The sequence below is a fragment of the Choloepus didactylus genome, chromosome 21, assembly GCF_015220235.1.
Source record: "Choloepus didactylus isolate mChoDid1 chromosome 21, mChoDid1.pri, whole genome shotgun sequence".
NCBI lineage: Eukaryota > Metazoa > Chordata > Mammalia > Pilosa > Megalonychidae > Choloepus > Choloepus didactylus.
Genome location: NC_051327.1, coordinates 2,092,510 through 2,380,867, shown reverse-complemented (window position 1 = coordinate 2,380,867; position 288,358 = coordinate 2,092,510). Strand labels below are relative to the sequence as shown.

Here is a 288,358-nt window from a genome sequence, read left to right as displayed (position 1 = left end):
GTAAGAGGCTTCTTCCTCCAAGCCTGCTCAGGGCCAGGGCTTGTTGGTGGCTTCCTTGGGAATAGGGGTCCCTGCATGAGGCTGACTGGGGTGGGGAGGTACTTGATATTTGTGGCTTGGTCTCTCTTGCAGATTGAGACCCTTCTGTCCAACTTTGGTGGCCAGCTAGGCCTGTGGATGAGCTGCTCTGTCGTCTGCGTCATTGAGATCATCGAGGTCTTCTTCATCGACTCCCTTTCGATCATTGCCCGCCGCCAGTGGCAGAAAGCCAAGGAGTGGTGGGCCCGGAGGCAGGCACACCGCTGCCCTGAGGCTCCCCCCGTTCCCCAGGGCCAGGACAATCCAGCCCTTGATATAGATGATGACTTGCCCACTTTTACCTCTGCTTTGCGCCTGCCTTCGGCCCCAGGGGCCCAGGTACCCGGCACCCCGCCCCCCAGATACAACACCCTGCGCCTGGAGAGGGCCTTCTCTGACCAGCTCACAGACACTCAGACACTGGACGAGTCCTGAGTCAGAGATGGAAAAAATCCAGTTGGGACTACCAGCCATGGTCTGAGGACTTAGACCTCATCCCCTGGACTTAGAGGGGATCCTCTGCCTCCACTCCAGGCTGTTCAGAGACACTGGCCAAAAGCCTCCTTTGAAAACAAGATGGGGCCTGGGCATGTGCAGGTGCATCCGTTGGACGCTGCCCAGGGACACTCACCGCACCCTGGATGAGTTCTCTCCTGAGACCCAAACTCTCAGCGCATGTGGAGAGAGATTGCAGGCTGAGAAAACAATGCCGGCCTGGGGCAAAGGCCAGAAGTGAGGCCCAGTGGAGCTCTTCCCCGGGTCTTGAGAGAAAAGGACTCCAGCAGCACCCTAAGCCAAGGTTTCACCCATTCTTAGCCTTGGCTGGGGCCCAAGTCTGTGACCTTGGGTATCCAGGCTGGACAGCCCATGCCTGGTGCCAGACGGGAGGAAGAACCAGCCCTAGAACTGGGGCTGTTTGTGAATAAACTGCTCTTAGTCATAGACACTGGAATGAGGTCTTCTGTGTGCCCTGTCCCTCCTCTGGGCAGGGAGCTGACCCAAGGCCTTGGATTATGTTGTGTGGATGGGGTGGAGCGGGGGAGATCTGGTGGTGTGACTGGATAGCCTCACTCTGGGGATGGGGTGGGGCCATGCGCTCGGCAGCTAACACTGTGCCCTGGGCCCCTTACCCGAGCAGGGAAGGCCAGAGACCAGTTAAAGGGCAGAGCTGGACACTCCTGTCCCACGGTGGTCCCTTCACCCCACCCTCAGCTGCTCTTTCTAGTAACCAGCCTCAGCACCAGTTGTCCCATTGCTCCAAGGCAGACCACCCCTGACACCACTGGCCTACCCCTTGCCAACAAGCCAGCCATTGCAAACAGCCCCTTTCATTCCATATCCTTATCTTCTGGTGCAACAATAGTTGACATGTATTAGCTTGATGTCAGCACAAGAACAGTAGCTGAGCACTGTTCTCGGCACTTCCATGGATTAAATAGCACAGGGGGTGGCATAAAGCAGGGTCAGGGAACTGAGGGGAGGGGTGGGCAGAGGGTGCTGGCAGCAGTGTTATTTGGTCAGTGGAGAGCTCTCTCTTAGTTTGCCAAGGCTGCTATGACAAACCACACAATGGATTGGCTTAGACAATAAGAATTTATTGTCTCGCAGTTTTGGAGGCTACAAGTCCAAACTCACGGTCTCAACAGGCCAGACTTTCTCCCAGAGTCTGGCATTCTGGTGCTGGCTTGCCACAATTCTTGGGGTTCCTTGGCTTCCATCACATGGCAATCTGTCTCCTGGGTCTCCTGTGACTTTCTCTGATTGACTGCATCCGAATTTCCTCTGCTCTATAAGGATTCCAGCCATATGGATTAAGGCCCACCATGATTCAGTTTGGCCTCATGTGTTAGGATCTTCGGACATCCTATTCACAAATGAATCCACACCTTAACTAACAATAGCATTTTCAAAAGTCCTATTTACAAATGGGTTCATACCTACAGGAACGCAGATAAGACTTGAGCATGTCTTTTACGGGATGCATGAGTCACCCCCAATAGCCTTCTTGAGAGGGTGATATGAGCATATACGAGCAACTTAAGGGAGTTATTCATGCAGCTATAACTGGGGAAAGAATTTTCCTGGCAGTGGGAAAAGCCAGCAGTGATGAGGGAGTTTCTTTCTAAAATAAATATACTTACAGTAGAATATTATACAGCCGTAAAAAGGAATGGAGTTCTGATTCATGCTACAATGTGGGTGAACCTTGAAAACATCATGCTAGGTGGAAGCAGCCAAACATGAAAGGTCACATATTGTATGGTTCCATTTGCAGGGAATAACCAAAACAGGTAAATTCAGAGAGACAGAAGGCAGGTTAGTGATTGCCAGGGGCTAGAGGAAGGAGGGAATGGGAGTGACTGCTTGATAGGTATGGGCTTCACCTTTGGGGTGATGCAAATATTTTGGAATAAATACTGGTGATATAGACCACATGGTGCGTGGGCTTGGTGCGTGGAACCATACACTTTAAAGTGGTTAATTTTATGTTGTGTGAATTTCACCTCAAAAAAGTTCATAAAAAGTTAATTTATTTAAATAAAAAGAGTGAGTTGATGTAAAGAAAAATAATCATAACTGTAAAGAAAAGCAAGATGCTCAGAGAAGTTAGGATCTTGCTAATTTCTGGGTAGGGAGAAGGAAGGTGAATGGAGCATAAGGGGAACTTTGAAAGAACTGCCTGGCAATGATCTCTTTCTTATCTTAAGTGAGGGTGCAAAATGGGTGTCTGCTCTGTGTTTTAAAACTAAACATTATGTGTTTTGTGCACTCCCCTGGAGTGAATGATTTTGCACAATTTTTGAAAACTCAGGGAAGACAATAAAGGAGGATGGATGAAAACATAGACATTGCCTCAATGCTAACAACATCCTGAAAGTTCAAGATAATGTCCCCGATGTGCAGACACCTCCCTGGCTCTGTCTCCTTCCTCCTCCACTGAGGAGCCTCAAGAACTGGCCAGAGGGACAGACCGCAGTGTAGGTGTCCTGGGCGCGTTCCTAGCCGAGCCCAGCTCTGGCCCACGCAGCCTGCCTGCAAGCTGAGGAACCATTTCGGCTCCTTCTCTCCCGAGGCAGGCCCAGCCCAGGGTGGAGAAGAAGCCTAGATTGGCAGGATTCCTGAGACGCAGGCTCTAATTGCAGGCTGCAGACTGAAGGAGGCTCATTGTGCCCAGCTGGAAGCTGCAGGAGCAGGAGGAGGAGGTGAAACCAAAGCAATTGTTAAAATGCTCCTTCACTCTCCTTTCAGGCTCACTCCTGGAGGAATCTTCCCAGCAGCGTGTGGTCATGTCTCTTGCCAGGCCTGCGAGTGCACAGCTCTGTTTGTTGACTGACCATCTCCTTTTGTTCTTTTTTAATAACATTGCTCTCAAATGCAACAAGAATAAATATTGTATTAGGATTCTTGTCTTCGAGTGACAGAAACCTAACTCGAACTGGATTAAGAAATTTAAAAAGAAATGTATTGGCTCACAGAACTGAAAAGTCCATGGGTAGCTTCAGGTATGGCTGGATCCTGGGACTCAGAAGATGCGATCACAACTCCCATTTCCCATCTCTTATCTGGGTTGGCTCCATTCTCAGGTACACTCCCCTACACTGTGTCAAGATGGGTGCTAGAAACCTCAGGCATGTGTCCTATGTCTCAGCACCTCCAAAAGAAAGAGAGGTCTTTCTTGCAACTATCCGGAAAAACAACAGAATTATCTAAGGGACTGGCTGTGGATAAATTGGGTCATAGGCCTTTTCACAAACAAATTACTGTGGCTAAAGGGGATGAAATACGTGGTTGGTCAGGCCTGGGTCAAGTGCTCATTTGTGAACTGGGAGGAGAAGCTCTCATTGAAAGAGAGTAGGGGAAGGAGTGGCCCCCCAGGACCACACGGCTGCTGCTGTCCCAAGAAGGAAGAATATATGCTGATTCAGCAAAAGCAGTAGATAACTTGCTACACATTGTAGAAAACTTGAAAATTCAAGAAAAGCACGAAGATGAAAATAAAAGCCAGCCACCATTCCAGACATCCTTGATATGTCATCTGGGTTTTTGTTTCGTACATCGGGGATCTCAAGCAAGCTCAGAGAATTCCCCAACCCAGCAACATGAAAGCCATTCTAGTAAGAACATGAGAAAGAACAGCAAAGCAAAGGAAGCTCGGGTTAGTTATGAGGCTGGGTATCCAGGGTTCCCCACCAACCTGAGAACAAATTTCTGCCTCCACCAGTGATCCATCCATCCATCATCCCTTTGTTCGTCCATCCATCAATCCGTTCACGTTTCCATGAATTCATCTATCCTCCCACTCACTCATCCAATAAATATCCGCTAAGCTCTGAAGTCAGACAACCTGGTTCAAATTCAAGTCTCAACACTTATTAGCTGTGTGTCCTTTGGCAAGTTACTTAACTAATCTCTGCCTCAGTTTCCTCATCTGTAAAGAGGAGCTAAGAGCCAAATCTACTGCATGAGATTATTTTGAGGATAAAATGAGGTAAGGTAGATCAAGTGCTTCCCTGAAAGCCAGGCTCACAGAAGATAATACTGTTCTGTAGGATTGGAATTTTGTTGTTGTTTTTATAACATACAGTATTTAGGATGCATCAGACATTAACCAGTCTGCCTTCAGGTGGCTGAATGGGCTAGTGTTCTCAGCAAGCACTGCTGACAAATACAGTTGGCTGCCCTACAGGCAGATTCTGGCTAAAAAGGACTTTTGGGACCACAGGGAAATGCCCTCTGGAATTTCCTGTTTAAAAAGCTGCTGCATCTGTAATTAAAGTTGGGGGGGTGGGTGCAGGGAGCTCAGACCTAGCATCTCCTGAGGGTTCTCAAGGCAGTTCTTGCTTGCCACTGGATCTGCTGCCACTGACCTCAACTTTCTGGCTTCAGGCTGGGGTACTTGGGGTATTGCCAAACTAGACCACTGGGAAGCCCCCCCCACCCCGTTTTCTTTGAAAGCCCCCATTTTAACACAGATCTGGGGAGTGGGCCAGGCAAATGCCAGCCCACCCTTCATATCCTTGATGAACAGTTTATGGAAACTGACGGCTTACAGAATACTTTGGGAGTCAAGTATTCTCACTGAGGAAGAGATGTTGCTGGTTCTCCAGGTGGAAAATTGGATTTGAATTTTGGGACCATTGCTTGAGATCTTGGAATAATGTTCTAGACCCTGGCTAGTAATGGATGCAGCTCATGAAATAAGGGAGGACTATGGCAGTTCTGAGTTCAGGCAGATTGCTCCAGAGATTTTACACTGAGTCTAAAAGGAGGGAGAAAGAGCGAGCAGGATCAGGACTTGGCACAGAGCCTGAGACAAAGGCCAACTATGGCCAGAGAAGGGCCCAGCTCATGGTCAGGGTCAGGGATCAATCTGTGGTCAGGATCAAGATAAGGGCAAGGCCCAGCCACTGGCCAGGTCTCTGGTCCCACTGACCCTGCTTGGCTGTCAGCCTTTGTGTGGAGGCTGCTTCCTTGCCCATAGACCTTTCCTGAGGTGAGCTTGTTATTCTCCTGGATCCCCTCTGCCACTTCCACTTCATTGTTTTATAGCCCTCCTCGTTTCCAGCTCCTGGCTTCTGACATACCAGCTTCTTTAATCCTCACTCACATTGCCCACCATCACCCAGGTCCCTTCTTCACTTCAATGAAGAGTTTACCCCCTGCTGCCCTGTTTTCTTCTTGTATTAGGACTTTTTAACTTGGACAGATACCTATGTCTTATAATGCTATCACTTAAAAAGTGATAATTTTATGTCAGTAAACTTATTTCTTAAATTTTTTAATGCCTTTTTAATTTGAAATACTTTTCAGTTTAGATCAAAGTTGCAAAAATAGTCCAGAGAGTTCCCGTATATCCAGCTTCTCCTAATGGTCACAATTTACAGAACCATGGTACATATGTCAAAACTAAGAAATTAACACTGGTACAATGTAATTAACTAAACTACAGGCTTTATTCAGTGTCACCAGTTTGTCCACTAATGTCCAAAAGGTGATATATTTAATTATATAATACCTACATAATCATTTTTTTAAAACATACAAAGTACAAATGCAAAAAGAGAAAAAAAAATCATGGTCACCAAACACCATTATCAGGCCCACAGCTAACATTTTGTTGTTTCTCCTGCAATACTTTTCCCCGCTAAAGATATATATATGTTTTATAAAAATATGCTCACACTACTCTGTAATCTGCTTTTCCCACTAAATACTACATTTTAAATGACCTTCCCTTTCAGCAATTACAGCTCCAGATCATAATTTTTGTTTTATTAAAATTTTTATTTTAAGTTTTTGTTAGGTAATAGATTCCTATGGTTCAAAACTCATAAGATAGAAAAGGATATTCAATAAAAATCTCCCTTCCATCCCTATTTTCCACTCACCCAATCCTTTCACCTCCCAAATTATTGTGTAAATCAAAAAATGTCAATGGCGGAAAGCATATTACTGGGTGAATAAACCACTATTTTACACAATTCAATCTCCTATTACTGGGTACCTACGTTGTTTCCATTTGTTTACATTATAAATGACACTTTGATTTAGCAACCTTGTGATTCTCCCTTTTCCCACTTGTGCAGTTGTTTCCTTAGGCTAGATCCCTAGTGGACTGTCTAGGTCAAAGAGTTTAAACTTCAGCGGCATCTTTTTATTTTGAAATTGCTTCCTACAAAGATTATACACTACTTCTCCACACTGGAACTCACCCAGGCTCTCAAATTGCACCAATTGCATCAGCCACAACTGCTATTGCATTTCTTTTGTTACCGGGGAACCCGGGTTGTGTTTATTTGTTATCTACATATAGGCAAATTTCTTGGAAGATGACCTCAGATTGCTGCTTCCGCCTCTTCATTCTTACTGATGCTTCAGCTCTTTACAGTCTGGGCTTCAACTGCCCCTCACCCCCCAAAACAGCAGCAACAGTTGTCTCAAAATCATCTGATTACGTAGACCCTTCCCATCCTCATCCCGTTTAATTTCCCTCCGCCACTGAACATTATAGACCAGGCACTCCATTCCAAATATTTTTTGGTTGTTAGACTGAGGCAGTTTTTTGTTTTTTTGCTTTTTGTTTTAATCTAACTTTGTTTATAGAATTCACAATTTTAAGTATCCAATTTGAGTTTTGACAAATATGTACAGTTATGTAACCACCATCGCCATTGTAATATGGAATTTTTCCATCATTCCAAACAATTTCCTTGTCCTTTGCAATCAGTTCGTCTCTGCCCCTAGTCCCTGGCAACCACTAACCTGCTTTCTATCACTACGACTGTAGTTTTGGCTTTTCCAGAATTTTATGTAAATGGAATCATGCAGTATTTGGTCTTTCCTTTCTGGATTCTTTCATTTAGCATAAATGCTTTTAAGATTCATCCATGTTGCGCATATCACTGGCTCATTCCTTTTTATTCTGTTGTATGGATAATGCCACAGTTTGTTTATCCATTCCCTGCTTGATTTTGGGGTTGTTCCCAGTTTGAGGCTATTTTGAATAAAGCCATTGAGAACATCTAAGTACAAGTTTTTCCGTGAACTTATGTTTTCATTTCTCTTGTGTAGATTCCTAGGAGTGGAATCGCTGGATCATTCTGTAGGTGGATGTTTATAGGAAACTGCCAACCTGTTTTCCAAGGTGGCTGGTTCCATTTTACATTTCCACCAGCAGTGTATGAGCATTCCAGTTTTTCCACATCTCCATGAGCCCTTGATCTTGTTAGTTGTTATAATTTTAGTCTAGCATTACTAGGTACAAGGCAGGATCTAACTGAGGTTTTAATGTGCATTTCTCTACTGATAGCAAACATCTTTTCCAGGTGTTTATTTGCTATTGATATATCTTCTTTGGTTAAAATTTTTAACTGAAAAATTAGGATAATATATGCCTGTGGTTTTTTAAAAAAATTGAAAAGTACAAAAGGGAAAAGCAAATCTCCTTCATCTCTTTGATAACCCTATGAGGCTGACAGCTGAGAAAACTGAAGTACAGGTAGCTTTATCCAGGTTACGTGACTAGAAAATGGTAGAGCTGGGATTTAAACCCAGGCAGCCAGGCACCACAGCCACACCCTTGTCCATTTTCATAAATGATGATACCCCCTGTTCTGTTCTGCTTTTTACTTTTTTCACTTCAAATTTCTTGGATATTGTTCCACATCAGTACTTATTGCTCTCCCTTCTTTGTTTTAACAACCCCATATATTCCACTGCAAGGTTGTCTATAATTTACTTGGCAAACCCCCTACTAATGGACTGATTGTTTCCAGTCCTGTGCAACAAAGAATAGTGCTGCAGTGAACATCTTTGCACAGACCTCTTTGTACACATGTATATTCGTTCAGTAGCTTCCTGGAAGGGGAACTGTAGAGCCAAAGCGTGTGTCTTTACTATTTTAGGGAATGCCTGTTTCCCCACATCCTCTCCAAAGCAGTGTTAAGCTTCTCCATCTGTGCTAATCTGGTAGGTTTAAAAAAATGATACCTCTTCATTGTTTTATTGTGCATTTCTTATAACATGAGTAAAGCTAATCATGTTTTTGTGTGTTTAAAATTTAATTGCATTTCTTTTCCAGTAAATTAAAATCTTTCTCCTTAAAATGCCTAGTGTTTTCATCTAACCCTTGGTTTTGTTCTTACTTGTCTCATTTTTTTCCCTCCTCCATCTTCTTTGCTGGCTCCCCTTCTTCTATATCCTGCTCCATAGCAATTCTCTGTGGTTTTCTCCTCTATTCTCTTCTCACACTACTTTTCACTTTGGGGCCTTGTCCTCACCCACATTTGCCATTATCCCCACTTCATTACAATTCATAAGTCTGCGTCTTTATAGAACTCTTTGGGAGAGTGCTGAATCCATATTTTCAATTGTCTTCTAGACATTTCTACCTCAACACGCTTCAGGGTCCTCAAAAATCTCTGTGTTCAAAGTTGGATTTGGCCTCTTCTCCCTCCCAAATCTGTTCATCCTCCCAAAATGTCAGCTAGTGTCACGTCCATCTACCCAGTTGGTCAAGCAAAAAACATGGAAGTTATTCTGCTCCAACCACCTTCCAATTGGACAGGCTTAAATGTTGGACAGGCTTAAAAAGAGCTGCTCAAATGGATTTAACAAGAACCATAAAGGGTTCCTAATTTAAAAGACAGAGGTCTCTGTCAGTGGCTCTTTCAAACCTCCTTTGGCCTACATTCTTCTCTATTTGGTCCCTAGGTTACCTCTTTTGCACTAGATCAAGCGTTTTCAATCACATCCAGGTGACCCCTTTTACCCTTAGGTTGTTTTACTACAATTAGGTCTGTGATCAGTTACAGCTGAGATTCTTTACTTTCCCACGTGGATGTCTCATCTACAAATGCAGCACCTTGGGAAGGTCCCAGCTGTTCCGAGCTTCAACCCAGCCACAGAGAACTCTAGAAATGTGCTGGCCTGGGAAGGGACCGTCCATGTGCTGTAGGCTGGTGCATGTCAGGGGTTCCAAGAGCTCTCTGAAAATGAACGTCCTACCTGGGACAAAGGGTTTGCTCCTCCCATCTCTCCCAGATGCACTGCAGATAATACCAGCAAGACTAGATAATAATAACTGTGAATATTTATTAAACTTTTACTATGTGCTACAAATGGCCCCAGGAGGTAGGAACTAGTCTTAGTCGTATTTTACAGAAAAGGAAACTGACGCCAAGAGTACTTAAGCAACTTTCTTGAGTCTCCCAGGCGATTGCAAATTCCACAGGCTTAAGCACTTCACTACATCAGGGCAAAATTCTAGCTGGAGAAACCAACTACGGGTACCCTGCTTTTCTTTGGTCATCTGAGATTTCTTAGCACAGTGTCAGAGAGTCTGCCCCATTCCTAGCTTCCTCCTTACCTGAGCAATGCAGAATAAATTCCTCAAGACCTCTATCAGACGGCTCCCACTGTAGCCTCACCTCAGGTATGCCTCATACATACTTGGCTCTCACGCATACTTGGTTCTCCCTAAACACTTTTCAAATGAATGGATGAATGGTCCTTGCTTCTGCTCTATAGATTACAGTCTACAAGGGAAGACAGATCAGTAGAGAAAGAATTCCAGGAGGTAATTTCTGTGATGGGCAGAACACCAGAGTTTCTAAGAGCACAGCACAGGGTACCTACCTTGGATGGGGGTGGGAGGACTTCCTGGAACATTTCCTGGAGGAAATGGGTTTGAGCTGAGGCCTGGGGCATGGCTTAGTTAGCCAACTGAAGGAGGATGAGGCAAAGGGTTATCACAGAGGAAAAACTCCTCTCCACAGATGGAAATAGGGAAGGGTGTCTCTCACAGGCCAGAAACATTAAGGAATTTTTGTAAGATATCCTGAGTTCAAAATGGATTGAGGGTAGGGACTGCCAAGCCATGGTTTATTCCAAGCAAGAGAAAAGCTGATTCAAAGAGGAGGTGGAAGGGACCAGAAAGGGATCATTGCGAGTGGGCCCTGGGTGCAGCCTAGTGGAGCAGGGGGCAAATCTCGATCCTGCTAATATGTCCACCAGTGTCTCTTCAAACTAGACAGTGTGCTAAGTTAAAAAGGTTGCTCCAAGCATGGCCCCCAGAAAGGCCAGCTGAGCTAGTTAAAGAAGGAGTCACTGTTCCAGTTAAATCCAACTGCTACCACAAATGTAAATAAAAAACAGAGCCATTTGGCACAAAAGTGAAACACTCTATAGCATCCGCCCTGTGCTGAAGCTACTTTCCTACCTGTACAGGTTTCTGACTCTTTAATAGGGCAAAGTAAATGTATCATAAATATATACTTTTCCTTCCTCTCTTGGGCAGGGCTAAAAATGTTTAAAATGACATTTAAGCCATCTTAACACTCAGTAATGAACAAACATAGGCTTCTCTGAAAGCATGAATTCATAGAGAATAATGACAAGATATATAAAAAAATTGGGCAGGCCAAAAGGATACTGATATGATGAATTAGAGCAAATGTCTTCAGACAAATCACCCATACTGTCTGGAGGAAAAATTTAAGGGTGAAAAAAATTGCTTCTCTGTAATCTTAACATGAGAGGCTGTTGAATCTCTAAAACAATTCTTAAAAAGAAAATAGTCCTAGAACATAAAAATGTTCTAGAAATGAGAAAACTATTGAGTTTCAAAAGGCTATAGAGGCAGTGAAGATCGGATGTTGCATAAAATCAAGTCAGTGCTTCCAGGGGTGTAAATCCCCTGGCAAATTCTGGGGATAAGCCTGGCCCTGGCATCATGTGATTGAGAATGACTTCTTGACCGAAAGGGGGAAGGGAAATGAAACAAAATAAAGTTTCAGTGGCTGAGAGATTTCAAATGGAATCAAGAGGTAATTCTGGAGGGTATTCTTATGCATTATATAGATATCCCTTTTTAGTTTTTACTGTATTGCAATCTCTAGAAGGAAATACCTGAAACTGTTGAACTTCAACCCAGTAGCCTTGATTCTTGAACATGATCGTATAACTATGTAGCTTACATAGTGTGACTGTGTGATTATAAAACATTGTGACTCACACTCCCTTTATCCAGTGTATGGACAGATGAGTAGAAAAATGGGGACAAAAATTAATTGAAAAATAGGGTGGGATGGGGGGGATGGGATGTTTCAGGTGTTCTTTTTTACTCTTATTTTATTTTTGTTCTTATTTTTGTTTTTTTTTTTTGGAGTAATGAAAATGTTCAAAAATTGCGGTGATGAAGCACAACTATACAATGGCACTGTCAACAATTAATTGACTGTATACTGTGGATGATTGTATGATATGTGAATGTATCTCAGTAAAAATGAAGTTAAAAAATTTAAAAAAATATCAAGTCAGTGAACCTGAAGATAAGAGTAAAGAGTTCTAAAACTCCTTGAGAAAGAATGATGAGGGAGGGGAAATAAGAAAGAGAAGCAGATTGGAGAAGAGATTCAAGGGATAAAATGTGCATGTAATTGGATCCCCAGAAGAACAGATCAGAAAAGAGATGATTCAAAGAAATAAAAGAAGAAATTATCTCTAAGAAGATAGAAATATATGAATCCAAGGAATAAAGTGATTCCTTGATTATCTGGCAAAAATTAATGAAAAATCTCCAACATCTACCTAGAGCCTGGTAAATTTTTTGAATTTCAAAAATACAGAAAAAATCCTACAAGAACCCAGGCAGAAAAGAACAGATTATACGCAAAACAAAAAAAAATCAGGTTGTCAGCAGACTTCTAAGATTTAAGCATCATGGTAATGCTAGAGAAACATCTGCAAGTCTTTAAGTGAGAAAACCTGTGATCCATTTACATGCATGTGAAACAAAAAAATATCCTCTGGCATGCAAGAGTTCAGAAAAATTGCCACCCATGTACCTTCCCAAAACAAATTTAATAAATAATTACTCTAGCCCAAGAAACCTTTCCAAATAAAGATGCCAGGGACAGGAACAGCAAAGAACAAAACACTAGGAAAAGAATGAAAAGCATAATTGTTGAAACATAATATAACTGTTAAAAATAATCATTTTTAAATTTTTTATTTTTAGAGCTGTTGTAAGTTCACAGAAAAATCATGCAGGAAGTACAGATACTCCCCTCTCACACACACTGTTTTCTCATGAGTAACATTACCCATCAATGTGGTACATTTATTGCAACCAATGAACCAAAATTATTTTATTTATAAAAAATAATTCTTGATAGCTAGAAGTGAATACCTGAAACTACCAAACTCCAACCCAGCAGTCTGGACTCCTGAAGACAATTATATAATAATGTAGATTACAAGGGGTGACAGTGTGATTGTGAAGACCTTGTGGATCACACCCCTTTTATCTAGTGTATGGATGAGTAGAAAAATGGGCATAAAAACTAAAAGACAAATGGGGTGGGATGGGGGGATGATTTGGGTGTTCTTTTTTCACTTTTATTTTTTATTCTTGTTCTGGTTCTTTCCGATGTAAGGAAAATGTTCAGAGATAGATTGTGGTGATGAACGCATAACTATGTTATCATACTGTGGACAGTGGATTGTATACCATGGATGATTGTATGGTGTGTGAATGTATTTCAATAAAACTGAATTTAATTAAAAAATAATAATAATAATAATTCTTGAAAGAAATTACTTTCAAGGAATTACTACTGCTTATAATGATCTGGATTTAAAATCTCAGATTATTTTAGCAATGTCAATCATACCTTGAACTTTTATTAATCATCTATTGCCATTTAACAAACTACCCCAAAACCTAGTGACTTAAAAAAACAAACGTATTATCTCACTCAGTTTTTGCAGGTCAAGTATCCAAGAGCAGCTTAGCTGGGTGGTTGTTTTTTGTTTGTTGGTTTGTTTGGTTTTTAAGTGACTAGTTCTTAAATTTTGAAGATACTTTTGAAGACCATAACACCAAAATCATCAAAGGCAGAAAGCATTAAGGAAAACATAAATTTGAGAACATAAGCACCTGTCATATAACAATGAACATATGACTGAAAAAGGTAAATGATAAACTCATAAATAGTTGATTTTTTTTTTACTATATTAGGAGTTCTTATATAGTAAGGAGTTTGTGAAGCACAAAGACACCAATAGAAAAATGTACAGAAACACAATTCAAAAATGAATGGAGGGGAGGAACTAAGATGGCGGCTAGCTGAGACAGGGTGAAAAAAATGCCTCCATGAAAAACACTAGCTAAAAACCAGAAAGTGACCTAGAATACTGGTTACAGTGAGGTACCAACTGGATGAGGGCTCCTAGCTCCAGAGGGGCCGTATACTTGGTGAAACCAGGAGTTGGCATTCCGAAATGAGTGAGTAAGCCGGCTGGAAGACCCGCAGCCACACGGCGGGCTGGGGAAGCCAGGGTTCAGCGTATGGAGACCAGCTGGCTGTTTTTGTTTTTTTTTTTTTTAAAAAGGAGCGGCTCCAGCAGCAATAGTGGGAACCACACAGTAAAACACAGCAAGAGGGGGCTGGGCCAGCCTCTTGCTGTCCCGCGGGGAAGATAGCCTGCAGCAGATACCATTGGGTTTGGGGGAACGGAGGGGAGAGCCGGAAGCAGAAAGAAGCCCCACAGCTAGCAGCTAGCCCCCGGAGGGCTGGATAAACTCCTGCCTGGGGCTGTGCCCACAGCCCAAAGCCCTGCCAGTTGTCCCAGAGTGGGAAGGAGGAACAGTGCGAGGAGAGGGGGGCTGAGACGCCCCGCTCGGCCATTTTTGCTTCAGGCTGGGAGTGTGCCGCAGCAAGGCCCAGCGGCCAGGGGCTTCCCTTGTGGGACAGCACGCACTGATGACGTAGCACAGCCTTCCCTTGGCTGAGCTACTGGAGGAGCGTGGCTGGGAGGGGGGATCTGCTCGGAGAACCCAAGGATGCTACACCAAGTCCGGTGGTTTATGGATCAGTGAGAGAGAGGTTCTGGGGCTGAACTGAGATGAAGGCTTAGACTTTTGTGGCGGCCTTGAATCTCCGGGATCCTGGGGGATTTGAACATTAGAACTGCCCTTCCTCCCTGGCTACCCGTACACACGCCCCACATTCAGGGCGGACAGCTCCAGCAACACACCCAAACTGAGTTCTCCAACTGAACCCACAAGAATCATTTCCCCACACAAAGCAGAAAAAAGGTTGAGAACTGACTCGAGGTATATAGGTGACTCACAGACGCCATCTGCTGGTTAATTAGAGAACGTGTACATCACCAAACAGTGTTCCTGAAAAATTAGATCGTTATCCCTTTTTCTTTACAACTTGAAAGAGCCCTATCAAGCAAAACAAATGCCAAGAGGCCAAAAACAACAGAAAATCTTAATGCATATGATAAAACCAGAAGATATGGAGAATCCAACTCCAAACACACAAACCAAAATACTGGAAGATACAGTATACCTTGCAAAATTAATCAAAGATCTACAATCGAGGAACGAAAACATGCCAAAGGATTTAAAAGACATCAAGAAGACCATGGCCCAGGATATAAGCTACATAAAGAAGACCCTAGAAGAGCATAAAGAAGACATAGCAAGAGCAAATAAAAAAATAGAAGATCTTATGGAAATAAAAGAAACTGTTGGCCAAATTAAAAAGACACTGGATATTCACCATACAAGACTAGAGGAAGCTGAACAACATCTCAGTGTCTTAGAAGCCCACAGAACAGAAAATGAAAGAACAAAAGAAAGAATGGAGAAAAAAATCAAAAAAATCGAAATGGATCTCAGGGATATGATAGATAAAATAAAACATCCAAACTTAAGACTCATTGGTGTCCCACAAGGGGAAGAGAAGGGTAAAGGTCTAGAAAGAGTATTCAAATAAATTGTTGGGGAAAACTTCCCCAACCTTCTACACAATATAAATACACAAAGCATAAATGCCCAGCGAACTCCAAATAGAATAAATCCAAATAAACCCACTCCGAGACATACTCTGATCAGACTGTCAAATACTGAAGAGAAGGAGCAAGTTCTGAAAGCAGCAAGAGAAAAGCAATTCACCGCATACAAAGGAAACAACATAAGATTAAGTAGTGACTACTCAGCAGCAACCATGGAGGTGAGAAGGCAGTAGCATGACATATTTAAAACTCTGAGAGAGAAAAATTTCCAACCAAGAATACTTTATCCAGCAAAACTCTTCTTCAAATTTGAGGGAGAGCTTAAATTTTTCACAGACAAACAAATGCTGAGAGACTTTGCCAATGAAAGACCTGCCCTACTTCAGATTCTGAGGGGAGCCCTGCTGGAGGAGAGACAGGGAAAGGAGAAAGAGATATAGAGAATTTTAACAGACATATATAGTACCTTACATCCCAAATCACCAGGACACTTACTTCTCTCTAGTGATCACAGATCTTTCTCGAGAAGGGACCATAAGCTGGGACATAAAACAAGCCTCAAGAAATTTAAAAAAAAAAAACACTGAATATACTCAAAGCACATTCTCCAACCACAATGGAATACAAATAAAAGTCAATAATTTTTGAACTGTAATTCCACTAGTCACTTCCTACATGATATAAAATATACAAACTCTAAGGACAAATCAGTGGTTTTGAACTCAATGTAAAATATGTAATTTTAGACAACTATATAAAGGTGGGAGAATGAAGGAGTACAGGAACATAGTTTATGTGTCCTATTGAAGTGAAGGTGGTATGAAAGAAAAACAAGATTGATAGGGATTTAAGAGGTTAATTTTAAGCCCCACAGTAAACACAAATAAATTATCGGAGAATATAACCATAGAGATGAAAAGTAGAGTTTGGGTTAAGCGAAATGGGGGAAGGGGCAATGGGGAGTTAAGAAATGAGTGTAGGGTTGCTGTTTGAGGTGAAGGGAAATTTCTAGTAATAGATGGTGGGAAAGAGCATTACAACATTCTAAACGCGATTAATCCCACTAATGAAAGGCTAGGGGCAGAGTGGAATGGGAAGATTTAGGCTGTATATATGTTTCCACAACTGGAAAAAAAAAAGTCAGTCTAACTAGATGACAATTGAATACTAAGGATGAACTTGGATGGGACAGGAGGATAGAGGACAGGTGGCTCAAAGGGACACAGTTGAGACATAAGGAAAAGGAAATATAGAATGTAAGCTTTTTATCATTGTTGAACCTATTGTACTTCTTAGCTGCACTTAATGGGATTGCATGAAAGAATGTTCTTGTTCATGGTAAGTGTATACATGAATTATAGTGAATGCTTAAGGATGTGTGCAGCTAACTCTCATATGTTCAGACGACAGAGCAATAGATGATGGATGATAGGGAGGGAGGAAAAGAAATAGCAATGTGACAGCAAGTTAAAGTTGGTGGATTGAGCTACCAGGGGAGGGGGGTCAGGGTATGATGGAATTCTGTTTATGGGGCTAGTATTGTTTTTGCAACTGTTCATATAACTTTGAATTTATTTCAAAATAAAAAACAAACAAACAAACAAAAATGAATGGAGGACAGATCTAAGATGGTATCATAGAGAGGAGTGGAAGCTAGTTAGTCTCCCTGAAACAACTAACAAACCACCAGGAACAACTAGTAAATAATCTGGAATAACTGTGGGGGGACAAATGTGAACATCCACTTATCATACACCAACCTGAATTGGAAGGAATGCCCAAAACTGCAGCATAAAATCTGTAACTAAAAACTGCAGATCCAAGCTGGGAGACCCCTCCTCTCACAGCCCGAGCTGCAAAGCCTCACAGTGCTAGAAAGCAGCTCTCTCTGGGCAAGCAAATTTAGCTCAGCTGAGCTCCAACTGGGGTTTTAGTTAACAAGCATGGACTGCTCAATAGGAATCCCCAACAAGCAGACAAAGGCTTTGGGTGAAGACTGACCTTGGAGTGCTGGAGGGTGGCCACAGACTGGCCCTGAAGGGGGCATTCTGTCCCTGTTTTGCCTCAGCCATTTTCAGTTCCCAGTGCTCTGACCCAGACAAGGGTGGGATAGCACAGGCAGAGAGAGACCACTGAAATGCTAATGACCTCTCCCTAGGGAGTCTATCTTCCCTAAGAGGAAAGGGTGGGGCCCAACTCTACTACCCACTTTACATTCAGAACCAGACCCCAGAGCCAGGCTCTGAGGAAAACAGCCATGATCCACACCTCCTTACACCAGTCTGGAGTTACAGGCTGATAGGTGCCACCTGCTGGGCAGAAAAGCACAGCCGGTGTACCAATTTTTTAAGATACACCCTCAGGGAAACCATATACTGAATAGTTCTTCCTTCTGGGACCGGAGCCCATCTTGGTCTGGGAAAACCTGATTGGGGTAACCAAGGAAACCATGCCTAGACAACAGAGACTACAACCTACACTAAGAAAAATGAAGTTATGGCCCAACCAAAGGAACAAACTTACACTTCAACTGAAGTACAGGAATTTAAACAACTAATGCTAGATCAATTCAAAAAGTTTAGGGAAGATATGGCAAAAGAGATGAAGTGTATAATGAAAACACTGGGCTTACATAAGGTAGAAATTGAAAGTTCGAAAAACCAACTGGCAGAATGTATGGAAATGAAAGGCACAGCACAAGAGATGAAAGACACAATGGAAACACACAACAGCAGATCTCAAGAGGCAGAAGAAAACACTCAGGAACTGGAGAACAAGGCACCTGAAAGCCTACACAAAAGAACAGACAGAGAAAAGAATGGAAAAATATGAGCAACATCTACAGGAATTTAAGGACAAAATGAAAATCAGGAATGTACGTGTCATTGGTGTCCCAGAAGGAGAAGAGAAGGGAAAAGGGGCAGAAGCAGTAATAGAGGAAATAATCAATGAAAATTTCCCATCTCTTACGAAATACGTAAAATTACGGATCCAAGAAACGCAGCATACCCCAAACAGAATAGATCTGAAAAGACCTACGCCAAGACACTTAATAATCAGACTATCAAACATCAAAGATAAAGAGAGACTCTTGAAAGCAGCAAGAGAAAAGTGATCCACCACATACAAAGGAAGCTTGATAAGATTAAAAACCATGGAGGCAAGAAGGAAGTGGGGTGATATATTTAAGATACTGAAAGAGAAAAACCACCAACTAAGAATCCTACATCCAGCAAAACTGTCCTTCAAATATGAGGGAGAGCTTAAGATATTCTCTGACAAACAGACAATGACAGAGTTTGTGAACAAGATACCTGCTCTACAGGAAACACTAAAGGAAGCACTGCAGACAGAAAGGAAAAGACAGGAGTGAGGGGTTTGGAAAACCATTTTGGGAGATAGTAGCACAACAATTTAAGTACATTGAACAAAGATGACTGTGAGTATGGTTGAAACAGGAAGGTTGGGATCATGTGGGACACCAGAACAAAAGATGAAGGATAAACACTGGGACTGTGTAACTCAGGAAAACCTAGGGTGCTCAATGATTGTAATAAAAGGTACAAATATGTTTTTACATGAGGGAGAACAAATGAATGTCAAACATTGCAAGGTGTTAAAAATAGGGTGGGATTGAGGGGAGAATACAATCAATGCAAACTAGAGACTATAATTAACAGGAACACCATATTATGCGTCCTTTAATATAATAAAAGCAATATACCAAAGCTAAATGCACATGGCAGTGGTGGGGAGAATGGGGGAAGGATATGGGAGTCCTGGTATTGGTGATGTTGTCTGACTTTAGGTTAGTGCTATCTTTCCTTTTGTTGCTTTCTAGCAGTCATGTTTTTGTTATTGTTGTTGTTTTCTCTCTCTCTCTTTCTCTTTTCTTTTTCTTTTGTCTTTTTGCCTTCTTTGACTCTTCCTCCTTCTTTTCGGAAGAAATGGAGATGTCCTTATATAGATAATGGCAGTGGTACTGAATACATAAATATGTGACTATACAGGGAACCAATGATTGTTTACTTAGGATGGAATGTGTGGTGTGTGAACAAAACTATCTTAAAAGAAAGGGGTTGATGAAGAAATCTTGAGGACACTACATTGAGTGACATACGACAGACATATAAAAGTAAATATTGCATGGTCTCACTGATATGAACTAATTAAGATAGGTAAACTCATAGACATCAAATATAAGTTACTAGGATATAGAATGAAGCTAAAGAATGGGGAGCGGTTGCTTATTATAAGCAGAATGTTCAACTAGGGTGAACTTAAACATTTCAAAATGGACAGGGGTGATGGTAGCATATTGTAAGAATAACCAACAGTGCTGAAAGGAGTGTGAAGGTGGTGGAAAAGGTAAGCTCAGAGTCACGTATGTCACCAGAAGGACAGTTGGAGGTTAAAAGATGGGAATGTATAAAACAGTGAATCTTGTGGTGGACAATGTCTGTGATTAACTATACAAATATTAGAAATCTCTCTCACAAACTAGAACAAATGTATGACACTATAACTAGAAGTTAATAATAGAAAGGCATATAGGAAAAAATATATATAACTATTGCAAACTATATACTACATTTAGTAGTATTTTAGCATTCTTTCATCAACAGTAACAAATGTACTATACCAAAACTATGAATCAGTAATGGAGGGGGGGGGGGTGGTTAGGGGTATGGGAGGATTTGAGTTTCCTTTTTCTGTCTTTATTTCTTTTCTGGAGTAATGAAAATGTTCTAAAAATTGAAAAAAAAAATTGTGTTGATGGATGCACAGCTGTAACATGGTATTATGGGTCATTGATTGTACACTTTAGATCTTTGGATAGTTGTATGGTATGTGAACAATCTCAATAAAAAATAGAAATATTTAAAAAAAGACATCCCTAATGCCACCTCTTTCATAAAAACTTTTCTGATTGCTTGCCATCTCCATTGAACTTCTTTAGCATCTCTCTTAATGGTCATATTCTGCCTTTTATTGCAATTTTAATATGTTTGTTTATCTCTTTACCTCTTTAGAGCAGAATGTGAATTTGATTATGATATGTATTTGATGAATATTTTATGAATTGAAATGAGCACTATTTTTAAAAGATAAAATAAAAAAATGGAGTCTTAATTAAAATAAATACACGTAGACTTCAGTTGTCAAGTATGAACTATGGAGGCACACAGAGCAAAGGGTAAACAGAGGCTATCTTTGGTGGGGGAGGAAGTTGTGGCTAATTTTCATTTTCTTTGTGTATATGTGGATTCTAATATTTTTCAACAATGAATATGTACAATTTTGGTAATAAGGAAAAACTCAATCAACTATAAAGAAAAAACTAAGTTTTGAACTCTGGGAAATAAGGTTGCAGTGAGGATGTCAGCAGGGGATGAGGCCATCTGAAAGCCTGGCTGTGACAGGAAGATCTGCCCCAGAATGGTTCACTCATATGTGTGCTAAGAGAAAACCTCAGTTCCCCACCGCATGGAACTGCTGCTTGAATGTCCTCATGACATGGTGGCTGGCTTTCCCCAGAATGAGTGATCCAAAAGAGAGCCAGGTGGTTCTGTGTGACCCAACCTTGGAAGACACACTCCGTTTCCACAACATCCTATTGGCTACACAGATCAGCTCTGCATTGAGGACTCTTTCTGTGTGGGACAAGACTATACAAGGGCATGAACACCAGGAGGCAAGAATCACTGGGAACCATCTTGGAGTGGAATGTGTGTGTGTATATGTAGTAAAGTAAGGTGAGGGCATGGCACTGGAAAACAAAGTTGAGGCAAATAATGAACAACTTGGAATGTCAGATGAGGCATTTGGACTTGATTCTCCAAACAGTTGGGGTCACTGAAGATTTTTGAGTATGCACACAATATGATCGTATCTGTTTCAAATCCAGAATCTAGGGGAAGTGTGGGAAATTAGCTGATGAAGGAAAGAGTGGCAGCAGAGGATCAGCTGAGAATCTGCTGCAATGATCCAATCAAAAGTTGAGCACCTGAACTAGATTGTTGGCAGTAGGAGTGTTCTAAAGATATTTCCAAGTGAGAGTTAAAGAGAAGCCAATGCTAAGCTAGTGTTAATTCTCATCTCAAACCTCTCCCATACCTCAGACCTAAACTCAACCTTAACCCTGCCCAAACTCCAAAAATATCAACATACCTGTTGTATTCATTGACAGTGTTGGGTGGCAAGGGAAAGATAAACAATTCAAATCAGAATAAGTTTAAAAAGGGAATTTATTGTTTAACGTAACTGAAAAGTCCAAAAACAGTTCATGCAGGCTTCAGGCATCTCTTGATCCAGGGGGTCAAATGATTGCCTTAGGGCTGTATCTTCCTCTCAGATCTTCAGAAAGGCTTTCTCAATTCTGGTAGAGATGATTGCTTCAAGCAGCCCAAGAGTTGTATCCTAAAAACTCAAACCCCCAAGAACAAAGGGAGAAAGAATCTCTTGCCCCTAAGTGCTGGGGAGATGTCTGAATGGCCTAAGTCACATCAACGTGCATCCTTGAAGCAATCACCATAGCCAGGGAGGTAGGAAGCTCTAATTGGCTAGGCTGGTGAGTGTACTGTATTATTTTTAACTACATAAATGGTATCAAACTACATGTATGGTGGTTTAAAAATACATCCACAAATTCTTTGAAAGGTGGAAACTAATTCTTCTTCCCTTAAATGTGGACCAAACTTAGTGACAGACTCCCAATAAATAGAAGTGGGAGAAGTGATGGTGGGTGAGTTCCAAGACTAGGACATCAAAGACATTGGTTCTTCTGCCTTGCTCTCTTGGTTGCTCATTCTGCGGGAAGCAAGCTGTCATGTGAGGAAACTCAAGCAGCCCCACAGAGAGGCCACATGGGGAGGAACTCAGGCCTTCCACAAATAATCAAAGCCAACAGGCAAGTAGAAAGCCAGGAACTATGTGGATCAGACACTGCAGAGCAATTTGACTTTGGACATAATTCATACAACCCTCACGAACACATGGAACAGCTGAGATCAGTGAAATCTGTAAGTTCCTGTGGCCAGGAGGCCTGTGCCCCTCCCTGACAGGCACAGCCCCATGGGAGGAGGGTCCATTGGTGCTGAGAACCAGGAGGGAGAACTGCAGATGTGGGTCTGATTGAAAACTCAGACTGCTGATCAAAGACTCCAACCATAGATAGACTGAGACCAAACACTGGAGAATCCTGGAGCAGTCAGCCTGGCAGAGAGGAGATAGGGCTAGCAAAAACAGTAAAAATAAATAAATGAATGAATAAATAAATAAATAAATAAATAAATACAAACAGAGACTTTTTGGAGTTCGAGTGAACATAATATGGAGAAGGGCAGGGCTCAAACAGAATCAGGCACACATGCAAATCCAGGGGGCAAGGACCCCTGTCTGAAAAGGTAGTTTCTCTGCTTTGATTGTTCCTTAATCACCCTCAATGCCTTGTCTTTTAACATTTAAATAGTCCATTAGATCTGCAAGGACCCTAAATTGTCCATACCGGGCTCTTTTTCTTCTTCTTTTTCTTTTGTTTTGTTTCTTTTTTTTTTTTTTATCTTATTCTCTTTTTCTAAAACAATTGTTCTAAGAAGCCCATTACAGAAAGCCTCAAAGACTTGCAATTTGGGCCCAGGCAAGAGCAGAGCTAATATAGCTCTGAGAGACAAAGCAATAAGTCTAGTGGTGGAGAAAATTCATTAAGCACCATAACTTCCCAAGAAAAAGGGGAGCCTGGCCCAGCTCCAGTAGCAGCCCTCCTTTTGGGAACTCAGACCCCAGAGGCTAGAATTCAGAAACCAGCTTCAGTCAGCCACATCCCTGACAGGGTCAGGGTCATCTAAAGAACTAAAGGCTCCATGCATCCTTACACTGGTGGTGTAACTGCAGGCTGGCAAGCACCATCTGCAGGACAGCATAGATTCTAAAGGCCTCACAGGAGGGTCTCATTCTCAAGGAAACTCCATACCATCCTCCTGAGACCTGGGCCTCTCTGGACTGGGAAAACCTGACTGGGGTTGGTCATATCTGAGGAGACAATCATACAATAAGGCTACATAGAGGCAGGGCAAGAAACTGAAAAACAAGAGGTGAAAAATTCTGATCAAGTAAACAGAATCTAAGTTAAAGGTCTAGAATAAGCTGAACTGAGCACCAAAAGTTAGAGATCAAAGGCAACCAACAAGAAAGCCCTAGGTAAAAGAGTGAAAACAACACCAGAACAAACTAATCAAGAAAGTCTGATGTCTAGACAGCTTAAGATAATGAGCCATACTAGGAAACATGAAAATATGGACCAGCCAAAGGAACAAACTAATAGTTCAACCGAGACACAGGAGTTGAAGTAATTATTGCTAAATCAGTTCAGTGAACTGAAGGAAGAACTAATTGGAGATGTTCAAGCAAAGCTAAATCAATTCAAAAATCAAGTCAATGAACTGAGGGAAGACATAGCAAAAGACATGAAGGATGTAAGGAGGACACTGGATGATCATAAGGAAGAATTAATAAACTTGAAAAAGCAAATGGCAGAACTTATGGGACTGCAGGGCATAATGGAGGAGATGAAAAAGACAATGGAGGGACCCAACAGTAGATTTGAACAGGCAGAAGAAAGGATCAGTGAATTGGAAGACCAGACATCTGAATTCACACACATGGAAGAACAGATGATAAAAGAATGGGAAAATATGAGCAGGGTCTTAGGGAGCTGAGTGACAACATGAAATTCACAAATATATGTGTTATGGGTGTCCCAGAGAGAGAAGAGAGGGGAAAGGGGGCAGAAAGAATAATAGAAGAAATAATCACAGAAAATTTCCCAACTCTTATGAAAAACAAGAAATTAGAGATTCAAGAAGTACAGTGCACCCCAAACAGAACAGACCCCAATAGACCTACTCCAAGACACTTACTGATCAGATTGTCCAATGTCAAAGCAAAGAGAAAATTCTGAAAGCAGCAAGAGAAAAGCAATCAATCACATACAACAGAAGCTCGATAAGACTATGTACAGATTTCTCTGCAGAAACCATGGAGGCAAGAAGACAGTGGTATGATATATTTAACATACTGAAATAGAAGAGCTGCCAACCAAGAATTCTATATCCAGCAAAACTGTCCTTCAAAAATGAGGGAGAGATTAAAATATTTCCAGACAAACTGAGAGAGTTCGTGAATAAGAGATCAGCACTACAAGAAATATGAAAGGGAGTGCTACAGGCTGATAGGAGAAGACAGGATAAATAGGTTTGGAGAATTGTGTGGAAATGAAGATTATCCAGAAGGGTAAAAATAGAGAGAGGAAAAAATAAGACATGACATATAAAATCCAAAAGACAAAATGATAGAAGAAAGTACTCCCCTTATAGTACTAACATTAAATGTTAACAGATTAAATTCCCCAATAAAAAGACACAGACTGGCAGAATGGATTAAAAAACAGGACCCATCTATATGCTGTCTACAAGAAACTCACCTTAGACACAAGGACAAAAATAGGCTGAAAGTGAAAGGTTGGAAAAAGATAGTTCATGCAAACAGCAACCAGAAAAAAGCAGGAGTAGCTATATTAATATCAAAGTAGACTTCAAAAGTAAAACAATTAAAAGAGACAAAGATGGACACTATATAGTAATAAAAGTGTCAATTCATCAAGAAAACATAACAATCATAAACATTTATGCACCAAGCCAGAGTGCCCCAAAATGAGGCAAACACTGAGAACCCTAAAAGGAGAAGTAGATAACTCCACAATAATAGTTGGAGACTTCAATACACTGCTCTCATCAATGGATAGATCACCTAGACAGGGATCACCAAGGAAATGGAGTTGTTGAATTGTATGATAAATGAATTAGATTTGACAGACATTTATAGAACACTACATCCCACAACAGCAGGATATACATTTTTCTTAAGTGCTCATGGAACATTCTCCAGGATAGACCACATGCTGGGTCACAAAGCAAGTCTCAACAAATTTAAAAATATTGATATTATGAAAAACACTATCTCCAATCATAATGGAATGAAGTTGGAAATAAATAACAGGGAGAGGATTATAAAATTCACAAATATATGGACACTAAACAACACACTCTTAGAAAACCAGTGGGTAAAGGAAGAAATTACAAGAGAAATTAGTAAATACCTCAAGGCAAATGACAATGAAAACACAACATATCAAAACATATGGGATGTAGCAAAGGTGGTGCAGAGAGGGAAATTTATTGCCATAAATGCCTATATTAAAAGAGAAGACGGCAGAAAATCAACAAAATTGATGTACCCCTAGCTAGGCTAACAGAGAGAGAGAGAGAGAGAGAGAGAGAGAGAGAGAGAGAGAGCAGATGCAAATAAATGCAATCAGAAATGGGAAAGGAAACAACTACTGACCCTGCAGAAATAAAGGAGATAATGAGAAGATACTGTGAGCAACTATATGCTAATAAACTGGAAAACTTACACAAAATGGGCAACTTCCTAGAAAAGCATAAACAACCAATATTGACCTGAGAAGAAATAGACAACCTCAACAAACCAATCACAAGCAAAGAGATTGAGTCAGTAATCAAAACGTTTCCAAAAAAGAAAAGCCCAGGACCAGATGGCTTCACATGTGAATTCTAACAAGCATTCAAGAAAGAATTAATACCAATCCTGCTCAAACTCTTCAAAAAAATTGAAGAGGATGGAAAGCTACCCAATTCATTCTATGAAGCCAACAGCACCCTAATACCAAAATCAGACAAGGACACTACAAAAGAAAGAAAATTATAGACCAATTTCTTTAATGAATATAGATTCAAAAATCTTCAACAAAATACTCACAAATAGAATCCAGCAGCATATTAAAAGAATTATACACCACGACCAAGTGAAGTTTATTCCAGATATACAAGCCTGGTTCAACACAAGAAAATCAATTAATGTAATACGCCATGTCAATCAATCAAAGCAAAAAAACCACATTATCATCTCCATCAAAGCAGAAAAGGCATTTGACAAAATTCAACATCCTTTCTTGATGAAAACATTTCAAAGGATAGGAATAGAAGGGAATTTTCTCAATATGATAAAAGCAATATATGAAAAACCCACAGCTAACATCATACTCAATGAGGAGAGATTGAAAGCTTTCCCTCTAAGATAAGGAACAAGACAGGGATGCCCACTGTCACCATTGTTATTCAACATTGTGCTGGAAGTTCTAGCTAGAGCAATTAGGCAAGAAAAAGAAATCAAAGGCATCCAAATTGGAGAGGAAGAAGTAAAACTTTCACTGTTTTCAGATGACATGATTCTATATGTAGAAAATCCAGAAAAATCTACAGCAAAGTGGCAGGCTATAAGATCAACATGCAGAAACTATAGTGTTCTTATACACAAATGTGCAACAAGAGGAAGAATTTTTAAAATTCCATTTACAATAGCAACCAAAAGAATCAAGTATTTAGGAATAAACTTAACGAATGCCACAAAAGACCTATACAAAGGAAACTACAAGAAACTGCTAAAAGAAATCTAATGGGACCTTAAAAAATGGAAGAACATAGCATGTTCATGGACTGGAAGACTAAACATAATTAGGATGTCAACTCTACCTAAACTGATTTATATATTTAATGCAATACCAATTAAAATCCCAACAACTTACTTTGCAGAAATAGAAAAAATCAAAAACCAAACTTATTTGGAATGGCAAGGTGCCCCCAATAGCCAAAAATATCTTGAAAAAGAGGAACAAAGTGGGAGGTCTCAAACTACCTGACTTTGAAGCATATTACAAAGCTACAGTGCTCAAAACAGCATGATACTGGCATAAGGACAGAGATACCGACCAATGGAATTGAATTGAGTGTTCAGAAATAGACCCTTGCATCTATGGACAATTGATCTTTGAGAAGGCAGTCAAGCCAAAGCAACTGGGACAGAGCAGCCTCTTCAATAAATGGTGTTTGGAGAACTGGATATCCATTTCCAAAAGAGTGAAAGAGGACTCCTACCTCACACCTTATACAAAGATTAACTCCAAGTGGATCAAAGACCTAAACATAAGTGTTAACACCATAAGACTCTTAGAAGAAAATGTAGGGCAATATCTTAAAGATCTTGTGATAGGAGGTGGTTTCCTAGACCTTATACCCAAAGCGCTACCAACCAAAGAACAAATAGACAAATGGGATCTTCTCAAAATCAAACACTTTTGTACATCAAAAGACTTTGTTAAAAAAGTAAAAAGGCAGCCTACACAATGGGAGACTATATTAGAAACCACATATCAGAAAGGGGTTTAATATCCCGAATATGTAAAGCCATCCTACAACTCAACAACAGAAAGACAACAACCCAATTTAAAAATGGGTAAAAGATATGGACAGACACTTTTCCAAAGAGGAAATACAAATGGTTCAAAAACATATGAAAAAATCTTCAACTTCACTGGCTATTAGGGAAATGAAAATCCAAACGACAATAAGATATCATCTCACACCTACCAGAATAGCCATTATCCAAAAAAACAGAAAATTACAAGCACTGGAGAGGATGTGGAGAAAGAGGCACATTTATTCATTGCTGGTGGGAATGCAGAATGGTGCCACCACTCTGGAAGACAGTGTGGAGGTTCCCCAGGAAGCTAAGTATAGATTTGCCTCATGACCCAGCTATTCCATTGCTAGGTATATACTCAAGGGAACTGAAAGTTAAGACACAAACAGACATTTGTAAACTGATGTTTATTGTGGCATTATTCACAATTGCCAAGAGAAGGAAGTAGCCCAAATGTCCATCACCGGAAGAGTGGATAAACAAACTGTGGTATATACACATGATGGAATATTATGCAGCTGTAAGATAGAACAAAGACATGGAACATATAAGAACATGGATGAATGCTGAGGACATTATGTTAAGTGAAGTTAGCCAGAAACAAAAGGGCAAATACTGTATGGTCTCACTAATATAAACTAACATTAGTGAGCAAAATTTGGGAGTTAAAAGCTGATAACACAGGCTACCAGGAGATAGAAAGAGGGTAGAGATCAGGCATTTGATACTAAAGGACTACAGAATGTTCAGCAGGATTGATTGTATAGATCCAGAAATAGATTGCATAATACTGTGTGATGGTTGCAAAATATTGTAAGTACACTGAACAAAAATGTCCGTGAGTAAGGCTGAAAGAGGTGGGATAGGAGGAGGACACCAGAGGTAAAGATAGATAAAGAAGACTGGGACTGTATAACTTGGCAAAAACTGGAATGGCCAATGACTGTTACTAAATGTATAAATAAAAAAAAAAAATGACTGTCAACCATGCAAAGTGTTGAAAAAGGGATGGTATTTGGGAAAAAACATAACCAAAGCAAACTGGAGTCTATGGTCAACAGTAACATTGTAATATGCTTCCATTAAATGTAACAAAAGCAATGTACCCAAGTTAAATGTGTATGAGAAGGGGATATAAGGGAGAGATATGGGATTCTTGGTAGTGGTGTTGTTTTCTGTCCTTACTAATACATTGTATTGTATGACAAAAAAAAAAAAACAGGCAGCCATGTAAGTGAGCCACCTTAAAAGTGGATGCTCCAGCCCCAGTCAAGTCTTCAGATGACTGCAGCCCCAGCTGACTCCTTGACTGTAACTTCATGAAAGACCCTGAGCCAGCATGCCCAGCTAAGCTTCCTCCTAATTCATGACTCACAGGACCTATGAAAATAATAAGTTTTTATTGGTATTTAAAGCCACTAAGTTTGGGGGTGTTTTGTTATATAGTGATAGATAACTAATGCGTATATTCTGCATCATGCTTTTAGTCTCAACATTGTGTTTTATAGCTCTCACTATGTTGGTAAGTGTAAAGTTGTTTTAACTACTACACACCACATTTTATTTACCCACTCCTTATTACTAAATTTCTAGTAATTCCAATTTTGTTTTGTTTTTTGTCATTACAACCATGTTGCGATGAACAAACTTATGCATGCTTCCTTGTGCACAGGTGCGAGAGCCCCTAGAATTCAAGTTGCTATATCTAGGCTACACAAATTTGAATTTTACTGCATAGTGCTAACTTGTCCTCCAAGATGGGTATCATAATATAGTTTCCCACTAGCAGTACTTATTTGAGGATACCGTGTCCCCCCACATCCCTGACAACATAGATATTGTCAGACTTTCAAAGTTTTTGCCACTCTGAAGGTGAAAAGAATCTCATTGCTTTAATTTGCATCTCACTGACAACCAGTGACCTTCACCACTTGGATCCTCAAGCCACCTGGACGTCCTCTCCAGGGATCTGGAAGAATCCTTGGGGCCAGAGCCCTCAGCAACACTGGACGTAAAGCTCAGCAGGTGATTCCCAGTACCCTGGTCTTCCAAGAGATTCCCATGTGCCTCCATGGAGGCGGCTCCTTAGTCAAATTCTGTTCTTTCAAAACAATTATTATTATTTTATTTTTTAGAGCAGCTGTAGGTGATAAATAAAATCTAGTAGGTCCAACATGGAGGCACCCACGCTAAGCCCCACTTTAGCAAAACCAAAAACCTAAGCTAGTTTCTATTTCTCGCACATGCCTGGCTAACCCAGAAAACGAAACTTAAATACAGTCAATCAGTTATCTCCAGCTAACTTCCTCATTCTTATGCCAATTAACTTCCTCATTCCTAAGCAATCACCTGCCCCATTTTGTAAGACCCCCCTAAGTAAAATGGAGACTTAACGTCAGCCAACAAGGACATGTCCTCACTTGCTTCCACATTCACCCTATATAAGCTTCCCCTTTCTACCCCCTCAGTGGAGCTCCCTTCTACTTTCTGAATGAATGGGATACTGTCCAATTCATGAATCGGCTGTGAGATCCTAAACTGCTTGAACAGTTTTTCTTTTAACAAAGTTTTACAAAAATATCATGCAGAAACTACAGAGTTCCCATATAAACCCCAAATACACATGCACACACAGTTTTCCCTATTATTAACATTTTGCCTTACTGTGGATACCTTTGTTACAATTGATGAACCAATATTACTGTAATTATACTATTAACTAAAATCCATAGTTTACATTAGGGTTCATTCTTTGTGTTACACAATTCTATGCTTCTTTAAAACTTTTTTATTGTGGTAGCATATATACAACATAAAATTTCCCATTTTGTTCACTTTCACATATATAATTCAGTGGTGCTAACTGCCTTCACAATGTTGTGGTACCGTCAATATCTCGATTTCTGTTCTTTATCATCTGCCGATAGAATCCCTAGGAACTCCTCAATCAGCCAGTCTTTTCCAAGAAGGATGCAGGCTCCAGACTGTGGTCTGGACTCACAAAATTCCAGGACTGGGGGTTGGTTCCTTACCCTCCCCTCCTCTCAGGAAACCTGGCAGCCCAAGGCAAAGGTGAGGAGCCAGCGAGGCACTGAGCTGGAGTCCAGAGTCTTCCTTAAAACACATGTGAATTCCACATTCTGGGGGATGGCCCAATGGGGCAAAGGGGAAAAGGGAGGCAGGAGACCTCAGCAGGCTTCCCAGCCCAAGCTTCAGAACACCTACCAATGACTATTCCAAGAGGCATAAATAAATTATCTCATTTGTGCCTTCACATTGTCTGGGTCTATTTGTTACGGCAGCATGATCTACCCAACTACTCACCAAAACCTACATCCTTTGCTCTCAATGTTATTTATTCCACATTTTAGGAAACACTGAATTACAGTGATTAGAAGCATGGGCTTGGGTATGGGTCAGATCTGGGTCTAAACCCTGGCCCTGACATTCACTTGAGGTGAAAGCTTGGGACAGTTACTTAACTTCAATGAAGCTCACATTGTAAAACAGACCTACAACCATACCAATCTCATAAAGTTTTTGTAAGAATGAAATGAGAAAATAACTCCTCTTTACTTCATTTCTAAGGCACACTTTTTTTTTAAGCATTTTAACATTTCTAAAAACCTATGCATGTCTTCATAGATGAATACATTTACTATGGCAGGTTTTTTTTTCCTTTTTTTCCCTCTTTTCCTGAATTGCTGTTACTATATAAGTGGTATGGTTAGTGTCTTAGAACTGAAGAAATATGGTAGGTAAATGTCCCAATAAGTGCCCAATAAGGAGTAGCTCTTTTCTTTATTGTTACAGCTCCATAGTCTGAGCTTCCACTACAGTCTGGGAGTCATTAATTCCATCATTAAACGAGAAATTGCATACAGGAGCCTATTGGCTAAATCTAGTCAAAGGGCATGTTTTGATTGATCCATTTTATTTGAGTGAGTTGCCAAAATTTGAAAACTTGAAGGCTTCATAGAGCAATCTGTATTTCTGGCTCTTCTTCTTCTTCTTTTTTTTTTAATTGGAAAATCCGACTTCACTGGACCTGCATTCTAATGTGGCATTAATCAGCTAGAGATACATATCACTGCCTCCTTTAGAAGCCAGTTTACCGCAATCTCTACCACTCCTCACTGCCATAACTGGCCGTCTCTTTCACATATGTTACCTCCCAGCCCCTGTAGGCTAGTTATTGAATAACTTCCATGTATTTCTGCTCTTTCTACTAAAGTGAGAGCCAATTTGGCAAGTTGGAGGAGGGGCACAGTGATACTCTGTGTATCTACATCAGAACAATAATATTCAGAGTCCAGGTGCTGTGGGCAGAGTCTTTCACAGTTTAGGAAGGAGAAGATGAAGAGGACCTATTTTTTTAATCTCACACCTAGTGTGGCAGTCACTTTTCTAAATTTTATGTTTCTTTATTGAAGAGCAACATAGGAACAAGCAAAAAAATGTAAAACTTTCCCTATTTGCAGATGATATGATCCTACATACAAAAAAATCCTGAAAAACCCACAACAAAGCTCCTTTTCAGCAAAGCACCTGGGCATAATATCGAAACCACAAAATCAGTAATATTTCCATACACAAGCAATGACAAATGGAAGGAGAAATCAAGAAAAAAATTCCATTTTCAATAGAAATTGAAATAATCAAATATCTAGGAATAAATATAATCAAGGATGTAAAGGACTTATACACAAAAAGCTACAAACCATTGCTAAAAGAAATCAAAGGAGGCCTAAATAAATGGAAGGACATCCTGTGTTCATGGATTGGAAGACTAAAACTTGTTAAGACATCAATCCTTCACAAAGCAATTTATAGATTCAATGCAATTCTGGTCAAAATTCCAATGACCTTCTTTACAGAAATGGAAAAACCAATCATCAAATTTATATGGAAGGGTAAGGAGTCCAAATAGCCAAAGGTATCTTGAAAAAGAAGAATAAAGTTGGAGGACTCACCCTTCCCAATTTCAATCTTATTACAAAACCATGGTAATCAAAACAGTGTGGTACTGGCACAAGGACAGACATATAGACCAATGAAATCAAATTGAGAACGTAGAAATCAGACCTCACATTTATGGCCAAAGATTTTTGACAAAGAGGCAAAGACCACACTTGGAAAATAACAGTGCTGGAAAAACTGGATCTCCATTTGCAAAAACCACACATGTTGCAATGGCTTTTTAAATGGATAAGAGGAAGATTTTGGAAGAACTGTGAGGAGCTTGATAGAAAAGGCCTAGATTGCTTTGAAGAGACTGTTGGTTAGAAATATGGACTCTAAAGATAGCTGTGATGAGAACTTGAACAGAAACATGAATGTGTTGTTGCAAACTGGAAAAAAGGTTATCCTTGTTTTAAAGTGGCAGAGAATTTGGCAAAACTGAGTCCTGTTGTTGGATGGAAGGCAGAATTTGAAAGTGATGAGCTGGGATACTTAGCTGAAGAGATCTCTAAGCTAAAAGTTGAAAATACAGCCTGGCTTCTCCTTGCAGCTTATAGTAAAATGCAAGAGGAAAGAGATAAGCTAAGAACTGAACTCTTGGATACAAAGAAACCAGAAATTGATGGTTTGGAAAACTTGGGGCTTCCAGGAAGTAAGACCCCAGAGGATAGTGCCCCATGTGAGGATTTAACCAAACATGGAACCCAACTGCCATTTCGGTTGCAAGCCAGGATTGGAGATAGAGTTTTCCAGAAAGGATTTGTGGAAAATCCTATTGTCTGATGGTTTTGACCCCTGTGTGCCTCATGCCAAGCCAACAAATATTTTTATGAGATCTGTATAAATGGAACCACTGCCAGTCTGGACTGGAGGGGATGGAGAGGGAACAAATTGAAGGAAATATTTCTTCAAAGACAGAGCCATGGAAATTGAGGTCTGGGGTCAAGAAATCTTGAGCAAGGAGAGCACAGCAACCCATGCACATGGAAAGGGTGAGTTTGCCCCGGAGGCAGATGGCAGGCCTTCACCTCGCTGCTCAGGAAGAGTGCTGCCACCCCAGGCCTCAGAGAGGGTGGAGAACATTCCTGGGGGATTGGGGAGATCCAGGCCAACACCCCACTGTTCGGAGAGGGTAGAGTCTTTGCCCCATAAAGGCAGAGTATGGGTGGTGCCCCAATGTTTGAGAAGGGTGGGGCTGATAAGAAGGTGGTCTCTCCAATGCGTAGATATGTTGGAGCACTCACCTCAACATTTGGAGAGAAAAGGGTTGCCACAAAAGCCCTTGGAAAGGGTTGAACTCCTGTTCTCTCAAGCTCCAAAGATAAGTCATTCCATAAATGACTCTCAGACTTCGAAATCTAGGAACTGTTTTGGTCCTGTGAACCCTGTTTTCTTTTCAGTTCCTCCCTATGGCAATTGGAATGTTTATCCTATGACTGTCCTTCCTTTGTATATTGGCAGCAGATAACTTGTCCTTAGTTTCATAGGTCCACAGCTAGACAGGAATTTTGCCTTAGGACAGACCATGCCTGTAACTGATTTTGATAAGATCTTGTACTTAGCTATTGTAACTGAAATGCTTTAAGCTTTTGTGATATTGTGATGGAATGAATGTATTTTGTACATGGAAAGAACATGTCTTTTTGAGGTCCAGGGGGTGGAATGTGCCATTTTGGGTATATTATGTCCCCTAAAAAGCCACATTCTTTAATGCAATCTTGTAGGGCAAAGTTATTAACATTTTTGATTAGGGTGTGACCTCTTGATTGAATATTTCCATGGAGATTTGACCCTGCCCATTCAGGGTAGGTCTTGATTAGTTTACTGGAGTCTTTTAAAGGGAGCTCACACAGAGAGCAGAGAGATGCAAAAAAATGCCCTGGGATATGCTAAGCCAAGCAGATGCTGCTGACATTTTGAGATGCTAGCCCAGAGTTTGCTCTGCAGAAGCTATGAGACAACAAAATGCCCAAGAGCAGCTGAGAAAGACTTTTGGAGAGATGCTTGCTGATGCTTTGAGATGCTTGCAGACGTCGGAGATGCTAGCCCAGAGTTTGCTCCGGAGAAGCTAAGAAAGTACCCCAATGCTTAGATCACAGGAGCTGAAGAAACTAAGAGAGACAGACCCAGAGGCATTTTGGAGAAAGACATTTTGAAATTCAACCTGGCAGCAAAGGAACAGCAGACAACAGCCTCATGCCTTCCCAGGAGACAGAGGTGTTCTGGACGCATTGGCCATTCTTCAGTGAAGTTATCTTCTTGTTGATGCTTTTGTTTGGACACATTTAGGACCTTAGAACTGTAAGTGTGTAATTGTAAGTTTATAACCAAATAATCCCCCTTTATAAAAGCTAATCCATTTCTGGTACTTTGCACAATGGCAGCTCTAGCAAACCAGAACAGGTGGTATACGGGAATCCTTGATTTTGTGCATGATTATTTGGTAAACCCACAACTTCTCTAATAAAAAAAAAAGAGTTTTTAAGAGTAACAAACATACAGAAAAGTGCACCTATCATAAATGTACAGTGTAATGAGCAAAATGAACACAACTCTTTGATCAAGAAGGAGGACACCACCAGCAACCCCAGGAGTCCCCTCATTCCCTCTGTCCCCCCGCTGATAAGATAGCTTCACTCTACCCTATGCTTGTCTTTGGGGCCTCCAAAAGCAGACAATAGCCTCTCTCCCCAACTCTGTCTTCTGTTCATTTCTGATTCACACATTCACTCCTTCTTGTTCCCCACTATCTTACTTAGTCCCACTTCTTGCCTCCTGGAAGGCCAAGAGCAATGGCAATAGGATGTTGAATCTGATATCCAGTTGGAATACTGTTTATGTAGAAAGAAATCCAAGAGGCATTCTCAAATATGGAAGAGCTCAGATATCAGAGCACTACAGCTCATTCTAGAAAAACCTATGAGGACATAATGCAGCCAACTGGAAGATGAACCAAAATGAAGAATGAACACATGGGGAATGTCTGGTGTGAAAGAACTGGTGGCAAGTAACATATCCCAATAAACATAAAACTAAGTCTAAATAGAATCAGAGTAAGGATGTAATAACTATTTCTACAAAAATAATGTGCAATAATTTTTATAAATATTAAAAGAAAAGCCACCATTATAATTATTTATTAATTATTCAACTGGGCATACCACTTGAAGGGCATGTCAAACACAATAGACAATCTTGTTTATATACAAAGAGCTCCTACAAATCAGTGAGAAAAATATAAACAAATGAGAACAAAAACTGTCAAAGACATGACCATTCAATTCCAAAAGAAGAAATAAAAATGTTGAAAAAATATAACAAAGATGGTCAGCCTTACCAATGATATATGTAAATTAAAATAAAAAAATAATTTTTTAAAATGTCATCTATCGGATTGGAAAAGAATAAAGATTAATACCCAGTATTTGAGAGGATATATAAGAGCATGTACTCTATAAATAGGTACAAACTCCCTAAATGGAGGGATCTTCACATTCTCTTTCAGAAATGAAAATATATGCAACAAATTTCTCTTCAGACATCACCAGCATATGCCAACTAAATATAGTTGCATTTTTTTAATGTTCAGAATATGATGACCACAGTCTTCAAATTGCCCAGACAGCAGAAAGTGCAATCATGCCCTTCTCGGCTTTCCAAAGAATTCTTGGATGTTCCATTCCCACATCAACTTGTTACTTCCATCAGCATGGCTTGCTCTGAGCTACTTCTCTCAGGACTTTGCAATTCATTTTGAGCCATCTGTTCTGTAGTCCCTGCACCACTCTGATCATGGACACAGATTTCTCTTAAACCCCTTTCAAAGCAAATTAAGGTGTTGAACCTAACTTCACTGAATGTTTGGGGACAAGCAGTGATGCAGCACAAAGGTTGACTGAACCTACTCCTCCAGGTAATTATTCCTGTCTGCCACAAGCCCAAACCCAACCCCAGGAACTTTCTACTTGCCAACAGGTCTCCATGGATGAGGGCCAGCTCAACACCCATTCAAGAGGATTTCCAGTCCTTTCAAACAGAAGACAATATTTTTCCTATGGTGCACAGTTCTCCAAATGCTAGAATTTTTATAATGAGGTTGTGACTCATAATCAGAAAAACATGCACAATATAAACTAGGTAAGAAAAAATCTTTCCTTAGATTTATAGGTAAATCTAACTAACAAATATAATCAAGATTCCAGAACAGGCAGTTCAGTTAAGGAACACCCCCTTCTAGAGTACAACTTGTTCCTTTCTGGGTGTGTCACATGTTCCACACGCTCAATAAATGTTTGTTGAATGAACAAATTAACGTTGACCACCCTCCATCACCTTACGAGATAAAGTCCAAACTCATTTGAATGGATTCCAAGTCTTCATGTCCTGGCCTTCAACTTTCATTATTTCACTATAGTTACACCTGTCTGTTCGCCAGACTATTACCTGAACCATCCTAGCCCCAGATCAACTCTCACCTACTTCAGCCTCTGTCATCCATCATGTTCATACTGGCCTGTCCTTTCTCAAACCTACCAGTTTACTCTTCATCCCATTTCATTTGGTCTATTAGTTCTTTTACTGTGCATGTAAAGCTTGTCTCCTTAAAAAGATAAATCCAAGAAGGAAGGAAGTCCTCTCCTTTCCTGGTTCTTCCATGCAGTTGGTGATCAATAAATATTTATCAATTGCTGAATTCTTTATTCACTTCCTCAGTTTATTTAATCATCAACTCTGTCATAGGCTGGGTTCAGGATCTTTGTCTCTGAAGTGAGGATTTGTGTGAAAGTGATTTATTAGGAAATGTTCCCAGGGAAAACCTGTAGGAGAGTAGGGAAGTGGGGTGGAGAATGGAAGGAGGTCAGGCAAAGTAACTGTAATACAAGCCCCCAGAAAAGCTTTGGGTGCTGTGTGGGCTGTATCCCAGGGTTATCCCATTAGGGCAAAGGAGCTGTCACCCCCTCTACCTGTCATGCCACCCTCCAACCTGTCATGCCCCACCCACCCCTCCTGTCTGCCACTGATTAAAGGCTGTCCCCAGGGCATGAAAACTTTTAGGCATTTCTGTCCCTCTTGGACTTGCAGGAAAAGCAGATTCGGGCAGCCTGAGGGCAAAATTGAAGGTGCTGGCTGGTGGAACTGAAAACACATGGGAGCTTGCGTGCACAAAAATAGTAAATCAATCAAAGGGGTGTAGGAGAGCTGATGGCATCCACATGTTCTCTCAGCAGACATTTATGGGATACCCATTCCATCACAGATGCCTCACAGAAATTGTTAAGGCACAGCCTTTGCCTTCGAGGGTGCAGTTCTGATGTCTCGGAGGGCAGATAATCAGGTATGATGAAGTCCTATGCGGGATGAGAAGCGCAACAACAGAGGCAGGCGGGAGCCTGCAAGGGAAGTAGGCAAACTCTCCCCAAGTGATTCTGGGGCATGGCTTAGGCTCCTAAAGAATGATGAGTACAGCAGAAAAGGAACAGCATGTACAAAGGCAGAGACAAAAAAGTACATGTTTGTTTGGAAATGGGGAGTAGTTTGCTGTGGCTGGAACACAGGGTGTGGGGGAAAGGAAGCAAGCTGGGAGTTGAGGATATAGAGAGCCTGGGGTGTGGTGAGGAAAAGCCTTTCATGTGCTGCTAAGGAGACAGTAAAGTTAGAGGCTGAGACAGGCCATGATCAGAGAGGTGTTTCAGGAAGAGGATGACCGTGCAGGCCACGTCCAGGACACCTGGAGTTCTGTCGGCATCTGGTACCCCGGCCACAGCATTCTGTTCCTCTAGCCATGACGGCTGGTTCAGGAACAGGAACATGGCCAAGACAGACAATGAGAGTCGGGTCTGGGTTTTCCTAGGAGCTGCTGGAAAGAGGTTGGCTTGGGCCGCACACTGGCTGGAATGGAGGCATAGAGAAGGGTTTCAGAGGGTGCCACCTCAGCACCTGAGGCCAGCCAGATGTGTGGGTTATGAATATCAGTAATTCTCTTTTGCTGGTTTAAGCCTGTTTGAGTTGAGCTTTTGTCCCCTTACACGAAAGAGTCCCCACTAACATAGAGCATAGTCATCAAAATGAAAATACAAACAAAAAGATCCTTCCAGATGCACGACATAAGGAACTTCATAATGCAGAAGAAAACCACGTCTATGCCGAACTTGGAAAAAGGCCTCAGCATCAAACCCAAAACTCTGAAAAATACTGAACAACTTGGCCAAGCTGAAGGAGAATGTCTGGAGCAACACACACAACCAACTCCTGAGCTCCATATAAAGTGAAATACTGATGATAGGGCCTGATAATTTCCCAGCACTTACTGGGGAAGGGGCTGGAAGCTCAGACTGGCTTTGGGAAGGTCAGGAAAGATTCCGTTTGACATCTTTTCCTGCTCAAGTCCACCAGTGCTGTTTGGATTGGAAGAGAAAGCTCCAGCAAAGCAGTACGGTGTCCTCCTCCACCCTACGTCACTGAGCAGGGGGACTCCAGCCCAGTGGGGACTTCAGGGGTATGATCAGCCTGCAGGGCCGTGGTGGCCAGAATTCTGTGGAGCAGATGGTTTTTCCAGGTAAAGGCACTTTGCCTGGCAAGTGCCCTTGACACCCCCAACTGCTTTGGAAAATGCTGCCAAGGAAAATGCCTAGCCCTAAATGCTTTTATTAACAGACAAGAAATACTGAAATACAGGAACTTTGTATTAAACTCAAGAAACTAGAAAAGTAAACCAAAATAATTTTTAAAGAGCTAAAGGACAAAATATATAAAATTATAAACTGAAGTTGATAGATAAGAAGGGGGAAATGGCAGAATTGATAAATAAAACCAAGAGATGTTTATTTGAAAAGACTAAATAAAATTATATACATATATGCATACACACACACACACACACACACACATATAGTTGTGTTGACAGACTTTCCCTTTCTTTCCAACCCCCTTAAGAAATTCCTGTATTCATGTTTTTGACACCAAATTTTTCCCTCTTCTCCCCCCGCCCCATTATAAATAAAGGACTCTTCTTGCCTAAGGATAAATTTTGCTAATATTGTCATCTTATAGTAATATCATAGTTAATGTAATTATTATATTTGATATAATAATAAAATGCTGGAAGGAAAGAAGATGGAGAAACCAGCTAGGTTTGGATTAGGAGCAAAGTTTGAGCTCGGACAGGCTGTTGAGGGGAGAGGCATAGGAGCAGCTTCAGCTAGTGGTGGATCCAAATAAATAGGACTTAGCAGCTTGATTGCTTGATTAAAATCACTTCCTGCCTCTTCAGGGTATTTTACAAGATGGAGGAACGGGTGGCATGGTGTTTCTAAATCACTTTTGACTGCCACAATGTACTACTGGAATATGAAGCTGTTTCTGAACAAGGCATAGGAACCTGCAAGCAAATTTAGTTTAGAGTTAAGGCATGGTAAAAAAGAAGAAAAGAGATAGAGCTTTAAAAATGGAGAAAGGGACATGAGCAGTGATATGGAGGAGGTTAATATAATTCTTAAAAATTTTTATTATAAGTTTTATTATGAAACTTATAATTTTATCCCATTAATTTGAAAACATAGCTGAAAAAGATTAGCATAAATTACATCTTCAAAATGTCTCAATTAATTTGGAAAGAACAGTCATCTTTTCAATATCAAATCTTCCCCTCCAGGAACAGGTTTTAACATGCATTAGAGTCTTTCTTTGGGTCCTTCTGGGGAGTTTTAAGGTTTCCTACCCTTGCGTATTTCAAAAAACTCATGAGATTAAAACTTTTACATGAAGAAATTAAAAACATGAAAGAATCAGAGAAAAATGACAGAAGATATTCTTATGACCTGGGAGACAGGAAGATGACTTGCAAATCCTGGCAGAAAACCCAGAAATCATAAAGGAAAAAGCCACAGCTTTGATGACATAAAAATGAAAGCTTAAGATAGTATAAACAAAGTTATTGAAAGATAAGTTGTAACCTGGGAAAAATATTTGTCAGAGGCAAATATTTAAATATCCTTTTGTGTAAACATTCCTTTCAAGTCCTTATCTTTGTTCTTTAACTTTCTAATTTGAGAGTTAGATGGGTTCATGACAATTAAGGATGAAAAAATCCAGACATAGCAATAGGTAACCAACAAAAAGACACCTGCTGACTGTTAATGATAGCAGATTTTGGATCCAGAAGAACTAAAGTGCATGATCTGGGGCTGGTCCACTTTACCAGCCCCAGATTATACACTCCAACGGAAAGAGGCAAATGATGGAAACTTCAAGAAACTGCTTTGTCCGGTACCTGGCACATGGTAAGAGCTAAAGAAATGTTGGCTTTTAATGTTGATGGGTGATAGGTTTATGGATGGTGGTAGTGGTCTCGGTGAGGGTTTTTTTCTTCTGAATAGATTTTCTGTGTTTTCCAAATATTATACAATGATTAAGTATTACTGATATAATAAAGAAAATCTTATTTAAATTTTGTCTCTTTTTTTTTTTCAAAGAGGTGGCTCAGAGTTTCAAATAAATCTCTGGAGGAGAAATCAAGGAAGGATAAAACTGGGATATTTGAGCTAGTCCTTAATCTTTGGGAGCGATATTCCCTCCTCCCCACATTCCTTACTTTGAGTGCATGAAAGAATGAAGAAGGCACTGCACTAACCTCCAGGCAATATTGGGGGTAGATGTGCAAGAGGCTAAATATAGTACACAATGATCAATTTGAGAATGCAGGTACATGCAGAAGGTCTTCCAGAGGTGACATTTGAGTTGATTCTTCAAGGGTAAGAAGGTATTCACTAGGTGTGGGGTCTAAGAGTTCAGGAAATGGAAACAGCATATGAAAATGCACACTGGCATAGAAGGGCATGGGCAAGTTGGGGTGAAGCAAGACATCCAAGTGGACTTGTCCACTAGTGGGGGCAGAGACTGGCTGGAATGGTGGGCTGAAGGGGCCAAAGACACATGGGCCAGGGGACAATGACAGAGGATCTTCATTTTAGCAAGATATCACTGAAACAAAACAGGGGATTGACTGGACCAGGTAGATTGGGGACTGATTGGACCAGGTGGAACCATCTGATCCCACAAATATTAAGGGATTGTCCCCGCTGAATTAGCTTCCTATTGCTGCTATAACAAATTATCACTAACTTGGTAGCTTAAAACAAAATTGTATTATCTTATTGTTTTGGAGGTCAGAAGAACATTGGGTTCAAATCAAGGTGTCACCAGGGCTTGTTCCCTCTGGATGCTCTAGAAGAGGATCCATTTCCTTGCCTTTTCCAGCTTCTAGAGGCTTCCCACATTCTTTGACTTGTGGCCCCTTCTTCCAGCTTCAAAGTCAGTAACGTTCAGGCAGAGTTCTTCTCATGCTGCCATCTCTGAATCTCTTCTGTCCTCCTCTTCCACTTATAAGGACACTTATGATTGCAATGAGCTCACCTGGATAATCCAGGATCATCTCCCCATCTGAAGGTCAGCTGATTAGCCACAGTAATACCATCTGTAACCTTAACTCACCCCTTCCATGTAATACAATATATTCACAGGTTCCAGGGATTAGGGCATGGACATCTTTGGGAAGCCATTATTTTGCCTGCCACAGAGACCAATCCTGTTACAGTGTGTGAATGCCAAGTAGGGATCATTAGGGGACCACCCACAAACTTGCTTAGATGTCCAGTTTGAACACTTTGGTTGGTAGGAGGTTGCATTATTGTACATGAGAAGTACTACAGCCTGGGCTCAGACACCAATAGGAATTAGGGTCCAATTTGGGTTTCTAGTCATTTGCATGGTCTGGTCACAATTCTCTGTCCCCATCTTCTTGTTTATCGCCTGGGCTAAGGTTACCTCCAGAGGAAAATTCTCATGGTGCTGGGGGAGGGAATGGGGAAGTTCTGATTTCATGAAACTACACCACCACTATCTGGTGCTTTCTCATTACACCTGGGTTCTTAAAAACAAGGACAACTGGAGATGTCCTACTGGGATATTGGTCTTCCCATCCCCCCCCCATCCCTTCCCCTAATAGAGTAAGTAAATCTATCCTTTGTTCAGCAAGGTCAAAAAACAAAACATGACAGAAAGCAGGTGAAACGTAAGGAACATCTGATGTTTAGGACAACTGACTGGCGAGGGTTAAGGGTGTATATTTCAATGTGACAGACTCTGAGTGTCTGATTTCCTAACCTCATGCTACCTCTGGTCTTGTTATGAGATGTGCGTTCAAGCTGAGAAGCAAAAGCAATGCTTTCCACAGTTCCCCTCCGTTTACACTATCCCTTCCAGCTGTATTTTCAACAGGAGGTTTCTGGTTATGCAATAAGCATCTTGGGATATGGAAACAGGTCAGGTAGAAGGCAAGGTCAGCTTAAGGTCACTTTCATGGTCAAGCTGGTTGCAGGCAAATTTCTGGGCTGTTGGCCCATGCCAGGGGCATGAACTATGCAAACAAGATATTTTTTAAAATACATCCAAGGATACCTGGAATGGGGCTGGCTTTGACACATCTAATATCCTTTACTCCACCTCTAATATCCCAGATCAATAACCAAGACCTGTTGCTATAGTCCCCTGAATGTCCTCAATGGCTACCACCCTCGTTCTAGCTATCACCACCTGCCACCTGGACTCCTGCAGTATCCTCCCAACCAGCTGTCCCACATCCTATCCCCTGTCCTCCTTTCAATACGTTTTTCTCATTGCAAACCTTTAAAAATTCAAAAATGATCACAATACTTCCCCTTACCTCAAAAATAATGCCTTTCCATTGTTCTTAATGTAAAGACCTAAATCCTTACATGGCCTACAAGGTCTTTTTGGCCTAGTATCTTGCTGCTTTGCTCTCTCTACTTGATTCACAGGGGACTTCTGTAGCAGATGCTCCACCCTCTCCCCTCCTCCTCACCACATAAGTGCCAGCCTGTTGACTTCCGGCTGCCAGTGTTTGCTTTATTTTGCCTGAGGGTTTCCTGTGGTCTCTGAAATTGCTTTGCCTACCTGCCCCTGACTCCTAAGGAGACCTAAAACCATGACAGATGAGAGTTAGGATGTAAATACCAAGCTCCCTTGCCTGGGTGAGCAATTCTGATGCATGTTCCACACTGTTCCCCAGAGTTCCCCAGCAGGACAAAGCCTCAGGTGCTCACAGTCGTCACTGGCTTGAAAGTGTAACATTATCAACTGCTTGCCCTTTCCTGTCTCACTTCCTTACTCCCCTATTCCTTCACATTCCAAAATAACCTACTTGCACTTGAATCTTCTTTTCAGGGTCTGCTTTTGAGGGAACCAAACCCAAGAACCTTTTCCAGAACCTTTTCCAGTTTCCTGAAGATGCCATACATGGTGGCCAATTCATCCCCATTTCCTGGGACATTCCCAGTATTAGTACAGAAAGTCCTCCATGGTGGGAACGCCCTCGTTTGCCTGGTACTGTCCAAGTTTTAAAACTGAAAATACAGTGTCCCAGAACCCACCCCACCCACTCAGTCTCGGGCACACTGGGATGGCTGATCACTCTGCCTGCTTCCTCAGGCTCGGGAGCCTCTGCACATGCTGCTCCTTCTGCTTGGAAAAGCTCCCTCCACTTCTCTGCCTGGTCAATTTCTGGTACTCATCTTTTCAGATCTCACCCACATGTCATTTCCTCAAGAAAGCCTTCCCTGACCTCCCATGGCAAGGTCAAATCTCCCTGTTAAAACCCTCTGAGCATACACCAGCAATGAGCAATACAAAAAGGAAATCAAGAAAACAATTCCATTTACAATAGCATTTAAAAGAACAAAATATCAAGGAATAAATTTAACCAAGGATGTAAAAGACTTGTACTCCGAAAACTATAAAACATTGCTGAAAGTAATCAAAGATGACCTAAATAAATGGAATGACACCCTGTGTTCATGGACAGGAAGATTTAATATTATTAAAATGTCAATACTACCCAAAGTGATTTACAGATTCATTGCAATCCCTATGAAAATTCCAGCAGTCTTTTTTTTAATGTAATTTTATTGAAATATATTCACATATCATACAATCATCCAAAGTGTACAATAATTGTTCACAGTTTCATCATACAGTTGTGCATTCAACCCACAATTTTTGAACACTTCATCACTCCAAAAAATAAAAAATAAAAATGAAAATAAGAATAAAAATAAAAGTAAAAGAGAACACTCAAAGCATCCCATACCCCTCCTTCCCCCTCATTTACTTTTTTTTTAATTGAAATACATTCACATACCATACAATCATCCAGAGTGTAAAACAATTGTCCACAGTATCATCATATAGTTGTGGACTCTTCACCACAATCAATTTTTGAACATTTTCATTACTCAAAAAAAAAATAAAAATAAGAATAAAATAGAAGTTGAAAGAACACTCAAAATGTCCCACAACCCCCTCCTCCATATTATTCATTTACTTTTTGTCCCCATTTCTTCTACCCATTTGTCTATACACTAGGTAAAGTGAGCGTGAGCCATAAGGTTTTCACAATCACACGGTGACAACATATAAGCTATATAGTTATACTATCACCTCCAAGAATCAAGGATACTGGATTGCAATTTAACAATTTCAGATATTTCCTTTGAATTATTCTAATAAACTAAAAAGGGATATCTATATAATGCATAAGAGTCACCTCCAGAATGACCTCTTAACTCCATTTGAAATCTCTCAGCCATTGAAACTTTATTTTGTTTAAATTATCTCCCACTTTTGATCCAAAAGTCTTTCTCAATCACATGATACAGGGTCCAGGCTCATTCCTGGGAGTCACGTTCCATGTTGCCACGGAGATTTTTCACCCCTGGGAGTCACGTCCCATGTAGGGGGGAGGGTGATGAGTTTACCTGCCAAGTTGGCCTAGAGAAAGAGGCCATATCTGAGCAACAAAAGAGGCCCTTTGGGGGTGACTCCCAGGCACATCCATGAGTAAGATCAGCTTCTCCTTTATAGTATCAAGCCCTGTAAGGGCAAGCCCCAAGATTGAGGGTCTGGCCCACCAAGCTGGCAGTCCCCAATGCTTGTGAGAATACCAGCGGTCTTTTTTGAAGGAAAAAAAAAGCCAATCATCAAATTCATATGGAAGGATAAGGGGCCTCAAATAGCCAAAAACATCTTGAATAATAAAAACAAAGTTAGAGGACTCACACTTACCAATTTCAAAGCTATGTAAAAGTAATCAAAACAATGTGGTACTGGCACAAGTATAGAAATGCAGACCAACAGAATGAACTGAGAGATCAGAAATAAACCTATACATCTATGGCCAATTGATTTTCAGCAAGGGTGCTGTGATGGTTAAGTTCATGTGTCAACTTGGCCAGGTGATAGTACCCAGCTGTCTGGTCAGGCAAACACTGGCCTAACAATTGCTATGAGGATGTTTGAGGCTGGTTAATAAACCAACAGGCTGGTTTACTAAATCATCAGTCAATTGACTGCAGCTGTGACTGATGACTCACCAAAGGGCGTGCCTTCCACAATGAGAGAATGCAATTGGCTGCATTTAATCCAATTAATCAGTCAAAGACTTATAAGCAAAACAGATAGAGGACCTTCACTTCTTGTTCAGTTGCCCAGTGAAGCATTTCCTGAGGAGTTTGTCGAAGTTGCCGGTTTGTTTCCTGAGGAGTTCATCAGACATCTTCCTTGGAGTTGACAGTTTGCTGGCTGCTCTACAGAATTTGGACTTGTGCATACCCACAGTTGCGTGAGTCACTTTCACAATTTGATAGTCAGAGACACCTCTCATTGATTCTGTTTCCCTAGAGAACCCTAACTAATACAACTTGGTATCAGGAGTGGTTCTTAAGAAACAGAATCTTAAAATGGGCTTTTACAATTTGTTTTCTACTCTGATTAGATTCAGAGGCACTAATGACTCTATTTCCAATAATCAAGAGGGCACTGACAGTCCATGGCATGAGTTGGCAAAGGAAATATGCAAAATAGCACCATTTGATTCTCCTAATCATACTCTAGGATGAAGCAAGGCTCTGGGTGACAGTGTTTTTGACACCTTCGCAGAGTTTTGCAGTATCGAGAGGTATGATGATGTTGGCTGGCTGCTCTTAGATACTTTGGATAAAGTTGTAAGAAAAAGGGATGAGCTAAAGGCTTCAAATTCAAAACCTAAATACCCTATGACATATGTAAAGGTTTCTATGTGTGCCCTGAAAGAAAATCGTATTTCCTGTGCCCGCAGATTGGAAGTTTCTGAAAACCAGAGGCAGACTCTCATTGTGCAAGTAGCAGATTTACAACGTAAATTAAAATCTCAACCTCTCAGGGTGCCTGCTGTTAAAGTAAAGGCATTGATTGGAAAAGAATGGGATCTGGAAACTTGGGATGGGGACATATGGATTGATAATAATGGCAGTGAGGACATTGGAACCCTGGATTCTGCTGAGTCATTGTTAGATTTACCTGTAGAGGGCTGTCCTGAGGAAACGGCTTCCCCACCTCCAGTCTGGCCTAAGGAGCCTGCCATCCAACCCCCACCTAAGGAGATTAACCCTTCAGTGCCTGCTAATCCTGTAATCACCTCCCCTGAGGAAGCAGCCCTCACTCCTCTGTCTGGAGAGATTAATCCTGTTTTAAGAGATGAAAATGCAACAGAATGTCCTGAGGTAAATGGCTTGAGGGATAATTCTAACTATTTTCATGACCCACCCCCACCATCAGTTTTTGCTTCAAGACCTATAACTAGGCTAAAGCCCCAACAGGCCCCAAAGAGTGAGATACAAAGTGTGACCCATGAAGACGTATGCTATACTCCAAAGGAACTGCATGAGTTTTCCAACTTATACAGACAGAAACCAGAGGAATATGTGTGGGAATGGATATTAAGGGTGTGGGATAATGGTGGAAGGAATATAAAGTTGGATCAGGCTGAATTTACTGATATGGGTCCACTAAGCAGAGATTCTGCATTCAATGTTGTAGCTCGAGGGGTTAGAAAGGGTGTTAACAGTTTGTTTGGGTGGTTGGCTGAAACATGGGTCAAAAGGTGGCCAGCATTACCAGAGGTTGAAATGCCAGAACTGCCCTGGTACAATGTGTAGGAGGGGATTCAAAGGCTTAGAGAGATTGGAATGTTAGAGTGGATTTATCATGGAAGACCTGCTCACACACCCCTGGAATGTCCAGAGGACACACCTTTTACCAGGACTGTAAGGAATAAATTTGTGAGACTGGCTCCATCATCCCTGAAGAGCTCTGTAGTCACCCTTCTCTGTAGGTCAGATATTACTGTAGGAACTGCTGTCACTGAGCTGGAATTCTTAAACACAATGGGGATAATTGGGTCCCGAGTCGGTAGAAGCCAAGTGGCTGCAGTTAATCACAACAGACAAGGTGGGCGTGGCTACCATAATGGAAAACAGGCTCAAAGCAGCAATCAAAATAATATGACTCACAGAGACTTATGGCATTGGCTAGTGGATCATGGAGTACCAAGTAGTAAAATAGGTGGGCAATTGACTAAATTCTTGTTTGAACTATACAGGCAGAAGAATTCTAGGTCATGTGAACAAAAGTCTATCTTGAATTACAAAAACAGAGAGTCACAGCCCCTTAATCAATTCCCAGACTTGAGACAGTTTATAGATCCAGAGCCCCTTGAATGAAGGGAAGGCCAGGTATCCTTGGAGAAGGACCCTGTTACACTGCCAAAAATTTATGCTGTTACTCTTCCTCCCAGCCTTCTCCAGGGGGACCTACGGACTTTTACCAGGGTAACTGTGCATTGGGAAAAAGGAAATGATCAGATATTTCATGGATTATTAGACACTGGTTCAGAAGTGACATTAATTCCCGGAGACCCAAAACGTCACTCTGGTTCATCAGTCAGAGTTGGGGCTTATGGAGGTCAGGTGATTGATGGCGTTTTAGCTCAGGTCCATCTCACAGTGGGTCCAGTGGGCCCCCGGACCCATTCTGTGGTTACTTCCCCAGTGCCAGAATGCATAATTGAAATAGACATACTCAGCAACTGGCAGAATCCTCACATTGGTTCCCTGACTCCTGGAGTGAGGGCTATTATGGTGGGAAAAGCCAAGTGGAAGCCACTAGAACTGCCCCTGCCTAGCAAAATAGTGAACCAGAAGCAATACCAGATTCCTGGAGGGATTGCAGAGATTAATGCCACTCTTAAGGATTTGAAGCATGCAGGGGTGGTGATTCCCACCACACCCCCATTCAACTCTCCTATTTGGCCTGTGCAGAAAACAGATGGGTCTTGGAGGATGACAGTGGATTATTGTAAGCTTAACCAGGTGGTGACTCCAATTGCAGCTGCTGTTCCAGATGTGGTATCATTGCTTGAGCAAATCAACACATCCCCTGGTACTTGGTATGCAGCTATTGAGCTGGCAAATGCTTTTTTCTCAATTGCTGTCAGTAAGGACCACCAGAAACAGTTTGCATTCAGCTGGCAAGGCCAGCAGTTTAATTCACTGTGCTACCTCAGGATTATATCAATTTTCCAGCCCTATGTCATAATATTGTCCGCAGGGATCTTGATCATTTCTCCCTCCCACAAGACATCACACTGGTCCATTATATTGATGATATCATGTTGATTGGACCTAGTGAGCAAGAAGTAGCAACTACTCTAGATTTGCTGGTAAGGCATTTGCATGGCAGAGGACGGGAGATAAATCCAACAAAAACACTGTCACTTCAGTAAAATTTCTAGTTGTCCAGTGGTGTGGGGCATGTCGAGAAATTCCTTCTAAGGTGAAGGGTAAGCTGTTGCATCTGGCCCCTCCTACAACCTAAAAAGAGGCACAATGCTTAGTTGGCCTCTTTGGGTTTTGGAGAGAACATATTCCTCATTTAGGTTTGCTACTCTGGCCCATTTACCAAGTAACCAGAAAAGCTTCTAGTTTTGAGTGGGGACCAGAACAAGATGAGGCTCTGTGACAGGTCCAGGCTGCTGTGCAAGCTGCTCTGCCACTTGGACCATATGATCCAGCTGACCCAATGGTGCTGGATGTGTCAGTGGCAAATAGAGATGCTGTTTGGAGACTTTGGCAGGCTCCTATAGGAGAATCACAACGCAGGCCCTTAGGATTTTGGAGTAAAGCTTTACCATCCTCTGCAGATAACTACTCTCCATTTGAGAAACAGCTGTTGGCCTGCTACTGGGCCATAGTAGAGACAGAACACTTAACCATGGGCCACCAAGTTACCATGAGACCTGAGTTACCTATCATGAGCTGGGTATTGTCTGACCCACCAAGCCATAAAGTTGGGCATGCACAGCAGCACTCCATCATAAAATGGAAATAGTATATATGAGATAGAGCTCGAGCAGGTCCTGAAGGTACAAGTAAGTTACATGAGGAAGTGGCCCAAATGCCCATTGCCCCCACTCCTTCCACCTTACCTTCTCTTTCCCAGCCCATAGCTATGGCGTCTTGGGGAGTTCGTTACAGTCAGTTAACTGAGGAAGAGAAAACTCGGGCCTGGTTTACAGATGGTTCTGCACTATATGCAAGCATCACCTGAAAGTGGACAGCTGCAGCACTGCAGCCCCTTTCTGGGATGTCCCTGAAGGACAGTGGTGAGGGGAAATCCTCCCAGTGGGCAGAACTTCGAGCAGTGCACCTGGTTGTTCACTTTGCTTGGAAGGAGAACTGGTCAGAGGTGCATTTGTATACTGATTCCTAGGCTGTTGCTAATGGTTTGGCTGGATGGTCAGGGACTTGGAAGGAGCATGATTAGAAGATTGGTGACAAAGAAATCTGGGGAGGGGGTATGTGGATAGACATTTTTGAGTGGGCAAACAACATGAAGATATTTGTGTCACATGTGAATGCTCACAAGAGGGTAACTTCAGCAGAAGAAGATTTTAATAACCAAGTGGATAAAATGACCCATTTGGTGGATACCAGTCAGCCTCTTTCCCCAGCAACTCCTGTCATTGCCCAATGGGCTCGTGAACATAGTGGTCATGGTGGTAGGGATGGAGGTTATGCATGGGCTCAGCAACACGGACTTCCACTCACCAAGGCTGACCTGGCCACAACCACTGCTGAGTGTCCAATCTGCCAGCAGCAGAGACCCACACTCAGTCCCCGATATGGCACCATTCCCCGAGGTGATCAGCCTGCTACCTGGTGGCAGGTTGATTACACTGGACCACTTCCATTATGGAAGGGGCAGTGATTTGTTCTTACTGGAATAGACACATACTCCAAATATGGGTTTGCCTTCCCTGCACGACATGCTTCTGCCAAAACTACCATCCATGGACTTACAGAATGCCTTTTCCACCATCATGGTATTCCACAAAGCATTGCTTCAGACCAAAGAACCCACTTCACAGCAAATGAAGTGAGGGAATGGGCACATGCTCATGGAATTTTGTGGTCTTACCATGTTCCCCATCATCCAGAGGCAGCTGTGTTGACAGAACAGTGGAATGGCCTGTTGAAGACTCAATTACAGTGCCAACTAGGTGGCAATACCTTGCAGGATTGGGGCAGTGTTCTCCAGGAGGCTGTGTATGCTCTGAATCAGCGTCCACTCTATGGAGCTGTTTTTCCCATATCCAGGATTCATGGGTCCAGGAATCAAGGGGTGGAAACAGGAGTGGCACCACTCACTATCACTCCTAGTGATCAACTAGGAAAATTTTTGCTTCTTGTCCCTGCAAGCTTAAGCTCTGCTGGTCTGCAGGTCTTGGTTCCAAAAGGAGGAGTGCTTCCACCAGGAAACACAACAATAATCCCATTGAACTGGAAGTTAAGACTGCCACCTGGCCACTTTGGGCTTCTTATGCCTCTGAATCAACAGGCAAGGAAGTGGATTACTGTAATCACTGGGGTGATTGATTCTGACTATCAAGGGGAAATAGTACTGCAACTACACAATGGAAGTAAAGAAGAGTTTTCCTGGAATACAGGAGATCCCCTAGGGCATCTCTTAGTACTACCATGCCCTGTGATCAAAGTCAATGGAAAACTGCAACAACCCAATCCAGGCAGGACTACCAATGGCTAAGAAACTTCAGGAATGAATGTTTGGGTCACCCCACCAGGCAAAGAGCCATGGCCAGCTGAAGTGCTTGCTGAGGGTAAAGGGAACACGGAATGGATAGTGGAAGAAGGTAGTGATAAATATGAACTATGGCCACATGACCAGTTGCAGAAATGAGGACTATGATGACACGAATATTTCCTCCTCATTTGCTTTCTTCTCCATCTTATCCCCTTATCGTATGGCATAACCTGTACTGTTCATTCTGCTGTATTTAAGCTAAAGGAAATCAATTTTAAGAGCTAATGCCACCCAAGGACTTGCACCCCATTCTGGAGAGATTTAGTGCATTTCCAGATGTATGCTGCACAGTAGAGTATTGTTAGGCAAAATATATGTCTGTTATTGTTATCTACTTAGAGATAAAGTATGATTTTAGGTGATGTGTTGTCCCGGCCGGCGGGACGTTCAACGAAGCTCCAAATCCTGTGAGGGAGGAATGGTATGGGACAAGAGACGCGAGGAACGACAGCAAGACAGGTTTCTGATCAAGCTGCAAAACTTTATTGAAGAGGCAGGGTATATATACTCTAAGGTAGAGGGAGTGGCTAGTACGAACGGGTGGCGGCCTAGGATTGGTGGCCGCAAAGGCGGGTGGCGGTCTAGGATTGGCTGCTGCTGTTGCTAGGGCGGATGGCAGATGTAAGGCTAGCACAGGATTGGTGGCTACTGTTGCCGGGGTAGAAGGCAGGTAGTAAAGCTAGCACTCTAGGCGCGAATCTTAGGCGCGAACGGCTATCACTTCCATAGAAGGCTGAGGGCAACTTAAGCCGCTATTGCATCAGCCCTAGCGGTCATATTGCATCAGCCCTAGCGGTCATGTTGCATATCTCAAGCATCGCTGAGGGTGGATTTTATACATGCTACCTTAATCGTCCCCAACATCTCCTCCCTTTGTTTTTCAAAAGGATGGAGGAAGAATGCTGATCGAGCACTCTTTTGGCATTAACCTGCTGGGGGAAATAGAGGCTTCATTCCTCAAGTTGTCTGTGGCTCTGTTTTTCTGGGGAGGGGAGTTTTTGGCAGAGCAAAACCCCTATGCAAATGAGGCATATTTCTCAAGGAGCTCGAAAATGGCCTTTAGTTGCTTTGGCCCTCCTTTGCAGTGCTTTGCCTCGCACCCAGCGGTACCAATCATAGCATACGCTAGAAGCATATTTTCGAGTTATATGCTGCTCCCGTAGGAGGGGGTTTCTTACCCGTAAGGGTGGGTAGCAGTCAGATGATCTGGATCCAAACCCTGGTCAGCGAGGTGAAGCCGGTGATAATGCACTTGAATAGGCTTGCTTAGGGCAGAGTCAAGTTGATCCTTAATTAGCTGTATTATTCTTTTTTGGCCCAAGGAGCAAAAGATATTATAAGGATTATGGTTATTAAGGGGCCTAATATAGGAAGGAGGTAAGGGAGGATTCCATTAAGTCCCCAGGAGATACCCCCTTGGGTTTCTCGCTCACGTTTGCGATTTTCAATTCCTTCCCTAAGTTTGGTCATAGAATCCTTAACTATGCCAGAATGGTCAGCGTAAAAGCAACATTCCTCGCCCAGCGCAGCACAAAGCCCTCCTTGCTTAAGGAAAAGCAGATCTAAGCCTCTCCTGTTTTGGAGAACAACCTCCGATAGGGACGTAAGGGATTTTTCAAGATGGGTAATGGAGGTTTCAATGCGGGCTAAATCTTCGTCTATAGCAGCTCTTAGGTGGGAGAAACCTTGGTGTTGGAGAACGATAGAGGCGATTCCGGTGCCCAGGCCAGTAATACCTAAAAGAGAAGCAATAGTAACAACCGTAACAAGTTCTCTTTTCTTTCTCAGCGTGGCTGGAGATTGCGCGACCAAGTGGTGATAAAGGTCTTCCTCTGTATGAAAGAGGACATGGGGTAACACAGCCACTAAGAGGCACATTTCCCCTGTTTCAGTTAGGGCTTTTGCTGATACGCAAGGAGTAAGCCCCGTAGAAGAGCACAGCCATTTTGCCCCTGTTAGGGGGATATAGAATTTACCAGGCGATGGAGAGGACGACTGTGCACAGACTGTTTTTAAGGAGGCAGAAACATTACCAATACAATGCCCAGAGTGAAGAATGGATTGCATAGTGAGACCGATTTTTCTTGCATTCCAAGGGCATTGGGAAGGATTGTCTTCATTAGAAGTATTAAATGTAACATTAAGAGCTATAGCATCATAATAAGGAGGCTTGGCAGAGAAACACAGCCAACAACTATGAGTAAAATTAGGCTGGGAGGAGTTTAGACAGAGAAAGGTGGCTTGGAGTAGTGGCCAAAGCGGGCTATCAAACGATATGAACAGGCTTGAGGACGACAATATTGGAATGTTAGTAAAAGGGGGGGTAGTGGGGTGAATTTTGGAAAGATTTGTACTGGGCGTGCTCGGAACAGGAGGAGTAGCTGGAGGCGCGAGCACTATATTTGGTCCAATGGCAGAAGGTTTTTGCTGTACTGCTTCCTTTTTTATTACGATAAGAGTTCCTGGGTCGGTTGATGAAAATAAGTAGATTCTAAAGCCCCATGTCCGACCGTTTAACCAAGAGTTATCAGTGGGGAGTTGTATGCTGAGATTTAGTTTTTCACAGTTTGAGTCACCAAATGTAGATAAGGTGGTGCGTTTACCGAGTGTGCAGCCAAGGGGGGACCATTTTAAAGTTAGGTAGTGATCAGGGGCGGAAGGTTTCCAATTGGTAGCTAATGTTTCACACCCCCAGTATGCACAATAGTACTGGTTGGGAGTATTGCAATATTGTTTTCTGGGGTTGGAAGCCGGGCACATGTAATATTGGGCTTTGTTAAGGCATGGTGTGCCGTCTGAACATTTAATTAGATCACTGGCATAAACAAGGAAGGAGGGGCATCCTGCTGTAATTTGGGTTTGCACAATTTTGGAATCTTCCCATCGTGCTAAGGTCCATTTCCAAGGCTGGTGGGGATTGGGATCAAAGATAGCGATACTTGGCTCACTAAGCATACTTTGCAAGAGAAAATGTAAGGTGGCAACTTTAAATAGCAGTAGGCTTAACAAAGCCATACTAATAAAGGCTATTGGCTCTTCTTGTTAAGGGAGACAAGCTAGCAAAGTAATACACCCTACGACGCACAAATATGCTATAGCAAGCAGGAATCTTTCTAACGGATTCCAATCTTTTGGGGCAACGGTTGCTAATCCGGCTGCAAACAGCAAAGCCAGAAAACCAATTAATAAAAGCCAATAGTAATTCAAGTGGTAATTCATGTGATTAGTGATGGAATAAACCTGTAAGCAGGACTTCTTTCCACTTCCAGTTGTGTGCGGGCTGGTCGTCTCCGGATGGGTTATAGCAGGAGTTATTGATGCCCTGGAAGAGAGAAGAAAGATATTTTTCTCAGGGAGAGGCTTCTACCCTGGAAAGGTTATGATTAAGAGGAGGGGAGGGAAGTGTCTCAGGGGTTTGTTTCGGCAATGAGGAATTAATATGTTTTATCAGCCATTCTGGAAGCCAGCAAGGGCCTTCCCTCTTTTGATCGTATATGCAAGCAGAGCCTCGTCCCCAAATAATCACGGGGTCAGGCCCATTCCATTCTGACGTTAAGGGGTCACGCCACATAACAGTGGCTTGTTGCGTTTGTGTTCTGGGATGCCAATGTCTGTCAGCTGCAGATTGTCCTTCATCATCCAGAGTTAGGAAGTTAAGAACAAAAAGAGCGTGATGTAAAAGGTCTCGAGGTCGTTGTTTGGTGAGATTGAGAGTGCTTTCGGCCAGGCGGCACAGGGCATTTTTTAAGGTGCGATGTGCTCGTTCTACTATTCCTTGACCCTGGGGGTTATACGGTATTCCCGTGATATGCTTAATTTGTAATTGTTGACAGAAGGTTTGAAAATTTTTTCCAGTATATCCAGGCCCATTGTCTGTTTTAATGATTTTAGGTTGGCCTAAAATAGCGAAGCAATGTAGTAAATGAGAAATAACATGCTTCGAAGCTTCTCCTGTTTGCAAGCTAGCTTGAGAAATGGCCAGGTTGCTTACAATTATAGCATGTTGGAGGCTTTGCTTGTGCCGAAAATTTTTGTGCTGCGCTGCAAAATTTTGAAGAGCGGCGCCAATAGCTATTCCAAGGGTTTGAGTGGGCCCAATGCCAGAACAGAGCTTTATGTAATTATTAAGATTAGTATTACAAAAGGGACGGATTGCTGCTTGGCAGGCAGCGTTAGCATTCTCATAGGCCAGGTGTTTAATAAAATCACTTTCGTTTTCGCTAGCCCCAAATAAGCGCTCAGCCATGTTTTGCAGGCGGCTAAGGAAATCGGTATATGGCTCATCAGGCCCCTGTCTTAATTTAGCAAGAGAGGCAGTGGCGGCGCCCTTTTGCGGAAGTTTTTTCCATGCTCTAAGCGCGGCCATTTGTATTTGCACTAAGAGACCTGGGGGGAATTGAGCCTGCTTATCACTCTGATGGTAGGGACTTTGACCTAAAAATTGATTTAAGGTCCAAGTTTTAGAAGTGGTCTTACGGGCATTACAGGCAGCATATTTTTTACAATGCTCCTCATAATCGGATTTCCATAACAGGAAATCACCGCCAGACAAGGCAGCTCTGGCTAGCTGGAACCAATCGTTAGGAATAAGTTCCTTTTCACTAAGGCTTTCCAGCAGGGCGAGCGTGAAGGGAGCGGTAGCGCCATAATCACTCACTGCCTTTTTTAATTTCTCTAGATATGTTAGACTAAGTTTTTTATATTTAGCTGTTGAGGTGGAACTAGCTTCCTCCTGCTCTCCTTCGCTAGAGTCGGGGGAATCTGATTTATTACTCTCCTCGCTATCGCTACTAGAATCGCCATTTTTGGAGCCGGTGACACCATTTTGAGAATCTTGAGTCTGACTATGAGTAACCGGAAAAGCATAGGCGCGGCGAGTACAATGGAGGCGCGATGAGCGGGCATTTTCTGGAAGCGAAAGGACTGCGATGCTTTGAGTTGCCGACCGGAGGTCAGCGAGCAAATCGGCGGTATGCTGCTGCTCCTGTTTAAAAGTTTCTCTAAAATTATCGGCGTGTAGCCGGAGATTTTCTGTGGCTTCTTCTAAAGCGCGAAACTGAGATAAGGGAGTGACTGGATAAGAATGAGAATATGGTTTGAGAAAATCGGGTGCGTAAGGGGGTGGCCGAAATGGAGGAAGGGAGTTATTTTCTAAAGAGGGAGAAATTTTAACCTCCGGTTCCTCCAAAGAGGGAGAAATTTTAGCCTTTGGTTCGATTTCGTGCTGATCGGGCGACAAACTGACTTGACTGGTTGGGGTATTTGGCCTATCCCTGTTAGAATTTTCGTTTAAGGGATATTCAGGCATGTTAATAATTACTGAGCCACATGCTGAAGCAGGGCGAGAGTGCTCTCTCAAAGCTTCCTCTCCTAATTTACAGAGGTTTGGAACGTCTGGAGCTGAAGAGTGGACTTTTAGAATTTCATTAATTAGGTTCCAATAAGAAAAGGCAGTAACCGGGACCTTTTCAGGACCAAAGGTTCGAAAATAATCTTTTAAACAGTCTCCGACTCTTAGCCAGCACTGGTGGTCTATAGTACCTTCTCGAGGGAACCAAGGGCAGGTTTTTAACAGGAAATTAAAAAAGCGCGTGAGATCTTTTTTCTTTACTCGTGTTCCTCGTGCCTTGAGTGATTGCTTAACTTGACTAACATATAATTCGTGTTGGGAAATTCCTTGTCCCATGATGAGGGTGGGGGCTTACCTTTCGTTGCTTTCTTTCCTTCTTCTTCTTTCCTTTCGCCGGCACTGATCGACTGCTGAACGGATCTGTCTCGCGAGCGTGCTTCCCCGCAGCGATCCCGGGTGCGGTGAGTGTGAGAGGCCTCTCTCTCCTTGAGTGCGGCATTCCGTCTCTCACAGAACTTCAAGCCCCACGTTGGGCGCCAGTTTGTCCCGGCCGGCGGGACGTTCAACGGAAGCTCCAAATCCTGTGAGGGAGGAATGGTATGGGACAAGAGACGCGAGGAACGACAGCAAGACAGGTTTCTGATCAAGCTGCAAAACTTTATTGAAGAGGCAGGGTATATATACTCTAAGGTAGAGGGAGTGGCTAGTACGAACGGGTGGCAGCCTAGGATTGGTGGCTGCAAAGGCGGGTGGCGGTCTAGGATTGGCTGCTGCTGTTGCTAGGGCGGATGGCAGATGTAAGGCTAGCACAGGATTGGTGGCTACTGTTGCCGGGGTAGAAGGCAGGTAGTAAAGCTAGCACTCTAGGCACGAATCTTAGGCGCGAACAGCTATCACTTCCGTAGAAGGCTGAGGGCAACTTAAGCCGCTATTGCATCAGCCCTAGCGGTCATGTTGCATATCTCTGGCATCGCTGAGGGTGGATTTTATACATGCTACCTTAATCGTCCCCAACAATGTGTATAACTGCCAAGTTGACAAGGGGTGGACTGTGATGGTTAGGTTCATGTGTCAACTTGGCCAGGTGATAGTACCCAGCTGTTTGGTCAAGCAAACACTGGCCTAACAATTGCTGTGAGAATGTTTGAGGCTGGTTAATAAACCAACAGGCTGGTTTATTAAATCATCAGTCAATTGACTGCAGCTATGACTGATGACTCACCAAAGGGCGTGCCTTCCACAATGAGAGAATGCAATTGGCTGCATTTAATCCAATTAATCAAAGACTTATAAGCAAGACAGATAGAGGACCTTCACTTCTTCTTCGGTTGTCCAGTGAAGCATTTCCTGAGGAGTTCATCGAACACGTTTGTCGAAGATCCCAGTTCAGTTTCTGAGGAGTTCGTCGAAATTGCCAGTTCGTTTCTTGAGAAGTTCATCAGACATCTTCCTTGGAGTTGACAGTTTGCTGGCTGCTCTACAGAATTTGGACTAGTGCATACCCACAGCTGCATGAGTCACTTTTACAGAGACACCTCTCATTGATTCTGTTTCCGTAGAGAACCCTAACTAACACAGGTGCCAAGTCATTTTAGTGGGGAAAGAAGAGTCTTTTTAACAAAAGGTACTGGGAAAACTGGATATCACCATGCAAAAGAATAAAATTGGACCCCTACCTCACACCATATACAAAAATTAACTCAAAATAGATCAATGACCCAAATATAAGAGCTAAAGCCATAAAACTCTTATGAATAAAGCATAGGAGGAAATCTTCAGAATTTTGTGTTAGCCAGTGGATTCTTAGACTGTTTACTGAAAGCACAAGCAGCAAAAGAAAAAAATTGATAACTTTTGGGCATCAAGAAAGTAAAAAGACAACCTACGAAACAAAAAAAAAAAGTTGCAAATCATTTATCTGATAAGGGTTTACTATCCAGAATATATCCACAACTCAATAACAAAAAAACAAATAGCTCAATTTTTAAAATGGGCAAAGGGAGTGAGTAAACGTTTCTCCAAATAAGACATACAAATGGCCAATAAACACATGAAAAGATTCTCAACATCATTAGGCATTAGAGAACTTCAAATCAAAACCACAATGAGATACCACTTCACACCTACCAGGATGGCTATTATTGTTTTAAAATCTAGAAAATAACAAATATTGGTGAGGATGTGAAGAAATAGGAACCCTCATTCACCATTGGTGGGAATGTAAAATGGTGTAGCCACTGTGGAAAACATTTTGGCAATTCCTCAGAGAATTAAACATAGAATTATCACATGAACCAGCAATTCAATATCTAGGTGTATACCCAAAAAATTGAAAACAGGTACTTGGACAAATATTTGAACACCAGTAGTAGCATTATTCACAATAGTCAAAAGGTGGAAGCAACCCAAGTATCCACCAATGAATGAATGGATAATCAAAATGTGACTATACATACAAAGAAATATTATTCAGTCATAAAAAGGAATGATATTCTGATACATGCTACAACATGAATGAACCTTGAGGACATCATGTTGAGTGAAATAAGCCAGACACAAAAGAGCAAATTTTGCATGATTTATCTTCTATGAAATACCTAAGATAAACAAATACATAAAGACAGAAAGTAGATTGCAGGTTACTGGGACTAGGGTGGGGGGAAGGATGGGATGTTACTTTTTAATGGGTGTAGAGTATTGGTAATGATGACAAAGTTTTCATAATGGATGATGGTGATGGTAGCAGAACACTGTGATTATATTAAAATCACTGAATTGAATATGTAAGAATGGTTAAAATGGGAAATTGTGTTTCCACAATACATATTTTTTAAGTATAGAAACTGTAAATAAGGGGGAAATTTGTCTTTTATTGTGGGGTAAGGCCTGAAATTAATAGTCAATAGTAAATGCCACCTTGACATCTGGTGAAGTCAGGAAAGGCATAAAATTACCTGTAACATAAAATTACCTGTAACATAAAAGGCTCTGTGGTGGTTTGAAGCTGTACGTGCCCTAGAAAAACATGTTCTTAGATCTAATCCATTCCTGCGGGTGTGAACCCATTGTAAGTAAGACCTTTGGATGCGGTTATGTCAGTTAAGGTGTGGTCCACCCCAATGAGGATGGGTCTTAATCCTATTACCCGAGTCCTTTACAAGTGGAGTGAAATTCAGACAGAGAGCAAAAGACATGGAAGCAAAAAGCTGAAATTCAACAGAACCCAGAAGAGAATGGAGAGGCTAGGAGAGGCCACCATGTACCTTATAATATGGCAGAGAAGCCAAGGACCAAGGATCACCAGTAGCCAGTCCCAGAACACCAGTCTTTGGGAAGAAAGCATCATCTTGATGACGCCTTGATTTGGAGTTTCTTTTAGCCTCAAAACCATGAGTGAATACAACCCAATGTTTAAGAAACTAATATAGTAGTAGTTTCTTGAGCAGCCCAGGAAACTAGAACAGCCTTAAATGACTTAACCAAAAATTCCTCTCCCTGCCTTTGTTTCCATGGATGTGGTCGCCTAGGCATATGACTGTCCTTATCACAGGGTCACGGCACAATGCCTGCTCATCTCTGAGTAATGGGCTTCAGTTTCCTGCCAGCCTGCAAAATTATTCAAACAAGCCAATCACATCCTCCTGTGGGAAGCAGGAGTCACTCTACCCTCTTGTTACTGCAAAACCTGCTTCTCACAGCCCTTCCTCATTCACTCTGTACCCGAGTGCATCCCCCATTTGACCCTGTGTGGTGTTTCTCCTCCCCTGGGTATGAGTATAAGTGACTAATAAACTGCTGTCAATCTCAAAGCAAAACAAACCAACAAAACAAAACATTCTAAGTACCATGACCCACACCCTCATAGAATTTCCACATGATTATAATTTTGCATTTTTGCATTAATATTTTATCAATATTTGCCTCAAGCACTAGAGTATGCATTCCCATGCAGGAAGCCATGCTGTAGTTTACCCTCACTGAGTACTGGCACATGATAGGAATGTAATAAATATTTGTTGAATGAATGAATGAATGAATGAATGAATGAATTACCAGGACAGCAAAGACCTGATCCATGTACCTTTCTTCCAATGGCTGTCCTTGCAGTCCTTGCAGGGGTGTTTAAAATCCAGGTGGAGAAAAGGAGACAGAAGTATAAATATAGGAAAGACCTCAGAAGACAGAAGGGAGAGTGTACAGACACCACCAAAGGAGGAATCAACTTCAAAAAAATTTTTTTTGCTGTTAAACATGTGGTTTATTTAGATAGTCAAAAGGGAGTAAACAAAAATTACTTGTAACATAAAAACCAGTGAATCAGAATAACTTCTATACCTGAGTGTCATAACAGTATCATTTGTGGAAACTGGGTGAAGGGTACATGAGATCTCTCTGCACTGTTTTGCAACTTCCTGTGAGTCAAACTATTTCAAGATAAAAATTTATAATTAAAAAATGTTTGTCACCCTCTACCCACAGATAACCATTGTTAACATTTTCTCATTTTTTTCTTTATATATTTGTGTTTAATAATCAAATAGTACATGCTGTGTTGAAATAAGGTATCTCTTTTTCAATTACACAGTGTGTCTTAGCCCTTAACTCCACATCAGTACCACCTGATGAGACTTAAAAAATTGCTGGTGGCATTCACTTTTGGAAAGGTGGAGTAGTAATACTTTTCCTGATTCCTCCCCCTAATCACAACTAAGAACTCTGGACATTACATTTAAAATGAACATCAGAGGACTCTGAAAGGTGAAAAGAAGAAGAAAGACAAGCTAAAGACTCCAGGACCCAAGGAATGACACCATGGTGAATTCCCTGGGTCCGCTTTTTGCCTCCTGCATCCAAGACTTGGAGTTGAAGAGGCTGGCAACCTGGAAATGTGAACAGGCACAGGCAAAAAAGCCCCCAACAAAAGCCTGCCTCTCTCAAGCTTTAAGACCAGAAAATGGGAAGCTTAGAAAAACAGAAAATTTTAGACAATACACTAGAGAAAAAAAAAAAAATTTCCTCACCCAACCCCATGCCAGCAAAGACCAAGTAGAGTCTAGACATCCACTCTTGCAAGGCTGCAGTGAGGTGTCCCAACTATCCAGCTGGTGATGTCAGAGAAAACAAGTAAGGAGCCAGGAATTCCACCCTTGGCAATAATTACTTGCCCCTCTCCCTCCTGCTGGAGTGGTGTCAGAGGAGCCTTAGTAGAGAGTCAGTACCTTCACCATTGCTCAGCAGTAATGAGGCCATCCCCACCATGGTGTCAGTGGAGACCATGTGGACAGCCAGGACTCCCACCTCTGCCCGGCAATAACAAGGAGCCCCCCTCCCTTGGGTGTCAATGGAGGCCAATGAGGACTTCTACCTGGATTTATCCACCCATTAGAAATTACCCAGTCTGAAATAGATTAGAAAAAAATGCACACAGCCTCAGAGACCTGTGGAACTATAACCAGAGGTGTAACATTCATGTCATTGAAGTCTGAAAGCTAGGAGAAAGAGGGCAGGGCTGAAAAAGTACTCAAAGAAATAATGGCTGAAAGCTTCCCAAATTTGGTGAGCAACATAACCTTATAGATTCAAGAAACACAGAAAACCTCAAACAGGACAAACCCAAAGAAATTCACCATAATTAAACTTCCAAAAACTAGACAAAAAATAATCTTGAAAGCAGTCAGAGAAAAATGATGCCTTATCTATAGGGAGGAAACAATACAAATAACAGCGAATTTCTCATCAAAACCCATGCAGGCAAGAAAGAAGTGTCATGATGTTTTTCAAGTTCTGAAAGAAAAGATCTACCCAGAATCCTATACCCAAGAAAGGTATCCTTAAGGAATGTTGTATAGATAAAAACATTCTCAGGCAACAGAAACTAAGAAAATTTATCACCAGAAGACCAACCCTAAAAGAATGGTTAAAGGAAGGAAGTTCTCTAAACAGAAATGAAATGATAAAATTAGGAAACTTGGAACATCAGGAAGGAAGAAAGAACTCAGTAAACAAAAACATGGGTAAATACAATAAGATTTCCTTCTGAGATTTCTAAATTACATTTGACAATTGAAGCCAAAATTATAACACTGTCTTATGTGGTTTGTATTAGTCAGGCTCTCTAGGGAAACAGAACCAACAGGAGATATGTGTAAATATGAGTTTTATAAAAGTGTCTCATGCTATTGTGGAGATGCATTAGTCCAAATTCCATAGGGCAGGCTGTGAGCTATCAACCCCAATGACGGTCTTCAATGAACTCCCCAGGAGAGGCTGGCTGGCTGAATGAAGAAATGAAAGTTCTCTCTTCTCCTTTAAGTCATTGACTGATTTGATTAAATCCAGCCAATTGTATTCGCTCATTGTGGAAGACACTCCCTTAGTTGATCATAGATGTAATCAGCCACAGATGCAATCAATTGACTGATGACTTTAAAAAACAGCCTTCTGGTTTATTAACCAGCCATGAAATGTCCTTGCAGTAACAGTTAGGCCAGTGTTTGCTTGACCAGACAACTGGGCACCATCACCTGGCCAAGTTGACACATGAACCTAACCATCAAAGTCCACCCCTTGTCAACCTGGCAGCTGTACACATCACCTTAAAGCATACTTAATCTCTAAACAGAACACAATAACAGACATACATTTCAGCTAACAATACTCTGCTGTCCTGCCTACAACTAGAAATGCACTAAATCTCTCCAGAATAAGGTGCAAGTCCTTGGGTAGCATTCACTCTTAAACTTGATATCTTATGAGTTAAATACTATGAAATGAACAATACAACTTATGTCATATGATAAGGGGATAAGATACAGAAGAAAACAAAGATATTTGCTTTATGTAAAAATACAAATGTACTCATAACAAAACAAGGAGGAAATATTCATACTATCACAGTCCTCTTTTCTATAACTGGTCATGTGGTTGTAGTTCATATTTATCACTACCTTCTTCCACTACCATTCCACATTCCCTTTACCTTCAGCAAGCACTTCAGCTGGCTGTTTTTCTTCATATGATAGGGTGTCCCAAACCTTCATTCCTGAAGTTTCTAGGCCATTGGTAGTCCTGCCTGGATTGGGTTGTTTTCCCCTGATTTTAATCACAGGGCCTGGTAGTACTAAGAGATGCCCTGGGGGATCTCCTGTATTCTAGGAAAATTCTTGTCTCCATTGTGTAGTTGCATTCCTATTTCCCCTTGATGGTCAGGATCAATTATCCCAGCCAGTACAGTAATCCACTTCCTTGCCTGTTGATTCAGAGGCATGAGAAGTCCAAAGTGGCCAAGTGGCAGTCTTAACTTCCAGTTCAGTGGAATCATTGTTGTGTCTCCTGGTGGGAACCCTCCTCCTTTTGGAACTAAGACTTGTAGACCAGCAGAGCTTAAGGTTGCGGGGACAAGAAGCAAAAATTTTCCTAGTGGATCACTAGGGTAGATAGTGAGTGATGCCACTCCCATTTCCACCCCTTGATTCCTGGAGCCATGAATCCTGGCTATCAGTGAAACAGCACCATAGTGTAGATGATGATTCAGAGCATACACAGCCTCCTGGAGAACACTGTCCTTGCCCTGCAAGGTATTGCCACCTAGCTGGCACTGTAATTGAGTCTTCAAAAGGTCATTCCACTGTTCTATCAACCTAGCTACCTCTGGTTGATGGGGAACATGGTAAGACCAGCAAATTCTATGAGCATGTGTCCATTTCCACACTTCATTTGCTATGAAGTGGGTTCCTTGATCAGAATCAATTCTGTGTGGAATACCGTGATGGTGGATAAGGCATTCTGTAAGTTCATGGATGGTAGTTTTGCCAGAAGCACTGTGTGCAGGGAAGGCAAACCCATATTTGGAGTATGTGTCTATTCCAGTTAGAACAAATCACTGCCCCTTCCATGATGGAAGTGGTCCAATGTAATCAACCTGCCATCAGATAGCAGGCTGATCACAAGTCATGGAATGGTGCCATATTGGGGACTACTGGCAGACTGGGTACTCAGGGCTGTAGCCAAGTCAACCCTGGTGAGCGGAAGTCCAGGTTGCTGACCCCATGCATAACCTCCATGAGCCCATTGGGCAGTGACAGGAGTGGCTGAGAAAAGAGGCTACTGGTATCCACAGAACAGGTCATCTAATCCACTTGGTTATTAAAACCTTCCTCTGCTGAAGTCTCCCTCTGGTGAGCATTCACATGGGACACAAATATATTCATGTTTTTTTGCCCATTCAGAAAGGTCTATCCACATACCTCTTCCCCAATTTTCCAGTCATGCTCTTCCAAGACCCTGAGCATCCATCCAAACCATTAGCAACAGTCCATGAATCAGTATACAAACACACCTCTGCCAAGTTCTCTCTACAAGCAAAATGAACAACTAGGTGCACTGCTTGACATTCTGCCCACTGGGAGGATTTCCCCTCACCACTGTCCTTCAGGGACATCCCATGAAGGGGCTGCAGTGCTGCAGCTGTCCACTTTCGGGTGGTGCCTGCATATCATGCAGAACCATCTGTAAAACAGGCCTGAGTTTTCTCTTCTCAGTCAGCTGATTGTAATGAACTCCCCAGGAGTCCATACCTCTGGGCTGGGAAAGAGAAAGTAACATGGCAGGAGAGGGAGCTATGGGCATTTCCTCATGTAATTTACTTGTGCCTTCAGGACCTGCTTGAGCTCTATCTCATATATACCATTTCCTTTTTATGATGGAGTGCTGCTGTGCACACTCAACTTTATGGCTTGGTGGGTCAGACAACACTCAGCTCGTGATAGGCAACTCAGGTCTCATGGTAACTTGGTGGCCCACAGTTAAGTGTTCTGTCTCTACTAAGGCCCAGTAGCAGGCCAAAAGCTGTTTCTCAAAAGGATAGTAGTTATCTGCAGAAGATAGTAAAGCTTTACTCCAAAATCCTAGGGCCTGCGTTGTGATTCTCCTACAGGAACCTACCAAAGGCTCCAAACAGCATCTCTATTTACCACTGATACTTCCAGCACCATTGGATCAGCTGGATCATGTGGCCCAAGTGGCAGAGCAGCTTGCACAGCAGTCTGGTACTGTTGCAGAGCATCCTCTTGTTCTGGTCCCCACTCAAAAGTAGAGGCTTTTCTGGTTACTTGGTAAATGGGCCAGAATAGCATATCCAAATGCGGAATATGTTGTCTCCAAAATCCAAAGAGGCCAACTAGGCATTGTACCTCTCTTTTGGTCATAGGAGGGGCCAGATGCAACAGCTTACCCTTCACCTTAGAAGGGATATCTTGACATGCCCCACACCACTGGACACCTAGAAATTTTACTGAAGTGGCAGTCCCCTGTGTTTTTGTTTTATTTTTCTCCCACCCTCTGACACACAGATGCCTTACCAAAAAGTCTACATTAATTACAACTTCTTTCTCAGCAGGTCCAATCAACATGATATCATAATTATGTGGACCAGTGTGATGTCTTGTGAAGGGAGAAGTGTTCAAGGTCCCTGAGGACAAGATTATGACATAAGGTTGGAGAGTTGATATACCCCTGAGGTAGCACAGTGAAGCACTGCTGGCCTTGCCAGCTGAAAGCAAACTGTTTTTGGTGGTTCACACTAACAGATATTGAGGGAAAAAAAAAGCATTTTCCAGATCAGCAGTTGCATACCAGGTACCAGGGGACATGTCAATTTGCTCAGGCAATGATATCACATCTGAAACAGCAACTGCAATTGGAGTCACCACCTGGTTAAGTTTATGAAAATCCACTGTCATTCTCCAAGACCCATCTGTTTTCTGCACAGGCCAAATAGGAGAGTTGAATGGGTTGTGGTGGGAATCACCACCCCTGCATCCTTTAAGTCCTTAAGAGTGGCATTAATCTCTGAAATTCCTCCAGGAATCTGGTATTGCTTCTGATTTACTATTTTGCTAGGCAGGGGCAGTTCTAGTGGCTTCCACTTGGCCTTTCCCACCATAATGGCCCTCACTCCATGAGTCAAAGAACCAATGTGGGGATTCTGCCAGTTGCTGAATATGTCTATTCCAGTTATGCCTTCTGGAACTGAGGAAACAACCACAGAGTGGGTCCAGGGACCCACTGAACCCACTGTGAGATGGATCTGAGCTAAAACTCCATCGATCATCTGACTTCCATAAGACCCTACTCTGGTGGACCAGAGTGATGTTTTGTGTCTCCTGGAATTAATGTCACTTCTGAGCCAGTGTCTAATAATCCCAAAAATATCTGATCATTTCCTTTTCCCCAATGCACAGTTACCCTGGAAAAAGGCTGTAGGTCCCCTTGGGGAAGGCTGAGAGGAAGATTAACAGTATAAATTTCTTTCACTGTAACAGAGTCCTTCCCCAAGTGTACCCAGCCTTCCCTTCATTCAAGGGACTCTGAATCTGCAAACTGTCTCATGTTTGGGAATTGATTAAGGGGCTGTGACTCTGTTTTTGCAATTCAAGTTAGACTTTTATTCATTTGACCTAGAGTTCTTCTGCTAATGCAGATCAAACATGAATTTAGTGGACTGCCCATCTATTTTACCTTGAGGTACTCCATGATCTATTAGCCAACACCATAAGTCTCTGCAAGTCAGATTATTTTGACTGCTGCTTTGAGTCTGCTGTCCATTATGGTAGCCATGCCCACCTTTGTCTTGGCAATTAACTGCTGCCATGGGGCTTCTGCCAAATTGGGATCCAATTATCTCCATTGTGTTTAAGGATTCCAGCTCAGCAAATGCAGTTTCCACAGTAATATCTGGCTTACAGAGAAGGGTGACTACAGAGCTCTTCAGGGATGATGGAGCTAGTCTCACAAATTTATTCCTCACAGTCCTGGTAAAAGGTGTGTCCTCTGGACATTCCTGGGGTGTGTGAGCAGGTCTTCCATAATAAATCCACTCTAACATTTCAATCTATCTAAGCCTTTGAATCCCCTCCTACACATTTTACCAGAGCGGTTCTGGCATTTCGACCTCTGGTAATGTCGGCCACATTTTGATCCATGTTTCAGCCAGCCACCCAAACTGTTAATGCCCTCTCTAACCCCTCAAGCTACAACACTGAATGCAGAATCTCTGCTTATTGGGTCCATAACAATAAACTCAGCCTGATCCAACTTTATATTCCTTCCACCATTATCCCACACCGTTAATGTCCATTCCCACACATATTCCCCTGATTTCTGTCTGTATAAATTGGAAAACTCATGAATTTCATTTGGAGTATTGCATACTTCCTCATGGGTCATACCTTGTACCTCACCTTTTGGGTCCTGTTGGTACTTTAGTGTAGTTATAGATCTTGAAGAAAAGAGCTGTGGTGCAGGTGGATCATGAAAAGAATTAGAAGTATCCTTCAAGCCAATTACCTCAGGGCATTCCACTGCAGTTTCATCTGGTAAAACAGGATTAATCTCTCCAAATAGAGTAGTGAGGGCTGTTTCCCCAGGGGAGGTGATTACAGGTTTAGCAGGTGCTGAAGGGATAATCTCTTTGGGTGGAGTTTGGATAGCAGTCTCTTCAAAGCAGGCTGGAAGTTGGGTAGCTGTTTCCACAGTGCGGGTTGGATATTGGTGTCTCTTACACTCAGGGCAGGCTGGAGGTGGGGGAGGGCATTTCCTCAGGGCAGACCATTACAGTATATCTAGCAAACACTCAGCAGAATCCAGAATTCCAATGTCCCCACTATCATCATTATCAAACCATATGTCCCCATCCCAATTTTCAGGATCCCATTCTTTCCCAATCAATGCCTTTACTTTAACAGCAGACACCATGTGAGGTTGAGATTGTATTTTATGTTGTATATCTGCTACTCACACAATGAGACTCTGGGTCTGGTTTTCAGAGATTTCAAGTCTGCAGCCACAGGAAATACAATTTTCTTTCAGGGCACACAAAGAAACCTTTACATCTTTCATACGGCATCTAAGTTGCAAATTTGAAGCCTTCACCTCATTCTTTTCTATTATAACTGTATCCAGCATATCAAAGAACAACCGTTATACCTTTTAACTCCACACAAAACTCTGTAAAGATGTGAAAAGCATTGTCACTCAGAGCCTTGCCTCATACAAGAATATGATTAGTAGAATCAAATGGTGATATGTTGCATATCTCTATTGCCAACTCACGCCATGGACTGTCGGTGCCATCTTGATTATTGAAAATAAGTCATTAATGCCTTTGAATCTAATCAGAGTAGAAAATCAATTGAAAAAGCCCATTTTAACATTTTGTTTCTCAAGAACCACTCCTGGTACCAATTTATGTTAGTCAGGATTCTCTAGGGAAACAGAACCAACAGGAAATATCTGCAAATATGAGATTTATAAAAGTGTCTCACGCAGCTGTGGAGATACAAGAGTCTAAATTCTGTAGGGCAGGCTTCATGAGTTCAAATTCTGTAGGGGAGGCCATAAGTTGTCAATTCTGATGAGGGTCTTTGATGAACTCCCCAGGAGAGGCTGGCTGCTTGAATAAAGAAATGAAAATTCTCTCTTCTCCCTTACAAGTCTTCAACTGATTAGATTAAATCCAACTAATTGTATTCTCTCATTGCAGAAGACACTCCCTTAGTTGATCATAGATGTAATCAGCCACAGATGCAGTCAATTGACTGATGGTTTAATAAACCAGGCTTCTGGTTTATTAACCAGTCACAGAATTTCCTTGCATTAATGGTTAGGCCAGTGCTTGCTTGACCAGAGAACTGGGCACCATCACCTGACCAAGTTCACACATGGTTGTAAATATTTAAGATAAGCATATTGCAAACAAAGGAAGGTAAATTTTCTCCAACTTTTAAAATGTCAGCACCAGTAGACTATGATATTATGCATATATACAATAATACCTACAGCAATTACTAAAAATGGTATACAAAAAGATACATTCAAAAACACTGTAGATAAATCAAAATTGAATTCTAAAATATATTCAAGCAACCCTCAGAAAAACAGGAAAAAGAAAACAGAGAAATGAAAACCAGCAAGAGAACAAAGAGAAAGCAAAAAATAAAATGGCAGACTTAAGCCCTAATATATCAATAATTATATTAAATAGCCATAGTCTGAATACACCAATTAAAAGCACAGATTGGTTGAGTGGAAATATAAGCCAAATATATGTTGTCTACAAGAATTCAGTTAAAATATAATAATATATTTAGGTTGAAAGTAAAAGGATGGAAAAATATTATGAAAATATTAATTGAAAGAAAGCAGGAATGATTATATTACTATCAGATAAAGTAGACCTCATCACATAGAGAATGACCTGAGACAGAGAGAGACATGACTTAATGATGATAGGATCCTGTCACATTTCATTTATTTACACCTCAAACCTATGATCTCAGTTAGAAAAGGCCTGAGCCTTATCATGTTGTGATTCAATGGGTTTCAGCTTTGTCAAGTAACCTCCCACTCAATTAAGAGTATAGGGACAGACAATAGTTTAAAAGTAAAGAGCACTCAAGATAAGAATTCAGCTTTAACACATTTTTACTAAAGGAGCACTCAAGGTAAAAGGAACAAGTTTACAATGTAAACATTAATTGATACATTCCCAAGCCTGGAAGCCCCTGTTCCTCCAGACATAGCTGGACATGAGATCAGAGAGCTCCCCTTTGTCTCAGTTACAGAGAATTTATAGCAGTTTTGATTTATATTCAATCAAATCATATTCTATTTTTAGATTAAATGATGCTTCATGAACACGAATGTTTTACAAAGCGAAGCATCTCAATCCATGAGTGGTTCAAGAGCAAAGGAAGGTATCTACTTTATCAGAGATTTAACCTTGAATGCCGGTAAAACTCCACTGATAATATTTTTATTAGTTAAGCTATGAGTTCCGTAAGAGCAATATAACATGCTTTTACTTGTAGAAAGTCTTAAAGTTAGAAAAGAGATTACTATTACTTGTCTCTAACTTGTTAATACAGTTTTTTTATCTTATTCTATTGATTAGTTTAGCTATTACATCATATTAATAAACATACATTTGATTAGGACTGTATTCAACCATGCTACATTATTTACGACTTCTCTATGATTAAAGTAGCAGCTGCAGCCCATCCTGTTTTCGTAGAGGACTAGGTGGTTACATGTTATCTATATCTAAAAAGGTTGAGAGGGCCTTTCTGCTTTCTTGAATATATTCACAGTTCTTTTAACTGTTTAGCTTCTCCTTCAGTATAATTTTCTAATATGGGACTTGAAGGATACGAATCACCTGTCCCAGTTATTATAGTAAGGCCTTTCCACTTTTTATCATTTGGAAATTGTACTTGAGTGTTTTTAGGTAAAAGTTCTGTTAAATATGCTTCTATATCAGAAGGAAAAACTGGTTCTTTACTGTTAGAACAGAAAATGTGAGAGCAACATAGAGAGAATTCCTCAGCAGAGATATTATCCTGTGACAATCCATCCACCAAAAAGACATAGCAATCCAAAATGTACATATGCCAAACAACAGAGCTGCAAAATATGTGAAACAAAAACTGATAGAACTGAGAGGATATACAAGTCCATAATTTCAGTTGGAAACTTCAATACAGCACTCCCAACAATTGATAGAACCACTAGATAGAAATTCAGTGCATATATAGAAGAGCTCAGCAACACCATCAACCAATAGTATCTAATTGATATTTATAGAACACTCGCTTCATAACAGCAGTATACACATTCTTTTCAAATGTCCACAGAACATATACGAGTATAGACCATATTCTGGACCACAAAAAAACCTCAACAGATTTAAAGAAGTTGAAATTATGCAGAGAGTGTTCTATTGGAAATCAATAACAGAAAGATAACAGGAAAACATCCAAATACTTGAAACTAAACCATACACTTCTAGATAATCTATGGATAAAAAAAGTACTCTCAAAGAAAAATGTTAAAATACATAAAAATGAATGAAAATGAAATACAACGTGTCAAAAATTCTGAGACACAGCTAAAACAGTGCTGGTGAGGAATTCAATAGTACTAGATTCTTTTTTTAATTCAGTTTTATTGAGATATAGTAATATAACATACAATCATCCATAGTGTACAATCAATTGTTCACAGTACCATCATTTAGTTGTGCAGTCATCACTACAATCAATTTCTAAACATTTTCATTGTTCCAAAAAAAGATAAAAATAAGAATGAGAATAAAAGAAAAACCCAAAACATTCCATCTCTCCACCCCACCCTAATTTTCATTTTATTTTTGTCCCCATTTTCCTACCCATCTGTCCATACATGGGATAAAGGGAGTGTGAGCCACAAGGTTTTCATAATCACAAAGTCACACCATGTAAGTTACATAGTTATAAAATCATCTTCAAGAATCAATGTGACTGGGTTGCAGTTTGACAGTTTCAAGCATTTCCTTCCAGCTATTCCGATACACTAAAACCTAAAGAGGGGTATCTATATAGTGCATAAGAATGCCCTCCAGAGTGACCTCTCAATTCCATTTCAAATCTCTCAGCCACTGAAACTTTATTTTGTTTCATTATGCTTCTCCCTTTGGTCTAGAAGATGTTCTCAATTCCACGATGCTGGGTCCAGGCTCATCCCTGGGAGCCATGTCCCACATTGCCAAGGAATAGTACTAGATTTTAACAGTAGAAAGGGAAAAAGTCTCAAATCAGTACTCTAATCTCCCATCTCAAAAATGAAAAATAAGCAAAATAAACTGACGCAGGAAGAGGGAAGGCAATAATAAAGATAAAAGCAGAAATCAATAAAATCATAAAAGAAAAATAGATAAAATCAATTAAACGAAAAGCTGGGTCTTTGAAAAGATCAATAAAATTGACAAAATTCTTTTTTCTGGAAAACACTGATGAAAGAAATCAAAGCTACTGACTGGAGAAAATATTTGTAATCCACGTATCTGACAAAGAACTACTATCTAGACTATATAAAGAACTCTCAAAACTCAACAGTAAAAATAGCGAACAATCTAATTAGAAAGTAGGAAAAGACATGAAGAGATATTTTACTGAAGAGGATATACAGATAGCAAATAAGTATATGAAAAGATATTCAATATCATTAATCATAAGGGAAATGCAAATTAAAACCACAAGGAGATATCATTACAAATTTTCAGAATGGCTAAAGTAAAAATAATGACATCAAATGGCAGCATATGGAGTTTCTGGATCACTCATATTGTTGACGAAAATATAAAATGGTACAACTACTCTGGGAAACAGTTTAGGAATTTCTTATAAAGCTAAGCATGCTGCACCATACAACCCAGCAATTGCACCTGAGCATTTATCTGAGAGAAACGTAAACTTATGTTTACATTTACACATAAAAACCTATACATGACAACCAGGGTAGTGAATCTCCCTGGCAACGTGGAATGTGACTCCTGGGGAGGAATGTAGACCCGGCATCGTGGAATGGAGAACATCTTCTTCACCAAAAGTGGGATGTGAAAGGAAATGAAATAAGCTTCAGTGGCAGAGAGATTCCAAAAGGAGCTGAGAGGTCACTCTGGTGGGCACTCTTACACACACTGTAGGCAACCCTTTGTAGGTTCTAATGAATTGGGGTAGCTGTTGGTGGATACCTGAAACTATCAAACTACAACCCGGAACCCATGAATCTTGAAGACAATTGTATAAAAATGTGGCTTATGAGGGGGGACAGTGGGATTGGGGGGGCCATGGGGATCACACTCCCCTTTGTCTAGTTTGTGGATGGATGAGTGGAAAGGTGGGGGAAGGAAACAAACAAACAAACAGACAAGGGCACCCAGTGTTCTTTTTTACTTTAGTTGCTCTTTTTCACTTTAATTATTATTCTGGTTATTTGTGTGTGTGTGGTAATGAGGGTGTTGGGGATTGATTTTGGTGATGAATGTACAACTATGTAATGGTACTGTGAACAATCGAATGTACGATTTGTTTTGTATGACTGTGTGGTATGTGAATATATCTCAATAAAATGAATATTTAAAAAAAACCTATACATGAATGATCATAGTACCTTTATTAATAATAGCACCAAAGTGGAAATAATGCAAATATCCTTCAGTGGGTTAAGGGTTAAACAAACTGTGATATACCCATACCATGGAATACTACTCAGCAATAAAAAGGAATGAGCTATAGATATGTGCAACAACCTGGATGAATCCACAAAGAATTATGCTGAGTGAAATAACCAATCCCCAAAGTTGCTTACTGTATAATCCCACTTATGTAATGTTCTTGAAATGACAAAATTACATAGAAATAGAGAACGAAATTATAGAAATGGCTACCAAGGGTACAGGATAGAAGTAGATGACTGGGGACAGAAGGGAAATGGATGTGGCTATAAAAGGGCAACACAAGAGATCCTAGTACTGATGAAAATATTCTGTATCTCAACCTTATCAATGTCCATAGCTGGTTGTGATATTGTATTATACTTTTTCAAGATGTCACCATTGAGGAACCCTGGCTAAAGGGATCTTTCAGAATTGTTTCTTATAGCTGCACGTGAGTTGACAGTTATCACAAAATAAAAATTTTAATTTAATTAATTAAAAATATGGATGCTATGGACACCTGGGCCACAGCTCAGACCAATGAAATTAGAACCTCTGGCAGTTTTTCCTAGGCATATGTATTTTCTTAAATTTCCCTAGGTGTTTCTAATGTACAGCAAGGTTTGAGAGCCATTGGTTTAATGACATGTAATGAATATTTCCCAGGTCAAATACTTTTAAACTGTAACTTGCATTTATGGCATTGTATTCCAGCATATGAATCTAATAAAGTTCATTAAAAGAATGCCCTACTATTTGCCTTGTAAATTGTTTCCAATGTATTGCTATTAACATTTGAACACATCTATCATTGTTTTCTTTACTAGAATAGGAATAGGTTTCAGGCTTTCAATCTGTTTTGCCAAATTGCCATCCAGAAAGTTTGAGCAATCCCTTGGTTTATGGATATAGAAGGTAGTATCATTCTTTAAAATCTATGATAATTTGGTAGATGAAAAATGATGTCTCCTTAATGCTTTAATTTACATTTTAAGGTGTATTTTATGTGTTTATTGGTTATTTGTATTTACTCTTTTGTGAATTACCTATTTATATATTTTGCACATTTTTCTATCAGAGAGTCCCTCTTTTTCCTATTTACAAGAGCTCTGATAAAGAATAATAATTAAAGGATATATTAAGCCTTTTCTGCCACATATGCTGTATGTACTCCGGTTTTTGACAGGCTTTTAATTTTGATAACGATGCTTTTAACCATAAGGAAGTTTATAATTTTTATGTAAGCAAATATATCAGTGCTTCCACAAAATTCGAACTCAACTTGTTTATGACTTACTAGAAAAAAATGCACAGGAGTTATCTTTTAAAAAATTTATTGAGAGGGATTAAATAATGCTTGATGGAGAAATAATAAATTCATGTCTTCGTGAATCAGAATGCAAGAGATTATTAAAATGTCAACACTGCCCAAACTCAATGATATTCCAAACAAAACTCCAAAGAGATTCTTATTTGAAAAGCAGTATGGATGGAGATTTGATGAAAGATTTGAAGTTCATCTGGAAGAATAAAAAGACAAGCATAAACAAGAAATCTTTGAGAAAGAAAAGTTGTGAAAGAGGCTTTTCTCTGACAGATATAGAGACCCAATGTTAACTACAATAATTAAATAGTGTGACATTAGTACAAACATAAAAATCAATGGAACAGAGCAGAAAGCACAGAAACAAACTCAAATAGATTTAAGAATTTAGTATAGGATTATACTAGGAATCAGAGTCATTAGGAATCAGAGGAAAGAAAGAATTATTTAATAAATGGTGTTGGGGTTATCCATTTAAAAGAAAACAAGTTAGAGTCTTACCTTGTACTTTCTTCTAAAATAAATTCCAAATAGATTAAATGTAACAAATGAAATCAGAAAATGATAAAAGTATAGGAAAACATACATCTGATCACAAGCTGTGGCAGGTCTTTTGAAGTATTTTAGCAAAGAAAAGATTGATAGATTTGGCTGTACAAAAATGTAAACATTCTGAAGTACAAAGAAAGAAGCATTGTAAACAAATGACATATATTTGCTATATATGTAAAACAAAGACTATATTTTTAGTCTATAAAAATTTAACAAAGTAATAAGAGAATGATTGACATTCTATTAGAAAAATAAAAGGAAGAAAAAAGCAAGCAACGTAAGAAGAAATAGTAATTGTCAATAAACCTATGAGAAAGTGCCCAGTTCAAAGTAAAGCATTAACAAAATACAGTATTTCACATTGGATTTTCTGTTTTAATACCAATTTTTGGCAATATTGCATGGAAGCAAGTTAATTAATGTAGCTAATATTTATTGAGCACTAACCATGGCCAGAAAATTTCATATATTTCTGGTAGGATTGTACATTTTTTCCATCTTTCTAAAGAGCATTTGGAAAAATATATCAGAGTTTTGCATTTTTCACACTTCTTTATCCAGCAATTACATTATAGGGATTTGTTCTTAGAGAAATGAATAAAACTTATGTTCACATATATTTGTTACAGTGTTTCTTATAAAAATGAATAATTGAAAACAATCTAAATAAAAGTGACTTGTTTCAATACTTTACCCTATATACTTTAGGTGGAATAATTTGAAACCATTAAAATTGTGTTTTTAGAATATTTAATGACATGGCAAATGCTATTAAATGTTATTAAAATTTTGCATTATGAAAAATCAATACACATTTTGCTAGAGAAAGTATATATATAGAAAAAAGTTGAAGTTGTAATATGCACCAAAATGTCCATTTTCTCCAGAAGTTGAGATGATATGTAGTTTTCATTTCCTTCTTTGCAATTGTCTGCATTTGCAATTTTCTACAATATACATTATAATTATAAAATAAATATTATTTTTAAAGCTGAACATGCATAGCAATAATGACTGGCAATATACTTGTCAATGGGTATTATGATTTTTTATGAAAATTATCTTCTTTATGTTCCTATGTTTCCAAATACTATAATTTTGCAACAAGCGTATTACTGTTAAAATCTGAACATAGGGATGTTATTTAAAAGTAAAAGGATCCCCCAAATACAGATGCATTTCTGGGCTGGTTTCAGTTTCACCCTGACTTGGGTGCATGTTCAGCAGATCAGGTTCCTTGCAGTTAGGGAACTCTGAGGGGCCATGGGGAAGCTTGTGTGATAGTTGAAGTCTAAGCCTGAGACATGATGTGCAGTACCTTGGAACCACTCAATCCCAGGACCACAGCTAGGGGTTTATTCAGCTACAGAGAAGGAATGCAGAGAAGAAAGGGAGGGGCAGACAGACCAAGGCATAACCAGTGTGTCCATGATGAGTCAGAAGACAACTGGCATCTGAAGACCCTCGAGTTGGCAGGTCAAGGTGGTCAGAACCCAAGAGACTTATGGCTTTCTGGATCTCTGGATCCAGGAGGTACTTTTCATGATAAAATGTAGCAGTAATTAATATGTATCAAGCAAATACTACCACACGCCAGGCACAGAGCTAAGCACTTCATATGGATTTGACACTAGCAGCAACCCTATGAGGTAGTGGCTCCAATAATCCCTTTTTACAGGTGAAGAAACTGAGACTCAAAGAGGTCAGGTATCATGTTCAAGTTCCCACAGCTAGTAATTGGTGGAGCAATCTTATCCCAGAACCCACACTGCATACCCCAGGAGATCTTGTTGAGGTTGGGGCAATCTTCACTGGGGGCAAGTCTAACCGCTGATCCAGTGCTGACAAGAAAGCCTAAAGAAACTAAGGGACCAACAGAGATTAAAACAGAAGTTTATATTCATGGACTAAACCAACCCAGGACGATGGTGAGAGAACTCTGACAGGAGGTGAAGAATGAGGTGGCCTTGTGCCTAGAAGCCCTGAGTATCCCATATATATGGTTGTTACAGGGTCATGACCAGACCTGTCAAGTCTTGGTAGTAATGAAGAAATGCAGGGAACATAGCTTAATGCCTATACCTGTGGGCCATAGAGCCAGACTGCTTAGATTAAAGTCTGACTCCACACTTACCCTGTGAATTTTCTTCCATGCCATTAAGCCCTCTGTGCCTTAGGTTCTCATCTATAAAATGGGGATAATGATAGTGCTTACCTCATTCAGTCATTGTAGAAAGTAAATGCAAAGAATTGTGAAAAGTAAAAGTAAATGTACAGTGTCTGGTAAATAATAAGCTCTCAGTAAATCTTAGCTCAAAAATTTGTTAAAAATGGAAAGTTAATCACTTACAGAATAAAAATTAGATGTAGAGCTTCCAAGTCACAAGAAAAGAAGAACTCAGAAAAGGAAAAAAATAAAACATGCAAAATAAATAGAAAACATAAAATAGGATGAAATGAAGGCTACAAAACTTACCAAATGTTACAATATATGTAAATGCATTAAATTTCCTCATGAAAAGTCAAAGATGCACAGGTCTTTGACTTTTGCTTTCTAAAAGCAAAATTAGCTACATGTGATTTTCAACAGTTATTCTTTATAAAATGAAAGAAGTTTTGAAAATAAAAGGATGGGAAAAGTTCAGGTAAATGCTAACAAAATGAAAGCAGATGAGGTTGAGATCAGGACTGGAACATGATTTGGCAGGTTATCAGTGAATCTGCTGTGAGAAGCCAGGAAAGGAGTCCAAAGTGGATGCTGATAGCTTGATAGAGATAATATTCTCTTAAGCAAACAGAAGCCCCACACATTCTGTCCATGTAGATATCCCCAAATATTGCCCCAGGGTGTTATTTGCTGTGCAATCACCAGCCATGTCCAGACTTGCTTGATTACTCCTCAATATGTGGAGCTGCCCCAGCACAGGTTTCATGACTGTGATTACAGGCTCCATCATCTGGAACAGTCAGGCCCACATGACCTCCCAGCCAGAGATGCCAGCTTTAGAGAATGACTGGGACAGGACATGGTGCCTCATTTAAGGTCAGGTATCACCTCCCAACAACTCTGCCTCACATCTGCCCTGCCCAAACGTTAAGCTCAATCAGTAGTTGGTGGAGACATTGTACTTTTCCTCTGTAATCCATCACTGACTACATGTTGGATCATAACATGGATTGGGCAAGCTGGTGCATGATTCCACATCTCTGTCCACTGATCAAATCACCATATTGGTACATTAGTACCAGGCGGTCTTTGGAATGTTTATAATCCCCATTTATTGAGCACTTACAGTGTATCTGGCACAGAGCTAAGTGCCTTACGTGCATGACATCATTTCATGTACACTGCTTACAGCAACTCCATGGACAAAATACTGTTACTATCCCCATGTTACAGAAGAGGAAATTGAGCTGAGGGATTAAAGAACTTGCCCAGAGTCTTGTGGCAGGAAAAGGGTAGAACCAGGATAATAATCCAACTCAGTCTCCTTCAGAAGGCTCTGGAGTTTAAGTTGTTGTGGTCTTTTGTGGCTTTCTTTCTCCACTACCCAAGGTAAAATACTTTATGATTGTTGTGGTCTTATTTTGTTTCATAGGTTTTTCTTACAGGTGAATTTTCCCCTTTTTGTATACCTGCTGTGCTGGTTTGACGCTGTTAAAGGCCATGTTCTATTAATCCATTCCTGTGGGTGCAGACTTACTGTGGGTAGGAGGACCTTTAGGTTAGGCTATTTCAATTGAGATGTGACCCACCCATTCAAGGAGGTCTTAATTCTTTTACTGGGGTACTTTGAGAGGTTAACACACATACAGAAGCAGAGAGACAAATTTAAGAGAAGCTCTTAGAAAAAAGCCCTGGAGATGCTAAGATAGAACCCACGGAAGCTTGGAGAGGAAACCACTGGAACCAGAAGCTGAAAGCAAAGAAACCCAGGAGAGAAGGACTAGCAGACGCTGGCCATGGGCCTTCCCATTTGAAAGAAGTGTCTCATATGCCCGCAGCCTTACTTCAGAGAAGGTTTTGTCCTGTTGATGCCTTAATTTGGACATTTTCATGGCCTTAGAACTGTAAATGCGTAAGCTAATGAATCCCCATTGTAGGAGTCAACCCATTTCTGGTATGTGGCATTCCGGAAGCTTTAGCAAACCGAAACACCCACATTCATGCATAATTGTACATAGATTCATAAATGTTATTATATGTGTGCTTTCTTGGTACATCCTTTCCTTTTATTTTCTTATTTTCTTGACCCCCTTTTCCTCTCTCTCATCCCCCTCTTCTCATAGGCCCCTCCCACAGAACTTATAAAAATCAAGTGTGTGATCTCTGTAATTTTTCTTCATTCTTACATAATCTTATATTCTCTTATCTCCCACTTCTCACTCTCTCCCCCGCCATATACAAACATACTGCATATACATAGACAAGGTTGTTTTTTTTTGTCACTTTCTTTTTTATAACAAAACAAAGATAATCTTATATACATTTTTCCCATTCTTGCTTTTCTCATTCAATGATACTTCGTGGAAATTATTCAGGTTATCTGATATGACTCTAGTGCATTATAGCAGTGTCAGCATACTATTCCAGGATGTTCATACACCATAATTTATTCTGCCTTCCCCAGACCAATTGAAAATCACTGTTTCCAGCATTTTGCCACAACCAATGCTTCAGTAACTTCCTTGAACATATGTCTTTAGGTCCTGCTGCTTTTGTTTTCATGGAATGGAGTCTGAGGTGTGGAATTGCTGGATAGAAGGGTAAAAGTATTCTAATTAAAAATTTTGAAAACAGCACATGGGAAAAAAGTTCCAAGCAATGTGTATTAATTTCCTATTGTTGCTGCAGCAAGTTACCACAAACTTGGTGATTTAAAACAACACAAATTTATTGTCTTACAGTTCTCGAGGTCAGAATCCTAAAATAAAGGTGCAGGCAAGGCCACAGTCTGTTCCCTTGTCCTTTTCAGCTTCTAGAGACCAACTTCCCTCCTTGGCTTGTAGCCCCTTTTGTGATCTTCAAATCCATTGGAGTAGCATCTTCAAATTTCTCTCTTTCTCTCTCTCTCTATCTCCCTCTGTCTCTCCCTATCTCTATCTCTTTCTCCCCCTCTGTTTCCACCATCACTCCCCCTTCTCTCACTCTACCCTGCTGCCTCTCCCTCTTCCAGGAACCCTCATGAGTACGTTGACCCCACCCAGATAATCTGGGATAATCTCCCCATCTAAAAGTCCTTAATCTAACCACACCTGCAAAGTCCCTTTTGCCATGTAAGGTAACATAGTCACAAATTCCAGGGAGCAGTATACAGACATCTTGGGCAGGGCATCATTTAGCCGACCACAGAGTACAAAAGTACAAAGGTAAATCCCCCTTTCTCTGACAACTTCTAGAACTCTACTTCTCCCTGTTGTTTCCATTTTCTGATGTGTTCTTTTAAGGGTGATTCATGCCAACTCAAACGTATATTTAACTTTTTAATTTTTTTCATATGCAATACGATTGCATATTTTGTATCCTGTTTCCTGTCGCTGACTTCTTCTCACTTAATAGCATATCTTGGTGATTGCACCATTGCCAGAGCTTAGTCTCTTAACAAGTAAAAGTGCAGGTCTTGAGAGGAAATCCAGGGCAGCAGATAAAATGTGACATCCTGAGGGCAGGCAGCAGGCATCAGAAAAGCAGTCAGAATCCTGACAAGTGGGTGGAGGCCTGGGAAATCTGACAATATTTGGAATTCCAGGAGGTGAATCACCTTCAGGGATGTGTCAGCAGGGAGTTCTAGGTATTGGACAGGTTCAAAGGCTCAAAGGCAGGACCCAGGTACAGGAGAGGATTGGCAGGATGCAGGAACACCAGCCCTGGGCAGGTTACCAAAGTAGGTGCCCAGGAACAGAGAATTCCACAGCTACCAGAGCAATTCCACAAATATTTATTTAGTGGCTCCTAAAGGCCAGGTGATGAGCGAAGTGCCAGCTTACACATTGGATGAGACAAGCTTGATCCCTGACCTTCCACAGCCTCGTGGTCAAGTAAAGAGACAGACAGGTAGAGAGGCTGCTGCTATTCAGTGTAGTGACTGCCTGGTCTGTGGGGGAGTGTGAAAAGTCATTTGGGAAAATGGGAGGCAGGAGAAAGGAACAATGAATTCAGACATATGAATCAGGGTAGGCTAACTGCTGTAACACATGACACCAAATTTCAGCAATTTAATACAATAAAGATTGTTGTCTCACTCACGTTACAGTCCAGTGCTGGTGGGTGGCAGTGTAGGTAGGACTCTGCTCCACACAGTCATTCAAGGATCCAGGCTCCTTCTACCTAGTGGCTCCACTGCCCTACCCCTATGGTGTCATAGTTCTCCATGGAATACTCTCCATCAATCTGGCAGTTCATCCCTCTGCCCAGTTTTCATCGGTCAGAACTCAGTCACATGGCACCATCTATCTGCATCGAAGCCTGGGAAATACAGCACATCTGCCAGCCCAGGGGTGGAAAAAACAGTGTTTGGGGAACACATAACAGTCTGTGCCACATCCACTTTGGGAAGATGGGGAAAACTTCCCGATGGGGTGATTTCAAAGCTGACAACTGAAGGATACGTAAGAGTTACCCAGTTGAGGAGGGGAAATGAGAAAGTGGGAACAGCATTGTTACAAACTGAATGATGTAAGCAGAAACACAAAGCATTGAAATCATGGGATGTTGAGAAGGAGAAAGAAGTTCTGCTTGGGTAGGGGGAAGAAGGCAAGTCATGGTGGTGGAGCAGTCACAGAAGCTGGATCAGGCAGGAAGTATAAGCTGGATTAAGGAGTTCATCCCAAGAGCAATCAAAGTCACAGAAGGTTTTTAAATTCAGGATCAAATTTGTATTCTAGAAAAATTTCTCTAGCTTCTGTGTGGAGAATCAATTGGAGGGAGGTAGAGAAGATGTCAAAAGACCAGCTATAACTGTTTTTAAAAAAAAGCTGAAATAAAGCCCAGATACGAATAAAGCAGATTTGGTTAAGACTAGGGCAAATCGGGCCAAAAGGTAAAGCTTGAAACTGACTGTGTGTTAAAACTTCAACTTTCACATGAAACAAAGGGAAGAGTTGTTTATTTGGTGTAGGATCTATATTTTCTAAACAATTTAACTTCTACGGTCAGTTTATTCAAGCATTACAATTACATGGAACTTTGAATAGGAAGTGAGCTATGGTAGGTCTGTATAGATTAGAATCAAATAGCAACACATCCTAAAGTAAATTGGGTGGAGAATAAAAATATATATGCAGGGTCCCTCTGAAGAGCTGGGGAGGATGCAGAGGTGTTGGACTTCCTCACCTGGATTGTTGCTGCTCTCACAAACATTGGGGACTGACAGCTTGATGTGCTGAGCCCTCTGTCTTGGGGCTTGCCCCTGTGAAGCCTGTTGCTGCAAAGAGAGGCTAAACCTCCTTAAAATTGTGCCTAAGAGTCTCCCCCTGAATGCCTATTTGTTGCTCAGATGTGGCCTTCTCTCTCTAACTAAGTCACCTTGGTGGGTGATCTCACTGCCCTGCCCCCTACATGGGACCTGACTCCCAGGGGTGTAAATCTCCCTGGCAACTCAGAATATGACTCCCGGGGATGAATCTGGACCTGGCGTCAGGGGAGTGAGAATATCTTCTTGACCAAAAGGGGGATGTGAAATGAAACAAAATAAAGCTTCAGTGGCTGAGAGATTTCAAGTCAAGTCAAGAGGTCACTCTGGTGGGCATTCTTACACACTATATAGATAATACTTTTTAGGTTTTAATATATTGGAATAGCTAGAAGTAAATACCTGAAACTACCAAACTCCAATCTCCAATCCAGCCTTGACTCTTGAAGATGACTGTATAACAATGTAGCTTACAAGGGGTGACAGTGTGATTGTGAAAACCTTGTGGATCACACTCCCTTTATCCAGTGTGTGAATGGATGAGTAGAAAAAAGGGACAAAACCTAAATGAAAAATAGGGTGGGATGGGGGGGGGGGATGATTTAGGTGTTCTTTTTCTATTTTTTTTTTTTTATTCTTATTCTGATTCTTTCTGGTGTAAGAAAAATGTTCAAAAATAGATTGGAGTGATGAATGCACAACTGTAAGAAGGCACTGTGAACAGTTGATTGTACACCATGGATGATTGTATGGTATATGAATATAACTCAGTAAAACTGAATTAAAAAAAGAAAAAGACCAGCTTGTTAAGGTGAGAAAAGATGACAATATGAACTACATAGCAGTTGTAAAGAGAAGTAGATGTTTCTGAGTATCAGGAAGTGGAGTTTATAGAATTTTTTATAGATTAGATGTGCAACTAAGCTGCTTCCATCTTGGACAACTGAATGGTTGGTGATTCCTTTTGCCAAGAAGGGCAACTCTGGCCATTTAGAGGTGAAGTAGATGGTGATTTTCACTTTGGACTTGTTGAGTTTGTGGTGCCTGTGCAACATCTAGAGAGATCTGCCCTGTAATCAGTTATATATGGGTCTGGAGATCAGGAAAAAGATTTAGGCTGAGGCTATAATAATGAGAGTCAATGAGCTCACTCCAGGGAAGGTTAAGAAGAGAAGAGGGTTTGAGATGAAACCCTGTGGAATGCTAACATTTAAGGGGTTGGGCAGAGGACATGGAGCTTGCCAAAGCCTTTAATACAAAACTATGCCCCAGGCACACAGGGACAAAAGAAAATGAGAGCATGACATCATGAAAATCAAGAAAAGAGACAATTTCAAGAAGCCACATGTGGACGATAGGGTAAATCTTGCAGCAAGGTAATTTAAGAACTGAAAACTACCCATTGATGTTGGCATCGAAGGAGTCAGTGACTTTGGTGAGAGCCAGCCTGCAGATGACCAAAGAGAAGGTGAGGTGGCAGCTCAATCAGAAACAGAAAGAATTCAGGACTCTATTGGAGGGGGATGTGGTGTGTCACTGGAAGGTATTCTGCATTTTCAGACAGAGGATACCCTTCCCTGATTCCCTGATATCATGGCATTTTGTAACCTCCTTGGAACTTAGGCACCAACCTGGGGAAAAGGATAGAGAACTCCATTTTATTAACTTAACAAACACTTGTTAAGCACTTGCTATGTGACAGGCATGCACCTGCTGAGATTTAGGCAAATGGGACTATTACACTTCCCAAAGCATCTCCAAGTCCCTGCTGAGGTTGCATTCTAATGGGGGAGACAGTAAGTAAAGGCATAATGAGCATGTTAGATGGTGGGAACTCTCATAGAGAAAAATAAATTAGGGAAGGGGGATGGAAAGGGGCAGGAGAAGGTCTCAATGAGATAACATTTGAACAAAGACCTGAAGGAAATGAGGAAGCAAGCTGTTGAGCTCCAACTGGGGGAGGAGTGTTCAAAAAAGGGAGCAAGTACTAAAGGCCTGACGTAGGAGTAGGACAAGATGTGTGTTGAGATCAAGGATGCCAGTCTGCCTGGCTGGAGAACCCAGAGCTAGGGGATAATGGCAGAGATGAAGTCAGAGAAGTTCAGAGGACCAGGAGATACAGGGCTTGTAAGCCACTGTCAAGACTTCTTCATCTTTGACTCCCAAGGACATGGCAGGGGTGGGGGGAGCACTAGAGAGTTTTGAGCAGAGAATGAGCATGATGTGACTAGGTTTTAAAAGAATCACTTTGTATTCTGGGCAGAGAAAAGATTGGGGCTGGAGGGGAGGGGTTGGGTGTATGAAAAGACAGAAGTACAAAAATGCAGGTGAGAGGTGTGGTGGCTTGGACCAGTGGTAGCAGTGGATGTGGCAAGAAGTACATCCATCCTAGAAATATTTTGAAGGTAGAGATTGCCAGAATAGCTGACTGATTGGTTGTGGGGTGTGAGACAGGCATCAAGAATGACTCCAATAGGTTTGGTCTGAAAACTTGGGAAATTACTCAAATTGAGGAGAAAATCCCAATGTTCAGCTTGGGATGTGTTAATTTAGAGATATCTGTTGAGCATCCAAGTGAGGTTATCCAGTAGACAGGTATGTTCCAGTCTGAATGTATTATGTCTCCCCAAATGCCATTATCTTTGATGTAATCTTGTGTGGGCAGACTATCAGTGTTAATTAGATTGTAATACTTTGAGTGTTTCCATGGAGATGTGCCCCACCCAACTATGGGTGATGACTCTGATTGGATAATTTCCATGGAGGTGTTGGCCTGCCCATTGGGTGGGTCTGAATTAAATTACTGGTGCACTATATAAGATCAGACAGAAGGAACTCAGTGCAGCTGTGAGTGATGTTTGGAAGAAGAGCTACAGCCAAGAGGGAGACTTTAAAGAAAGCACAGGAGCTGCAGATGAGAGACGTTTTGAAGATGGCCTTTGAAAGCAGATTCTTGCTCCAGAGAAGCTAAGAGAGGACAAATACCCCAAGTGCAACTAAGAGTGACATTTTTGAGGAACAGCAGCCTAGTGAGGAATGTCCTGGGAGAAAGCCATTTTGAAACCAGAACTTTGGAGCAGATGCCAGCCACATGCCTTCCCAGCTAACAGAGGTTTTCTGGACACCATTGGCCATCCTCCAGTGAAGGTACCCGATTGCTGATGTGTTACTTTGGACACTTTATGACCTTAAGACTGTAACTGTGTAACCAAATAAACCCCCTTTTATAAAAGCCAGTCCATCTCTGGTGTTCTGCATTCCGGCAGCATTAGCAAACTAGAACAAGGTAGATGTGTGTTTGGATTTAAGAGAAGATGCTGGAGATAATTGGGACTCTTCGGCAAACAGCTCATCTTTAGACTTGGGATTGGCTTATATTAAGTATCTGCTCCCTGAGGAAGAGGCCAAAAATAGAAATTACATCATTATAGAAAACTAAACAACTTGATATTTCGCACATCCAAGTTTGTGTACTGAAATTTATACCTTCAAATAGAATGAGTGTGTGGCTTTTTAAACCCATCTAGGTATGACTGATCTGGAGCCGGGCAGGGCTGGGCTTGCTGGGAAGGCTACAAAGGTCCATGTTCTCTCCACTGTTTCTAGCTGGATCTGGGGCAATGTTGGCAATAATAATGTCTGTCATGCCCAGTTTCATTGTTTTTGACCTGCTGCGACTTGTCAGTTGAAAAGCCAGAAGTAGAGCATCTGGTTTGTTAGCACCAGCAAAACACTGCTAAACTAAGGAATGCAGGATTTAGAGCAACAAACTTCCATTGATGGCGGTCACAAACAGTTAACAATCATCAACAAATGATAATAACAACTGTTTATTAGGTCCTTACTGTGTACCCATCATTAGGCTAAGAATTTTTCATTCTTCATCTTATTCCACCTTCACATCAATCTGTGATGTTGGTATTAGGATGATCAGCCCCAGTTTTACATGTAAAACCAAGAACAGAGAGTGTAGGTGGTTTGCCCAAGGCCACACAACAAGTAAATGAAGAAGCAGGAGATAAGCCCAAATGTGAGTGATTCTAAAGCCCTGTGCTTTGGAGGAATTAAAAACAGAAAATGTCAAAGGCCTCCCCTTCTACCACTATGTACTCAAATGGCCAGAGAAGATAGGCAGGTATGGGACCCCCAGGTGACCATGAGCTTCCTCACCAGCATTTAGCACAGGGATCGGCATGTAACTGATCCAGAGTTTGCTGAATGAATGAACGATTGAATGAATAGGCACATTAAAAGGGCAATGAGCACAAATCACATTGCATTGTGCTTAGTAATTCATGAGCCTGTCTATCCAGCTAGGCTGTGAACTACTTGAGGTAAGAGACCCTTTCTTACGTATTATCATAATGGAGTCCAGCATGTTTAGAAGTTTAGCATACGAGTTAAGGTTCACGGACTCTGGATCCAGGCAGTTCAGGTTCAAATCCTGCCTCCCCTTCTGTACTACCTGTGAGACTTTGTGCAAGTTACTCAACCTCTCTGTGCTTTAATTTTCTCACCTGGAAAATGAGAAGGTATTTATCAAGATTAAATAAGTTAAGACCTTGGAACATAGTATATGCTCAATAAACATCAGCTGTGTCTATGGAGCCACAGAGAATGAAGTTCCTGGCTGTCCCCTGGTAGGATCAGGTATGGTTTGCATCCTTGTAGCTTAGAATAAGAATAGCTGGCATTTCTGAACATTTATTGGGTGCCAGGGACTGAGCTAAGAACCTTATATGTATCATTGCTTATAATCCTCTCAACAATAAAATGAGATAGATACTATTAATATCCCATTTTTCTGATAACAAGACTGAGGCAAAGAGAGATTAAGTCATTTACCAAGACTCAAGAAAACAAGTAAATGCAGATAAAGTAAAGGAACCATATTAGGTCAGGGGTCATGTGTGCTGTATCAATAAGGGTCATCAGGAAAACAGAAATCATTCTAGTTACTTCAAACAGTGGGAATTTAATACAAGGAAATGATTATACAAATGATCTAACTTCTGAGAAGCCAACACCCAGAAGTTGGGGCCAATTCAGGCGGAGCTAGAGCCATGGCAAAGACCGCCCAGTAAGCAGGTGAACCACCCAGGGAGAAGATGCAGCCACTGCTGGAAAACACTCAGGGAAGAGGAGAACACCACATCTCTTCCCTTCATCCCCCCATCCAGTCTTCTGCCAGTGCCTCTTTCTGGCTCAACTTAGCTGGAAGCCAGCTGGCCAGTTGGCAGTGGAGCCTGGGAAATGGAGTTTGCAGAAAAAGAGGGGAGGAGTGGATGTAAGATTAAACAGGCCAATGAGTCACACGATTGTCTTCCTTGACTTTACAACCCTTGTGCCTCACATAGCAAGGTAACTGGCACCTAGAAGGTACTTTATAAATAGGAAAGAAGGACAGGAGGGAGGGGCAAAGGCAGACAGACCCCAAAGATGATGTCTTAACCCAGAGGGAGCAACTGCAAATGCCTACAGAAGCCAAGCAGACTACATAAAAGAATGGAACAAATCAAACTGGTGATTGTGTTGAAGACTGTAGAAAACTGGAGTGTGCACGCCCTGTATGGGGAAGCCCCCACTAAGCTGTAGCCAACTTCTGCTGAGCAGGAATGAGGGTTCAGTTACCAGATTTGCCGATTTTTCGGGAGAAACTGAAAAACCTTGATTTTCAAGTTAATCTACCATGTTTTAAGTACTGACAAAGAAATCAAATCCAGATGGGCCAAAAGCAAAGGAGCTGTCAAAGACCATTTGGGGCCATAACCATGTGTCAAAAGGACATGGGAGCCAGACTGACAGAGCTCCCACTTGCTCAGGCTGGGTCATTTCTGAGCATCAAAAAGAATGAATGGTGATCCTGTGTATGGATCCTGGAACAAAAAAAAAAAAGGACATTAGTGGAAAAACTAGTAAAATCTGAATAAAGTCTGGAGTATAGTTAATTGTGATATATCAATATTGGTTTCTCAGTCTGTCAAACATAGCACGGAAATATAAGATGTTAATATCAGGGGAAACTGGGTGAAGGGGATATGAGAACTCTCTTTGGCAACATTTCTGTAAATCTAAAATGATACCAAAAATAAAAGTTTATTTTAAAATAGGAATGCATTTGAATGAAACACCTTAAATCTATTTAAAAAAAAAATCACTGGGTTCATGATGATACATAAAAGAAGAGAAACAAAAAAGAAAAAACTAGTTTGTCATCACTAGAGGCAGCTATTGCACTAAATCCTTACTCTAGAAGGTAGTAATGGGAAAGAATTTATTCTGCCCTGGTCAATGAGGGGAAGCTCTTCCTTTCAAAAGCATTGCCAGCTCATAAACATTGAAGACAGGATATAGCATTTTGCAATCCCAAGTGAAATAATTGACTCAGACAAGGATCAGCAATGGTTGCTGAAACCATGAGGTAAAATGTTCAAGGGAGACTGGATATTCACAAGGTGCCAAATAATCACCTTGTAGAAAACTTACTGGTTATACAAGAAGAAGCAACTTCACAATGGAAGGATCAGGTTATCATCACCTGAACTCACTGATCAATCTCAACTTCATTAAAGAGACAACTAGTCATTATGTGCCTTCTGGTGTGATGCAATAGGATGCTTCCAGCACCAGCCATGAAGAATTCTTGCCAAAAACTTTTAGCCAAAATATGATCAAACCTTTAGATCTATCAGATCTAGCTTCTAGCTTACAGGAAATACAGGAGATAGAGGAACAAGATAAATATACCACAAGGGAACAATCAGACAAAGCCAGAAGGTAGATCATTCTACAAGACAATTGACCTAGTTTCTTCAACAAGCCAATGACTTGGAAAAACTGGAAGAGGGGACTAAGAGTGTGTGCTTGTGGCGGGGGGGAGGTATTTACCTGGGCTGCTCAAGCAAATATCATGAAATGGGTTGACTTGAACAATGGGAATTTATTAGCTTACAGTTTTGAGGCTAAAAGAAATTGAAATCAAGGCATCATCAAGGCTATGCTTTCTCCCCGAAGACTGGGCTGGCTGCTGGCAAACCTTGGCTCCTCTGTCATATGGCAAGCAAATGTCATTGTCTCCTGCTCTCTCCCATCTCTTCTGGGTTCCATCGATGTCCAGCCTCTTGCTTCCTGTGACTCTTTCTCTCCTCTGTCTGAATTTTACTCTGCTTATAAAGGACTCCAGTAAAGGGATTAAGACCCATCATGATTGGCCACAGCTTCACTTGAAGTAACCTCATCAAAAGGTCCTACTTACAAAGGGTTCACACCCACAGGAACATGTTTTTTTTGTTTTTTTGTTTTTTTTTTCTGGGGTACCTACAGCTTCAAACCACCACAGGAGGTTATTCTAGACTTAAAAAGACTTAGGAAATATGATCAAACACAATTTGTGGACTTTGATTGGATCCTGGTTTGAGCCAATTACAAAAGACATTTTGGAGATGATTGGGGAAATGTGGATATGGGCTCGAAATTAGATGATAAAAATGATCTGGGGTTCATTTTGTAAGGTGTGATAATGGGATTGTAGCTAAGAACTGTCTTCACTTTTTAAGGATGCATACTGAAGTATTTAGGGATGACATGTCATGTTGACTATAAATACTTTAAAACACTTCAGGAAGAATAAAAGTAGATGAAGTAAATACGTCAAAATGTTCATAATTGTATCTAAGTGATATGTATATGTGTGTTGATTACATGATTTTCTCTACTTCTCCATATGTTTGAAATTATTCATAATAAAGAATAAAAATACAAGTGCAGGTAAAATAAGCACTCATTTATTCCACAAATATTTATTGAGCACCTTTTCTGTGCCAGGCACCAATTGAGACATTGGGGCTATACCAATTAAATGAAAAAGACAAAAGTCCTTGCCCTCCTGGAATTACATCCAGCTGAAGGAAGACAATCACCACACTAAGCAGGCAAAGTATAATGAATGTCAAGTGGTGACAAGTGCTACTGGAGAAAAATAAGGGTATGAAAAATAAGAGAGTGCTGAGGAAGATACTGCTATTTTACGTGGGACGATCAAAGAAGATCTTGCTGAGAAGGTGACATTTGAGCAGTGACCTAAAAGAAGTGAGAAAAGCAGTCATTGGATACCTGGTAAAGAAACATTCAAGGGTTCATGGCAAAGGAAATAGTGCAAAGGCCCTGAAATAGGAGCATGCTTGGCATGTTCAAGAAGCAGCAAGGAGGACAGTGAGGGTTGCATGGAATAATCAAGGGCAGAATGGTGGGAGATGAGCTCAGAGAGGTGGTGGAGAGATGGGGGGATTGCAGATGATGGGGAAACTTGTAGGCCATTTCAGCTCTTCTTCTGAGTGAGATGGAAAACATTAGAGGAGGGACATGATCTTACTTTATTGCTTTCTTTTTAAGTTATTATTATGGAAAACTTTAAACATACAGAAGTAGAGAGAACAGCATAATGAACACCAAGTACCCATCATGCAGCTTCAACATTATCAATTCATGGCTAATCTTGTTTCATCTATGTCTTCCACTCCACCCTAATGGATGATTTTGAAGCAAATCCCAGACTTGTTATCATTTCATCTCTAGATATTACTATACATATGTTTAAAATATAAGGTCTCTTTTTAAGACTCACAACAAAACCATTGTCACATCTAAAAATATTAACAACTTCCTAATATTGTAAAATACCAATATAGTGTCCAAATGTCTCAATGGTCTTATCAGTAGTTTTCATAAAGTTTGCATAAAGCAACATCCAAGTAAGATTCATGAATTGCAATTGGTTGAAATAGCTCTTATGTCTCATCTACTCTCTAGATTTCCATCTATATCTATGTTTCTCTCCATTCTTCTGTTGAACAAACTGGGTCATTTGTCCTGGAAAGTTTCCCACTATGTGGATTTTGCTGGTCACATCCTCATGGTGTCATTTAACATGTTCCTCTGTCTGCTGAATTTTGCAAATTGGTAGTTAAATCTAGAGACCTAATTGGATTCAGGTTCACTTTTTTTTTTTTTTTTTTTTTTTGGCAAGAATACTTCAGAGTTGACAATGTGTACTTTCATGAGGAGGTGCATAATATCCACTATGCCTGATCATTGCCTAGATCCATTAATTCATCAGAAGTTGCAAAGTGTTGGTATTTTATTTTTTCCTTCTTTTATTAGCTGGAATATATCTATAAAGGAAAGCATCTCCACAGCAACTACTTGGTTACCCTGGGGTTCCATTTGTATGAGGTAGGCAGAATACACACTTGATTCTTCGCCTTTTTAAAAAATTAGTTTTGAAAATAACACATTGTTTCCTTAATGTATTTGTTATCTATTGCCATGTAACAAGTTACCCCACTTCGTGTCTTAAAACAATATACATTTGCTATATCACACCTTCTTTAGGTCAGGAATCCGGGCACAGTTTAGCTGGGTCCTCAGCTTCATGAGGCTGCAATCAAGGTGCAGCCAGGGCTTGGGGACCATCTAAAGGTTCAACAGGGAAAGGTTTGCTTCTACTCTCACTTCTCACTTACATGGTTGTTGGCAGGATTCAGTTCCTTGAGAGTTGTTGGACTGAAAACCTCAGTTCCTTGCTGGTTGTTGACTGGAGGCAATCCTCAGTTCCTTGCCATGTGAGACTCCCCAGTACGGCAACTTGCTTCCATCCAAAGTCATCAAAGGAGAAAGTGCTCACAATACAGTGGTCTCAACCTTAGAGAGCCTAATCACAGAAATGACATCCCATCACCTTTGCAACATTCTACTGGTTAGAGGCAAGTCAGTAGGGCAGCCTAACTGAAAGGGAAGGGGATTACACAAGGGTGAGAATAAGAGGAGGTGGGTGTTCTAGTTTACTAATGCTGCCTTTTTGCAAAATACCAGAAATGGATTGGCTTTTATAAAGGCGGTTTATTTGGTTACAAAGTTACAGTCTTAAGACCATAAAGTGCCCAAAGTAAGTCATCAACAATCAGGTACTTCACTGGAGGATGGCCAATGGCATCTGGAAAACCTCTGTTAGCTAGGAAGGCACGTGACTGGCATCTGCTCCAGAGTTCTGGTTTCAAAATGCCTTTCTCCCAGGACGTTCCTCTCTAGGCTGTAGTTCCTCAAAAATGTCACTCTTAGTTGCTCTTGGGGTGTTTTTCCTCTCTTAGCTTCTCCAGAGCAAGAGTCTGCTTTCAACGGCCGCCTTCAAACTGTCTCTCATCTACAGCTTCTCTCTCTGCTCCTGTGCATTCTTTGAAGTGTCCCTCTTGGCTTCAGCAAGCTCCCTCCTTCTGTCTGAGCTTATATAGTGCCCTAGTAAACTAATCAAGGCCCATGCCAAATGGGCGGGGCCACACCTCCATGGAAACCATCCAATCAGAGTCATCACCCACAGTTGGGTGGGTCTCATCTCCATGGAAACACTCAACTACAATCTAATCAACACTAATACATCTGCCCACACAAGATTACATCAAAGATAATGTCATTTTGGGGGACATAATACATTCAAACTGGCACAGTGGGAATCACTGAGGGCCACTGTAGATCTAGTCTGCTTACCACACCTAGTGTTTTGGTTTGCAAAGCTGCCAGAATGCAATATACCAGAAATGGGTTGGCTTTTACAGTGAGAATTTATTGACTTACAATTTACAGTTCTTAGGCTGTGAAAATGTCCAACTCAAGGCATCAACAGGATGATACCTGGACTCTGAAGACAGGCTGCTGGCATCTGGGACACCTCTGTCACATGGGAAGGTACATGGCCGGCATCTGCTGGTCCTGCTCTCCTGGGTTTCACTGCTTTCAGCTTCTGGTTCCAATGGTTCCCTCTCTGAGCTTCTGTGGGTCCTCCCTTAGCTTGTCTGGGGCTTTTCTCTATGAGCTTCTCTTAATTTCGTCTCTCTTATAAAGGACTCCATTAAGCAGATTAAGACCTACCTTGAATGAGGTAGGTCACATCTCAATTGAAATAACCTGATCAAAAGGTCCCATCTACAATAGGCCTTCACCCACAGGATTGGATTAAAAGAACATGATCTTTTCTGGGGTAACAACAACTTTAAACTACCACACCTAGCATCCTCCCAAGGTGATTGAGTCTTCTAATTGATCTTCTGCCCTTGCCATGCTCTGGTTCATTCTCAACAATTCTTGTACAGTGAGTCTTAAATTCTCAGTCAGATTACATCACCCCAAACCCCCTAAAGGGCCCCCATCTCACTCAGACTCAAAGCCAAAGGCCGGACACTGGCCTACAATATCCTCCCCCCAGGCTTCATCACCACCCACCCACCCAACCACTACCTCCCAGAAGGTAATGGGGAGTAGGTCCTCCTATTGTCTTCTCCTTGTTCACTTCTACTCCAGCCACACCAGCACCCTTACAGCTCTCAAACACGCCAGGCACACTCCCCACCTCAGGGCCTTTGCACTTGCTGTTCCCTCTGTCTGGCTTGCTTTTCCCTCAGATATCTGCAGGACCATTTTGCTCACCTCCTTTAGGTCCTTACTCAGGAGTTCCCTTCTCAGACTACCCTACTTAAAATCACATCTCTACCCCATCTCTCTTGCCTTGCATTCTTTTTCCTCTGTAGCAGTTATTCCCATCAGGCAGATCTTTTTCCTTACTGTTTTTAAATTGTCTGTCTTCCCTCACTAGAATGGCAGCTCCACAAGAGCAGGAAATTTTGTCTTGCTTAGCAGTATATCACCAATGCATAGAACATAGAGTCTGCCAAATAATATCTGTTGACTGAATGAATGAAATGTGTCTTGTGGATCTTTCCACATTAGTCCACTTGGCTCTATGTCTTTCTTTTTAACTGTCTCATAGTATTCCACAGTTCAAAAACTACAGAATGTAAGTTATGATCCTCCTCCGTCACCACATGCTTCTGAAGCTCTCAGCGTTTTACAGCATTTTAAAGTCTCCAACCCTCGGCCTGACCTTTCTCAAGATTCCCGGATGCAACCGGAACCCTCAATAGCAAAGTTGCAAAATTTGTTCGTCTTCCCAGGTCAAGACCCTGGGAGCTGATTAAATTTTTCAGCTGGGCCTTTGGGGAGAGAGGAATGGAGAGGTATGTGCTCAGAGCGGTGAGCCTGCGCGCCAGCCTGGCTGCGCCCCATGTGATCTGAAACTCTGTGGTTTGATTTCTGGGAACAAAGTGAAAACTATCAGGTTTGGCAGTGGCTGGAGGCTTTTGTGCGGATTGGCCCGGCTGCAGGCAACCGCCGAGTGAAAGGGGCCCCGCCCTCAAACCGGGCGGAAACAGGAGGCGCCGACTGGTTGTGAGGACTCTGCACACACTGGGGGACTGGAGAGCTCCAGGTGACAGGGGCCACTCTGGAATGGAAGCCCAGGGTCCCAGGTCCCTTGATTATTTATTTTCCAATGGATCAAGAAATTGATTTTTACATATTTTCAGATTTTTAAACATTGTTTAAAAATACCATGTGATCTAGCAAAACATGTTTGGAAAGTGGATCTCCCTCTTCCCTTCCGACCACCTGCCTCCAGGCTGCCAATTTACTGCCTATGCCATTTCGCAAAAACATTTAAGGGCCTGGGCTTTGGTTCCAGAAAGGCCTGGCTTTGCTGTTAACTAGCTGTTTGACCTTGGGGAACTTGAAATCTCCAAGTCTTATTTTTTATCTGTAAAATGGGAAAAAAAAAAAAAAAAAAAAAAAAAAAGAATCTACCCCCCAAAAATTGTTTGGGAGGATTAAGGAGAATTGGCATGCGCCTGGCAAATAATGAAGCTTAGTAGATGGCAGTTCAATAGCAGGAGGAATGGGGTGGGAGTAGGGGGTGGTAAGGCAAAGGGCTGGGGTATATTGGGAAGAAAAAGAGGGATAGAAAAAGGGACATGCCTTGGATCAATGGAGCGAGGCCAGGATTCCGGCAACCAAGCCCAAGACTCAATGCCACAGGCCTCCACATCTGCAGGTGGCGCTGCACCTCTCAGAGACTCATTGACTTTCTACCTCAAAGATTGACAAGCTTCTTCTATACCGGGATAGATAGTAAATATTTTAGTTTTGTAGGGCCCTACGGACACTGTTGCAACTAATCTGCTGTGGTGGTGAGAAAGCCATAGTAGACAATAGTAAATGAAAGGGTGTGGCCACAGTCCAATAAAGCTCTACTCATGAACACTGAAATTTAAATTTCACATATCAATATGATTGGTGCCAGCCCCCAAATAAAGTAAGAAATATTCACCCTATCTTTTAAGCAAATTATTGAAGTGGTGGTTATAAAGAGCAATATGGCATCAACATCCAACATCCCATCATTCACCAAGGTTGGCTTGGCTGATGTTGAAACCCCTTCCTCATCTCATCATCTCCTGGAATTGCGCTAATCTGATTAAAGGAAGCAGAATGACTGTTCTTCTACAATAATAAAAAACTATTCAATAAAACATTTTTCTGTCACTTACAGACCTCCCAAACCAGTCATGAATCCATCCAGACATAAATTTTTTCTGACTGTGCCATAATACAGCCCACACAACTTCATCTAGGAAAAGTTGTTTATTTGTTTAATTTGGCCAAATGATACATAGTTCTAAACACCTGGCTAAAATCCATATGGAGTCTCTCTGACTCCTTCAGGCCACAGTTCCTATCCAAAAAGGCAAAGAGGCTAGCTCTTCAAGAAGCCAAGCCAATTCTGAAGAACACAACTCCCTTTGTTAAGAGTTCACAATTGCTTAATAAATACTTTAAAATCTGTTAACCTAATATCGACTAGTCTGTAGTTCCTAGATGCTACAGCCCCACTCCTAAAGGCCCTACAGCCCCTTGTTGGAAAGGTGTATCATTTGTACAAAGCTACTCACAACAGTGCAGTTCCATAGGGGAAACAACCACAGGGTCTGACCAAGAAAACACAATAAATGAATCAAAAGGAACTCTCTCAAAAATAACATGTACTGAGTTAAACCATATGAAATTGCCATTTTTGTGGGTCAAAAATAGTCATATAGCAACAATTTCATATGGTCACAACTGAATATATTAGGGTAGTGGTTTTCAAAGACTATTGGGGTCCCCAAGACCCTTTCAAGAGGAATCCAAGGTCAAAATTATTTTCATAATAATGCTAAGATGTTATTTGCCTTTTTTCACTGTCTTGACCTTTGCATTGACAGTACAAAGGCAATGGTGGGTAAAACTATGAGGCTGAATTTCCTTCATTTACTTCAACCCAAACAACATATTGCAACAGACTGAAGCAAATAACATGAATCCAGCTGTCTTTTATTAAGCTGAACATTAAAGAGATTTGCAAACATGTTAAACAAAGCCATTCTTCCCACTATTTTCTTTTTGTTTTGGAAAATACAGTTACTTTTCATAAAAACATGTTATTCATGCCAACATGTAATAGGTTTGTTATTGTTATACTTTTAATGAATTAATAAATAAATGTTTTTAAAGTATCAGTTTTAATTTCTAATATGGTATCAACAGATATAACTCACATAAACAAAACTGTCTGTGGTCTTTGATGATTTATAAACGTGCAAAGGAGTCCTGAGACCAAAAACTTTGAGAATGAAGTGAAAACAACCAAAACATTAAGAAAACAAAAGAATGTGGATTCAGCACTGAGGTTGGAGACCACAATATTTTCTAGAGAGAGAAAATCTTTAAGTACAGAAAAGTACAAACAGTCATCCAAGGCACCCACAATTAAAAGCGGTTAACATTTTGTAATATTTGCTTTCATTCTCTTTTAAAAACTTACTGATTAATTAGTTAGGAACATTCCATTACAAAGATGGAATATGTTCTTGTTAAGTGCTGTGTAGTACATTCTACACTTTATTTTACTATTTGTCTTTACACATGATGACAGTGATAAACTTCCTTCTACTTGTAGTGGTTTATACATTTATAGTGTCAAATATCTTCTTGGTTGACTAATTTTCTCCAGCAGGGCTCAGCCTCCCAGAGGCAGATTTTGGCTCTTTGGTAGGCAGAATAATGGCTTCCTAAAGATGTCTATATATCCTAGTCCCCAGAACCTGTGAATATATTAAATTATATGGCAAGGGGGAATTAAGATTGCAGATGGAATTAAGATCGCTTATCCGTTGACCTTGATATAAGGAGATTATCCTGGATTATCCAGTCAAATGTAACCACCAGAATCTTTACAAGTGGAAGAGGGAGGCAGAAGAGAGAAACACCAGAGAAAGATTTGGCCTTATCTTGCAGGAACATGAGTGGCATCTAGAAGTTGGAAAAAAGCAAAGAAATGGATTCTCCCTTAGAACCTCCAGAAAGGAATGCAGCCCTGCCCACACCTTGATTTTACTGCCAGGCTGCCAATTTACAGAACAGTAAGGTAATAAATTTGTATTGTCTTACACCAACCACCAAGCGTGGGGTAATTTGTTACAGCAGTCAGAGGAAATTAATACAGCTTCCCAGCAGTGGGCTCAGAGAAGTCTGGCATTTGGGGTTTGCCATGCACGCATGAGATAAAGATCCATGTGTTAAGGATATTGGCAGAAAGTGGCTGAAATGCTAGACTTGGGAAGAGTGGCTGGATGGGATGGAAGGTGGAAGGGAGGGAAGGGAGTGAAGCTTAGAAGAAACACGGGGTGGCCTTCCAGGCTGGAGAACTGGTGCAACCAGTGAGGTAGCCCAGTCCAAATCACCAGGTAGTCTGTTTTAATTTCCAGGTCAGAGGTGGTGCCCTTCAGGGGATGACAGCGACCTGGGAGTGGCCTTGGAATGGGTGGCTAAAGCTGAAGGAAGGAGAAGTTCCCTGGAAAAGCCAAGGAGAGAGAATTCAGAAGTTCTGGTTGGGTGAAGGAATGTTCCTGGGAAATCAGCCGTCCAGGTTTCTGGTCTGCGCCAACTCCCTAAAAATCTCCAACTTGCCCAGAGGGCAATCTGTGCCTGCAGGGGTGTGGATGTGATGGGGGTGCGGTCGGACAGGGGAGTGTGGTGGGTTTTACGGACACGCAAATAGGTATAGGTCAGGGGGGCATGGACACGTACACGCGTGGAGGTGTGTGTGGAGTGTTTATACATGAGGCGTGTGCTGTGTAGCCGGCGAAGATGTGGGGGCGAGTGTGTGTCTGAGCGGCACACGTGGGGGCGTCTGTGTGAACATCTTCGGGTCTTGTATGGGTATGTGGGTGCCCTGGTGTACGGAGGGAGAACGGGGCTTACGTGTCTGGGTACTGGGTACTGGGTGTGCGTGGATGTAGCATGTGTGTAAGAGAATGTGCCCGACTGGAGCTTGTTGCGGGGTGGGGGCGGGAGGTTGACCGTGAAAAAGAGGGTCCCATGGGAGCTGTGCGCGGCTCAGCGGTGGTCCTAGAGCCTAGTCACCCCGGCGGAGAGACCCGGCACTGCGCACCGCCATGGGGGCGGGCGCACCCAGCAAGCTCCGCCCCTGGGCGCTCCCGGAGTGGCCCTGCCCCCGGCCCGCCTCCTCTGCCCGCTCCCTCGCTCCCTCCCTCCCTCACCTCCGAGGCCACATCCACTCAGCCTCTGCCGCCGGCCCAGCCCCAGATGCAGCCGCCGCCGCCGGGGCGCATCCTCACCGACGCCGGGACGCCTTCCGAAGCAGGTATGACAGCGACCCCGGGACGCACGGCAGGGGCGGGGGTCTGGCAGCTGTAGCACCTGTCCTAAGTGTCGCGTCCCTGGGTCCGGCGCCTTCCCCCTGCTCAATCCCAGCTCGGAACTCCCTCAGGCGTCCCTGCCTCAGTTTCCCACGGGGGGGCGCTTGGATGCTTGTCTCCGGCGCCGCGCTCCTGGAACTGCCCGGACCCAACCTTGGGGCTGGACTGGCTCCGGGTAGAGGTGAGAGGACAGTGAAGGGGGAGAAGAGCCTCCTCGGTGAGTGTGGGGAGGGACGGGGCGAGGACCCTGTGAATGTCGGGAGGGCAGAGAGGGCTGTCAAGTCTTCAGCACTGAAAAGGCGGGGTGAGATGTAGTTCAAGGTAATGCCAGTGGCGAAACTTGAGAGCGCAAGCTACGTGCTAGGCGTCGTGAGGCATGACGCTTTACTGGTACTCTCTGACTTCACCCACACAACATCCCTGTGAGGTGGGGTCTCTTGGTGTGCCTACGTTCCAGAGGAGAAAACAGCTTCAGACGGCTGCAGAAGCTGTCCTGGATCTTGGAGACAAGTTGCTGACCCACATTTGAACCCAGGCAGTCTGACCCCAGAGTTTCCTTTTAGCCTCCTGTGTCAGCCTCCCTCTGGGGAATTTGGGTCTATTCTCTAAGAGCCCCATCCTCCTTGGGGCAGAGCTGTGGAGGTCGCCAGATCCAAACCCCCTTCAGTCTGTCCACCTAAGGATTCTGCCCAGCTAAGTTTACTCCCGGAGTGTCACAGCCTTAGGTGTGCCAGAGGATGGAGAAAGTTGGAAACAGAGGATGTGAGGCCTAGAGTGAGGACCTTCCCCCTCAATAGAGGGAGAAACTGAGGCACTAAGGAGATTAGGAGGACGCAGCAGAGCTTCCCATAAGAGGCACAACACCTCCCCACCACCACCACCTCCACCAGCACCAGGCAGTGGGGGCAGACAGCCAAGGCTGGTTTTGTCCACTGGGCCCTGGCTTCCGAGAGGTCATGGAGGGCCACTCTGAACGCTCTCCATACCCCACCACCTGTGAGTGACCCAACCTACCCACCCGATCCACTGAAATGGGTCATTACCCGAGGAATGCATGGACCCATTCTCCTTGAAAATGAGAATGTTACAGAGGACACTCAGCTCCCCTGTGTATCCTTCCAATCCCCTGCAATCTACGCTCCCCAGAGGTAACCACCTTCATAATCCGGGGTGTTCTTCTAGACCCTTCCCTACACTTATACAGTCCCCCCATAGAAAATATGTAAAATACATAGTATTATTGTGAGTGGATGTTTGATAGAAATGGTATCATCCATCCACATCATTCTGCAACTTGCACCATCCCCCTTACCATTTCCTTAACAATTGTCTCTATTATTACCTATACCTCCAGCTTATTTGTTTTAACTGCTGCGTAGTTTTCCACCTCGGACACATCTATTGATGAGCATTTAGGTTGTTAAACTTTTTTGAACTGGTTTCTATTTCAGCCTCTTCTGTAAGTTGACATCTCTGGCTTAAGTGAGACTTCCTATTCTTAGTACTAAACTTACTTCATAGGGTATGGATTTGGGGACAAGGTCTCCTCTTTCCCATTGCATGCACCCATGCCCATGTATGCACACTTGTGCACATATGTGCACAGGAACACATGCACAGTTATGCACATACACATTGGCATGCACGTGGGCGCACATGCATGTACACAGGCATACACAGTACACGTATGTCACACATTCAGGTGCACATATTCAAATGTGTGCACCCCCATGGACATATGTGCATGTGCTCACACATACACAGAGACATAACCATTGGCATGCAATTGTAGACATGGATGTGTGCACACAGGCATGCACACACAGGCACACATGCATGCACACCGCAAGTGCGTGTGCATACATACATGTGCACACATACACACATACACTTAGACTTATAATGCATGTGTGCATGTACAGATATATACTCCTATGCAGATATACATGTGCACACAACATTCATATGTGTATATATACTCCTGTGCACACTTGTGTACATATCCACATGTACATACACATATGCACATGTGCAATATATTTATACACCGGCATACACATGTATGCATGCACAGATATATACACACATGTGCACACAGACCCATACACATGCACCCACACATACCTCTATCCTGTCTGTGGTCACAGAACAAGCACCACACCCTCTCTCACTCCAGTATCTTCTGAGCTCAAAGGCCTAAAACTGAGCCAGGTCCCAAATTCTGCCTGTGCAGGCCCTATTAGACAGAGTTCTCATCAAAGGCCACATCCAAGGGTTCTCTCTAGATGTCCCCAACCGCACCCCCACTCTCCAAAAGAAGACAGAAGGAGTCGTGATCCAAGGGCTGACAGACTGCAGACAGGGTGTCCAGAATCCTAGTTGTGACCATACACTTTCTAGGTCGGGCTGTGGCTTAAAGAGAACATGTTTGTCCCAGAATATGCGACAAGGCCATCAAGAGTTTGGAATGCTTAGTAACAGCAGGTTGGTAAAAAGGGGTGTTGGCATCAGAGATCCCACCTCGACACTTTCTAGCATAGGCAAATTGCCTCACTCTCTGAGCCACAGTTTTCACATTTGTAAAACAGGGATGATGACTCTTGAGTGGATTCAGTGGGAATCCGCTTCTGTAAACAGAAGCCCTGGGGCTTCGTCAGCACTCAGTAAGCAGGAAGATTTGTCACTACTAGACAAGGGAGACCCAGAGATGACCCTGAGGAAGGGATGATACTTGGAGCCACCATTTAGGATACTGTCCATACCACACGAGCAGGCCAGAGAGTCCTGAGTGCTGGATGGGAGCAGAGGAGGAGATTTCTACTTATTGAGAACCATCCTCATCTCTCAGTAGAGTCTAGAAGTGCCACCACGTTTACAAAGGGCCTACTGTGTGCTTGCCCTGAGCTAAGACCTGCAGTTGCAAAGGCGAAGTGAGCCAAGGACCCATCCTTGAGCTCTGGGAGACAGCAGGGCTCATAACAGATACCTGTGGGCAGCCTTGTAAAATTTAGATTATTCCCAAGATTTTTTAAAAGTAGGAGACATCACATAAAATTCCATGTTTCTGGATCCTCTTGAAAAAAAGTCAGAAAAGCTGGCAACTCTGGGCCCAGCAATTGGCCAGGCAGGGCTGTGGCTGCCCCTTAGATGGGGAAGGACCCCCTCCCCCAACCCCCCAGAGCACCGCAGGTCACACCCGGGGCACACCCCTCATTCGTAAAGAGCTGCGAAATATAAAAGTTAACAACATAGGCCCAGGGCAGAGTGGGGTGGGGGAAACAGGGAGTTATTATTTAATGAGTACAGAGTTTCTGTTTGGGGTGATGAGAAAAGTTTCTGGAATGGATGGTGGTGATGGTAGCACAACATCACAAATGTCATTAATACCACTGAGTTGTACACTTGAAAGTGGTTTCAAGGGGAATTTTTGTGTTGTATATACTTCACCACAATAAAATTAAAAAAAAAAAAAAAAAACAGTGCAGATTTCACAGCCAGATTCTACCTCCAACTTTTCTTTGTATTTTCTATATGGTCTTAGACAAGTTTTTTAGCCTTTTTGTGACTCCCTTTTCCTGTGTATAAAGTGGGGAGAAAACATAACACCTGCCCCAAATGACCATTTCATGCATTAGATGAGCCAGCACATAAACCTCAGAAAAGTGCCTGGTGTGTGGTAAACACTATCTAAGTGTTGGTGATGCTTCTTCTGTTGACGATGATGATGGTAGCTACCTGTCCCAGTTACAGTGTAACTTGTATTCCAGTTACAGTCATATATAATATGCTGTGCAAATGCAGGTGAGGCAGGCAGGAAGGAAAGTAGCTCTTTGAGCCCCTCTGACAAATAAGATGTCGCAATCCTAGGTACTTTTTTGCCAAAGGACAGAAAGGGAACATTTCAAGGAAAGAAACAAAGAGGAAAGAGCTTCTGAAGTGGGTTTTGAAGGATGAATAGGAGTTCTTTGGGGGCCAGTGTGGTAAGAAAGGTGTTCCACGTAGAAGGAACAACCTTTAAAAGACCTGGAGGCATGACTAAGTGGAGTCTGTTTAAAAAATGACAGGAAGCCCAATATGGCTTTGCGATAAGGTGATTAGTGAGAGAGAAGGAAAATGAGTCCAGGGTGATAAAAAAAAGGACTTTGAGGCTATGATAGGCCTTAAAGCAGAAAGGAAAGGGAATGAGCATTTCTTCATCACCTACTGTGTGCTGGTGCTTTTATAATCACCACCCCTGTAGTCCTCATGATGCCTGCAGGAATCGGGTTTTGTGGTTCCCAGTTTACAAATAAGTTAGGTGGAAGCCCAAGATCATGCAGTGGGTCAGTGACAGAGCTGGGGTCAGAAGACACCTGTGTGTCTTCTCTGAGCCTCAGTTTTCTCATGTGTAAAATGGGGATACTGCAAATAGTACTTACTGCCTAGGTTTGTTGTGAGGATTACATGAGAGAATGAATACACAGCCCTTAGTGTAGTACCTGGTACTGGTCAGACACTCCATAAATCCTAGCAGTTATCGTTGTGATTTTGAATAGAATGAGGCCTAATTTCTTGGGGCCTCTCAGCCTGACTCACCCCATGGCCCAGCCTCAAATGGGGTTGTCCAAGGAGTGACTGACCTAGGGTAGTGGGTCTCAAAGTGTGGTCCCCAGCCCAGCAGCAGCAGCTGGGAGCTTGCTAGAAAGGCAAATTTTCAGACCCACCCAGCCCTGCTGAAGCAGAGACCTGGGGGGTGGGGCCCAGGAATCTGTATTTTTATAAGCCTTCCAGGTGATTCTAATGCATGGGAATCAGTTTGAAATCCACTGGCCTAGAGAAAACTTCAAAGGGAGTTTCTCTCCAGCCACCTGCACCCACCTCACACTAGAAGAGAAGGTGGATGGTGAGAATTCTGTCCTCAGAAAATACCAAAACCAGAGAGTATTTCTTAAGCATGTCCCCCTCAGCCTTGGAGGCTGGAAGGAATCATTTCTTTACAGATAAGAAAGTTGCTGAGGGATACAGTGGCATTCCCAGGGGTTATTATTCTTTAGAACTTGCTCTCCTTCCTTGTCTTGCAACTTCCAGTCTGCCCACATTGAGGATGTAGAGCAAGATTTGACTTGCTGGAGGAGTTGTCCTAGTGAGGGATGCCCCAGGCAACTGGGGACCTAAAAAGCCTGTTCTTAGAAGCTCCTTTATGTCAGGCAGTCTTTGAAGGCAGTCTCTTCTCCTTTGGCCCCTGTGAAATTTTGTGTCCAGGCACAAGTCCTGAGAAGTAGGGAATGATCCCGAGACTTTGCAGGAAGGAGCATTAAGGAGGCCCCAGGTAGGTCCAGGTTGGGGATGGTCACATCCTGGGGACCTCCAATCAAGAAGCAGACTCTCCACAGTCTCTTCAAAGCACTGAACGAGAGAAGGAGGTAATAGAGCCTAATGGGTTAGAAGCAAGGGTGTGCCTTAAAGATAAAGATTGCTAAGTCTTCCTACATAAAAACATTTTCTGCATGACCAAGAGAAAAAAAAAAAACATAAATCAAGTTGCAAAACATGTCAAACTAGTAAAAATATTTGCAACTGTTAATGACAAAGCATGGATAAAGAGCTTTTGTGAATTAAAAGCCAACCACTCCCCCCCCCCCGCCCCCCAAAAAAAGCACCAAAGATATGATTCAGTTCTTAAGACGGCTGCTAGGCAGAGTGTTCCTAACTGGCTAGAGATGCTACATTGGAATCTGCAGTGCTTAATCCTGTGCCCTGGAGGGGATGCTTCCCATTTGGGATTGGAGTGTGGCACTGCTGCCAGAGAGCGTGCAGAGGTCCAGGCTGTGCAGCCAAGCAGGAAAAGGTGTACTTTTCTAGATCCATCTTCTTGTAAGAGTCTTGAACCATATGAAGAAAGTGAGAGTCAGACATGCTAAATTATTTCTTCCTATCACTGGCGGGTGGTGGAGTCAAGTTCCAACTGGAGCCATTAGAAGCCAGAGCCCTTCCTCTTAATAAACTAAGAATATTTTGGTGAGGACTTTTCATAGACTCAACAGTCGATGGGACTGAACCAAAACCACAAAAAAAGTAAAGATGTGGAGTGGGCTGCTACCTCCTGGCCTAAATGAAAGTGATATTGAGTCAAATTCTGAAGATGAAGCCACGGTAGAGAACTCTGGACTTAACTTTACAGGAAGATAAAGATCAGGCCACTGGAAAATCAGAAATCTCAGATTCCCTGACAGATGGACCAAAAACTGAAATAAAAGCAAATGTAAATGCATATGAAGAGTGTCCTCCTGGAATTTCATTAACTATATGGAATGGATTTCAAGAATTGCCTAAAAAACATTCTGAACAGAAAAACTCAGCCTCAAGATTTAGGAGGATAAAAAGAAAATGCTCCAGGAAAGATAAATTGACCAATGGAGAGGCATCCCATAGTGAACACTCACCAAATGAAACCCAGTGGAAGGAGCTCACTCAGTATTTTGTAGTCAATGGTAAGTTGACCCTTCTGTAATAAAGAAAAAAACTGAGAAGTCATGTCTTAAAGAGAGCACAGACCAGGCTATAGAAGAGTGGAATACTGAGAAAGCCGAGGAACTCAGCAACAAGCTAACTACTTGAGAACTTGGTATAAAAATTTCCAAAGCTGTCACTTACCACAACTTTGAAAAAGCCAGAAAGTTGTGGAAAATTCACAGGTAGTTTGGAAAAAGAAGAAACTTGCATGGGGAGTTGAAGCCAAGAAGAGATGGGAAACCAAAAGCAATGTGGAATATATGTGAGTTGCCAGAGCTCTTCAAGACATTTTTAGACCTTAAGTGCTCGATTTACTGAAAAGACTTTCCTGCTTATGTTAAATGTCAGGAAATTGATAAAAGAAAACTTAAGCATAGAATTTGGGAGTTGATTATCAAATCTTCACAGTCTTTTTCTAAGGAGTTGATCCTATTGAAGTGCATGAAATGGAGCATTCTGTTATTTATAGAAGAAATCTAAGCATAGATGCAAGAAAAAGTGACAGGAGCTTTAGTATGTATGTATATAACTTACAGTATAAAATCAATTTTACTTTTTGCCCATGTGGTATAACGTTACCAATGAACTCCTTGTACTTTCTTGTCTGTATTCAGTTAACTGCACTTATTCTGGAATTTTGTTTTTAAGATTGCTATTTGTTTATAATGGATTAGTTGTAAGTGCAAGAAAGTCTCAATTGATACTGTTTGTAAAAATGACTTTAATCACCTTAATTTATAAAATTACTGACTCTTTATTGGAGGCAGTAGAGTTGGTATTTCACTGTCATATGGTAAAAGTAATTGATTAATCATCAGGAACATCCAGGTAAAATATTTTGGTAAAGGAAAGGACAGAATGTAAAAAACAAAAGAAGAGAAAAGAAAAAAATACATGAGTCATCTGTTCACAGGAAAAAGGAGTCAAATTTAATTCAAACAGATGAAATGATGCTCAACCTCACTTCAAATAAAAGAAATGCAAATTGAAATGGCAATAATTCCATCTTTCATCTGAGACACTGTTGGGTGATACTTAGTGATGGTGAAAATGTGGGGAACCAGCATTATCAGATACTGCTGGTGAAAGCACAAATTGGTGCAACCTCTGCAGACAATTAGGCAAAAACTGTCAATATTCAAAATTCATGCACCCTATGACTCTGCCATTTCACCTCCAGGAATTTACCCAATGGATATCCTTGCACATGGGCACACCATGTTAGACCAAAGATACTTAGCACTGAAATAGCAAATGATTGGAAACTAATACTAAAACTAGCTGATTCAGGTGGGGAGGATACCTAGGGAGTTTGCAAACGTATCTGGTCAATATTTTATAACACTTTTTATTGGAAAAATAAACAAAAAAAACCTAAATATCCAAAATGCAAATCACAAAATGTAGAGCCAGATAACATCTTCTTGGCTGGTAGGAATACACAAAACATGCAGAGTCCTCAACCTGACACCTGCTCACCTACAGAGATTCGAATCCTGGCTCTGCCACTTATTAGCTATGTGACCTCAGGCAAGTCACTTAACCTTCAGTTTTCTCATCAGTAAAGTGGAGATGAGAACAAGTCTCACCTCATGAGGGATGACAGGAGGATTAAATGTGTCAAGTGCTTTGAACCGAGCCTGGCACACAGTAAGTCCTAAATGTTTGTTAAATAAATAAACCTGAAACAAGCCTGAAAGCCTTGGCATTTTGTTTTTTAAAAGGGCAAGTTCGGTTTTGGTTTGTTTGTTTTACACTAAAGAAATGGTGTCCTGGCTCAGATGCAACCATGGGGCTGAGCTTGAACCTGGAGGAGACCCCTGGGGTGGGTTTGTTGGGAGATGGTTTGGGAGGGCAGAAGGAAGAGAAGGGAGTGCCCAGCTGATGGGGGATGGGGAGATGAGGCTCTGGGTAGTCCAGGGAATTGCTCAAGGGGCCACACATCAGTAACAACAGAATTCAAACTCAACCCCAACTTTCTCCTCTCCTCTGGTGTCTTCCAGCCTGGGAGAGTTGGGGATAAAGGTGGGGAATTGGGGGCCGTGGCTCTCTTCTTGCAGACCTCTGGGATTAACCCAAACAGGCTTGCTTCTTCTTGCTGAGCTGGGAGTTCATTCCCCAGCCCAGGTCCGAAAGCAGAACTAGGAGCTGGGAAGTCTGGTGCACCCTCCCTCAGGAGCTCCACCTGAGCTCCTGGAGGCCTGGGTGCAACCACCCAAAACCAGCTTCCCCCCCTCACCTGCTGGCTGGTTCCTGAAATATCTGTATGGGGGTCTCCCCTCTTTCTGTGCGTGGAGTTTATTCATTCTCTAATTTACCTAAGACTTTGACTCATTGAAAGCACCCTCTCGCTCCAGAATGGATTGCCTCAGTCCTTTCTCAGTGGTTTGCACCACCATGAAAAGGAGTTAGCTAGAGGCTTTAGCAGGTTCTGTTGTGAGAAAGACCACAAAGAATCCTCGGAGATGAGGCTGTGGACACACAGGCAGTCTTTAAAAGGATGTTTTTTTAAAGATTAAGAGGAAAAAAATGTTAAATGTTTAGAAGAGTGCCTGGAATGCAGTGGGTGCCCATTGATGGAGAGAGAGACAGGGAGAGACAGAGAGAGACACAATCAGAAAAAGAGACAGAGAGAAAGAAAGAAACAGGGAGAAAATGACAGAACCAACCAGTCAGAGAGGAAGACAGAAAGGAGAGAAAGAGAGAGGCCCAGAGAGAGACAGGGTAGAAAGAAAGACACAAGAACAGACAAAGAGATGGAGAGAAAGAGATGGAAAGATAGAGAGGGAGAAAGAGACGGGGAGAAAATGACAGGGAGCCACATGGAGATGAGAGGGAGGGAAAGAAAAGAAGCAAAGGAGAGACAGAGAGCAACAGAAGGTAGGAGAGACTAAGAGAGACTGCAGCCTGGGAGAGACAGCTGTGGGCTCTGTCCAGGGCAGAGGCCTCTGCCCACCCTCCTGTGCACCTGTGCACACCCCCCACCCCGCCCCCTTGTCCGAAGCCTGGGGAGCAGAGGCTGGCCTAACAGCAGTCTGTTCCTCAAGGCTGACCCTAGGGACAAGCAGGACTCCACTGCCCTGGAGGCATGGCCTTTGCCCACCCTAGCAAGGGGAGAACAGGTGTAACCACAGGCTGTTAGGGGAGAGATTCCAGTCTCCAAAGCCAGAAGCTCAAGGGTTAGGGGCTAAAAATCCCCCAGACTCCTTAATTCTCCTCTTCAGACAGACAGTCCGTGTAACCTTTAAGAGTTTGGGAGTTTAGAAAGGCTGGAGCTGGAATTCAGTTGGATGTGACCTTGGGCAAGCACTTACCTTCTCTGAGCCCCCAACCCTCTTCTGTCAACTGGGAATAATAATATTTCCCTCATAGAGGTGTCATGAGGGATTCTGGGCAGGTGGTCAACCCGCAGCCACTGGGGCCATGCTTCTTACTGCTCTGATGAACTGCCTGGCTTCAAAAAGGGATGAGAGCCAGGCAGTGGCAACAGAGGGCTGGCCTGAAAAGCCAGAACACCTTTACCTGTAGCACTGAGGGGAAGTTGAAAGGTCAGTGCCAGGACTTGAGCATGTGGGAGGGCAGGTGTTTAAGTGGAGAACAAACTGGCTGGTTGCAACTTGCTGTTGGTGAGAGCAGGAGCTAGGCTGGGCCCTTTCCCCTCTCCAACCCCTCTGGCACTCTCTGGCAGGTAGCCATCCAGACCAAGAGACGATGGGCCCATTGGGCAGATTCCCGTCCCCCTCTTCTACCCCTCACAGAAAGTGGAACCTAGAGAAGGCGTGGGGACAAAGGGGGTGAGGGCAGACACATTTCCCAGTGTTCGGGTGGGAAGAGAAAGGCTGCCTCCTTTTCCAATGCAAAGCTTTTTTCTCTTTGCACTTCATTCAACAAATATTTAGGGAGTGCCTCCTGAGTTCTCCAACCCTAGTTCACAAGAATGTAAATTTCAAGTTTTTGTCTGTTTTGTTCTCTGCTGTAATTCCAGTTCCTAGTAAGTGTTAAATGGTTATTTGTTGAATGAATGAATGAGTGAATGAATGAGGACAGTTGAGTGCCAGGCATTGGGCTAGGTGCTGGAAATGCAATGGTGAGCAAGCAACATCTCTCAACACCCAGGAAACTCCTCAGCCCCACCACCCTCACCTCCTTCCATCCTTCCCTCCTTGAGCTCCCACTGGGAGTTCAGCGGCAGCTGGGCCCGAGATGGGTGGGGCCATGTTCTTGTTGGATCTTATGATCAAGTTGACTAAAAGCCTTTCCCTGGGGACCTCCCCCTGCCCCCACCCCCCTCCAGAAGAATATGAGCAGGCCAGGAATTTCCCGGGGTTTGGGGATGGACCAGGTTTACTTCTACACTGGGTCAGACTGCTCCAAAAAAACATCTCATTCACTCGGGAGGTGTGGCCACTCCATCGGGGAGCCATGTTGTTTTGTTTGCCTTACACCACGAGGTTAACTGGCTTTCATTTCTCTTTTAACACAAAACATGGTTCATCAAATAAATGCTAATGGCATCCATGTGGCTTTCTCCACTATAGTAATAATAACAATAGCAGGCAGCATTTTTGCAGTGTACACTACACGTCAGGCACATGCAATATTTTGTCAAATTCTTCCAGCAGTCATAAGCAGTAGATACAATTATTAGCCCCATTTTCCACAGAGCGAAACCGCACATTCTTGTTGCATGATTTCATGGTATCCTTCCAACAGTCAGTGAAACAGTTGGTGTAATTGTCTGCATTTTGCAGGTGGGAAAACAGGCTCAGAGAGATTAAGTAACTCACCCAAGGTCACACAGATTCAGACCCAAGAGGTGTCCGGAGCCCACTTTGTTCTTCCCACTCTGCCTCGCCTTGACTTCCTGGTGCCATCTGAGAGGTGAGTGTGGAGGCGGAGTGGAAATTTTTGCTCCGTGACGTGGCTCTCGGAGCCCATGGATCACCTGCTGCCAAGTGTAAGGTGTCGGTTTTTCACTCTGACGGGAATCACCCGGTGAAGATCCTAATCTCCCCCAACAAAGAGCCAGCAGGCCAGAGCCCAGCTTGCAGACACCAGGAAGCATGTGGCTAGGATTCTTGGGGAATCAGCCCCTCACCTTCGTGGGCACCTGGCTTCCTCCCATCAGATGGTCATCTGAGGGACACTGAACTTGCCTCTCAAGGACTCGGTTCCAAAGCCAGTTGCCATGCCAGCACGGCCTTCCACAAGGCAGAGAATGCATGGCGTGGGCCCAGGGCCCTGAAAAGCAAAGCTGGATTCCAGAGGTTGGCAGGAAGTGGAGACTGCAGGAATCAGGAGGGACCAAGGAAAAAAAAAAATCACATTCTTTCCCTTTCTTGTCTCTGACTCCTGCCTAATGTTTGAGTGTTTATATAATAAACTCCAGAGGAGTGGTGCCCACTCTGGAGTAAGTCTACTGCTCAGGGACTAACATCTATAGAATGTTTTCTGCTGAACAGGCACTGTGAGCAAGTTTTGCCTGAGTTACCTCATTTATCTGCACAAAAACTCTTTCCAGGAGGTACAACATCACTATCAGCATCATCCCAGTCCCTATCATCATTGTTACCATCATCACCATCGTCACCATCATCATCATCACCATCATCGTTGTGCTGTAAGGAGTAAGGCTCTTTCTATCTATAGTCAGGTGTGGCTGTGTCTGATTGACACCAGAGATGTGCAGAAGAAAGTTTATTATACTCACAGGTCCTAGAACAGAAAGGAGCAGCAAGCCTCGCAGGGTCCCACAGGGAAACATGTCAGGGGCATAGACTCCACCAGGCAGGTGGGGAGCAAATGGTTATAGTGGACCTGGGGACTGTGCCTTTATAATGTTACATGGGTGGAGCTGTAGCGGTTGGTGAAGCAAAAGTGGGGATTGGGGAGTTTGTATTTGACTTTCATGTGGGCGTGAACCCAGGTAGGACGTGGGGAGGAGAGGGAAGAGCTGTTTATCTTGTATAAGCAAGTGTCAGGGGTGGTCACTGAGGGACCAGATGACAGGGTTGAAGATGCTGAGGCATTGTGACATGTAAAGGCCCTTTATGTTACAAAGACAGGGTCGGATATGTTCAGGTAGCATGCCAATGTGAAAAGCTCCAATTTTATTTTAATTCACTAAGTCATCATCACCATCCCCATCATCATCATCATCATCATCATCACCATCATCATCACCTTCATCCACATCCCATCATCACCACCCCCAACACCATCATCACCATCACAATCATTACCTTCATCATCATCATCATCATCATCTTTATCTACATCCCATCATCACTACCCCCAATGCCATCATCACCAACACAATCATCACCTTCATCGTCATCGCCATCATCATCATCCTCCTCCTCCCCATCTCCATCATCACCACCCCCGACCCCATCATCACCATCACCATCATCACTTTCATCACCATCATCATCATCATCACCCCCCTCCCCATCTCCACCATCACCACATCACCACCCCAGACTCCATCATCACCATTACCATCACCATCACCATCATCGCCATCACAATAATCACCACCGTCACCAGAAGCAGCATTGCGATCACCCACGTGACTACCCAGACCCATAGCCCACTCTGCAGGTGGGGAAACAAACCCAGAAGACATGGTACAGTCCCCTAAAAAGATAATTAAGAGTTTGGACTCTAAAGTCTAAAGACCCAAATCATCTTCCCAGCTCTGCCAAATTTTGGCTGTGTGACTTTGGGCAAGTAACGTAACCTCTCTGAACCTCAGAGTCCTTCCCAATGAAATGAGGATCACAGTTCTTGCTTCTTAGGGTTGTGGTGAAGGAAAAATGAGCTAATGCATATAAAGGGTGGCACAGGGCCTGGCTCAAATCATAAAAGCAAAACAAACACAGGAAAACATCCTGGCAATGGAACAGCGGTCAGGGGAATAGCTTGGGGCATTTGTTTGGGAGCTTCCAGCATCCCTGGATGGTGACAGGCAGGTGTTGCCTAGCATAAGAATGGGCACCAAAGGCCCAGCATGGGGCCACTTGGGAACAGGACTGAAATGCCACTCTCAAGGGCCCTTCAGGTGGGGATGGGGCAGAAGTGAACTTTTCACCCAGAGCTGAGCTGAGAGGTCAGGGCAGGAGGTGCCCTCAGTCCAGTCAGGGAAATCCTTTTCAAAGCCAGCTGGAGGAGCCCCAGGAAGCACTAGCCACTCCCTGCTCCTGACCCAAAGGGGCTCCAAAGCTGTCAGAAGGCCCCTGCTATCCATTTTGGCATTTCTTTCTGGGCCCTTTGCTCCTTTTGATGGTATATTCATTTCAGAACAACATTGGGGGCCACCAGTCTTGTGGGGGGCCCCCAATGTTGATCCTATGCCCAGGCAACCCAGAGCCTGTCTCCAGGCCTTCTGCAAACAGCTGTGTGGGTTGTATAATGCACAACTCCAGGGGTGTTGTCCACACAGTCTACATTGTGAATGATGCCCCTTGGAGTTGTTTAGTACACAGCCTGCACAGCCACACAGGGCAGCTCCGCCAGCCTCCTCCTACCTGGCAAGGGTGCAGAATCTGTCTTCGGGGCCCCAGCTGTGGTTGCGGCTCAAGGTAGAGAAGGGTTGAGCACTGTCCAGATGCTAATCAAGATGCAGGGGGCCCACATGTGTTGCCCAAGGCTTGTCCTTGAGAAGGTGGCATCTGGAATTTGGGGTGACTGTGAAGACAGCAATGAAAGGTGAGGGATTATAGGTTGTCCTTAGCGTGGGTTAACAGGAGGCAAGATAAGCAAACTGGTCAGGAGAGCAGGCTCTGGAGTCAGACGGACATGGGTTCCAATTCTCTCTGCTACTTTCACTGTGTGATGTTGGGCAAATTACCTGACATCTCTGAGCCTCATTTCTAAAGATGGTTGTATAATACTACACGTGGGTATATACTTATTCTCCCTCTCTTGTAGAGTTGTTCTGAAAAGGCAATGAGATGTGTTCTATGTGTATTAAACACCCACTATATGTTAAGGGTCAAAGCAATTGTCAGCCAGGGAGGTAGGGCTCAGAGGCGCCCGCTGTTGGGCAGCTCTCTGAAACCCTGCAGGGTGATGGGGGATTTGGGGCCCAACTTGAAGTCTTTGGCCCAGATCCAGATCAAACTAATACTTGATTGGGCTGGACCTTGTCAACATACCCTTTTCGTAATCGAGTACTACTAAGGTTTCTGAGATTGTGCAGGGAAGATTGTGTAGGCAAATACTGGGAGGAAAAGAAGGCTTCCATGCTCTCAATTCATTCCTCCAGCCCAGGAGTTGGCAAACTGGCTGCAGGCCAATTCTGCGCCCCACCTGTTTTTGTACAAAGAATGTTTTTTACATGATTGGAAAAAAATCAAGAGAAAAATAATTTTTCGTGACACTTGAAACTTATGACATTCAGATTTCAGTTCACATAAAGTATAATTGAAACACAGCAGAGCTCATTCATTTATGTATCATCTAGAGCCACTTTTGCTGTGGCAGAGACCATATAGCTGGTGAAATCTCAAGTATTTACCATCTGGTCCTTTACTGAAAAAAATTGCTGACCTCTGCTCTAGCTCAGTGGTTCCTAAACGCTGCTGTACATTGGAATTCACTGGGGAACTTTGAAAAAGCATGGCACTTCTGTCACGCCCCAGACCCTGTGTGTGTGGAGGGGGGGTGGGCCTAGAATCAGTATTTTTAAAAAGATCCATAGGTGAGTCTCATGTGCACCTGAGTTTGCCAACCTTTGACCTAGTCCTTCTTGAGTCCCATGCTTTGGAGAGCTCTCCCCACAGCTCAGAAACCTTGCCCAGAGTTTAAGGCATAGCTGTCGTGTTCCTATGGCCCCAACGTCAGTGTTGCAGGCTGACAGCACACAGGCCTTATTTTGTTTGACCCACACAGTAATTTTTAAATCTGTAAACTTCACTTTGAAATATGGGTTTCCAGGTTCTCTTGAAAAACTACAAGATCTGGTCATCCTGAGCCCACATTTCCAAACGGCAATAATCAACTTGATCTGACTTGGCTTCAATTTTTTTAAATATCATCTGCTTGGCCCGTGAAGACATTTGAATTGGACACCCCTGCCTTAATGTCAAGGAACTCTAGGCGCCTGCTTCTCAAGTTTTTACGGGCACACAAATCACCTGGAGATCTTGTTAAAACGCAGATTCCGGTTCGGGAGGTCTGGGGCGAGGTCTGAGTATTTGCCTTTTTAACAAGTTCCCAGGCTGTGCTGCTGCAGCTGGGCCAGGGACCAGACTTTGAGAACCTCTGCAATAGGTTAAGGCGCCATATACTGGCCCAATGGCAGTCACTGGATGGGGGTGCTCAGAGGTTCCCCCCACCCCGCCCCCCGCCAATACCCAGCACGCACCAAGGGAATTGGGTCTTGGTTGGCTTCTTCAATCAACTCTCTCTTTGCCTAGACCTGAGCAGTGTCCATAAGTCCAAACTCACAAGTTAAAGACATAATTAGAGCCCAAAGACAGAAGAACTTTACATCCTTTAGTGCAAACCTCTTCCCCATTCCAAGGCATTCTGATCCATGCAGTGTACATAAAGGGCCCCCTCCAATGAGGTCTCATATTCAGCGCCAATGGACTTGAGCCCAGCTGCGGGGCCTTGGGTAGACTCAGGCCTTCAACTCGAGACCCAAAGCCACAGGGGAGGGAAGGATGTGGTCACACCCTACAGAGAGCCATGGCGGCCTCAGTCCTCTGGACTCAGGCAGGGCCTCCTTGTAGGGCAGGCTGGGCCCGGTGCCATCTGCCACACTGCCTGGAGCGAGAATGACCTTGAATTTGAGAGGCGGACAGCGGGATCTGCAGGGGCGAGTTTAAGGAGATCAGAGATTGTGAATTATTTAATTCTCTTCCTTAGACTCAAGAGCAGGAACCTTCTGCCTCCCTGGGGTTCCTTGTTGGCTCAGGAAACTAGAAGCCCCAGTCTGTGGAATGGGGGTGTGTGGGCAGGGCTGGGGCCCATTGTCCATCCCAGGCTGGACCTTCAAGCCCCACTCAGTGTAAGGGCCTGGGCCCTGGGCTAGGGCAGGCGTCTCGGGGATGCTTGAGCAGCCTCTGCCCAAACTCTGGCTCTCTACTCACAGCTGTGTGACCTTGGGCAAATCATGTGTCCATTTCCTCCTCGTCCATGCTATGGAGGCAGTGATTCCTTGAGGATGAAATGAGATGATGTGCCTAAAGGGCTGTGACTGTTCCTGGCACATGGAAGATGCTGCATCAACAGCAGCAGCTATTATCAGTATAATAATAGATATTAAGGTTATTCATTATAGAATCTACCCCCACCACAGCCTCGCTCCAGTTACCTCACAGCCTGGCTGGCAGAACAGTTTCTTCTGCAGGTCAATTCTGCGCCCCACCTGTTTTTGTACAAAGAATGGTATCTACTGGACAGCTACCATATTCATTCCAATTATCAAGTGCCTACTGTGTGCTGGGCATTGTTTATGCAAGCACTATCCAGTATAAATATAATGCCAGCCACAAGTCCAAACCACGTATGCAATTTTAAATTTTCTAGTAGCCACATTTTAGAAAAGGAAAAAAATAGGTGTAATTAATTTCAATAATATGGTTTAAGTGTATAACTCCAGGTAGCCAGAATACTGTCACTCCAACATGAAATTAATATTGAAAACTTACTAATGAGATATTTTACATGCTCTTTTTTTGACTTACTCTTTGAAACCCAGAGTGTGTGTTCACTCACAGCACATCTCAATTCAACTAGCAGATTTCAAGGGCTCAATAGTCACTACCTGCAAATAGCTGCTCCTGCCTTGCACACAAATTTCTAGGCACTGTGGTAAAAACTGGGAACAAGATCAGCCCTGTCTGCAGGGAGTTTTAAAAATCTATTGAAGGGGAAAAGAAATTAAAACCAAAAACTCCAGCAGAGGGAGACAGGCAGGAAACAAATAAGTAGAGTCTATCATCTTAGACAGTCTCATGTTCAGCGACTAAATAAAATCAGGCCACAGTTTGGAGAGCAGCTGTTCTTGGTGATGGAGCCCAGGGACAGCCTCTTGGAGAGGTGGCATCTGAGCTGAGGCTCCATAAGAAGAAGCCAGCCCCCCAAGGGTCCGGGGTGATGATCCTCTGCCCTAACTGTGCATCAGACTCTCTGGGGAAGTTTAAAACACTACAGATGCCAGCCCCCACCCCGGCCTGCTGGTGCAAGGCCCTGGTGTGTGTATGTTTTAAGAACCTCCGAGGGACCCTGCGGCGCAGCCTGGAGAGCTGGGTACCAGCATCTATGGGAACAGGGTCCCAGTTAGCTCACAGAAACAGCAAGTGCAAAGGGCCTGAGGTGGTGTGACCTTGGCGTATTGGAGGGATATCAGCAAGGAAGGAAGCGGGGAGGGGGTGATGGGCTGGGGCCAAATCGTATGGACCCTTAAGACCACTTTAAGGATTTGAGTTTTTTCCTAATATGAGGGGAAGCCGTTACTAGCCTTGTTGCAGGGAAAACTGTAAGGTCTTTCTGCCAAATGCTCTTGGACATCCACTCTTCATCTCTGCCTGAGTGAAAAGATCAAACAGGTTTAAGGTGCCATGTATTGCCCTTAGCTTGGCAATGAGGAAGGGCTTCCAGGGCAGGTGGTTAAATATGGGAATGTGTTTCCATGGATGATTATGGAACCCATTATGGAATCCTTTGGTTGGGGGAAAAAAAAATAGGTTCACCCTTGAGTTGAAATCACTTCCACTTGGAGGCAGGGGTTGGGCTTCCTGACCTAGACAGCCTGTCCCAGAGCCGGGAAGGGGCCCTCCGCTCCCTCCTCTCTCCCCAGTCTCCTCACCTCCCACTCACGCTCGTGCCTGCTGGTTCCTTTTTTCTTCACAGCTCAAAATGCCGGTGGGCGAGGGGACGCCAGGTGCTTTTCTCTTTCCCTGTCCTCACCTCACCCCTACACACATAAGCAGTGGTGATAGTCAACATATTTAAATCATATTTGAAAGCCAACTTGCAACTGGAAAGGTTCCCAGCCAGAAACAATTCTTACAACTGTACCAGGCATGCCAGCCGAATGCTACCCCACTAGCTCTGCAGTCCAAACATGTTTATTGAGCCCCTACTGTATGCACAGCTGCAGGGAATCTGTCCAGGGACCTCACTGCCCAGGAAGATATTTCAGAGAGGGACTTAAACACCAGGACATAAGGCCAATGGGAGCAGGTAAAATAGGAGAGATTGGCCCTCAGAATGAAGCAGATACCCAATGAAGTAGATACCATCTTCCCCTGATTTTACAGATGGGGAATCCAAGGCTCAGAGAGGTTAAGTGAATTGTTAGGAAGTGTCAGAGCTGGGATTCGAACCCAGGTTCTTAGTAACTACCCCATCATGAAGGGAAGTGAGGGTATTTGCGGGAGAAATGTAGGCTGAATCCAGGTTGTAAGGTGCTTTGAAAGCCAGCTAAGGGTTTGGCCTTTACTCTGCAGATACCTGGAGCAGTTGAAATTATCTGATGGCAGTGTGACATGGTGACAGCTGAGCCTCTGGGAAATGCAGTTCAAACACCTAATCACTCATTTATCTGAGCTGGGAAACTCCCCTTCCAGCCCCTGTCCTTTCTAAGGCAGGTTTGCGGATAAGTTTATGAACTTGGCAGCCACCTACGTTTTCATCTTTCTTTCCCCCAAATACTAATAATAGCCAACATTTACTCAGCATTGTGCCAACTACTTTACCTAACTAGCTCATTTTAATCTTCATTTAAAAAACCCAGGGAGGGAGATACTATTGCTGCTCAGATCCGTCACCCAGCCGGGAAGAAATGGGACCAAGACTCCATGCAAGTCTGCCTGACTCCAAAGCTCATGTTTTTAACAATAATAAAATAATTCATGCTTCCCGTTGAGAAACTGAGAGGGAGGCTCTAGAGCTGGACCTACTACATGAGCCTCAAAATATTCTCAGGTGACCTTCAGAGACATGTCGTTTGATTCCCAGCAGAATAACCACCTCCTCTTCCACCTCTACCCCTACACCTCTGGCATCTTCCTGGACTTGGCAGATACAACACTCTCTGAGTTGCCTCCAGCCTTGCTGGGAGGGAGAGATCAAATGAAATCAACCACATTCCTCCCCACCGGCTGTCAACACACACCACCCACCCTGGGCAAGTGGCCACTCGTACAGCTGGGCACAGGCAGGGTGCAGGCTTGAGTGCTCGCCATCGGCACCCCCAAGTCATCTGTCCACTGGGGTGCAATGACACAGCCTCTGGCACGGGGCCTGGTGGGCGAGGTGTTTTCCCATGTAATTGTGATTGTGCAGGATAAAACCAAGTACTTGGGCAATGAAGAAAGCAAACATGGCATTAAGACTCTGTCAACAAGGGTTTGGGAGCGAGGAGCCTTCCAGGAAATACAAGTTCTGGTCTGGCCACCTCCTCTGAAATCCATCTTCGGCTCACCCTGCCCCAAGAAGAAAGGTGAGGACCTCCTCCAGAAACTGTAGAAAGAATTGTCAGGCTACTAGAGACCCCAGACATGATTTCCTAGTTGATTGAACGCCACACACTTTTTATTACTTTTTGAATGAAAAAAAAAAAAAAACTATAAAAGTAGAAAATTTGGGACATTAGGTGCAAATATGAGGACACAAACTGAAGTGTGCATTGAACCTTATCTCTAGCAAGCCCCCCATTCTGATAAATAGTAGAAATTTAATCGCAGCCAACCCAGGGTCTCCTTTGGCCCTTTCCCCAGAGTTGCTTCTTACAGTATTTTGTTTATTTTTAATCTTCTATAAGATGAGGAGAACCCTAGCTTCGTGACAAGACAGTCCTCCAAGGCTTCGCGTGTTGGCCAAAGGCCAGATGCATGCTTGTTCCTGCTTCAAAAGGCCATTAGAAAAGGAAAAATAAACTAGAGCGTTTTTCCGGTAGCTGTGGCCACATCAGAGGTCTTGGCTGGGGTGTCTGGTTTTGTGTCAGGCCACCCCTGGAGATGGAGGTTGATGCCGTCCTAGGCCCAATAGTGGAGAAACCTACAGAATGGGTTTTGTTAAGGCCACCGCCTTACCGTGCATGACAGCTGGGGGCCAGGTGGCAAGATGTTTATCTAATCTGGTGAGTTTAGGAGATGAGAGAGGATCTGTGTTGAATTTGTCCCTCTGTGCAGTACGCCATGTGGAGATGGCTTTTAGATGGTACATGGACAGATGCCTTTCATCTCATTGGTAATTACTTATGTTGAGATGTATGAGGAACATATATAATTAGTAACTTCAAACCTGTGATTTTGTGGGCATTATTGCTTAGGACAAAGCTAATGTAGGTATTTAAGTGAAAATAAGAGTGAGTCAACTTAAAGAAAGATATTAAATAAATGAGAGTGTAATTGGTACCCAAATGCAGCCCAGATAAGATGGGGGTATGCAAAGTCGGTCCTTGTGCATCAAGCAGTTAATCCCCGGGAACTGAAAGCAATCAGCAGTCTTCAGCTCCAGCCCATGACCTCCCTTTTTTTTTTTTTTAACAAGAGGCCTCTGTCTTCAGAGACATCTTCTCGGAGCTTCTTCAGCCTTCCAGTGTGAGCTGGACCCAAGAAGCCAGAAGGTACTGGAAGCAAGCAGTCAGCACAGACACATCATCAGGTCCTTAAAGTCTGGAGGCTGGTCTGGTCACCTTTGAATTTGGAAGTCCTGTCCTGCAGCATTTTGGTAAATGCCTCTGCAGCCTGGGCCACGGTTTCACCACCCATGCCATCAGTTGGACATTTAATGTTGGAGTGAGCTTTTTAAGTTGATCTCTCTGGGTCTGAGATTTTGTTTCGACTTAGACTATCATGTTGGCCTATGAAGGGGTCCACCTGGTCTCCCAGCTATTGTCAGTGATCCTACTTACCGATATGCAAGTCTTTGGAGAGATGGCTCTTGGGTTTTGATTCGAAGCTTCTGGCCGGAGCTGGTAAAAGTGCCAGTTGGGAAGCAGGTGATGAATCGTCAGGATGAGGTTCCTGGATCTGTGGCATTGTCAGGTGTCCCAAAGTTTGAGGAAAGTGCAGAATGAGTTTCTTCACCCTTGTGGCCACCTTCTCTTGTGACCTTTTTAACTTTCACTATCAAAATAATGAGCTCCCAGTGTAGTTAACTTTTTTACAGTCTGTAATGGTGGTGTCATTGTGAAAGAAGATATCTTTCTTCTTTACAGATACACATGACATGAGGTCAGGGATTTGCTTTGAAAAGGGAGAGAAGAAAAGAGGAAGGAGGGGGCAGAGATGGAGGGTTAAGGCAAATGGAAAAGGGACAGATGAAGCAGGTTTGAGAAAGTTGTTGCATTTGGGAAATGGCTATCTGGAAGTTTGTTATATTATTCTCCCTACTTTGGTATATGTTTGAAAACTTCTACAATAAAATGTTTTAAAAATTATTTTTTAAGTTTCCAGAAATTTAGAATCAAAGTTTTAGGTTCAATCTGGCACCTTCGATAGAAAAACGTATGAAAAACTGTACCCTATTTTAAGTTCGTTTTGAAAAAGGTGTTGCATTACTTTTAAAATTCACCACCCCTGCCTCCACGATATGTCTTAACACAAACCAAGTGAGGGGCCGCAGCAGGCCACGCCAGGCCCATGCCTTTGGGGGCCCTGACACTTAACCTGGTGGCCACAGCTCACCCCATATCATTCTATACTAAATATCGTTCGTATATCGCTATCTAAGCGTTGAGTTGCGTTTGACTGGTTGGTATACTGTTGCAGACATTTGATTAACTATTCTGTTCATTTTAAACACTGCAGTTTTCTTTTTGTACTTGGAAGTCAATAATTTTTTTTCAGACCCTAAACATGGCATAGGCCATTGAAAGAATAAAAGCTAGTGAGAGCTGACCCACATTTAGTGCTGACTGTGAACCAGCCATTGTTCTAAGCACCCTAGGAGGGAGGTGTAACATTGTCTCCATTATTCAGATGAAGAAACAGAGACATCATGTAGCTTGCCCAAGGTTGCACAGCACATCTGGATTCAAACCCAAGGAGCTGAGGTCCAGGGCCCAAGCTCTGAGCCACACTCCTAGAAAGCTTGTAGGTCACAAGTAGGTCTTTCCCACAAATTCTATCTTTATTGGATTTTTCCATATTGAGGGAAATTCACCCCCACAGCCCAGCCAAGGGATGAGAGACTTTCTTCTTTTGAAAATACATCTCGGCTCAGCCAGATGTTGCTGACTGTGGCTCCAGGCAGAAGCTGGAGCCCCCCGAAGACTGTGGGGAGGGCTGCCCGGCAGAGCTGCCCCTGCTGGCCCAAATGGCATCTTGAGTGAGTGCCCCACATGGGGATGCAGCCCTGGGGGCCGCCGACCTGGCAAGTGGAGCCTGGGCTGGACTTCAGCCTCTTGCCTCCACCCTCCTCTGCGGCCCCCTGGCCCATCTTCTTGGGCTCCTGATGGTTAGGGAGAGGACCAGGTTTAAGCAGCAGGTCTTGGGGCCATAGGCCCCCTTTCACCACAATGAGCATCAGTCCAACGTGCAGCGTTGACAGAACAGCGCGATTTCCTCTAAGGCAGAGAGAAGTGAGGGTCTTTGAACTAAATGGCAGTAAGGCCCGGGGGAGCCAGGGGGCCGATTGGCATTTCCACCCCCAGTGCCTTTCTCTTTCACATCCTGCTTTAAGTGTAGTGCCTGAGGGGCAGGGGCATGTCTTTGCAGAGCTGAGAGAAACGGAGCATCTAGTGCCCACCTTGCTAAGGGCAGTCGAGGTGTCCAGACCTGCAATCAGTTCTCCATCCTGGTTTAGAGATGGAGCTGGCTGAGGATGGGGGGAACTCAGCTGTGGCTCACATCTGGAGTCCCAGATGGGGTTTCCCAAGGCGCCTGGTGCATGTACTCTGCCACGTGTGGCCCAGCAGGCTCTGAACACTTACCTGGCAACCCTCATTACTCACCTTCCCTCCCAGGACCAGCCAGACTGGCCCAGCAGGGCTGCTTCCAGCTGGCAGCGAGCAGGATGGCAAGTGCACGGCGCCTCCCGATCAGCCTGGCAGGGGATCGGGGTGAGGATGGTGTCAGCCCCTGTGCTGCCTGCTCCCCGTGTGGTTTCTGTCAGGGTCACAGCCTTCCTTCTCAAAGTCCTCTGGGGCCATGGTCAGTGCCAGCAACTTTGGCCTATGGACCTCCTTCCTTTCCCAGTGCCCCAGACTCGAAAAGTACATCTTGTGAATGACCTCTTCAGGAAAGATGGTTTTGTTTTGCTTGGGGACAAAGGGAAAGTGCTGGCACCTGAGTCATCAACAGTATGTCCTGGGTTTAAAAGGAAGGTACAGGGAGGAGAGTCCCTGGGGTGGGGTCCCTTGCCTCTCAGCTTGATACAGACAGCCTTTTGCAGGGAGCCCACACCACTCCTCTGCCAGAATAACTTAGAAGTAGCACAGGAGGTTGTCTGAATTCTGCATCTGTGTTCTGTCTCACCAGGTGCTTCCCTGTAGGGCTGACACTGGTCATGCAAAGGGGTGGGATGGATTTTACACCACCAGGAGCAGTGGATGAAGGAAAGGGCTTTGCAGGGAAACCCACAAGGCCAAAGTCAGAGATGCTTTTGAGCTCTCAGGCTCCCTATCACCCCCAAAGAAGTATGCCTGGCCAGGGCAGTTGCTGGATTTGGTGAGTGTCGCATTGCAATGGAGAGCCCCCCAATCCCATGTGTCTTCCTTCATAGGGGACAAACGGTGGTGGTGGTGAGCATCCACAGGCTGCTTGTGCCGGGCAGTCTGGGTTTAGGTGACACTGTCTGTAAGAGTCATCTGGAAAAGCCAGTTGCTGGGCACCTGGGGACAAAACTGGGTACCATAGGCTTTGCAGCACCCCCCCGCCTTTTCCTGCCAGGGAAGGTCAGACCCATGAGAAGCAGCACTTGGGGTACCCCTTCTCCAGCTGGCCATCTCTCCATGCCAGTCCCAACACCCAGGGAGAACACCCAGAGTCACTGGGAACAATTCTGTAATAGTCGTCAGTATTTACTGCTGGCACGCTGTGCAGTGTGCTTCCCGTGCATTGTCTCATTGAATCCTGACAACAACCTCTTGTACTATTTTCTATTATCCCCATTTTACAGATGAGAGTCCTATTATTATTATTATTTTTTTAATCCTGGGTTGAGCCCCTCTCTTAAGGAGGCAGCAGAATTAGACCCTAACTGGGGTCTGACTCCCAAGCCCTGCACCATCTGGCTCCGGTCTGAATGGGAGTCACACGTGGGTCCTTAAACCGGACGTTTTGTGGCCTGTTGAGGGCCGTGGGATGCCCTCATCTGTGCTGTGGATGGGAATTACTCGTTGCCCTTTGAGGGATCTCCTTGCCCGTAGAATGAGAGGGTGACCCTGCTATGGAGTGAAAGAGCGGGGCAACTACAAGATGCCCCTCCCCATGGTACAAGACCAACAACCCCAGACGCCACCCCAAAATGTGGGGCAGTGACCCCAAAGGATGTCTCCACAAGATCCAAGGGTGTGGCTATCACCTGGATACCACTATGGGGGGAGGGGGCAATCAAAGTGTCTTCAGCCCAGAGAGAGAGAGATTGTGACCCATCTATGACACTGTCGCCAAGAACTCGGAGGAGACATTGGCATGACTGCCACTAATTCTTAGCATTTCAGGGCTGGGATGAACTTTAAAGCTTTTCTAAACCAGTGCTTTCCATCCCTTTCCCCGCGGTGGCAAGCAGAAAGTGATCATGTTTGTGTCATGCGCTGTGTCATGAGGTGGCTTGTGGCTGAGGGCTCCAGCTGCCCCAGCCCAGCCCAGGCTCCCAAAGGCCAAGAGTGCTAACCTCTCAGCTCACCTGAAGCACACCTGTCGGGACTGCCCTAGTCCAGCCTGTACCTGCAGCTTAATCCCCACAACCAGCCTGGCACTCAGCAGCTCTTCCTGCCTTGTTGCAACAGCCCCCATGGGAGCGTTGTCCACTCGTGGCTGTTTCCAGTCTGAGGGTCTTACAGTGTTGCAATCAGCATTCTCACTGCATCCTGCTAGGAGACACACACACACACACACACACACACACACAAACACACACACACACACACACACACACGAAGTAGAACTGTGAGGTCATGGGCTGTCTCATTTTAAATGCAATAAAGCCTGCCAAATTGCATCCCAAATGGCTGCACCAACTTAGCCCCATCAGCACATAAAGAGGCTCCCTTCCCCAAAGCTTGGCCAATACTTGCTATTGCAAAGTGTTTTAAACTTTGTGAATCAAATGGCTGCCAGACAGAAATTTTGACCTTGCTCTGACAAGTATAAATTTTAAAATGTAATTGTTATTTTTAATAATTTTTTTTTTAATTTTTTGTCTCTTGGGAATATGTAAACTCTACAAAAGCAGGGATTTATTTCTTCACTTATTTTGTTCACAGACAAATGCCAAGTACCTAGAACTGTATTGGGCACACAGTAGGTACTTAATAAAGATTTGCTGGCTGAATAAATGAATAGGTTAAACATGATATGGTCCAAACTCCAAAAGGTACAAAAAGAATAGCTAATTTTTAAAAGGCTCCTTCCCCTCCTGTCCCCCTAGCTGCCCAGTTCCCCTCCTTGAAGGCAATTCATGTTATCACTCTCTCCAAAATAGTCTATGCATGCACAAGCAAAGACCTCTATGCTTCTTTTTTCCTTTTTTTACCCAAATGGATGTAGGCTTTATATATTGTTCTGCCTTTGCTTTTCTCACTTAAAAATGTACCTGGCAAACATTCCCCATCTCTGGTCAGCTCAAATGAGACCAATGCATGTCCCCTGCCCGGAGGACTGTGGAGGAAGCCACTTTTCTCCTCGTCTCCATTGGTTACTCTGAGTATGGCTTTATGGGAGAACCCCTAGATGTCCATGAATTGCAGCCTTGGGTGAATGAGATGCAATTATGCACCTGGAGGAGGCAGCCAGCCCCATTGCTACACCTGGGACTCCCCCAACACCCACCAGAGCAGGTGCCAGAGGTCAGGTGTACTATCCAAGTGCATTGGCAAGAGGTGGCTGGAAGCCAGATGCCTGGTTTCTATTTCTAGATCAGCCTCTGACTCTCTGTCACCTTCTCGGTGAGTTGGGCCTGACGATGCCAATCGCAGCATCCTCAAAAGGGTAGCATGAAGATACGTGGGAAATGCCTTGGAAGTCATCCTATGTCTTTGGGCCTGCTCACATAGGCCAGGTGAAAAACAATTAGAGAATTTCCTAAAGGGTGGTAAGCAAGATGATTTTAAGTAGTACACAGAGGGGACCCTTTTTAAATAGATAAAATTATTTTAATGTGTATTTAGGAAAGAAATGTCTTAGCACATCAAACCTGTTATTTTACAGGCACAGTATTGCTTAATTTTCATAGTACTACTTAGGATGAGGCTACATTTATTTTAGCAAAAATAGTGAGTGGATGTGATATTATCTATTAAGTAATGATACACGTGCTTCAAGGGAGTAGTTAGCAAAAATCATGAAGGTGATAAGAAAATGATTGACGTTTGGGATACTTTGAATTAGCAGGTATTTGGGGGGGTTGAATAACAAAATCAAACTTACAAAACTTATATGAAAAACTCATCTTAAAGGTTTCTTTTTATTTCATGCCAACATATAAGACACAGTAAATCGGGGGCCAGCAAACTTTTTTGTAAAGGCCCAGGTAGTATTTTAGGCTTTGCAGGCCACTTAACAGCTCTATGATAAATTCTTCTTTATTTTTCTTTCTTTTTTTTAACTTCATTTATCAAAAAATTAAAAAAGAAACAAACAATTAAAAAAAAATTTCAAACAAAAACTGTCTTCATTTTTTTTTCAAACAACTTTCTTAAAATATAAAACATTCTTAGTTCAAGTGCCATACAAAAACAGGTCTTAGGCTGGATTTTGAGCTCTAATTGGCAGATCTTTGCAGTAAATTGAGGTCTTCACTGAGCTTAATAGCTGCTATTGCCCCAAAGCCAAGTAAAGGGACCCATTTATTCATGACACTTATTTATTAATAGCATATTAACGTATTACTTAGTGCCCCCCACCTGCTTACAAATTCATAGATTTCTATGCATTTAGTATGTTTCACTTCACTGCAGCTTTTTTTTAAGATGCTCAAATTTCCCATCTTTGCCAGTAAGAGCCCCTTCAAGGAGTCCTTTTGATCAATGCCACTAATCTTTGATACCTTCCTTGCTTTCTGGTAGGATAAGATATCCCAATCTCATCTTGGATATTTCTTGCACTAACACTGGTATCAGCCATTTTTCCAAGAAGCCCTGGTTCCTTTCAGTCGGGAATGGTATTTAGAGACCAAAATCTTGGTGCTTGGAATGTACATAAGAAATATTTAAATCTATAGAAAGAAATTCTGTCCAGGGCAGGTCCCAGTCCCTGGAGAGCTTCCAGCCGCCCCCCTGTAGCTCTCCTTCACCATCTCCAGCCTGGAACCATAGCCTCGTCTACAGCTCTGAGCCTGGAGCTGGGCTTGAGAACAAAGAGGCAGTCATGTGCTGTGCAGCCCCAGCGAAGGCAGAGACATGAAAGAGTTTTCAATAACCAGAGTCAAATCGATTTGCAGGTTAACCTTCAATTAGCTATAAAAATCCAGCAACCAGAACTCTTATTCCCTGATAAGCTTGGATAATTGAAGTTTTGCTACAAAAATAAGTACAGGGGATTTTAATGAAAGCATCTGACCTACAATTTACAGGGGTCACAAAGTCAGGTGTCCACGTAAGCCGAAATGGGGAACTAAAAAAATGAATAAAGTGGGCTGAGTGTAAGACAATAGGGAGTGAGGAGAATCTAGGCGAACTGAGGTGCACATCTCCATCATCTTTCAAAAGATGAAATCCAGATTTTTTAAATATTAGAAACCTCATGATTTCAAAATGGCAATGGATTTAAGTGTTTTTTAAAAAAACTTTGAGATATAATTTACATACAATAAAATTACATCCGTAAAATGGGTTAGTTCGATGAGTTTATACAAATGTATATATCCAGTTACCCACCCATCCCACTTAAGAAAAGAACATTGTCATCACCCTCCAGAAGGTTCCTTCGTGCATCTCCCAAGTCAATCCACTGCTTGCCCCAGCCCCAGCAATCACTGATCTTTTCTGTCACTGTAGATTAGTTTGTCTTTTCTAGTGCTTCCTATAAATGGAATCATATAGTATTTACTGTTTTGTGTCTAGCATCTTTTACTCAGCATATTCATTCATGTCATTTCATGTATCAATAGTCCATTCCTTTTTATTGCTGAATAGTACTCCATTGTATGATATGCCACGATTTTATTTATTCACCTGTTGATGGACATTTGGATTGTTTCCAGTTTGGGGCCATTATGAATAATGCTGCTATGAACATTTATGTACAAGTCTTTTTGTGAACATATGTTTTCCATTCTATTGGATAAATAGGAGTGGAATAGGATGTGTCTCTTTTATGTTATAAGAAACTGCCAAACTGTTTTCCAAAGGGACTGTACCATTTTGCATCCCAACCAGCCATGTATTAGAGTTCTGGTTTCAACATTCCCATCAATACTAGGTATTGTCAGTCCCTCTACTGGGTAGTTATCTCTTTGTGGTTTTCATCTGCATTTCCCTAATGACTAATGATGTTAGCATCATTATGTTAGCATCATCATTAATGATGTTGAGAAACTTTTGACATGCTTATGGGCCATTCATTTGTCTTCTTTTATGAAGTGACTTTTCGAATCTTTTGGCTATTTTTTCTTAATGGGTTGATTTCTCATTTTTGAGTTGGAGGAGTTCTTTATATATTTTGCTTGCAAGTTTTTTTTTTCAGATATATATATTACAGATATTTCTCCCAGTGGTTTGCTCATTCATTTGCTGAACAGTGTCTTTTGAAGAGCAGAAAATTTTAATTTTGATGAAGTATGTTTATCCGATTTTTTTTTTATGATTCTTACTTTTAGTTTCTTGTCTGAAAAAAATCTTTGCATACCCCAAGGCCACAAATATTCCTTTCCTATATTTTCTTCTAGAAGTGTTATAGTTTTAGCTTTTAAGTTTGGGTCTCTGATCCATTTCTAGTAATGTTTGTATGTGGTGTGTGGGAGAACTTGAGATTCACTTTGGGTTATATGGAGAGCCATTTGTTTCAGCATCTTTTGTTGCAACAACTGTCCTTTCTGCATTGAATTTCCTTGGCACCTTTGTGGGCCTATGTCTGGACTCCCTATTCTGTTCCATTGATTGATGTATGTATCATTACACCAATATCACACAGTTTTGATTACTGTACCTTAAGGTAATAAGCCTTGATATCAGATAGCATATGTCCTCCAACTTTATTCCTCTTTTTCAAACATGTTTTGGCTAGTTTAGGCCCTTTGTATTTCCATATAAAGTTCAGAATCTGCTTGTCAATTTTTTCAAAAATTCTGCTGGGATTATATTTGAGATTGAGTTGACCCAAGGGATTAATTTGGATTTAGTTGACATCTTTAAAATATCAAATCTTCTCTATATTTATTTAGATTTTCTTTAAGTTAAATTAAAAACACACACACTAAGTTGCCAAGATAATTAAATGGGGGAAAGAATAGTCTTTTCAACACATGGTGCTGGGAAAATGTGATATCCACATGCAAAGGAATAAAGTTACCCACCATCCCACTTAAGAAAACATAAAAATTAGACAAAACATAAAAATTAACTCCAAATGGATCAAAGACCTAAATGTAAGTACTAACACTATGAAATTCTTGGAAGAAAACAGCCATAAATCTTTGTGACCCTGGATTTGGCAATGGAGCGACAAAAGAAAAATAGACACATTGGACATCATCAAAATTAAAAATGTTTTGTGCTACAAAGGATACCATCAACAAGTAAAAAGGCAACCCACAGAATGGGAGAAATTTTTTGCAAATGACATGTGATAAAGAACATGTCTAGACTCTATAAAGAATTTTTACAATGTAGTAATAAATCCAATTTTTTGAAATGGGCAAAGGATCTGAATAAACATTTCTCTGTATAAGATATACAAATGGTCAATAAGCACATGAAAAGATGCTCAACATCATCAGCTTTCAGGAAGATGCAAACTAAAACTACAAGAAGATTCCATCTCACACTTTCTAGGATGCCTATAGTCAAAAAGAAGGACGATAACGAGTGTTGTCAAGGATGTGGAGAAATTGGAACCCTCATATATTGCTGATGGAATTGTTAAATAGTGTGGTCTCTTTGGAAAACAGCAGGTGGGTCCTCAAAAGGTTAAACATAGAGGTGCCATGTGACTCAGAAATTCCACTCCTGGGCCTATTCCCAAGTGAGACAAAAACGTGTCCACGTAAAACTTGTACACGAGTGTTCAGAGGCATTATTCATAATAGCCAAAAAGTAAAAACAGCCCAAATATCCATCAATTGATGAATGGATAAATAAACTGTAGTATGGCCATAAAATGAAATATTATTTGGCAATAGAAAAGAAAAGAAGTACTAATCCATGCTACAATTTGGATGAATCTTGAGAACATTATGCTAAGTAAAATAAATGTCACAAAAGACCATGTATCGTATTGTTCTGTTTATATGCAGTGCCCAGAATAGGCAAATCTATAGATACATAAAGTAGACTGGTAGATGCCTAGAGTTGGAGTGAGTAGAGAAAATGGTAGGGGCTGCTAATGGATACAAGGTTTCTTTGGGAGGTGATGAAAATGCTTAAAAATTGATTGTGGTGATGGTTATACAACTTTGTGAATGAACTAAAATCCACTGAATTGCACTTTAGATGGATGAATTATATGGTATATGAATAACAAGTCAATAAAGCAGTTATTTAAAAAAAATGTTTAAAAAAAAGAAAAGAAACACCATCTAACAAAAAAAAAGAAATTGCAAGCCCAATACATTTCATGGGTCATCCATTGGCGACCTTTAGTTCAGAAGGGGATATAAGAATTGACCCTATGAATAGCGTTTATATGTCTTTTGTCACAATAACAAGTAGAGACACACATGGACTCCCAGTTGTCCTTCCCCCAGACTGCTGAGTCAAATCTCAGGAAAACGTTTTCCTCTGAAAGTGAGCAGATTGTTTTCTTCAATAAGAAAAGAGAAGCAGTTGTACACAACACTTGCTGTTTTTGCGTTTGCTGCAAGGAACATTTACCACGAGTTCAAGGCCAAGGTATAGATAATAATCTGTGATTCTCAGAAGGATGACGGTGTCTACTCTTTCTGTGTCTATGGATGGCTCACTCTCTGCTGTGCTTGCCTGGGTTGTTTTAATCTGTAAGCTGACTCAAACTCTTTTATCACTAGCTGTGCCTATATCCCCAAAACAGACCATCTTTCACCTTGGGGGTGAAAATCTCGCAGGAACAACCTAAAGTTCTTTGCAGCATTTATTGATTTTTACTTGGCCAATGACCCAAGGGACAGAACTAATAGATAACTCAGAATTTAAATTTCTGTTATTTGCCTACCACTGTCACAAATTTTGCTGCATATACTAATATTTACTTAATCATTTTCTTTAAATGTTTCCCTTTTTTTTTTTAACCTGAGCTCATTTAAAATACATAAAATACTTGAAACCGGTATGTCTTGCCATAAAAAGAAGCTCACTCTTAAAAATGAGCCCAGTGAAAACAGCATGGTGTTCATTCTAGCTAGATACTGTTGTCTGATTAGGTTCTGCTCCCTAGGTTTCATGTTAAACTGGGAGATTAGCAAGAGGTATTTAGGACCCGTTAGGACAAAGCTGAGACTTTCTCTTGGTCCTAACCAGAATGATTAAATGAAAATTGAAAGGGATAGACATCAGAGAGGCCCTTTATTTGTTTCTTCCACAACTATTACACCATGGGGTGTTGAACTAAACAAGACAGATGAAGCCCCAGTTGTTTTCAAGTTTGCAATAGTGGAAAATAATATATAAGAATGAAATAAGATGGGAAGCACCTTGCACGGTACCTGGCTCAGGGTAGACACTCAATACTTTGAGGTTGCTTTTGTAATTGTTATAATAATAATTATTATTATTTTATGATTTTAGAAGAGGGAGTAGGATGTCTTGGGAAATGTGAGGGTCAGGTTAGTCTGTAAACTTCCAGCTTACAGCCGTGATGCTCTGGGCACGCACATAGTACTTGTTTCTCATCAGAGAGCAGAGGCAGTGGAGTTGGAGGGGAAAGCCCTAAATGCTTTAGCCAGGAGGCTTCCTGGAAAGGGAAGGCGAAGATGTTACTGTGTCAGAAAATTGGGTCAGGTGTGAACATACTTGGGAAAGTTTAAAATCTCTGCTTCCCGGAGCATAGAAACCTTATCCATTTTGCTCATCATTGAGTCCAGAGGGACAAATTCCATGCCTAGCATAGGCATTCACTAAATGATTGTTGGATGGATGCACAGATGCATGGATGGGTGGGTTGGTGGATGGTTGGATGAGTGGGTGGACAGATGGTTGGATGGGTGGTGAGAACATGGGTGGACGGATGGGTAGTTAGATGGTTTGGTGAGTGGTTGGATGGACAGGAGGATAGATGGAGGGATGGATGGTTGAATATGTTGGTGGGTGGTTGGATGAGTGGGTAGATGGCTGGGTGGTTGGATGTTTGGATGGGTGAGTGGAGGGATGGATGGTTGAATATGTTAGTGGGTGGTTGAATGGGTAGTTAGAAGGGTTGGTGGGTGGGTGGGAAGGTGGATAGATGGATGGGTAGTTAGATGGGTTGGTGGGTGGTTGGATGGACAGAAGGATAGGTGGAGGGATGGATGGTTGAATATGTTGGTGGGTGGTTGGATGGATGGGTGGGTGGCTGGGTTGTATGGTTGGATGGGTGGGTGGATGGATGGATGGTTGGATATGTTGGTGGGTGGGTGGGTTGGATGTTTGGATGAGTGGGTGGATGGATGGATGGCTGAATGTGTTGGTGGATGGTTGGATGGGTGGAAGGGTGGATGGGTGGGTTGTATGTTTGGATGGTTGGATATATTGGTAGATGGTTGGATGGGTGGGTGAGTGGGTAGATTGGTGGATGCATGGATCACAGGAAGGAAGGCAGAAAAGAGGGAAGGAGTGGAAGGGCTGGGATGTGTGGTTCGGTGTGCCTGTCTCCAGTGCCCATGCTCTGGTCAGAGCTGGGATGTCCTCAGATGAGAGGTTGGTACTGCATCTGATATGGCTTCCCCGTGTCTCTGGGTAGGTACCACCATGCCTGTGAAGAAGTACCTACTGAAGTGCCTGCATCGGCTGCAGAAAGGCCCTGGCTACACGTACAAAGAGCTGCTGGTGTGGTACTGTGACAACACCAACACCCATGGCCCCAAGCGCATCATCCGTGAGGGGCCCAAGAAGAAGGCCATGTGGTTCGTGCTCACCCTGCTCTTCGCCTCCCTCGTCTGCTGGCAGTGGGGCGTCTTCATCCAGAGGTACCTTAGCTGGGAAGTCAGCGTCTCCCTCTCCGTTGGCTTCAAGACCATGGACTTTCCCGCCGTCACCATCTGCAACGCCAGCCCCTTCCAGTAGGTGATCTCCGAGCGTGCGGCAAGACTTTCCTTTTCCCTTTTCTTCCTTTTCTTTCTCCTTTTTTCTTCATCTTTTCCTTTCTTCCAGCTTCTCTTTTTCTCTTTTCTTCCCTCCTTTCTCTCCTTATATTTTTCTTTCTTCTTCTGTTTTTTCTTTCCTTCTTTCTTTTCTAGCCTGCCTTCTTTTCCTCCCTTTCTTTCTCTCAATCTCTTACAGGAAGTAAGAATCAAAATTCATAAATTTCCTAGACTTAAAGGAACCTCAGTAAAATATCTGGTAGTCCCTGCCTTCAGCATGCCTATTTATTTATTCAAGATGTGTTTGTTCAGCCCCTATTATATGCCAGGCACTATTCTAGGCACTGGAAACATGGCCATGAACAAAACAAAGTCCCTTTCCTCTTCATACCGTAGCAGAGAAAACTATCTTTTTTCACAAATATTGAATTATTTATCATTGTGATGACTTTAAAAAAAATACCATAAGCGAGTGCTTATGGTTTGAGGAGAATTCCCCGAGGGCTGAGTAGATGTTAGCTAGGCAAAATGGAGAGAGTGCCCCGATTGGAGGACACAGCATGTGCAAAGGCCCCGGGGTGAGGCCAATCTCAGGGCATTCAAAAAACTGAAAGAAGAACCAGCACAGTTTAGCCACAGACAACATTCTTTTCCAGTTATTGTAAAGTCCCTCCTTTGTAGTCATATGGCTTCAGCGTGCTTGGAGCCACACAAGACAACCCTTAATAATACTGCCACCACTCCATGCCAGGCACTGTTCCAAGTGCCTTATCACACCACTTCATTGAATGCTCCCAATGACCCTTTGCAGAACTTTTATCTCCCCTCTCCTGATCATATAGATGAGAGAACAGAGCCTCGGAAAGGTTAACCTGCTCAAGGTCACACAGCTATTAAACAGCATGTCAGGATTCAAACCCAGAGCTCACACAGTGACTTGCCAAGCCCAACAGCTGCTGTGGTTATCTAGGCTATAGTAACCCCACTCTCGCTCCCACTCTTCCCAATCCTTCCCTTCCTGTGTGCACACCGGTGGCTGGTTTAATGGTGAGGGGACAGGAGGTGTCAATGCCTGGAGCCAACGTTAGCTCTGGCTGCCGTCCAGCTTTGTACCAGGAGGTTGGCCTGAGTCCAGGGATTTAATGGACTGCAGGAAGTCCTCCAGCCGGAGCCAGCCTATACCGCCCTGGTGATCACACATCTGGGGCAAGGGCTTGTGTAAATTGAGCAGGAGGTGACTGGGGCGCAGGAACTGGAGGCCTCCAATATGGGGCCAGATGGGGACACTCCCCAGTGTGGATGCAATGCTGCCAGACTGGTGACTATTTCCAACACAAGAGCCCCTGCAAATTAGAAGAAAATACTGGAGGCCAGCCTCACAGCCCCATGGACCTTCTCCCTCCTGAAACTGGCTCCCATTCCCAACATTGCTGCTTGAAAACTGGGACCCCCGGGATAACAGGTCTGCTCCTCTTCCCAGCACTCTCTATCCCTTCCCAGGCAAGTGCTATCTGAACCCTCTGCACAAACAGGGGCCCATAGGAGCCCATCAAACCAGGTTCCAATCTCAGCTCTGCCCCTTATCAGCAGGGTGACTTTCGGAAATCACAGCCACCCAAAGAGCTTCAGTATCCTTATCTCTATATGGGGATGATAATAGAGTGTGGTAAAGATTAAATTAAATAATACATAGATATCATCAGCACCTGGCACCTAGTAAGCAATCAATATGATTCTTTCCCCACTAGAAAGTGAATTTCATAAAGAAAGAGACCAGGCCTGTCTTGTTGGCTATGTTTCCTCTGTGCCTTGCATAGTGCCTGGCCTATAGTAGGTGCTCATTAAATAATTGGTCAATGAATGAGTGAATGGGTAGGTGGAAGGACACATGGATGGATGGATGGATGAATGGATGGATGGATGGAGAGGTGGATGTTTAGCATTCTTATACATGGTAGCAGACTCCAGTTGTCCTGCCGTCTGCATGGCCAGGCAACAAAAGGCCACCACCCCGGCTCCACTGACCAGCTCTCTTTCCCACACAGGTATTCTAAAGTCAAGCATTTACTGAAGGACCTGGATGAACTGATGGAAGCAGTCCTGGAAAGGATCCTGGCTCTGAAGCCAGCCCATGAAAATGCCACGTGGGCCCTGAACTTCACCATCTGGAACTACACACCCCTGGTCCTAATTGATGAGCGGAACCCCCACCACCCGGTGGTCCTCGACCTCTTTGGGAATAACTACAATGACTCAGCAAGCAGCAGCCCAGCCCCTGGGAGGACTTGCAATGCCCAGGGCTGCAAAGTGGCCATGAGACTCGTAAGTGGCCCCAGGCAACATCAAGCAGTGGGCCCTGTCCATTGAGGCTAGCGGAGTTTCTTTTCTGTAATAATTTGGGTCTTGCTGGGGGTAATGCAGGCTAGGAGCCAGTACCTATTTTGTATTTGCAGAACTCTTTAAAAAGTAGAAATAGCTGATATGTCAGCTGAGACTCTTTTGGATGCAAGTGACCCAGCTCAACCTAATTTAAGCAAAGAAGGGAATTCATTGGCTCACATAAGTGAAAAGTCCAGGTGTGCATTGAGTTCAGGTGTGGCTGGATCCAGGTGCTCAAATGCTGTCATCAGGACTCTATCTCTCTCCATCTCTTGGTTCAGCTTTTCTCTCTGTTGACCTCGCTCTCTGGCAGGCTGTCTCCATGTGGAGGTCCTTGGTCGTGCCAGACTTACATTCCCCCAACTCAGCAACCTCAGCAGAAAAAGAGCTGCCTCCCAGTAGCCCCAGCAAAAATCCTGGGATGCATTCATCAGGTCACATGCTCATCCCTAAACCGATCATTGTGGGCTACAGGATGGTCTCGGTTGATTGGTCAGTCCTGGGTCATGGGCCCTGGAGCTGAGCATGATGTCAGCCTCTATCAGACCACATGGACTGGGAGAGGGGGAAGGGTGGTTCCCTGGAGAAGAAACCAACTCGTTATCAAAAGACAGGGACATGAATATTGGGCAGGTGAAAAAATATGGCTGGGCAATACAGTCAGCCACAAAAATATTCACTGCCCTGCACTGGGATGCTGGGACACCATTAGTTCTGGGAGACTGCTGGTGAGAAGAAGCATTCCCTGTCTGGGCCCAGGAATCTGTGTTGTTAACAGGCCCCTAGTGCTTGATGATCCACCTTGGTTGGGGACCCAGGCTGTGGGCAAACACTCCCCAGAAGTAGGTGCCACCACCTGGTGTGCCCACCCATGCAGTTAAGGCTCCCACATCACCCTCTTCTCTAACACAAACCAGCAACTAGCATGAGGCTGCAAGTCAGGACTCCTGGGTCCTGGCACCAGCTCTGACCCTCTCTTTGTTTCTTAGGGCTGCCTTAACAAAGTACACAAACCAGGTGACTTAACAGAAAGTTGTTGCTCACAACTCTGGAAGCCAAAAGTCTGAAATCCAGGTGTCAGCAGGGCCACGCTCCCTCTGAAACCTGGAGGGGAGAATCCTTCCTTGCCTCTTCTAGTTTCTGGTGTTGGCGGCCATCCGTGGCATTCCTCGGCTTGTAGATGCCTTGCTCTAACCTCTGCCTCCGTCTTCACACGGGCTTCTTCTCCTCCATTCACCCTAAATCAGGATGCCCTCATCTTAACTTGAATACATCTGGAAAGGCCTTATTTCCAAATAAGATCACATTCATAGATAGCAGGGGTTAGGACTTCACCGTATGTTTTGGGGGGATGCAATTCAGCCCGTACAGACCCGATGCCCTATTACTCTTTGGTGCAGTTACGTCATCTGTGAAGCAGGCTCATCCCTGGTGGCTGCACCAGCTCTCAGGCCCCAGGCCCTGTGGTAGGGAACAGGATGCAGGGAGGTGGGGAGGGGGGTTTGCTGCGGTTACTCCTTGCTGAACCTCTCCTGGCCCTGGTTCCTTCATCTGTTTGATAAGGATAATAACAATACCTGCCTTATAGGGTGGTGATGAGAACTGAATGGGATGATGGAGGGAAAGCACTGAGAACAAAGCTGGCACAAAGCATGGCCTTATTATTATCTCCCCAAGGGGAGGCAGGGAGGGCTTCGGGAAGGGCCAGACCTGAGGCACTTCTCGTGGGAAAAGGGCCTCTCTCAGAGGGTTTCTTCTAAGGACAGGCCCAGTCTGGCCTGCCTCTTGGGGAGGGCTGTGTAAGAATGTAAGGAGAAGCTCCTTGACCTGCCTCCTGGGTTCTGGAAGGAAGGCCCGCTGGAAGGACCAGTGGTGCAGAGTGGCTGAGGCCGGAGTTGCAGGGCTAGTCTGTCTTGTGTCTGTGTGGTGGGCTGGACTGCATGGTGGGCAGCAGCAGTGAAGCAGAAGAGGGGGCCCTGCACCCCTTAGCAGGCTCGGGCTGACCAGGCTCATGTCCTGCCCGGAATGGAGAAGGGAGGCATTCAGGAATCTTGAGTCTCTTTGTGGTTCACACCCCTCGAGAGAGCAGCATCTGGATGTCATGGGAGGGAGGCCAAGCCTGGCCCCTTTGGGAGGAAGGGAGTCAGGGAAGAATGAAGGGCCCCACTGCGAGTGTGTCTGTGTATGGATATGTGGCTGTGTGAATGTGGGGGCCCTTTGGATGAGTCTAGGTATATTGAGGGTATGAGCGGCTCTGATATACATGTGCATTCTTGTGACCATGACATCAGATGTCAGAAACTGTGTACATCTGTACATGTGACTACGGGTGTGCATGCATGTGTGTGTGCATGTGTGTGTAGTGTGTGGTCAGCCTTGCATGACGATGTATATGGGATGGGGTTGTGGCTGTGCAGCATGAGTCCTTGTATCTGTGACCTCCTATGGCCAGATGTGGGAGCAAGAGTATAAATACATTTCCCACCGGGGACGTGGGGACCGTGGCTGGGGGCGGGCAGAGGTTGGGGCCAAGCCAGCAGCCCTCGCCCATACGGGAACCCTCATGGGAACCCTCACCGGAACCCTCTCGGCTTCCGCAGTGCAGCCTCAATGGGACCGTGTGCACCTTCCGGAACTTCACCAGCGCCACCCAGGCCGTGACCGAGTGGTACGTCCTGCAGGCCACCAACATCTTCTCGCAGGTGCCGCCCCAGCAGCTGGTGGAGATGGGCTACCCCGCCGAGCGGATGATCCTGGCCTGCCTGTTCGGGGCAGAGCCCTGCAGCCACAGGTGAGACCCCCGTTCTCTGCGAGGCCCTGGAGAGCCCTGGTCTTGAGCCCAGGCAGTCAGGGCTCTGCCACCTAACGGCATCTCTGGGTACGTCACCACAGTCTTGGGTTGGGTTGGGTTTCCTACAAGCGCAGCCGGAAACCCGGATGCTGAAGGTGTCTCTTTTGGAAAACTCTATAAGGAAGAAGGAAAAGGCTAAGTAAGGTGTGGGCTCCACTGAAGTCTAGCCTTGGCCTGATCCACGGGGGGATCTGGATCATAAACTGCACCACAGACTTGTCCTCCTGGAACAAAGGGAGCTTTTGTCCCATGCATCAGACAATCACTGGCCGGGAGGTCGGGTCAGGTTCCTATCAGCCAGCACAGTTTGCTGGGGAAGGGGCAGCTGGTAGCTGTTAATTTCCAACACTCTCCAGCTGGGGGTAGGTGGGAGCACCCCAGCCTCCACCATCCTCGGTTTTCTCATCTCTAAAATGGAGGCAGGAATCATACCTACCTCACAGAGGTCTTGTGATGAATGAATGTGTTGACTCCTATCAGCACTTAGAACAGGGCTATCTATGAAGGGTCTGCTGTAAATATTATTTTTCCATAACAGCCCTGAATGTTCAGAGGGAGTTAGAATGAAGATAAGTCAGAAAGTCTGGGTCTTCTTACACCTGATCCACAGTTTCCCACCTGCTTCGTCTTCCCTGGGCCTAAGGAGCCAAGCTTTGTCCCCATGTCTCGGGCACCCTTCTGGAGTCTGCAGGCTCTACCTGCAAGTGGGAGAATGTGCTGAGCCCCTGTGCTGACCATGGCTGCAAGGCCCCCCAGGTGGGGCACAGGTCGAGCTACATCCAACTTGAGCTGGTTCCAGTCTCCAGCGGGTCTTGTTTCCAAGAGTTGCTTGAAAATTCCTGGTCTGGGTCTTCAGGCCTCTGGAGAAAGGGGCTTTTTGCTGAGCCCTGCTGGTTTGGGGCTTGGCAGGCTTCAGGTCTCACCCTCCCCGGGGCGTGGCCTCAGCTTGCAACCCGATGACCTGCCTCAACCCAGATCTCTCAACTCATAAACCTTCATAAACCTCTACTGAGAACCTGCTGAAAGTTGTGGACCCTCCGTCGACCCGGCAAGGCACAGGCTCACAGGGGCTGTCATTTTGCACTGAATGTCAAAGAATTTAAGACCCATCAAGCAGGGCAGACCAGGACAGATGGTCCCTTTATGGGAATTGGAGAAGGGCGCCCTCTACAGGTGGAAGAATTACAAGATGGCGCCTCCGCTGGTGGGACATGCCTTGTGGGTGGGTCACTGCGTGGTTAGCTGGTTGCAGGCTGGATTTCAACCCCACTCGCTTGGCCAGGAGCCTTCATGCAGGGCCCTCCTGCTCTCCCTGCCAGGCCTATGCCCATAAGGCTAGGGCTACCCATCATAGTAGTGTAATGTAGCAAATTCAACTCTATCTTCTCAGCTAAAAGAGAGAGACGAAATATTGTAATTTCAAATATATGGCCCAGTGCACAACAACAATATGTCCTGGAGTGAGAGTGAGGTGGGAAACGGATCTGCTAGGATCCGCTGGAATCTACTGTCAGACCCTGGTGCATAAAATTTGCGCTTCTCCCCCATTTTACAGATGAGGAAAATGAAGGCAGGACTGATTAAAGGAACTTGAGCAAAGGCACAAAGTTTGTCAGATGTTAGAACCAAGGCCCCAGAGCTTGTCTGCTCCAGTCACTCCGACTCCACCAGGCTCGCTCTCAACACCCCTCTTCTCTCTCGGAAATGTCGCTGGAAGGAAATCCCCACCTCCAGGCCATCGGCGGCTGGGGCTGGGAGCTGCCTCTCTAGGTACAGAGCATCATCAAAAGCAAACAGCTGGCTCACAGAGTGAGACCAAGAGCGCAGCCCCGGGCGGGGGGTGGGGATGGGGACCCGGTCACGCCCTGAGCAGCCTCCTGCCCCTGGGTTGCGTCTGTCCCAGACACTTTCTTGGGAACACTGCGTCCCCGCGGCGCCTCTCCCTCCTACGCATGTCCGGCTTCAGCGGGTTTGCCCCGCGCACTTCCTTCCCTGTGGCCGGAGCCCTTCCCAGGAGGTGGCCGCCCCAGTGCCCGCCCCAGGCTCTCCCCGCCAGGCCTATGCCTGTGTTGTGCCCCCTGCCCGGGGTGCCCTTTCCGCTCCCACCCCCTAGGCTGGGCTACCTCCTCCTAAGCCTTGAGGTCTCAGCTCAGCCTCACCTCCTCCCTGACCCGCCACCTCCAACCCGGAGGTAAACGAAGTGTTGCTGTTTCCCGCTTAGCATCTCCCTGATGCCCTTATCGCGTATTATAATTTATCCAACAAATATTTCCTGAGTGTCTACTGTTGCACCAGGCGCTGGAGATAGAGCAGCAGCAGCCCCGGTTTGTTGGGTATTATTGGATATTAAAGTGCGCTAAGCATCTTATCCACACCTCAGAACTTCGAGGGTGGTGCTGTTAGGACCCCATGTTACAGATGGGGAAGGCGAGGCACAGGGAGGGGAAGTAACTTAACTCCTCCAAGCTCCCCAGCTGTTAAGTGACAGCGCTGGAACTCAAAGCCAGGCTGTCTGGCTCCTGCGCCTGTGCTCTTGGCCTCTAAGCTCTCGTCGGTCAAAGACAAGGTCACTGCCCTCACCGGGCTGACATTCTAACACCAGAGGCAGCAGATAAGTGAGGAAATAAATAAGGAAGGTAATTTCAGATTGCGATGCATGCTATAAAGTGAATAAACGGGTGGGAAAGATCGACAGTAACCAGTTAGGGAAGCAGCTTTGCTTGGGTGATCAGGAGAGGTCTCAGAGCAGGTGAAAGCTGGAGGACGAGCAGTCAGTCAGGTATTGGAAGAACTGGTGAAAGAATATTCCAGACAGAAGGAACGGCGGATGCAAAGGCCCGGAGTTTGGAAATATCTTGGAATGTCGCTGGAAGGTAGCAAACCAGGGAGAAGGCTAAAGTAGGGAGCTTGCAATTTTTTCTGGAAGGGAGGAGGAGCCACTGGAAGGTGCTTAGCGGAAGTGTGCAAGTGGTACCATTCTCGCCCTGACTGCCCTGAGGGAGGAAGGTTATAAGGGAGCAAGCGTGGAAGTAGAGGCTCCTGCGGGGACCCAGGATTGGGGTGTTGTGGCTTGGACCAAGCAGGAGTCTTAGAGATGGGGAGAGGGGAACAGGCTAGAGACGCATTTCAGAAACAGAGCTGCCGGGAAATTAACTGCTCTGTGTGCTCCGCCAGCTCCGCCAAGGCTAAGCTTCGAAGGGCAGGACGCTGTGGTTCCTCCTGGTGTGTCTAGCGCAGAGCCGGCCTCAATAAGCGTGTGGGGGTAAACAAATGTGATTCCCATTTCACGGATGAGGAAACCAAAGCTCAGGCGGCCCAAATGGTCAAAGAGGAGCAGAGCCAGGGGAAGCTGCCTATTGAACATCGCGGACTGCCCTGGAACCGCCTCATTCTGCTAGTAGAGAGAGCGAGACAAAATGCACGGGAAAAGCTTCTATATCTGAAAATAGGGGAAAATAACATCAGACCTCATGAGGTTCCTTTGAGGATTAAATGAGATAATGTATACAGAAATATCCAGCATGGTTCCAGCCCATAAAGGTGACTCAATAAATGTTTGTTGCAGGGTATATAATGCCTATACTGCATTTTCTAACTTTTTGCAGCATTTGATGCAGTTACCCCATTCCTTCCTGTAAATAAAAAAAAAAAAGACAAAACAAAAGGATATTTATTTAACTGATAAATTAAAAAATAGATAAGACATCAAAAGACTATGCATTCAAGGAGCATGATGTGTACAACCTACTCTCAAATGTTTAGAAAACTGACAAATTGACAGATGGCAGATAGATGATAGAATGAGACTGCAGATGTGGCAAAATGTTAAAATTGGTGGATATCTGGGGTGTGCAGTATGTTGGAGTTCTCTATATGGGTTTCATATTATTTTTGCAAGTGTCCTATGAGTTTGAAAACATCACCCTTTTGCATATATGTTATATTTCACAATAAGGAAATAGCTGAAACTGTGGAACTGTAACCCATAACATTCTTTGAATTGGCTTTCTAACTACTTGTTAAATTGCACTCGGAAAGTCATCACTTCTGTGTATATATGTTATATTCCACAATAAAAAAAAAGATAAAAAAAATTTTAACGTGGAAAGGAAAAAAATTTTAAGAAAAAAACATCAAAAGACACTTTAAAAAACTATTTATTATGGAGACTTGAGAACATATGCAAACTTAAAACAGAGTGTGATGAACTCACGTGGACCCAGTACCCAGCTCCAGCAGCCAAGACAGATGGCCAGGGCTGTCACACTGGCACCCCCCACCTCGTCCCCTCCCTTCTTGTGGCAAGCCCCAGCCATCATACTCTTTCATCCAGAAATATTTCAGAATATATCTGTAAAAGATAAATGACTTTCTTTTTTTTTTTAATATCCCCACATACCATTATCTCACTAGAAAAATATAACAAGAATTCCTTAATATCATCAACTACCCAGTCATGTTTGCACTCATTAATGTCATGCTTTTTTGTTTGCTTGTTTAAATCAGGATCCAATTAAAGTCCATTGTGATTTTAGCCACAGTTTAAGTCGTTTTTAATCTAGGGATTGACCCTTCTCCTTCTCATGCAATTTATTTGTTGAAGAAACTGGGTTTTCTATCCTGTCACATTCCCCCACAGTTGGATTTTGATGATTGACTTTCTGTGGTGTCTTTTTTTTTTTTTTTTTGATAGACTTTATATCCTTTCAAGTAGTTGTAGGTTTCCAGAAAAATTACGCCTAAAGTACCGAGTTCCCAAATACACTCCCCTGCCACACACACACACACACACACACACACACACACACACACACACACACACACAGTGTTTTCCCTATGATTAACATTTTGATTAGTATGGTATGTTTTTTACAATGGATGAACCGATGTTATTTGGATTATATTATTAACTGAAGTTCACAGTGTACATTAAGGTTTACTCTTTGTGTTGTATGGTTCTATGAGGGGTTTTTTATTTTTAAATTTTGATCATGGTAACATGCATACAACATAAAATTTCCCATTTTAACCACCTTCAACTATACAATTGAGTGGTAATTACATTCTTTTGCGTTGTTCTACCATTACCGCCATCCATTTCCAAAACTTTTCTGCCTCTGTGGTGTCTTTTAACATGTTCCTCTGTCTCTAGTATTTCCTATAAATGGTAACTAGGGATAGAGGCTTGCCTGGATTTAGGTCTGATTTTTTCTTTTTGGCAAGACTGCTTCCCAGGTGACTTGTGCTCTTCCATCAGGAGACACAAAACATCTGGTCACCATTGACCCTCACTGACTAAATCTGTTCATTCATCAGGGTTTGCAAAATGGTGGAATTCTGATTGTGCCATTCCTTCTTCATTTATTAGCTGGGTCAAACAGAAACTCTTTTAACAGATATATTATAAGAAAAAAAAATAAAAGTGATTATTAAAACATTAAAAGAGACTTAAAAGATACAGGCTAACATTATTTGGATCCCAAGTTAAATGAATAAACTATAGAAACAAAGTTGGCATTTATGAGAAAATTTGAACTGAATAGTTAATAATATTAAAGAATTTTTGTTAATTATTTTGTGTGGTTATAATATTTTTAAAGAGTTCTTACTTTTGGAGATACATACAGAAATGTTTACAAATGAAACTATGATTCAACATAGTATGGGGAGGGAGTTGGTGGGGTCTACAGAGGAAAGAAGACTGGCCGTGAGGCGATGGCTATTGACATTGGTGATGATGGGCTTCATTATCCTATTCTCTCTATCTTTTTATTTTTTATTTTTTTCCATAACAAACATTAAAACCAAGCTGGATTCTTTGATACTACATTATTCTTTCATTACCGCAGTGAGCATCTTTATGGAAACACTTTTTTTATGAATTATTTCCTTAGGAAACATCTCCAGTGCATAAGATAGGAAATTGAAGGGGTTCTTCATCCCATGTTGTCTTGAGGTTCTCTTTTCCCTCAGCTTCTGCTTCCGCGCTTTCCTGAGCCCCTTCTTCTCAATGCACGTCTCCTCTTTGTGTGAGTTCCTGGAAGTTTCTGCCTGTTCTTTGAGCAAACGCTGTCTGGAGCTGCCCTCTTACGCTACATCTTTCGTACGAGACCTACTGTTTTTCTTAGAAGACTGTGTGTGAGACAGATGGAAACGTCTAAGAAACTTCTTTCATAGTCCCTGGCTAAGCCAGAGAGCCTGAGCTCCAACCCCAAGAGCCTCTGTTCCCCACTCTTCCCCAGGGAGTCTGGGAATCCCCTCTCTGAGCTGCCATAGGTCCTGGCTTCTGCCCCAGGACAGGGGGTGGACAGAGAGGCCTGTTGCCCTCCCTTCCTGAGCCTCTCTCTGCAGTGAGCAGTAAGCAGAGGCTCCTCTCTGCAAGGGCTCCTGGCAACAGCCCCTCAGGGAAGGCTGGGGTGGGCCCCGCTCTCCAGTAATGGCATTTCTTTTAGGAACTTCACTGCCATCTTCCACCCTGATTATGGCAACTGTTTCATCTTCAACTGGGGCATGAAGGAGAAGGCCCTACCTTCCTCCAACCCAGGAGCTGAGTTTGGTAAGTCTTGGTTCCTGCTGGGGCTAGAGCCATGTGGCTTTAAACCCCCCACCACAAATTGTCATCAGACTACTGAGGGTCCGCCGGCAGAAAGAGGAGCAGCCGTGGCTGAGCCGCAGCTGAGTGCCAGGGGAGGCTGGGACAAGGGCTTTCCCAGCCATCCCCTCCCCCAGTGATCCTGGAGTAGGGATTATTGCACCCATTTGGCTGATGTGCAAAGTGAGGACTGGGAGCTGTACAGCTTATCTCAAGCCCCTAATGCCTGGGTTGAATCCGAGCTCCATCAGTTACTCACTGGGCCAGCCTGAGTCAAGACTTTATTTCTCGAAGCCTTAGTTTCCCCATTCAGAGAATGGACCCCCCAAAATAGTAGAGGCCTCCTTGAGTTGTTGTGACGTGATAGGGGTAAACTGCTTAGCACAGTGCCTGGCGAGTAGGAAGTGCCCAATAGCTGCTGGATATTCTGAGAAATCCTTCAATCAGTTACCCCAAATCACACAGGTAATATGTGCTGGAGCTCTTGCTCTTAGATGTCCTGCTATACAGTTCTCAGAGAGAGAGGGAGAGAGGGGTGAGGGGAGAGCGAGGAAGGGAGAAAGAGAGCACATACAAAGGCATAAAAAGGAGAGAGAAACTGGGGAGGGAGTGACAACAGATGCAGCTGCCCTCCAGGCTGAGCGTTGACCAGTCTCCTTGGGAAAGGCTGGCAAACTGGCCAGTTGTAGCTTCTGGGCTGTGAGTCTGGTGCAAATGGGAAGCCAACCCCTCCACCACACTCCAGGTTCTGCCTCCCCCGCAACCAAGAACAGCATGTCACCCGGTGGCCATCAGGGCTGCTGGCCAGGAGGGGAAGGGGAGGGCCGGAGCCTTCCACCACACCCCACACCCTAGCCCCGTGCTCCTGCAGACAGATGAGTGGGTCACCTCACTCTCCGGAGGCGGGGGATTAGGTTTGAGGAGCCCAGCTGCCCGCATTGGAACCCCAGCTCCACCACGTACTCTGGGTGACCTTAGACAAGATGCCTCCCTGCTCGGTGCCTCAGTTTCCCCCTCTGTAAAGTGGAGATATAATAATAGTTCCTACCTCAGGTGGCTCTTGTGAGTGTCCAGTGAGATGACGTACGATAAGGAGCTTCGTACAGCATGTAGCAAGCACTCAATCAACATCACCTATTGTCCTACCAGAGGGGTTTGCTCTCAAAAAGGAACGCTCAGCTCTAACACCCACCTGGCAGTACTTATGGTGCATTAAATATTGGGCCTGGTCTCTGCCTTCAGAAGGGAATAGTCTTAGATAAATCCACAGAGACAGAAAATAGGTTAGTGGTTGCCAGGGGCTGGGGGTGTGGGTGGAGGGAAAGGGAAGAGACTGCTTGCTGGGTAAGGGATCTCCTGTGGGGATGACGAAAACGTTTTGGAACTAGATAGAGATGATGGCTGCACAACATTCTGAATGTGCTCATTACCACTGAACTGTGCGTTTTACAATGTGTTTTCCGTCAACTTTAAAAAGTAATTAAGGGAACAGTCCAGTGTGGAGGAGAGAGAGACAACAAAAGAAGAATCACGCAAGTGAGTCTGGTACTTAGAAGGAAAGTTCTAGGCCCAGGAGACCCAACCTAGGGAGTCAGGGGAGGCCCCTGGAAGGAAAGACACTTGGGCTGAGATCTAAAGCGCAGGAGTTATCTAGGTGAAGGGTAAGAGAGAGGACAGCATTCCTGAGCCAGGGAACAGCATTTGCAAACGCCCAGCAGAAGGAAGGGGCATGGAAGCAAGGAGGGATGGCATGGGGGCCCAGCGTGGCTCCGTGAAGAGAATGAGGTCGGGTGTGGTGGGAGTCGGGGGAGGGCGGAGGGGCCGGGCCTGACCGTGCAGTGCCCCCCACGTCCCGTGCAGGGAAGTGTCCCTCCACCTGCCACGGGGAAGAGTTCATGGGAGGCAAGAGGAGTCCATGTGGGAGGCGATGCCAGAGCCTGAGCTGGAGATGATGGTGCTTGAACTAGGATGGTGGCCTCGGAGAAAGCAAGAAGTGTTTAGGGGTCTGGGTTTTCACCAAGTGGCGCCAACTTCCTTGGCAGGCCCCAAGGTCCCCGTGGCTGGAGTGGACCTGGACAGCTGGGTGGGGGGGGGGGTCTCTCTCCAGCCTTGGGCAGTGAGCTCAGGCAGCCCCCACTCTGCTTCCCCATAGGCCTGAAGCTGATCCTGGACATAGGTCAGGAGGACTATGTGCCCTTCCTCACATCCACTGCCGGGGCCCGGTTGATGCTTCATGAGCAGAAGTCATACCCCTTCATCAAAGACCAGGGCATCTATGCCATGGCGGGCACGGAGACATCCATTGGGGTGCTGGTGGTATGGCCTGGGCCCCAGGGCAGCCCAAGGGGGACTAAGGATGGAAACCCATGTGCCCAGGGCCAGATCCCCATGGCCTCCCCTAGGCCTGGCTTTGCCTCTGGCTGGAGCTCGTTCAGGGGCTGCCATGCTCTGAGGGCAGACGTGTGGCCTCTGGTGCCTGTCAGGGCTACAGCTCTCCATCCCATTGGGGCATCCCCTCTTCCAGGCATGTTTGATGCCTTCAGGAGCTACAGGGAGGAAAGGATAGAGGGGACTTGCTAGGGATGACCAGCAGTCCCCAAGAGCAATGCCTTTGGCCACAGGACAAGCTGGAACGCATGGGCCAGCCGTACAGCCAGTGCACCATGAATGGCTCCGATGTCCCCATCCGAAACCTCTACAGTGACTTCAACACGACCTACTCCATCCAGGTGGGAAGCCGCACCAGCCCGTGGCCCTGCGCCCCCACTCCCCTCACCAAGCTGGCCAGGGCTCAGGGATGGCACCCGTCATTCCCACTTGGGCAGTCATGTGCTTGGGTGTGCCCACGGTTATAGGGACCTTGCTCTGAGGACTTCCAAGAAGAACAGAAAGTAAGAGCTGACATTATTGACCTCTTGTGTGTGAGATGCTGTGTCAAGGGCTTCACGTGCTTTGCATCATTTGGCCCTTAGATCACCCTTGTGAAGCGATGAGATATTAATGAGAGCCTCATTCTAGGGTTATCATGTGCTGGGCAGGCCAATTTCAAGTGCCTTACATATATTAACTCACTAATCTCACAGGAACCCGAACATGTGGATACTATTTTTAATCCCATTTTCAGAACAAGGAAATTGAAGCATACAGACCCCAATCCTGATGCCATTTACCCAGGAAGTTCCTCTTTATATCTGGCTTCTTTCCCCCTTGCTATAGCTGGGGCATCCCTCTTGTCCTGACGTCCATGTCTGAGAACCGAGTGTGGTGTGGTTTTCCATTTGCGTTTGTCACAGGAGACTGGCCCTCCCCAGTGCCCAGCAGCCTGCCACGTCCAGCATGTCTCATTCCATGCTCTGACTAGGCAGGTTTGGCCACCTCCTGTCTGCAGGGGCTCCTGCCTGCCAGGGAGAATGCTGGGAATCTTCTGAGCCTCTGTAAGGATAGATGGACAGACAGAGAGATGGGAAACACAGAGAAGGAGGTTCTAGAGGTGTCCGGCCCCAGCCGTAGAGACTTCGTTCCAGAAAAACCTAAAGACCCAGACCCTGGCCAGATGTCTGCCCTCCCCCAACCCCAAGTAAGAGCAGATCTCAGCCCGTGCCCAGCCTCAGGCACAGAGCATGGAAAGGATTCCTATTTTCCAGATAAACATCTGAAGTCTGGAAGAATTAAGACACCCAAAAGCACAGCTCCCTGACTGACCCTGCTGCCTTCCCAGGCCCCAGCTCTGATCCCTGCTTCCTGCCCTTGGGGTGTCCACACACCTGTCCAGGAGAAGAGGAGGGCAGGACACGGTGGGCAGCAAGGGGCAGGGGAAGTGTGGTCAGTGGCTGTGGGGAGCTGAGGACTCAGGAAAGGCTCCGTGGAGCCGGAAGCAGGTTGGAGCACGGAGTCTGCATAGTCAGGAGTTGGGAAACTAGACGAGTAAAAAAATGTCAACAGCAGCTGCTGCCATTTATCATTTATTGAGCGCCTCCTGGGTGCCTGGTGCCTTGCACACTCTGGCTCCATGAATCTCCCCACCTAAGGAGACAGGTCCACCTGTTATTCTGTTTTGCCCGTGGGTAAACTGAGGTTCTCAGTTAACAACTGGCCCAGGGCTCATTGTTGGTGTCTGAGTGAACTGTATTCAGGTCGGGATGATGTAAAATACCCACTAGAGTAGGGCCCTCTTGAGTGGAGAGTCATCACATCCAGCTCTCGCACCAGCCACTGCCTCATGTCCTCTTTCTTCAGCTCTAAGATCATTCTTCTCCTTCCACCAAACTTTTTCCTCTAGGAGGAAGGAGCACTGAGCAAGCTTGCCTGTCCTCCATAGGGCTGCCCTTCCGATCCATAGGTGTAAAGGGCTGGGTGGGTGCTGGCAGCCTTCTAACCTACAAAAACTCTCTAAGTGTTGGCTTTATTCTTTGGGCAGGAGCCAGCAGCTTGGTGCTCACCACCCAAAGGGGCAGGGCCCCAGGTCACCTCCCCTAAGCTTCCAGCTCCCAGCCCTTGGCCTGTGCCCTTGCTTCTCTGGGCTCCTTCCCCCTCCATCCCAGCCATGTCTGAGCCCTCTCCCCGTTCCCTCTGCCCACCCCCCTCCAGGCCTGTCTCCGCTCCTGCTTCCAAGACCACATGATCCAGAACTGCAGCTGTGGCCACTACCTGTACCCACTGCCCCATGGGACGAAATACTGCAACAATCAGGATTTCCCAGACTGGGGTGAGTGGGGCCCACGGGCATCAGAGCCCTAGCCAGCTGAGGCTGCTGACCTGTCCCCAAGGCTCGGTGCCCACAGGGATGCTCCACAGCCCCACAGGCCACAGCACCTTCCTTTCTGTCCCCTCACCCAGGCCTCCCTCCTGCAGGGGCGGGAGCTCGCCTCCACTCCATGAATGCATGAGGTGTGTGCTTGAAACAGGTCCGTGTGGGAAGGAATTGCCCCAGTACATGCCCACACACCATAAGCCTAGGGGTGTGGCCACCAGCAAGGGCCCTGTGTGTGTGTGTGTGTGTGTGTGTGTGTGTGTGTGTGTGTGTTTGGGTTTTCCTCAGCGCATGGACAGGTAGGACCTCTCTGTACCTGCAGTGCCATCTACACCTGAAGCAATACGTAGCTGGGCAGTGCTTTCTGCTGTTTGCATATGTGTGCTCTGGTTTGTGTGCACACGGCCAGGTGTGTTAGCATTTCAGTGTCTACGTGTCTTTGGGGCACGGAGTGGGAGGGGAGAGCAAGAAGGTCCCCATCAGGAGCAGAAACCCCTTAGGCTCACAATGGGCCGAGATCCGGGCCCGGAAGCCCTGTTGGCCTCAAGTCCAACACTGATGGATAATGTTTCAGGGGCAGAAGCAAAGTCCCCACTACCTCCTAAAGCCAGCACAATGTGTGGACAAAAAGGGAAAAACTTTATTCCTTCCAGCCACCCATCTCTTTGTGTGCAACCCCATGACCCCATTACCTGGGCAGGAGTTGGGGGGAAGGGGGGTGACAAGCAAAGGGGGACACTCTGCTCTGACCCTTGCTGAGCTGGGTCTAGGATGTTCCGGGAGAGGATCCCCCAGTTTCAGGGAATGCGGAGAGAGAGCTGGAGACAGGTGGCTTGGACGGAGGGCCTCTCCCCTGCCCCCCCATCCAACCACAAAGCTCAGGCTGCCAGGGCTCTGGGAACACTTCTGAGAGCAGAGGGTCCCGCCGCTGGTCCTCTCTCCATCCCCTGCGTGGCCCCTGGGCTGGGAGGGAGAGAGGGGGCCCTGCACGTGCCCCTGCCAATGTTGCTCATCCCCGTCTCTCTCCCGCTCAGCCTACTGCTACTCAGCCCTGCTGCGGATGAGCGTGGTGCAGAGGGAGACGTGCATCAGCAGGTGCAAGGAGTCCTGCAAGTGAGTGTGGGCGGGCAGGGGGCCTGGCTCTGGGTGGGCGGGGGACAGGGGGCTGCGCATAGGACAGCAGCAGAGCTGGCTCCTCTCTTGCAGTGACACACAGTACAAGATGACCATCTCCATGGCCGACTGGCCTTCTGAGTCCTCTGAGGTGAGACGGGGGGCAGGGGACAGGCCTGGACATAAGCTGCAGGCTGTCTGGGACTTCGGGAGAGGGTGCTGCCTGACTCCCCCTCTCCTTTCCTTTCTTCCCTCCTTCCATCCACCACTGCGCCACCAGGCACTGTGCTAGGGACGCAGCAGCCAACAAGGCAGGCCTTGTCCCTGCCCTCGTGGAGCTTGTATTCTAGTCAGGAAGACAGATGATATACACGAACACAAACAAGAGAACGGCAGAGTGTGGTAATGGCTGTGAAAGAAGTAAACAGGATGAGGAGAGAGAGAAACTGAGAGAAGCCGTTTTCAATGGGGTGGTTGGGGAGGACCTCTCTAAAAACCCCGCAGGGCTTTGGGAGACTAGCAGGCTGGGGCCCGCCTCCCTGCCGAAGCAGGGGCCATGGCTAGGAGGGAACGCTGCAGGCCCCACATGTTCTGAGCTGCCTCTTGTTTTCCAGGACTGGATTTTCCACATCCTGTCTGAGGAACGGGACCAGAGCGACAACCTCACCGTGAGCAGGTGAGCCCGGAGTCTGGGCATGGCTGGAGAAGGTGGACAGGGAGAGGAGCTGGAGAGTGGGGTGGGGGGGGGGGGTTTGGCCACAGGGAAGATCCCGACGCCCAGAGCAGGGAGCACTGGGAATGAGAGGCCGGCCAAGGGGCCTCACAGTCTGTCACCTCCTAAAGGAGGAGCCTTTTCTTCCATCCTGTCAGCCTTCCATGCATCCACTCATCCCTCCACCATCCAGCCTTCCATTCATCCACCCACCTACCCCTCCACCTCTCCACCCCTCCATCCGTCCCTCCGCCCACCCATCCATTCACCACAAATACGCATTGAGCACCTGCAAGAAATGAAGGTGTGAGGTCCATAATATGAGAAAGCTTGAGTCCAGGGAGGACACAGATATACAAACAGGCCATTGGTCATGAGAGCTCCTTCCTTTGGGAGCCCAGGAGGGGTGAAGTCTCTGCCAGCCTGCAAGATGAGGGAGGGCTGCAGAGTAGAGGGGACTCTTGAGCTACCTCTCCAAGGTGGAGGAGGAACTGTTCGGACAAATCAGGAAAGGCAAAAAGTCCAGGCAAAGGAGGTGACTTGGACAAAAGCCTGCAGCTGTGAGAGAACATAGGCTTCCTGGGGAGCACCCTTCCCTGCCCCAGGCCCCTGCTAAAGGTGCAAGGCTTAGGGGCAAGAGGGGAGCTCAGAGATCAGCTGTCTCAGTCCAGAGTTCCTTCAGGAAACTGACAGGGATGGGGTGGAGAAAGGGGTCCAAGAGACACCCTGTGTGGCCCCAACACCCAGAGAGGCTGGGAAGGGTTCGAGAACATCAGGTTCTTGCTTGGACATCACCAAGAGGCACGCAGGGGGCTGGGGAGGCCCCTCGGCCGCCTTTCGTCCTTGTGCGTGTGCATGTGCGGTGTGTCCCGGGAGGGGGACCACAGTCCCAGCCCTTCTTGCCATCTCCTCAGGAAGGGAATTGTCAAGCTCAACATCTATTTCCAAGAATTCAACTACCGCACCATTGAGGAATCGGCAGCGAATAACGTGAGTTGGGGAGGCTCCTGACGCTACAGCCCTGTCCCTGTGGGGTGGGGAGGGGCCTGTGTCCAATGGAGGAATTAGGAGGGCCCCAAATTATTTTCCTGGGCAGAGCCTGTCATCCTTGTCCCCTGCACACCCAATAACCCACCTCACGGGCAGCCCCGTGGCTGAGCTACAGGCAGGAATCGTGCCTGGCCCCTCAGCTTCCTGCCCCCCACAGGTTGTCTGGCTGCTCTCGAACCTGGGCGGCCAGTTTGGCTTCTGGATGGGGGGCTCAGTGCTGTGCCTCATTGAGTTTGGCGAGATCATCATTGACTTCATGTGGATCACCATCATCAAGCTGGTGGCCCTTGCCAAGAGCCTGCGGCAGAAGCGGGCCCAGGCTCGCTTCACCGGCCCGCCGCCCACCGTGGCTGAGCTGGTGGAGGCCCACACCAACTTCGGCTTCCAGCCCGATGTGGCCAGCCACGGCCCCGATGCCGCACCCTACCCCGCGGGGCAGACCCTGCCCATCCCGGGCACCCCACCCCCCAACTACAACTCACTGCGTCTGCAGCCATTGGATGTCATCGAGTCTGACAGTGAGGGCGATGCTATCTAGACTCTGCCACTGCCTACTCTGGGCAGCTCAGGAACTCCAGTCTGCAGAGCCCAAGGCAGCGTTCTCTAATGCCCTTGCCACAGGGCCAGGACAGGGGTGTCCAAGTTGAGCGCTGTTGTCCCTCTGTTCACCTCCACAGAGGCCAGCTCCAGGCTGAGGTCTCCAGGGGGTCACGGTGCTGGGACTGCAGGTGGGAACTGTGTTCTCACCTAGTGCCTCCAAAGCCCCAACACGTCCTGATCCTTGGCTTGGGAGGTCCCCAGCCAGACTCCAGAGACCCCTGGAACATCCGCCTGTGTGGACAGTCCACTTCCCCTCAGCGCCAGGCACCATCTGCCCCAGAGGTGAGCAGGCAGGCCTGCTGTGCTGTCTGTTCATTCCTGGCCATGGCCTATGAATGAGCTTGGTGAGGGCAGGGTTGTGGAGAGCAGGATGAGCAGCAGGCATGGGGCCCCTGCCAGTGGCCCATATTTTAGAAAATAAAAGTAGAGAACCCTGAGTCAAGCTTAGTGCTCTGTCCAGCTGGCATGTGGGTGAGAAGCCATCCACGCTGGCCTGAGAGCAGAGGCCCCGCCAAGGAAAGGCCCCAGAAGTTTTCCCAGGCAGGCTCTCCCCACATTGTGGCAAACAAAGGCCATCTGCAACTCCAATCGCACATCCCTCCAGCCTAGCAAACACCTAAAGAGAGCATCTGCATCCTGGCTTGCCAGGGCTGCTGAAACACCACACACTGGCATCTGAAACACCAGGAATTTGTTGCCTTGTGGTTTTGGAGTCCAGAAGTCCAAAATCAAGGTGTCAGCAGGATCGTGTTTTCTCCAAAGCCTGCAGCGTTCTGTGGTGGCTTGCCGGCTATCCATAACTCAACGGCTGCCTCCGTCCTGTGCCCATTCTCTCTCCCGTCTGCCACCTCCTGACTGTGTCCAGATTTCCTCCGCTTGTCAGGATCGCAGTCACACCGGGTTAAGGCCCAGCTGATCCAGTTCAGCCTCATCTTAACTTAATGACATCTTCAACGACTCTGCTTACAGAGGGGTTCGCACCCACAGGACCAGGGGTGAGGATTTGAACGTGTCTTTGTGGGGGACATGACCCGATCCATAAAAATCTCTTTCCCAACTGTCACAGCAAAATCCCAAGCTGGCATTCATTGGTCACTGACTGGGTCACATGTCTGTCTCTGAGCCAATCACTGTGGTCAGCTGGATAGGCCGCTCAGATTGGTCAGACCTGAATTCATCTGCCCGCCCCCTGAAGCCAGTTTGCCCCCCCACCAGAATCAGCAATTGTGGGGCGGGGGAGGGGCGGGGAGCATAATTCCTAGGGTTGCCAGATAAAACAGTTAAATTTACACTTGGCTAAATTTGAATTTCAGATAAACCACAAATACCTTTTTAGTATAAGTGCATCCATGTAATATTTGGAACATATTATATGAATAAATCATTCATGCTAATGATTCTCTGGGCAACTGTATTTTTAACTGGGCATTCCATCTTTTTATTTGCTAAATTTAGCAATCCTAGTGGCTCCCCGAAGAGAGACAGGGGAGCTGTCACTTGCCTGGTCTCCCTTTTCCCAGCCCTCCCCTCACGCCTCGTGATAAAGGAGTGGCCCTGGCTTTAGAGACCCCCTGGGTTAATTCATGGTCTGGAGCATAAAGAAGCTGGCCTCCCACCAAGTGCCCACAGTGGCAGCTGGGATAGGAGGAGGTTCCACAGGCAAAGACAGCACTGCTCGAGGCTGAGTGGGGAGGGCCCAGAGGAAGCCAGTTTCCCACACCCCAGAGCCTGGCTAGGCTGCAGGGCTAGGTCACAATTCTTGGTAGTTACCCGATTTGCTACTCCGACTCACTACAGGGACTACATCTATTAGTATTATTCTTATTAGTTGTCACCATGCTCACAATTATCATCTGTTGTTGTTCTTAAATAATGGCACCGTGTCAAATATGTCTTGTTTTGTTTAATTTTCATGAGAATCAGAGAGGTGGGGTAAGGTAGCCAAGATCACTATTCTAGTAAGTGACAAAGCCAGGCCCCAGATTCACCCTCTTGGGGTCTCGGTGCCAATCATCGTAACAATACCAGTCCCTTACAGGAACCCAGAGGCTCCTATTGTCACATCTGATTACTGTCTAGCTCCTTTTGCTGGCTCTTTGGTCACAAGTCCATTTAAACTGGCTTAAGCTAAAAAAGGGATTTATTGACTTGTTATAGAATTTCAGGGATTTCAGGCATGGCTGTATCCAGGGGTTCACCTGGATCTTGTGTTTCTCCTGATCTTGGCTTCATTTGGTGTTGACTTCCCTCTCAGATCGGTTCTATCCATGTGCTACTCCTCCCAAACCTCCCCTTAAGCCCACACTTCCAATCCCTCGGCTCAGCAATCCCAGTGGGAAGAGAGCTCCTCCTTCCCTGGTCCCAGCAGAAGCCCCAAGAATGAGGCTCATATGGATCAGCCCGGGTCACATGCTTGCTCTGACTGGGGTGGGAGATGCTCACCGACATCTGGGAGTAAACATCCGAGGTGGCCCCTTACAGATTCCCATGAGGGGTTCTGTTCAGAGACACCTGGAAGCAGGAGTGGGAAGGGTGCTCCCTGTCCCCAGAGCTGCCTGGAGACATGTGAGTCTGGAACCAGCCCGAGGGTGGGGAACAGCCTGCCATCCCTGGAAGTTTAGGGTTACGGCTTCTCCCAAGGGAGCAGTGATCACCCTGGGGCTGCCCTCTGCCCCAAGAGACATCACCTTACAGGAGGACCAGGAATCCTGTGGCCTCAGAGCTTTCCTTTTCTTTTTTTTTTTTTTTTAATAATTATATTTTTATACTCCCCAGTTGATTTTGAAAACAAACTTTTCTGATATATATCCAAATAAATTTGAAAATAGTTATTTCAAAGAACACAGAAATTACCTATATTCTCCTATAAATGAAACAGTGAGAAAAGAACACTTAACGTATTATTTAAGGTCTTCAACATAACAAGTCTCTTTTTTCCAGCTTTTAAAACTATTTTTTGCCATCTAACCCAGTATGTAATATTTGACATTTGGGTTATATGTGCATTTAAAACAGACACATTTGTCAAAGTGAGCATAGGATAAAACATACAGTGTCATTCTGGATATAAATTTTCAGAGGCAAGGTGGTCCAAATGGGAGCAAAAAACTGACTTCTCATGAAATAAACTAGATAAACAAAAATTAAGAATAATGCTAATTGAATGCCAAGGATGAACTTGGATGGGATTGGAGGATAGAGGACAGGTAGCTCAAAGGGACACAGTTGAGACACAAGGAAAAGGAAATACAGAATGTAACTTCGTATCGTTGTTGAATCTCTTGTACTTCTTAGCTGCACTTAATGAGATTGCATAAAAGAACGTTCTTGTTCATGGGAAGTGTATACATGAATTATAGTGTATGTTCAAGGATGTGTGCAGCTAGCTCTCATATGTTCAGAAGACAGAGCAATAGATGATGGATGATAGATAGGGAGGGAGGGAAAGAAATAGCGATGTGACAGCACGTTAAAGTTGGTGGATTGAGCTATCGGGGGAGAGGGGTCAGGGTATGATGGAATTCTGTGTATGGGGTTAGTATTGTTTTTGCAACTGTACCTATAACTTTGAATTTATTTCAAAAAAAAAAAAAGAATAATGCTAAAGATTTATTTCATACCATAAATCATTCTCTTTCCTATCCTTCTAACATACAAGTGTGCACTCTGGGTATGTAAGACTCAAAATACGTCCAATCAACAATATGAACTCCAATGACTAGGGATTTCTAACTCAATAAAAGGCACTGGGGTAAAAAGAGAGGTAGTATAGGTAAATAGAAGACATTTGTCCGTCAAGTTATACATATCTACTTAAAAAAGAGGTAGATTATTTAGAAGTCTCAATGGGCTCAGATATTGACTTGGGCATGAAAGTGATGTTTTAATTACTTAGCCATCACTGTATTAGTACCTTAAGGTTAAACACTGGAAAGAAATGATTGTTACAAAACACACACAAAATGTTATATTTTGTGGTTCTACTATTTTTTTTGTTCCACTATTTTTGTAATGGGGCAAAATAAGTGGCCCAGTTTAAGAACATTTAATATACTCCATAAACTGTCTGAATCAAAGATTTTTATTAATTCTTCTGCCAAACACAACATTGATTTACATCTACAATTATTTTTTAAGATAAAAAAACAATAAGTCAATTGAAAAAAAAGGTGTGGCCTTGAGCTTCATTGAAGCATTACACTTTTAACACACTGATTGGCTGAAAAACCTAGAATGTCACTGTAAAGATGTTAATCATTGTTGGCCTTCAGCAATGAATGGATGCAGCTTTACTGTGACTTCTCCAAAAATGCTTTGCAGCACCTAACACACTACTGGTACAGTCTTAAAGTCGGAGTCATTCCCATAATAGGGATCCTCAATATTAAGTTGTTTTTGTGGATCATAGCTCCCAAGTAGTTCAATTGTCACTTTGCAGTTTTTAACTTCAGTAGCTTTTCTATTCAAATCTCCCAGATTGCTTTCATCCATACATAGTATGTAATTAAATGTGGCAAAGTCTTCTTTGGTAACCTGCCGGGCCACGTGATTCATAGGAATATCATGCTTCTTCATGCAATTTTGCCCTAGATAATCAGAAGGGTTTCCTATCTCATAAGCGGATGTTGCGGCACTGTCTATCCTCCAATTATCTGAAATATTGTGATCAGTTACAAGTTTGCTGAAAACTACTTCTGCAATGGGTGATCGATAAATGTTACACAAACATACAAACAGCACCGATTTGGGTGGCTGCGCTGCCATCTTCTCAGGAGCAGAGAGGCAGAGTGATGCCTCAGAGCTTTTTAACATTAATGGGAGAAGAAGCAGGCATAATTTTCTCTCTTTCTTCCTCACTCCCTTTGTAACTCTGGCCTCCTGCTTTCCCAAAGCTTAGGACACCAGCTATTGGTCCCAGCTCTAAACACAGCTCTGTGTCAGGCAGACAGGCCACTTCTCCCTCTGCATCTAGGGCAGAGAAGGGCTGATTCCGTTCCTACCCTGATGTCCCATCAGAGCCTTTTAGGGCTGAAAAACTAGTCTGGTAGGCCCTCGTCCCTTCTCAGCACCCCGCCGCCACCTCAGGCAGGGGTGTCCTGGGCCTGCAAACCTTCATGGGCAAATGCAGGAAGGCTTCGTTTTTGCCCAAGCTTCTCAAAAGCTGGTCCTGTCAACTGCATCATCTGGGGACTTCGAAATGCAAACTCTCAGGCCCCACTCCAGATCTACTGAATCAGGAAATCTGTGTGGGGCCCAGCAGTGTGGGTTTTAACAGGCCCTCCAGGGGATTGATGCAGGCTCAAATTGGAGGAAACACTGTTCTGGACTCACAGCCCCACACCCGGGAGGAGAAAGGGGGCTGACCTTGAGGAAGTCTAGGAAGGAGCAGTGGCTACTTCCTGCAGGAATGAAGCTCTAGGCTGTGCCTGGGAGAAAACAGACTGAAGATGCCCAAGGTGTTCAGCCCCCCAGGCCTCAGGGAGAAGGATGGGAAATCCAAAAGGCAGTGGGCATTCATGAATAGGATTCTAAACAAAGATGAATTCTATCCCAAATTGCCTAGGAAATGGCATTCCCACCTCTACCCCAAAAGGGAAGGGAGTTTACAGAAGACCGGAGGGCCAAAAACATTTGTTGTGTACTTACTAGGTGCTGTTGCCCCACTGCCTGTCAGTGACTCTTCAAATAACCCTATGAATTAGGTAACATTATAGTCCCCACTCTTCATATTTGTGAATGAGGCTCAGAGAGGTGAAGTGACTTTCCCAAGGTCACACAGTGAGGAGGTGGTGAGGCCGAGAATCAAGCCCACGCCTGCCTCACTCCGCAGCCTGCTGCCGCTCACAGCCACCGACACAGAGGTCACCACAAAGAGGTTTCCACCTTCACCTTCTAGGTTTCCGACTCTTACTACTTCCAGGCTGAAGCCAGGTTCAACCCCTCCCAAGGACAGGCTGTGATCCAACACATGAGAAACCAAAATATTTTTCTTGGTTCGGGTCCCCAGTGGATGCTCTGCTGGGGCCAGTGAAACTGGTTCCAAGGATGTGAGGACAGAGTGTGTGGGAACCCCTTGACGGCAGACAGCGGGACACTTGCCCAGCGACCTGAAGGGGCTGGGTCCGGAGAGCTGTGAGCCGCGGCCGGGCCCCTTGGGGAGGGTCAAGCAGGCGGGTCCACCCGGGGTGAGGGGTCTCCACCATGAGCCTTCATGGCCAGCACTGCACAGGGGTCAGGAGTGGCTTCAGGACGGTTCCGCAAACCCCTCCAAACCTGGCTCTTTGTGTGTAAGATGGGGAGACTATCCCCTGCCCCCCAAGACTGTCTGAGGTTAAGTGAGAGGGTACAGAGCGAAGCTTAGCCCAGCCCTGGGAAGGTACTAAGTGTTCCATTCCAACCCAGAGTCCCCTTCCCCTCTCCTTCCCTGCAGCAGGGTCTGGCCCAGGCAATAAATCCTGCTGGTCTAAGTCAGTGTTTCTCAATTGAAGGTGATTTTGCCCCTCGGGCACCTTCTGGAGACAGTTTTTGTTACAACCAGAGGGCTAGCAGGCCCTGGAGGATGGAGGCCGGGTGCTGCCAAACACCCTACAACAGAGTAGCACCGCGGACAAGCTGATAGTGCCGAGGCTGAGAGAGCCTGGACCCCAACCCTAGTCTCCCTTGCAGCTGGGGGGAGGCCGAGGAGAAAGGCGGCTGGAGGACTTCTGGGGGAGCCTTGCTCTCCTGGGTGAGAGAAAACCTTGGCTGCTCTGCTACCCCCAAGGGCTCTCCTCTTCCTGAGTGTCGCAGGAGTCACCCAGCATGGGACACGGCTGTGACCCCAGAGGCCGGTCCTGACCCACCCAGCCAAGGAATCGGTCAGAACCCACTACTGAATTTCTTGCTACTGAGAAAAATGAATTTCTACCTTCTTTAAGCCACTTGGTTATGTGTTTCTCTTTCTTGAAGCCAACTGCGATCTTAACAGATACAAAAGCTATTTTTAAAATGATAAAATTCATGTCATCCTATGAGTTTTCAAAAAAAAGAAAAAAGAAAAAGCCAAAGTCCTTATCAAGATCCTATATGATCAGCCCCCGTTTCCTCTCTCCCTCTGCTCCAGGCAGCCGGGCTGTCCATCTCAGCGCTGCCTGACCTCTGAGCCTCCTCTCTTACACCCTCAGCACCCACTTCTGCTCCAGCACTTACATCTGCACGGACCTTCTTTATCTGTGGCCAGCTCATTTTCCCTCCCTCCCTCCAGGAAAGCATCTCTTCCCCAGCCACATCCCCAGACCCACAGCTCCATATGGCTCCTGAGAGCCCACATGGACTCACCAAAGGGCAGAAGGCAAGAGAACGGCCCACCTTCATTTCACAGTATTTATTCATTCCATTTTCAAGATCAGCTCATTGTTTAAAAAACCACCTGAAAAGTCCTCTCTAATAATTCACCTCTAATTTACAACTTTTTTTAAATTACACAAATGAACCAAGTCTTCTTAAAACAAGTTCTGCCCGATTCCTGGGAGGTCTTTGGAGTAAACCCATCTGGAGCGTTGCTGTGACCCCCGACAGGTGCCCAGCGGGTCAGTAATGCATGCCACGCATGGCAGCCACTGGCGCGGCGAGGCGGCGGGGCAGGCCTTTGGCGACCTGCCGATAATCCTCAGGTTTGGCCTTCAAGAGCATCACAATGTTCTGGAGGTTGTGGGATGGCTGCAGGCCCAGGGCATCCATCACGTTGATCAGATAGTCTGGGGGGGGGGGGATGGTGGCAAACACAGCTCAGCACCAAGTGGACAGTACCCCCCAAACCCCCAAACCCTGGATGTCCACTCTGCATTTGGCAGGCAGGCCTTAACTCAGAGGGGTTTTCAAATAGGGTCAAACCTGACTGTGAGCTAGGCCTGAGTCCAGGAACTCTAATTTTATAAAGGATTACCAGCATCATTCCCACCCCCAGCGACACACACACATGCACGCACACACGTGGCTCTCTAGGCACCAATCCGAAGGAGCAGATGCCCTCGGCCAGTTCTCCACACTGGGCCTCCTGGACCCCCAGCCCTGCTGCCCAGTGTGTACCACTGACCCTGCAGAGAACCCAGGGGGCAGGAGACAAAGGAGTGTGATTGAACCACTACCAAAAACACCTCAAGGAAGACAAGGGCTATACCAGGCAAGTCTAGGGCTGATGCTAGAAGGCAGGTTTCACACACTTCCCAGATGATAATCCCTCGGGGTGCTAGTGAAATACAGATTCCTGAGCCCCTCCAGAACAACTGGATGAGAATCTTAAGAAGAGGGTGTAGGATTCTGTAGTTGTAGAAAGCAGCTCCAGTGATTTAAACCGCCAGGCAAATGTGGGAGACATGAGTAGAGGGAGGAGAAAATTGGGTGCAGTTGGGTGTGACCTTGGTGAAGTCCCTCACCCTCATCATGTCTGCCTCCACATCTTGGTGCACTTAACACCAAGCAGGGAGCACAGTGAAGAGAAGTAACCCGGACCACTGCGTGAAAGCACCTGATGTATCAATCATGGGTCAGTAAATGGGTGCTGCCTTTCCTTCCTCCTTTCTGAGCCAGTAAGACCCAAACCTAAGAGCAGCTTCCACCTGTGTTCCTCCCTCTTCTTGCCTGTCCACACAGGAGGTCCCTCAGTGCTTTCTGATCCTGCCTGGGCTAGTCTCCTCGCCCTAAGGAGACTGGAGCTCCAGGCAAGGCCTGTGTCTTCCCTTGTGTCTTCCTGTTGAAGTCAGGCTTGGGGCAGTGCTGCAGGAGGTACCTGCTCAGTCCTGGCCATCCGACTGACTCACATCCAACTCAGGAGGAGCCGCTTCCTAGGAAGGCCCACCAACCAGACAGGCTCCTGTCTCCTTCCCAAGTGTGTCCATAAAGCTGTGAGCTCCACAAGATGGTAAGCCAGGAGCTGCAGACTGGGAGCCCATGGTCTGCCAGGACATTTTTCATTTCGCCAGCCGTTTGTTTTGTTTCATTATGTTTTAATGTTTAATTTGAACATCTTTGAGGTGGGCATGCATGCATTGCCACAGACCTCACCACTCTCTTATCATTATTATACCTCGGTAGCTTCACACACTAACCTTCCCTTCTTGGATCCTCACTCACTTCCTTCCAGTGTAAGCTCAGTAAGAACAGGAACTGTCCAATACACTGCTCTATCCCCACTCCTGGTACTATGGGAGAGATGCTCAGTCGATGCTAAATAAGGGAATGAATGAATCTGAAGGAGATGCTTAACAGGGAGGCAAGAAACAACGTAGACAACCCAAATTTAAGGGCAATCCCCAAATCTCACTTCACTCACTGGTTCTGGCAGGCTCTCTCCCCAAAGCTCCCGCCTATATTAACAGGCAACACCAAGAAGCACTTGTTTCCTCATTTCTCTTCTCTGAACACTGAGCTCAGAGAAATGATGGAAAGGCTGGCTGTTTCCCTCGCAACTGCTGAGCGCTGAACAGGAAATGATATTGGGTCAGAAATTAGAGCAATGGGTTCTAGGTCTGGCTCCATCACTAACTGCTCTGGGGCCCAAAGGAAAGCACCTCATTTCTGTTTCTTCTTCTGAAAACATGAGACTGGAGTTGAGCCTGGCTTGACCCTATGGACACCCAGGTCCAAGCCCTGAGTGGAATCACCAGGGAACTTGCCTTTAAGGCTCCTCCCACCCCTCTCTAGATCACCCTGAGAGCTGCCTCAGGCTGTAACACCCAAGTCTGGAGACCTATACCAAGAGGTTGGGAGACTCTCTGGCCACCTGCCAGCAGCACCCCAAGCTCAGAGCACCTGGGCAGCAAGGACCTACAGTGGTAAGCACAGACAGGAGCAGGGGAGACAAGCCCCCGCTGAGCTGGGAGGCAGGCTGGCATTCTGAGACCTTTGATCCCAAGCTGTGGCCTTGTTGGGCCTTGGTTTCCTTATTAGTATAACACAGAGAAACAAGAGGACCCACCTCACAGGGGAGTTCTGAGGAGTGCTAGAGAGAGTGGGTGTGAGGGCTTGGCGTAGTGCCTCGCATGCTTGCTATTGGTAAGAGCTTATAAACATTAGTTTGGGAAATTATTAGGTAAATGGAGCAGAAGGCAAGACAGGGCCTGGCAAGGGCTAAGACTGTATGACTCATTTCAACTCATCTTGCCAAAGCTCCTCTTAATGGTTCTCACCCCCGGCAGCCAGTCAGAATTCCCTGGGCTGTTGTTCAACCCAGACTTATTAAATCAGACTCTCTGGGGGTGGGGCCTGGAGAATGTACACTTTTAACAAGCTTTACAGCCAGATCCTGAGTTGAAATGGAGGGCAGACTTGGGACACGATTGCTGGGCAAGGCTCTGCCAGCTGCATGGCAAGGAGCCACGCTTCCACCCCCACTCCCCTGCTGGCCCTTTGGGGACCCACCGATGTCAGTGGCCAGCTGCTTGGTGGAATGCGGGGTCAGCTCAGAGATCTGCAGGATCACGTCACAGTAGGTCTGCATCGTGGCTCTGGCAATCGAGCCCAGCCAGCTGTCAGCCACGTTGTCCAGCTCAGGCAGTTCATCCCCTGGAAAGGGAGAGAAGGAGGTCACCACAAAAATACAGAATCTGCTTAGGAAAGCCTAACCAGCCAACAGTTTGTACTGAGCCCCACTGGATAAGCTGGCCCATGACAGGCACTCTGTGCACAATGAGGCCAGGAAGCAAACAATTAGCTCTCAGGTCAACTGGTATTAACCAAATACAATGCGAATTCAGAAAAAGAAGCAATCGGGGGAGGCTGAATAATATCAGAGTCCCCATAAATCGGGGGATTGAGGCCAACTATGCAGGCTAGTAGGATTTTTGCCAACACAGAGTACAGGGACAGCAGGAGGGAAACCTGGGCGGAGAGGAACCCAAAACCAAAAGTGAGAAGGTGGGAGACTCGGCCAAGGTGGAGAACAGGAAAGATGGCAGCCTACTGGGGGCCGAAAGGCAGCCAGTGGGCAAGACACAGGCATCAGAGCAGAAGTGAGGCTCAGGTTCAAGACCAACAACCCTCCACTAATGCTCTGGGCATTACCCAACCCCTCAGAGACTGGGTTGTTTTTTTTCTATCTGTAAACTGGAGACAACATTCCTGTCTTCACAGGGCTGCTGCAGGAATTAAATTAGGGGACACACGTGGGGACTTTGGTGTGGAGCCTGACTCAGCCAGTACTCAGTACCTGAGAGTTACTGGTGGCTGTAACTATTATGAGGGTAGAGAGTCCATACAGCGAGTACTGGGAAATTAAGAGTTGAGGGGATACAGCTACGAGTCTTTACTGGGCCCGATTAAAAAGGGTCCCCCATGCCAGGCCAGGGAGGAGTTTGGATTTTATTCTGTAGGTTCTGGGGGGTTAAGCAGGCAGGGACACAATTAGTCAGAGATAGAGGACAAGAAACAGGAAATGGGAGCAAAAAAGACCAAAAGCATGAGGCAAAAAAATCTCAAGAAGGCCTGGCAGCTGCACTCCAGCTTTTATGTTTGATTTCGGGAATAATCTGGCCACAACCACTTTCAAGACAGCTGAAGGCGGCCTCTTCCTGAACCATGCTCCAGCAGGACTAGCTCTTCTGAGCGTTTCCTGCAGCTCCACCCGTCAGTGAGCCTGCACTTGGCCATCAGATGCACCACAAGTGGGGGCTCCCTGCGCCTGCTGCCCCAGCACAGGAGCTGCCTCCACCAGCCTGTAATCCCGGCCACAGGGAGTGGGCTGCACTCTCATCCTCAACCCAGAATCACAACTCCATGCCCCCTGCTTCCAAAAGGCCTCCTTTCCCACTGCTGGTCAAAATTTGTTAACACCGCTAAGACACAGATCTGAATTTTCCTGAAAATGACTCTCCTTGAACACACTGCTTTACCTTTCCCAAAGGTGTAGGAAAAAGACTCGCAAAGATTACTGAAACTCCCTTCCACTTATCACATCTGTTCGAAAAAAAAGCCATTTGCCCCAGCTATAAAGCTGCCAAGGCTGTTCGCTATCTCCTGCTCAAAATTTGCAACGTTAAAATGCTAGAAATATCCAGATTATTTATGGGTGTTCATTGTGTAATCTTTTCCAATGTTCTGTGTGTCTGAAAATGTTCATAATAAAATATTAAAAGAGAGAAAAAAAGAAATACCCAGATTGACTTCTTGTGATGTTTTCTCATGAACTAGTGATGTTTTCAACCATTGTTAAAATTTTACTTTATGACTAGGAGTTTTTTCCCTCTTAACAATGCCTCCAGTGCCTAGCACAGAGCCAGCAATCAAAAAGCATTTGTTAAATGGATGGATGAATGAATGAATGAATGAACAAATGTACAAATAAATGAAGACCATCACCTGTTCACTATATCCATATATATATATTTGGTAGAACAATGAGATAGTATGTTCTTCCTGATATGATACAACAGCAAACAGCACTGCCGTTATCTTGCCAAAGAATTTAAACATGAATTTAATCTTTATCTATAAGAGACACATTACGAAGTATTTATGATGTCTGGTATTTGCTTTAAATACACTAGCAAAAAATGTAAGAGGAATGGTTCACAAGAACCATTCCTGAAGGTGGATGATGAGTACTTGGGACTTCATTGTACTGGTCTCGCTACTTTCATGTGTCTGAAAATTTCTTTAAAAAAATGTTTTAAATGTAAAAATTTTATTAACAAACACATGAATATAAAAATCACCTATATAACCTCAGCCCTTCAATAATATTATCAACATTTTAGTGTACACATATTTCTTACAGATTATAAAGGAATATGTTCTTGTGAAAAAAAACTCTAGCAAGACAAATAGCGGGTGAAAAGGAAATATCCTTCACACCCTTCTTCCCACACCCGCTGCAGAGATGGCCGCTGTTCCCCATTTGGCATGCGTTCTTCCAGGCCTGTTTCCACCGCTTCACATGCATGTGTACCTACAGAAACGCTCAGCGCCAGGATTCTTTCAAAACATAAATAATATTGTATGCATTATTTTGCCCCTTGCTTTCTTTTCTCTTCTTAACAACATGCTTTGAAGCTCTTATAAATAAGTACAAATAGTTCTACTTTCCTTCTTATAAAGAAAATTTATAAATTATGGTACATCACAATATACTTAACTATTCTCTGAATAACAGACATTTGGGTTGATTCTACAGTTATCCCTTCTATATCATGGGGTTTAGGGGTACAGCGCTCCTGTGATCTAGAAAATCTGCATGTATCTTTTTTTCAGCGTTTCAGGAAACTCTAGCTGCCCCTTGATTGGCAGATGCTGCCTCTCTCATTACTTTTACATTGCGTAGGCTAAATCTTTTTTTAAAATGTTGAAACCAGCCTTTGCTGGCCTGAAAATCTGTAGGGGTAGACCCTTCACCTTCATTTTCCTTTGGGGAATCATAAAAGGACTCAGCCTTTTCTTGTATGATGCCAGAATCTACTGGAATGCCTTTTTTATAACAATCTTGTACCCAAAAGAATGTTGCACTTTCTCCTTGAGAGAGATGGAGAGATGTGGATCTCATGGTTTATGCAAATGCTTTGCAGTTGTTGGTGTAGCTGCAGCAACAGCTTAGCAGAATGCCTTCTCTCTTCTTCTTGATATGCTTTACAGTCGATTCATTAACACCATAATGGCAGCTTCCACAAAACTCACAAAAAATTCCCACTGAATTTCTTAGGCTGACCCATGACATATCAAAACTACGATGGGGAAAGTCACGTGGAAGGGATAACTGTAATTTCTTGCTATTACAAACAATTTTGCAATGACTCTCCTCATGTGCATCTCTCTGGACACATGGGCATGGATTGCTCTAGAATGAACACCTAGAAGGGGAACTGCTGGGTCAAAATGGATGTGTTTACTTTGACTTTTGATAGAGACCACCTTTTTCTTTACCAACTTATTGTCCCACCAACGGGGTCTTATTTTTTGTTTTCCTCTTTGTTTAATTCATGAAATATATCATATATATGATAGAATGTATAAAACACATTACAGACTGTATGGTATGTGAATATATCTCAATAAAATTGAATTATTAAAAAAAAACTTATTACATATGTTTGAGAGAACAATTATAAGATCAATGCCCATGCAACTACCTCCCCATTCAAGAAACTCCTTTGTGCCCCTCTGAGCACACCCATCTTCCCCCCACAGGCAGCCACCAGTGGCTTCCCAGTAAAACTTCTCCTACCCTGCTCTGCAAACTCTCCCCATTATGAGTACCCCTCAGCATGCCATCTGGCTTTGGTGGCACGGATTCTTTCTGTCTTGTTTCTTTTGCATTATGTGACCATGAGAATCATTATGTCTTCCGTGTAGCTATAGTTCATTCATTTTCAATATTACATACACTTTCATCACACAAATATACCATAATGAATACATCCATTTGACTGTTGATGGACGTTTGCGTTGTCTCCAGGCAGGGGCTATGACCAACAAGTCACTATGAATATCCTTAAAAATGTGTATGGGAGCACATAAGGAAGAGTTTCTAGGACATACACCCAGTATGCACATTGTTCCCCTTACTAGAAAATGCCAAACTGTTTTCAAAGTGGAAATACTAATTTACAGTGGTGGGTGAAAGTTCTTTGGTCTTTTTTTCTTTCATTTAAATACAAAGCAGTTTCTTAAATGGAACTATATCATATAAATAATCTTATAACCTGTTCTTCATACTTAATAGGCTAAGAATCTTTCTAAGTCATTAAATGTTTTTTAAAAATATCATTTTTAATAGCCACATAGCATTTCACTATATGGATGTACCCCAAATTTTTAACCAATCTCTACTTTTTCATATTTATTTTTCTTTTCAATGTTTTGCTTTTACAAACAATTTTGGGATGAACATTTATATAGTTACATTCATGATTGTTTGGGGAGGACAGTATTCTAGTGGTAGAATTTCTGATCTAAACAGTATGCACGTTTTTAAGGCTTTCTGAACTTATGTCAAATAGTCCTCCAGAAATTCAAACTGTACAATATAAACTGCTTTCCCTATGCTTGCCAATATTAAGTGTAATCACACTGTGATGGTCAATTTCATATATCAACCTGGCTATGTGATGGTGTTCGGTTGTTTATCCAAGCAAGCAATGGCCTGATTGTCACTGTGAAGGCATTTTGTAGATGGACTTACATCATTAGGCCAGGATGACGAACTAATGATATAAATCCCTCTACAATCAACAAGAGATTGCCCTCAGCAATGAGGGGAGTCTCCTCATTTGATCAGTTGGAGGTTTCAAAGCAGAACTGAGGATTTCAGAAGTTAAAACGAACAATTTCTGCCTCTTCAGCCAACTAGCTTCTAGGGAACACAACTTCACCTTCATAGGAGTTTCCAGTGTGCAGCGTACCCTACAGAGGTCAGAAGAATCAGATTTCAGAAGCACCTCTTTCGAAGTTTCCAGCTTGTAGTCTGCACTACAGAACTTGGACCTGCCAATCCTAACGGTCACAAGTCAATTCCTAAATTAAATCTTTAATATTTATACATACATACATACACACATATATATAAAATCAATTCTGTCTCTCTGGATAAGCCTGACTAATACCCACATTTAAAAATATATATATATTGCTCTCTTCTCTGCACAGTTCACTTTCCACAGCCAGCTACAACTATGAAACCATCATCTCCTTTTTTAGGAAATCAGCTACCCAGGAAAAATGACTTTTACTCTTATGAGCCACCTTCTGAAAATCCTCCCCCAGAATGAGGAAAATTTGTTTGTCTCAAGCTAAAGTCTGGTGCGCATCACTGCAGGGTTTGCGGCTGCTTAGGCCCCAAAACATGCTCCTGAAGTCACCAGGCACACCACTGCAGTAAGGAACACCAGGCCCTAGAATGGAAACTGGGACATAAGTAGGCTTGTGCATATCAGATAATTTGGGTGATATAATCTCAGATCACAACTTTCTTTTCCCAGAATTTGAAACTGTAACTGAAACAGAAGATGAGTGTATTCCTGGAGTTTTGGAAAAGGAATTCGACTCAGAGCTTATAGAAAGCAAGGATAAAGCACTTGAGGAAGAATTGGATTCTCTGGCAAAATATGTATCCAGGGAAGATAAAATTTTCCAGAAGTTTAAAACTCAAATGGCCCTTGAACCAGGACAGATTCTCAGATATGGCAGCGGGATTGCCCCCATCTGGATTTTTGGTGCAAACAGCCCTGAAAAGAAGGATATTCCAAACTGCCCTTGTGTTGCCAAGAGAATATTTGAATTCCGGGTTACGCCTCAACTGCTGAACTACCTGAAGGCTGACATACTGGGCAGGAGCATTGACTGGGGTGTCCTGGCTGTCTGCGCCTGTGCTGAAAGCTGTCGCCTGGGCACTGGCTATACAGAGGAATTCATATGGAAGCAAGATGTGACAGACACAGCTTAAAGCCTTACAAATGGCTTAGGCCTTGCAATTCTACTCCTAGGATCTTTATCATAAGGAAATAATTATACCAGAGATAGTGGCACAAAGATGTTGCTTGAGGCATTGTTTACAATGTCTAAAAATTAGTAAAATAGAAATATCTAATGACAGGGATTTCAGTAAATTTTGGTACACCCACACAATAGAATGATACAATTCTGTATTGACACCGAAATAAGATATAAATATAAATTGATACCAAGTTACCATTTACATGGTATTGACAGCATGATCATGTTTGTGTAAAAATTCCCAATTTTCTTAACCTCAGTGATGCCTAACAAACACTAAGGCAAACCTAAAAACACACTGCCCAAACATTAGGACTGGTGGTTTGATGTGCTGAGCCCTCTATCATGGGACTTGCCCTTATGAAGCTCGTTACTGCAAAGGAGAGGCTAAACTTGCATGTAATTATGCCTAAGAGTCTCCCCCTGAGTACCTCTTTGTGGCTCAGATATGGCCCTCTCTCTCTCTCTAACTGAGCCACCTTGGCAGATGAACTCACTGCACTCCCCCCATGTGGGACCCAACTCCCAGGGGTGTAAATCTCCCTGGCAATGCAGGATATAACTCCCAGGGATGAACCTGGACCTGGCATTGTGGAACTGAGAATATCTTCTTGACCAAAAGGGCAATGCAAAATGAAATGAAAAAGTTTCAGTGGCTGAGAGATTTCAAATGGAGTCGAGCGGTCACTCTTGGTGGACATTCTTATGCCCTATATAGATAACACCTCTTAGGTTTTAATGTATTGGAATAGCTATAAGTAAATACCTGAAACTATCAAACTCCAGGAGTAGTCTGGACTCCTGGAGACGATTGTATAACAGTGTAGATTACAAGGGGTGACAGTGTGATTGTGAAAACCTCTGTGGATCACACCCCCTTTATCTAGTGTTTGGATGGATGAGTAGAAAAATGGGGACAAAAACTAAATGAAAAATAGGGTGGGATGGGGGGTATGATTTGGGTGTTCTTTTTTACTTTTATTTTTTATTCTTATTCTGATTCTTTCTGATGTAAGGAAAATGATCAGAAATAGACTGTGGTGATGAATGCATAACTATATGATGGTACTGTGAACAGTTGACTGCACACCATGGATGACTGTATGGTATGTGAATATATTCCAATAAAACTGAATTTAATTAAAAAAAAAAAAAACACTGCTATTGATCAGTGCTTGAAAATTGACAAGTAATTCTGATAACCTTCTCATGCTTATTTCCTTATTTTATACTGGCTCACATTCCCCCAAAATACATCACCACTGGCTCTAAAATTGAATTCCACCATAAATCCTCATAACTTTCTGGATAGAAAAAATAGATAGATAGATAGATAGATAGACAGACAGACAGACAGTTAATTTGATAGGTTAAAATGGTATATCCTTATTTTCATTTAGTTATTTGAGGATTAATAAAGTTAAACACTTCTTCATGTCTTTAGATTATTTGAATGCCTTCATGATATTTACTTATTTTTCTGTGAGATGTTCATCTTTCTCTTACAGATTTCTTAGAGCTTTTATAAAATGAGGGTATTATTAACCATTGTCATCTCTGATCTTTACTGTATAGTTTTTCCAGGTCCTCATTTACCTTTCAATTTCCTTTATAGTTTCATTTATTTCAAAGTCTTTTCTTCCCTACTGCTAAGATTATATTAATATTCACCCATATTTTAGCTTAGCAGGTGTACCGGTTTGTATATATTATGTCCCCCAGAGAAAGCCATGTTCTTTGATGAAATCTTGTAGGGGCTGACATACTAGTGTTGATTAAGTTGGAATATTTGGATTAGGTTGTTTCCACGGAAATGCGCCCCATCCAACTGTGGGTGATAACTCTGGATGATTTCCATGGAAGTGTGGCCCCACCCATTCAGAGTGGTCTTGATGAGTTTACCAGAGCACTATATAAGCTCAGACAGAAGGAGCGAGCTTGCTACAGTCAAGAGGGACACTTTGAAGAACACACAGGAGCTGAGAAAGGGACATCCTGGGAGAAAGCCCTTTTGTATAAACCAGAACTCTGGAACAGATGCCAGCCACGTGCCTTCTCAGCTAACATAGGTTTTCCAGATGCCATTGGCCATCCTCCATTGAAGGTATTTGATTGTTGATGCATTACCTTGGACACTTTATGGCCTTAAGACTTTATATAAAAGCCAAGCCATTTTTGATATTTTGCATCCTGGCAACATTAGCAAACCGGAACAGCAGGTTTCATATTTTAAATTTTAATTTTAACAGAATTATTTTTTTTCTCAAAAAGTATGTGACCATCCTTCATGGTTAAGAGCCTATGAAACTCATGGAGGTTTTATTTCTATCAATTTTTGTAACAATTTATGGAACTTGATAAGACTGTCTATTTTCTGTGGTAAAAAAACTTGTGTGCCATTTGTTTCACATCTTCTTTTAAAGAATGAAAATATTATCGATACAACTATACACATCTATCATACCCCTCCCAGATCTGCATTCCCCTCCCTCACGCCCCAGAAGTTTTTATCATACTGAAAGTAGTTTTCTCCTCAATGTTAATGTTCTTCTTTTACTTTTACTGTCAATAAATAACATAGAGTATTGCATATTACAGATTTTATAGAAATGTAAATTTGTGAAATGTACTACCATTTGTGCAAAAAAAGGATGGTTGGTATAAATCTCACTTGATTGTCACATGTTTTATTTTTAATGTACTACTAGATTCTAATTGCTAATTTTGGGGGAGGGGTCCTTTTTTGCATCAAGTGTCTTAAAAGAGACTAGTGTTTAGTTATCTTTGCAGATGCGAGTATCAATATTATGCTGCTTTGTTAAAATAATTTGTAAGAGCTGGCATTATCTGTTTCCTTAAAGGTTTGGTAAAAATTTACCCGAAAAAAAAAAAAAAAAACTTGATGTGCTGATTAAATCAAGCTTACTGATCACATTGCTCAATTCCTCTTTTAGCCTCAATAATTTTTCCTTTTGACTTGTCAAAGGCTAAAAGAGATAGAGGATTGTGGGAAAATGGTGGAGTGGGATGCTCCAGCATTCAGAACAGCAACCAGGACAATTACTAAACAGGAAGGAACTGCCTGAAACAATTATTTTGAAACTCTGGAGGCCAACAGAACACTGCAGAGCATCCAAGGAAGAGTGGAAGGAAGAGGCTTATAAGTTACAGTAAAGACCAGTAAATGGCTTTCTCCAAACAACAGTTACTGGCACCCATTCCCCACTCTTATGGGAGGCCACCATGGGGTCCAGCCCCTAGCTAGTTTGTTGGAGACAGACAGAAACGGACATAAAAATCCTCTTCCCCAGACCAGGGGAAGGCATGGCCAACCACTGATCACAGGTTTTGATTAGCAACTTCAGATCGCTGGGGGCCAGGGTCTGAGGGTGGCTATTGTTCCACCTCGGACAAAGGTAGCAGAGGCTAGGCTTCCTCAGGGCTGCAGGGGACAGTTGGTTGAAGGGCTGCATTTGTTGGGCAGGTCAAGAAAGCTGAGATTTGGAGAGCTGTGGAAGCGGTTCCTGGCGCCCTTTCTGACTCCCTCCCCAGGGCAATTTGGGGCCAGTCTGTGCCCCCTTGGTGGGTCCCTGGCCCTGTTTTGGCTGGAAAAGGCTGACTTGGAAAAAACTCTTCTCCAGTGTCTTACTTTCCAGAATTTGGCATCCAGGTGAAAGCAGCATGAGACACTCAAGAGAGCATAAGAAACAACAGAGGCAAACAGCGTGGGGCAAAAGTTTGGTGCTTTGAACACCTAGGAGAAGGTCAGTCTCCTGGGAAATAGAGGGGGCAGTCAAATTCCTGTATACAGGGAACTCCAAAACAACTAACAAGCACAAGCCCAGGAAAAGACAGAGGCTGAGGAAAGACAGGAAGGACCCTGTAATATGCATTCACCTTGGGCAGACCTTTCTGTCAGAAGACATTCAAGAAAATCTCTGTCTTATCACCATCTGGTTACAAAATCAAGGAACAGACATGTCAAGAAATAAACCCCAGAGTTAACATTTTAAAATATTAAAATGTACAGTGTGCAACAAAAGAGTACAAGACAAACAAAGAAACAGGAAATGATGGCCCATCCAAAGGAAGAAGATAACGTGCGAATTAGATTAAGTTTAGCTTTCACACAGGATAAGCATGCCTGGTGGGGTGAGGTAGTTCAGGAATTGGCAGAAGGTTAAAAAGACAAACTGTAGTCCATGGTTGGTCCCCCTGTTTATTCACCCACTATCCACAGTCGGTCCACCTGTTTATCTGCCCACTATCTATTATCCTTGCAAGGTGGAGACTCAGGGGTAGAAGTTCCTAACATAGCTTCATAAGTTGTTACCAAACTAGCTCAGACTGGCTCTGTAGGTAAACAAAGGAAAGAGGGGTGGAGGCTTGTTTCAAATGTTTGGAGTTTGTGCAGGAGACTTTTTTCAAATGTTTCCAATTTGGGTGGGCTGCATGTTTCAAATTTGTTGGGCTAGTTAGGCTTGTCAAATAGAATGTAACCTCTGACGTAACCAGCTACTGGAGAAACAGGGGAGGGACTTGAGGTTAGGTGTAGGGAATAAATACTGCTGAGTCTACTGTTCTGTGCGCCAACCCCCACACTTTGGTTGGGCCCCCGTTCTTGCAAGATCACGAATAAATTATTTTCTTCTCCACAATCGGGTTAGCGTTTATTCCTTTTTAGGAATAGTGCTGGTTTCTCACAGATAACAATCCAGAGGACCAGAATGTGCACATACCAAACAGAGCCTTTTTAAAAATGGTCTTAAAAATGCTCATTTTTAAATGATGAAAGAAAATACAGAGAAAGAACTAAAGGATATCAGGAAAAAATAATGAACAATGAGTATCTTAGAAAAAGAGACAAAAATTTTAAAAAGGGACTGCACAGAATTACTGGAGTTGAAGACCACCATAACTGAAATAAGAAGTACTCAGGAGGGTTTCAACAACAGATTGGAGCTGGCAGAAGAAAGAATCAGTGAACTCGAAAACAATTTAAGTGAGTCAGGTTGAGGAGGAGAAAGAAAAAAAAAGTTATAAAAAACTAAAAGTGCCTAAGACACCTCTGGGATACCATCAACTGTACATCATGGGAGACCCAGAAGAAGAAAGAGAGAAAGGGACAGAAGGAATAGTCAAAGAAATAATGACAGAGAATTTCCCAAACTTAGCCAAAGACATGAATATGCACATCTGAGAAGCTCAGAGAAAATCAAACAGAATAAAACATGAAGAAAAATACACCCCATCGTATACTGATTACATTACTGAATGTAAAGGACAAGGAGAGAGTTCTGAAAGATGTAAGACAAAAGCAATGTGCTATATCCAAGGGAGTCCCAATTATATTGAGTGCTGATTTCTCATCAGAAACCATGGAGGCAAGAAATACTTAAAGAGCTGGAAGAAAACAACTTCCAACCAAGAATTTTATATCTGGCAAGACTTTCCTTCAAAAATGAGGGAAAGACTAAGACTTTCTCATATAAACAAAAGCTGAGGGAGTACATCACCACCAGACTTGGCCTGTAAGCAATGCAAAAGGGAGTTCTTCAGACTGAAAGGAAAGGACACCAGACAATGGTTCAAAGTGGCATAAAGAAAGACCACTGGGAGAGGTAACCACTTGGGTAAATATAAATGCCAGTATTGTATTGTATTGTTTGGTATGTAACTCTACTTCTTTACTTCCTACAGGTGCTAAAAGGCAAATGAATAAAAAGTAATGAGAAATTTATGGTTTTGGATATACAATGTACAAAGATATAAGTAGTAACAAGTACAAAAAAATGGTGGAGGTACAGAGAGGTATAGGAAAAGTGTATGTGTATGCTATTGAAGTCAAGTTGGTATCAAACCAAATATGATTGTTATATATTTAGGATGTTAAATTTTAACCCAATGGTAACCACAAGGAAAATGCATGAAAAATATACTGAGATAGGAAGGACAAGGCACTCAATATGGTACAGTATGGAAAAAAAAATCAAATAAATTTAAAAATAGTCACTAACAGAATTGAGGGACAAAAAAAAGATATGAGTTTGTAATCTTGCAAAAGCTTACAAATAGCAAAATGGCAGGAAAAAAAAGCCCTGCATTATCAGTAATGACTTTAAATGTAGATGGATTGCACTCTCCACTCAAAAGGCAGAGATTGGCAGAATGGATTAAAAAGAATGACCTATCTACATGCTATCTGAAAGAGACTCACCTTAAACTCAAAGACACAGAACTATGTTGAAAGAGAAAGGAGGGGAAAAAACATACCATGCAAGTAGTAACCAAAAGAGAGCTGGGGAAGCTATACAAATATCAGATAAAATAGATTTTAGTCAAAAAAGTGATGAGGAACAAAAATAATCATTATATACTTATTGATAAAGGGATCAATTCAACAAGAAGATGTAGTCATTATAAATATATATGCACCTAACAGCAGAACCCCATAATATATGAAGCAAATTCTGACAGATTTGAAGGGAGAAATTGGTGGTTCTACTTTAACAGTAGGAGAATTTTATATGCCACTTTCAGTAATGGATAGAACACCTAGTCAGAAAACCAATAAGGAAATATAAGACTTGAACAATCCTCTAAACCAACCTGACCTAACAGATGTATATATAGAACACTTCACCCAACAGCAACAAAATACACATTATTCTTGAGTTCACATGGATCATTCTCCAGGACAGACCACATCTTAAGTCACAAAAAAAGTTTCAATAAGTTCAAAAATATTGAAATCATACAATGTATCTTCTCTAACCTCAATGGAATGAAGCTAGAAATCAGTGACATGGGAAGAAATGGAAAATTTTTAAGTATGTGGAAATTAAACAACATATTCTTAAACAACTGATGGGTTAAAGAGGAAATCACAAGGAAAATATCCGGAGGTGAATGAAAATGAAAATGCAACATACCAAAATTTATGGGATGCAGCAAAGGAAGTGGTGAGAGGCAAATTTATAGCTTTAAACGCTTACATTAAAAAAGAAGAAAGACTTCAAATCAAAGATCTAACCTCAAAACCAGAACTAACAAAAAACAATCAAACTAAACTCAAAGCAAGCAGAAGGAAGGAAATAATGAAGATTAGAGTGGAGGTAAATGAAATAGAAAACAAAAAACAATAGAAAGAATTAACAAAACCAAAGGTTGGTTTTTTGAAAAGATCAATAAAATCAACCAATCTTAGCAAGACTAACAAAGAAAAAAAGAGAAAGAATATAAATAATGAAAATTAGAAATGAAAAGGGGGACATTACTACCAACCCCACTGAATTGGACTATAAGAGGGTATTATGAACAACTGTAAGCCAATAAATTAGATAGCCTAGATGAAACAGACAAATTCTTACAAATCCACAAACTACCTTACACTGACTCAAGAAGAAATAGAAGATTTCAATAAACAAATTACTAGCAAAGAGATTGAATCAGTATCAAAAACCTCCCAAAAAAGAAAAGTCCAGGACCAGACAGCTTCACAGGGGAATTCTACCAAACATTCCAAGAAGACTTAACTCCAACTCTGCTCAAACTCTTCCAAAAAAACTGAAGAGGAGGGAACACTCCCTAATTCATTCTACAAAGCCAACATCACCCTCCTACCAAAGCCAGATAAAGATACCATAAGAAAAGAAAACTACAGACCAGTATCTCTTATGAATTTAGTTGCAAAAATCCTCAACAAAATACCAGCAAAATGAATCCAATAGCAGATCATAAGAATTACACACCATGATCAAGTGGGATTTATCCCTGGTATACAAGGGGGATTCAGAGTAAGAAAATAAATTAATGTAACACACATGAACAGAATGAAGGAAAAGAAAACATATGATTGTTTCAAAAGATGCAGAAAAGGCATTTGACAAAACCCAACACCACTTCTTGATAAAAACATTCAGAACACTAGGAATAGAAGGAAATTTCCTCAGCATAATAAAGGGCACATATGAAAATCCCTCAGCTAAAATCCTAATTAATGGTGAAAGACTGAAATCTTTCCCTCTAAGATCAGAAGAAGACAATAATGTTCACTGTCAGCACTGTTATTCAACATTATACTGGAAGTTCTAGCCAGAGAATTGGCAAGAAAAAGAAATAAAAGGCATCCAAATTAGAAAGGAAAAAGTAAAACTCTCCCTATTTGCAAATGACATGATCCTAAATAGAGAAAATCCTGAAAAATCCACAACAAAGCAACTAGAGGTAATAAATGAATTCAGCAAAGTGGCAGGGTATTAAGATCAACATGTAAAACTCAGTGTTTCTATACACTCGTAATGAACAATCTGAAGAAGAAACCAAGAAAAAATTCCGTTTACAATTGTGACTGAAAGTATCAAGTATCTAGGAATAAATCTAACCAACAATGTAAAGGAGTTGAATGCAGAAAATTGTTAGACATTTACTAAAAGAAATAAAAGGAGGGAACTTCTGGGAAAGATAGTGGAGTACGGAGATACAGGACTCACTTCTCCTCTAAAAACAGATAGTGGACAGGTAGAAACTGTCTGAAACAACTGTTCTGGGGTTCTAGAAACCAGTAGAGCACTGTACAGCATCCAGGGAAGAGCAGGACAAATAGACGAAGAACTGCAGTAAAAAAAACTGTGAGTGTTTTGTTCCAAGGAGGCAGCTGGCACCTATCCACCACCTCAGGTCCGGTCCCAGGATGGGGACTGTCAATGGACATTGGGGTAGAAGTCCTCTGTCCCAAGAATGAGGTAGGTATGGCTGAGTACTGATCATGGCTTTTGATCATCAAATTTAGATTTCTGAGTCCCAGCTCTGATCTGTGATTTTAGCCCACCCTAGACAGGAATCGCCATGGCCACTGTTTCAACCCTGCCTCCAACAGAGATGGAGCCAAAGGAGGCTCACTATGTACTTAGGGCTGCAGGGAACAGTTTGCCGAAGAGTGCCATCTGTTGGGCAGACCAAGAAAGTGCAGCCTCGGGGAGCGGACAAAAAGGCTTTTTGGTGTCTTCCCTAACCCTCCCCCCAAGGCCCTTCAGAACTGATCTGCATCCCCTTCCTGGGTCTCTGGTCATGTTTTGGCTGGGAAATACTGACTTGGGAAAGTGCTCTCTGGAGTGACCCTCCTCTCACAATTTGTCCTCCAGGCAAAAGCAGCTAGAGGCAATGAAAAGAGAGTAAAAGCAAAGCAAAACAAAACTGTAGAGGCAAAACAAAAACAAACACAACCGATCAAGATTCCTGGAGAAGAAAACAGAACAGGAAGCTTTCTCCTGGAGGTGAAACAATTACACAAAAGAGCAATCTTAAAAATTTTACCAGGGCAAGAATCGGATGTAGAAGAGTTGAATAAATCTGATTAAACACAGACAATTCTAAAGGTCTAGAATAAGTTGAACCAACTGTCAAAGAAGAGCCTTAACACAAAGCCAATCAATGACAAAACCCTAAACAAGAGAAACTGACCTTCAGAGTAAACTCATCACGATAATCAGATGCCCAGACATCAGCAAAAAATTACAAGCCATACTAAGAAACAGGAAGGTATGGCCCAGTCAAAGGAACAAACTAAAAAGTCAGAGGAGACACAGAATTTGGAAAAACTACTCAAAGATGTTCAAACAAATCTTCTAAATCAAGGAGATAAAGGAAAATATGGCTAAAAAGATAAAGGATATAAAGAAGACACTGGATGAGCATAAAGAAGAATCTGAAAGTATGAAAAGAAACATAACAGAAGTTATGGGAATGAAAAGCATAATAGAAGAGATCAAAAATACATTAGAGGTATACAACAGCAAATTTTAACGGGCAGAAGAAAGAATCAGTAGCTAGGATACTCAATATCTTACAGATGGAAGACTAGATAGAGAAAAGAATGGAAAAAATTGAAAAGGGTCTCAGGGAATTGAATGACAACAAGGCACACAAACATATGCATCATGGGTGTTCCAGAAGGAGAAGAGAAGGGAAAAGGGGAAGAAAGAATATCTGAGAAAATAATGGCTGAAAATTTCCCAACCATTATGAAAGATATAAATATACATATGTTGAAGAAGCACAAGACATTTGAAACAGAATGAAAGAAAATAAAGAAGACCTAAATAAACGGAAAGATATTCTGTGTTCATGGATTCAAAGAACAAACATTGTTAAGATGTCAATTCTACCCAAAGTGATTTAGGGATTCAAGGCAACCAAAAATCCAACAGCCCTCTTTGTAGAAATGGAGAAACCAAACATCAAATTTATATGGAAGAGTAAGGGGCCCTGAATAGCCAAAGCCATCTTGAAAAAGACAAATGAAGTTGGAGGACTCACACTTCCCAATCTTAAATCCTATTTAAGGACAGACACAAGGACAGACATACAGACCAACAGAATTGAACCGAGAGCTCAGATATCAACCATCACATTTATGACCAACTGATTTTTGACAAGGGGGCAAAGACCACTCAATGAGGAAAGAATAGTTTCTTCAACAAATGGTGCTGGGAAAGCAGATCTCCATTTGCAAAAGAAAGAAAGAGGAACCCAACCATATACTTTATACAAATATCAACTCAAAATGGATCAAATACCTAAATATAAGAGCCAGAACTATCAAATTCCTAGAAGAAAATGTAGGGAAATATCTTCAGGACCTTGCGTTAGGCAAGGGTTTCTTAGACTTTACACTCAAAGCAAAAGCAGCAAAAGAAAAAATAGATAAATGGGGCCTCATTAAAATTAAAAACTTTGGTGCCTCAAAGGACTATCATGAAAGTAAAAAGACAAGCTATATGTGATTGGGAAAGTGATATGGACCACACTCCCCTTCGTCCAGTGTATGGATGGATGAGTAGAAAAATGGGGCAAAAAAAAAAAAAAACAAAACACACAAAAAAACACCCAGTGTTCTTTTTTACTTTGTTCTTTATCACTTTAATTTTTATTCTTATTATTTTGGGTGTGTGGTAATGAAGTTCAAAAATTAATTTTGGTGATGAATGCACAACTATATAATGGTACTGTGAACAACTGAATGTATGCTTTGTATGACTGCATGGTATGTGAGTATATCTCAATAAAAATAAATTAAAAAAAAAAGACAAGCTATGCAATGGGAGAAAATATCTGATAAAGGTTTAATATCTAGAACATACAAAGAAATCCTTCAGTTTAACAACAAAAAGACAAAAAACCCAATTTAAAAATGTACAAAAGACTTGAATAGACATCTCTCCAAAGAAGACACACAAATTGCCTGAAACAACATGAAAAGATGCTCACAGGGAAATGCAAACCAAAACCACAATGAGATACCATTTCATACCCATTAGAATGGCTGCTGTTAAAAAACAATGGAAAATTACAAGTGTTGGAGAAGATGCAGAGAAATAGGAACATTCTTTCATTGTCAGTGGGAATGTAAAATGGTGCAGTTGCTGTGGAAGACAGTTTGGCAGTTCCTCAGAAAGTTAAGAACACAATTACTATATGACCTGGCAATCCCACTACTGGGTATATACCCTCCAAAAAATGAAAATAGGAACTTGAACAGATATTTTCACACCAATGTTCATGGTGACATTATTCGAAACTGTCAAAAGATGGAAGCAAACCAAGTGTCCATCAACCAATGGTGAATGGATAAACAAAATGTGGTGTACACAGAAGTAATATTATTCAGCCATTTAAAGGAATGAAGTTCTGATACATGCAACAACATGGATGAAACCTAAAGACATCAAGTTGAGTGAAATAAGCCAGAAACAAAAAGACAAATATTGTATGATCTCACTATTATGAGATAATTAGAATAAGCAAACTCATAGAGTCAGAATCTAGAATACAGGTTACCAGGGAGCTGGGTGGGGACAGTGAATGGGAAGTTAAGGCTTAAAACATATAGAATTACTGTTTAGAATAATGGAAATGTTTTGGTATTGGATGCTGGTGATGGTAGCACAACATTGTGAATGTAATTAACAGTACAGAAATATGTATCTAAATGTGGTTAAAAGAGGAAATGTTAGGTTGTATATACATGGCAATAGAATTAAAATTTTTTAAAGAATTCATGGAACCGCACTAACCATAAACAGTGAAACCTAAGTTAAACAATGGACATTTAATAGTATAATCATAAAAATGTGCAATCACCAATTACAACAAACGTACCACACCAATGTGAGGTGTTAATAATCGAGTGGTATATGGGAATACTGTATTTTATGCATGATTTTTCTGTAAACCCATGACTTCTCTAAAAATAAAACAAAATTTTAAAAAGCCAATAAGACAGGCACAGGATTTTCTCAACACTAACGTGGTTTTGTCAAATTTGAGAAAATCTGACACATAACTGCATGTGGCTATTACAGGCTTACTATGGAATCGACCTTTTATCAACATAAAAGAATTACTTTGGTATCATTTATTAGCCTTTGATTTGAATTCTATTTCATCTAATAGTAACATAGTTACCTTGCTTTCTTTTTATTGGCATTTACATGTGATGCCTTTAACATACCTGTATTTTTAACCTATCAACGTGATTTATTTTCATTGTGGTACCTTCTTTGGAGTTGCTGATTCTTTAAGTACCAAGCAGTTTATTTTTTCTGTTTGCTTAGCCTTATAGTGGGCGGTCTATAATGCCCAATATTAGGCATTCAGGTAATTTTTGATCAGAGAATAGGTGGGTCTCTGTTCAAATCTGTCATATCTACATAACAAGAAAAAGGAAAAGCTTAAATGTATTGTATTTTTACCTGTCAGTTTAGAGATCTTGGAGGAAGCTACAATCAGAGGTATCTGAGCAAGGATTCTATTTCTATGCTGAAGTGTTTATTTTTGCCCTAACGAGCAAAACTGTCCTTATTAGGTGCTACTTTACTTGGCTCATAGCCCTCATAGAGAGGGAAAAGAGAGCATCCAGTGGGACTTCTGTCTTCTGCTGCTCCAACCACCAGTGACTGCCTTTCAGTCCCCTTCCCCTCTTGCCTTTGCCTCCCCAGCTGAGGGGTGTTCATGGAGTTCACCGCAGGACTCTCTGCACCCATTCCCCAGGAATGCTCTGCATATGGTGAAACAAATTTAGGGTAGCTCTTTCCCTAATCCAGCAGAAGTCCCTCAGAAAGTACAATCTTTTTTGATACTCTATTTTATACTCTGACAATGATTTCAATGGGAGTTCAGAGAGATGTGTGTGTTGAGGGTGAGGGAGTTAAAAACAAGCAAATAAATTGCATCCTGAGCCCACTACTCCCTTGACTGCGGATGCAGCGGCTCCCTGGTACTCTCTCACCTTGCTCAGGAGGAAATGGTAGTTTTCCAGCGTGTAAAGCCAACTCTAAGGCAGAGTCCTCCTGAGTCACAAATGGCTCAAGATTCAGAGGGAGGGACATGATGTACTGCCCAATCTGAAACAAAAGAAAGTGCTTTCAGACCAACACTGACATGTAGAGATGATTACTTCATGTAGTACATTCATTGAAGGCAAATGGCGGGGAGACAGAATTCCTAGACCTGGGGTGACCTGTCTGATTTTTCCAGTGTGTGGTAAGACTCGTTATGCAACACCCTAAAAAAAAAAAATCAATTGTAATCTGCATGTAGATTACAGATTTATCCTTCTCACTAATGGCTCCAGTATTTTTGGAACATATTCAACACAATCTCTACTTCAAATGATGTAATGGATACCAAAGCACTTTGCCAAATTTAAAGCACTGAGTATATATAACTTCCTATTATTGCTCAATAAGATGCATATGTCAACAAGTATGTGACCAAGTTAGAATTAAAATCCTGTCTTCTGGATTTAGATTTGATTCTCTTTCTTCTAGGTGATTTAAACAAGGGAAGGAAAGACTTTTGTTTGCAATAAGCCATTTGTAATTATAAATTAACTTGGGGAAAAAACTATATTGTTTTCATAATATAAACTCTAGACATTAAAGATTGACAAAACCTTCCTGGCTGGAGGGGAACTACACAAAGTAGAGTTTGAAGACATTTGAAACAAGCCCTCCAATTAATATAGTGCTTCTCACTGGTTTGTCCATTACAGCTGATTGTCATCTTGGGTATACTTATACACTTACATCTATTACAGCTCACGCTATTTTGCATTTTAAGGTAAGTGCATGTTTTCTTGTAAAATAAGGTTTGACTTTCAGGTTACAACAATATAACATAAAACAGTGGTTTCTGAACCTCCGGTTGCTTTTTTTTTTTTTTTGGCTACATATTCATTCCATTCCATTCATCCCAAATTAGAATTGATATTGAATTGCAAGTCAGAGGGCTACCAAAGTAAAATCGAATCTGGCCACAAGCCAACCAGAGGCCTGCAACATGCCATGACTTTTGCCTTTTTCTTTTTGGGAAGCTGAGGATATGACACTTTCCCAAAGTTGGGTTCATGCATATCTTTACAGACAGGTTTAGTTTTAGCTGAAAAACGCTAAGCAGTGATGATGAGTATCCCTCTTACTGGAATAACACTGGAGACAAAATCGCATGAACCTTTCTTAAAAGGGAGAGATTTCCATGTTTTTGCATGATTCTGTGTAGCACTTAAAGCTGATTTGTGGCTTGCTGGGGTTGCTCCTTGGTCTGGGCAGAGCTGGGACATACACCGAGGCACCTGCCGGAGCTCTAACAGTCCCTCACAAAGCCACTGCCTTGAGAACAATGTTAAGACCATACCCAGAGGCTCTGGAGTGAACGAACTGAACTGGTGGGAAACAGGAACAGGGATGTCGCTGCACATGCCCCAGCAACACTGGGATCCCAATCTAGATTTCTGGCCATAATGAAATGAAAGCTACAGATTGGTATGAAGGCTGAACTTCAACATTGAACTCATTCTTGAGATCGATGTAAACGATCACGTGGAAAACAGTTATCATCAAGCACGTCCAGTTTTCCCTGTGCTCTGGGAAGACTGAGATGCCTAAGGCTAAGATCTGCTCCCAACAAGGTTCACCTATTTGCACAGATTTATAAGCCTAAGGACACAGCTACTCTACTTTGGAATGTTAGAGAGAAGGCTGCTTCAAACTATTTCTGTGCCTTACAGGGCTGTTACGAAGATTCTTTTTTCGTTCAGGTCTTAGAACAGCGCCAGTCACAAAGTAAGGTTAAGTGCTAGCACTAACAATTATTACCAAAGCAATAATTCTTTTTCTTCTGTTTTTGTTTGTTTTAACTTCTGTTTTCTTATGTGCTAGGCTTCCCAGTCCTTGGTGATTCTGCTCACTTTCCTCTGCACCAGCTCCATTCTGTCAACATCTCTCTTAAGATATGCCGTTCATGAACAGAAGTTAACACAGACTCCAAAATCTCCCACCTTAGAGGACTATAGGATGAGGATACCTCATTTTCAAATGTTTAATCTGGTTTGGCTGTAGTAACATCCTACAGCCATCAAGCTAACAAAAGATTGCTCTCCAAGAGGTACACCGATGGTAAAAGAAATAAGTTCAGCATTCTTTTTGTTTTCTTTCATATACTAAGTATAATCTTTCATGTAGTAGGCAGGTGACCAATTAACTCAGTATACATTTCAGCTCAAAATGGCAACACATTCATCATTTTTCCACAAGGCTGGGAGAAGGGCAGAATGTTGGTTTCTGATGTTGGAATTAATCTATTTTAATTCTGTTCAGAAAGCACTTCTTGAACATCCACTACGTGCAAAGACTTCATGCATATTTCTGCATTTGGCAGACCTTTGATATGTAGCCACAGCCTTTTGTTTCAATCCATAGATGTAGTTTTACATAAAACATCACTATTAAACCATGCATATGTGTTGTTTCAATTTTTCAAAACATTTTTCTCCTATTTCATCTTTTTTTAATGCTCACTTGGTGCTGTGAGGATGAGAACATTCATCACCAAAGCTTCAGGCACAAAATCTTAATAATCTGAAACTTCAAACATCAGTTAATTGGCCTTAGATTGTAGGGACTGCTGTGATTCCTAGAGAGATTCCACAGCTCCAGGTATCTCTCAGGAATCTTGTATTTATTTTTTTGGAAATTGCTGTAAAATTGCTTATCATCACTCCTATGGGTATTAGTCTATTACTCTCACATATTCAGTAAATACTTCCTGATACTTCGGTTGGGTAAGCTTGGTGACCCAGGAAAAAGGAAATCTTTGTGGTCAGAAGGACGTGAGGCTGGCTCTATCACTGGGTGATCTTGGGCAACTTGTTCCTCTGTGTGGGCCTTGGTTTCAGCATCTCTGAAATGAGGATGATCTCGTACTTACTCCAAAGGGCGGTGGCAAGGATGAAATGAGATACTGTGTGCTGCATCTGTGAAGCACCCACATGCTGACTAACAGAGCAGCCACTGGGTAAAGGGTTGTTTCTTTCCCACCCCACTCCCATTCCCCTGAGCCTCGGTGCCACCGGTGAAATGGGGATATGGCCACCCATCTCACAGAGTTGATGTTAAGGTGAAGTATGATGTAGACGATACGCTGTCTATATGCAACAATATAAGCCCAGCACTGTCCTTGCATGCCATGGGTATTTGGCAAATATTCCTTTCCCAAATTCAGGTCACCAGTCCCCAGATACAATGAATGCTTGTCTATAACTTGTACATGAAAGCATTGACATAGGGTTTGGCACATAGTAGTTTGTTGAATTTGAATTTAGAACTACATGCACACTGTTCTTCTGAAAAGTCATGGAGAGGAATTTGGCCAACTGCTTCCTGTCTTTCCAAGTCAGAACTTCCTATTGGGCTCTCACTCTGATGCCCTTAGATACTGACCCCATCTGAGGCTGGGGAAGTGGGTGGCGAGAATGTATTAGGTTCTGAAATCATCATGAGGTTCAGCTGTTATTTCCTTAACGCCCAGGATATGAGTGGGTGTAGATTATCCAAAAGCAAAGGTCCAAACAAGGTATGGTCTGAAACAGTATGACCACCACAAAGAAACATACACAGAAGCTCTTACGTTGCTGATGTACTCAAGAGGAGTGAGGCTAAAGGTGGGCAGGTCATCGGTTAGAGTTTCTCCAATGCCGGCTGTGTTCCAGCTCTAAGGATGGAAGGAGAGGGCACAATCAATACCATGGCAACTAAGCAGCCCCAGAATGCACCAAGCACCCTGCCAGGGACTGCGAGTGGTGTCTTCTTTGTTCAGAGCTAGCCTTGGACCTGCCACCATTCAGCAGACCAGGGATTTCATGTCTTTGATTGATAATCTTGAAGCCCACTATACAGAGGGGAGTCCTTTCTTTCACTCTCTGCATTGCTACAGATCTATAAAACAGGATCTCTCCACCTTCTCAGCTGAACTACAGGATGGAAACTGATCCCTTTTGCCCATCTCAGAGCTTTAAGTGGAGAGAGCAGATAGCCTTGGGCTATCGATATATCGATAGAGTAGGTCAATATGTAAAAAAAAGTCCCAGGGCAAAGGAAGCCTCACTTACTCCTGGGTCTTCAGTATGCCGAGGGAAAGAGGCCCCCAGCAATCCTCCAGAGAGAACTCCTGTGAATCCCGTATCTAAGACAGTAGGCTTAGGAAGCCCTGCAGGAACACTTAAGCCACATTTGCCAAGATTAATTTACCTAAATAAAAGCTGCTGCCTTTATTTCTACATGCCTTCTGGATCTGTTTCCCAGTGATTCATAACTCAAAAGGGAAAGGGATGGGAAAGAGCTCCCACACCCCAATAGCTGCCCCTTTGTCTTCTTCAAGATCCCTCTCTCTAAGGAGATCTTGGCACCAGCATGGGTTTCTCTCATCATTTAAAGTGGCAATATCCACAAGATCTCCAGGTAAGCCTCCTGGCATTCTGTATGGAATGAGACAAATTACTGGGACACATGAGGTTAGAGTTCAGCTTGGCCCACCTTCATAAAGAAATGTAGTTTCTTAATTCCACCTTGAGCCACCTCAAAGCCAGCCTGGAAAGAACAAGGCCTTTTGTGGCTGGACTCCTGCAGCAACTCCCAAGGTCACATGGTAGCTGCCCTCTGCAGCCACCTGCTGCCTGACCTGGTTGCTTGGCCCTTGAGTAGCATTCAGGGAATGTAATGACTACATATTTCCCCTGGGCTCCCAGCCCAGCACTGACTCAATCCCTGCTAATTTTCTTTGCTCTCTCAAGTTCTTTTCTTCTCCGCCCCTGTCCCTATAGTTTTCTAGAATCTTTGTTCTTGCTTTAGAATCCTCTCTTGCTTCAAAATATTCTAATTTTTTTCCAGTTAACTCCCAACCCACAGAGAATTAACATTCCAACCAGTGACATTTACCAAATGACCATGATTTATAGTGCCTTGTGCTAGGCTTTGTGGAGAGGACACAAAGAAACCTAAGACTTGGTCCTTGTTCTCTATCGGCTAGTTGGGGAACCAAGATCCCCTACCCCTACCCTATATACCCTCACACCCCTTCCCCTATTCCTCCCCCCTCCCCCCACTCATGCAGAGTTCCACGTCAAGAGTTCTGGGTGTCAGAAGCAAGGTTCATACAATAAAAGTTCAGAAGATCAATAGCTCAGGGTTGAGTTGGGAAGGCTCTAGTCACAGGATGCATGAAACACAAAGAGAGGCAGAGAGAGAAGGGTGGAAAGAGGTAATGCATAGCTTTGACCATCAAGCTAAGAATAGGCTTTATCTTCAACAAATAAATTGCAAAGGGAGAGAGAGAGAGAGAGAGAGAGAGATGGAAGGGGAACCTGTGGTTCAAAAGAGACATTAAAGACGTATCAACCAATCATGATGTGCAGAACTTATCTGGATCCCAGATCAGACAGAATAAATTATGACTATTATAAGACAACTGAAAAATTGAACACTGATGATACCAAGGAACTATTTTTAATATTCTTTTTGAGGCATGATTATGGTATTGGGACTTTTTAAAGAGTCCTTATATTTTAGATAAGAGGATATACATGAAACAGGATGGCCAGAAGTTGGTAATTGTTGAAGCAGGGTGATGATATCATGGGGTTATTACATTCTTCTCTCTACTCTTGCATAAGTGTGAAATTTTCCATAATACAAAGATTTAAATAATAGACTTTCATATTGGCCCTGGGGAGCCAGGTAAGGGTTTTAAATGGAGAGAGATACAGAGGAAGTTTTTTAAGACTGATACAGCCACTCTGAGGAGGACTGATAAAAAGCTCAAGAAACAGGTCAAGATGATGGGAACCCACATTAGGGAAGTAGCCATGGAAAGATGGGAGACACATGAGAAAGGAAGGAAGAGTTAAACTTAGTAGTTCACTGGCAAAAAAGGGCGCAGTGAAGGAGCAGAGATGGTGACAGTCTGGGGGTGGGGGGAGGGAACAATGGCTTCTGTGAGACTACGGTCATGGGGCAGAACAGAAGCAAGGACTGACTCCGGGGCAAAGAGAAGCTTCAAGGGAATCCATCCAACGGGCAAGCACTGTGGACTGGAGGCCATGGGAAAGCCATTAGGAAGGAGGCAGCAGAAGCAACCTCAGAAAGTGATCAGGCAGCAGGGAGAGCGAAAGAAGGACAGCCAAAGTGGAAAAGAAGTTTGGAGTAAGGGCAAGGCAAAATGGCCTAAATTAGGAAGGGATGAAAAAGCAGCAGAGAAGGTTGCCTTGAATAGGACAACAGGGAAATGCTGGAGATTATTTTTTAATTATTCAAAATCTATTTGAAAGTTCCTTCAAATGGACTGTTGTATCCATCTGTCACCAGGTTACATATGTAAACTTCACCAATCTATCCTGAAATTGAATAGTGCTGGTTTATATTCTTATAATATAAAAGGCCAACACAATTTGCCAGCAAACACTTAATGACCAAGGCTTAATTTTCAAATCCTTAAGGTCAAACTGTTTGCCTTTGTATCGTGTGCTTTTATGTCGGCTCTCCTCAAGAACTCCTCCTAATTTCCATTCCCGAGGGCCCTGAAGCATTGGGGTGAGGCCTGAACAAGAAGGCAAGATTCCTGCCTTCATAATAATAATGAACTCTGGAAGGCAGAAGTAGAAGGAATAGGACAGGTGGTACATAACACTAAAATTACTTAAATGTTGAACTAAGACAAAGTAACTGGAAGAATTAAGGTTTCAGAAGAGAAGCTCAATATTTTAAGCCTTGACAAAATAATGATAAAAGCAACCGAATCTGGAGGTGAGAAAAGGAGAGGTGACAGATGTAAGGAATGCCTCAGGTTAGTGCCACTCCAGCCTAACACCTCTCTGACCCATCCTGACCCACTTGTTGGCTAAGAGAACAGGCCTCTCTCAGCTGTGAGCCTTCAGCAGGCCATCCTATCTCATTCAAAACTACCAACACTATTTCGTCATCATCGAATTTGTGGTTTTGGCTGCCTTCTATCTATGGCAAATGATGCTGGTTCTCTGTTTAATTCAACAGTAATATACGTTTTCCTGTTTAAATACATCTAATTAAATAAGAAAGTGAATCCACCGAAAGGAAAAAGTAAATCATGTAGTTCAACCATGTCATTTTCTGGATGGAGATTCTGAGGCCCAGAGAGGAGATGACACTTGACCAAGGTCATATGATGAATGAGTGAGTGGCCCCTGCCCCCCAGTCTAGTAGCCTTTCAAGAGTGCAGAAGAGTGCTTGCTTCAGCAGCAAATACACTAAAATTGGAACAATACAGAGAAGATTAGCATGGCCCCTGTGCAAGGATGACACGCAAATTTGTGAAGTATTCCATATTTTTCCAAGCCACCTCAGAAAACAGAGTTGAATGGAATATTTTTGTACCTGATGTTTACAGATGCTATTGGGAAGTTATCAAAAAGGAGTCCTTTACTAAAAGGGGTGGGGGGGGTGGGGGTAAAAGAAAAGAGTGCAGAAGAGAGCAAATTACTTGTAATTATACCATACATGTTCTTGCTGCCTCCCTTCTCCTGGCTCCTGAAAAGATCTCTTGGTTATTAAAGGTACATAACTGGATCTTTCCCAAAAGACCGTCTTCAAAAAAAGTAAAATTGCAGTGGACTTCAGAAGAGACAGGAGTCAGTGAGAAAGATTAACTAGTAACCCAATAGGAAAGTAATGAGATCTGGAGTAGGAGGAAGACAGAATGAGTAGAGAAACTATGACTGATGGGAAATGCCTTGAAAAAGAATCAGGACAACCAGAAAAGAGAAAGGAAGGGGGTGCAAGGTGAAGACAGTGAAGATCCAGATAAAAAGGTTTCAAGGAAAGAAAGCAGCAGAAACCCTTCAAAGCCCCCTTAAAATCACAAGGTCAAATCTTACATTAAGACATGTGCCTAGGTAAAGTTCCAGAACCAATTCTCCAGAAATGTGTGTGTCAGAAAAACAATTCATTAATCTCAGAAGACAATGAGCTCCTCTGATCTGGCCTAACCTATCCTGGAGCACACTCTCCCTTACTTTCCCTGAGGAGGCACAGCTATGCTGCTCCAAATGGGAAAAATTTAGTCCAGTTGTATTAATAATCCCAAGAAACAGTCTGTGAATAAAGCATCAGAGTAACTACAATTAAGATTTTAAAACAAAAGAAAATAAAACCTCATGCTAAGCAATGAGTAGAAAGGGAAAAATGACTCCTTAGTGGGACTCTGAGCCTAAGACAGTCAAAATTTCACACACCTCCCACCCCACCACCTTCCACCCCTATTATAAAGCTCTGGGGTTGAACCCTGTGATCAAACATGCTTGAAAAGGAGGCAGGACCTAGGGGTGAACCCTGCAGCTAGTGGGAAACTCACATCCATCTTGGAAATCAGGAGCAGCTGCTGTTTGATGCGCAAGAAAACAGAGTCGAAAGCTAACTGGTGGGCCTGCTGGTTAAGCCGAGTCAGGGCTGCCCTAGACACAGACAGCAGGTTGTGGTTACTTGACCCTTTCTCCTAAGGAAAGAAAATGCAGAAGGTGGTTTATTAGGCCCTAAACCCAACGAACAAACTAGCTACTTAAACATCCTGAAAAAATCCCTGAGAGGAAAACAGTGAGGGGGGGTTCCCAAACCTGGCTGTGCTCCCAAATCCTCTGGGAGACTTGCCACAATACAGCTTCACAGGGCCCACATCAGAACTACTGAATCAAAATCCATCAGGGTGGGAGCCCAGGAATCTATATTTCTAATTCACTTTCCCAGGTGATTCTGAGGCATTTAGGCTAACACGAGCTCATGGATTGGCAGTTTTGGGAAAAGTACTACAAACAACCTGTGACAGTACCTCAGGGAAAGAAGAGGGGAAAAGATTAGAAGCCTCACATATAAACAAGAGTGGCCTGCAGAGCCCAGATTCCCAGGGAGATCAGAGCAGTTACTCTTGGCTCAAAGCCAGGGTTTTGTACAACCTGTTGAGCCCCAAGGAATTCCAAGCAGCCTGAGAAAATACGGAGATGTAAAATGTAACCTTAGTTTTGCTAGTCTAAGTGAACCGATTACAACAAACAGACATAAATCAGATTAGCAATAAAGATAAAACAGAGTTACTTTAACCTAATCACAGAAGCATGGAAGAACAGACTTACAGAACTGCTTTAAGAAGTGTGTTTGTCAAGTTCAAATGCAGCCAGTTTGTGGGTCAAGATGCAGATAGATGGGGAAGCTCCTGCAGAGCGATGCTGAAGCCTCGAATGTTTACAGAGACATACCATGCAGCTCAGCCCAAGCCTGGGCCTGTCAGCCGGCACTTGTGCTATGGAAATAGTAGTCTTCTCTGCCCGAGTGACAGTCAAACCTGATCAAGGGGGTAGGGAATGGTTCTGGAAAGGATGCCCTTGGCCCTCATAAACTCAGGGAAGCTGTGGTCATTCCATTTGCTGGGAGGTTCTCCTGGCCCTAGACCCCAAAGGGCCCAAAGCTCATAGTCAAGGACAGCTTTACAGCAGACAAACTAGGAGTTTAGAGGAACGGCTCGGAGGGAACGCATCCCCAGGTCCCCATGTTTCCATACGGAGGAACCTGCACCAATCTGTTCCTGGCATCTCTCCACCTCTCCCTCACCCTTTCCCTGGGGAAGAAGTGTGACTTCTCTCCCTGCTGAGTTGGGGGTCTCTTGACCGGATTCTGCTTGTCTGTAGGCAGTGCACATTCCAGTCCCCTCTCTGCCATTCTGTAAAAGGGGACTGTCCCTGCATGGGGGCCAGGAGCTGTCCAGGTCTGCCTGTCCTGTTGACGAGTTTAACTCGAGTGAAGTATAGCAAGCCCATCCGGCCGCAGATCTAAAGCCATGGTCTCCAAACTGTGATGGTTAAGCTCATGTGTCAACTTAGCCAGGTTATGGCACCCAGTTGTTTGGTCAAGCAAGCACTGGCCTGATTGTTACTGTGACGATATTTCCTGGACTTAAATCATCAGTAAGTTGATTGCATCTATGGCTGCTTATATCTACCATCAACTGAGGAGACTGCCTTCAACAATGAGAGAAGTCTCATCCAATCAGATGAAAGCTTGAAAAGGAGAAGTGATGATTTCAGCAGGTGAAAGAAGAATTTCCATCTCTACTTCAGCCAATCAACTTCCAGGGAATTCACTGAAAAGCTTCATCAGAGTACTCAGTTTGCAACCTGTCCTACGGAATTTGGACCTGGTCAACCCCAAAGTCATGTGAGCCAATTCCTATAAAAACTCTCATAATATTTACATAATATATACACATATATATCTTTACATAATATATTTATATATATATATCTCCTGTCAGTTCTTTCCCTAGAGAAGTTTGACTAATACACCAACCTAGCTTTTGTCAGTAATAAAGCTCCATCTATCTGACATCTATCTTTATATCTCAATTAATTTCTACTCTATTTTGTATATTAGCTACTTAAAACTCTAACAAAGATGAGAGACAGAGGGGCCAGCACACAATCTAAGCCCAGGGTCCACCCACAGAGCCAGAAAGCCTGGATCAGGGAAAGGGTGAGTGACAAGGCAAAAGCTTTCATTTGTGAGAATGCCATCTGTCTGGTCCCATACCTTGAGAGTATAAAGTATTTCCATTAAACTGGCATATTCAACAGGGTTATCTTTCTGAAGGTGATTATATTCTTGCCATGGGTTCTTGACAGAGCTCTTCCTGTCCGTCAGGATGCTATCCTGAAAACCAGCCAGGCTCTGAGGACTATAGGAGTCAGAGAGATACTTTCCTGCTGTGGACAAAATCCTGTAAAGAAATTGATGATCATTACGCCCCCAGATACTTGCACAGAATTTTCTTCTAAGAGCATTCAGGTTGCGCCTTACTTAATCCCAGGATATCCTCATGAGGCAGATATAATTAAAAGCTCCATTTTATAAAGAAATGAAGATGTCATTCATCATTTGGGAGTGAGCTGGGCCTCAGGTGCACAAAGTCCCAGGTGATTTTGTTTCCAATTTAATACTCACTCATCAGAATACCCATCTTCCAAACGTGGACACATGGCCCACACAAGGGCAGTTCTCAGTTGACTAGTCTGGAATACTGTGTACTTTCTGTGTGGACCTTTTTTTTGTCTGGAACAGTCCAGCATTGTGGTGAGCCACCAGCACCACAGTCACAAAGGCCCCTGAGCAGGGCAGTGTGGTTGTGGGTCCCTAGAGGAGGGTGAACGCAGCTCACTGAAAACCTTTTTTACCCACAGGATGGACACTGGGTTTGTGTAGTGTTTGTGTTCATTGGCACCATGAAGGTTACTTTTGTGGTTTCTGTGCTAAAGAAAGATCTGTTGAGAGAGAAACTGGAACTTTCCAACTTCTCTGAGATAGAAAAAAGCCTTAGAGAAGGTTCTATATGATAATCAACCTTGGCGCACTGCTGAGAAAGTTGAATCTATATCTCCAACAGGGAAGACTTCCCACTCTATTTTTCCTTAGCTCCACTTGACCATTCATTCTGCACATTCAAATTTGCACCTAACTATATAAACATATATATCCAGGAAAACAGACACTGTAACCTACCCCAAATGTGACAAATTTCCTGACCCTTCTTTTACCATAATTTCATATAAAAAATTTGCTTTAGGCATAGCAGTTTTTAGGTTGTACTCCCTTTCTTAAGAACATGTCTCATAAATTTGTCAAGGAATGCCTATACTTCAAAAAAAATCCTGGGGGACAATGCATTTCTCAGGAACCATTGCTGACACAAGCAGCAACCTGCCTCTGCCAGTTTTCCTGCTGCCTAAGCCTATGGGTAGTTTAGGGTCTTCTATCTGCCAAACTGTGGCCTGTCACTGCTACTGCCCTCCTTCCTTCACCTTTCTTTGTCTGGACTCCCAGTAGCCTTCCAGCTGGTTTCCCTTCCTCTAGTCTTTCTAAGTTCCACTTAATCTGTTCTCTAAAAGGTTAACAGAGAGATCTTTCCAAAACACAAATCTGATTTTGTCTTTTCTCTGAAGATACCTCAAGAACCCCCAAGATAAAACTGAAAATACCTAGGCACAGCACTCAAGGCCCTCCATTGTTGGAGCCTTTATATCCTTACAGACATTCCCTCTACTCATGCCAGATTGCCCCCACCAGCCACCCCGCTCACCCTGCTTTCCCCACTCACATGCCTTGACAGCACTTCCTGTGTCAGAAAGGCTCTCCCCTCCTTTGTGCACCTGGAAAAAACCTACTTCTTTTTCAAGCACTGGTCCCAGGGGCTCATACTCTGCAAAGTCTTTCCTAATGCTCCCCCATTAGGCACCCAGTTCCTCTGCACCCCCATCAGCCTCTCACCTCTGTTATGGCATTAATCACACGTTGCCTCATTTCTCTCCCACTGGATGGTGAGGACGAAACCCACACGTGCTTCTTGTCGGAATCCCCACCTCGTGCAGCGCCTGGCATGTGGTAGGTGCTCAATGACTGTGTGCTGAGGGACAGCGGCCCTGGGTTTGGTAACTAGAAGCTGAGAGCTGAGCTTTGGTCTTTGCCCACTGGGAAGTCAGCTCTCCTTTGCAGGGTGACTGCCCTATGTGCTTCCATCTTAGTTGGCTAGGGAAACTGACCTCCCAGCATCAGGCTGCCATCCAATTGAAGAGAAACAGACATGTCAAAAATGTCTGAAGTATTAAAGATCACAGTTTGAAATTTCAGAATAAATGCAGCCTCAACCCCAAGAAACTAACGGCTTCTTGTTCATAGCTAATTCTTCACCCAGACATCATAAGATCATCTAATCATTAGCATCTGATTTCCTTATATGTATTTACTAGTACTGTGAACTAAACCTTACTGAAATGAACACTGCATTTCTTAATTCATCAAGAAACATTATCTCATCATTGCAATGGGCTCTAAGCTAGGTCTTGAGGATATTACAGGATTAAACACAGTTCTAGACCTCAAGAAGCTCAGAGACTAATGAGGGAGTCCAACATGTAAGTACAGAAATTATAGTGCAAATATGCTAATTGCTATGCCAGGAGAATGCAGTAAATGTGCACAGAGGAGGGAGTGACTAACATCTAATTTCATCTAGTTCCTCAACTCATTTCCTTTTCATAAAAAAGTTGTTACCTACTCTCCAGCCATGAAGCATGTAAATATATATCAGATATCCAAAACTTGACTGCCCATTGAACTGTCCCATTAAAACTTTATCCTGAAAACAGGAATACTCATTCAGGGTTGTTGGGAATGTAAAATAGTGCAGCCACTGTGGAAAACAGTTTGGCAGTTCCTCAGAAAGTTAAGGATAACACTACCATATGACCTGGCAATCCCATTGCTAGGAATATACCCAAGAGAACTGAAAGCAGGGACTCAAACAGACATTTGCACACTGATGTTCACAGTAGCATTATTCACAATTGCCAAAAGATGGAAGCAACCCAAGTGTCCATCAACAGAAGAACAGATAAACAAATTGTGGTATATACAGACAATGGAATATTATTCAGCCGTAAAAAGGAATGAGGTTCTGACACGAGACAAGATAGATGCACCCTGAAGACATCATATTGTGCGAAATAACCCAGACAAAAAAGGACAAATGTTGTATGACCTCATGATATGAAATACTTAGAATAAGCAAATTCAGAGAGTCAAAAACTAGAATTCAGGTTACCAGAGTTGGGATGGGGGTAGGGAATGGGGAATTAATGCTTAATTGGTACAGGATGTCTGTTTGGGGTGATGAAAAAGTTTTGGTAATGGATATAGCTGATAGTAGCACAACATTGTGAATGTAATTAACACCACTGAATTATGTATCTGAATAAGGTTAAAAGGGAAAATTCTATATGGTATATATGTTACTAGAACAAAAAAAGAAACCAACCATAGGACTGTACAACACAATGAACCCTAATGTAAGCCATGGACTATAGTTAATAGTGCAGTTATAATAATATTCTCTCATCAATTGTATCAAAGGAAACACACTAATAGAAAATGTAAATAATGAATGTGAGTATAAGGGAACTCTCTATTTTCTGCATGATTTTTCTGTAAACCTACAACTTCCCTAATAAAAATTTAGAAATTAATTAATTTAAAAAAACAACCATACCCTGGTGAAAATATTACCATTGCACCAGGAGACCACAAAAGAGACACCACAATCTCTCTTTATCCTGCCCAAGTTGCCCAGTACCAGAGAAATCCCTCAGGTGACATCCAACTCAGCCCTGCTTTTCTCAGCCTCTGTGTCAAAAAATGAACCTCCTCTGTGGGAGGGGAGCTTCAGAGCCCAAGCGCCAACATCATTCTTGTCCCTGAAGCACCTGAGTTTCAAGCTACTGACCCCGCCACCCTGGGGGAGTGGTCCCCTGCAGGAGACTGGGTTCTGCAGGGAGATTGGTGGGGAGATAAGATTAGAAAAGATAAGATAAGCTTTACAGGCCCAGGCCACGCACAGGCTGCACCGACTCACAGATGGGAACACAGATGGTGACTATGGCTCTTTTCCTTGCCAGGCTCAGTGCTTCCGGGATGACATCACCTCTTCAAGAGGCTCCCTAGGATATGCCGTCTGTTCTAGCATCCTGGGCTGCAAAATGCAATCAGAGAGCCTCACTCTTTACCCCTTAACCAGGTCCTTCCTTACCCTGTAGAATAGAATATCAACCTTCATTAAAAGATGAAGGAAAATCATTATGCCCAGATATGGAAAGATGTCTGAAATATTGTAAAAAGATAAGCTTCAGAATAAGAATGTATTTTTTTAATGTTGAGAGTATATATGTGTGTATATATATGTGTGTGTGCACATATATGTGTGTATGTATGTATGTATATATGTGTGTGTATAATGTATGTATCTATACACATACATATATATTCAGAAAAACATCAATCTAAGGGCAGATACTAATGTGTAAGAAAGGTCGAGGGGGTGTTGCTTACACACTCTGGGGCCAGACTGTCCAGGTTCAAATCACTGCCTCTTAGCTGCCTCTCCTCAGATAGCTATTTCTGCAAATAACTCCCTTCCCTTAAAAAGTTACTGCCTAGGGCCTCCCTGAGGAGCTGAGGGAAAATACAGAGGTGTTGGACTTCCTCATCTGGATTGTTGCTGATGTTCTCACAAACACTGAGGACTGACGGCTTGATATGCTGAGCCCTCTACCATGGGACTTGCCCTTGTGAAGCTCATCACTGCAAAGGAGAGGCTAAACCTGCTTATAATTGTGCCTAACAGTCTCCCTCTGAGTGCCTCCTTGTTGCTCAGATGTGGCCATCTCTCTCTCTAGCTAAGCCAACTTGGCAGTTGTACTCACTGCCCTCTCCCCCTACATGGGATCTGACTCCCAGGGGTGTAAATCTCTCTGGCAACACGGATACAACTCCCAGGGATGAATCTGGACCCAGCATCGTGGGATTGAGAACATCTTCTTGACCAAAAGGGGGATGTGAAATGAAACGAAACAAAGCTTCAGTGGCTCAGAGATTTCAAAGGGAGTTGAGATGTCACTCTGGCGGACATTCTTACACACAATATAGATAACCCTTTTTAGGTTTTAATGCATTGGAATAGCTAGAAGTGAATACCTGAAACTATCAAACTGCAGCCCAGAAGTCTTGACTCTTGAAGACAACTGTATAGCAATGTAGCTTACAAGAGGTGACAGTGTGATTGTGAAAGCCTTATGGATCACACTCCCTTTATCCAGTGTATGGATGGATGAGTAGAAAATGGGGACAAAACACTTAATGAAAAATGGGGGGAGGGGTGTTGTTCTTTACTTTTATTTTTTATCCTTATTTTCACTTTTTCTGGTACAAGGAAAATGTTCAAAAAAGAGATTGGGATGATGAATGCACAACTATATGATGGTACTGTGAACAACTGATGGTACTCTTTGGATGATTGTATGGTATGTGAATATATCTCAATAAAATTGAATTAAAAAAAAAAAGTTACTGCCTATGCCAAATCCTAAGCCTCACTGCTTCTTCATCTGTAAAATGGTGACAGGACTGATACCTACCTCTTCCTGTGCTGAAGGGAAAGATTCATTGGAACAGGAAAAGTCTTTAATGTTAAAACTCAATAAATGTTACAAAGGGGGAAAAACCTGCTAACAATGTTTCCTCTGGAGAGAATGATTTTTAGGGTGAGCAGATTCTGTTTTCATTCTTGTATACTTGTGAACTGTATTAATGTTTGCAATGACCTGGGGACAGGCTATAAGTACTGCTTTAAATTTAAATAAATAATAAGCTGCATGCAGTTCTTTTAAATATATCAATGTTAAATTTTTATCACTTTTTAGGAGTCCTCTGTGGCAAACCCAGACCTACCCACACCTTCACCACAGTCCCCTCTTGTCATGTACACCCGTAAGCATGTGCATGGGGGTGGGGTGGGGAAGGGGGGTGGGTTTACTTAGTTTTCGTTATTGACCATTCCACTGTTCGCCTATTGGTTTTACTCATTTCTGGCAGTCATAAAACTTCTGCGCCGGGCTGTTTAGGAGTCATGAACAGTAATAGCTGCTCCCATTCTAACCCACTGCAAGACATTCCCCGCAATAAGAACTTTCATGAACAATCTTGGGACTTGAAGGTAGTCAGTGGGCTCATAAAAGTTGTGAGAAGAAGAAACAGCCAACCCAGTGTGCAGACTCCACAGCAGGCTGACCTCCTTTGGCATCCCTGCCTCCCATCTGGTCCCCGCGTGGCCTCAGCTTTCATTTCACTTTGTAACATGGCCAAAAATTCCATCACTCAGAGATTAGTTTAGGACAATAACAAATCATCTGAAAAGGAGGTTAAGGGGCTGCTTCTGGTTCCTCATACAACTCTATGAAAGAGATTTCTTTCCCCCAACTCCTAGAGAAGAGAGAAAATAGCTGTACCAAAGGAATGAGACATATAGCCAAAAGAAAGAAAGAAGGAAATTTGGATGCCCAGAGCCCTTTGAAGGGAAAAACAATCCAAATGGAGCCAACTCGGAGCATTGTAAAATCCGTGACAAGTATCAGAATAAAGAACAGCCTTTTCCCAGGGCAGAACCCAGAAGACTCCTTTGACACACACCCTCTTTGGCAGCACAGAATTCTGCTCCAGAACCCAAAAGGCAGGCTGGCTGGGTCAACCTCGAGATTCTGTGGGCTAGCCCAGTGACTTAACCACCACTTGGAACACTGTTTCTATGGGAAAATTTATTCTAAGCCCCAAGAACTGACTTACAAACAAGCAGTCGGAACCCAGCCCATTCATAATTTGGAGACAATATGTACTGTTTCTTCATTTGGGCTGAATCCTCTATAGCTAACCAAAATTATGTATGACCATGGCCAAGTAGGACAGAGCCTTGCCCTTTTGGGTGCTCAGTAAAGGTTTCATGATGGCAAATGTGACAACCTATATCTAGGTAAAGATAGTCCTCAAGTCCTGTGGCTTTCAGACCTAACCATATGCTGTCTTGGCTGTAACATGTACTGTACCAAGTTCCACCCCAGCCAAGAACCTCAGGGACAGACAGCTCCGTCCTACCTGTTTGCTAGCTGCTGCTCGAAGTCCCCACACTGCCGCAAGAGCTCTCCACAGGTGGCTATTATCCTAAACAAAACAAAAAACACTTCAAGTTGAAGTACCCAGAATGTTGTCTCAATCATAAAAATTTGAACTATTTGATTCTTTTGGTGGTGCTGGGTTCTGGGAAAGCAGTTAACCATTTGATGACCTACCTGAAATGTTTCATTAATTAGCATTTACGTAAAAGGTGAACACTGGTCCCTTCTAAAATCCTTCATGTCCCAGGCCTCTCTGGTGGGAATCATAATTCTATGCTATGCAATGTAATCTCAAGGAATTGTGAGTCTTCAAAATACAGAGGTACTTTGGGGCTTTGTTCTTGACATAATGGGTTGCAAAGACTTTGAATCTAAAGTTTAGTATTTGCAAGGCATAGAAGAGAAAACTGTTTTGATACTAGAAGTCTTTCTCTAATCACATGAAAGGCAGATGAAGATCAATCCATTTGTTTCTTGGAGAAAAGCCTGAATGGTCATCATATCTGTATTTACTAATCCTTTAATTTTTAAGTAATTTTATGCCAGGCCTCAAACTCCAGCCACTGAGTCCTTCAACACCAAACTCATAATGTCAGGACAAATCCTGGGATTAAAAATATCTTCAGTCAAGTTAACTTTTAACTTTCTCCAAAGTGCCTATCATCACCAGGGTATCTAGGCATTCCATCATAAGAAAGGTTTATAAGAAAGTAAAGTATTCCACTTGCCTCGGGGGCAACAGCACAACCTTGTGCATAATATTTTCCTGTATACCAAGCCATCACAGAACAAGGTACACAGTTAGCAACTAGAACATTAAATTTCATCACAAAAAAAAAAAATCTGGAACAGAGCCCATGAGGAGATAATCCAAAATGGTCCTGGGAGGCCCTGGATCTGCCCCACTTAAAGGCAGCCTTTTGAGGGTCTGGATCTGCTCTGGTGTGGTCTGCCACATGGAGACTGCATGCAAATGGCACCCTGCATTGTCACTTAGGCCAGACTCAGGCAGGAAATGTGGGTGAAGTGGGCCAGGCAACAGCAGCTGCTCTCTTTAAAATGTATACGCACACACACACACACACACAAATGACTAGGGTTTCAAGGAAAATAAACTTCTAGATTTTATTTTTAATCTCAGCTTAAAAGCACAGGTCTTAGACCACCTGGCCAGTGGGGAGAACCCCAGTACAACAGAGAACACAAGCCTGGTCTAAAGGGGACCTTGGATCCTGAGCCCCAGGGATTGCAGCTGGGTGAGAATGTGGGCCCAATGTTGCCAGAGCTTCCAATTTTTTAGGTGAAGTTAGAAATATGGATTTTTATACTAACTCTGGGTTTTAAATGTTGGCATCCAACTGAAATTTTTTTTAAAATGCTGTGATCAAATAAAACACATCCACAGGTCAGATCCAGCCAGGGGCCTGCAGTGTTCACTTCACTGGCTGAAAGTATCAAGGCCCAAGCCTTCTCAAACCACTGCTATCAAACTGGTTGGTTTTGTGTGTGTGTGTGTGTGCTGGCTCATTTTTAGAGTCCAGAGTATCTATTTAAAAAAAAAAAAAAAAAAAGTAGTGAGAGAGAATGTGAAGCCCTCACCTACATAGTTGTCACTTTTACACAGTGCATTATACACGTTTATGCTTTACTACATTAGGCACATGCTTAAATTACAACCCCTACTCTACCTACCTAACTGAGTTCTGAAAAGCTGTCCAGTCTTCTTGAAAAAGGGAGTTGGGAGGAATATCATCCAGCTTGTACTTCTTTCGTATTGACTGGAGAGTACTGATGAAATCAGACACGTACCTATGGGGGAAGAAAAAAAGGACAAGGGTGTCATCATACACTTCTCAAATCAAAAGACAACTGGAAGTATACAACTTAGAACAATCTTCTAATGACCTTGAGAGCATCTCTGGAGAGACTTCCTATCAAGAGGTGAGATGACTGACAAACCTGCATCCTAACATATACATTTCTTTGGAAGCTGGTTTAAAGAACCACTTTAAAAAAAACAGCCCCACTTTTCTACTCCACTGTCACCTGGGATGTGGTAAAGCAGTTCACTGATATGCAGGGTACTTTTGCAGCATTCTAATACCCCGAATTCAAATAAATAGTTGAGCTCCATGGCAGTAAAGGCCTGACTTCAATGATACAGCAGCACGAAACTGGATTCAAAGCCAGATGACCCTCCTCCCTTACACAGACTGTGTTGTTTGCTTACACTGTAGACCATGTACTTTTCCTTCACAGTATCAAATACAACTATAAATAGCTTATTTAATGTAGTGTTTAATGTTCACTGCCACTGCTGGACTATAAGCTCCGTGAGAACAGGGACAATGCCTGTGTAGCTCATAATTACAGTCCCAGGAATTTCCAAGGCTGGGCATAAAGAAGACATCAGGAAATAGTTCCTGAATAAATGAAAGACTTGCACTGCAACTTGGGCAAGTTCCTAAATGTCTTTGGGACTCAGTTTCCCCATCCTTGAAATGGAGTTAATGATGCCTTCTATGTTGTCTCAGAGTTGTTGTGATGATAAAACTAAGTAAATGAAATCATATAGACAAAAGGTCTCTGAAATGTATAAAAGGAATGCTGATGTGGGATGGTGATGTTTTTTAAGGCTGGACAGTCCTTGGAACATGAACAAATAAGTGCGTGTCCTGGGGAAGGTGTGGTGAGGAGGACAAAGTGGGGAACTGTGTTCTCAGGAAGCCAAGAGGCTCCCTGAAAACCTAGTGACATCTGTGGGCTTCCTTCTCTCCCTTCCCAAGCCCTGAGAGCCAAGTGAGGAAAGCAGAATGTGATATCCAGGATACAATCTGAATAAGTTGGTGAGGTGGAGAGAAAGGCCATTCAAAGAACCAAGTGAAAGAAACTGCTTCAGGCCACTCCACTACCTACAGAGATCCTGCCGCCCCCTCTATAGAGTCCTTAAGGCTTTAAAGCTGAAAGCAACGAAAACAAATTCCAAGGATGGCATTTTTCCTTCACTCCAAGAGAGGGGAATAGGCAGGGCCTTAAGGACAAATTGACAGGAGAATGTCCAGGTACGTAACTGCACTTTAGCTGTAGCTGTAGGTGTTAAACCAGACACCACCTTGCAACTGTGACAAATACGTACAAGGAGTTTATGCACCCACCAGTCCTCATGCACTGCAAGGCTCCTGCGGCAGAGCTCCCCAAGATGGCAAGCAGGCTACAGATCACTTGGGAGGGGAGAGTTCTGTTGAGTCACAGTTCTCAGGCACAGCTATATGCAAATGCTTTTTGTATTTCATTATCCTCCAATCCAGAATATAAATGGGCTTATCATGAAATCTCATAAGAAAGGTAGCTTTTTTAATCTCATCATTTTTATCCCAGAACCCTACAGTTCTCTCTCACAATAGATATGTCCAGGTGTCAACTATGTGACAGTCACTGTGTCAGGGGCTTTAATTACATGTTTTCATTAAAGATTCACAACCACTGTGGAAAGGAGATGTTATCACCAGACTACTAAAAAGAGAAGCACTGGCCTGCCCAAGGTTGTCAGTGCCAGAATTTGAGACTGGGTTGGTCCAACTCAAAAACTTATGTCCCACTATAGCTTGAAAGCCCCTAATTCTTTAACCACCTCATTAGTTGCTATAGTCTACAAGTCCACAGAGTTCAAGTTAGGCCAATTTATTCCTGCCTCCCCTGCATGAGCCATTTTCCTTACCCACCCTCTTCCTTAATGCCCTTCCCCCAACACCTTCTCACTATTAAACCATATCTCATGAACCCTGCTCATGTTAGCGTCACCCTAATTTCCCTAATTTTATAGGCATCAGCTGTGCCAGTAACTTCAAACTCTTTCCCTCTTACAGAAGGTGACTTGGTTTTGCCATATATTCTTTCATACAGTTTTAATTTTTCTTTGGCACTTATCTTGTTTCTTAATTCTCATAAATTTGATACACTATGTTTGGATGGAATTTCATCAGAAATGTCATCCATATCCTTTGCCATAACAGTATGCCAAGGTAATTATACTTAGACTGCATCAAATACATGTGGCATATGAAAAGTACTGATTACAATTTTTTCACACAGATATTTAAAACTTAAATATCTCAAAACTCTCTCCTTGTACTTTGCATTCAACAGTTTGATCAATATGTGATGGGGCATATTTTTCTCCAAGCTTTATCCGCTTGGTGTTCTCTGGGCTTCTTGGATATGCATATTCACATCTTTTGCTAAGTTTGGGAAATTTTCTGTCATTATTTCTTTGCACATTTCTTCTGTCCCTTTCTCTCTTTCTACTACTTCTGGGACTCCCCTAATGTGTATATTGGTATGCTTGATGGTGTCCCAGAGGTCTATTAGGTATTTTTGCTTTTTGTAATTATTTTTTTTTCTGCCCCTCAACCTGACTCATTTCAATAGTCTTGTCTTCAAATTCACTGACCTTTCTTCTGCCAGCTCCAATCTGCTGTTGAAACCCTCCTAGGTACTTTTCAATTTCAGTTATTGTGGTCTTCAACTCTAACAATTCTGTGTGGTTCCTTTTCAAAATTTCTGTCTCTTTACTGAGATTCTCATATTGTTCATTCACTGTTTTCCTGATATACTTATTTCTTTTCTGTATTTTCCTTCATCTCCTTGAGCATACGAAAGATCATTTTGTTTAAGTCTTAGTCTGAAAAGTCTACAGTCTGGTCCTCTTCACTGGTATTTTCTGCATTTTTATCCTCTTCTTTTGAATGGGCCATCATTTCCTGTTTCTTTATCTTGTAATCTTTTGCATGCTGTACATCTTGTAATCTTTTGTTCTATGCTGTACATTTTAATATTTTTGAATGTTAACTCTGGCATTTATTCCCTGACATTTCTGTTTCTTGAGTTTATAACCAGCGATTTTCTTGAATGTCAGCCCTCCTAATAGGAAGATCTGCCCAAACAGAATGCAAACTACAGGGTTCTCCCTGTCTTTTCTGGGCCTTTGTCTTGTCCTTACTTTGGCTTGCTAACAGCTTAGGAGTTCCTCTGTTTGCCTCCTTTACTTCCCAGGAGACAGACCTTCTTCCTCTCCTGGGTGTTCCACTGCCAGACTTAAAGCTGGTAAGCCTTTGCCCTGGGATGTCTGCCTCAATTGTTTCATATACTGCTTTTGTTGTGTCAAGCTGCTTTTGATCGGAGGCAAATTCTAGGAGAGGGCGCGCCAGGGAGGTATTTCCCAAGTCAGTCTTGCCCAACTGGAACAGGGTAGGGACCCACAAAGGGAGCACTTGGGATCCAAACTGCCCCCAACAGGGTATGAGGGACGCCAGAAGCTTCTCCCAAGGCTCCCCAAAACTGTGCTTTCTTGACCTGCCCAGTAAATGCAGCCTTTCAACCGTCTTCTGCAGCTCTGAAGAAGTATATTGTCTTTAAGTCCTCCACCACCTTTGTCTGGGGTGGCTGGAACAATGGCCACCCTCAGAGCTGGGCCCCCAGCAATCTGAAGTCACTAATCAAAAGCTGTGATCAGCGATCAGCCCTTGCCCACCCCAGATGATGGGGAAGTAGGTTCTTATGTCCCTTTCCAGCACCAGCAAGCTACACCAGGGGCCAGACCCCTGTGGCCTGCTGTGAGCGTGGGGGATGGGCACCAGTGACCACTGCATAGAGATCAATTTACTAGTCTTTACCAGCCTCTTCCTCCCGCTTTTTCCTGAATGCTGGACAGTGATTCCTACTGGACTCCAGAGTTTTGAAACAGTTGGTTCAGACAGTTACTGCCTGTTTAATAGTTAGTTGTTCTGGTGGAGAGACTGATTCCCAGAGCTTCCTACCCCACCTTCTTCTCACAATTCCTCTCTACAGCTTGAATTTTTAATATGGATATGTATTATTTTTAAAAATGAAATAATAAAAATAACCAACAGAAGAACTAAAAGTAAAAATGCAACTAATGAGTTGGAATAGTAAGTTTGGTTCCTCACCTTTCATAGTGGAGACTCAAGAAACAATATTTAAAGTTGATAATCAAAAAATCTTCTTTCAAGTTTAGAGAGAGGTATTAGAAGACTAAAAGCAGGAATGTTCAAAACTGACTACTACTAAGGAATGGAACTAAGGGTAGGCAGGCAGGGAAGGAGCCTTTTTTCTATCTGTGTATTTTAAAAAATAATTTCTAAAAACATTGCTGTAATTTTATAATAAAAATTTTAGACCTCAAAGAAAAAAAACCTTTCCATCTACAAAAGCCTGCTGACGTTCCTCTTTTTAAGGGGACACATCTGGGCCCATGTGGTTACACCTCCGGCTGTGAGCAGGGCTGTCTTCAGCAGCCTTTCATGCCTGCCAGCCCCCGCCCTTGGGAGGTGCTTGCTGCCCACCAATGCCTGAGAGCCCTGGGTCCAAGGGCCTATAGATCCGAAGAGCCCACAGCAGCTGGGTCAATATTTCTGGAATGACAAGAACTCCCTAAAATTACTACAGCAAAACAGCATTCTTTTCAATAAAAGGAATTTCTTGAGACTCAAGGCAACTTCATTCCAAAACAAGTTACCAAGTGAAGGTGCCTTGTGAGCATAAGAATCTATTTGTCTATAAGCTGAGGTTGGAACATATAACTTCCTGAGGGCCCTTAACACCTCAACAACACTGGTCAGAGAATCCACATCACAACGATTGCTTTCTTTCTTTTTTCTGACTAAATATAATTTTAATTTCTTCTTATTTCACTTTCTTTTGGTAACAGATTTATTGCAATGTAATTCACATATAATTTGCCCATTTAAATTGCACAATTCAATGTATTTTAGTATATTTATAGAATAGTGCAATCATTACCACAATAAATTTTCAAACATTTCAGCAAAAGAAAAGGAAACCCTGTACGCTTTAGCAGTCAACCCCCATTTCCTCACAACATCCACTATTCTAACCCTAGGCAACCAGTTCTAAGTTCTGCCTCTATATATCTGCCTATTCTAGAAATTTAACATACATGGAATTTTGAAATATGTGATCTTTTATGACTGGCTTCTTTCATTCAGCATAATGTTTATACAGCTTTATTTTAAATTTTTAATTACATAAGAAATATATAAATATATGCTCCCTTTTTAAAAAGTTAGAAAATAACACATAAAGCTGAATCCTCAAGACCACCATCCCCAAACCCATTCCTTCTTCATTTCCCCAAAGATAACCAATGTCTTAAGTTTGTTGCCTAACCTTCCACATTAGGGTTCAGCAAACTCTGTTAAAGGACTAGATAGTAAATATTTTAAGTTTTGCAAGCCATAAGATCTCTGTTGCAACTACTCAACTCTGCCTTCCTAGTGTAAAAGAAGTCAGACAATAGGTAAATGAATGGGTGTGTCTGTGTTCTAATAAAATTTTATTTATAAAAACAGGTGGCAGGCCAGATTTGACTCATGAGCTACATGTAGTTTGTCAACCCTGTTCTGTAGGGATAGATAATGCATTTAAAAGTATTTAAAAAGATGCAGAACAGGGTTGGGACACTCCTGATTTTGTTTTTGTTTTTGTTTTTTTTTTGTAAATAAAGTTTTATTAGAACACAGCCACACCCTTTTGTTTATGTATCATCTATGACTGCTTTTGTGCTATACAACCAGAGTTCAAAAATTGCAAAAGAGACCTGGTAAACCACAAAGCTTAAAATATTTACTATCTGGCCCTTTGCAAAATAAGTTTGCTGAATGCTGCTATAGAAAATATACCCTATGTTTTGTTTTTTTACATAATGTATTACACTCTACATATTATTCTACAACTTGCTTTTTTTTCACTCAATGTATCCATGTTGATATGTATAGGTCTAATTAATACCGTAACTACCACACAGGGTTTTCCTGTAAGAATGTACCATATCTTAATCTTATTTAACCACTGCCTAACTGATGGGCATTTAGGTTACTTCCAATGTTTTACCAATACAAACAATGCTGCAACAAATGCCCTTGAGAATGACCTTTTGAACTCAGGTGCAAGTGCTCCTCCAGGGTTCACAGCAGGAAGACAGAACACATGCATTTTTAATTGAGGCAGATGCTGCCCTCCAGAGTGGCCCACCCTGCCCCCATTCCCTGCAGCCTTACTTGGCAAAGAGGGACTTCAGGGCTGTCAGCAGGCCACAGGTCCCCAATCCGTTGGTGAACCTGACACATCTGTCAACGGCTGCAGATGCCAGACCAAAGAGCTTGTTCACAGAGAGGCTCAGCTCTTGGACACAGTCAATTACTTCCCCATGCTCCTGCTCAGCAAACACAGACAAAAAAAAAGCTGCATCAGACTCGAGAACATCTGAACAGACAACATGAAGGTAGGGGGAGACCTCCCAACCTCCTTACCTGTGACAAAATCACTAAAAAGGGACATTGGAAGTACAGAAATACAGTCCCTAACTGAGAGCTCTTTGACTGACTGACATAGGGGGAGGACGGTCTTTCAGATGCCAGTGAGATCACAGAAATTAACTCCTGCCAAAAAAGCATGATCAAATGTCTAGCTCATCCTTCTATTTTTCATTTCTTTTCTCTTTTTCTGCAATTATTAAGCTGGCATCTCTCCCTTTTGCCCTAGCACTAGGATTCAAAGTCTCCATATCAGACAATTCAAACGAATGTACTGAAAGGAAAATGCTTCCTTCAGGGGTAAGAATGTAACTGAAGCAGAACAACTTTCTAGATGCATCCCTAAGAAAGGGGGAAATGACAAGAGGTAGCAGATCTTAACTACTGTAAGATCAGTTCTTCTTCCCAGCTAACAGAGGTTTTCTGGATGCCACTGGCCATCCTCCAGCGAAGGTACCCCCTTACCTTGGACTATGGCCTTGACTGTAACTTTGTAACCAAATAAACCCCCTTTATAAAAGCCAAAAAAAAAAAAAAAAAAAAAAAAAAGATCAGTTCTTAAGCATCAACTCATCTCATGCTAGAGAAGTTTAAATTCACTTGAAAACAAAATATTATTTTAAATTGAAATGAACTCTATTCCCTGCAGTGTCCACACAGTGAACTTGCCCTTACAGCACTGTCCTTGAATGCTAAGCTTCTGTGGCCATATCTTCTTGAAACAAAAGACCGCTTTAATGAAGAATGAGCTAAACCAGGGAAGATAATCAACTTATCTCCAAACATTTACGGCTATCATTTTGCCAGATCATTTTTTGTGGATTCTAAATAGAAACTTGGTAGCATTTCTATGGTCTCATCTTACCACAGATGAGATTGCAAGAGTCCCTCCCTGAAAGTGCTTAAGAGCCCAGATTTTGCAGCTGATCCCATCTCACACCTTCTTTGTGTATCCCACCCCCAACGCTTTGCCAGATTTGGCATAGAGCCTGGTAAACAGAGAATGGTTCTTAAATGCCACTGGCAGTCTTATGACTTTACCAACGGCACTGCGCTGATCTGGATGAGCAGGTTTTTCTCTTCCATGTCGCCGTATTTCAGCTGGTAAGGTTTGTACGGACCATATACAGCATCCACCAGTTCCATGACTTTCACCATGTTGTGCTCATCTTTAGGGAATCAGAAATTGAAAACAATAATGAACAATCTAAAACTAATTGCTGGAAAACAACAGGTGTCTAGCAGTCTACTGGAACTTTTACTGTTTTATTTACATTTGGAGGTAACTACACCTTGTTAATCTGCTTCTATCTTCCGTAGAAGCTTCTTCAACAACCATTTCAGTAAATACTTCAGTAAATTTCGGCTTTGTGTATTTTTTGCCTAATGCACTATTAAGGATACCAACTCAACTCCCTTGTTCCTGTAACCCTTCATACTTAACAAGCCTTCAAATATGAGCTGAACAGAACATTTTCCATCTCAAGGTTTCCTAGGACTTTATAGGAATAGGATACCCTGTACACTAGGCATTCCAAAAATTCCTATATTCAACTCCATAAAAAATTTTAAAATGTTTGTATCAAAATTTTAAACGTGCATCTTCTATGACATGGCAATTCACCATGTAAGAATTATCCCAAAGAAATCAATAAATACGCAGAGATACAGGGCAGAACAAGGACATCCATGGAAATACTGCTCGGGATCAGAAGTTTTAGAGTTTCATGACCATCAACAGGGCATGGGTACCTGCAATGGCCTGTTTACTGCTCTCCTGACACCCTTCTGCACCTTCCAATACGTCCTCCACGCTAAGGCCAGAAAAATATCCCCCAACAGAAATCTGATCACATAACTGCCCTACTTATAACCTTCCAACAATTCCCACTGCTCTTAAGTTGGAGCTTAAAATCTTTTCCATAGCCTACAATACCCTCTGTAGTCCAACCTCAGGAGGCAAAAGAGCTTTCTATCAAAATTCGACCACTTCTCAGTGCTGCTACTGTGTACAAATGACAACCTTTCTATGCCTCGTTTTCCTCAACTCTAAAATGAGAATGATAATGGCATCAATTTTAAAAGGCGTTGGCAGAGATCAGGTGAAATAATACACATCCAGTATGTGGTAAGTGCACATTGAACACCAGCTCTTTTTATTCTTACCTTCATAGCCTTATCCTCCTTCTCTTTTCCTGTGGCCTCCAGCCTTCTCTCAGTTCCTCAAAAGCACCAGTGCTCTCTGGGCACAGGCTGCTTCTTCCGTAAGGAAGTACCTTTCTCCTCCTTATCCCTTTTCATCTGGTTAACTATTTCTCCGCCTTCAGGACTCACCCAACTCAAGCCTGCCAGTTTGACCATCTTTCTGTCATTACTCTCTTAGAATCATTCTGCTTTTCTTCGAAGTACTTATCTCACTTTGTAATTACACAACCATTAGTGTGATTATTTGATTATCTCCCACTAGAATATACACTGTATGAGAGCAGAAACTGTCTGGTTTTGCTCAGCATTGTATCCTCCACATCCAGCATCCCAGTACTAGCCTATTTGTAGTTGAATAAATTAGCCAAATGCATTTTTTCACCTACCTATAATGCAATCATAAAAAAAATTCACATATATATATATAAAAGACACACACACACACACAGTCAGGAACCAGGATTCTCACTGTTCAAGAAGGGAGACACAAATGGGAATGGCAAGAGGTAAACATCTTGTGGAGTTGGATTTGATTTGGAAGTATCAGTGTTAACTGGCAATTTTTTAAATATGTATTTCCTAGCTCTATCCACCAAAAGGGCCTAGAAGTAATGACACCTCAGCAACAATGAGCACTCCTGATGTCCAGATCTTCATTTAAAATACCATTAGAAGAAACCAGGACTCCTTGAAAAAAACAGCCGATTCCAGGTCTGAAGCAGAGAAAGTACAAGGCGATCCTGGAACATTTTGTGCCAAAAAGCAAGGGACATGTCAGAAAAATACAGAAGCCAGATGAACAGGGCTACCACTGACTGAATTTGAAATAATTTGTGCATCAAAATGAACAATAACTATAAGAGAGCATAAAAAAAAAAAAAAGAATCCATGAGTTCATGGTGATGTTAAAAAGAAAAGGGAAAATTTCTTTATAAAAGAATGCCAGCAAACAAATGCAAAAGGAATAGAATTAGAAAATCACTGTATAAACAACAATGCAAAAGTTAATTCTGGCAAGGATTATCAATGGATGCTAAAGTCATAGGGTAAATGTTTCTTAGGGAATGGTATAATCCTGTGGGCTCAGAGAGTCATCCTGCAGATTACTCACACATGAAAAAGAGGAAAAGGTTAACTTTACAATGGGGAGATCTGGCAGACAGCACATTAACCAAGTGATTAATCTAACCCATCACCAATAACTGGATATTATGAGGCTCCTGATGTGATGCAATAGGAAATATACATCATCAATGTAGTATTCTTGTCGAAAATGTTTCGTCTAAATCTGATCACAAGGAAACAATCAGACAATTCCAGAATGTGAGACATTCTGTAAGAAAACTACCCTGAATTCTTCAAAAATGTCAATGTCATGAAAGATAAAAGAAAGATGAGAAGAGTATTTTAGATTAAGAGATTAAAGAGACATGACAACCAAGTGCAGTGTATGTATACTGACTGGATCTCAATGGGAGGAGAGGGGAGGAAGCGCTATAAAAAACATTTACTGAACTGGGAAATTTTGAATATGGACTGTATATTAAACAATAACACTGAATCAATATTAAGTTTCTTGGGTGTTATAATGATAATAAAATATTCTATTAAAAACATACTAAGTATATGCACACACGCACAAACACAAAATCTAAATACACATATAATCCAAAATGTTGTTACTGGATGGTAGGAGGAGGATGATTTTTTTTTCCTTTCTTGTATTTTTTGGATTTTTCTGTAATGACTATGTGTTGCTTGCTAATTTTAAAGTCAATTTAAATTTTTTTAAAATTTTACTTTTCACTGAATAATCTTTTATAGCTTTTGAAATGTACCATGTATGTATATTAACTATTAAAATAATAGAAAATTGTAAAAGCATAATATAAACCTAAAAAATATATCTGCAATATATTTGATAAACAGTGAGAAAAATTCCTTACTCTGTAAGGATCATTTGAGAATATACACCAAATTGCTAGCAGTGGTTACTTCTAGCAAGTGGGATTGAATATAAAAGACTTTCATTTTGTATTAAATATTTCTACATCATGAATTTTTATAACATGCACATTTGTTGCTTGTCATAACATATAATTATTATTAATATATATGAATTATTATTTTAAATAAACTGCTCTTATAAACAGAAATAGATAAACCTCCAAACAGAAAAATAGGCAAAAGAATAAGCATTTCAAAAGAGAAAAAATACAGTATTTATGAAATAATTTTTAAACTTGCTAGTAATCAAAGAAATGAAAATTTTTAATGATATATTATTAATTATCTAAGAACCTGGCAAAGACTGGAGAAAAAGAGCCTAATGCTGGTAAAGGCAAAGGGAAACGGGCACCCTCATACATTTCTGAAGACAGACAAAGAAACAGAAACTTTCTAAAGGGCCAGACAGGGCAAAAATCATTAAAATTTTCACTTCTTAATATTTCCAAACTTAAACTTACTCTAAAGAATAATCAGTTGGGCTCAAAAATGAATGCATAAGATTGTACATAATAGGATTATTTATACCAGCAGTTTAAAAAATTATAATATGCCATAGTTATAAAGCAGTCATTAAAAACCATGTTTTAGAAAAACATTTAATGCCATGAGAAAATGCTCATTTAAAAAAGAAAAGCAAATTAAAATGATATATATGCAATATTTTAAAATATGCATATATATATTTGGGAAAAATGTGTCTTTACATGAGTTACAAGGAGGAAATATAGGAAAATGTTGACAGTGTCTCGCTTTGAGAAACGGAATCAAGAATACTTTTTTTCTCTTTTATATTTTTATATTTTGCTTGTATTTTCCAAAGTATTTTTAATATTAAAAATGTTTTTTAAAAATCCTTTAGGAATCATTAAAAATCTATATGCCTCCTGGCTGACTAACAACACATTTCTAGGTCTGATACTTTGGAGGGTGGCTCTCTCTTCCTCAACAATGTCCATCACGAGTCTGGGGAATGCAATCTGTTCCTTGCCCTGCCTTCATTCCACTCTGCTCCAGTCGACTGCTCAGCTTAAACACACAACCCGCGATACCAGCATCCCAGTCCTCTATGGGATTAGCTATGACTGACGCCTGACAAGTGAGTGTGCCAAAAACACCTGATGAATCACCAGGAACTCAAACAATAAACACACTCCCTGGAATGTACAGGCAATTACTGCAAGTATAATTAAAGAGAATAGCTACTCAATAAACCAAGTTAGTGACACACACCAGCCAAAAGGCAGAACAAGGCCTTCCCGAAGCAATTTACTGATTTGACAGCAGCATGAGTCACGAGGTCCGAAGTTATTTAAAAATTTATGATGCTTTTAACATCAATGGGGAAACAGGTGGGAAAAAGTAACACACCATGAATTGTTCCCAAATATGAATAAGGAGTGCTTCACTCTCCAGTGGGTAATCCCATGCTCCCAGAGCCACCTTCAGTCCTAACGTAGAACCCGTCCTTAAAACTTTTTGTTGTCCCTTCATAAAGTTCCTCTAACCTATTTGCTCTCTAAAACTTCCTTTTCAGGTTGAACTGTCTGAGGTTTTATGATGACTTGAAAGAAAGAGGACACGACCCTCACAGTGTAACCTGTTGCCAACTCATTGCCACTAATGCCAACCTGCCTCGTTATTAAGCCGCTTTGACATCTGACGCCCCTGCCGAAGTGTCCATCCCTTCCCCGCTGCATGTGAAGCACCTGGGCATCCCTGGTCCTAGGTATATATATTAAACAACCACCACTTCCATAATGGCAACATTTTCATGGAAAATGCTTCAATATATGTTGAGAAGGACAACACTGATCCCTTCTACTCTATAAAATCAGTCACCTGAGAAGGCAAACCAACCCAGGCCCCAGAAGCCTCAGAAAGAGTGAGTAAAGACAAGCCAGACAGCCAGGAGGAAGGAATGTTTACATAGGTGGGGGAGCAGTGCCATCTCCAAGCCCTTGGCAAAGTGGGCAGTAGCGTCGTAGAACTCCAGCAGCTTGGTGAGCTCCAACTCGGGCCCTGCCCTCTCCACGCCGGAGCCCAGGCAGATGGGCAGGGAGGGCACCAGAGCCCCCAGCGTCTGGATCAGCAGCACCGTCACCACCTCGTGGGGGTTCTTGAAAACCTGTGGGAGGGAAGAGGGGAGGGTTTTCTGCATTAGCACATGGGACCAAACAGGAGCACTCCTTTTAAAGCAGCAGTCTCCTGGATTGCTTGAAGAAATCTCGCCCCATGCTGGTAGAAACCCAGAGTTTTCCTCAACACAAATGTGAACACGCTTAGAAAAGTAAACTGGTAGGACCTGTAACCTGCCCAGAACGAGCGGCCACTTCATGTCTACTGATGGCCCAACAGCCTAGCTATTTTCAAATCTATCAAACACTGTTATGTAGCAGTATTTAGATGGTCACTAAAAATTGGCTAGACAGAGGACTGTGAAAATGGCAGTGCAGAATTCAGGATATGAGAGGTGAAAACAAAATGGAATTTAAAAAGCCAATCACTCAAGAGTTTAAGCAGCTTTAAGCAGCTTTTCAGCTCCACTGTTACCTCTCCCCTGACAGAGTTCTTCTGTCAAGATGACTTTCTTTTATTCTTAAAGACCACTGGGGATAGACTATCCAGATACTTTTAGATTATGAATTCACTTAATCACGGAGAGTCTTTTTTCTGTTTTATGTACTATAGATCTCTTAGACAAAATCTGAATAATGTACAGAGCCTATGGGGGGGTGTCTCACAAACGCTCAGTGTTGACTCAAATGCCTTTTTATGACAACATAACTTAAATATACACAAATATGAAATGAGAATAAAAAGTATTCTTATGTAACTAAAAAGCAAAATATATATATATATAAATTTAAAAGCTCTAAAACCAATAAAATTCAAAATAGGACAGATGAAGATAATGTTCCACTGCAACTAAACTGCCTTTTTCTTTATGGATTTGGTATTACTGCTATAGCACAGTTCTTTATAGACTTCAGCAGGCTACTACTTTTTGTTGCATATTGAGAATTCTGACACCACTTCTCTCTATTACAACTACTAAGAAACCATCCTTTGTTAAGTGGGCACTGCATTACCTGGCATTTGCTTGGTAGCACCACTGATATAATCAGCATTCTCTTGGCACCACCACTTTTATCACAGAAGTATGAAGTCTGTTTCTATTCTTTTCTCATTAGCCCCAAATAAGAATCTACTGAAATCCTGAGCTGCAACTGGTTATAAAGTTGGTCATGCACATGATCTAAAATATGCTCCTCTTTTTTTTTTAAATTGTCACCAAAATGGGTAACAATTTTTTTTTTAATTCTTGTGCAGAATTCACAGAATGTCACTGGACACCTATTTGGTCTGAGGAACCCGGTACTGGACTCTGCTTACAGCCTCCCCACTCGAGCCTGAGAGAAAGAAACAGGGGAAAGAACCCAACAAACCCGACAAATAGCTGCCGATGACGCTCCACTACACTTCCCGAGCAAGACTTCTAGCTACTACAGGATGCCGCTGTGAGGCTGAGCTACTCTCACTTGGAAGTTAAAAGTGTCCTAAATTTGGAGCCATTATTTTCCCACTGACCTGCCAGACCTGCTTTCCCTCAACTTCACTATTTCTGTCAGTAGCACCTCCACTCACCCATAAGGAAAATCTCCCTTTTGACTTCCCTTTCTTTCAGGCCCTTCACCAGCTACCAGGTCCTAAATGTTGTTCCTTCTTCAACTGGATCCTTGTTACCACCTTACCATTCTTAACCTGGTCGCCAATCTTTTCCTAAGCAACTCATCCTACACACTACTAACAAATTCATTATTTTTTAAGTTATTTTTAAAATACACATTAAAATTTGTAAATAGTGCATTCTGCCACATTTGTTCTATTTCTCTTCTCTCTATACCACTTGAGAGTTAGTCATAGGTATCATAACACACCACCTCTAAATACCTCAGGGTGTAGCTCCTAAGAATAAGGGCAACCTCTTAAATGACCATGATACAATTAGTTAAACTTAACCTTGATGTACTATCATTAGCTAAGACAGCCCATGAACAAATTTCTCCAATTGTCCCTTTAATGTCCTCAATAGCTTTTTTTTCCTAATCATGCAGAATCCAATCAAGGATCATCATGCATTGCATTTCATTGTCATATTTCTTTAGTCTGCTTTAATCTAAAACAGCTCCCCAGCTTTTTTTGGCTTTCATGACATTGGCTCAGGTCAGTTTTTCACAAAATTACCTTTAGTTTGGATTTGTCTGCATGTTTCCTCACAATAACATGTGGGTTAAAGCTTTTTTGCAGAGAAATTGCATAGGTGACTTTTGATAACAAAATCATTCTTAAAACGGTAGTGTTGTCATTTACTCTCCTGCTCCAGATCCTCAAGATTTTCATGAGAAAGCCAAACTTCTCATCTTGAATTCAAAGCGTCTCCATTCCATGCTTCTATTCCCCACCTACATTCATTTTCCATTAGCTGCACCAATATAAACCCTCCTCAGTCACTCTCTAGCCAGGACTTTCCCTCACTATCCCCTAAACACACCAACATAAAGAGAATCATAAAGCTGGAAGATACCTTAGATATCACCCAGTCCAACTTTCTCATTTGAAAGAAGAAACATCTTATTCCAAGAAAGGAAGGGGACCAAAGGAGGAGATGAAAACCATTCCCGTCTGGAAAAAGAAATCCTGGCTCCTCCTGATGTATTCTGAGAAAGGAATGGCAAGAAGGACCTACTTTGCTCCTATCTGCAACTTAAATGATCGGCAGACAGAAAGAGACTAAATGACTCTATTCCAAAGAGTTCAAATTTTTAGTCAGCTGAAGGTATCAAGTCATATCCTAGAATGACTCAGTGGCATTTCTTTTGATGCATGTTTCAATTAAAATATATCAGGTCTCCTAAGCTTGGAGGTTTCTCCTTTCCTTTAAAGTGACCTGGCAAAAGGGATTCTCTGGCCATTGGCCAAAGAAAACCAAAGAGTTCACAGACTTCCAGATCAAATTTATAGATTAGAGTTACAGAGCTAACCTGAATACCTGAATAGCCTATGCAGAAACAATCTGACCCTACCTCAAACCATACATAAAAATTAATTCAAGATGGACCATAGACCTAAATGTAAAGTGAAACAAAGCTTCTAGACAAAAACACGGAATAATACCTTTGCAATCCTGGGGTAGGCCACATTTTCTTAGGGCGCACAAAGCAATGACCATAGAAGAAAAAAACTGATAATTAGGCTTCGTCAAAATCAAAACCTCTGCTGAAGCCACAGGCAGGAAGGAAAATATCTATATAATATAAAGAATGAACATGGCAACGTAAACAGCTACTGAAAACTCCTCTCCAGAGATTCAACAAAGAAAAGGACAATTCTGAATTGTTTGAAACTCTGGAGGATATGGACTGGAGAAGGACCCTGCAAATGCCGAATTAAAGAAAGAAAAGATATATCAGGCAGGAATCTCTGTCCCAGACCACCTGGTCCTCTCCCCTCCCCCTCACTCGGTCAGTCTCAGTGTAGGAAAGGCACAGAATCACCAGACAGGACCCCTCCTACCAGGGAAACAGATTTTAAAATCTCTCACAGCAGTGAGACATACCGCCACTGTTTGAAGACCCAGGGGACGGGGGGGACATTTCGAGGCCCAGGTCAGTAAGGGACAGAGAGACTGAGAAAACATGGACAGAGACTGCATTTCCAGCGCTGGGTCTGAAAACCCTTCCCTCACCATTGAGGGAAGCAGCAACAGGCAGCCATTTCCTTGCCTTGGGGATGGCTGGAGTACTGGGTCAGCTAAGGAAGTATTCTGCCACAGGTGTAACCCCACATGAGCCAGATTTTGGCTGGCAAAGTGAGGGCATAAGAATCCCACAGTTTAACTCCACCTATGTAGACGCAGCCTGTGCTCAGAGGCAAAGCAGCCTCTGAGGATGATTATGTTATGGAAAAGTGCCATCTGCTGGACAGTACGAAAAGTGCAAGGGAATAGAAAGACTTTTAAAAAGATGCTCCAGACCCTTTATTAGGACCACAGGAGGTGGTCTACATGCCCTGCACAGAAACCCAGCCCTGTTTTGGCTGAGAAATATGGACAACCCAATTGTTAAAGCAGGGCTCTAAAACAAACCTAGGTCTTGCTGACTGGCAGAAAACAAAGCACCACTGGAAGGCAGCAGATTATTATTACAACACAGTGAACTTGCTGAGGTGCCCAGTGCCTACCTCCCATTCCCGTGGCAGGCCACGGTGGGTACCTGATTTGGGGGGCAGACTAGGGGAACAGAGCAAATCTGACAACTGGCCAGCAAGAGAAACAAAGAAATATAGAGATCAAAGAAAACTAAAAAGAAAACCCAAGGCAAAAGGGAGAAAACAACCTCCAGAATAAACTAATCAAGAAAATCAGATGCACACAAAAAATCATAAGCCACACCAGCAAACACAAAGATATGGCCCAGTCTAAGGAAGAAATTAACATGTCAACTGAGATTCAAGAGTTGAAACAACTAATTAAAGATGTTCAAACAAACCTTAAAAATCAAATCAATGAGTTGAAAAAAAAAATGTGACAAAGGAGATGAAAGATATAAAGAAGACACTGGGAGACCATAAGGAAGAATTTGTACGCTTGGAAAAACAAATGGCAGAATATATAGGAATGACAGACACAACAGAAGAAATAAAAAACACAATGGAGACAGAAGAAAGGATAAGTGAGCTAGAGAACAGGACATCTGAAATCCTACACATAAAAGAAGAGAGAGGGAAAAGAATGGAAAAAATAGGAGCAGGGGCTCAGGAAACTGAATGACAACATGAAGAGCATGAATGTATTTATTAAAGGTGCCCCAGAAGAAGAGAAAGGAAAAGGGGAAAAAGAACAATAGAGGTAATAACCACTGAAAATTTCCCAACTCTTATGAAAGACATAAATTACAAGTCCAAGAAGCACAGTGAATCTCAAACAGAACTGATCCAAATGGAGCTATTCCAAGACACTTACTAATCGGATTGTCAAAGACAAAGAGAATTCTGAAACCAGCAAGAGAAAAGCAATCTATCACATACAGGAGAAGCTCAAGAAGACTAACTGCAGATTTCTCAGTAGAAACCATGGAAGCAAGAAGGCAATGGTATGATATATTCAAGATACTGAGAGAGAAAAACTGCCAACCAAGAATCCTATATCCGGCCAAACTGTCCTCCAAAAGTGAGGGAAAGTTTAAAATATTTAAAGATAAACAGACACTGAGAGTTCCTGAACAGACCTCCTCTACAAGAAATACTAAAGGGAGTGCTACAGACAGATAGAAGACAGGTGTGCTGGTTTGAATGTATTATGTCCCCCAAAATGCCATTATCTTTGATGTAATCTTGTGTGGGCAGATGTATTGGTGTTGATTAGATTGTAATTCTTTGACTGTTTCCATGGAGATGCGACCCACCCAACTGTGGGTGATGACTCTGATGGGATAGCTTCTGTGGTGGTATGGCCCCACCCATTCAACCTGGGCCTTGGTTAGTTTGCTGGAGCACTATACAAGCTCAGACAGAAGGAGCGGGCTTGCTATAGCCAAGAGGGACACTTTGAAGAATGCACAGAAGCTGAGAGAGTAGCTGCAGATGAGAGACAGTTTGAAGACAGCTGCTGAAAGCATACTCTTGTTCCGGAGAAGCTAAGAGAGGACAAACACCCCAAGAGCAACTAAGAATGACATTTTTGAGGAACTGCAGCCTAGAGGGGAACGTCCTGGGAGAAAGCCATTTTGAAACCAGAACTTTGGAGCAGATGCCAGCCACATGCCTTCTCAGCTAAAGAGGTTTTCCGGACACCACTGGCCGTCCTCCAGTGAAGGTACCTGATTGCTGGTGTGTTCTTGGACACTTTATAGCCTTAAGACTGTAACTGTGTAACCAAATAAACCCCCTTTTATAAATGCCAATCAATCTCTGGTGTTTTGCATTCCAGCAGCATTAGCAAATTAGAACAACAGGAAAGAGAAGTTTGGAGAAGAATGTAGAAAGGAAGATACCAGGAGATAGAAAGAGGGTAAATATCAGGTATTTGATGCTGAAGGAGTACAGAATGTTCAACAGGATTCATTGTATAGATCCAGAAATGGATAGAACAATACTGGGTGATGGTAGCACAATAATGTAAGTACAACGAACAAAGATGACTGTCAGTACGGTTGAAAGAAGACGTTAGGGGCATGTAGGACACCAGAAAGAAAGACAGATGATAAAGACTGGGACGGTATAACTTAGGAAAACCTAGAGTGGTCAATGACTGTGATCAAATGTACAAATATAAGAATGTTTTTACATGAAGAAGAACAAATGAATGTCAACTTTGAAAGGTGTTGAAAATGGAATGGTATTGGGGTAAAAATACAATCAATGCAAACTAAAGTCTATAGTTAACAGTAACATTCTACTATGCTTCCATTAACTGTAACAAAGGCAATATATGAAAGCTAAATGTCTATAAGAAGGGGACATGAGGGAGAGATATGGGATTCTTGGCATTGGTGGTGGTGTCTGACCTTTTTATTGTACTTTATTTTATTTTAATTGTATTTTTTCTTTTGTTCTTTTAGTTGTCATTTTTTTCTTTCTTTTTCTTGTTTTCTCTTTTTTTTTCCACCTCTTCCTCTTTCTTTGTGGAAGAAACGGAAATGTCCTCATATAGATAGTGGCGGTGAATGCATAACTGTGATTTTACAGGGAACCATTGACTCTTTACTTAGGAGGGAATGTATGATGTGTGAATAAAAGTGTCTAAGACATAAACAGAGGGATACAAGTGCTGGAGAAAATGTGGAGAGGGGGATGTACCTAATCACCGTTGGTGGGGAAGTAGAATGGTGCAGCCCATTTGGAGGGCAGTGCAGTGGCTTCACAGGAAGCTAAATATGGGGTTGCCATATGGTCCTGCAACTCTGTTACTGGATATATACTTGGAAGAACTGAAAAGAGGGACACGAATGGACATTTGCACAGTGGGGTTTATGGTGGCAGTATTGATGAACTGCAGTGGATGGAGGTGGCCTAAGGGTACATCGACTGATGAATGGAATGGCAAACTGTAGTGTATACATATAATGGAATATTGAGCTGCTACAAGAAGGAATGAAATTGTGAGGTATGCAACTAGGTGAGCGGATCTTGAGGACAGCATGTTGAGTGAAATAAACCAGAAATGAGAAAACAAACATTATAATGCCTCACTATGAACTAACTATAATGTGCAAACTCTGAGAAATGAATCTGAGGGCACAGGTTATTAGGGGAAGGCTTATTGTAAAGGTTCATAGATTGTAAGCTCTTACAACATTTACATCTATTTCTGAGTTGTAATAGCTATTTCTAAATTCTGACATGCTAAACTCTTTGTATATAACCTGGTCGGTCCCTGGAACTTCAGGTATCTATATGACACCTGAGACCCACAGCCAGAGCACAGCAGCTATGAATGTCAGCATTACCCCATTCAGCAAATGTTAAGGAGTCTGAAAAAGAGATCAGACTTCAATTAGAGATATGAACGAAATGGACTTGGTTAGGACTAAGGTAAACTTCAACTTCTGTGTGAAACCAAAGGAAGAGATGTTTATTAGGTACAAAATCTATATTTTTTGTAGCACACTATATAATTTAAGTTGAATGGTCAGTTTATTCAAACACCATAATTACATGGAACTTTGAATAGGGAGTGAAACCTTGATGGTTTGTACAGGTTAGCATGAAGCCCCAATACATTCCAGAGTAATCTGGGCAGAGAATAAAAACATATTTACAAAGCCCCTTGAGGGACTGGGGGGAAATGTGGAAATATTAAACTTCTCCACCTGGGTAATTACTGATATTCTCACAAACATTGGGAACTACCAATTTAGAAGGCCAAGCTCTCGATCTTGGGGCTTGTCCTTATGACGTTTGTTACTGCAAAGGAGAGGTTAAGCCTACTTACAATTGTGCCTAAGAGTCACCCCCAGAGAACCTCTCTGGTTGCTCAGATATGGCCTCTCTCTCTCTCTAAGCCAACTCTGCAGGTAAACTCACTGCCCTCCACCCTATGTGGGACATGACTCCCAGAGGTGTAAATCTCCCTGGCAACTTGGGACGTGATTCGCAGGGATGAGCTTGGCCCTGGCACTGTAGGACTGAGAAAGCCTTCTTGGGCCAAAAGGGGGAAGAGAAATGAAACAAAATAAAGTTTCAGTGGCTGAGAGATTTCAAATAGAGTTGAGAGGTCATTCTGTAGGTTATTCTTATGCATCATATAGATATCCCTTTTTAGTTTTTAGCATATTGGAATAGCTAGAAGGAAATACCTGAAACTGTTGAACTGCAACCCAGTGGCCTTGATTCCTAAAGACAATTGTATAACTATACAGCTTTCACTGTGTGACCTTGTGATTGTGAAAACCTTGTAGCTCCCACTCCCTTTATCCAGTGTATGGGATGTTTTGGCTGTTCTTTTTTACCTTAGTATTTATTCTTATTCTTCTTGTTTTTGTGGTAATGAAAATGTTCAAAATTGATTGTGGTGATGAATGCACAACTGTATGATGATAGTGTGAACAACTGATTGTACACTTCGAATGACTGTATGGTGTGTTAATAGATCTCAATAAAATTGCATTAAAAGAAGAAACAATGTCATTTTCTAAAAGGTATAACTAAGAAAGAAGACTAGATAGTCCATATTTCTAGATAACACAATGTTCAAAAGATTTTAAAAGTTGGGAGAGGTTCTTGATAATCATCTAGTTTAAACTGCTCAGCACAGTAATCGCCTCAGTAACCTCCCTGCCATTTGCTATCTATCCTCTGCTTTAATACGTATTATGACAGGAAACTTACTACTTCATAATATAGATCATTCCATTGAAAGACAGCCTTATTTATTGAAGAATTCTTTTGTAAATAATCTTTGGGTTAGGTTTGGTGGAAGCCACTCTCAGTTGCAAATTGCAGCATACACTTATTCATTTTTGCAGGGCTGCCCCTTACATTTGTGGGTCCAGGGCAAGAGTACAAATGGAGAACCACATACCATATGCTTAAATATGTAAATGCTATAAATCAAGCTAACAAACTGTTAAGAAAAACATGTTCTTCATTTCTACTTTGACAATACACCCTCATAACACCTAAGCTATGGTTTTTATATGAATGAGATTAACAAATATGTAAGAAAAACAGAATTTTGTTATCACTGAATATTTCTGGGTAATCTGTTGATGAATTGAGTATTGGATGAATAATAAAATAAAGACATATAATTCATAAATACTATATCATCACCTTCATTTCAGTGAAATCACTAGGTATATTGCTATAATCAAGATTTTCACATAATTTATGTACTATTGACAGTAATGATATTAAGGATTCAAAGTGAAATGTAATTACATTAAAAGAATACACATTTTCATCAAAAAGTTTTCTTTTAAAATATTCATAATCATTTAGTACACAAAAAAGTAAAATGTAAGCTATAATAATGAATATCAGATGTTAAAATAAAATTATCTAAATAAAAAGAATAAAGAACTCCTAAAATTCAATAATAAAAAGGTAAACAACACAATTTTTTTTTAAATGGACAAAAAACCTGAACAGATACTTCACAAAAGAAGATACACAAATGGCCAATAACACACAAAAAGGTGTTCAATGTCCTTAATCATCAGGGAAACGCAAATTAAAACTACAATGAGATACTACTACAAACATACCAGAATGCTAAAATTAAAAAGATTGAGGACACATACTGTCAACAAGGATTTGGAGCAGTCAAAAACTCTTACACACAGAAGGAGACGTGCAAACTGTGCTTTGGAAAAAGATCTGGTGATTTCTTACAAAACTAAATGCACACCTATCCTATGATCCAGCAATTCCACTCCTGGGTATTTACCCAAGAGATAGGAAAACAGGTATCCACAAGACTTCTATAAGACTGGTTAAAGCAGCTTTATTAGTAATAGCCTCAAACCAGAAATAGCCCAAGTATCCATGAGTAAGAGAATAAATAAACAAACAATGGTACAATGTAATACAATGTAATAGTATTCAGCAATAAATAGGAACACACTATTGATACATACAAAAACATGAACAAATCTCAAAAGCATGCCAAATGAAAAAGTCTTACCAAAAGAATACTTCATGACTCCATTTATAAGAAATTCTAGAAACAGGCTAAACTAATTTATGGTAGAAAAAATATCAGAACAGTGATTGCCTTCAAGGATGTGGGGGCAGATATGGACTGGGAAGGAGTGGGAGAGAATTTTCTAAGGTAGGGTAATGGTTTGTTTCTTGATAGGAGATCAGGTTACACAGGTATCTGCATTTGTCAAAACTAATTAAATGTTATATTTAAGATCATTGCATTTCACTGTTAAGTAAATTTTACCTAAAAACAGTTTTTAAACATATCGAATTCTAGTTAGTAATATATGTATGCTGTGAAATGCATATCTACAACTTACCTTCAAATGCATCAAAAAAAGATGGATCAATGAACAGATAGTCATGGATGGATGGATGGATAAATTTGTGATAAAGTAAAAATAACAAAATGTTAATTGTAGAACCTAGGAGGTGAGTACATGGGGTTCACTATATAATTCTTTCAACCTTTTGGTATGTTGGAAATTTTTCATAATAAAATACTGGGGGATAGAGGGTCTGAAAAGGGGACACATTTACCCCAGCGCCTTTGGCCTGTACTGAGCTTCAGGAGATGACAGCCTACCTATCACATTTACATCCTAAAAAGAAAATGGACCATGTGCCAAAATTGTAAATTAATATAAACTTATACCTCACAAATTTTAGGATGTGGCCCAATTAGAAGTCTGAGAAGTAAAAGTTCTTTTCCTTAGATGATAAAGGGCATTAGTATTTATATACATGAACTGTTTGTAACCTCATGATACTAGTAGAAGAGGTGAGGGTACATAAACAAGTGTGGATAGAGAGGGTCATTCAAAATGATGATCACATAAAACTGTGAAATTCCCACAGGAGTTGGTTTGCTTTTTGTTTTTCCTTTTTTTTTACATAAGTGAATTAGATTGGTTCAAGGAGAAAAAAGAAAGGATAGAAAGGAGTCCTCTAACCAACTTGAATGACATGACCTTGTACAAGTACTTCTCACCTACTATAGTCAGTTGAGCTCATTTTGCAAATGATGGATGAACATTTGAAGAGTTATTCACAACTAATTGTGGGGGGAAAAAAAGCCACATCATGAACAGGCCTAGTAAGTCAAGTCATTACTGTACTCCTTTTCCTCCTTCTATAAGAGGATCTACTGCATCCCCAGGCATCAAGACAAGAGAATGATGGTTCTTAATGTCTATGGCTGAAAATGCCCACAGACTTTGGGGAAAAAAAAGGGATGGAAAGTTTCTACTTAAAACAAAGTTTCTCTGTCTCATGTCTCCCCTAATCAGAGGGTATCTTTAAAATTATTCTCCTTCTTTAACTCTCAGTATATTGTGAAAACAAGGGAAATTTACTTCATACCAGGTAAACTTTACCTGAAGTTAAGATACAAAACCATCGTTTCACTCACACACCACCTGACTAAGGGCCTCCTGCTTTCAGATCTGAAGATAATGACCTTCAGGAATTCCACAGGCTCACTTGTTGAACAACATGCAACACTGTCACATTAGATTCCACTTAAGATATAGATGAGAGTGATTAGAAGAGTTTTCATGGCAGCCCTAAAGATTTTCTGACGTGGGTTTCAAATCTTATCTGTTGACCCCTTTGGTGAGGGCGGCGAATGGGGTGGTCCTTCGTGCAGTGCTCTGCAGTTGAGAGAGCCCACTTCTGAGGCAGTCACCCATTCCCTTGTCCCCCACAGGCTTTGTTTCCCCCTAGAACCCACATGAGCTCTTACCTGCATAGCCCATTGGATTTGTGTGTGCCAAGCACCAAGCAAGGCATCATAAAGCCCGGTGAGCTGCCGGTCCAGGGGAAGGTCACTCTGGCACAGCTCTTGCCAGGTTGCTAAAAGCTGCACCTGCAGGGGCAGAACAAAGGGGGTCTTATTAGGTAGGCCTGGTAGGCTGCCTGCTAAATCTGTCTACCCTCCTACCAAAGGCAAGCGAATTACTGCTCCCTGCTATCCCAGGCCACTGTTGTCTATTCACTTAAAAACAAAAAGTGGAGGAAAAATTTTATAGTCACCTGCTCTGATCACCATCCAAAGCTTGTATCTTTTGCCCTCCAAATGAGCCTCTCTCCTTTCATCCTGCCCCAAAAGTATGCTAGCGTGTTTCCACTCAGCATACTACCACTCTTCAGAATAGACCCTGGAGGTGGGTGAGCATCACCCTAACACTTCTGCTTAAAAAACACATGAGCACTGGACTTGAAGGAATTAAGGTTACCCAGGAAGTTTTCAAGTTTTTTGGTAAGCTAACTTCAACAACCCTAGAAAACATAAAATTCTTATGGCTTGCTAAAGGAACAATAAAGCTTAAGACATGACTCTCCCTCAAAAAACAAAAATGGAAAACACTAAAACAGCTTTTCCAGTCTGAAAATGAAATCCACCTTTAAATATTAAAAAAAACTGAATGCAGATGACTTTTTTTCCCAACTGGCAAAGAAATGAATCCACAGGCTGGATCAATAGCACCACCTGCTGGCCAAGTAAAAGAAAAACGCCCAGAGGGCAAGGAGACAAATACTTTCCCTTTGAGTATGAAACTGGGATTGTGCAGCCCAGTGTTATATGCATTACATGACTGTAATCACTCATAGCTCCTTACCTTGTGACATTTATAGTAGTATGCAAGAAGTTGCGGCATCCGATCAACTGCAGTAAAAACTTTCACAAATACTTTGGCCTGATCTAAAGGAGAAAAACATAAAATATATCCGTAACATAAAATATATCCATACTGTTACCAGGTTTTCCATGGCAGCCAAAAAAAAGAATTCACTGGGATAAATATGGGCAGATGTAGGCTAGTATTCTGAAGTTCCTGTGTAGGTAATGAATAAACTCATGCATGGGAATGATAAATACATAAAGTAAGCAAAGTTCAGAGCAAAACACGTGACTTGGTAATTAGACCATGCAAACAATGGCTTTTTAAAATAATGCATCAATATGCCTCATTAATATAACTAGGTTTATACATCTGTGAATTAAGTTTTAAATGTGAATGGTAATCAAGAAACTGACACTGGTTTGACAGTGGTCAATTACACGTCCCCACAGTCTACTGTGCCTGTTCCCCACCTTCTCTACTGGTTGCTGTTTTCAAGTTTGCCCTTCCCCAAATTTGAACTTTTATTACAGATCTAAAGCTCTTTCATTTTATACTGATTAAATCAGTAGTACAGTTTTTGATTAGCCAAGCTTTTGCAGATTTTGTGATTCTTGAACTTTTTTGATGTAAGAAATACTTTTTTATTTATGCATATTCTTCCCACAGTGATTTTTTTTCCAGCCTTCTTTTGCCATATGCCTTAGAAATTTTTTAAAATAGAAAATTAGGCATTCTGATATTTCTTTATCTTCTTTGTGTGAAACCATGGTGTGAAGCATAGCTGGCTGCTTGTTACTGCTTGTATAGTCATGAGCGTCCTTTGTAATCATTACAATTCAGAACTACCAATAAAGACAACAGACATTGACCAGGGAGTTCTGTTAAGCTTCAAAGCTAGCACAGCTTCTCTTCCCGTCTAGCACTGCCTATCTGGCATAGTTCTCCTAAGGATGAGAACGATTTTATTACCTACCATACCCTGTGTACTGAGGACATGTTAACATTGGGAATTTTTATATATTAATCTTGGAGTATTTTGTCCTAGAAAATTCTAACATGCAGACATTTTTTGATGATACCAGTTGACAATAACAGGGAATTGATTAAACGTATTTGGGCTTACTGCTGTAAGTTGCAGATACAGCCTAATGATTTATTTGTAGTAGTAATCTGATTGTAGCTGCTTTATGGTTTTCCTGAAGAACACAGGGAGTGGGTCCAAGGGAGCATATACTCCTTTCCCCAATTTAGGAAATCTATTAGTGTGATGTTACTTCTTATCACAGAGCTCTGTATCTGACTACCTCTTTACAGCACATTGTTGTAGTTAGTTGTGAGGTGTTTGAGGAAAAAGTTCCAAGTATTCATTGGCATAGAATTATAAACTATATTTTAAAGTGTTATGGTAGAATAGCATAGAAAAATATTTTATATACATTTGGGGGAGGGAAATGTGGTGGTAAAGTGAATTAGAATCAGGGAGAGGCAAGCCTGGGGTACAAAGTCTAAGGAAACTCTCATTAGCCTCCGCTAGCCCCAGCCCTGATTGGAATCATAAAATGTCTACAATGGAAAGCATCTACAGTAAGTCTTTCAATTCTTTTAAATATATATTTAGAAGTTGAATTGTCAAATTATATGGTAATTCTATACTTCACTTTCTGAGGAACTGCCAAACTGTTTTCCACAGCAGCTGCACTATTTTACATTCCCATCAACAATGTATAAAGGCTCCTGTTTCTCCGTATCCGCACCAAAACTTGCTATTTTCTAATGGTGTAAAGTGGTATCTTACTGTAGTTTTAGCATGCTTCCTCTTAAAGGGGAGAATCCATTCCATGACTCTCCCCTCACTTCTCTTGGGTAGCTGGCAATCCATGGTATTCCTTGGTTTGTGGTGGCAAAAACTCAACCTCTGCCTCCATCATATAACCATCTCTCTCTCTCTGACTCTGTTTCTCTCTTACAGTGTCCAACTTTCCTCTCCTCATGTGTTGGTTTGAAGCTGTTATATACTCCAGAAAAGGACATGTTCTTTCAATCCACTCCTATGGGTGTAGACCTATTGTGGGTGGGACCTTTTGGTTAGTTATTTCAATTGAGAAGTGACCCACCCCATTCAAGGTGGGTCCTTAATCCTTTTACTGGATTAAGGTGTCCTCTATGAAGAGAATAAAAGACAGAAAAAAAGAGAGATAGGTCAGAGAGAGAAACACCCAGAGAGCTTAGAGAGAAACGCCCCAGAGAAGCTAGAAAGAACTAGCAGAAACTGAAAAAGCCAGAACCTGAAAGCAACGAAACCCAGGAGAGAAGGACCAACAGATGCCAGCCATGTGCCTTGCTATTTGGTAGAGGAACCCTGGATGCCATCGGCCTTTCTTCAGAGAAAGTATTGTCCTACTGATGCCTTAATTGGGACATGGCCTTAAAACTATACATTTGTAAGCTAATAAATTCCCATTGTAAAAGCCAGTCCATTTCTGGTACACTGCACTCCGGCAGCTTTACCAAGCCAGAACACCTTACAGGGACACCAGTCATTTTGGATTATAATATCCAATTTGACATCTTCTTAACTAATAACATCTTCAAAGATCCTCTTTATAAATAAGTTCAAACTCACAGGACTGGGGGTTAGGACAAGAACATGTATTCTTTTTTTTTTTTTTTTTTAAACTTTTTATTTTGAAATATGTTCAAACAGGACAGTTACAAAAATAATACAAACCCCATACTGAGAACTCCAAAATATCCTTAGCTCCCCCACCCCCAGATACCCATCCATTGATTTTAACTTTTTGCCACATTTACTATTTTTCCTCTCCCTCCCTCCCTCTCTCTCTTCCTTCCCTCCCTCCCTCCTTCCCTTTCTCTCTCATCAATACATTCTCTGTTGAGTGTAGGTTGTACACATCATACTACTTGAACACTTAATACTGCCATGTACATTTCCTAAGAACAAGGACATTCATTTATGTAACCAACTTAACAACAGTTAACAACAGAACATGTATTCTTGAGGAATACAATTCCATCCATAACGCTGACACAAGCAAGCCTGCTATCAGGTTCCAACCACAAATCAAACTATTTCTTGCCCCAGGGCCTTTGTACTTACTATGTCTGGGATGATCTTCTATGGCTCTTGCCTCATCCAAGGGATCTTTCCTATTCAGTCAATCTAAATTAGGTTCTCCCTGCTATTCCCTATTATATGTTCCCCTTCATAGCACTATTCACAACCTATATTTATTTTGTTAGCTGTATAATGGTTTATTGCCTTTCTCACTCAATGGAAATATCAGCTCCATGAGAGTCATGGCTTTCCTGACTTACTCTGCTGTTCCTATTAGCACAGCACACATTAGGACACTCAATAAATGCCTTAAAATAGCCCTGCTTTTCTAATTTTAAGTAGCATGTTCATGGTAGAAGAAATGTAAACGAGAGAAGAAGAAGAAAAAACTGCCTATAACCCATCATGTCCTGTTAAACACTATTAACATTTTGGTATACACTGTCAGAAAGTAACTGTTACAATGTGTGCTAATCTGAATATATAATCATAATTTTAAAAATTTCTACCCAACAGACTAGAATTTGTTATTTCTTAGACATAAAAATAAAGCATAATTGACCAATATAAGTAAACCCAAAAACTTAAAAGAAATAATATATGGGTCTTTAGCCCATAGCAAGGAATTCAAGCTTTCCAAGATAATTAAATTAAATTATATGATAAATTATTTACAAATCTTGGAGAAATTCATGATTCAGACAACTGAAAGAAAAAGGAATCCTACTTTGGCAGCCAATAAGAAAAAGAATTTCTAGACTCCGGCCAATGCCACCAAGTCAAAAGAAAAACACCACTGAGTACCTGCGTAGCTGACATGTTATTTTTGCCACCCCACATCTACTGCCCTTCTGCTAAATGAACTTGGGTTTTCCTCTGGGGAACCAAGCCCCCGCTCCCATTCTTCCATTCTCCATCTTAAAGCTTCAAGTGCAGTTGATTCCATCCACGGCATCAGGCCTGCCCAACTAGAACGTCAAGTCAATTACAAAAATAATTGATTTGGGGATGCAAAAGCCTACCTATCAAATGCAATCAAGATTAACCCAGGGGCCTCTGCTTAAGCTGTGAGAATGGACGCTTAGAACTGCTAAGGGCTAATACCTGAAAAGTGTGCCTGAAAGTAAAGCTAACCTACAGAGAGACAGAGCCAAGAAATGGCAAAACAGAGAAAGACAGCATTCTAATGACATAGTTTGTGCTCCTGGATCAAGCCATGCCTGAAGCCTTAACCGTGGACTTATCATTGGACTTCTCAGTTCTATAAGCCCTTTTTTTCCCTTAAGCCAGTTCGAATTGGGTTTCTATCACTTTTAACCAAAAGAATCCTAAATTGAAACAGGTCTCAAATGTCAGATGTGGTTCATATTCTCAATCTCATCCACCCAAACTGCAGCACATAGCCAATGGGTTCTTAACATTACATATTAACAATTGATTTTTAATTACAAACCAAAACATAACAGACTTACAACACCAATGAGAAGCAGCATAGAAATCAATAATGCAAAATAAATGAATCCCCAAAAAACTAATGTATGTTTCTTTTACTTGTGATTTCACATTCTATTTAACCATAAAGAGGCACTTATAACAAAATGCCTTGCAGTAGGAGATATGTCATAACTATATATGAAGTGAAATGAATACATGGCAAAAAGTGCTCTTAAATTTCTTCTTAAAATATCCACATATATGCTCCCCCCTTCCCCCACCAACTAACTCAGTCTGTACAACCTCACCCTGCTTCCTTGTAGGTAAAGACTGTAGGCAGAGCCCCTTAGATAAATGAAAGAATTGGGAAGGAAGGTGGGGGGGGACAATCAGAAACATCAGGATAAACTCCAAACTAAATAGGAAGGGGAGTAAAACCATAGTATATAACCTAGTTTTGCAAAACTAAACAATATAAAGTCATGATAATCACTATGTCTTGATTCAACTAAAAATAACAGTACAGTAGGAGAATGGAGATGAGGATGATATATAAAAGCTAAGTCCTTATCTATTAAAATGGGAAGTTCAATAGATAATGCCTAAAAATAGATAATACATCAAAAAATAAAATTATGAACTTTTTATGCAGAAATATGAAGGCAAATAACAGGTAAAAAATTAGAGAATTAAAGTGGTGACCTCCTGGGAATAGGGATGGGGAATGAGAAGATAGGGGGAAAGAGTTTTATTTTTTCCTATAAGCCCTTCAGTACTATCTAACTTTTTCAGCACTGTAGGTGATGAAACAATTTAGCTGAATTTAAGAAAAAGAAAAATTAAACCAATTAACTAATTTGTCAGTCTTAGTTTCCAATCTGTGTTTTAACTAAATCTGCTGAGCTACACAGCCGTTTAGAAATGATGCAGCTCTGATTCAGATAGAACCTTCAAATATTACTTACTGGCCTCTTAGGATTATTCCCTTTGTAGAGCTATGGAGTCTTAAATGAGAGGTCCAAGAGAAAGGAACTAATGCTTCCTGGATGCCTTCTCTGGACCAGGAGCTTCATATCTGTCATCTCATTTAGTCCTCATGAGAATCCTATAACACGTACACCATCCTCATTTTACTGATGAGAAAACTGAGGCTTAGAGAGGTCGAATAACTTGCCCGAGGTCTCGGTGTTTATGTACAGTACCCCACAGATTTAAAACTAGTCTGACCATCTCCAAAGTCAACACCTTTCCACTCTGCCACACTCCTCAGTAGACTAACACAATGTTAACAGTTACGAACAAATTATTCCCCGACTAGAAACTCCTTAATCTGCTCAAGGCAACCTATCACCTGTCTCCAATCTTCCTGTTCGGCCTCCTCTCTGACCATATCCCAATGTTCATACCACTCTAGTGGGTGTATAATTATTATTCCCACAACAGTCCCCGAATTTTCCCATTTCTGTACCATATGTTGTTTCCTCTGCCCCAAATTCATCTCTTCCTCTATCAAAATCATAGGTCCATGGGAAAATGCTCACACCAAATTGTTAATCAGGAAAAAGAAAAGATACAAAATCATATATACTGAATGTACATGCTAGTTCTTAAAAGATATACACACACACACACACACACACACAAAAAGATACACAAAGGGAAAAACTGAAAGAAAATACTAATAGTTATCTCTGGATGGTAGATTAGCTAGCAAATCATATTCTTTTTTATATTTTTTCAAATATTAAATAACCTGTATTATTTTTACAATCAGAAACTTTTTTTTTTTTTTTAATTCATCTGTCTTTCAAGGTTCCACACATTTACTAGCTCTTTTTGAAAAGCTTCCTCAATTTTCCCTCATCCTACTCGGGGAGACCCAAAGCAATTTTCACATTCCATCTTGTAAGAAAATTATTTGTGTACTTGTTCTCTCCTGGCCCCACCCTCAAACAAACTGTAAAGGTTCTTGAAGAATAGCAACCTCATCTTATTCATGTTTGTATTCCCCACTCACCCTCACATACTTAGTATTTTAAAATAATACTTACATGTTATTTACCTCTTTGGAAATTCATACTTTGGCTATACCAGACAGAAACTATAAGAAAAAAATTAAACTCCTATATGTTCACATATTTGGTAATCTGAGAAATAAGTAAACAATTTCATAAACACTGGCATTCCACACATAGCAATTCCACACACAGCTATGAACTCTAGAGAGCCAAGTTACAGATCTAATATCAAGTAGTTTCTTACATATTTTCCTAAGGGCAAAGGAAATGACTAAGCAAAGCATTTGCTTCCAGGCATACTGCTTCCAGGCATACTGCTGAAAGACAGGTGCAGCACCACCTCTGGCTCCCATCTGCCCCATTGTGGCCAAAAGTAGATGCCACAACCTTACATTCGAAATAGAAAAAAAACAAACCTGTGCTAACAGATCCCCAACCTTCTTATAGCTGCTTTGTGTGGTGTCTGTGAGTGCTGTTCCTCCACACCCTTCATCTCAGGGAAGCCCAATAAGTTGCTGAGAAGGAAAAACTGTTACAACAATCACTGGAGATATTCAGCTGAGACCTGCCAGTAGATAGATCTCAATTTAATAGGCAGGGATCCATAAGTTAGAAAATGACTATTTATCTTTAAAAATATTTATTGTATCATAAGATTATGAAAATAAACAAATCTTCTTGCTACATTTAAAATTATTTTATAAAAAGTTACTTCAATCTAGCAACTGAATTCATTGGTTGTATAAAATGAATTAGGCACGTATATTTGGATTTACCCATAAAGTCACTCTAAGGGGGAGATGGAAAAGGGTAATGCGGGGGGGGGGGGGGATGTACCAATTTATCAGAGATTTCCCTTAAGAAACTGACATAGAGCAGCACAATAGCCTTCCAGGAAAGATGGCTGATTAAAGAGCACATTGCCTTAGGGGGAAAAACACTTACTGATACCAACCAAAATTTATCCTTGAAAGAAAAGACCACCACCATTTCATCTGTGTTGAAGCCAGGGAAAAGATCTGTACTTAAAACTTCATAGAAATACCAATCAGATGTTCAGTTGGTTTGGCCCAAGATGAGCAGGGATGCTGGCAACTAGTACCCAACTTGAATGGTAATCACAGGTGGCACAGTAGAAAGAGGTACCAGCTAGAACAAAGACAGAAGCATGGGCAAGGTGTGGGAAGAAGAGCTGTTTCCACCTCAGCCCAGCACTGGGGACAACCTACCAGGCTGAAAAGGGCCGTTTTCCCCTTCTGAATTGGCATCCTGCCTACAAAGAGCTGCGTCTAGAATCAAGCCTGATTCAAATTTGTGCAAGAAAGATAGCAGATCTGTCAAAAACATCCACTTACCCACAAACCAAAGCCCATGATCCTGACCTGCAAGACATCATTTAAATCTGATGCCAGCTCCAAGTAGCCAGCTCAACCAGAAGGAAAGGAAAATAATTTAAATTCACGGAGCCGCTACCTCCCATCCCTACTTTTCCACCCCCACATAACTGAACAAATACCTCAACTACACTTTTGAGCTTCATAGGTCTGTAGTTGCAACAAAGTCATGAGGAAAATGTGAGGAACAAAATCCCAGACAGTGACTTTTCTAAAGCCCCAACCCGAGTCCTCTCTTATTCTCTTTAGGCCACAAAGGGCACAATGCAGAATTTAAACTTTCACATGAAGGGTTAAAGGAAAGCTCTCAATGGAGCCCACCAAAACAAGAAGAGGATTCCAAGAAGATTTCAATGTACACTTTTTTGGGTAAAGAGCAGGCCCAGAAAAAACACCAATATCCTAAGTTGAGTAAGCAAAATAAAAAACAAATCATAAAACTCCACCACAGGACCTATGCAGATATACCAAGGAGGGTAGGGGGTGGGGAAGGAACAGAGCATGCAGAAGGCACATCAAAAGACTTCAGAAGATTTACTGCAAGAAATATTAGAAAATTTTAGGCTACTACTGCTTCATGCTCTCAAGAAAATTGCATAAGGTATACGCTGTCTTAAATTGGATCTAGGCATCACAATGAGATAGAGAGGGAGTCCAGCAGAGCTAAGGAGAGAAACTTAGGAAGGAAATAATGACATAGCAGAAATTAAAAATCAATTAGAAGCACAACTAAGTGATGATAACGTGAGATATTATCATGGCAGAATATATGCTATGTGAAATTAGGAACCCCCTACTTTGTAAGTCAAGCCCTTGATCTTGAGGCTTGCTCTTGTAAAACTTATGGTTGTACAGGGGAGGCTAAGCCCACCTTTTATGCCTAGAAGTCACCTCCAGAGAACCTCTTTTGTTGCTCGAATGTTGACTTTCTCTCTCTAAGGCCAACTCTGCAAATAAATTTATCACCCTCCCCTTGACGTGGGACAGGACCCCCCAGATGAGTGAATCTCCCTAGTGATGAGGGACACGGATTCCAGAAATGAGCCTGACCCTGACAAAGAAGGGTTGAAAATGCCTTTTTGACCAAAAGGGGGAAAAGAAAGGCAACAAAATAAGGTTTCAGTGGCTACGAGATTTCCAATAGAGTAGAGAAGCAATCCTGGAGTTACTCCAATGCAAGCTTCAGCTAGATATCCCAAATGGCCACAGTATGATAAGCCCAAGTAGTCCCCAAAACCCTAAAGAATACCCTAGTCCCTATGTGACACTCTATAAAAGTTTCACTCACTAAGTTATTCTTCAGAAACTTAAATTCTCCAGCTAAGTCCCAAAACCCAAAGGCAACAGCCACTTCTAGATCAACCAGTTGTGTCCCCTTTTCCCATAATGTTGATACCCTTTTTCAACATGAACAAGTTAGGGTGGTCACTGCTTAGACATCCCTGAAGATGAGGAAAGTGATTAAACTAGAGGAAGGGGTAACAACAGACAAGAAAGAATTTAACAAAGGATTAATGAATACTGAATCTCTATATAATTTTCTTTTTCTTAGTTGCTAGGGTATTAGAATAGCTAGAAGGAAACAACTGAAATGGTGGAACTGCAACCCATAACATTCTTTGAAATTTGCTCTATAGCTACTTGTCAAATTGTAATTAGAAAGTTATCACCTCTTGGTATATAGGTTATAATTCATAATAAGGAAATAACTGAAACTAAGGTACTGTAACCTATAACATTCTTAGAAATTTCCTATATAACTTCTTGTTGAATCATACTTCGAAAGTTATCACCTTTTTTGCATATGTTATATTTCACAATAAGAAAACAACTAAAACTGTGGAACTGTAACCTATAACATTCTTTGAAATTTGCTCTCTACTTGTTAAATTGCACTTGAAAAGTTATCACTTCTATGTTATATGCCACAATTTAAAAAAAAGAGAGAGAAAAATAACAATTAGAGACACAAAAAGCAGAAGAAACACTTTAGAAAAAACCTTATCAGTCAAATGGAAGACAACTTTAGAAAAATCCCAAAGAGTATAGGGCAAGGAGAGGCAGAGGACAAGAAGCCAAAAGAAATCAGAAAATATAACATAACAGAGGGAAAAAATGGAAGGCTAATGCACAGATAGTTGATTTTCTCAAAGAAGGAAGAAAACAAATGAAACAGGAAAATAATAATAATAAGGTAGAAAGGAAGAAAATTTCCCAGAAATGAAGAAAAATATGAATCAGCTGTTGCAAAGGACTCACACTACGTTCCAGGAAATTTTTTTTTAATTCAAAACTGAGAAACAGCCTAGTGAATTTCAAGGTAAAAGAAAGAAGCTGATAAGCCAGAAGTCAGAAAACTATAGGCCAGCAGGCCAAACTGCCACCTGGTTTTACAAATAGTTTTATTCGAACAGCTTTACTGGAACAAAACTAATTGGAACCCATTGATTTGTGTGTGGGTTTTCATGCTACAACAGCAGAGTTCAGTACTTGTGAGAGACCTTATGGTCCACAAAGCCTAAAATATTCACTATCTAAATTTTTACAGAAAAAGGGTCCGTATAACTATTTAGGCAAAAGAAACAAACTACCTATAAAGGAAAAAGCAAGCATACCAATTTTATACATATAAGCAAAATAAAGATGGCAGGCAGCAAAGGAAGGTTTTACAGAATTTTAAAGGACAAAGGGTGACCCAAGAATTCCAAAAGCAGTTACTGTTTTCTTTATTTGTAAAAGCAATAGACAGACATTCTTTACTACACAAATACTCAGAAAGTACATAAAATCCATGTGCCTTTTCTGGGGGTAAAAATCTGCTTGAAAGTAGAATCCTGCCAATGAAGAGAGGATTCAAAATAAAGAAATAGCAAATGGGGAAGACGTGGAATAAAAAAGCAGGAAGTGAGTACTGAATCCACTTAAACGCAATATTAAATATAAACAACCATGGCAATTATTGATTTTAAAACAATACGATGCTTAACATTTTTGAGAGGAAAGCTACATGATATAAAAACTAATAATTTTATAGTATACTGTGATAAAACGTTTACATTGTTCCAGTATTCTAGAATGTGGTAAGGGAAGGAAGGGAGGGTGGGTGACAGGAGGAAAAGTACAAATGCACTAATTGGGGGGGTCAACAGATACTGCTTCATTTATGAGGTTGATAAACTGAGAAATAAGTTTAGCTTATGATGTGAAGTCATAAATCACTAGCAAAACTAAAATGAAGCTATGTAACTTTCAAATTCTCTAAGGAGGAAAAAAAACGCATAAAATATAATATATACACAGTCTAATATAGAGATCAAAAGAAACGGAATGAAACATACAAGCAGAAAATAGAAAAACAGAGGACCAAAAACATCTGTTAAAAAAAAAAATACCTAGTGGGATACAATCATTTAGCAAAAGAGAAATACACTTATACCTACTAAAATGGCCACTATTAAAAAACAGAAAACAACAAGCATTGGATAGGATATGGAGAAATAGGAACACTTATTCATTCACTATTGGTGGGAATGCAGAATGGTGCAGCTGCTGTGGAAGATGGTTTGGTGGTTCCTCAGGAAGCTAAGTATACAACTGCCATGTGATCCAGCAATCCCTCTACTACATATATACTCAGAAGAACTGAAAGCAGGACACAAACAGATATCTGCACACTGCTGTTCATAGCGGCATTATTCACAATTCTCAAAAGATGGAAACAACCCAAGTGTCCAACAACTGATGAATGAATAAACAAAATGTGGTATACACATGATGGAATAATTATTCAGCTTTAAGAAGGGATGAAGTCCTGAAGCATATGACAATTTGATGAGCCTAGAGGACATTATGTTGAGTGAAATAAGCCAGACACAAAAGGACAAACATTGTATGATCTCACTAATATGAACTAATTACAATGAGTAAACTTTGGGAGTTAAAATCTAGAGCACAGGTTACCAGGAGATAGAATGAGGGTAGAGAACGGGGAGTTGATGCTTAATTTGTGCAGAATTTCTAATAAGATTGATTGTAAATGTTTGGAAAGGGATAGAGGTAACGGTAGCACATTATTGTGAGTGTAATTAACAGCAGTGAATTATGGGTATGACTGTTGTTGAAAGGGGATGTTTAGGGTCACCACGTCATTAGAAGGAAAGCTAAAGGATAACACATGGAAGTGTATAATGTAGTGAACCCTGTAGTGAACAATGAAGGTGGTTAAAAAGAAAGAATATTCTTGCAAGAACTAGAACAAATGTACATCACTATTACAAGGTGTTTATAATAGGGTGGTATATTGGAAAAAACTAATGCAAACTATGGACTACTGTTAATAGCAATACTGTACTATTATTTCATCAATTGTAACAAAGGTACTATACCAATGCTAAGTGTCAATAATAGGGGGGTAAGAAAGGTATGGAATTTTTCTTTTGGGAGCAATGAAATTGTTCCCAAATGGATTGTGGTGATGAATGCACAACTCTGTGATTAGACCAAGAGTCACTGATTGTACCCTTTGGATGGACTGTATGGTATGTGAATAAAACTGTTTAAAAAAAAAGGAAAGAAATACAAAGATCAGCTCAAAACTATATGTTTTGATCTATATGTTTACAACTATATCTAGAATAGACAAGTCTAAAATAAAATTTCTCCAAAAGTTTGAAGGTTAAAAAAAAAAAATGGACAAAGACATACTAAGCAAAAACGAACAAAAAACAAGGCAGAGGTCATAATATTAATATCCAAATTGAACTGTAGACAGAAAACATTAAATGGGGCCAATCTTTGATAAAAATTCTACTTAAATCCAAAGAGCAGTAAGAAAGAATGAGAGCTTCCCAATTGTCTTTATGAAACCAACATCATTATATACCAAAACCAGACAAAGATATTCCCTTATGGGAAGCTTAATGAAAAAAATTCTAAATAAAATATTGGCAAATAATATTAACATACACATACTTGTTCTGGAATTGCAAGAATGGTCCAATACTAGGAATGCTAGTAGTATAATTTGCCATATTAGAAGGTCAGAGAAAATAAAAATAAAATAAGATAGTCAATTGCTGCTGAAAGGCATTTAATAAAATTTGACAAACGTGATTTTTTTTTAATTATCAGACACAATAGTGCCAAGTACTGGCTCAGAGGTGTTCCTGCCTCTGGAGTTGCTGAAGTGCAGGGATTACCATAGAGATGATGCCCTCCAGAATGTTCCAGGCTGAGTTCCAAGAAGGTGTGATGTTAGTTTGGCTTCACTACCAGGACAAGGGAGGCTAAACCTTGGTAGGTCTTGACTACTGAGTCAACAGAAGTGGGGTGAGTCATCTTCTAAGGGTGAACTGTGTTTGGAATGAGGAGGGTTAAGCTGCTCTCATCTACACTGAAATCCCAATTATCCAGGTAATTCTCCAAGGGTGCTGTACCTTGGGTGACCATAGGTCCCAGGTGTCCCAGGACACTTCTGATTTAAGCCTGTTCTTCCAGCTTAATTACTAAAAGCATTCTCTTTTCCTCTCAACAATGCCCTAACTTAACAACACATTAGATGGTTAATATTAACATACTGAAATTTATAATGTTTACATGGATAATAAAAGTTTAAATTTTGTGCATCAAAGGACATTATCAAAAAAGTGAAAAGATAACCAAAAAAAGGAGAGAAAATATTTGGAAACCATATATGTGATAAAGATTTAATATCTACAATATATAAAGATGTCTTACAACTTAAGAAAAAAAGGCAAATAATCCAATTAAAAAATGGGCCAAGGACTTGAATAGACATTTCTACAAAGAAGATATATAAATGGACAATAAGTACACAAAAACATGCTCAACATCATTAGCAACTAAAGAAATGCACATCAAAACCACAGTGAGATATCACCTCATACTCACTAGAATGGCTTTTATTAAAAAACAGAAAATAGTAAGTGTTGGCTAGGATGTGAAGAAATAGGAACCCTCATACATTGTTGTTGGGAATGTAAAATGGTGCAGCCACTGTGAAAAACAGTTGGCAGTTCCTCAGAAACTTAAACACAGAATTACCATATGACTTGGTAATTCCACAAAAAGAATTGAAAGCAGGGACAACAAAGATATCTGCACACCAATGTTCACAGCAGCATTATTCACAATAACCAAGAGGTGGAAGCAACCCAAGTGTCTATCAACAGATGAATGGATAAACAAAATGTGGTATAGCCATCCAATGGAATATTCTACAGCAGTAAAAAGGAATGAAATTTTGATACACGCTACAACATGAATGGACCTTGAAGACACCAAGTTGAGTGAAATAAGTCAGACACAAAGGACAAATATGGTACGATCTCACTGATATGAAATAACTACAACATGTAAATTCATAGAGACAGAAAGCAGATTACAAGGTACCAGGGAAAGAGATGGGGGTAGGGAATGGAGAGTTAATATTTAATGGGTATAGAGTTTCTGTTTGGAATGAGGGAAAAGTTTTGGTAATGGATTGGTAAAGTGATTGATGGTACCACAATATTGTGAATGTAATTAACACTACTGAATTGTATACTTGAAAGTGGTTAAAATGAGAAATGTTACGTTATGTTATGTTATATGTTACTGTGCCGGTTTGATTGTATTATGTTCCCCCAAACGCCATTATCTTTGATGTAATCTTGTGTGGGCAGACCTATCAGTGTTAATTAGATTGTAATTCTTTAAGTGTTTCCATGGAGATGCACCCCACCCAACTGTGGGTGATGACTCTGATTGGATAATTTCCATGGAGGTGTCGGCCCGCCCATTGGGTGGGTCTGAATTAAATTACTGGTGCACTATATAAGATCAGACAGAAGGAGCAAGCTTGCCACAGCCAAGAGGGACACTTTGAAGAAAGCACAGGAGCTGCAGATGAGAAATATTTTGAAGATGGCCATTGAGAGCAGACTCTTGCTTCCGGGGAAGCTAAGAGAGAACAAATACCCCAAGTGCAACTAAGAGTGACATTTTTGAGGAACTGCAGCCTAGAGAGGAACGTCCTGGGAAAAAGCCATTTTGAAATCAGAACTTTGGAGCAGACGCCAGCCACGTGCCTTCCCAGCTAACAGAGGTTTTCCAGACACCATTGGCCATCCTCCAGTGAAGGTACCCAATTGCTGATGTGTTACCTTGGACACTTTATGGCCTTAAGACTGTGACTGTGTAACAAAATAAACCCTCTTTTATAAAAGCCAATCCATCTCTAGTGTTTTGCATTCTGGCAGCATTAGCAAACTAGAACAGTTACTACAATAAAAAAAGTTTTAAAAGTATATGTAGGAGACAGTAGAAGATGGCGACATAGAGAGGAGTGGAAGCTAGTTTGTCCCCCTGGAACAATTAATAAACAACCAGGAACAACAAGTAAATAATCTGGAATAACTGGGGCGGACAAATGTGACTCTCCACTCATCATACACCAACCTGAATTGGGAGGAATGCCCAAGATCTCGGCATAAAATCTGTAAGTAAAAACTGCAGATTCAAGACAGGAGCCCTCTCGCCCTACGGCCAGAACGGCAAAGCCTCTCAGTGCTAGAGAGCAGCACTCTCCCAGCAAGCGAATATAGCTCAGCTGAGCTCCAACTGGGGTTTTAATTAGCAAACGTGCTCAATACAAGATACGAGCCCCCAACAAGCAGACAGAGGCTTCTGGTGACGACTGACCTTGGAGAGCTGGAGGGTGGCCACAGACTGGCCCTGAAGGTGGCTTTCCATCCCTTTTTTGGCTCAGCGGAGAAAGCCTCAGCCATTTTCAGTTCCCAGGGCTCTGACCCTCACAAGGGTGGAAGGAGCACAGGCAGAGAGACTATTCAAATGCTGATGACCTCACCTTATGAGGGGTATCTTCCCTAAGAGAAAAGAGGTGGGGCTCAGCTCTACTACCCGCCCTCCATTCAGAACCCCACCCCAGAGCCTGGGGGAAAACAGCCATGGGTCAAACCCCCTTACACCAGTCTAGTGCTACAGCTGACAGGCGCCACCTGCTGGGCGGAAAAGCACAGTGACTTGAAGCCTCACAGGCTTTACCAATCTTCTAAAACACCCTCAGGGAAACCAGATACTGTTCCCTCCTTCCAAGACCTGAGCCCATTCGGGTCTGGGAAAACCTGATTCGGGTAACCAAGGAAACCAGATGCCCAGACAACAGAAAACTAAAGCCTACACTAAGAAAACGAAATTATGGCCCAGTCAAAGGAACACACTTACACTTCAACTGAGATACACAAATTTAAACAACTAATACTAAATCAATTCAAAAAGTTGAGGGAAGATATGGCAAAAGAGATGAAGCGTATAATGAAAACACTGGGTGTACATAAGGTAGAAACTGAAAGTTTGAAAAAACAACTGGCAAAATCTATGGAAATGAAAGACACAAAACAAGAGATGAAAGACACAATGGAAACACACAACAGCAGATCTCAACAAGCAGAAGAAAACACTCAGGAACTGGAGAACAAGGCAACTGAAAGCCTATACACAAAAGAACAGATAGAGAAAAGAATGGAAAAATATGAGCAACGTCTCCGGGAACTTAAGGACAAAACAAAATGCAAGAATGTACATGTCATTGGTGTCCCAGAAGGAGAAGAGAAAGGAAAACGGGCAGAAGCAATAATAGAGGAAATAATCAATGAAAATTTCCAATCTCTTATGAAAGAAATAAAATTACAGATTCAAGAAACGCAGCATGCCCCAAACAGAATAGACCTGAATAGCCCTACGCCAAGACACTTAATAATCAGATCATCAAATGTCACAGGCAGAGAGAATTCTGAAAGCAGCAAGAGAAAAACAATCCACCACATACAGGGGAAGATCGATAAGACTATGTGTGGATATAGAACGAGGCTAAAGAATGGGGAGCGATTGCTTATTATGAGCAAAATGTTCAACTAGAGTGAACTTAAACGTTTCGAAATTGACAGGGGTGATGAGAGCGTGTTATGAGAATAACTAACAGGCCTGAAAAGTGTGTGAAGGTGGTGGAAAGGGTAAGCTCAGAGTCACACATGTCACCAGAAGGAAAGTTGGAGGTTAAAAGATGGGAATGTATAAAACAGTGAATCTTGTGATAGACAAGGTCCATGATTAATTGTACCAATATTAGAAATCTCTCTCATGAACTAGAGCAAATGTATGACACTATAACTAGATGTTAATAATAGAGGGTCAGATAGGAAAAAATATACCTACTGCAAACTATATACTAAAGTTAGTAGTGTTTTAACATTCTTTCATTAACAGTAACAAAAGTACTATACCAAAACTATGAATCAATAATGGAGGGGGGAAGGTGGTTATGGAGATGGGAGGATTGGAGTTTTCTTTTTTTGTCTTTATTTCTTTTCTGGAGTAATGAAAACATCCTAAAAATTGAAAAAAAAAATTACTTGTGGTGATGGGGGTACAGCTGTATGATGGTACTGTTCTAGTTTGCTAATGCTGCCGGAATGCAAAATACCAGAAAAGGACTGGCTTTTATAAAAGGGGGTTTATTTGGTTACACAGTTACAGTCTTAAGGCCATAAAGTGTCCAAGGTAACACATCAGCAATCGGGTACCTTCACTGGAGGATGGCCAATGGTGTCTGGAAAACCTCTGTTAGCTGGGAAGGCACATGGCTGGCATCTGCTCCAAAGCTCCGGCCTCAAAACGGCTTTCTCCCAGGAAGTTCCTCTCTAGCAAGCTTGCTTCTCTTCAAAACATCACTCCCAGCTGCACTCTTTTTCCTCTTTGAGTCAGCTCATTTATATAGCTCCACCGATCAAGGCCCACCCCGAATGGGTGGGGCCACACCTCCATGGGAACATCTCATCAAAATTATCTCCCACAGCTGGGTGGGGCACACTCCAAGCAAAATCCAACCATCACCAAAACGTCTGCCCCACACAAGACCACAAAGATAATGGCATTTGGGGGACACAATACATTCAAACTGGCACATTCCACCCCCTGGAACCCAAAATGACATTATCTTTCCAAATACAAAATACATTCATTTCATCACAATATCACAAAAACTTAAATCATTTCAGTAACAAAAGGTAAGTACAAAATCCCATCAGAATACCGGTTACAGCAATGCGCCAGCTGGACGAGGTCTGCTAGTAGCACAGGGGCCATATACTTGGTGAAACCGGGAGTCTGCATTCTTAAACGAGTGAGTAACCTGGCTGGAAGACCCACAGCCGCGCAGCAGTATGGGGAAGCCAGGGGTTGGTGTTTGGAGACCGACTGGTTCTTTTAAAAAAAACAAAAAAAAAAGGGAAAAACCCAGGAGCGGCTGCAGTTGTGACAGTGGGAACCATGCAGTAAAACACAGTAAGAGGGGGCTGGGCCAGCCTCTCAGTGTCTGGCCTGGAGGATAGCCCACTGCAGATACCCTTGGGGCTGGCGGAGCGGAGGGGAGAGCCAGAAGCAGAAATAAACCTTGCAGCTCGCAGCTGTCTACCCGGAGGGCTGGATAAACTCCTGCCCCGGGCCGTGCCCACAGCCCAAAGCCCCGCCAGTTGTCCCGGAGCTGGGAAGGAGGAATTGTGCGAGGAGGCGGGGGTTGAGACGCCCCATTCGGCCATCTTTGCATCAGGCTGACAGTGTCCCTGCACGGCCCGGTGGCCCGGGGCCTCCCTTGAGAGATGGCGCGCACTGGTAGCGTAGCACGGCATTCCCTCAGCAGAGGTCCTGGAGGATCGTGGCTGGGAGGGGTGGCCCACTCGGAGAACCCAGGGACGCTACGCCAACTCCGGTGGTTTGTGGGACAGCAAGAGAAAGGGTTTGGGGCCGAACTGAAAAGAAGGCTTAGACTCTTACGGCAACCTTGAATCTCCGGGAACCTGGGGGATTTGAATATTAAAGCTGCCCTTCCTCCCTGGCCACCCGGACACACGCCCCACATTCAGGGCGGACAGCTCCAGCAACACACCCAAACCGAGTTCTCCAACTGAACCCAAGAATCATTTCCCCACACACTGCGGGGACAAGGTTGAGAACTGACTTGAGGGGTATAGGTGACTCACAGACGCCATCTGCTGGTTAGTTAGAGAAAGTGTATACCACCAAACTGTGTTTCTGAAAAATTAGATTGGTATCTTTTTTTTTACAACTTGAAAGAACCCTTCCAAGCAAATCAAATGCCAAGAGGCCAAAAACAACAGAAAATCTTAGTGCATATGATAAAACCAGACGATATGGAGCATCCAATTCCAAACACCCAAATCAAAATATCAGAAGAGACATAGTACTTGGCACAATTAATCAAAGAACTACAACTGAGGAACGAAAACATGGCAAAGGATTTAAAGGACATCAAGAAGACCATGGCCCAGGATATAAGCAACATAAAGAAGACCCTAAAAGAGCATTAAGAAGGCATTGCAAGGGTAAATAAAAAAATAGAAGATCTTATGGAAATAAAAGAAACTGTTAACCAAATTAAAAAAAAAGTATATGTACATGTCTATAAAAATTCGTATTTATAACTATGTAGCTATAGCTTTGAAAAACTAATTATTAAAGCTTGATATCAGAATTCTCATCCACCCTAAAATAAATCAGAAAACCAGACAGAACTCATAAGACATCAGAACTTCTCATGATTTTCATTATCACAAATGTACCATCATAGAGAAAGCCAGGAACTGCGTGGACCAGACACCACAGAGCAATTTTACTTTGGGCATACTTCATACAACACTCACGAACATGTGGAACAGCTGAGATCAGCAAAATCTATAAGTTCTCCCAGCCAGGGGACCCATGTCCCTCCCTGACAGGCACAGTCCCATGGGAGGAGGGGCCATTGGTGCTGGGAACCAAGAGGGAGAACTACAGTTACGGCTCTGACTGAAAACTCAGACTGCTGATTAAAAACTCGAAACATAGACAGACTGAGACCAGACACCGGGGAAACTGAAACCTCAGACTGCTGATTAAAAACTCCAAACACAGATAGACTGAGACCAGACACCGGGGAATCTGGGAGCAGTCAGACCAGCAGAGAGGATATTGGGCTAGCAAAAACAGCAAAAAAAAAAAAAAAAAAAAAAAAAAAGTGAAAACAGAGACTTTTTTGGAGTTCCGGTGAACATAATACAGAGAAGGGCAGTGCTCAAACAGAATCAGGCGCATATGCAAATCCAGAGGGTGAGGACCCTTGTCTGAAGAGCCAGTTTCTCTGCTTTCTTGATTGTTCCTTAATGGCCCTCAACCTCTTGTGTCTTAGCATTTCAATAGCCCATCAGATCTACAAGGACAGTAAATAGGTCATACTGGGCCCTTCTTTTTCTTTTTCTTTTTTATCTTTTTCTCTTTTTCTAAAACAATTTTTCTAAGAAGCCCACTACAGAAAGCCACAAAGACTTGCAATTTGGGCCCAGGCAAGAGCAGAGGTAAGATAGCAATAAATCTAGTGGCAGGGAAAATTTGCAAAACACCATAACTTCCAAAGAAAAGGGCCATGGCTAAGCTCCAGTGGCAGCCCTCCTTCTGGGAACTCAGACCCCAGGGGCTGGAATTCAGAAACCAGCTTCAATGAGCCACACCCCCGACAGGGTCAGGGTCACCAGGAGAACTAAAGGCTCCACACCTCCTTACAGTTGTGGGGCAACTGTGGGCTGGCAAGTGCCACCCGCTGGATAGCATAGGAGAAGCAGAGACTCTAAAGGCCTCACAGGTGGGTCTCATTCTCAAGGAAATGCCATACCCTCCTCCTGAGACCTGGGCCTCTCTGGACTGGGAAAACCTGACTGGGGTTAACCATATCTGAGAAGACCATCATAAAAGAAAGCTAAATAGAGGCAGGGCAAGAAACAGAAAAACAAGAAGTGAAAAACTCTGATCAACTAAACAGAATTTAAGTTAAAGGTCTAGAATAGGCTGAACTAAACACCAAGGGTTAGAGAACAAAGTCAACCAACAAGAAAACCCTAGGTAAAAGAGTGAAAGCAAACTCCAGAATAAACTGATCAAGAAAGTCAGATGCCTAGACAGCTTAAGATAACAAACCATACAAGGAAACATGAAAATATGGACCATTCAAAGGAACAAACTAATAGCTCAACCGAGGCACAGAATTGAAGCAATTATTGCTAAATCAGTTCAATGAACTGAAGGAAGAACTAATTAGAGATGTTCAAACAAAGCTAAATGAATTCAAAAATCAAGTCAATGAAATAAGGGAAGACATAGCAGAAAAGATGAAGGATATAAGGAGGACACTGGATGATCATAAGGAAGAATTCATAAACCTGAAAAAGAAAATGGCAGAACTTATGGGAATGAAGGGTATAATGGAGGAGATGAAAAAGACAATGGAGGGATACAACAGTAGATTTGAACAGGCAGAAGAAAAAGGATCAGTGAATTGGAAGACCAGACATCTGAATTCAAACACACGACAAAACAGAAGGTGAAAACAATGGAAAAATATGAGCAGAGTCTTAGGGAGCTGAGTGAAAACATGAAATGCACAAATACACGTGTTATGGGTGCCCCAGAGGGAGAAGAGAGGGGAAAGGGGGCAGAAAGAATAATGGAAGAAATAATCACTGAAAATTTCCCAACTCTTATGAGAGATAGAAAATTACAGATTCAAGAAGTACAGTGCATCCAAAACAGAACAGACCCCAATAGACCTACTCCAAGACACTTACTGATCAGATTGTCCAATGTCAAAGACAGAAAGAGAATTCTGAAAGCAGCAAGAGAAAAGCAATCCATCACATACAAGGGAAGCTCGATAAGACCACGTACAGATTTCTCCACAGAAACCACGGAGGCAAGAAGACAGTGGCATGATATATTTAATATACTGAAAGAGGAGAACTGCCAACCAAGAATTCCATATCTGGCAAAACTGTCCTTCAAAAATGAGGGAGAGATTAAAACATTTGCAGACAAACGAACACTGAGAGAGTTCATGAATAAGAGAATGGCACTACAAGAAATACTAAAAGGAGTGCTACAGGCTGACAGGAAAAGACAGGAGAAAGAGGTTGGGAGAAGAGTGTAGAAATGAAGATTATCAGGAAGGGAAAAAAGAGAGAGAGAGGAAAAAATAAGACATGACATATAAAATCCAAAAGACAAAATGATAGAAGAAAGTACAGCTGCCCTTACAGTAATAACGCTAAATGTTAATGGATTAAACTCCCCAATAAAAAGACACAGACTGGCAGAATGGATTAAAAAACAGGACCCATCTATATGCTGTCTACAAGAAACTCACCTTAGACACAAGGACAAAAATAGGCTGAAAGTGAAAGGTTGGAAAAAGATATTTCATGCAAACAGCAACCAGAAAAAAGCAGGAGTAGCTATAGTAATATCAGACAAACCAGACTTCAAAAGTAAAACAATTAAAAGAGACAAGAAGGACACCACATATTAATAAAAGGGTCAATTCATCAAGAAAACATAACAATCATAAATATTTATGCACCAAGAGTGCCCCAAAATTCATGAGGCAAACACTGAGAACACTGAAAGGAGAAGTAGATAACTCCACAATAATAGCTGGAGACTTCAATACACCAATCTCATCAATGGATAGAACAGCTAGACAGAGGATCAACAAGGAAACGGAGATGTTGAATGGTATGATAAGTGAACTAGACTTGACAGACATTTATAGAACACTACACCCCATAACAGAAGGATATACATTTTTCTCAAGTGCTCATGGAACTCTCTAGGGTAGACCACAAGTCTCAACAAATTTAAAAATATTGCTATTATAAAAGACACTATCTGAGATCATAATGGAATGAAGTTGAAAATAAATAACAGGAAGAAGATTATCATATTCACAAATATATGGAGACTAACCAACACACTCTTAGAAAACCAGTAAGTAAAGGAAGAAATTACAAGAGAAACTAGAAAATACCTCGAGGCAAATGACAATGAAAACACAACATATCAAAACTTATGGGATGCAGCAAAAGCAGTGCTGAGAGGAAAATTTATTGCCCTAAATGCCTATATTAAAAGAGAAGAGAGAGCAAAAATTGAGGAATTAACTGTCCACCTGGAGGAACTAGAGAAAGAACAGAAAATAAACCCCAAAGCAAACAGAAGGAAAGAAATAACAAAGATTAGAGCAGAAATGAATGAAATTGAGAACAGGAAAACAACAGAGAGAATCAACAAAACCAGAAGCTGGTTCTTCAAGAAAATCAACAAAATTAATTACCCACAGCTAGGCTAACAAAAAAAAAAGAGACAGTGGATGCAAATAAATGCAATCAGAAATGGGAAAGGAAACATAACTACTGACCCTGCAGAAATAAAGGAGATAAGAAGAAGATACTCTGAGCAACTATATGCTAATAAACTGGACAACTTACATGAAATGGACAACTTCCTAGAAAAGCAAAAACAACCAACATTGACCGGAGAAGAAACAGATGACCTTAACAAACCAATCACAAGCAAAGAGACTGAATCAGTCATCAAAACGCTCTCAAAAAGGAAAAGCCCAGGGCAATGGCTTCACATGTGAATTCTACCAAGCATTCAAGAAAGAATTAATACCAATCCTGCTCAAACTCTTCAAAAAATTGAAGAGGAGGGAAAGCTACCCAACTCATTCTATGAAGCCAACATCACCCTAATACCAAAATCAGACAAAGATGCTACAAAAAAAGAAAATTATATACCAAACTCTTTAATTAATATAGATGCAAAAATCCTCAACAAAATACTCACAAATAGAATCCAGCAGCATATTAAAAGAATTATACACCACGACCAAGCGGGGTTTATTCCAGGTATGCAAGGCTGGTTCAACACAAGAAAATCAATTAATGTAATACACCACATCAATCAATCAAAGCAAAAGAACCACATGATCATCTCGATTGATGAGGAAAAGGCACTTGACAAAATTCAACATCCTTTCTTGATGAAAACACTTCAAGGGATAGGAATAGAAGGGAACTTTCTCAATATGCTAAAGGCAATATATGAAAAGAGAGACTGAAAGCTTTCCCTCTAAGATCAGGAACAAGACAGAAATGCCCACTGTCACTATTGTTATTCAACATTGTGCTGAAAGTTCTAGCTAGAGCAATTAGGCAAGAAAAAGAAATCAAAGGCATCCAAATTGGAGAGGAAGAAGTAAAACTTTCACTGTTTGCAGATGACATGATTCTTTATGTAGAAAATCCAGAAAAATCTACAGCAAAGCTATTAGAGCTAATCAGTGAATACAGCAAAGTGGCAGGCTAGAAGATCAACACACAAAAGTAGTGTTCTTAGAGACAAGTAATGTGCCACAAAAGGAAGAAATTTTTTAAAAAAATTCCATTTACAATAGCAACCAGAAGAATCAAGTATTTAGGAATAAACTTAATGAAGGCCACAAAAGACCTATACAAGGAAAACTACAAGAAACTGCTAAAAGAAATCGAACAGGACCTAAAAAAATGGAAGTACACACCATGCTCATGGATTGGAAGGCTAAATATAATCAAGATGACAACTCTACCTAAATTGATTTATAGATTCAATGCAACACCAAATAAAATCCCAACAACTTACTTTGCAGAAATAGAAAAACCAATAACCAAATTTATTTGGAAGGGCAAGGTGCTCTGAATAGCCAAAAATATCTTGAGAAAGTAGAACGTAGTGGGAGGTCTCACACTACTTGATCTTGAAGCATATTACAAAGCTACAGTTCTCAGAACAGCATGGTACTGGCATAACAACAGAGATGCCGACCAATGAGTGTTCAGAAATAGACTCTGGCATCTACAGGCAATTGATCTTTGATAAGGCAGTCTAGCCAGAGCAACTGGGACAGAGCAGCCTCTTCAACAAATGGTGTTTGGAGAAGTGGATATCCATTTCCAAAAGAATGAAAGAGGACTCCTACCTCACACCTTATACAAAAATTAACTCCAAGTGGATCAGTGGATCAAAGACCTAAACATTACCACTAAGACCCTAAGACTCTTAGAAGAAAACGTAGGGCAATATCTTAAAGATCTTGTGATAGGAGGTGGTTTCCTAGACCTTACATCCAAAGCGCAAGCAACCAAAGAACAGACAGACAAATAGGATCTCCTTAAAATCAAACACTTTTGTACATCAAAGGACTTTGTTAAAAAAGTAAAAAGGCAGCCTACACAATGGGAGACAATATTTGAAACCACATATCAGATAAGGGTTTAATATCCCGAATATATAAAGCAATCCTACAACTCAACAACAGAAAGACAACAACCCAGTTAAAAAATGGGCAAAAGACATGTTCAGACACTTTTCCAAAAAGGAAATACACATGGCTCAAAAACATATGAAAAAATCCTCAACTTCACTGGCTATTAGGGAAATGAAAATCCAAACCACAATGAGATATCATCTCACACCTACCAGAATGGCCATTATCCAAAAAACAGAAAATTACAAATGCTGGAGAGGATGTGGAGAAAGAGGCACACTTATTCATTGCTGGTAGGAATGTAGAACGGTGCAACCACTCTGGAAAACAGTGTGGAGGTTCCTCAGGAAGCTAAGTATAGATCTGCCATACGACCCAGCTATTCCATTGCTAGGTATATACTCAAAGGAACTGAAAGTTAAGACACAAATGGACATTTGTAAACCGATGTTTATTGCAGCATTGTTCACCATTGCCAAGAGATGGAAGCAGCCCAAATGTCCATCAACAGACAAATGGATAAACAAACTGTGGTATATACACATGATGGAATATTATGCAGCTGTAAGACTGAACAAAGACATGGAACATATAATAACGTGGTTGAACCTTGAGGATATTACGTTGAGTGAAGTTAGCCAGAAACAAAAGAACAAATACTATATGATCTCTCTAATATGAACAAACATTAGGAGCAAACTTTGAGAGTTTAAAGCTGATAACATAGGCTACCAGGAGATAGAAAGAGGGTAGAGATCAGGCATTTGATGCTGAAGGACTGCAGAATGTTCAGCAAGATTGATTGTATAGATCCAGAAATAGATAGCATAATACTGTCTGATGGTAGCACAATATTGTTAGTACACTGAACAAAGATGTCTGTGAGTAAAGCTGAAAGAGGTGGAATAGGGGAATGTATGACACCAGAGGTAATGATAGATGATGAAGACTGGGATGTATAACTTGGCAAAAACTGGAGTGGCCAATGATGTTACTAAATGGACAAATATAAAAATGTTCTTACATGTGGAAGAACAAATGAATGTCAACCATGCAGTGTTGAAAAAGGGACGGTATTGAGAAAAAAACATAATCAAAGCAAACTGGAGTTTACGGTCAACAGTAACATTGTAATATGCTTCCATTAAACATAATAAAGGCAATATGCCAAAGCTAAATGTGTATGAGAGGGGGATATAAGGGAGAGATATGGGATTCTTGGTAGTAGTGTTGTTTTCTCTCCTTATAAATATATTGTGTTGTGTGACACTATTTTTCTTTTTATTGTTATCTTTTCTATTATTCACCAAAAAAAAAAAAAAAAAAAAAAAAACTTTGTCATAGTAATCAATATGTTCAAGTGCTGACTGTGGTGATAAATGTATAACTATATGATGATACTGTGAACAACTGATTGTAACTGTGGATAATTGTACGTTATGTGAATATATCTCTATAAAATTGTAGGAAAAAATATAAATAGGGGTAAAAGTGCTGGAGAAAACATGAATAGAGGGATGTACCTATTTACTGTTGATGAGGAAGCAGAATGGAGTAGGCTTTCCGGAGGTCACTGTGGTTGCTCCACAAGAAGCTAAGTATGTGGGGGCCATAAGGTCCTGCAACCTCATCATGGAGTATGTACTTGGAAGATCTGAGAGCAGAGATATGAATGGACATTTGCACGTCGGTGTTTATGGAGGCAGTTTTCATGATTTGCAGTGGGTGGACATGGCCTAAGGGTACACTGACTGAGGAACAGAATGGTGAACTATGGTGTATGCATGCAATGGAATACTGAGCAACTACAAGGAGCAAAGTTGTGAGGAGGTGAATGGATCCTGTAGACAGCATTTGGAGTGAAGTACACTAGAACAAAGGTAAACACTATAATGCCTCACCAATATGGACTAACTACAATGTGTAAACTCAGAATTGAATCTTAGAGCACAGCCTAACAGGGAAATGATTACTGTAATGGTCCATAGATTTTAAGCTCTTACAGCAGTCAAATCTATTCCTGAATTGTAATGGCTATCTCCAAACTCTGAGATGTTGATCCCTTGGTGTATAACCTGATTGGTCTCTGGAACACTGGATATTTGTGTGACACCTGAAACTCAGAGCTAGAGCTTGGCAGATATGAATGTCAGTATTAATGCATACAGCAAGTAAAAAAAAAAAAAAAAGCTGAGAAACAGCCCAGACTTCAATTAGAGATATGAATGAAGCAGATCTGGTTAAGACTAGGGCAAATCGGGCCAAAGAGTAAAGGTTGAAACTGATTGTGTGTTAGAACTTCAACTTCCATGCGAGACCAAGGGAAGAAACATTTATTTGGTGCAGGATCTATATTTTCTAAACAATATAACTTCTACAGTCAGTTTGTTCAAACACCACAATCACATGGAACTTTGAACAGGAAATGAGATATGGCAGGTATGTATAGGTTAGAGTGAAATAGCAACACATCCCAAAGTGATTTGAGTGGAGAATAAAAATACATATTCGGGGCCCCCCTGAGAAGCTGGGGGAGGATGCAGAGGTGTTGGACTTCCTCACCTGGATTGTTGCTGATGTTCTCACAAATATTGGGGACTGATGGCTTCATGTGCTGAGCCCTCTGTCTTGGGGCTTGCCCTATAAAGCTTGTTACTGCAAAGGAGAGGCTAAACCTGCTTATGATTGTGCCTAAGACTCTCCCCCTGAGTGCCTCTTTGTTGCTCAGATGTGGCCCTCTCTCTCAGACTAAGCCACCTTGGCGGGTGATCTCACTGCCCTCCCCGCTATGTGGGACCTGACTCCCAGGGGTGTAAATCTCCCTGGCAACACAGGATATGACTCGCAGGAATGAATCTGGACCCTGCTTCGTGGGATTGAGAACATCTTCTTGACCAAAAGGGGGATGCAAAATGAAACAAAATAATGCTTCAGTGGTTGAGAGATTTCAAATGGAGTCAAGAGGTCACTCTGGTGGACATTTTTATGCACTATACACGTAACACTTTTTAGGTTTTATTGTATTAGAATAGCTAGAAGTAAATACCTGAAACTACCAAACTGCAACCCAGTAGCCTTGACTCTTGAAGATGACCATATAACAATGTAGATTACAAGGGGTGACAGTGTGATTGTGAAAACCTTGTGGATCGCACTCCCTTTATCCAGTGTACGGATGGATGAGTAGATAAATGGGAACAAAAAGTAAATGAAAAATAGGGTGGGATGGGGGAGATGATTTGGGTGTTCTTTTTTAGTTTTATTTTTTCTTCTTATTCTGATTCTTTCTGGTATAAGGAAAATGGTCAAAAATAGATTGGGATGATGAATGCACAACTATATGATGTTACTGTGAACAGTTGATTGTACACCATGGATGACTGTATGGTATGTGAATATATCTCAAAAAAACTGAATTTAAAATAAATAAATAAATGTACCATCATATAAACAAAACGGATGCTACATCTCAGAAGCCAAGGAAGTGTTTTTAGAACAGGAGGGAGTAAAACAACATTGTTGGCTCCTATAGAGAAATGAAAAAGTATAAAATATTAGGCCTTCAAATTTGATGAAGCAGTTTGTTGGAGACAGCAGTGGGTTGAATGGTGACCCCAAAAAAAGATATGTCCCCATCCTAATCCCTGAACCTGTGAATATGATCTTATAATGGTAAAAGATGTGATTAAGTTAAGGACCTTGAGAGAGGGGCATGTATCCTGGACAGTACAGGTGGGCCCAAAATGCAATCACAGGTATCCTTATAAGATAGACACACAGAGAAGTCAAAGAAGAGGAGAAGATGTGACTACAGAGGGCAGAGACTGGAGTGATATAGCCACAAGCCAAGGAATGCCCACAGCCAGTACAGCTAGAAGAGACAAGGAATAGAATCTCCCCTACCTAGAGCCTTTGGGGGAAGTATGGCCCTGCCAACGTCTTAATTTAGGACTTCTGGCCTCCAAAGCTGTGAGAGAATACATTTCTGTAGTTTTAAGCCAAAAAGTTTGTGGTCATTTGTTATAACAAACCCAGGAAACAAACAGAGAGAACTTCCCAGAACAGGTTCTGGAGAACATCAAAGCCAGTGCAGAAGGGCTCGCATAACATGAGCAGGAGTGGAGGAAGCAAAGCTGTGGCTATAGACTTCTCTGTCCATAAACAGCTGTGCAGGTAAGAAAACAGCTTTAATGTCCCTTCTTCCTGCTAACCAATAGTTTTGTGGATGAGCGGGAAAGGGGTAGGTAGATAAACTTATTTGTTGAAAAAATCCTGGGAAAAAAATGTACCATCATAATAATCTATACCTGGACAAGGGTGGAATCTCATCAAATGGTACACTTAAAATCTGTGCATTTCTCTAAATATAAATGCTATCTAAAAAAAAAAGAATTAAAAACCTGTATTGAACTAGTTAGTGATATGAATGTTAAAGTGTTTAGGAGTGAAGTATACTGACTGATGTCTGCAATTTACTTTGAAATGCATAAAAAAAAATAACATGGATTGATGGATGGATAGAGGGATAGGTAGGTGGATAGACATTGATAAAAGCAAATTTAACAAAATAATGGTAAAATCTAGCTATTGTGTTCACTGTATAATTCATTCAACTTTTCTGTATGCTTGAAAATATTCATTAAATGTTGAAAAAAGTAAATAAAAATTTACACATCTAATTATTTTAACACATCTACTTTTAATCTACATAATTTAATCAACACTAAAACAGTTAAAGACTAGACCCAAAAAGCCTTATCTCTGTAAAGAGATATATAGAGAGATGAGAAAATGACCAGCACTCACCTACAGACTGAGAGCTGAACGCTGCTACAATCTGGGGGCTGGCCAAGGCCTCCAGCCTGTTCTTCAGTGCCTCCAAGTGCACACATTTTTCTGAGTAGTCGGGTGTATCAACAAGCATCATTAAACTGTTCTGCATACCTGTTAGTTTGGCAGAAATTACAGCTATATCCTATAAAAAGACCAGAATACAGGATATGTGTTTTAAAAGATCCCTCATACCTTAATTGAACATGAACAAAATACGTGAAAAGACAATTGATAAAACAAGAAAATGGCCCATAAACATAAGATGTTTGTGATGATTAAGTTCATGCATCAACTAGGCTAGGTTATGATGGCCAGTTGTTTGATCAAGCAAGCCCTGGCCTGATTGTTACTGAGAGGACATTTCATGGATTGCATCTGAGACTGAGTACATCTAAAATTAACAAAGGAGATTGCCTTCAGCAATGGGAGATGTCCCATCTAATCAGCTGAAGGCCTTTTAAAGGGAGAACTGATGATTTCAGCAGTCAGAAAGAATTTCTATCTCTACTTCAGCCAGCCAGCTTCTCCTGGGGAATTCACTGAAACCTTCATCCAAGTTCCCAGTGTGCAGCCTGCCCTACAGAATTTAGCCAGTGCCCACAGTCATGTGAGCCAATTCCTATGAAAAATCTTATAATATTTACTTTATACGTATATATCTATAATATAGATATCTCCTATTGGTTCTGTTTCCCTGGAGAACCCTAATATAATTGTAAACATTAGTGCTCAAATAAATGCAAATTAAAACAAGGCAGTAGAATTTTCCTCATAACTGGCAAAGCTTTTAAAAAATTATAACAGCTATTGTTAGTAAGGGTGTAAAGAAGGAAAAAAAATCTCATATGCTGTCTGTTTTGTACTACAAATTTATAATGTCTTTCTTGAGGGTAATTTAGCAAAACGTGTCAAGAGCCTTAAAAATATTCACATCATTTGACCTGGTGTTTCCTCTTCTGGAAATCTATCCTAAGAAAACAATCAGAGGGATACAGAGAGAGGAATATATTAAAATTAATTAATATGATTATAGTGTTATAATAGCAAAAACTGGAAGTCGCCCAAATCTTACATAACAAATAAAACATAAATTATGGCACCCTCATAATGGAATATGGACTATGATGTAGCCATTAAAAATCACTGTTTTGAAGAGGACAAAAAAGTAGATGGACACTAGGATCCCAATTTTGTTTCATTTATACATAAATGTACACACAACTAAAATATATGCACATAGGAAAAATACCTAACAAGCATTTTAAAAATGTTACTAGGGCATTCAAATATGAATTATTCTGAGTTTTTCTGGTTTTTTTGTGTTTTTCTGTGTTTTCCAAATATTCTAAGACATACATAAGTTCAGTGTATAATTAGAAAAAATGCTATTTTTAAAAAGAATTGAGGGTATTAATTGATTTTATTTCATTTCAACATTCAACAGGGATCTGTGATATATTAGACACTGTATTAGATAAGTTAAGGTCACATTTCAGCACCTGAGTTAACACTGTATTGGAACAGAAAGATTAATTTAAGAAGCACAGCTCAAGTGCTACAGGAGCACTGGCAAGGGAGCAATAAATCCTGCATAGGAGAGGCACAAAAGGCAGTAATCTTGAAGGATGAGTAGAGGTCTCCTCTTCAGCAAATAAAAGGAAAGGACAGGTAGTTTGGGTAGAAATCTTAAGACATAAAAGGAGTGTGACAGTCTGGAGCAGTCAGAAGGAGGAAATCATATGGAGGGAGCAGCTGGAGAAAAAGCTAAAAAGGCAGACCACATCTCTGTAGTAAAAGACAGGTTATGCCTTGTTAACGGGCTTAAAATTTATCCAGTAAAAAATGCAGAATTGTTGAAGGTTTAAAATAAACAGGAGGGGGGGGGGCATGTGCCAATCTATCTATGCTTTCGAAGATCCCTGAAGTCACAGGTGGAGCACAAAATGGAGTATGGGAGAGACTTGGAGGCAGGAGACCAATTAGAGGGCTGCTGTGAAGCTCGGGGGATAAAATGGTTGAAGATTATGACAGAGTAGTGGCAAAGCAAGAAAAAGAACAGATAAACTGAAGAGGCATAAGGGAGGGGCAGCAAAGAGGAAGCCTTCAGTTAAAGACTGTTGAGGCGCCTGGATGCTTGGGTGGAAAATGACTCCATTAAGGCGCCTGGATGCTTGGGTGGAAAATGACTCCATTAACAAAGAGAGGGAGGCAAAAGAAAAAGAGGTGGTGGTGGTGAGGGGGTGGCATTGGACAGAATAAAGAATTCAGATTTTGAAGTGCTTAGGAGGAATCCAGCTGGATGGATCTGGCCAGTGGACAGTTGGAAATATATTTTTGAATATTGGGGGAGGGGGAAAGCTAATTAACATTATAGTATTAAATATCTGAATCCATCCTCTCCCATATAAATGTGCCAGGAGTTCAGTTAAGATTTGCAACTTACTTCTATGAAGCTTGAATCAATTTAAACTTGTCAAGTACTCTGAGGGACTCTGAAATGGAATAGAAAAGAATATGGTTCTACTGTACTTAAAGATAATAACTGATCTGGAACAATAGATACATTGAGTGAAAAAAGCAAAGTGCAAAGCAGTGTTCATAATGTGCTACCATTTGTGTTAAAAAAAAAAAAGGTGAGGAACATATGTGTGTGTGTTTATCTAGAAGGCCAGGCATAAAGCTGATAACAGGGCTTGTCTCTAGAAGGGAAATTAGCAGATTTGGGGTCAAGGTAAGAGAAAAACTTACTTTTCACTGTTTAGTCCTGTTCACTGAATTTTTTTCTCATGTGCATTTAGAACTTTTAAAAAACTTTGAAAGTCAAAAAACAAAAAACAAAAAAGATGACAAACGATTGTGCTTTACAATTGAAAAGGGTTTTTCATAAGACATCATCTCACTTGATCCTTTTGTTTCCCAAAGAAATTTAATTTATCCATGTATATTTAAAGTACAAGCCTATATTACCTAACTTAGTTGGGTCACTTTATCTTTATAACCTGGTATCAAAAATATCATGATGGTTCACACTTTTCAGAACCTGAGGGTTTAAATAACTCGCTGAGGTCACAGGGCAGGTAGGGCCTGTTAGCCCAAATTCCGTGCTCTCATTTGCCCTGTTTTCTCTGCCTATGTATTTTTTGCCAAAGCTTCTTCTAAACTTGCTCTCTGTGACTACGAGTCTTCAGTGAAGCACAAGGTGCAAACTAAAGAGAGTAGAAATACTGAGAGCAGTTTCAGACCCGCCCCTCAACCTGGATGTTTCTGTATGCCACATTTTACTATTCCTTATGGTTTTGAGTGAATGACTATCTCATTTGCTTTCACCTAACCTCAAGTTCCTGCCTAACAGATGTCACAAAATCCCCTAAATAAGAAACCTACTTGAGTCTTAAATGTTTCCTCAATATCAGCACTCAATGTGCTCCACTTGTCCGCTTCTTGAAGAGATTCTGCAGCAAGCTGCATTCTGGACTTCACCTGGTCAATTTCTACCAATACCTGAAACAGACATGAGAGGTAAAAAACTAAGGAAGGGAAAGAACTGAAATAGTGGAACTGTAACCCATAACATTCTTTGAGATTTGCTCTATAGCTACTTGTTAAATTGTACTTGGAAAATTATCACCTTTCTGTATATATGTTATATTTCATAATAAGGAAAAAACTGAAACTATGGTACTATGACCCATAACATTCTTTGAAATTTCCCATATAATTATTTGTTAAATTGTACTTTGAAAGTTATCACCTTTCTGCATATGTTATATTTCACAATAAGGAAATAACTGAAATTGTGGAACTGTAACTCATAGCATTCTTTGAAAATTGCTCTATAGCCAGTGATTAAAATGTACGCTGAAAGTTATCACCTTTCTGTATATATATTTCACAATAAGGAAATAACTGGAACTGTAACCTATAAAATTCTTTGAAATTTGCTCTCTACCTATTTGTTAAATCACATTTTGAAAGTTATCACTTTTATGTATATTTGTTATATTCCACAATTTAAAAAATAGAAAAAAAAAAAAAAAAACTAAGGAAGGGATGGTTCCTTTTTCTCTACCTTCCACCAGTGACTTGCAACATAAGTATGTTGACATGTTCCTGTCTTCAGGAAGCTTCTGTACTCCTTACAACATCAATCATATGGCTAAATTTGTTCTGCAGGTGTTAAACAAATATTCAAGTTGAATATAATGTAAGAGAACTGAACAGTGACCCTTTCCTTCCTACTAGAAAACTCCTATTTTTCTACAAACTTTTGGCTTTTAGGAATCTTCTACATGTCAATTTTTCTGTCCCTACTCCCACATGACCAATGTCTGAAATACTGGTAATTAAACACTTCTTTACCACTGATTACCCATTATGTTTTTTACATTTTCATCTTTACCACTGATTACCCATTATGTTTTTTACATTTTCAAAGAGCCATACATCTATCCTGTGAACAAGAATAATCTCTAAGACCAGTACTTTTTATACATATCCAGTGAGAGCACAAGATCTCAAAGAAAAGAGCATTCTAAAGCAAAGGCTGAGAATGCTTTTCATTTCAAAAGTATCACACACCCTCTAAATAGACTTCTTTTTCCCTTTTGTTAAGTGCCTGGTGTTCAGATGCTCAGTTTGGCTGAATCCTAGAGGCGATTTGGATCAGCTGGCCAGTGATTTCCCTGGCTGGTTCCCAGGGCGCTCTACCAGAACCAGTTGAACAGCAAGGGTGAGCGAGGAAGGATGCCTTTAACCCATCCTCTGGGTGGCTCTCACCACCACCCCTGCTGCCAAGCTTTTTAGCAATCATTATAAAATCAAATCACAGCTATGCAAAATATAAAAAACAAGGAATACTGTGTGTTTGGGCGGGAGGGTATATATGGGAACTCTATATTTTTTGCACAATTTTTTCTATAAACCTACAACTGCTCTTATGAAGAAAAAAAAATATATATATATATAAAATTACCCATTGCAAGAAGGCTAAGAAATTAAAAATAAAGTGAGTTTAAAATACTGTTATTCAAAAGGAAAGAAATGAGATATAAAAGAGAATTTAAAGTCAAAAGATTTCGAAAAAGGAAAAACGTGATACAAAATTAGACACACACACACACCCATTCTTCGACCAAGCAAAGAAAATTTAAGATAAAGTTAAAAACCAATGAGAAAAAAAGAAAAATTCGATATGAACAAAAAAATTAATAAAAGGTTAAGATTAATAAAGGAAAGGCTAAAACCCAGGAAATCCAATCTTAAGGAACATACATGTAATCAAAAAGCTCAGTATATAAAAATACCATAACTTTAGTAAGGAAAACAGAAGGCTTTCCTTTTTTAAGGAAACTCAAGTGAGGAAGGTAGGATTAAAAATACAATTTAAACATCAGAAATCAAGTAATCTAATATACTGAAACAATACTAAAAAAAGTGTTTAAATAAAGAGCAGAGATGCAGAAGGAGAGAGATGAATACGCTAAAAGAACCAAGTGAAAGAGTAGTCTGAGTGCTCAGTAGAGTTTGAATTAAGGTTGGCTTCCCACAGTGGTGTGCTCTTCTAAATTCCCCATGAGTGAATGTCTGCCAAAAAACAAGAATCAACACTTACGACAGGAGACAAAATACCTGCATGGATTGAGCTGTGTCCTGTTCAAATTTTTTAATGTCCTCCTTGACAAGAATCATTTGTTCTTTCAGAAAAGATGCTTCCTGTTTAAGGGCTTCGACATCACGGAGAACCTTGGGCATGTTCTGAAGGGCCTGGTGACTTGTTTCTGCAGCAGGAACCCAATATATACAAAAAGTGAAAACCGGGTCAGTCCCAGTGAAATCAGACAGCAGGAAGGAAATCTTCACTAACACAATTATCAGCCCCACAATTTTGCAGAGACTACAGAAAATGGGCATGGGTTGGGGGCATGGGCTGATGGGTGAAGAGCTGTGTGATTTACCAGGGGATAAACTGTCAACTTGACCCAACATCCACTGACTTCCACCACTGAGTGATCACCCCATTGCAAGAAAGAAGAGGGAAGGAATTGGAAATTTTGTGAAGTCTGCTATGTGCCAGGTGCCTTACAGACAATACATAGCTTAATATCCATGGCAAACCTAGAAGGCATTCATAGCCACCTGTTATAGATAAGAAAAGTGAGGCTAGAGAGGTTAAGTAACTTGCCCCAAACTGCACAGTCCTGAAACTCAGCCTTCCATGCATGTCTGGCCCCAAAAGTCCCTTTGTACGGTCCTTTCAACTGCAGTCCACTGACAACCAGTCTCAGCTGAAGTACTGTTAAAAGGCTACCTTCTTTAGTAGGTCTGGTATGAGATCAAGGAATCTGCATTTTTTAAACAGCTGTCCCAAGTATAGACTAAAATTTGAAAATGTCTGCAGATCATGATGTCTTCTATGGCATGGGAGGGTAAAAGTATAATCTTTAAAGAGGAGTTCTCCTGAAAACCAGAGAAGACTAGAGTCTTCTGCTCTACCAGGGTACTGAATAGAACCCAATATCTTAAAGATCTGCTTCAGGACCCTGTTCATCCAGCTCTGTCACAAAATAATCTGTTTCCAATGCTGACCCTGGGTAAGATTCTGAGCTTGGTCTAACGAAGCAGACAGAATATACACAGACTCCTGCTAAACCTGAGTCACTCTTCAAACCCTGGCTGGTTTCCTATGTACCTCTTTTTTCCTCTCCACAGCCCCCTAAAATTTAGTCCACTCCTGTATCCATTTTCAAACTATCCCTGCCAATGGTTGCCTCTGGGAGGATAAGGGCTAGATTTCAGTGGGAAGACATATAGAGGCACTATCCTGAGTGATAGCAATGTCCTATATCTTGATGGGGGGTTGAGTATACTGGTTATATATATTTGCCAAAACTTATCAAATAAGATTCATGCATTTCACTGTATGTAAATTTTACCCAAGTTAAAAAGAAACTGTGAACAAATATTGAATTCTAGTGTTTAAGGTTCTTACTAAAATAAGATTCAAGGGATAAAGTACATTGATGAAGTGTACTATCCCTCCCCCAGTTGCCAAGCACTTAGTACACATGAGGCACTTTGTGCCTGGCATACCAAGCCCTCAGATACTTGTTATTACATTATTATTAATGTCCTCCCCACTCTTTGCCCTGTGAAGTCTTCCTTCAAGGCCTACCACAGATAAGAGGTAATTGCACCCTCCTGCAAACTCTCACATCTCCTGGTTCTCTTCTCTGCAAAGCCACCTTCTCGCTGTAATTTAACTGTGTATATATCTTTCCCACAAAGCAGCAAGCTCTGGAAGGTTGTCATACCCAATGCTCGTTTCTTGACACACACATAGTAGATGCTCAATAATCAGTAAAGGATGCAAAGTCCAATAACTATCCTGCAGTGAAATAAAACCCCTCCTCCCCCACTTTTCTTAAACAAAGAACACATCTAAAAAATAAGAATTCTATTTGGGCAGAGAATAAAAAGTATTTGCAAAACCCCTTTGAGGGACTGGGGAAAAATGTGGAAATATTAAACCTCCCCAACGGGGGAATTCCTGATATTCTCGCAAGCACTGGGGACTGCCAGCTTAGTATGCTGAGCCCTCAATCTTGGGGCTTGCCCTTATGAAGCTTGTTACTGCAAAGGAGAGGCTAAGCCTACTCATAATTGTGCCTAAGAGTCACCCCTAGAGGGCCTCTTTTGTTGCTCAGATGTGGCCTCTCTAAGCCAACTAGACAGGTAAACTCACTGCCCTCCCCTCTGTGTGGGACATAAATCCCAGGGATGTAAATCTCCCTGGCAATGTGGGTTGTAACTCCCAGGGATGAGCCTGGACCCTGCATTGTGTGACTGAGAAAGCATTCTGGACCAAAAGGGGGAAGAGAAATGAAAAAAAATAAAGTTTCAGTGGCTGAGTGATTTCAAATGGAGTTGAGAGGTCATTCTGGAGGTAACTCTTATGCACTATATAGCTATTCCTCTTTTAGTTTTTAGTTTATCTGAATAGTTAGAAGGAAATACCTGAAACTGTTGAACTGCAATCCAAACATCCTTGATTTCTGAAGGTGAGCATATAACTACATGGCTTATATGGTGTGACTGTGTGATTGTGAAAACCTATGACTCACACTCCCTTTACCTAGTGTATGGACAAATGAGGAGAAAAATGGGGACAAAACGTAAATGAAAAATCTGGGGGAGGAGGGGTATGGGATGTTTTGAGTGTTCTTTTAATTTTAATTTTTATTATTTTTATTTTTTTGAGTAATGAAAATGTTCAAAAATTGTGATAAATGCACAACTATACGATGACACTGTGAACAACTGTTTTATACTTTGGATGATTGTATGGTTTGTGAATACATTTCAATAAAAAATGGTTAAAACAAAAAAAACAAAAGTTCTGTCTGCTGTATCATAAGCTTCCAGTGGGCAGTGTGCTTGTAGGGTCTTTCCCACAGACCCCAGAGGAGAGACTGACACTCAGTAGGTACCAAATAAACCTAGAGTGAATAAAAGTCAAGTTGAGGAGTTACATGAGATGGTTGCTTGTGTGAATTTTTTTTTTACAATTAACTATCCTTAAAAAAAAATGGCTAAAATCCCTTTCAGGCCAGTCCTTCTTCAGCTGAAATAAAAATCTAAAAACGGGTGTTTTCCAGATTTTTGTCATTCCCATATACTTCAATATGTTTTTGGCAATTCTGAGGATCAACTGCCTATTAGTTAACGTTATTAAAATTCACTCTTTTAACTTAAAAGAAAACCTTATAGCACTGCTGGAGGTGGAAAAGCAGCATCCCAAACTAGCAAGTGTTAAAGGCAGCCTAGCCCCAAGCTGAGAAAACCACAAGGACCGAAAGAGACAAGGCTCAGTTTCTCAACCTGTGAAGTACTGACATTTACTGCCCTGTGCGGGGAACTCTGCCCACCAGGGCGCATGGATGGGCACCGCATTTTGGGGCAGCTGGGGGCAAGGCCCCCGCGACTCACCCTCCACGGCGTGGTTCACTTCTTGGATGAACAGCTGCAGCTTCATCACGAGAGTGGCCGCGTGGCCGTCCACCTTCCCGGCCGCCGCCTCCTTGGGGACAGCCCTGAAGGCCGCATTGATCCACTCTTTCACGTCGAAGTCTTTGGCCAGGAACTTGGAGAAGTCCATGGCTGCGCGACCTCAGGCCGGGCGTCCAGTCGGTAAGAGCTGGCTCGGGACCGCAACGAGGATGCGGAAGCCGGCGGAAGCCGGCGACCCGGCGAGAGCACCGGGGCTGACCTAGGACGCAACAGGCTGGGACCCGCAGAACCGACTCCCTATCCCTCTGCGGCTCTTCTTGTCAACTTGCTCAGGGAGACTGCTAGAAATGAACCTCGCCGCGCGCCGTACTTCTTCCGGAAGTGGTTGGCCGTTACTATGGCGACCTCCGGCGTTTTGGGTGCTCTTGGACTCTTCCGCCGGCTGTTACAGAAATGCCCAGGTACAAGTTTCCTGAGAACAGGTCCCTGTCTTCTCCTCGTTTCTTCTGCTAATTTATCTGTTGAGCCCCTTCTATGTGCGCTGACATATATTAGTGCAATTAACCTTCACAGACTTATGAACATTATGAGTATGAATACTATGAAGCAGAAAGAAGTTAAGCAACTGGTTCAAAGTTGACGTAGCTACAAAGTGTCACCACCGGGGTTTGAACTCAGTCAGGCCTGCCACTGGAACCTGCACTCCTTAGGATACTTTCGTGCTCTGAAGCGGGCCTATGTGAACTGGTCCCTGCCACTGTTTTTCCCGCTCCTCTCTCACTTTGCTTTAGCCACGTTGGCCTCCTATTCTTTCCTGAAGCACACCACGCTAAAACCCACCAGAATCTTTGTACTTAGTTTCCTTTTTAGCCTAAAACAAATAACGTAACACTGCAGAAGAGAGAAAAACTATCTGGGAGGGTTTTCTTTGTCATAGGAACCAAAATATTAAAGAAAAAAAAAAGATCTTTGTTTGTAATTGCATAATATACTTGTCCTTAAAGTAAAATAATTTTGCCATTTATTAGTTCTCATCCCAGGCATACTCTTTCTCTAAGGCGTATGGTAATTCCTGAAGACTCAATATTTCTAAGAACCTAAATCCACAAATTAGGAAGCCTAGTACACCACCAGCCTCAGATGCCACTACTGCATGCCCCTTCTCCCCCCAATGAAATAATGCTTTTTAAAAACAGCTTTATTGATGTATAATTTACATGACATAAAATTCACCAATTGCAAGCGTGCAATTCAAGGGTTTTTAGTAAATTAATAGAGTTGTGCTAGCTCCACAATCCAGATTTAGAACATTTCCGTCAGCCAAAAAAGTTCTTTTCTGCCATTTGCCCTGCTCCCACTCCCAGCCCTAGGCAACCACTAATCTGCCTCTGTCTCTGTAGATTTGCCTTTTCTGCACATTTCATATACATGGAATCTTTTTTGCATCTGGTTGTCTTTTACATCTGGTTTCTTGCACTTAGCATAATGTTTCAAAGGTTCATCTGTGTTGTACCATGTTTCAGAATTTTATTCCTTTATGTTGCTGAAAGTATTCCATTGTATGGATGACTTATTTTCTTTATGCCTTCATCAGTTGATGGATATTTGTATTTGTATTGTTTCTAGTTTGGTGCTATTATTAATAATGCTGCTATAAACATTCACATACATACCATTATGTGGAAAATGTTTTCATTTCTCTAGGATAAATTCCTAGAAGCAGAATTACTGGGCTGTAAGGTAAATTTGTATTTAACTATTAAGAAACTGCCAAGCTATACCATTTTACATTCTCACCAATATTTGGGTTGTAGTGATAACTTGTTTTAATTTTCATTTCCCTAATGACCAGTAATGTTGAAGTGATTTCATCATCTTTTCATGTGCTTACATTAGCCATTTGTATATCCTCTTTGGTGAAATGTCTATTCAAATATTTTGCCCATTTTCAAACTGGATTTTCTTCATATATTTGAGTTGTCAGAGTTCTTTACACATTCTGGAAATAAATCCTTTATCAGACATGGCTTCCAAATATTTTCTGCCAGTCTCTAGCTTGTCTTTTCTTTTTTAATCGTGTTTTTTGAAGTGCAAAATGTTTAATTTGATGAAGTCTTTATCAAGTTTGTTCTTTTATGGATCATGTTTTTGGTGTTGTATCTAGGAAATCTTTGCTTAACCCAAAATCATGAAATGTTTCTCCCAAGTTTTCTTCTAGAAATTTTAAAGATGTAGCTCTTACATGGTCTATGATCCATTTTGAGTTCATTTTTTTGTGTCTCTGCTGTGAGGTAAAGGGCTAAATTCATTTTTTTCCATGCAGATATCCAATTATTCCAGGCCCATTTGTTGTACACTATCCTTTCTCCACTGAATTGCCTTTACATCTTTGTCAAAAATCAGCTGACTCAGGGGTAAGATAGTGGCATAGAGAGGAGTGGAATTTAGTCAGTCCCCTGGAACAACTAATAAACAACAAGGAACAGCTAGTAAATAATTTGGAATAACTGCTGGGGAAAAACCATGACTGTCAACACATCATACACCAACCTGAATTGGGAGGAATGTCTGAGATCACAGAGTAGAATCTGTAAGTAAAAGCTACGGAACTGCACCAAGAGCCCCTTCCCCCTTGGCAGGCTGAACTGCAAAACCTCGCTTTGGTAGAAACTAGCAGCACTCTCCGAGCAAGCGAATATAGCTCAGCTGAGCTCCAACTGGGATTTTAATTAACAAATGTGGACTAACTGAGTATAAGCTATACCACCCCAACAAGTAGACAGAGAGGCTTTTAGTGATGACTGACCTTAAAGAGCCAGAAGACTCCTCTGTCCTGGGAGGTGGAGGCCAGAAGACCGGGTGTTACCTCTGGCCGACGAGTGAAACTGGGGGGTCGTGTACTGGCTCCAAAAGGGGGCTTTCTGTCCCATTTTCTCTCTCTCAACCTGAGGGCTCAGAAGAGAGAGCCACAGCCATTTTCAGTTAACAGCACTCTGACCCAGACAGCATTGGAGATAACAGAGTCAGAGAGACTATTCAAATGCAGATGACAACTCCCTAGGGAGTGTATCTTCCCTAAGAGTAAGGAGGTGGGGCCCAGCTTTCCCTTCAGAACCAGACCCCACAGCCAACGTGAAAACAGCCAAACCAGACATGCAGGGGACCACACCTCCTTACAGCAGTCAGGGGTAACAGGCTGACAGTCACCACCTGCTGGGCAGGTTAGGATAAGCAGAGTGACTGGAAACCTCACAGGAAAGTCTGTCATTCCTCTAAGATACGCCTTGAATAAAACCCTATTCTGAGACCTGAACCTGTTCTGGTCTGAGAAATTCTGACTGGAGTAACCAAGGAAACCAGATGCCTAGACAATAGAGAACTGCAATCTATACTAGGAAACATGAAGATATGGCCCAGTCAAAGGAACAAACCTACACCTCATTCAAAATGCAATTGAGGTATTGTTTCACTTTAATGAAACAATCTATTAAGATTTTCAAAGAAATATTCTAATTCAAATAAAAAACCAAATCAATGAGTTCAGGGAATATATACAAAAGAGACAAGGCTATAAAAAAAGCACTGGGTGAACGTAAGGTAGAAATCAAAAGTTTGAAAAAAAACAACTGGCAGAATCTATGAAAATGAAAGGCACAACAAAAGAGATGAAAAACACAGTGGAGACATACAACAGCAGATCTCAAGATGCAGAAGAAAACATTCAGGAACTAGAGAACAAGACACCTGAAATCCTACACACAAAAGAACAGATAGGGAAAAGAATGGAAAAATATGAGCAATGTCTCAGGGAATTAAATGACAACATGAAGCACATGAATGTACAAGTCATGGGTGTCCCAGAAGGAGAAGAGAAGGGAAAAGGGACAGAAGCAATAATAGAGAAAATAATCAATGAAAATTTCCCATCTCTTATGAAGACATAAAATTGCAGATCCAAGAAGTGCAGCATACCCCAAAGAGAATAGATCTGAATAGACCTATGCCAAGACATTTAATAATCAGATTATCAAACATCAAAGACAAAGAGAGAATCCTGAAAGCAGCAAGAGAAAAGCAATCCATCACATACAAAGGAAGCTTGATAAGACTATGTGCGGATTTCTCATTAGAAACCATGGAGGAAAGAAGGAAGTGGTGTGATCATATTTAAGATACTGAAAGAAAAAAACTGCCAACCAAGAATCCTATGTCCAGAAAAACTGTCCTTCAAATATGAGGGAGAGTTTAAAATATTCTCTGACACAGACAATGAGAGAGTTTGTGAACAAGATACCTGTGCTACAGGAAATACTAAAGGGAGCACTACAGGCAGATAGGAAAAAAACAGGAGTGAGAGGTTTGGAACACAATTTTGGGTGATGGTAGCACAGCAATTTAAGAACACTGAACAAAGATGACTGTGAGTATGGTTGAAAGAGGAAGGTTAGGAGCATGTGGGACACCAGAAGGAAAGAGGAAAGATAAAAGGCTGGGACTGTATAACTCAATAAAACCTAGAGTGCTCAACAATTGTGATAAAAGATACAAATATGTTTTTACATGAGGGAGACCAAATAAATGTCAACCTTGCAAGATGTTAAAAATAGGGTGGTATTGGGGGAAAAATAAAAATATAATCAGTGCAAACTAGAGACTATAGTTAACAGAAACTTTGTATTGTGCTTCCTTTAATGTAACAAAGGCAATATATCAAAGCTAAATGCCTATAGGAGGGGCACATAAGGGAGGGATATGGGACTCTTGGCATTGGTGATGTCTGACTCTTTGATTCTACTTTAGTTTAATTCTATCTTTCTTTTTGTTGCTTTTTAGCTGTCATTTTTTTCATTTCTTTTTCTTTTATCTCTCTAACTTCTTTGACTCTTCCTCCTTTGTAAAAGAAATGGAGATGTCCTTATATAGATAGTGGTGATGGTGGTGAATACATAAATATGTAACTATACAGGGAACCACTGATTGTTTACTTCGGATGGAAAGTATGGTGGGTGAACAAAACTGTCTTAAAAAAACAAAAACGGGTTGATGGAGAAACCTTGAGGGCACTACATTGAGTGAAATAAGTCAGACACATAAGGACAAATATTCCGTGGTCTCACTGTTATGAACTATTTATGATATGTAAACACATAGATATGAAATATAAGTTAACAGGATATAGAACAAGGCTAAAGAATGGGGAGCAGTTGCTTATTATGAGCAGAATGTTCAACTAGGTTGAACCTAAGTGTTTGGAAGTGGATGGAGGTGACGGTAGCAAATTATTGTGAGAATAACTAACAGTCTGAATGGTGTGTGAATGTGGTGGAAAGGGAACGCTCAGAGTCACATATGTCACCAGAAGGAACGTTGGAGGTCAAAAGATGGGAATGTATAAAACAGTGAATCTTGTGGTGGACAATGTCTTTGATTAACTATACAAATATTAGAAATCTCTTTCATGAACTAGAACAAATGTATGACACTATAACTAGAAGCTAATAATAGAGGGGTATATAGGGGAAAAATATACGTATTGCAAACTATGTACTACAGTTAACAGTATTTTAACATTCTTTCATCAACTGTAACAAATGTACTATACCAATACTATGAGTCAATAATGGAGGGGGGGTGGTTAGGGGTAGAGGAGGAGTTGAGTTTTCCTTTTGTCTTTATTTCTTTTCTGGAGTAATGAAAATATTCTAAATATTGGGAAAAAATTGTGATGGATGCACAGCTGTATGATGGTACTGTGGGCAACTGATTGTGCACTTTGGATCTTTGGATAATTGTATGATATGTGAACAATCTCAATAAAATAAAATTTTAAAGAAAGAGGGTGTACAGAAAAAAAAAACTGTGAAATAATAAATTTCTGTTGTTCGAAGCCAAAAGAAAAAAAAATCAACTGATTCAAAATCAAAATACAAAAGGTGAAAATTTTTCTACCCTCCCTCCCAATTATCCTCCTAGGAGACAGTGTTACTAGTTTCTCATCTGTCTTTCCAGAGATACTCCAGGTATATCTAAACAAATATACTGTTCTGCACCTTGTTCTTTCATGTATCAATACAGATAGCTTGGAAATAATGCCATTACTGGTATGAATTACTAAACAAAAAGGAAAAGGATATCCCCTGCTCCCTCACCCCTGACCTCATACAGTATAAATCAATCATATATGTGTTGAAAGTGCTCCATATTAGAACTCCAGTGCATCCATTTCCTGATAGTTTCCTTGTATCTCTGGTCTGTCCTCTCCATTGGTTCCACTTCCATGGGGTGGGCATGCTTGACTCTTCCCTAACAACCCTCTCCATTCCTCCCGTCTTGCTTTTGGCAGCACTTCATGGTTGTATGAAACAAGTCTGGGCTCTGGAGTCAGGTAGGGTCAGTTTCTAGTTTTTGCCATGTGTAGTGCTTTAGGCAAGTCACTAATGTCTCTGGGCCTTAGTTTTTATATTCTTAAATGGTAAAAATTTTAGAAATCTGCTTAAGTTTTGGTAAGAATTTAAGGAGCTACCATATGTAATGCTTTCAGCAGAATACCAGAACACACTAGGTGCTCTGTCAATGTAGGTGCCATTATCATTTCTCCCCGTCACCTCGTCTCATCACTTTGTTCATTTTACAGCCTCTTCTGCTGTCATGGCACCACTGGAAGTGTGCTAAGGATTCACTATTATCCTCCTAATATTTACAGAAGCAGCAAAAAATGCTGATGCTTTTGATGCCGTCTGACCATCGCCTCTATATTTATTAGGAAATGGAAAATCCCAAGTAATAGTACCTTAAACACAATAAATATTTACCTCTCTCTCAAATGCAAGACCCTCGGAGGCAGCGAGCCTGGGGGTGGTCTGAAGTCCATGATGTCAGACACCTAGCCTCCTGTCTTGTGGCTCTGCTATGCATGACTCCATTCCAAAGATCACTTAATAGTTCAAGGTGGCGACTACTAGTCTAGCTGCTGCGCCCACATTCCAGCCAGCAGGAATGAGGCAGGGAGGAGTAGAGTGTGCCCCGTCCTTTTAAGAACACCTCCTGGAAGTCTCACATGAAAGTTCTGCGTACACCCCAGTGGCCAGAACTTAGTCACATGGACACACCTACCTTCAAAGGAGACTGGGAAATGTCTTCATTCTGGAAGACTGTGGACCCACTTAGGAGAACAGCAATTAGGGGATAACTAGCAGTGTCTGTCACCCACTCCTTAATAGCTTTTGGTCCCATGATTCTCTGATATTCTTAGGGGTTTTTTGGGTTCTCTTTCTGTCTCTAAACTTACAAATACAGGCATTTGCTAAAGGTTTTATTCTCACCTTTCTCCCCTATTCTTTACTAAATTGCCCTAAAGTACAAACCTGACCCTACTACTTCTCTAATCACAAACTTTGGCCATTTCTAACCACCCTTTTGGATTAAGTTCATACTGATTTCGATAGCATTCAAGATTCTCCACAGAATAGCCTCAACCAAACTCTTCAGCTTCATATGAGCCTCAGTTTCCTCTTTTGAAAATAGAAATCATACCTGCTTTAATTCAAAAGTTTGCAGAGATTAAAATGGAAGTGTTAGAGAAACAGAATTTTAAGCTGTAGAAGTCCATAAACCTATAAACAATCTTTAGTGCTCTGTTTCCTCACATGAATGGTCCTATGCTCCAGCTAATCTGAAATCTTCATGGATCCATGGATCTATCCAATAGAGAAGGAAAGGTCCTTTACATGTCTTAGCTCTGAAGAGAAAGACACTACTATCCTGCAAGCAAACCGGGCTTATGCCAATGTCGCAGACATGCAGCTGCAATTAGATTCTGGTCACTGGACATCTTCCTCAGATATTGTGCTGATTTAGAGCTCTTACGTAACCCAAAAAGGCTATGTTCTTTTAATCCATTCTTGTGGTGGCAGACTTAATGTTGGGTGTGACCTTTTAATTAGATTGGTGCCATGGAGATGTGACCCAGCCCATTTAGGTTGGGTCTTAATCCCCTAGCTGGAGTCCTTTATGAGAGGATAAAAGATAGATGAAACTCAGAAGGCTCAGAAAAGCGAGAGAGAAATGCCCAGATATTTGGAGACAGCCTTTTTGAAACCAGGTCCCAGGAGAGAAGAACAACAGACATCACCGTGTGTCTTCCCATGTGACAGAGCAGCCACAGATGACAGCAGCCTTTCCTCAGAGAAGGTATCTTCCTCTTGATGCCTTAATTTGGACAGTTTTATGGCCTTAGAACTGTAAATTTGTAGCTTAATAAAACTGCATTGAAAAAGCCAACCCATTTCTGGTATATTGCATTCTGGCAGCTTTAGCAAACCAAAACAGATGATTTCAGAATTTTCAACTGTTTCCTTCTGCTGAGTTCCTAGACTCTGCTCACAGGGCAGATATACCTACTAGATGCAATATTATACTTCTGGCAGTAGCTATCATAAGTTGCCCCATGTTATAACATGCTAGCCTAGGGTAGCAGAGAAATTTTTAACCAAGTCTTTTATAATAGTCTCAGATCTTTCCATGGCCACTGTGGGAGCCCTGGGCCCCCAAGTGTCTTGAAGACTGCACACAGTTAAGGACAGCTAAGGTTTGACCTATTCTCCTTGTAATATCAGGTGCTAAATGTAATCTATTCCTGAAACTACCTCCTCGCTGAGACTTCCTGAGATACTGTTATCTACAAAATAATCTATAATCCTCCCCTCCTCCCTGTGGATTACAATCAGTCCCTCCCTATGTTGCATGGCACTGCTCTCCACCTTATGCTCTCATACCTGTTAGAATGTCAAGCCCTTATAACCAGCTTATTCAGCCCCCCAAAGTGCGGACAATTTCCATATTGTGCTCTGAACTCACTGCCATTCAGGGCACTCCTGAATCCATTCCAAGAAGTCCCATAATAAAAGCTCATCTCTCAGAAGGTTTCTGGTGCTTTCTTAAGTCCTTCGGCTACAAAAGCCCTCTTGGGCCATGACACCCACTCCTTCATGTCATAAAGAAATGCCTCTTGGGCAGATCTGATAAGAAGTGAAACTGTCCTACAAGTTTCCTGTGCCAGACACTAGGCCCATGAAGAAAAGACTGACTTAACTTTTGGCATGTCTCAGAAATTGTGGGCTCAGGGGCAAAATCTGTGGCTATGTGCTAGTAAGGAGACTGGCAATTCCTTCTGCCGAAAAACAAAATCAACCCTTTTACTGCTCTGAAAATCTTGAAGTTATGCAAAAATCTGAGAAGCATTTATGTTTGAAAAACCACTGAAGTTTGGATAAGAACAATTGCAATTTGTGTCATTTTTCCCTGGGGCTGCTCCCAGCTTCCCCTTCTCCCCTCACCCTGCATTGGTGGGACTGAAATCTTCTCTGTCATGATTAAAAATGGATCATTCGACTTGGAGTGGTAGGCAATGCCCATGCACAGTGGCATTAGAAGTGACAGTTTCAGTTGTGGCTGAGCAAGGAGGAACAACAGTCCTACTAGATTGAGGTTGTCGTTGTGGTTAGAGCAAGCTTTTTCCTAGATGAGGTGTGCACATACAGCAGAGACCAGAGAGGGGCCAAGCTAACTACATAATCCTAGCTGATACTGAAGCAGTGTTCATGGCCAGATAACACAAAAAGGCATAGGAAAAAAGAAAACCTGGGACAAACTTGAAAAAAACCTGAAAACTTTGAGTATGCTCCCCTACCCACACACAAATCCATTAATAGAACAGAAGCCTTACTAGCTCAATATATTTGGTGCAACTTCAGTCTAATCACTGGCAACCACTAAACTATGCAGATATGGAAGCAACCTGCATCTGGCAACCTAGGAAGCCAGGTTTAGAAATAAAACAAGAATAAAAAATAATCTGAGCAGAGACATCAGTGACTTCACACAAAAGGGGAGACAGAATTCAAAACTTTAGCCCAGGATGTAGGATCTATATTTTCTAAACAATATAACTTCTACAGTCAGTTTTTCAAACACTACAGTTACATGGAAATTTGAATAGGAAGTGAGCTATGGTAGGCCTGTATAGATTAGAATGAAGTAGCAACACATCCTCAAGTAATTTGGGTGGAGAATAAAAATATATATTTGGGGCCCCCCTGAAGAGCTGGAGGAGAATGCAGAGGTATTGGACCTCCTCACCTGGATTGTTGCTGATATTCTCACAAACATTGGGGACTGACGGCTTGATGTGCTGAGCCCTCTGTCTTGGGGCTGGCCCCTATGAAGCTTGTTACTGCAAAGGAGAGGCTAAACCTGCTTATGATTCTGCCTAAGAGTCTCCCACTGAGTGCCTCTTTGTTGCTCAGATGTGGCTCTCTCTCTCTAACTAAGCCACCTTGGTGGGTGATCTCACTGCCCTCCCCCCTATGTGGGACCTGACTCCCAGGGGTGTAAATCTCCCTGGCAATGCAGGATATGACTCCTGGGGATGAATCTTGACCCAGCATTGTGGGATTGAGAACATCTTCTTGACCAAGAGGAGGATGCAAAATGAAATGAAATAAAGCTTCAGTGGCTGAGAGATTTCAAATGGAGTCGAGAGGTCACTCTGGTGGACATTCTTATGCAGTATAGATAACACTTTTTAGGTTTTAATATATTGGAATAACTAGAAGTAAATACCAGAAACTACCAAACTCCAACCCAGTAGCCTTGACTCTTGAAGACGATTGTATAACAACGTAGCTTACAAGGGGTGACAGTGTGATTGTGAAAACCTTGTGGATCACACTCCCTTTATCCAGTGTATGGATGGATGAGTAGAAAAATGGGGACAAAACCTAAATGAAAAATAGGATGGGATGAGTGGGGTGATTTGGGTGTTCTTTTTTTATTCTTATTCTGATTCTTTCTGGTGTAAGAAAAATGTTCAAAAATAGATTAGGGTGATGAATGCACAACTAAGATGGTACTGTGAACAGTTGATTATACACCATGGATGATTGTATGGTATGTGAATATATCTCAATAAAACTGAATTTAAAAAAATATTAGCCTAGGAAAGCTACTAAACAAATGGACAAAAACAGTAGTAACCTTTAGGGAGTTCAGAATCCAAAGTTGCTACAATATATTAACTAAAATGTCAAGTTTTCAACAAAAAATTACAAGACAGAAACAGGAATGACCCAGACTCAGGAAAAAACTGCATTAAAATGAAACTGTCTCTGAATTTCCCCAAATAATGTATTTAGCAGACAAAGACTTCAAAGCAGCTATTATAAGTTTGTTCAAGGAACTAAATGAAATCATGTTTGCAGTATTAAAGGAGAGTATGATGATAAATAAACTGATTCTCAATAATAAAATAGACATTATGAAAAAGAACAAAATGAAAATTCTGGAGTTGAAAGGTATAATAAACTGAAATGAAAAATTTGTTAGAGTCACTCAACAGCAGATTTTAGATGGCAGAAGAAAGAATCAGTGAACTTGAAGGTTGATCAGTGGAAATTATCCAATTTGAAGAACAGACAAAAAAGAAGAAAAATGAGCAGAGCCTCAAAGAACACCAAGTGTACCAACACACACATAATGGGAGTCCTAGGAAGAGAAGTGAGAGAAAGGTGCACACAAAATATTTGAAGAAATAATTGCTGAAAACTTCTTAAACTTGATGAAAAACATTAATGTACACATCATGAAACTCAACAAACTCTAAGTAGGATAAGCACAAAGCAGGCCACACCTAGACACACCATAGACAAACTATTAAAACCCAAAGCCAAAGATAAAATCTTGAAAGCAGCAAGAGAAAAATGCCTCATTACATACCAGAGACCCACAGTAAAATTAACATCTACCTTCTCATTCAAAACAACAGAGGCCAGATGGCAATAGAGAACATATTCAAAAGTCTGAATATGAAAATAATTCTATATGCAGCAAAACCATTACTCAAAAATGAAGGCATACTGAGTACATCTTTGTTGCTCAGATGTGGCCCCTCTCTCTAGCTAACCTAACTCGGCAGATGAACTCACTGCCCTCCCCCCTACGTGAGATCTGACTTCCAGGGGTGTCATACTCCCTGGAAATGTGGGCTCTGACTCCTGGGGATGAATCTGGACCTGACATCATGGGGTTGAGAACATCTTCTTGACCAAAAGGGGGATGCAAAATGAAACAAAATAAAGTTTCAGTGGCTGAGAGATTCCAAATGGAGTCAAGAGGTCACTCTGGTGGGCACTCTTATGCACTATATAGAGAACGCTTTTTAGGTTTTAATGCATTGGAATAGCTAGAAGTAAATACCTGAAACTATCAAACTGCATCCCAGTAGCCTTGACTCTTGAAGATGATTGTATAGCAATGTAGCTTACAAGGGGTGACAGTGTGATTGTGAAAGCCTTGTGGATCACACTTCCTTTATCCAGTGTATAGATGGATGAGTAGAAAAATGTGGGAAAAAACTAAATGAAGAATAGGGTCCGGGGGCTGGGGGGATGATTTGGGTGTTCTTTTTTACTTTTATTTTTTATTCTTATTTTCACTTTTTCTGGTATAAGGAAAATGTTCAAAAATAGATTGGGGAGGCGGGGCAAGATGGCAGACTGGTGAGCTGTAAGTTTTAGTTACTCCTCCAGGAAAGTAGGTAGAAAGCCAGGAACTGCGTGGACTGGACACCACAGAGCAATCTGTCTTTGGGCATACTTCATACAACACTCATGAAAATGTCAAACTGCTGAGATCAGTGAAATCTGTAAGTTTTTGCGGCCAGGGGACCCGCGCCCCTCCCTGCCAGGCTCAGTCCCGTGGGAGGAGGGGCTGTCAGCTCCGGGAAGGAGAAGGGAGAACTGCAGTGGCAGCCCTTATCGGAAACTCATTCTACTGATCCATACTCCAACCATAGATAGACTGAGACCAGACACCAGAGAATCTGAGAGCTGCCAGCCCAGCAGAGAGGAGACAGGCATAGAAAAAAAAAAAACAACACGAAAAACTCCAAAATAAAAGCAGAGGATTTTTGGAGTTCTGGTGAACACAGAAAGGGGAAGGGCGGAGCTCAGGCCTTGAGGCGCATATGCAAACCCCAAAGAAAAGCTGATCTCTCTGCCCTGTGGACCTTTCCTTAATGGCCCTGGTTGCTTTGTCTATTAGCATTTCAATAACCCATTAGATCTCTGAGGAGGGCCCTTTTTTTTTTTTTTTTTTAATCCTTTTTTCTTTTTCTAAAACAATTACTCTAAGAAGCCCAATAAAGAAAGCTTCAAAGAATTGCAATTTGGGCACGTCAAGTCAAGAGCAGAACTAAGAGAGCTCTGAGACAAAAGGCAATAATCCAGTGGCTGAGAAAATTCACTAAACACCACAACTTCCCAAGAAAAGGGGGGTGTCCGTTCACAGCCACCATCCTGGTGGACAGGAAACACTCCTGCCCATCACCAGCCCCATAGCCCAGAGCTGCCCCAGACAACCCAGTGTGATGGAAGTGCTTCAAATAACAGGCACACACCACAAAACTGGGCATGGACATTAGCCTTCCCTGCAACCTCAGCTGACTGTCCCAGAGTTGGGAAGGTGGAGCAGTGTGAATTAACAAAGCCCCATTCACCCATCATTTCAGCAGACTGGGAGCCTCCCTACACAGCCCAGCAGCCCAGAACTGCCCTGGGGGGACGGCACTCACCTGTGACATAGCACAGTCATCCCTCAACAGAGGACCCGGGGTGCACAGCCTGGAAGAGGGGCCCACTTGCAAGTCTCAGGAGCCATATGCCAATACCAAGGACTTGTGGGTCAGTGGCAGAGACAAACTGTGGCAGGACTGAACTGAAGGATTAGACTATTGCAGCAGCTTTAAAACTCTAGGATCATCAGGGAGATTTGATTGTTAGGGCCACCCCCCCTCCCCGACTGCCCAGAAACACGCCCCACATACAGGGCAGGCAACACCAACTACACACGCAAGCTTGGTACACCAATTGGGCCCCACAAGACTCACTCCCCCACTCACCAAAAAGGCTAAGCAGGGGAGAACTGGCTTGTGGAGAACAGGTGGCTCGTGGACGCCACCTGCTGGTTAGTTAGAGAAAGTGTACTCCACGAAGCTGTAGATCTGATAAATTAGAGATAAGGACTTCAATAGGTCTACAAACCCTAAAAGAACCCTATCAAGTTCAGCAAATGCCACGAGGCCAAAAACAACAGAAAATTATAAAGCATATGAAAAAACCAGACGATATGGATAACCCAAGCCCAAGCACCCAAATCAAAAGACCAGAAGAGACACAGCACCTAGAGCAGCTACTCAAAGAACTAAAGATGAACAATGAGACCATAGTACGGGATATGAAGGAAATCAAGAAGACTCTAGAAGAGCATAAAGAAGACATTGCAAGACTAAATAAAAAAATGGATGATCTTATGGAAATTGAAGAAACTGTTGAGCAAATTAAAAAGATTCTGGACACTCATAGTACAAGACTAGAGGAAGTTGAACAACGAATCAGTGACCTGGAAGATGACAGAATGGAAAATGAAAGCATAAAAGAAAGAATGGGGAAAAAAATTGAAAAAATCAAAATGGACCTCAGGGATATGATAGATAATATGAAACGTCCGAATATAAGACTCATTGGTGTCCCAGAAGGGGAAGAAAAGGGTAAAGGTCTAGGAAGAGTATTCAAAGAAATTGTTGGGGAAAACTTCCCAAATCTTCTAAACAACATAAATACACAAATCATAAATGCTCAGCGAACTCCAAATAGAATAAATCCAAATAAACCCACTCCGAGACATATACTGATCACACTGTCAAACACAGAAGAGAAGGAGCAAGTTCTGAAAGCTGCAAGAGAAAAGCAGTTCACCACATACAAAGGAAACAGCATAAGACTAAGTAGTGACTATTCAGCAGCCACCATGGAGGCAAGAAGGCAGTGGCACGATATATTTAAAATTCTGAGTGAGAAAAATTTCCAGCCAAGAATACTTTATCCAGCAAAGCTCTCCTTCAAATTTGAGGGAGAGCTTAAATTTTTCACAGACAAACAAATGCTGAGAGAATTTGCTAACAAGAGACCTGCCCTACTGGAGATACTAAAAGGAGCCCTACAGACAGAGAAACAAAGACTGGACAGAGAGACTTGGAGAAAGGTTCAGTACTAAAGAGATTCGGTATGGGTACAATAAAGGATATTAATAGAGAGAGGGAAAAATATGGCAAATATAAACCAAAGGATAAGATGGCCGATTCAAGAAATGCCTTCACGGTTATAACGTTGAATGTAAATGGATTAAACTCCCCAATTAAAAGATATAGATTCGCAGAATGGATCAAAAAAAATGAACCATCAATATGTTGCATACAAGAGACTCATCTTAGACACAGGGACACAAAGAAACTGAAAGTGAAAGGATGGAAATAATATTTCATGCAAGCTACAGCCAAAAGAAAGCAGGTGTAGCAATATTAATCTCAGATAAAATAGACTTCAAATGCAGGGATGTTTTGAGAGACAAAGAAGGCCACTACGTACTAATAAAAGGGGCAATTCAGCAAGAAGAAATAACAGTCGTAAATGTCTATGCACCCAATCAAGGTGCCACAAAATACATGAGAGAAACACTGGCAAAACTAAAGGAAGCAATTGATGTTTCCACAATAATTGTGGGAGACTTCAACACATCACTCTCTCCTATAGATAGATCAACCAGACAGAAGACCAATAAGGAAATTGAAAACCTAAACAATCTGATAAATGAATTAGATTTAACAGACATATACAGGACATTACATACCAAATCACTACTACTAACTGTAGTATATAGTTTGTAATAGGTATATATTTCTTCCCTATATACTCCTCTATTATTAACTTCTAATTGTATTGTCATACATTTGTTCTGGTTCATGGAAGAGATTTCTAATATTTGTACAGTTAATCATGGACATTGCCCACCATAGGATTCAGTTTTATACATTCCCATCTTTTGATCTCCAACTTTCCTTCTGGTGACATATATGACTCTGAGTTTTCCCTTTCCACCTCATTCATGCACCATTTGGCACTGTTAGTTATTCTCACATCTTGCTACCAACACCTCTGTTCATTTCCAAACATTTAAATTCATCCTAGTTGAACATTCTGCTCATACTTAAGCAACCGCTCTCCATTCTTAAGCCTCATCCTATAGCTTGGTACCTTATATTTCATGTCTATGAGTTTACATATTATAATTAGTTCCTATCAGTGAGACCCTGCAATATTTGTCCTTATGTGTCTGGCTTATTTCACTCAGTATATTGCCCTCGAGGTTTTGTCATCAACCCATTTTTTTTCAATATGGTTTTGTTCACAAACCGTACATTTCATCCTAAGTAAATAATCGATGGTTCTCTGTATGGTCATATATTTATGTGTTCACCACCTTCACCACTATCTATATAAGGGCATCTACATTTCTTCCACAAGGCAGGAGGGAGAGTCAAAGAAGGTAGAGAGGCAAAAGAAAGAGGAAGAAAAATGACAGCTAGGAAGCAGCAAAAGGAAAAATATCCTTAAATCAAAGCAGAGTAAAGAGTCAGATAACACCACCGATGTCAATTGTCTAACATGCCTCCCCTATCCCCCCCTCTTATCTGCATTTACCTTGGTATATTGCCTTTGTTACATTAAAGGAAGCATAATACAATGATTCTGTTAGTTACAGTCTCTAGTTTACGTTGATTGCATCCCTCCCCCAATGCCTCTCCATTTCTAACACCTTGCAAGGTTGACATTTGCTTGTTCTCCCTCGTAAAAGAACATATTTGTACATTTTATCACAATTGTTGAACACTCTAGATTTCACCAAGTTACACAGTCCCAGTCTTTATCTTTCCTCCTTTCTTCTGGTGTCTCACATGCTCCCAACCTTCCTTTCTCACCATATTCATAGTTATCTTTGTTCAGTGTACTTACATTGCTGTGTTACTATCTCCCAAAATTGTGTTCCAAACCACGTACTCCTGTCTTCTCCTATCACTCTGTAGTGCTCCCTTTAGTATTTCCTGTAGGGCAGGTGTCTTGTTCACAAAGTCTCTCATTGTCTGTTTGTCAGAAAATATTTTGAGCTCTCCCTCATATTTGAAGGACAGCTTTGCTGGATATGGGATTCTTGATTGGCAGTTTTCCTCTTTCAGTATCTTAAATATATCACACCACTTCCTTCTTGCCTCCATGGTTTCTGCTGAGAAATCCGCACATAGTCTTATTAAGCTTCCTTTGTATGTGATGGATTGCTTTTTTCTTGCTGCTTTCAGGATTCTTTCTTTGTCTTTGACATTTGATAATCTGATTATTAAGTGTCTTGGCGTAGGCCTATTCAGATCTATGCTGTTTGGAGTACGTTGCGCTTCTTGGATCTGTAATTTTATGTCTTTCATAAGAGACGGGAAATTTTCATTAATTATTTCCTCTATTATTGCTTCTGCCCCTTTTCCCTTCTCTTCTCCTTCTGGGACACCAATGATATGTACATTCTTGTACTTTGTTTCATCTTTAAGTTCCCAGAGACGTTACTCATATTTTTTCATTCTTTTCTCCATCTGCTCCTTTGTATGTAGGCTTTCAGGTGTTTTGTTCTCCAGTTCCTGAGTGTTTTCTTCTGCCTCTTGAGATCTGCTGTTGTATGTTTCCATTGTGTCTTTTGTCTCTTGTGTTGTGCCTGTCATTTCCATAGATTCTACTAGTTGTTTTTTTGAACTTTTGATTTCTGCCTTATGTATGCCCAGCGTTCTCTTTACAGCCTCTATCTGTTTTGCGATATCTTCTCTAAACTTTTTGAATTGATTTAGCATTAGTTGTTTAAATTCCTGTATCTCAGTTGAAGTGTGCGTTTGTTCCTTTGACTGGGCCACAACTTTGTTTTTCTTAGTGTAGATTGTAATTTTCTGTTGTCTAGGCATGGTTTCCTTGGTTACCCCAATCAGGTTTTCCCAGACCAGAACAGGCTCAGGTCCCAGAGGGAAGAAATATTCAGTATCTGGTTTACCTGAGGGTGTGTCTTAGAAAATTGATTCCTGTGATGCCTCAGGTCACTGTGCTTTTCTGCCCAGCAGGTGGCACCTGTCAGCCTGTAATTCTTGACTGGTGTGAGGAGGTATGGCCGTGTTCCCCCAGGCTCTGGGGTCTGGTTCTGAATGGAAAGGGCCCCACCCCTTTCCTCTTGGAGAAGATAGACCCCCTAGGGGGAGGTCATTAGCATTTCAATGGTCTCTGTCTCTACTTGTGCTATCTCCACCCTTCTTTGAGTCATAGCACTGGGAACTGTAATGGCTGGGGCTTTCTCCACTGAGCCAAAAAAGAAACAGATAGTCCCCTTCAGACCTAGTCCAAGGTGACCCTCCGGCTCTCCAAAGTCAGTCGTCACCCAAAGCCTCTGTCTGTTTTTTGGGGATTCATACCTGTAGTGAGCAGTTCACACTCGCTACTTAAAACCCCAGTTGGAGTTCAGCTGAGCTATATTCACTTGCTGGGAGACAGCTTCTCTCTGGCTCCACGAGGCTTTGCAGCTTGGGCTATGGGGGAGGGGACCTCACAAGTTGGATCTGCAGGTTTTACTTACAGATTTTATGCTGTGTTCTCAGGCATTCCTCCCAATTCAGGTTGATGTATGATGAGTGGATGGTCTCGTTTGGCCCCCTGCAGTTATTCTGGATTATTTACTAGTTGTTTCTGGTTTTTTTCAGTTGTTCCAGGGGGACTACTTAGCTTCCACTCCTCTCTATGCTGCCATCTTCCCCGTCTCTGACAACTGATTTTTGACAAGGTGGCCAAGTCCACTAAACTGGTGCTTGGAAAACTGGATATCCATATCAAAAGAATGAAAGAGGATTCCTACCTTACACCTTACACAAAAATTAACTCAAATGGATCAAAGACCTAAACATTAGAGCTAAGACCATAAAACTCTTAGAAGAAAATGTGGGGAAATATCTTAAGGATCACATGGTGGGAGGTGGTTTCCAAGACTTACACCCAAAGCGCGCACAATGAAAGAAGATACAGATAAACGGGATATCCTCACAATTGAATACTTTTGTGTGTAAAGTAAAAAGTCAGCCTACTAAATGGGAGACAATGTTCTGAAACCACATATCCAGTAAGGGTTTAATATCCAGAATGCTGTATATAAAGAGATCCTACAACTCAACAACAAAAAGACAAACAACCCAATTAAAAAATGGACAAAAGATATGGATAGACACTTTTCCAAAGAGGAAATACAAATGGCTCAAAAGAATATGAAAAGATGCTCAACTTCACTAGATATTAGGGAAATGGAAATCAAAAGCACAATGAAATATCATCTCACACTACTAGAATGTTCATTATAAAAAAAACAAAAAACAAAAAAAACCACAGAACAGAAAACTACAAGTGCCAGAGAGGATGTGGAGAAATAGTTACATTTATTCACTGCTGGTGGGAATGTAGAATGGTGCAGTCACTCTGGAAGGGAACTTGGCAGTTCCTAAGGAAGGTAAATATAGAATTGCCATATGATCCAGCAATTCCCTTACTAGGTTATACTCGCAAGAAATTAAAGCAGGGACATGAACAGACATTTGCACACCAACGTTTATAGTGGCATTATTCATGATTACCAATAAATGGAAACAACCCAAATGTTCATTAACTGACAAGTGGATAAACAAATTGTGGCATATAAATACATTGGAATATTATACAGTTGTAAGATGGGATAAATTCATGACGCATGCAACAATGTGGATGAACTTCAGGACATTATGTTGAGCAAAATAAACCAGAAACAAAAGGACAAACACTGTATGGTCTCACTATTTTTTTTTAAACTCAATTTTATTGAGATACATTCACAGACCACACAACCATCCACGGCGCACAATCAATTGATCCCACACCACACAGTGGTGTATTCATCACCACAATCAATCTCCGAACATCTTCATTACCACACACAAAAAAGAATAAGAATAAAAGTTAAAGTAAAAAAGAACATCCAAAACATCCCACACCCCACATCCCTCCCCACCATTCACCTACTCTTCATCCCCATACCCCCACCCATTCACCCATACACAGTACAAAGAGAGTGGGAGCCACAAAGTCCTCAGAATCACACAGTCACACAGTGTAATATATACAGTTATATAATCATTTTCATGAATAAAAACCACTGAGCTGTAGTCCAACAACCCCAGGCATTCCCTTCTAGCCACTCCAACACACTAAAAACCAAAAAGGGACATCTATATAATGCATAAGAATAACCTCCAGAATGACCTCTCAACCTCTCAGCCACTGAAACTTTATTTTATTTCAATTCTCTTCCCCCTTTTGATCCAAGAAAGCTTTCTCAATTCCATGATGCCAGAGCTAAGCTCATCCCCGCAAGTCATGTTTCATGTTGCCAGGGAGAGTTACACCACTGGGAGTCATGTGCACATAGGGGGGTGGGCAATGAATTTACCTGCAGAGTTGGCTTAGAGAGAGAGAGAAGCCACATCTGAGCAACAAAAGAGGTTCTCTGGGGGTGACTCTTAGGCACAAT

The 288,358-nt window shown here is 42.2% G+C and overlaps 3 protein-coding genes, 1 non-coding gene and 2 pseudogenes across 10 annotated transcripts in view; 5 read left to right on the top strand and 1 right to left on the bottom strand.

Moving 5' to 3' along the window:
* SCNN1G (sodium channel epithelial 1 subunit gamma) overlaps positions 1 to 1,547 on the top strand; it is a 25,376-nt gene extending 23,829 nt beyond the window's left edge. Inside the window, exon 13 of the mRNA XM_037815347.1 lies at positions 133 to 1,547. Coding sequence (XP_037671275.1) covers positions 133 to 513 — 381 coding nt within the window. The 3' untranslated portion in view covers positions 514 to 1,547. The remainder of the gene's footprint in view (positions 1 to 132) is intronic.
* Positions 1,548 to 99,886: 98,339 nt separating this feature from the next.
* On the top strand, positions 99,887 to 155,496 carry SCNN1B (sodium channel epithelial 1 subunit beta). 6 transcript variants are annotated; one of them, XM_037815211.1, is made up of 14 exons: positions 99,936 to 99,990; positions 121,049 to 121,228; positions 133,732 to 134,050; positions 136,117 to 136,393; positions 139,051 to 139,241; positions 145,754 to 145,857; positions 148,046 to 148,209; positions 148,515 to 148,622; positions 150,481 to 150,598; positions 151,678 to 151,756; positions 151,850 to 151,907; positions 152,371 to 152,432; positions 153,383 to 153,458; positions 153,676 to 155,494. In XM_037815211.1, the coding sequence occupies exons 3-14, from the start codon at positions 133,740 to 133,742 to the stop codon at positions 154,054 to 154,056; spliced, it is 1,929 nt and encodes a 642-aa protein (XP_037671139.1). In that variant the 5' UTR covers positions 99,936 to 99,990; positions 121,049 to 121,228; positions 133,732 to 133,739; the 3' UTR covers positions 154,057 to 155,494. The 6 variants fall into 6 exon arrangements, with proteins under 6 accessions (XP_037671144.1, XP_037671138.1, XP_037671139.1 ...); XM_037815215.1 differs by lacking the exon at positions 99,936 to 99,990 and adding an exon at positions 111,316 to 111,418 and having other exon boundaries at positions 121,049 to 121,124; XM_037815212.1 differs by lacking the exon at positions 99,936 to 99,990 and adding an exon at positions 111,316 to 111,418.
* LOC119518159 lies at positions 105,995 to 106,803 on the top strand (annotated as a pseudogene).
* A 5,970-nt stretch (positions 155,497 to 161,466) lies between the features above and the next one.
* Positions 161,467 to 268,195, bottom strand: COG7 (component of oligomeric golgi complex 7). Of its 2 annotated transcripts, XM_037814448.1 has the most exons (17): positions 267,818 to 268,195; positions 264,461 to 264,609; positions 262,217 to 262,333; positions 258,806 to 258,974; positions 228,866 to 228,948; positions 227,989 to 228,111; positions 215,967 to 216,165; positions 210,867 to 210,994; positions 209,571 to 209,725; positions 203,167 to 203,283; positions 201,455 to 201,520; positions 194,516 to 194,702; positions 192,294 to 192,434; positions 187,542 to 187,625; positions 183,865 to 183,979; positions 164,517 to 164,660; positions 161,467 to 161,854 (listed from the first exon to the last, which is right to left on the bottom strand). In XM_037814448.1, exons 1-17 carry the CDS (start codon positions 267,984 to 267,986, stop codon positions 161,688 to 161,690), a joined length of 2,313 nt encoding a protein of 770 aa, XP_037670376.1. In that variant the 5' UTR covers positions 267,987 to 268,195; the 3' UTR covers positions 161,467 to 161,687. The 2 variants fall into 2 exon arrangements, with proteins under 2 accessions (XP_037670376.1, XP_037670377.1); XM_037814449.1 differs by lacking the exon at positions 192,294 to 192,434.
* On the top strand, positions 169,757 to 170,526 carry LOC119517988 (annotated as a pseudogene).
* LOC119518359 lies at positions 191,171 to 191,273 on the top strand. The gene has a single exon (XR_005213748.1). It is a non-coding gene; the product is annotated as a U6 spliceosomal RNA (small nuclear RNA).
* Positions 268,196 to 288,358: the final 20,163 nt, after the last annotated feature.

Excerpts from the sequence above, each read along its gene's own strand:
- SCNN1B (XM_037815210.1), top strand. The coding sequence starts at position 99,933 with ATGCAGCCGCCGCCGCCGGGGCGCATCCTCACCGACGCCGGGACGCCT. Across the intron at positions 99,991-133,731 it reads CGGGACGCCTTCCGAAGCAG|GTACCACCATGCCTGTGAAG; the intron begins GTATGACAGCGA and ends GTCTCTGGGTAG. Across the intron at positions 148,623-150,480 it reads ACACGACCTACTCCATCCAG|GCCTGTCTCCGCTCCTGCTT; the intron begins GTGGGAAGCCGC and ends ACCCCCCTCCAG.
- COG7 (XM_037814448.1), bottom strand. The coding sequence starts at position 267,986 with ATGGACTTCTCCAAGTTCCTGGCCAAAGACTTCGACGTGAAAGAGTGG. Across the intron at positions 187,626-192,293 it reads TCCTGATTTCCAAGATGGAT|AGCTGGAACACAGCCGGCAT; the intron begins GTGAGTTTCCCA and ends TTCCATCCTTAG. Across the intron at positions 161,855-164,516 it reads GCAGCTGGCCACTGACATCG|ACTATCTGATCAACGTGATG; the intron begins GTGGGTCCCCAA and ends CCCCCCCCCCAG.